We start from the raw sequence: 285,465 nt of genomic DNA, 5'->3' as shown, positions 1-285,465 counted from the left end.
TTATTTGAGTGTTCATGGTTGTATATAAAACCATTGTCTATACCAAAGAACCCTTTAAAGACCGACTTTTTAAAAACTTTGAACATGTATCATTATATATGTAAAAAATGAGAAAAATGTTTTTTTTGTTGATGATCATAGCTGTCTAACTGCAACAGTTAGCAGAAAAAAGAGCTAGGCTTTGCAGTATTCAGTGCAGCATGTCTACTTCTTTCTTGAATTCCTAGGCTTTTTCGATTATCCAGCATACATCAGCACTGATATCTCATGTTCCACTGACTTTCCTGAATCCTGCTTGCTTGTCTTTTAGTGTAACGATCTAGTCTGTGTTGAATAATCCTGAGTTTAATTTACTAGCATGTGAGATGAGAGATTGTAAGCTTGTTAACATAAGGAAATCCACAAATAATCAAAAGACTATGTGTTAATATTTTAGTTAACAGCACATTTCGTTATTGTGACTGTTATTGTAACCTAAATGTACGTTAATTAGTTCATCCAAACACTGCAATTTGGTGCCCAGATGGTTTTCAAACTTCAAGATACTGTGAACCAAATAGCAAATTTGTACTATGGCAAACAGAACTCAAACCTGGACATTATCAGTCACAAGGGTTTCATGTTTATAAGGGTGTCTTCTTAGATTCCCTTGGTCTGTATTTTTGAAATAAGTTATTTATATCTCCTATATATCAACAGGCCTGAACTTGAAAAAAATGGTTAAAAAAGGCTGATACTCAGTGTAATGCCAAACTGAATATATAAGCATACACAAAGAGCAATATTGCAAGTTCCACTATGTTTTTACCAGGCGAGTCTAAGGCCTTGTGCAGACTGCCAGCCCAAATCCAATTTTTGGCATATCCAGATTGTATCCAGATTGGATTTTGGAAAAACAAAAAACCATAAAATCTGGTTTGCAGAAATTTAGAGGTGGTTTGAAATGCGATTCCAATCAGATTTTTACAGATATGTCTCAGCCTGAATGATCCGGCAGCTCAAATCAGATTTCAAAGTGCCTTGTGCATCACCCACAATATGACAAACAACGTCAATGTCAAATCCAGAGTGACGAAAGTGTTGGCATTCAAGAAGTCAGAACCTAGCCTAAGTCCCTGCAGATGACATAAGACACATGACTTCAATCTGTGTCAATAGATATTCAGTGACTGGTTTCATCATTAGTGTTTATTAGGCAATGCTAGTTATGCAGTTTAAGCATAACCAGAGAACAGAATAACACGAAGTAAGTTTCTATGTGTACATTACCAGCGATATCTCCAAGTTCAAAGACTGGTACATCTGCCTTTGTCAACGTGAGCCCATTTTAATGGTACTTATTTGTATAAATTTGTACATACAGAACTGTGCAGCTTGAATTATGTGAAAAGCAGGAATAATAAACAGTTTATAATAAAGGAAATTACCTTGGCAATAGGAAAAGAAGTTTATTATGCAAAATGACCATTAATCTATCACAGATATATTCTTTTCAAATAACACTTTGCCAGAGCAGGCAGGGTTTTACTATTTTTTTCCTGCATTTATTGCAGTTCATTTATTGATACATTATATGCTTATAATGGCAGGATAAGTACACTGTGTTCTTCAAGGCTTATGCCAGATAAGATATAAAGCAAAAAAGATAGGCCACTGTCTTACGTCAGGCAGGGACTGACCAATTGCAGATAAGAGCTTCATAAAAGGTGGGTCTATTCTATTGTTGACATTTTGTATTGAGTGTTCTATTCCATTAAAGGTCACAGGTAAAGTGGCTGATATGAATCGCATGCCAGGGCCGAGGTAAAAGAGATTCAAAAACCGCTTTGCCATTAGCCAAAAAGCTGAGGTTTGTTGAAAATAGTCCAGTATCATATGTCACCCAGCCCCTTAACACATGTTAATTCGGCAACCCCTGAGAGAGATTTTAACCAGCTGGCATTCTCTTAGGTGGTGTGAACTGGTGTTACACTGTGTAGTAGATTGTGCAAGTACACAGACTGTACCTACCATATTTTATTTATCATAATCCCCCCCCCCCCCCCCCCCCCACCACCACCACCAACTTAGTCAGCAATATGCGCTAGAGTATAGAGCTAACGAATAGGTGCAATAAAACTAGGGAACATGCTTTCTTTAGAACTCAACAACCAGTTAAAGCACTACATGCAAGATTCAGCAGTAAACTACAGAAGTCATTTGCAAATAAATGCCAACTATTAGACTGCTTTAAGGGGCTTTAAGAATGAATCCAATTAGAATCCCATGGTTTCACACATAAATTCACTATGCAGTTATCTGGATACCCGTGACTCCATGGTTATAATCTAATATAGAAAACAACATTTGTTTTCTCTGCAGTGTTTTCTGTTTAATGACTTTGAAAACCTCATTTCACATGCAATAAAAGATGTTACATCACAAACAAGAGTACAGATGGTTAAGAATGAATCTCTATCAGGCATTTTTGAGGACAGTAGAAAAGGTATCGATTAGACATGCTAACTGGGGATGTCTAGTCAGATAATGTGTCGGCCTGCTGCAGATGCATTAAGTGTGGTCCTGCCTCAGCGCTGTTGCCTCCTGCTGAGAAGTCTAACTGTCTTCAGCTGTGTTCAAGCAGCAGCAAGAGAAGCACCACACTGCTGCATCCTTCGTGCGGATGTCAACACAAGAAAAATCTGGCAGCATTGCCGCACAGTTTGGCCACTGTTATCTGGGCATGCTGACAGAAAGAAACGCAGATTGGTGTTTTCATTCCTCTTTCTCATTTTACAGCCCAGCTGACAGGCAGGCGCTTTTCAAATACAAGTCCCTTTTGACAAATGGCAGTCTGCCACTGGTGACAAAGTGGTGTGTTGGTGAGCAGAAAGAGCAGAGTGCCGGCTTAACTCTGCCAGTCTGACACTGATTTAACTACGATCAGAAAGCTGGGCCTCTGATACAGGGAACCATTAATGCTGATTACCTTGCCTATGATCAGACCCAAGAGCAACAAAAGGCAAAGCTTATGTGTACCAATGAAAGGTCATTCACAAGAAGAACTCATGAAACACTGGTCTTAATGCACCACATGGAGTCATTTCCCAACTGAGTCCTCACCCTTTCTTCCTCCCTTTTCAGGGCATATATCCTCTTCAAATTTTCAACACAATGTAATATGGCAGCAGGGAAATGGAAGCCAGCCGAGACACCGCACCAGGTAACCCCTATTCCGGTTGCTCTGCTGCGGTTCGCTCAGGGGACATAAGGCATGTTGTTTCCTCCTCAAGCACTTCCACACTGAGGACATGTTCTGCCCTCTCTGCCTTGGTGATGACGTTTTGAATGCTTGATTTGCCTGTTGGACCAGCGTGCTCAGCTTTGCCACCAGCACACTTGTCTGCTTTCTCCTTAGCCTCCACCTCTAAGGCAGCTGCCACCTGGCCAACCACGTCACTGGTGCCTGCCCGAAACATCACTAGAGAGCCATGGTCAATTTCACTTGGTCATAGCATATATAACTTTTCTCCTCCAGGGCCAGGTACAACTGAAATGCCCATTTTCTCCCCAGATACAGTTAGAAGTGCATGTCTGTGCTTCTTTTTAAAGCAGACAAGTTTTGTGTGGGGGTGGGCTGTTTATTGTTCTGTGTTGTCGGAACTGCTGTTCCTAGAGCATTTAGGTTGTCCTCACTTTTCAAATGACTATTGGTTTTTACCTTACCTCTTTAATTTTAGTATTTTAGTAATTTAGAGACATGTTTACATTTACATTTACATTTACGGTATTTGGCTGACGCTCTTATCCAGAGCGACTTACAATTTGATCATTTTACACAGGGAGGCCAAGGTGGTGTTAGGAGTCTTGCCCAAGGACTCTTATTGGTATAGTGTAGGGTGCTTGCCCTGGTCAGGGATTGAACCCTGGGATTAACCACTACACTAGCCAACCACCAGCCAACGTGTTGTCAATTCATGCCTGGCGCATCTGTTTGGGGACAATATTTGTGCTTCCAGAAACTTTCTGCTTGCATAGAATCAGTTGCACTAAGGGGAATGCTTAAAGTCTTTGTACACTCTCAGAAATAAAGGCATGAAACGATCACTGGGGCAGTACCCCTTTTGTCTCTGGGGTGGAACTCTCAAAGGTACATCTCAGTATCTTTAGTCAGGGAACAAAACTGTACCATAATCCATTGAAATGATATTTTCTATTTTGTACTGACTCCACACACCCCGTCTCGTCTCCAGGCGTTTTATTTTATTGTTCTGTTTTAAAACATTAGATTATGAAAAGGTGCATAAATGTACTTTTCCAGTGGGAGAAACTTACAGAAGGTACAAAATTGGACCTTAAAACCATTGTTGTGCCTTTGAGGGTACATGTACATTGTTTGTACCGTGACTAATGAAAAATGTGCCTGCAAAGTACCTTTATTTCAGGTAATTACAGGGTAATGGTTCTGTAGCTTTTTTCATTAAAATGTTATTTAATAATGTTTTCACTCTGAACTTTAGTAAGCTCTTTCACCTTCACTATGTTTAGTACTTGTGTGAAATTGACCTAATTGATGGCAACCTCTTTTATAATGGCATAGTGGTACCAGGTACAATTCACATTAGAACAATTTTTTTTAGTATGTAGAACTTTGGATATAAATGGCACTAAGCCATCCATGGGTTGATAATACTCACATCACCTGGGTTGTTTGGTAACATAATTCTGCCATATTTCATTGCTGTTATGTTTTTTTTAAGTTGCATTGACTTCATTTGCCCTTGCGACTTAAGGTTTTTATTTTATTTTACCATTTAAAAAAAGTATTATGGCATTGTTCATGGGCCGTGCTGCTGTAAGAAGCTTAGAGGAAGTGGCCATGCAAAGTCTCAGGAAGCTGAAAAAGGGCATTTGTTGTTGATGTTGATTTATTAGTGAAGCAGTTGATGCTTAGTGTAAATTGTATTAGCAAAGGGTGAATTTTGTGTGTCAGTTTGTCCAGCCTCCAAGCATGTCATGTCCTCTGTTGTTAGCCCCTCCCTGGGTTCATGCAGAGGTAGCACTTGTCTGGGCATTTCTTGCTGCCTGTTGAAGTGCCTTTTTAAATGATAAGAGTACTTGCCTGTATGTGCAACGCTGTACATGTTTTCCTCTAAGCCGATGCTAGAATATGAAATAAAATAAAAATATAAATACATAGTATGCGAATGCTTTAATTCATATCAGTTTCATTTTTTTGCATATCTCTGTTTATACTTACATCGTTTTTGTTCATTTTTATATGTACAATGTCAAAAGTTACTGGCCCTTATTCTTCAATGTTACATAAAAAAAAGAACACAACTGTCTTTAATGATGTAAGAGCTACCCCACGTCTGATTCAAACTTTTGTATGACATGGAAACAAGCAGAGATTTATGTGCAAATGATGAATCAGCTTCAGTGCATGAAATCAAGTGCCATCATACCAGTAGCTCATTTACATATCATTTATAGAAGGCATGCCCTAATTTATGCAGCTGTTTCTGTAGGGAGCCAGTGAAATGAGAGCATTCTGTAATTGCTCCACCCCTTACTGACCAGACTTTATAATGCTAAAATTGTGATGGCAAAAAAGAGACGAGTCTAAGATCACTATGTGCAATGCCAAACATTGGCTGGAATGGTATAAAGCTTGCCGCCACTGGACTCTGGAGCAGTGGGCAGTGAAAACGTGTTCTCTGGAGTGATGAATCACGCTTTACTATCTAGCAATTGGATGGACATATCTGAGTTTGGAAGGTGACAGGAGCTCACTACCTGCATAATGCCGAAGTACAGTAAATATACCTGTTTTTTCAGAAATGCATAAGACACGATGGTAAGTTCTTCTTTGCAAGATAATACGCCATGTGCAGCCATTTCCCCACTGATTCATGTGTGTTTCATGATAAATAACACATTCCAGTTAATGACCAAAAATGAACACTGTAGGCTATAGTCTATAGACTATAGTCTTACATATTTTTATATTTCTTGTCCAAAATTATATATAGCATTTCTTGGTTCTAATACATCATGTGCAGATATATTCTAACTCATCTATGTTTATTTAAAAGAAACCGATGCATTTCTATAATCTTTTAAATAATGCACATGAAGGTTAGACTATAGACTTGCATGTTTTGACAATTTTGAGACAAAAAGGCAGATTGATTTTTTTTATTTTTAATTTTGAAGAAAATTATTTCAGCAGAAAAATATAAATTAAAAAAACAAAATGTAATGACAGTTTTATTATAGCTGTGGAAGTCATTGTCCAAGAAGACAATCACTTTCACAAATACATATGTTGGATATAATGCACCAGAGCAGGCATGTTCCAACTGATTTAAGCGTGATTTTCCGTGGAAATGAAAGAATTTCACTAAACTCACTAAAATGCACATGAAGGTAAGACTACATGGTCTTATGTGTTTTGTCAATTCAAAGTAACATTGTCAAGGTTATTTTCATAAATAATTTAGATGAAAAATGCTTCTGCAGAGGGTTCTTCAACATTCTCTAATGATTATAAGCTAAATAAAGTTGTGTTTTTAGAAACATAAATGCAAAAACCATGAAACAAGAAACAACCTAAAATTATTAAAATTATTAAATTAATTAAATTATTAAATTATTAAAAATTTTGCAATTTTAGGTCAAAAAGCAAGGTGAATTTTATAATTTATCTGGACAAAAATACTTCAGCAGAAAGTCCTTCAACATTATTTGACCATTTAAAGGAAAACAAGGCTTTGTAGTCCTTAAACCATAAGAGGTGAAGGTTCACCTTTATTACTGCAATGTTAAGGTTATGCATCATATGCAGACATTTTCCAACTGACTTAAATGTGTTTTGCTTTTGAAAAGAATGCTTTCCCACACCAGAGCAAACAATGCACATGAAAGTAAGGGAAATAGTGAAAAGGCATTTTAATCCATAAATCAGATGAAAAATGCTTCCACTGACCAATTTATTACATTTTCTGATGATTTCAGGAAGAACACAAAGTTTTCAGAAATACAGTATGAGAACCAGATGGTAATGTTTCTTTGTCATTTTGCCTTCCAAAAATGCTCCAAAATGGCCATGAAGGTAAGACTACAGTCATATGTATTTGGTCAATTTTGGAGTAAAAAATTTAAAAGGTTTTTTTCTGCTCAATTAAAGTGTTTCAAGAGGCAGCTGAAGATTTGAAAGATTTTTTTTACCCTGAAATATGGTATGAAAACCATAAGCAATGACCTTCTTTCGGTACCAATGGCATTGCTTGTTAAAGAGGAATTTCCAATATTTTGGATGAAGTTCATGATGTGGAGATCAATTTTAACTCAATTATAAATGTTTTTTTTTTTTTCATAAATGTCATGGCATTTGAATAACTATCTAAAATCTACAGGTAATGCTAAATAATTGTATTCATAATTTCACTGCAAAGTGTCCTTTAATTAGATGACACTACAGCAGAGAGAGCATTTTCTGATGATTTGAAAGAACATAAAGCTGTGTTTTCATAAATCTAATCCGATAATCATAAGCATGAATGGTTTTGCACTACAAATGGAATTTGCAGTATATGGGATGTGATACACCATTTTCCCACTTGAAAATGACAACTATATAAAAAGATCAGAAATGCACAAAAATATTAGGCTATGGCCTCTATCTTTAAATTGCATGCTTTAGTATCTTGTTCTCAATTTCCCATGAATACACTTAAACTGGGCTGTACCAGTGTTGATTGCACCCTCTTCAGTGCTTACTCACCCAACATCACATCATCAAGTGTAATGATGACACTACACTTGTGGGGTTCACCTTCAACAGTGGTGAGAGTATAGAGAGGAGGAGGGAGGTTAGGCAGCTGGATCTTTAGTGCAAAGACAACAATCTCTCTGTAAACATCAAAAAGACCAAAGGGATAATGGCCTCCTACATTAGCATTGGTGCAACAGAGTAAACTGTGCACAGCTTCAAGTTCCTGGGAGTGAACAAGAGGCCAGCAAGCAGACAATCACCCTTGACTGCTTCTATAGAAGCATCATAGAACATCCTGACCTGTAGCATCACTTTCTGTTATGGAAGCTGCTCCTCTCTCAGACAGGAGGGTGCAGCAGCAGGTGGTGAAGATTGCCCAGCACATTATTGAGTCAAGTTTTCCTGCCATCAAAGATATCTACACTGAACGGTATATAAGGAAGGCCTGCAGCATCAGGCAGGATCACTCTCAACCCTCACATTGACTGTTTACACCAACCGCCTGTCTGATGGTTCTATACATACCTTCATATGTTGCACTACATGTACTGCCAATCACTTCAAAGGTGAATATTTTTAGCGGTGATGTGTAGTTTATACACTATATAATTGTACACTGTTTTGTATAGTCTGTATTATATTTAATGTCTACTTTTCTGCTACTGTTTCTTGTTTAATGTCTCACTGTGCCCTGGAGTTTCTATGTCATTCTTCAGTCTATGGTGAGAAGGAATCATAATAAAGTGAACTTTGATTTATTATATATTTTGTCTGTATACAACGCTGACTGCCTGAAACATCTAAATATAATAGTGCTTTGTCGATATTTCCATCACAAAAATATCCTTCCTCATGTAGGCATTTGAATAAAATCAAATTACACTGATATTTTCAGTCATTTAGCATAGAAATGTCCTGTTCTCTTATTGACAATAATAGCAATAAGGAAAAAAATGGTTTTCAGTAAAATACATAAAAACCCTATAATTTAGAAGCCCAGCGGGTATAACAATGCATGAGAAAAAGCAAAAAGAAAAAAAAATCCAATACATTATTGGTTGCCCTTTTTGTACATTGATTGTGCCTTCAGTCACAAAGGTGCAATAATTTATATGACGTCGACAAATTAGTCGTCGACTTTGGCAGAACCCCTCCGACTCCATTTCCTTTTAAAGGTTACAGCGGCAAGCTGACTCTGTAGGGTGGCTTTGTTCTTCCAAGAAAGGCCCTACCACAAACAAAATGCTTTTAACATTTTGTTTTGATTCCTGGGAGGTGCAATGGGAATGGAAAAAAAAATTAGATGAAGACAAATAGTCATGCCCAAGTTGTACATTTTGGATTTACCAACAACTATCTGAGAAAAAAATGAGAATGTCAAGACCTCTCACACTCTCCCTTGCAAACTCCCAGTGCCCTGGATGCAAAAGAAAAGCAAAGAAAGCAGGCAAACAATATTAGAGCACATTCCCTGTGAAATATGCATCACCACTTCAGTGTAGCTACAGCTGGGCTGTGGCTTACTTCATATCATATGCGTGACTTTGTCAGCATCTGTGCATGGCTATTGGTGGCAGCTATCCAGCAGACTGGGATTTTCCATGCATAACTCACTACCTGCACCTTACATCTTCTCAATAGAATATTTTGTATATTCTTGCTGTCATGCCAATTTTTAAGATTTATTACACTTCTGGACTTCTGTGCTTTTCATGCAAATTGTACATTTCCTTGTAGTTCTGTTGCAGGTTTTGCAATGATATTACATTTACATAAGTGAGGCTAATATTTTTATTTGATATGTTTACATTTATTCTCTACTGCATTTGCATTAGTATTTAAATAAGATAGTAGTTGATGTGTAGATGTTACATTTTCCTCTAAATCCCATTGTGTGATATTAATCTGAAGCTAATCATGCTCAGGCAGCAGAAGGCTTTATGACATATATCAGTACATACATTGCATTAGTGTTTTCAAATGTAATACTTTTTGTTAAAGAAAGTCTGTAGTTAATGTAATAAATGCATTACAATGTACCAGGTTTTGCAGTTGTATTTAAGATTAGGGTGAAGGAAAGCAGTCAAATATAGACATTATGTGTGTAGGTTTGATGTATACCATAGTCTGATGTTAAGTTAAAGATTAACGATCATTATTTGAGGTGTTAGTAAGGATGGTCTAAGCTGTGGTGATGTGAAATGGCTCATTGTAGAGAAACTCACCAATTCAGATTTCTTTACACTGGTGGTGATAGGAACCAGGCTTCAACCATAAACCAAGGCCAACATAATGGAAAAACATCACACAAAGATCACAAAGCTTACAACTCAGTAAAACAGCAATATCACAAACAGCTTGACCAAACAACAGAGTATATGAGCAGATGAGTCCAAGAATGAGCTGTAGGTGTTTATGATAATGAGTGGGTGGAGCTGGAGCTGGAGTGAGCCTATACAAAATGAGAGAGTCCATGGTTGAGTTTGAAATAGCCTACTACATACTGCTGGCCAAAAGTAGTATGTAGTATGCAGTATGTGAGAAACATGAATTTCTCCAGTGTGTCAAAGATACCCAGAAAGCATACTGCTCTGAGAGATTTTTCCAGTTTGCTGCCGGAGTTATCTCTGTGATATACTGAGATCCAAAATGCAGCGCAACCATTCCGGGAGGACGTATCCACTAATGTAAATGTCCAGATATTTTAATAGCTCTGGATTCAGCCTTTCTTCTATATATTAAAATAAAAGAAAGTTGACCAAATTGTGCTGCACTCAATTGCCTCTGCTTGTCTTGAGGTGTGTTTGCTTACTTTGTCTACTTAAAATGAACTTTCTGTATAATGTGGATAAAATAGTAGCTGAATCATCCACTCTGCATCTGCTTTTCAGGCTCCAGTGTGGAGTCATACTGCTTAATAATCAGTCATACTGGTATTACTAGTATTACCGACTGCTAATGTAATGAAAACAAAATGAATCACAAGCAGAGGAAAACAGGTGTGTTAGGAAATCACACCGGTTTACCACACAGATTAAACCAAAGCTGACATTTTTAAATGTATTTCTAACTTTGACAGGTAGAAAACAGCTTCCTGCCATATGGGGTGTATTTCAAAAGTCACGCAAGCACATCTCTGAACCAAAATATAAACATACATGCTAAAAAAAGCAAGCATGCTAACAACTGTTGCTAAGCAGTGATTGGAGGGCTGAGGAAAATGGGGCAAGTCTTGATTGAGTCTGATTGGCTCAGTCTCTGATGTTGGCAGGGAAGTCAAACCCCTTTCCTGTGGTACAGCACACCGCTTGTGTTGTATCCTGGATACTGTACTGTATACTGCTCATGAAGCGTAGCATGCAGTATACAGTATATTCTGATACAGTATGCAGTAAACAGTACACACTATGCTATTTTGAACACAGCCCATGTCTCCCCTCATGCTCCAGTGACACAGCTCTTTGACTAATCAGGGCCAAACTTCTGCTAAATCAGAGACAGCCTTCTGATGCAAAAAGGACCCCTTTGGTCCTTTTTAGTCACTTTTTCTTTTTTGTGACATTTGTCTTGTCAGTCATGTGAATATTTTGTTTTCTGTAGAACAAACATAGATGTTGAGAATGTAAAGCAATTATGTGCACAAGGATTGCATTGAGCATCTAATCCTGAGCTAACAGAGAAAGTTGTTTACTGCGACTGAAAAAGAAGTTAACTGTGATTGTATTTGTTCAGTTCTGTGGAACTGAAATTTGGTCCCTGTTGAAGTTGAATGTGCTTTATGAAAAAGGCCCCAGTGAACCTATATGTCTACATGGAGTTTTATATGTAATGTTGAAACTGGTAAAATAGAAAAATGATATTTTCTTTGTCGACTACTTGTACGATAACATCCTAACTGTACCTGTATCTGTCATGAATATAAAGAAATCTTATCTCAAGGGTATCAGGCACATATATTGTAACAATTTCATATATATGTGTATGTGTATATATATATATATATATATATATATATATATATATATATATATATATATCACATTGCAGTTAAATAGCAACGTTTAACATGAGGGAAAAGAGTAGAAATGGCACATTAGAGATGCCTGGGCTTCTTATCTGCTCTTCAGTTGATTGGAGTGGAGGGTATGGTGTGCTGTGAGCTGAGACTGATACTAATCGTAGCAGCTGTGATCTCTCTGCTCAGCCCAGACACCAGGACCATGGGTCTGATAGCACAGCACCAAGCTAATCTAACGCAATCTTCCTTTCTTTCTCTATTTTTTTGCTTTTAGTGGTGGAAAGAGGACACATAGAACAGCAAAGGTCCCCTTACCTGGCACTGATAACAGTGACAGATATGGCTCGAGGAGGCAGATAGCGCAGCAGAAGTTGTTGGAGGGAAATGTGGAGTGCTGGGCACTGGGCAGTGAATCAGGCCACTGTGTCTTGTGGGAAGTGTGTATGTTTTGCTGTGTGAGGTGATTATGCCAATCAGGTCCTTCATATGAAACAGATGGCTGAGGCAATCAGGGTTATATTATAGAAGTTTTGCTTTGAGCCACTGGAAAGAGTTGGGAAAAGGTCTCAGTTACAAACAAGAAATTTGGCATTCGTTGGTTTTCTAAACAGACACTGAGTCCATACTTATGAGACAGTAGTTTCATATGAAATCAATGTGAGCAGTTTCCTCTTATCATTTAGGTTTTTAGTCAGCTTGTGTTTTTTTCACATGACAATATTTGTCACAGTATATCGCAGTAAGTCTATTACTTTGGAAGCTAACCAGTCATTTTCTTTGGCACAGTTGTATTCAGAAGCTTTGCATCCCTGGCCAAATAGTACATTTTGTTGATTTTTGAAGTGAAAAACTAAACACATCCTTTATAACAGCAAACAATTTTAAAAGTAATCATGCAAATGTCAAAGTATAGTTACTTTATATTAGATTAACTAATAAAGAAGTAATTGTGGCATGTGCAAAAGCTTGGACACTCTTCCAGTTGAAAAGTTTTCGAGGTTAATTAACTCATTGGGTCTTAATGGACTTGTTAGGACTGGTTAGGCAGGTCATTATCATTATGCATTTCAGCTGATGACAATTCTCAAGCTTTATAAATTCTCTGACTGTACAAAGCTTGTGCTACCACTCAACAACCCCCTATACTGGTGTTGTGTCAGTTTTACTCACTGTTGAATGTTAAATAGGTCCAACTGAAAGTGACATCAAACTTTTCAGATATTGATAATCAATTGTTCAATATACAGCATGCAAAAATCAGCCAAACTGTATATCACTTTGAAGCTGAAGCTAACTACAGATCACAACAATCCTTCAAGTGATTTCACACCAGGTGAAAGCTATGATCTGTGAAGTCCGCTTCAGTTTATATCGAGGAAAGAGAGGATATTAGATAAAGAGGGACCTGAAAAGATGTTTGAGTCTAAAATAATTAACACATGGTTTGAATATTTAAGAAAGAATGGCGAAGAAGAAAAAGCGAAATTCCTTTGAGTGAGATATCACAAGAACAGCTGCGTTGCTGTTTTTCACAATCTCAACAATACCCTATGTGTTGCTAAAACTGTCTGCCTTCAATACAAGAAGCCAACAGCAGTGCGGGGTACAGTGTTGGGTGTTGTTACAGAAAAAAAAAAAAACATGGAGAAAAGTGCCTGAAATGAATTGTGCTGATCAGCAGTTTACAATTAACCAATGGAGAGTTTGGCTCAATGACGGAGCTTAAGATATCCTTATAAACCTTGACAACAATCAAATATGACAACTGATGGATGGATGGATGGACTCAGGAAAATTCATAGATTTTCACAGATAAAACAAGAAACTGTGTATGCAGTGAATTCAAGAACTGGAGCATTTGAAAAACAAGGGATTCTCGTCATGCAGCTCAATGCTGATGTAAGAACTATAATAAGTAGAAAACTATACCTTGTTGTGAAGAAATACTGCAAGCTGAAGGTGATGATGGTATACCGTTGCTCTCTTGATAAAAGGGGAATAATGTTTGCGTGCCACAGGACCTCTGAACATCAATGACAATCCAGAATTTGTTCACTTCATGGCAGCTGAGTATCCATCTATGAATTGATTTTTTTCCAGCACCAATGGCAAAAGATAAAGGTACCAAGGAGTCCACAAACATCACTCAATGTAATATCACTAGTCTTCAGGTAGAAGATGGAAGAGCAGAGATACATTTTGAGTGAAATATATGAGAAATCTATCAGTCATGTGTGGGAAGCATGTCCAAATGATTTTGCACCTCTGTGTTTTTGTAAGATTCTTTAATTTAAACTAAAGATATAAACTGTAAAACTAACATGTGAAAGCTTTTTGCATCAATGGCAGATGTGTCAGGCTCCAGTCCCTGCTGATCACAGCCCAGACTTCAATTGTGACTCATTAATACTCCTGATTCAACTCATCAGCTAACTGGTGAGACTTTTGAGAATCTAATTCAGAGAACTTTAATCTTGAAGCTGTGGCCTGGATGCAATCCTTCTTGATATGCTTGATCTGTGTTATATTAACTTGCAATGCATATGTTTTCTATGAAGAAGATGTATTGCTTTAATTTTAAAAAGTAAGTAACCTGGTGGTTTGAAATGTTGAGTTCACTGAACAGAATGATAATCGGTTCTACCCTACATTCTGTCAGGTATTTGAAAATCTAAACTTTTAGGCAGCCAGGATAACTTTAAAATAAAAAGAACACATTGTTTTTGTAGTGTTGCTTCAGGTCAGTTAGAAAGGCTCAGCTGGCACATGCTTGGCCATACAATCTCCTTGTTCAATCTTTATGTTCTTGGCTCTAGTCCTTATACTCTGAGGTCTATGAAAATGAAAGCAACTGTCAAAAATGTTGTTAATTACTCATTTTCAGCATGCTGACCAAACTGAAAGGTTAAGATGCAATTAGCTCAATATTCCAAACAGCTGGCTTGTAATCTACCAGTTACGTGACTGATCTTCATTAAAACTTTTATTCCAAAGGGAAAATAAAACATTTCAGAGTTAGACACAGGGAAGGCTGTGACACTGCTGCGAGTAGCACTTTTCTGTTGAAACACCAACAGTAAGGCATATAACACTGAGCCAAACGAGGGTTGAGATCCCCCTTACATACAAACTACCCATATCCCAGGCACAAAACAACACAAATAACACAGAACACGTCTTTTAACTAACAGACAAGAAAAATGAACAATAAGTCCTTTTTTTGGAGGCCTTTTGGAGGCCTTTGGAGTCCTTTTTTTTCTCCTTGCATGGCCCTTTGCATGGTCACACCTCTTGAGCTTCTCAGTGGCAGCACAATTATTGCCATTTCTTCTGCTATCCAAAATGACCAGTGAACCTACACGTCTTCTGAGTTTTTATGTGCAATGTGATGGTAAAATAGTGATACATATGAGGAAAAAACATTCTTAAGAGAGCATTTGACACCAAACCACTCTGAATGACGTTCTTTACATCTTAACCATTTACTTATTTAGAACTATTAAATAATTGCTGGATTACCTCTTTAATATTGTAAAATGTCACTATAAGGAAAACTGTTAAGGTTAAATCTGGGCCCATAATAAAAGTAATCATCAGAGTGAAATCTTATTCAATAGAGTAATTTTGTTCAAAAATGACTTTACATGTGAGAGACCCTAACAGAATAATTGTAATTCTTTATGAGAACTGTCTTAATGGCAATGTCTTCCTGAATTCTGCCAGTAAGCACATTGCATAGACTAATGAAAAGCTTAGCTAAACATTTAGAACAATAGGATAATTTACACACTATAACTGAGGTTTCAGAGGTGTTTGGGTTTCATATATATTTTATTATAAATGTAATAATGTACTACATTATAACAATATGAGCTGAAATTTAGCAATCCTACATAGTTAAGTACTGCTGCTGAGAATTTAAGAACATATTAGAAGAATATTATTACATTATGTAAGACTATATTTTTTAAATGTAGTCATTTTACCACCACCACCAACTCCAACCACTACTACTACTACAAATAATGGCATGTATTATCATTTTATATAAAAGCTTAATAAAAAAGATGCGTTTTCAAATGTTTACATGGTTCATCTGGTTTCAAAACAACCAAAATGATCTGTGAATGTAATAAGATTATATCACTCTATAAAGCTACTTTAAACAGGCAAAAATGTCTAGACATACATTGAAAGTCCAGTAAAATTCTGAAGTGAGTTCTGTATGCTTACAGGTTTGAGCTGAGCCAAGTTGAGAGGCTCTTGGTTTGAGACCTACAGAACAGTGTTGTAAAATTCATGTTTTTGGGAAGCTAAGGTTACAGGTGTAGCTTGAAAGACGCAGACAAGAGAAATATGTCCTGCTCTGCTAAGAGCTAGAATCTGCAGGCCATGAGGAGTTCTCACTTGTGTTTTAAATATACAAATAAAATGAATCAGAATATCTTCCAACATATCTGTACACACTGTCCATGTCAACACAGCCATTAAGTACATAGTATTCATTTTTAAGAAGAGAAAGTGGGACTCAAAAATGCAAACAAAAAATCATGCAAGACCTGGTGAAGCTCTTATCTTTGAGAAAGAAAAGAAAATCAAGTTCCACAGGTGTCCATCCTTCCACTGTGAGAAGAAAATTTGCAAATGAAACAAAAAACTACTTGATGATCTTTGGACATCTGACTGACCACCCCACAGTCCAGACCAACAATGCTGAATTAGGAAGCAGACAATTCAACCAAAGTCTAAGACAGAATTTTGGAGGTGTGGAAAAATATCTCTGCATATTTTTTTTAAAGAACTGAAAGCAAAGGAATCTGCAGAAGTGTGGTTTCCAACATTTGAACGTTACTTCGCACAGTACTGGTTGATGATAATCTGTGAAATATTATATATCTTTCTTTTATCTTTCTATTATATCTTTCTTTTTGGCGACATGACCATGTGAAACATATATGGAGACATCTGGGGCGTATACAATCTCAGAAAAAAAAGGTTCGACACTGTCACTATGGTGGTACCCTCAGGGGTACATCACTGTACCTTTAGTCAGGGACCATAACTGTACCAGAATCCATTGAAAATATAGTTTCTAACTTGTATTGGCTCTGCACACCCGTCTCGCCTCCAGGCTTTTTATTTTAATGTTCTGATTTAAAACATTTGTTTATGAAAAGGTACAAATATCTACTTTTCCACTAGGAACTCATGTAAGGTACACCATTGTACCTTAAAACTACTGTTGTACCTTTGAGTGTAAACTTAGATTGTTTGTACCTTGATGAATGAATCATGTACCTGTATAGTATGTTTATTTCTAACAGTGTAATATGTAGTTACTGTATGTTTAGTTATAATTGAAGTTTGGGGGGAGAAACATGCCTGAAACCCCTCCTTCTTCCAACCCAACACCCTATAAATTCACATCCTCACCTTCTGTTCCTGTGATGAAGGGGATCCCTAACGCCACCCCATCTCCTCCCTGTTCCTCAGTCCTACTTCAGTCCTACTACAGCTATGTGGGGGACTCTGGCCTTCTAGCTACAGGCAGAAGCTGCCCAGAAATCAAGCTCAAGTCCTCAGGGTCTCTCCCCACCACCATTCAGTAATCCATCATACCACCACCCTGTTGGCGATATGGTCTGAACTCACAATATGAAAATCTGCAGCGGAGGTGCACTGGTTAATTTGGAATTTTCTGGATCCATCAACATTAGAACAATAATAAAAGCAAATTTACGTATGCATGTTTTGTGAGTCCAGTAATTGTATGTGAGATCTTTGTTCTGGAGTCTGATCATTTTGTAGGTGCAAGTGAGTAAATGAGATGTAATGTTTATTGCCCTTTTTTGAGGGAAGGATGGTTGTTCTCTTTAAAACTGACAAAGAAACACAAAGTTACTTGTGATATCTGTCTCAGATTTAATAAATTCATGATGGCGTGATCTGAGAGGGAGCTGGTACTTACTAATCAGTTCACCACTCATGTCCCTTGGTGTTCTAGTTTGGCCTATAACACAAGCAAAGACAAAGACAATTCTCTCCCATTAATCTCTGTCACAGACAAGTGAGCTGTTCCTCTATCTATAACTTTAGGGGTCAAAATGATGACCAAGAAAACAAAACAAAACAGCAGTAACTTCTCTAAGGGAATTTGTCTTATGCTAAGCGTACTGGGACCATTTCAGTGAATAGAATGCACTTATAAAGGCCAATGATAATACATAATTGCTTGCTATTCTATGACTGTAGCTTGATAGTGAATGGTTCATGTTTTGTTTATTCGTACAGTTACTATGGCTATTATTCTAAAATTTGCATCATTACAGTGTCATTGAGACTATTTTGAAATCAGTAGGTTAGAGAGAAATGCCACTGTGGATAAGCTTGTAAACTGTCCTTAAGTGACCTGTAGTGCTCTGAAGCAGTGCAGACAAAATATGCACCATGGGAATGAGCAGTGAAAAAGTCAATGCATGACCTGTGTATCAAATAGCCAGAGCTTTAGATGCTGCATATACCCAACTACACTTTTGTTTCATGTTATGAAATTCTTTGTAAGACCAGTTCTTTCTCAAATATTCAATTTCTATGTTCAGAATATAAATCACGGTAGTGTTTTATGTAACTGGCCTCCATTTTACAGTGTCACATTCATCATGAAAGCCTGCCTGCACTATTGACTCTTACTATGTACTGAAATGTTCACCAGATCCAATTTCATTCCAATAACATTTTATTTGGTCTGTACATGCAATATATCATTTCATCAGCAAAGTCATTTAAATGGGACTGATGCTTGTCATAATGCTTACCTTCTATCATCTTTTTTACAGAACACAACAGCTCACCTGTGACCATACTGATTCCACTGTACTGATTGCTGATTGAAAGGTTAATCGTAGCAACAGGTCTGTGTCCAGCACCTTGATGAGCAAGTTTAAATGAAAACATGACACCAGTTACAACTAATAAATTCAATTGTGAATAGTGTGCGTCAAATTAAACTGTGCTACGTTAGCAAGTTTTATTAACTTTGTGAAAGTAACGGTTCTTTTTTGTCCTACGCATGATTTTAAGACATTAAATTCAACAGTAACAACATCCATAAAGCCAGTTCCAGTGCATGTATGGTGGATGACCTCTGGTGATTGTAGAGAGGCATATTCCATTTTTTATTATAGTTTAGATCCCTAAAACAGTTTTAGGGAGCAATGCAACAGAGCTTTAAGGAACTTTACATTGCAATGGAGCTTTAGGGACCTATACATTAAGTTGAGTTAATCCATATCCAAAGGCTTTTTTTAGGAAACAGCTGTCATTTCATAAAACCCTTTTCTGCACTTTTATATTTAAGGGTGTTGTAAAACTTAATGACACTTTTTGACACACTAGTATATTACAGTGTTATACTGCAAAATACACTAAATTTGTTGGAGAATGAGGGTCGGTTGCATTAGTAGTGTGTAAGCTCGAACATAGGCCAGTTATGCATAATTTACTAACTTCAGGTTTATGCATTATTAAATCCAAAGAAGCTTCACCACAAAATTAGTTTTAATGTTGATATTAGTAGTGTAATTCCAGGGAGCGAGGAGGCAGATGTACATGCTGAGATAAGCGAGATTTATTAAGGGCAAATCCAGGGTCATAGTCGTAACAGTCCAGGTTCAAATAGTCAATATGGAGAGGGCGGGGGGCAGACATGACAGACACCAGAATCCAACAGAACAAGCAGAACAGAACATCGAACACAAAGACCAACGAAAACAAAGGGCAAACACAGGGCTTATCTAACAGGGGACAAGGGACAGGCGGAAAACAGGTGGTGACAATCAGGGGTGGAGTGACTAAACAAGGGGGCTGGACCAAAACAAATGCACATGGAAGATCAAAACAAAAAGCACATGGAATATGAGAAGAGTTTAAGGGTTTGGGGGAACCAGTGGAGAATATATTGATAGCACAAATCAGACTAAATACATTTTTTTGGTTGACCAAAACAAAACCTTATTGCTACATAAAGTTAAAATCACCTTGATTTTAACTTTATATTATAAGTTTATATTACTTTAAACTTGAGGCTAACACCAACTGCTCAAGTTCAGTGACAAAACCTGCAGCTGACATTGATGTTGCTGTCAAGTTGAATGAAAAAAGCAGCATATTTGGTTGTCACAAGGAAACTTTAAAGAATAAACAGACAATGGCTACAGGTGTTCAGTTTCATGCAGTTAAACTTAAACACATTCTCTTCTAGACTAGAAATACTTCAGTGGAATGCAAAAAGTCATTGTAAGCTGTGATTCTGGGGCAGCAGGTCTACAGGACATGTTATTGTTATTTGTTATTGTAATTTGAGGACTTTATGCAGAACTTACATATACAATTTACACAAAATCAGTGTAACCCAGTCTGTGGGAAAGAGTAGTCTAAGACTAGCTCTTAAAATCTGTTTAATATTTAATATGTTTGAACAATATTGAGAATTGATCATACAATAAGAGCATTTACAAACCAAAGTGTTTTTAGAAAATAAAGCCCTGTGCATTTATTTAATTTTCAATCAAGTAAGCAATAAAGTACAAACTTGTCATTTTTCATTATCAGTAAAAAAGCAAAACATATTTGACAAAAAATTACAAGAGCTTAAACAACTAAATACAATTACTTTTTGTAGTATTTAGCCTTTATTACAGCTTTCACTCTTTTCAGGAGACTTGATTTTCTAAGAGATCTGCAAGTGTGTTTATCAGAGCTCTAAAGTCCAGTCTTAGGAGTTTTCATTATCATAAATTTTCATTGCTTTTCATGAGCTAAGCAATCCCAAAGATGTTCAGTGATGTTACCATCTGGACTCTGGGGTGGTCAGTCCATTGTTCTGAGAATATCCTTTCAGACTCATAGTGTTGGGTTGTCTTCCCAGAGTAGAAGCATGAACACAAACAGCTGTGGATGTTTCAGATCTGAAGTTGGTTGCATTTTCTGCTTCTTATCATTCAAGCAATACCACTTACAAATTTAGCCTCATCAGTGCATGAGGCCACCTTACTCCACATCTCCTTTTGATGTTGTACTGCAAGCTGATGTTTCTTCTGAGTAGTAATAAGTGAGCATTTGGTAAAAATCAAATCCTTCAGAAAAATGAAAGCACTGTTTTCTTTAAAGTAAAGCCCAGTAGTTTAATTAGGCCTTTACCAACCTTCTTTTCTGTTTCTGACAGCACCTTTAGTGTCACAGTTAACACTGTGAGCTCTGATTCTCACAACTGATACTGTAGTAGTGCAAATAGACAATGGATTAATCTTAAAATTTCTGCTAATACAAGTTATTGTCACTGCTTTTCTACAGTGTAGACTAGAAGCCAGCAGACAGTCTCCAAGCAAGACAGGTCTGTCTCACTGCTAGTAAAGGGAGCAGTCATGGGCTGGAGGTTAGGGAACTGGCCCTGTGACTGGAAGGTTGCTGGTTCCGACAGCACACGACTGAGGTGTCCTTGAGCAAGACACCTAACCCCCAATTGCTCCCCGTGGATAGGGCTGCCCACTGCCCACTGCTCCGGGCAAGTGTGCTCACTGCCCCCTAGTGTGTGTATCTATTCACTAGTGTGTATGTGGTGTTAAATGCGGAGGTGGAATTTCCCCGTTTGTGGGATTAATAAAGTATCACTTAACTTAACTTAAAAGATCCATCTCTGACAATAGTGATTACAATTAACAAAAATCTCAATAAAGCCATTGGCAAGAAGTCTGCAAAGCATTTCATAGAAATAAAGTGACTACAGTGCAAACCACCATGTGTTGCTATCCCTCTGATCTTTCACAAAGAACATGCCTATAAATTAGGTACAGATGAGAGGCAGAAAGAGAGAAGAGGAAAGACACTTCATGTGTAAGTACAGCAGGCGCAGCACACAGAAAACATCTTTACTTACACTCAGCCATGAAGAGGGAGGGAAATACATGAGCAAACATCTGAAAATGAGACAATACACAGTACTTAAGCTTGTTTACTTCACTGTACAAATTAAGTGTCTATCCCATTATGTACTGTGCAAACACTGACAGCAATATGCCACCATTTGCCGCAGTCAGAATACAGTGAACAGTGATGCATGGAAGTACAGAGAAGGACTTTGCTTTAGCCTCTCACATTATATAGGAATTACAAAAATCTCCTATCAGCAACACATGGCCTAATTTTATCAATCAGAATCAGTTTTATCTCACCAAGTATGTCACATAAATGGAGAATTTGTCTTGGTGAGTGCACACATGTATAACTCGCAACTAGTGTTGGATGTAGCACAGTAAAGCAATTTTGATTATGCACAATTACTTTAAAACATATATTTCCTCTATATAGATTATCCATACCTGTCCTTGTGTGTAATTTCCGCAAGGAGACTTGTGTAGACTAGCCTTGTTATGCTGCTTTCTTCTTTTTTGGGGGTTCTTTTGGTCTAAAACAAAATGCTCAGAAAAGTTCAGAGAGTTCACAGAGATGTTGTCACCCACACAATGTAAATAAATTAAATATAAAAAGTAGCTAAGCATGAAAGGCTAAAATGTAAAAAGTGAATTCCAGTAGTAAAAAGTGAATTCCATTACTCACTTATATACTTGAGCAGCCAAGATTGTGCACAAGCATGAGGTTCCTGTCACAGCATTTCTACTGCAAAAATGAGCTGTGCAGGAGTGTTGTAAACTCAACAGGCCCATTTGTTAAAGCTAATATTCGGGCTAATATAAAACTGATGGATGAAGATGTTGAAGAAGAGAAAGACCAAAAATAACCTACACTGACCAAACTCTATTTTCATTCAGAAAAAGCTCTATTTTTTTTTATTCTTACAGATTTTATTTCAAGCCAGTTTTCTATTATCTAGTTAATGGGTTTTCAAATTAGCACTAGCCATGCAAACATTTAATTAGTGTAACCAGCTGTGTCAAAAGTTGTTAAAAGACAAGGAGAGTGGGATACCTTTTAAATTACGTTTATTGTCTATTTCCAAATAAAGTCCTGAAAAGGACTAATGAGTAGTGAGATAACTTCATACAAAAAGTAACGTAGTAAAGTAATCCTCTGACAGACAGAGAGAAGTAATAAATAATATGAAATTAATTCAGCTCGAGTAACTATCTCAGCAAAGCACAAGATATTGTAGTGTAAAATGTAAAAAGGGGCAAAGCTATCCAGATGCAGGTAGACCACTCTTTGGTCATCATCTGATATTCTCAGAGAAACGTCACCTGCACAATTTTGATCATTATCAGACCAATATTTCCAAAGATTGATCCTGTTTTGTTTTGCTTACTGAATTTTGGGAGATGTGTGTGAATATATGAGAGAGTTACAACAAAGTCTCACAACCCCCCCCGCCTCCTATGCACCTCAACAAAATTCATAGACCAAAGGCAGAGGTTCATAATTTTCAAGATCAATTCAACAGTCCATTTTTTTATGGTTTTATGCACATATTTATGATGTATGATAATATTTCACTTTCTACACTTAGCAACCTTTGCCACAGACTCAAACTACTCATATTTATACACTTTTGCATATTTATGTTTGAAAGCATATCTGCTTGCATTGAACACAATGGATACAGAAACCAAAATGTGTCGTCCTGCACTTCCCTGCATTAAAGATTAAAATCTGACAAATTATTATGTTAGCAAAAATGAAATTCAATTTACTTCAGTTCAAAATAATGCAGAAATAAAGAACCAAGCTATAACAAGAGACAGAAGAGACAGCAAGAGATAAATACATATAGAATGTGCCATGTCTGAGGAGACATTCACATGATCCAGACTTGTTTACAATATATTAGATTCTGATATCAACTTTCTGACAACAACTAATTATAGAGAAATCATATAGTGTGAATATTGAAACTAGACTGATCCTGCACTGAGGGATGTATTCACAGTGAAGAGTTTTACGTTACCACAGGAGACTATATTATAACACTCTGATCTCCCATATGGTGCTATGCTCTGTAAACTTTGCTACCTGTCATAGACTCCTAACACTGTGTGTGTGCACCTGCATCTTTGTTTGTGGTTATTTATTTTTGCCACTTTTTGCATATGTGTGCTGCATAGGTTATCAAAACAACATGCAGTGTGCGTGGGACAGTGCCAGTATACCTCAAAGTACAGAACATTGCACCGTTTTTATTTTTACACCTGAGGAGCCAACTGTGCTCATCTGTATTGAAATAGATACATTGTAACCCAATTGAATTGCTTAATACACTCGAGATTGTTTGCTTCCTTGTTTGTGTTTGTGCATTTTTTGTGACCTCCTCCTGCTCCCAGAGATCATCTCTGCTCTATTATCTATTTCTATTCCCCATGCTATGAGCCAGCAAACACATGTTTGCAAAAAAAAAGTAGGAAAACAAGCAGCAGTGGGATTCATAACTTCAAAACAGTCAGTCTGGAAAACACTAGAGTAATGTTTCAGCATCTGCCCAAAGATCTTTTTGGATTTTTAATGCAGAGCAGCAGATATTTACATAGATATATTATAATGAGTGCATCACACCTTTCAAGACACCCAGAGCCATTTATACTTTAAACAACTATAATTGAACAAAAAACATGTCAACAGTGACACTGTCTGAAGTTTACAGTAACACAGGAAAACTCACTAGAAGTGCACAGAGTTAAAAAGTCATTCATCATCTCGTTCATAATTCCATTTCTTTTTCTTGTTCACCTCCACCCCCTCGAATGTCTTCATACTTCCGTCAAGTGCTCAAGCAGGGTGGAGCACAGTAAGTTTAAAAATGGAACTCAAGCACTTGCAAACATGGAGTTGGACCAGATTGTTACTCTGTGTGCTAGAATATCAAACCTAACTAAATTTGATAGTAACCTACGTAATAAGCTTCACAAAGCAAATCTGTTTGTTATCAAAGCTTTGGTTACACTACATGACCTTTAACCCAATTTTAGCCCCGATTCTCAGCCTGTCTGAGTCTGGGCTACTTGGCTCTAATCTGCAGATTTTTAGGTCAGTCGGAGTTGATGGTTGAAGAGAGAATCGAGTAGTGTGTGAGGGGCACAGAGTCAGATTTTTGGTATCCTGATCATGTTTCAGACCAGTCAGTTCATCAGACATGTTTGATTTTTTTGACCTGACTCTATGCGTGACCTAGTAGTGTGTACTGACCAATAACTCAATCTGAACAGACTCCTGCAAACTCAAGTGTGGAGCAAAGCTTTTTATTAAGATGAATTTTAAGGCATGAGCACAGTTGAGTTTCTGTACATTTCAAACTCCAAAAAACACCACACTGATCTCATTTGTAAATCCAGGAGCCTCACTTTAACATATTTATCTGCTGCTTCTTTACTGTGTCAGCACAAACGGCAGAGAAAACAGCAGCAGGAGCAAGCTAATTCACCTTTGTTTATTTGGCTCTTCTAGTGCCTGGAGAAGGCACAAGTTTACATGAGTTTGAGCAAATTCGCATAAGTTCAGTAAGTTCCGTTCTGTTCCGCAGCAGCTTAAAAGTTGCGCATTGTGTGATCCCCAATATTTCTGTTGCCCCAAAAAAATCTGTGAAGACCAGTCGAATAGTGTGAGATGCCTAGTCTTTTTATAATCTGTTAAGACTTTGTGTGGTTTAAGCTAAGCTAACATCAGCTAGAGTTGATTTCAATTTGATGAAATTGTGCTTTAACCCCTTAAAAGGCCAGGACCAATGTTTTGTTGCATACTTCTATAACCTAAGAATAGTTCAACCAGTTTCCATTGGAGTCCCTGTTGGTACTGAGTAATAAGCCTAAAATGTAATAAGCCTGGGATTTTAAGAAGATTTGCAATTAGGATGCATAACGGGTTTTTATATATTATTGTGTGTTAACATTTATGAGGGGGCCCCTTTCAGGTAGAAAAAACATTTATCAAACAATACATTTGAGTGAAACATGACAATAACGGTAAGTGTAATACTATAAATAGTATTATTTTACCCTCCCCTCTTTTATCTTACCACAGACTATTTATAACCTATTAGCTCTGTTTGATGATCTATTGCACTTACTGACCAAATCACAGCAGTAATGGTATTTGCAATGTTATGGTCTCCATCTCCCATTCCATTACTTTATTTAAATCACTTCCCAACTATTTGTGATTGCTTGTTTCTCAAAAAAGTTTTTTTTTTTTTTTTTTTTTTACACACAATGTGAATGCAATGTAATGTATGACCTCTGGATGCTGTGCTGTCTGTAACTGGTCTAAACTCTATATTTCATCTAATAGAACACACTGAACAGACTGTTACAATAACATTCAGAGGCAGACTTAAATTTTTGGTCTTTACCAAAATTTAGATTGAAGATCATGTTACCTGTAGCCAGTTACAAGTTTCAAATGTCCATGTTAACGTTCGAGCTTAAAATATTCCATATGAATATGAATATTCACCACTGCTAGCTTGAGAAAATGCTGTTGGAAATCTCACACAGGCCACTAGCAGAAATGATGCATGATGCTAGCAGTGGAAACAAGGCAATTGCAAGTTTTTGCATTAAACATTGTGTGGCATGTTCATGATTTTTGACTAATGTCATCTGGTTCAAACGAAATAAAGAAAAGAAAAGCATATCAAGCCCTTTGTTCCTTAGAAGCTGACAAGAGGACACATCAGCATAGGTCTTTTCTAAATTTATCAAAGCCCACATATTTAATAAGTGGAAAAAAGAGGTTGTGGTCAGCAGGTAGTTTGTGCTGAGCCTCACAGTAGAAAACTACAGAGGTACAAATTACACCACTAATTTTTTATAGGTTTATGACAAAAACTCAAAATGCATCTGGGCTTGGACGTTGCCTGTCTACAGCTTCACAGATTCCCTCTCATGAGTCAAATCAAGGATCTTGGGGTTGCTGGGAGAAACCTATTGAGACCCGTTTGAGGATGTGAATGTCTTTCAGAGTGGCAGAAGGGATTTCCCCAAGCGCAACTGCTGAGGGGAATTCTGTGAATGCCTTCTTTTTCTGGAATAGAAATGCAGCAGTAGTAATTTGTTTGACTTATGTGCCAACGTTTCTGTGCTAAGGTGCTGCCCATAGCTTTTGGCCTCGCCTTTGGAGACAGTTCTGCTCATGTTGCCACCTACTGGACAAGCAAGAGCACCTACATCACCTTTGAAACAGGCACCCTTAAACTAAAAATCTGTTACACCCTAACCTTGTTTACCTTCTTTATGGTCCCAGTCAGGTACCTTCAGTAAGATGAATGGACAGGACATGAAATAGCTTTGTGGGAATACACGGAGCTGATGATGGAGGGAGTGATGGTGCAGGAGAAGAGAATTGTGTGGCTGGGGAAAATGCCAGTCTGTTCCCAGTAGTGTACCTGGCTCCTCTAAAGTGCACTGATCTAACTCTGCTCTGTTTTTCACCTCTGCATTTGTCACAGTGAGAATGACCTGGCAGGCCATCCTCGCCTTCCCAAGATGGAACAGCAGCAGTCCATTTCCTGCATGCATTCCTCCACACTCCCCAAAGAGAACAGGAAGGAAATGAAAGAAAGAAGGTGCTTCCTTTATTCCTCTTGAATATTTCATTCGATTTATTTTGGTTGTCTACCCAACTCTCACTCCCCCCCTCCCCCAAATCCAACCCAACCCACCACTCTGTCTCACTCTCTCTTTGTAAGGGTAGATTCAGAAGGGGTTGAATAATTCCCTCTGTACAAAATAAAGCTTTTTTTTTTACTTCTAAAAGGTTAAAGAAAATTCCTTCCAAAAACATTTCCCAGGAGTTCTGAAACATTCAATAAAAGAATAATTTTCTTTTAGAACAGTCATGCTGTTTTCCCAAGGTAGAAAGGTAGCAGGAAGCACGGAAGCATGTGGCATGGCCAAATTATCTGATATGATGGGAATAAAATGCATTGCTCTAATTTTACATTTGCATTCACACATCTTTGGATTGTTCATGCTTCAGTGACAGTAGCTGATAACGTCAGTTTCCTTTGTCTTTTGTCAAACGACACTATGTTAATTCTACTGAACTTTGCTGATTCGATTAATTTTCATCACCTCCAGTACCTCCTGTTTAGCATGTCTGCATCTGTGATTTAAATGCATTTGTGCCTGTGACAGCACATTCTTTCACATTGCTGTAAGGTTGAAATGGAACGTCAGCTTGTCTGCATGTGACTAATGCGGCTGGTGTTAGCTTGGTATCTTTTCAACATGCACATTCTCAAGTGGGAAGACTCTTCACAGCTTTTCCACATATTGCAACACTTATTATCCAGCATCTTGGGCACAAGTAAACGCTATTTAACAGCCGTCCAGAATATGGTGACATCTTGTGCCTAACTTGCTTATGACCAGGAAACTATGAATAAAATATGACCCGGGCTATTATTTTATTAAAGTCGACTTCTACATCAATACACATCATGACTGGAAACATGGGCAGTCCTACAGTGAAGCTTTCTGTGTGTTTTCAGAATGAGCTGCTGAGGGCAGCTGGACAGGGATATCTCAGCCAGCCACGGGCGGTGAATATCTGTTTGTCTTGCTGTGTGGCATGTCCCTGCAAGGTGCAGATTGTACATTAATCTCATTATGCAAAGTAAACCCTGTCATTAACGCAGCAGTCCTGTGGGTGACGTGAGAGAGTGCATGTGTATGTGCTGGCTTAAAGACCCTTCGTCTGAGCTCTTTTTTTCATTTGAGGTCTCATTTAAAAGAGAAACGTCTGTATTCTTCACTTGTTTTCATGTCCAGAGGGAGAAATCCATACTTTCTGTGCTTACTGATGTTGAAGAAGCCCTTGAAGAGATGTGTTCAGCTCAGGTGATCTTATCTTATCTTACTCAGGTATAAATAGTGAGACTGCTTCACAATGTGAAATATTTATGGCTCTGGCTTGCCATGCAATGTGTCCGCGTTTACACGTTTACCTCTGGCTACTTTTTAATTGGATCTCCCTAGACGTGTAAACAGCGCATTGCATATGCAATAATGAACAACAAGATTATGGAAAATGAGAGAAAGAGAAGAGAAGAGAAGAGAAAGAAAACAAAAGAGCTGTTTTGTTATACAATCCGACAGTTTTGGGGAGTGGGAAATACAGTGAAACTTGAGGGATGTGTCAACTGGATATCAAGGCAGAGCTTTCATCAAGCAATAATCAAACAGCCAATACAAGCTGAGATCTCAAACTGTGAAAATTCAGTGAAATATTCTGAGGAACAAGAGGGAGAAATGTGACATTTTTCTGGCAATGGTTCAGACACGGAAAGAAGACTTTCCAGAGACGGTGCTCAGGGTTTAAACTCTGCTGTATAAATATTTAGCAAAAGCATGTCAAACTCCATTAAAATAACACCACTGCTTGGACATGTCTCTCTCTCTCTATCTCTCTGATTAACATTGTCTCTTATATCAGCAGCCCTACACTTGGCTGCCTAATACAGAGGTGCATATTCATCAGATACCTGGGGAAAAATGTCTGGCCTGAAAAAAAAAATCGCAGGTCCACAATGGACCTTCACCTAGCAGTTAATTAATATTTAAAATTCACAGCGGATGAAAAAGAAAGGAGTGCAGGTCCTCGGGAATTGCTTCTTTAGCTGACTCTGGACTTTGGAGGGTGAATAATGATAGGACGAGAATGGAGTGTGAGGATAAGGGCAGAGAGGGCAGCTGTTACGCCATTACTTACAGTTTACACTTTCTTCAACATCTGTAGCCCGGCTTTGGTTGGGTTTATAGAACTGCATATGCATATGCAGGCAATCCATAAATTACAAAACAATAATGCACATATACAGAGGAATGCTAATCAGACCAGCAGAGAGTCCCAAAATGAGAAGTTTTAAAATTCCCTTCAGCGGAAGGTGGTGAGCCATTTGTTTTACTGCACAAGATGTATGATGCACATATCATGCCTGTTCTTTCTTGTCCCCCCAGCTGAGACGAAGGCGTGGATAGTTGTGATGTAGGTCAGAGTGGAAACTAAAGTACTGTGACATGACACCTAAAAAAACTTTCCCTAAATTGAGCACACATGCCCCCCGTTGCCTTCCCCACAGCTTCTCTGATCTCAGTTCCTCTGATGTAAACCAAATCTCCTCAGTAGGCACTTTACTTGGATTTCCCCCAACATCAATATTCTAATGGGTGGCAGAGTGCTGGATTAAACCTGAATCAGATTATCCAGGTGTTTCAGGTGACCTAGAGCTTTGCACGCAAAGGCCAAGCAAGGTTCTGCTACAGGTCAGAACAGCACCAATGATAATACACACACACACACACACACACACACACACACACACACACACACACACACACACACACACACACCTCCTAAGCCGCTTCTCCTTCTGGGTCGCGGGGGGTGCTGGAGCCTATCCCAGCTGTCATTGGGTAAAAGGCAGGATACACCCTGGAGAGGTCGCCAGTCCATCACAGGGTACCAATGATAATAAAGTGTTGATAATAATATTTGTCATATACATACACACACACACATATACACACTAATGTTAATTTCTTCTAGCATCCCTATAGGTTTCGCACAGTAAGTTAGCACTAAGCTAATGGTGAAACACAGACATTTGAAGTTTGTAAAATATATTTCATATATTTCATTCGAAGCGTGTAATAGATATTAGCTTGTATTTTATTTTGTATGTAACAGTTTTTTAAGGGGCTCTTTCAATAAACTGTCCTGGCATAGAGCTTCCACTGCTGTTTTTCCTTTCTAACAACTGACTGTCACATTCAGTCCTGATTGGACCACTTTCTATTGGGCATTTCAAGATTCTAACCATTTGTTTCCAATCAAGACAATTAAATGAGAATATCATTACATTACAATACATGCAAAGTTGAAATATATTAAGCATGATGATTATTTATTTACTTACTATTAAATAGCAAATAAATAAATAACATACAAACATGTATTTATTTCACAGATTCATTAGTACCTGAAGGACATATAGGCAAAAGCTTTCTTTCAGATCTATCGTAAAACAATACCTCAGGCCTCATAATCATTGAATATATTAACTTTCCACGAGGAAGCTTTTAGAAGCATTGAACTCTTCAGACACCACCACCATTGTGAACAGCCATGATTGTAATTGTATCTAGAATGGAGCATTTCACATCAAACCACTCTGAATGACTTTATTTACATCTCAGTAGTTGAACTGAAGATTTTTTATAAAATTAATGGAATTCCTCTTTAAGCCTTGAAACATAAAAAACATACAATATCCAACTGTCTAAAATTATACATGTGAGTTCTTTTCACTCTACTCAAATGCAGTCTACCTGTACTGATCCATTTGTGCTGATGCCTAAAACACCACTAAAAGGGGTCCTGGTCTGCCAAGGCCACAGTTCAACGCTGCACCGAATCGTGGGAGTGGCTCTTAAAGGTTGCTGGTTTGAGATCTGCTGTGCTCTATAGAAAATCAATACTAAACTAAACAATTTCCAAAGAGATCATGATTTGTCTAAGTCCAGCTATTATTGGTTGATTAAAACCCTTTTGGATTTATGGTGAAAGCCATTCGTTTCCAAGGACCTGATCATTTTTCATCTCAGCCTTGACCTTTCTTGGGGAAGTCAGCCGAAACCTGTCCACAAACTGCCAAATGCAGTCTCCATTTACTCATAATAACACCTCATCCTGAGACCTTCCGCACTGTAGAAACTCGCGCTAAGTGGAAATATCTTGGAAAAACAGTTCTATTCAAAGGACATGGAAAAGGACAAAAAAAGAAAGCTCTAGTCTGTCAAGAAGTTGCATTCTTTCTCTGATACAAAGGCCATTTCTCTTCATTGTGCACTGTGTAGTGAATGTCTGCTGAAGAACCACTGCACTTGTAAATTGGCACGTATTTGTGCATTACCTTAAAGAACCCCATGTGCAAAACACAGCATGTAGCTCTTCTCAGTGTACCATTAAAGTCATTGCCAAGTTCATTTGCAGAACAGAAATGACTACATAATGTGCATCGCCACACAGGGATCTCAATTAATTTGCAGCAAAATATATTAGGATTTTAGACTGCCATTTTCTTTATGGAGGGGCATGCTAGATTACTCTGGAATTAGTGTTGTTTAATTCCTCCATCAGGTCAATCTGAGATTTGTTTCCGGAATCAGAGGGCTGCAGTACAATGCATCTGTTGGCAACACTTAGATTAGAGTATTATTCACACAGCAGTGCACATGGCCGCGTACAGGTACGCCAACGCTCTGAGGCCATTAGATTTATCCTACTGATTGAGCGTGCCATTACTGCCACTTTTGTTTAATTGCCACTCTGACTTACCGGATTCCACTGGATGTAAAAAAATAAATAAACAAATAAATACATTAATTTCCTGTCAAAAACCCAGTCAAGAATTTTCTGGCAATCAGTTTAAAATGTTTTCCATATGCGGTTTGGGACAGTGGTGTCAAAACTATGTTTGCTGCATGTATAAATTCATTGGATTAGAAGATACAAATATAAACATGAGCCAAAAGGACATTTGAAGCCACTGAAAAGCCAAGATCTTCCTATTGGCCAGGTTTACACACTTCTAAAACTTCATAATAACTCGGTCTGCTTGCAAGGTAGACTATGTAATTACTCCATTACAAACCATAAGATGTAATAGGCTTGTAATGTGAAGGGATTTAAACAAGCATAAATATTGGTACATTTGGATAAACAGTGGTTTTAATATCCTGATACTTATTGTGCAAAGCCAGGGTGATTGTAATTGAGGGGTGTGCAAAGGTGCAGCCCTTTTTACTAATATTAGCCAAATTTGGAGCAGAGTTACAAGTCTGGTGCTGGTTGACACAATGGGCAGTGTTCCACAGAACGCATTTAGGGTAACATTTTATTTTAAGTCACATATATTGGGGATTAATTGGGGTCTTATTCTTTGCCCAGTTACACCCATATTGGACACTCATAAATGACGTTTTTGTTAGGTATCCAGTTTTATCCATTATGACCTGTATTAGTACATAATTGTTCACACATAACAGATCTCCAATCACAATAACATCAGCAATAGTGCACAATAAAAACACTTTATTAAGATCATATTATCCAATTTGTTGAGCATAAATTATCATCAGAATTCATAGAGATCACTGGGCAACATTACTTTGGTTACTTTAAGTTCTAGGTAGTGTCACAAGGAACATTGGGGTTTATTGCTTTAGAGCTAATAAGAGTTTAATAGTCAGGATGTGCTCCATATTCTAAAGTAAAGTTGTTAATAAAAAGTTTTTTTCTTTTTATTAAATCAAGTTACATAACAAATTCACAAATTAAGTCCCAAATTTAATAGCTATTTATTAGTATGTTGGTTGCCAAAAAGAAAGAATGATTCACCAGAATGTCAGTATTTAAGTTCAATGGCTTAAAACCACTCTTTACACTACTCAACACATCTTGAAGTATTAGTGACTTAAAACCTTTTTGTTCTTAAGTAATAAACTCTAATAAAGTGATAAACTTTACACTATCTACAACCCAAATAAAAAATGCTGCTCATTAAACAATAATAAGATAGAATTTCATGCTCAATAAACTGTCTAACCATGTTTAATGTACATTACTATTTTCATACATGAATCATAAGAAGATGGAGCAGGAAAAGAGAAAACAGAAAAAAGTAAAAGGTACCACAGAGAAGGAGAGAATACAAACACACTTGAGGGGCTGACCTGACTAGACAATCTATTTATTAGATTAGAACAGATAAACCTTATTGTCCAGAAAGGAAATTTGCTTTGGACACAAACAGTGCTGCACACTTTAATATATGAATACACAATTCAGCGATGGGTTATTCACAGTATCAACATATCTGATTTGTTTCTTCCAAATTAATGTGAAAATTGTTATTTTAATGTTAGTCATTTCTTCAGTATTACATTCATCTTAAGTAGATTGATATAACTATGCATTTAGGCTCAATTGGGCTTAAACATGCAAAATGACTGAACAAATAATTACATACGCAATGACTGCAAACTCATCCAGAAGTCCAGCACAAGGCCAATGCACCATAATGGCCAGCAACTCATCAGTCAGCTTTTACTGCTGGGCTCCCTGCCACTTCCCCTGAAAGCTCCAATCATTAGTAACTGAGCAAACAGAGGCAAATTGAACATTTCAACATTCTAGAAGAGCAAACTGAGCCTCTGACTGTTCTAAGTGCTACAATAGTTCTCTTTATTGCCCTGCATTGAAGATATGTCTCTCTACAGAATATGTACCTTATACAGGCTCCTGGTCCACTGAGTAATGAATGTTTAGCAAAATACAACTGACACATTTCCCCCGAAAAGTGCACATATACTCCAGTCACATCAACCCTTCTGCATTGCTCTTGTTTCCATGTGGTGGTTGCTAAGTAACCTTCTTACCCAGAGTTACTGTCACCAGACATGAATCTTATTAGCGTTTTATTATTGTGTGGTTTTCAGGATCAAGGCCATAAACAAGCGTCTGCATTTCTTCATTCTCCACAGTGGAATTGGAAAAGAAAGAGTGAGGAAAAATTCCTGCCAGGGGACAAATATTGAGAGAGAAAGTTTTAAATGCAAAAGTGAAATCCAGACATCATAAACATATAATTCTGTACAGTCATATGGAATAATGTATGACAGGCCATATACAGCACCACAGGAAGAGGTTGTGAATGTTGAGGCACAGGTAGCGTTCACTTGTTTATGTCATAGCGGAGCATTTACAGCTGTTCTACACTGAACACCCAGCTTTTTAAAGATAGATTTTCAAAATATGCACATAATGCTTTAGGATAAAAGTCTACAGACATTACAAACATGCTGTTCCTCTAACTTAACAAGCTAGAATACAACAAAAAACTATTGCAGACTGATGTTTAGGATTTATTATTTATTGATCCAGTCAGTGGGGTTTCTTTATTGAACTGCTTTGAAACACTATATTTGAAGGCCATTTCATAACACAAGAAGAAGCATTGAATGACATCTACAAAGCAATACTTCAATAATTATGAACAGCTTATGTCAGTAATCGCAAGATGATTTAAGATGTTTTGTGAAGAAGTGGACATTGTATTGACAAAGTTGCTTAAACTAAAGTGACAGATCTGTTTATAAAACAGTTATAAAGCATTATTTCTAGGTCATTGAACTTATTATGCAGAAGCTTAACACTTAAAGCCCTAAGCCATTCCTGGGGGTGTTTTGCTACACTGTAAAAAATGTGACTAATGGTTACTTAAAAAAAATGATGGTAACAAGTGACATGTAATATAATAGAATGGATTTTATTTACATAAACTTTGATTAAAATGCATTAAATAAGTGAACTAAATTTAAGCAAAAAAGTAAGTAAATGTTAACAAAAAGCAACAGTAAAATGTGTTGTGTTTAGTAATAGTATGCCATGTTATGAGTTAAGGTAGCCCACACATATTGAGTAAATATAAATTAATTTAACAAAGAAAATTTACTAATATCTACCCAAAATCTGGGGAAATGTATTACTATGCAAAATATTTGGCGAAAACTGGTTTATATTTACTACATTTTACTACAGCTGTGGTTGCCAGCTCTTCGCAATATAAAAATATATAGTGGAAAAGTACAAGACATCATGGTATGCTTTTTTTGTGAACCGTACATTTCTCTGTTGCGAACTGTTGTTTTTTGTTTTAAGGCTAATTACTGTGAAAAAAAGCATATGTTGTAAATCTGTATACTGTAAATTATTTTGAAAACAACAGATATATTCAGTCTATCAGTGATGAACACAGTACAACCGTATGACACATTACTATATTCTTTTGCAAAGTTCAACTTTACAGTAAAGTAAAGTAGCTGTAGGTGCTCAATGTAGATAAGAGTCTCACACAGACATGATGTTGGATCATTACTGGAACTTAAAGTGTGCACTGCCACCAGTTCTGCAAGAGAACTCACATACTGTCCATCAGGTGTCCACTAGGGACCTCCATGACCCTCTCCAGAAAACAAAGTAAAAGTTAGCTTGATGCTTTGCTTGAGCGTGATGCTTACACTAAGACAAACACAAGGCTTCAGACACATTGAGTGGAATAGCAGGTAACAGCTATAAAGCTGTTAACAAAAAATACAAATTCAATTACATCACTGTGCTTGATTATATGTTTACACTTACAGGCCACTTTATTAGGTGATGCTGGCTTGTGTTTACTTACTTTTCTTTTGAATCAGGTCTGTGCACTTTGTAGTTCTGCAATTGGAAACTGTAGCTGATCTTTTTCTCTGCATACATTTTTAGCCCCCTTTCACATCATTCATCAATGATCAGGACCTGCCAAGACCATCATAAAGCAGTTATTATTGGTTAATTCTCAGCATTGCAATGACACTGACATAGTAAGAGTGGTACTATATTGTTTCATATACAGCAATTAATCACCTCAGTGTCACTGCTGGACTGAGAATAGTCCACTGATGAAAGACTAGAGGATAACCAACACAAACTGTGCAGCAGCCGATGAGCTATCGTCTCTGACTTTACATCTAGGTGTACTGACCAAGGTAGGAGTGTCTAATAGGGTGGACAGTAAGAGGACACAGTGTTTAAAAACTCCAGCAGCACCGCTGTGTCTGATCCTTTCATACCAGCACAACACGCACTAACACACAAACACCACATCAGTATTGCTGTATTGCTGAGAATGTTTAATGAATAAGGTTTCATGCTGGAGCCTATCCCAGCGACCTAGCACACAATCTTTAAAATTCTATTGTTTTCATACAAAAGTTTTGCAAAGTAAAGAAAAAAAACATAGAGGATTGTGGCAAATACATGTTAAAATACATACTATTGATTATATACATACTTATAATGTGCGAAAAGATGTAATAAAGTGATATGTAATGATATTAAAAAGAACAACACCATGTACTACAAATTAAAGTACTTGGGACAATTCCTGATCAGCCAAGTCCTTGAAGCAGCAGTGGGTGGCTGTAAAAGATAAGACATTTGATAAAGGTGTAAAAGAGTAGCTTCAACAACTTAACTATTAGCAAGTGTTGCTTATTTTGTTTTGACATACAGTTAACTTAATAAGTTCAACATTCACAAAGTACAGAATTAGGTTTGAATAAATATCTGATTGAAAAGCTGCTGCTAAGTTAAATAAACCAATAATTTATTCACCAAACACATTTTGAATCCTTTGGAAGTTTCCAGCAGTGGCTCTTGGTGAGCAGTTATCACCTCCTCTGTGAAACGTTGGTAACAGCACAGAGCTCAATATGAATGTAATTTACTCGCCTCAATATGGGTGGAAGTATGTCCCACATATCAGAGAGCCTCACCTCTATCTGGACCTCAACAGTTCGTAGTCCAGGCCAGGCTTCTTTGTTAATTAAAACTAAAATGCATTCGCTAGCTGCTAGCTTGAATTTGACTTACAGCACAGGAAGTTTGACATGTTTGATAGCTGCAGTAACTTTAAAGAATGGGCAGTTGTCACAGCAACATACTTGAAAATTGTTTGTTTCCTAGCAATAATTAAAAAGGTCTAACCTTTAGAAAGTTGGAGGCACAAAATGCCTTGGGCAGGAATGTGAGGTGATTAAATCCAATGACCTCCCAATGAGTAAAATCTATCGATTTTCTGCATCGTTGTTGTTCCTGATAAAACAAGTAAATTCTACGCAGTGTATCACAGCTAATTTTATTCAACCAAAACTGCGTAAAATGCGATTAATAAAATGTTCAAATTTATTGGATTCAGCTCAGTTTGATTTCTAATTGGACGTAGTTTTTTTCTTTTATGTAGAGTTTACTGTTAGTTATTTAGTAAATATGAATTAACCCCAGTCCCACTTTTTACAGTGTATCTATATATCTGAGCATTTATTGGATAAATGTATGCAGTATGTGAACAAAGCACAAATATAGAATTAGCAGAACTTAAACTACCTGTATGGATCATATAACACACTTTTTAATGATATAAATGAAAGAAAAAAAATATTTTTTTATATATTTTTAATATGAACACAAAGACTGAAATCTCTTAAAGTTCCAACAGGTCTCAAAACTGGAACTCATAGACATGTTTTTCCAAGTTGCAGTGTAAATGTACTGGAATGGTCTTCCTATGTGCATTATGCAGGGGGCAATAAAAGATTTGCTCATCCCTCTGCAGTCTACAGCAAGATATTTTACAGGATCAGGCAGTTTGAAAAACAAGGATATACTGCTCTGTCATTCCCACTGGCAACTGGAACCAAAGCGATGACATCAGTTAAGTGTAATACAAGATTTCATTGGCTCATGTCAAAGCCCAACAAACCTAAAACCACTTGTCTTTTCCACTAGAGGCTCAAGAATCTCACGCATTTTACCAAATATCTATATGACAAAATTAGGCAACATCACGGTCTCCACAGAGTTATAAGGGTTAAATGAAAACATGTATGTCAAGAAAATGCAACTTATGTCAACACAATATTATTAACTTCATAAAATATATGATGTCTTCATAAGATTACTGGCATTTAAAGATATTTTAGTATAAAATGATTTTAGTGCTTTATTAATGTGTTATTCAATGCTTATGCATGTGTCATGAAGTCCCTACATGTGTAGGCTTCAAATAAAGTTACCAAATATTCGTGCTTGGATTTATTCTGAAATTCTACATTACACAGTGCTACAGTGCACCCTTTAGCTCTTTTGGCTTCTTTAGTAAAGACAGTAATTCTGTATAGAACCCAAAGAACCATTTGCACGATTAACTGGTTCTTTATATGGTGAAATTGTTCTTCAGATTGACAGAGAATGTGTTGTATATAGAAACCTTTTTAAAAAGCACCAAACAAGGTTCTTCTATTGTTATAAGGTTGACTTAGTAATGATAGCAAAACCCTTTTTGGTGCTATATAGAACACTTATTTCAATATACACCAAATTCTCAATCAGAAGAACTCTTTCACCACATAAAGAAACATTTAAGCATGCAAACGGTCCTTTGAGTGTTCATAGTTCTATATAGGCTACTTGAAGAACCATTTTTTTAAGTGTATAAAAAGCTTTTATAACCTATTTTGAAATCTAACAATTGGTTGTGCGCCCTCTAAGCATCTCTAACTCTCAGAGCTCAAAACACCTTAAAGGTTCATGATAATTAGGCCACAACAGTGGAAATCCCAAATGGTTTTCTCTCTTTCTGAAAAGCTGTTCTGAAACAATTTTTAGTGCAAGAACAATGACACAATTACAAAGTCTAACACAATGACAAACATGGTCAATTTTGTATTTATTTAGGAAAATTTTTGAACAAAAATAATGTGGGCTGTGCCTCATCTTGATGCAGTAATTCTTTGATCAGATGGTGAGAGATCACCCTTATGAAGCCTTAAACTTCTCCAGTGAGCTGAAGCCCAGAGAGTGGGCAGCAGTCTGAATGTACAGCCTGCTGGATGAAAGCCCCAGAGAGACCGATTTGGAAGTGTGGAAGTGGGGCATGGTAGCAGCAGCGAAAACCAAATTAAGCAAAAGTGACATGTTTTTGCCTCCCACTCCTTGTTCAAAACACTTTCTTTCCTCAGTGTGGCCAAAGGTTGCCCATGTCCCTAGGATAGACTCGTCTTAAGAGCCATTTTGACAAGCTCTTAAAGACTTTACTTTTGACCACGCGATGAGCGGAAGAGCAGGCACATCTATCGGAGACCTCTCTCCTTCCTTTTAACATTCAAACCATTAAAGCTTTGAGGTGCATAAAATATTATTGCAAAGTAGCCCAGCAACCCGAGAGATCTGCATCAATTTTTATTTTTAAAGAGGACTGAAGTAATGATTGCACCATATATGGCTTCCTTCTGCTTGCCAGTAATGGGTAGACTGAGGGGGGTTACACTGAAATCACTGCAAGGCTTCAGTGTTCCCATCGATAGCACATTTCCTTCCACTTTAAAGACGATTCGAGATTTACTGACATGTTCTGAAGCAAAACCCTTTCCAAAATCCTGTTCCTTAGCAACCATTCTTTTGATTTAAACATTTGTATCTTGATGTGGGATGCAAAACAATACAACAGCTACTAGAACAATGTGCACCTTCAATAAAGCGCAAATCCAGATCTCTGTCTATCTCCTGCCACACGCTGTGGTTTTGATGTGCTCTGTCTGTTGTTGACATGCTTTGGATTCACCTGTGCTATGTGTGTCTATGTGTGTGAGAGAGAGTGTGTTGTGGGGTGGGCTGAATCTCTCGGGAGAGGCAACAGATGAAAACGACCAGGATCAGCACATCTGGCAGGCCGCTCCACTTTCTCTTTAATATGCACAGGAACCCGCATGGATTGGGTGTAAAAACTAAAATGAATAATTGATGCGGCGTGGTGCCACAAAGCACTTTCTTTTAGCTAATTGGATTTAAAGAGAGTGCAAGAGTGGGGAAAGCGGGGATAAAATATTATCATGCAGCCTGTGTGCAGTAAAATGGTCTGAGAGGTAGACTAATAACATCCTTCCTTCCAACCCCTCTCATTTATCCATGCTGGCCAACTTGTTACATGCTGAAAGGTTGACACGTAAAAGAGGGTAACACAGACCCATCCGGGGGTTCGGAGACGAGGGTGACATTGACGGAGACCGTTTCCTTCACCAATGACCTTGTTCGCATCGTGCATGCATCCAATTTACACAAGCTTATGACTAATTGAGGCTTTATCTCTCTACGTGCATTCACTGTCTGCAGGAGACTTTTGCAGCTTATTGCATGACCCCTGCGAGTATTAGTGTTTAGAACAAGCGCTGCATCAAAGCACTTAGTTGCAGTGTCTGGGAATTAACTTTGTTAAGAAAAAAAAAATCAACAAAAACACAGCAGCCTGTAGAGGGCTGTCCACAGCTACCACTGCCTGAACATGGTCCTGCGTGGAATAATGAGCACCATAAAAGAGAGAAAGGGGGCTGCAGGAGGGAGGAGAGAAAGGCAGAGTCAGGGGAGTGACGGAGAATGGCAGGAAGAAGACAGGGAGGAAAGGGAATTGCACAGAAAAACAGGCCTGCTGGCCCTCTCGTCTCCTGCCACACTTACGGAGGTGAAGAGCAGCACATGGATCCCCGACACCACCGCACTGCCAGGCTGTACAAATAAAAATCCCAACAGGCTAGAGATAAGAATTTGCTGTCAAGCTCTGGGCCAAAATGGTTTCTACAACATATTGGCTGCTGAGGAAGGATGCTACATCTGTTCCTCATAAAAAAAAAAAAATACTAAAAAATAAATTCTAAAACAAGTGTTGTAGGATGCGGTATCTTACCCCTGAGAAAGCGACCTCTCTCATTAGCACAGTATAACAGCTTAACATTCACTGTAATTTTGTAATCACAACCACACTGCCATATTGTCCTCAAGCCGTGCTAAAAGCACAATCTGGATTGTCTGTGAATAGACAAAAGATACAATATAATAGGAATGTTAATTATACACAGTTATAACTTAAGAATAACTATGTAATTACAGCATTGGAAGAATCAGAACGTAATAAGACTGGTATTTTAGTAAAGTAGCATAGTCAGAGACCATCCTTCCATTCAGTTCAGTCAAAACCACCATTAAGTAAAATTATTCCTTATTTAAGAGATATTCTTGAGATGAAGATAGAAGATAATCCTTAAGAAAAAGCTTTCATCTTTGAGAAAAAGGAGAAAATCAAGCTCCACAGTTGTGAGAAGACAACTCAATGTTATGGGCCTGAAAAGATGTGTAGCTGTCAAGAAGCAGTGACTAAAAAAAGTCAAATGCAAATCAAATGAAGAAGCCGCCGGTGTTTTCAGAACATTTGACTGACCACCTCACAGTCCAGACCTCAACATCATCGAGTGTGTTTGGAATTACTTGCTTTGTGAGAAGCAGAAAAAAAGGCTGCACTTTGGAGGTGTAGAAAAATATTTCCTTGCTGAAAGCAGGAAAACGGAAAGCAAGACACCAGAATATAAGCTGCAATCAAGGCAAAGTATGGACACACTAAATATTACAAAATGACTTATTTTTATATAATGTTGAGGGTTCGTGTTATTTTCTCTATATTTCCGGTGTTATGTTCAGTATATTTCTGCTAAAAATATATTCTTTTTTTTTCTTTGTTCTGACATTGAAAAATGAATCATTTGCTAAATGGCTGTTTTGACTGGAAATTAACAGAAAGGAAGTGGTCTGTGCCTTTTGTTCAGTACTGTGCATAGAATCACAACAACTCAAGGGGGTATTTAAATGCTTAAATGGTTCTTTGCATAATTAAATTGTCCTTTTCTGTGATGCAAAATGTGATGTCTAGGTCGTTAAAGAATATCATGAAAAATTGGAGAAACCAAAAATGGTTTCTCAGTCGTTAAAAGTCTTTTTGTATCCTTGCTGAATAAAACCTTGTATTGGTTTGTTATGTAATCATTTTTTTTAATAAATTGAAGGAAAAAAAAAGAAGAAGCCAGCTAGCTTTTCCATTGCGTGAACGGAGAAATAAAACTGCTAGAAAATTGATTTTTTATATTAATATCCATTATAAGTCAGGAATGTTCTTTCCCTCTTCTGTTTACTTACTGTTTTTGGAGATATGATGTTTTGCTCCAACAGCAACGTACACTTGTTGAACACAAAAGGCATATATAAGCACATAACAATGAGACAAAATAAATACACAAAAGCACATTGCACATTTTTTCAATTTTTGAGCTTCATAAACCATGAAACACTGGAATTATTAGAGAGAAAGAGAGAGAGAGCGAGAGAGAGAATCAAGAAGGGATTCCAAAAGCTGCAGTGAAAGAGAACATATTACTCTGAAACGCCAATGCTGCAGCGCCAAGCTGCTCCTTTGATCTATTCTAAACTGTATTCATAGCCTCATAGGCCTCAGACAGTTGCTGAGCCTTACGCATGTGTTCAGTGATGGTAAGGGGATGTTTGTCTTCAGGGGATGCAAATGGAAAGGAAAAGCTGACATCACCCTCTTATGCAAGGCCAGGATTTCAGGACGTCGGGAACAATAATCACCATGTGAACAGAGCATATATGCAGGTGGGCCCATGCATGATATCAGCATCTGAGATGATGGCGATTTGTATGAATTTGGGATGAAGGTGGAGGACAGAACAGCTGCAAAGTCATGCAGAAAGAGCAAACCCAGGACTGGGAAAAGAAGTGGAACTTCGGAACCAGTGAAACAGCACAACCCAGGATTATGAAGGATGATGGGATAAAGAGATATGCTTGAGGATGGTTTAAGAGAAAGCTAGATGGGCAATGGCCTTACAGGATGGGGGGAAAACAACAACAGAGCTATCAGTGATCCTATTTACATCTTTCCCAATGAAATATTTTCCTAGTGTTTTCAAAACAACAGATGTCTCTTGCACTGTTGCTATAGAACGGTACAGATGCCACATAAATTTCCCCCTCATAATAGTATAGGCCTTTTTCATGTGGTGGATGTAAAAGTCTCTTCACTAGATGCAATTTAATTCAGCACTCTGCACATATCTTAACATGTGGATGTCTAGGTCTGCACTGGTGCAATGGACATTTATTTGTTTTGTCCCCCCCCCCCCCCCCCCCCCCCAAGACCACATGCATTGTTGTGCAACAGCTGTTGCACTCAATTTAGATTACCCTACAACTAGAGAACTTTTTATTGCCTTATTTAACGTATTATCATTAATACCCCTCCAGAACATATGAGGGCATCCGTTTTCAGTTGGGGTTTATAGACTTTAGCATGGATGGGTATCACGCAGAGAGCAAATGCACCTGCACTACTGAGATATACAATATCAGGAGATGTTGTGGAGCCAGGAATTATTTTGTCTGGAGTGAGGCATTGAGAGTATTTATCTATCAAAAGGCTCAATATAGCATCCTCCGCCTGCTCACCTGATAGAATGATGGGCACAATAACTGTGAGCTCCAGCTGTGGGAACTTTTTCCTCCCCGTTATGTTTTTATTACCCAGCTATAAAGCGCAGGAATGAAACCCCAGCACCGGGGCCAGTGGTCTCTCTCACATCAGGGTTAAAACAAGAGGTATCCTTCATTGACTGGGATATAATTAAACCAAAAGGGGGCGGAATCAATGCTGCATCCCCCTAGAAAGCTTCAGCAGATCAACAACATAGGAAGGCATGCTGGGCTGTTTCTTCAGTGAGCGTGGGCCTCATTAAACCCACTCCATCAAGATCATCTCATTACTTTGCATTATACCCCACAGATCCTTGGGATTTCATGAGTTTTGGATCAAAGGTTTCCCTCAGTGGAAATAAACAACACTGTAAACATGAACACATAAATTTGTGTAAATGTTTTTTGGACAAATGACCTCCTATCTATATTTATAATCACAAGCATTTGAAATTTTCTACAAAACAGACTGTCCACTCTGAAAGCACTGAAGCGTAGCTACAAACACAGACTTTCCAAACACATTTATTGGGCCGTTAACATTAAACAAACACAGTGTATGACCATTGTAAACAATAAAACAGAAAAAAGGCATCAGCTCTGCTCCAGAAATTCAAAGTGCGCCAAGCGTAAAATATTCAACTTTTTTTTTTCCATTTATTTTTCCCCTCTGATATATTTTTTAAATGTTTATTTGTATCTTTACATATTAATCTTCAGCATGAATAATTCTATTTACAAGCCAGGACACGCACTGTCGTACAGACGACGCACATTCTTTAACATGATTTTCATCTTTCAAAGTCGACACCGAGCGGCTGCCGTTCCACTGTCCTCTCTGCTGTGCCCCAGAATTATGATAGACAATGCAATTATGAATCAAGGATCCTTCCATTCTGCAACGTTGGCTCACTGTCCGTCCCCTTTTCCACGCTTCGCATAAGGTATCCATATATACAAAGGCTAAAAAGTCATCTTTAGTTCCATTTTGTGAAGCGACTATGAAATAAATGTTTCAAACTTTGTATATTTTTCACTTATTTTTTTTCTCCACCAAAAAAAGGTAAGTATCAAAACATTTGTATAGTTATATTTGTACTTCACTGGTTTTGAGTTGATGTATGAAACTGAGTCTCTTTGCCAACAGTGCAAAGTCTCTTCCCGCTGAGGTTTCTTTTTTCTTCTTATGTATTTTTTTTTCTTTACAATGTCATGACTTAATCTGGCAGGACAAATGTGATGCACTCTCGAGTCTTTCCTGGTCCTCCGATGTCTTTCTCCATTCCTTTCCCTATATGTCTTATATTTAGGTTCATCCATGAAAGGGATCTATTTCAGCAGCCATTCGTTCACTGCATTGGAGAAAAGGAATGTTATTACAAAGACATGACGTGGGAAAAAAAAAAACATAGCATGTGACATTGCATAAAAATGTATACATGTTTATGCTACTGAATGTGAGGGAATGAAGTCATCAAATCAGGGAAAATCCATCCATAACTCAGAAATAGGCTGCATATCCAAAACTGCACTACATTCGCTTCCAACACACTCGACATCACCTCCAGCTAAACATTAACATTCAGTTAGCCTAAAGACACCTCACTGTGTCAGTTTTACAAAATCATACATTCTTTCTGTCTCAGAACCTCAGTTGCATAACCAAGTCTAATTAGAAATATTGTCTATTTCCTTCACTATCAAGATATTTACATCTTTAAACAACAAATGCAATTAAAGAGGAAATCTTTCTTGTTTACTCTCAGGGGTGGAGGGTTCAACCTCTCGAACGAAACACAATTAGAATTTCATCAAAGAGCTCAAGCAAATTGAGTACAATGAAATCCTGTGATCATAGTACAACAGATAATAGGAGTTACTTTTGGCACTTGGTGTATTACTTCAGGGGGTGAAATGCAATTTTAATTTTCTTTTGCTGAAGGTATTTTGGCAGTGGAAGGGGGTAAACAGACCGCAGACATCTAGTGGGGGAGCAAAGGACTCTCCAGGCGAACAGGTACATAACAGACCTCTCAAACCTCACGCAAGCTCTGAAACTAACGTCTTCTGTTTGAGAGGAGATTATTAGTAATTTCTGCATATATTCTGATGGAAGGAATGCTGAAAAACCCCAAACCTCTCGGAATACTTGTAGATGTGAAATGTTAATAGAGGTTTTTGAAGATGCATGTTTACTGTGTTGATGTCTAGCTGCATTATAGCACTACAATCTGTAATGCTGCATTTAAATGTTAGTGATAGGTGGTTGACAGCAAACTGGATATTGCATTGTTTTCCAAGGAGCAGCATCATGTTATTCTGCCACTGCCAGTGTACTGCAGTGGTCAAGAGTTTTTGCCATCACCTTTTGCCATCGCCTATGGTGGTTGAGTTTTTTGGGAGCCATGGACATTAAGCATTGCTGAAATCCAGGTACACCCAGTGTACTACAACAAAAATGATACGAGTACATCCTAATGCCTTTCTCCACCTTAAATAAGCAATCAATATAGCTAAAGCTCTCCTCTGAAAATCAACCAGTTTCACTGGTAATGCTGTCATCATGGCAATGTATGTATGCTTTATGCTGCTATTAGTTGCCATGAGGCATTGAATAACACATCACTGAAAAAAAAGGTTCTCTCAAACAGAGAACCTCTTTTTTTTGTCAGTGTATTTTGGAGAAGGTCTCAAAGAGAGAACAAGGTAATTGTTGATTATACTATATTTTATATTATACTATGTTTAAGGCTGACACAAGGATTTTCAATCTACACGGTTCTCACTAGACGCATATTTTTTTTCTTCTCCATAGCATGACTGTATTTCTATACTGCTGTAAAGTACATATGAAATAATGAAGAAAACTGTGATCTTGTTGGTGTGAAATTTACAGAGCAGCTCCTGTGCTGTACTAACTGTGCATGGAGGAAACTCCTCTCTGATGCAGTGGGAAAAGCTTTTGTTGCAATAAACAGATCTGATGTTTGTGCCGTCATCAAACGTGTATCTACAGTGTATCAGCTTCTCGTTGCATTTTTTTCTTACTGTACGATCATTTAAAATGCTCAACACGTGATTTCTTCCTGAGGATTCTTTGCTCCAAAGCGTCAGTACGTGGAAAGTGGTGCCGTTTGTTATACTCTGAGGGGAGTTGATGTGGATGTCTACAATGAATTTATGACATATTCAGCTAAACCATCTATTACTTGATTTATTAACTTTATTATTTTATTTTCCACATACAATCATATATGTCATCAAATGACATGTTTTGCTGATTTTTTGAAAATTAGTTAACACATCCTCTACAATAACCACAGTATTTTCTGCAACGTTTAGTGTACAATTACATTTTTTTGAGTTTGACATATTGGTTAAAAAAAAAACAAAAAACAAAGAACATCTGTACAGAAGACACACACACACACACACACACACACACACACACACACACACACACACACACACACACACACAGACAGACATACACACACACACACACACACACACACAGACATACACACACACACACACACACACACACACACACACACACACATATATATATATATTTTTTTTTTTTTCTTTCTTTCTTCAATATACTAAATTCAGCCACTACACAGCAATTATATCTTGAAATATACAGAAACGTGTTCTCTGTGGAGGATTTGTTAACATATTTTAACATAGAAAATCAACTAAATGTGTAATTTAACCAGCAGCAACCAAACACTTACAATTAATACAATTAATTAAAACTATATTAATAGTAACAATTAGACTTTTGCTGATAAAATTTATTCTAAGCTAAAATTTCTGTGGTTTAAAAAGATGATGCTTCACAAAACTAAACAGAGAAACATATATAATAAATGAATAATATTCTAATTATTTGGGCGAGCCTTTCGCTGTTATTTTATATAGAGTGCTGTTTACACATGTTGATTTCTACATTGCAATTTATTTAGTCATTCTGTGTGTAATCTTGTGAATTTATTACTGTTTTTATATTCATGTAGACCCCAGGGAGACTAATTGTAGCTTTTAGCATGGCTGATGGGCATGTAAATGAATTAATAAACCAGTATATCGCAAGAAGCCCCAGAGACACTTACCTCGGTACTGCAGCTTCTGAGCCCTGTTGTTGGGACAGTCCTTCCCTTGCATGCTGAAGTTGATGTTGGTGCGGATGCAGCGGTTATTTAGTGGCTGGACCGGACGCACATTATCGCTCATACTGAGGAAGATCTGCGAGGGCTGATTCTGGCTGAGCAACCGCATGGAGTGCATCTACAGGGGCAATACAGCAAAACACTGCATCTGCACTGGTACATCAACAAACCTGTAAAATGATGACTACACATCACATGAGGACCACTGGGCTTCAGATGCCATAGCTTATTAGATAACCATGCAACTTATGGCTAACAGGCTTGTATATGTCAGCAAAGGTATTTTATGTGGTACATATGATTGGTTTCTGAATAGTGATGGAGCCTGAGTGGATTTACCTGCATTTTTGTGACATATATAGGCTTGTTCATAAGGATCCAAGTTGCGGTTTCAAAGCATGGAGGGATGGTCATCGATCCTTCATAGGTAATAAAACTTGACGTTTCTGGATACACCTCCTCAATGTTTAGGCCCGAAAGTAAATAAGCATCATCTACAAAAAGTATAAACAAACAAACAAACAAAAAAAAGGTAAGAAGGCTACTGACTGGAGGATTACAGTTGTTATATATGTGACCTCCATCTTGTAAGGAATAACATGTTTTGTGCTTAGAATTTTTTTCTGAACAGATCATTTTTCAATCCTGGATTTTTGCTTGTCAACATTTTGCTCCCACAGGCAGAAGCTGTAGTTTACTGGATGGCTGGCGAATGTTCTCATATTGTTTTGACAAGTTTCACAACACCAGGCCTTCATAAGATAACAGCACTGTGTTCAAGTGAAACATATTGAACTCTCCTATCCTGACAACAGACATGTAATAGACTTTGACTTGAGCCAGCCAGAGAAAACAATTCATTACTTTCCCCCATCCCATTGATTACCACTCATTCCAAGCCTATGTAAAAATCCCTGCATGTTTGTGATTCCAGTGCTGTTACCGCACCGAACTTTGATAGCTTTGGTAGCATAAATAATTCCTTTTGAATGTGGAGGAGGGGGCTGGATTTGAAAAATGCATGCTAGCTCAGCTGACGGCACGGTGAAGCAGGTTGGAAGGCCTCAGGCGGGGGCAGGCTGGGTGGGGGGTTCTGACAGCTGTCAAAGCCCACGCTTCTTTGCCATACCCCTGGTAGCGCTGTCGAGACTTCCCTCTGCTTGGCCAGCCCACGTTCATGCACCACTGAGACCCAAGAGGCATGCACCAGCCACCAGGGGTCAGCATACTCCTCTCTTCACCCACTCTTTGCCACCCCTATTAATTCAATTATGGGAGCTCTTTTTTCACCACTCCCTGAGGAGAGCCAAGGCACTATGCCACAGAGATCGTGGGCGTCTGTACAGACTATGAAATATTCTTAGAAGAACAGCAGTATCTGCTCTGATTTTTTCCATTTTTCCCCCATTATTTCTCATAGAGATAATAATATAATAATGTAGTGCTTTCTCTGTATCTATTTACAGAAATTGCTTAAATTATTGCATGTGTGATTAATTCAAATGGTTGAACTTCACCATATTACAGTCAAGCTGGTGAACATTCTTGTCAGAGAACCATGCAAGACCAGATTTATTTCATTCATACTGACCACCAGGGTTGCTGTGAAGCACAGTGGATATTTCTTGTGGGTCCTCACACAGGTCGAGATCTTACACAAACAATGTAACACAGTGACATGGCGTGTCACATAGCTAGTGACAGAAACACCCTGTTCATACAGGAGAGATGCTTTTTCTCTTTGTGCACTGACACAGGTCGACAACTTAGATTGTCTGTATCCTGCCCTGAAACTCAAAGCTCCAGCTGCTGTATCTTGTCCTTGTCCTTGTCCAAGAAAGCAGTCACTTCACCAGAGTAACCCCACACTAGGATTGACCTTTACTAGCTTAGACAGTCCTTCTGCTGATTTTCTCAGTACGGCACTCTTGATAACTGGCTAACTACTAGCTTGGGTTCCTACAATTGATAGCAGTTTACAGATTGGTAATGAATGAGTAATATTATGGCAACAGGTTGTATTTACAAAAAATTACATGCACATTTTTATGTTGCTAGTAAACAATAAATTAGTAATTATTGTTACTTAGTAATTATTGTTATTGAGAATTAGTAACAAATTCTCAATAAAAATGGCAAAGAATTGTGTGCAAATTTTCTAATTGTTAATAGAAAGCTGCTACAGCTTAAGATAAACAGGTTGTTGAAAGATACTATCTGGTTGGTGTTTTATATCCCTGAACAGAGCCTTCCAGAGCCTTTTGTCAGATCTGTGCTTTGTAACAGAGTAACAGTATTATATAAACATGTAAGACAAAAAGAAAATTTGATGTTTTCCAGCCCTGATTTGGTGTAATTTCAATATATATAGTTCAACCATTCTTTGGTAATAACCCTTGTAGGTGGGCATACATGTAAAGGTTATCATTCACATTATTTAGAAGAACTAATATTTTCACCTGATATGACGGCAACTGAGATACAAGATGGAAAGATAGTAAGTTTGCTTATTACAGCTCCAATACTATTTAGTTGCAGCCTGTAATGGTGTCTGTATATCATACTGTGCCAAAATACAGTAAATGAAGTGTAAGAATTAGTATTTTACAGCACTAATACCACATCATTTAATTTCACACTAAACTCTATAAGAAGTTAAAATAATTGGACTGATATGTGCATTAAGCAGATCTTATGCTATAACACCTGAACACTTCAATTAGCAGACCACACATCAAATGATACAATAAATGGAGGCATGTAAGTCATGCTGTTGATCCTAAGACTTTAGGAAGCTTGCAAATACATAAGTAATACGGTCCAGCAGAAATACATTTGAAAAAATAGCAACCCATAATGAAACATCACTGAGAACGCTGGCTTAACATAAATCCAATCAACAATTAAAGACCCTTCTGTATAAAATAAAATCCACTCATGACAAGCTCAGTTTTTCCTGAATTAAGACATCATGAATGAACAGAATTAAAATCTGACAACTGACAAACCAGGCAGACAGAGAGAGACAAGAAAACCAAGAAAAATAACACCATCAACACTCAAAACACCACAGGCCCTAAAAGCATAATGCTATATATTCCATGAAAAATGTTTAAAGACAAGATGTAGACATTTTTGTAAAGGGTATTTTACCTGACTTGCAGATCTGACAATGACTCGGTGACATTTCTTTAGGAAGGCTCCTTTTTGCATTTGGCTTTGAAAATTGCTAGAAAATACCAGGTTTGGGTAACAAAACTTGCTTGATTTCAAAGATTGGCATTGACTGCCCACAGAACAATGACACTCACAGAAAATTTCAAGATCTTAATATTTCAGGTTATATAATATTTCTCCTCATTTGATTAGGGACTCTCTTAGAAATGGTGGTTCTTCAAGGGTTCTTTTGTAAAAAAAAAAAACTACTATTCTATACAGAACCACAAACACTCAAAGAACCATTTGCATGAATATAGGGTTCTTTATATCGTGTATGTAGCACCAAAAACAGTTCTTCTATTGTTACGATGTCAAGCTCGTAATAATAGAACCACTTTTTTGGTGCTGTATAGAATACTTTCAAAAAGGTTGTATAGAGAACCATCTATAGCACATTCTCTATTGATCTGATGAAGCCTTTCACGATGTAAAGAACCCATCAATCATGCGAAGCATTCTTTGTGTGTTCATGGTTCTACACAGAACCATTTATCTCCCTAAAAAACCCTTGAAGAACCATCATTTTTGGTGTGTAGGCTTGTAATTATATGCAAGGCATCACTATGTGGGTGCATGGAACTCCAAAAAAACCCCAAAACAAAACAAAAAAAAAACTACTATAACTATGTATTTGGTTTTGTTTTTGCTCTTTGTAATATATCACCAGTTTATGATTCACTTTCATTTTTCAAGCCAGTTTGAAAACTAGGTGCCCAGGTACAAGCAGTGGCTGATATTGTATGATAAGCATAATATCAATGACCCAGAGGCTAGAGAGTCTTGCTGGTCTACATTCCAAGTTTACCACTTTCTGACTAGCCATGATCCCTGAAGCACAACAAGTGGTATAAAACGATAAGAAATCTTTGGCTGCAAACTGGCAAATAAAGTGAACAATTAATTATTGAGCGTGGGGCAAGGTCTTTACCCACAGATCCTTTGGTTTGCATTACTTGTCAAGCATAGCAATGTGTGTTTTTTTTTACATCATTCAGAAAAAAAAAAGAAAAAAAAAAGAGATGCTTTACATCTCGCACACTTTTTGCTGACAAGGGTGCTTCCCTTCTTAGCCTCTGTAGGAGCTACTCCTCTATGTTGCCAGACCAGCAAGGAAGCGGATTCACCGCTGGGGCAAGATTCAAGATTCTAACTTTGATAGTTCTCCCTATCAAACCTGCCCAGTGCGCTGAGCCTGGACGCGTTGGCACAGAACTGGCTAGAAAAGCTGCTTTACGCTCTTCCTTTACTCCTCCTCATCCTCGAACATGCTACACAGAATTCAGAGCTTTAAAACACATTCTATTGGAGGTCGCACGAAGAACTACAGTTTCCACTTGTAAGGGCCACCTATCCAAGAGAGAGGTTTGGGTGTGGCCCGCATCCACGCGGTGTCCTGTTATGATTATGGCCACTAGATTGAAGCCATATCTTATGGAAAACTTTGTTAGCTTAACATGAGCATGCTATAGTATCTGTGAGCTTGTGCTACTTGCAGTGGAGTCCAGATGGTTCTGGCATCATGCTGTGGCCCAATGCAATGTTCCTCTCCAAGGTCTTATCCTCTTAATTTGTGAATCAGCATACTGAGCTGGCTTCCTTCACTGACAAGCAGTTCACTTGTCGCTCCCTGTTGTGCCCAGTCTGGCCCCTGTGGCATTATGTGGTCTTAACTGCCAGCATTCATCAGACAGACCAGCTGTTTGTCTGATTCAGCAGGAATAATAAAAGAGCTTTCACAATGAGTGGTGGAGGCAAAATCTCTGGCCAAAGTTCATCCAGTAGTGGACATCAGGGATCAATGTCCTGCCACTGTAGTCAGAGCATATTATCTTCCTGGGCAGTGTTGAAGGAGGTTTCACTGGTAGATGACAGCGCTGTGGCGTCTTGCCATTTGTTTCGTATGCTGCCTTCGTTCGACAAGACGAGTGTCTCCGCCTTAAAATTCCATTCCTCAGTCTCATAGCCTCAGATGTGTCAGACATGAAGCATTTAATATTTATTAATCATATAATGAAGTTACCTTCTCTGTGATGAGCAAGAAAAATGTGTGAAGTTCATCACACAGTTGTTCAACACATTTCTCTGTAGCATCGAGGAGGTAGAAGGTTTTTTTTTTCAGAAATATTTTTATTTGGTTTTCCAAATACAACTCAAAGAGATTATGTATATGTTGTAATTAAGCTCAGGTTGTGATGCATATAAAATGAAAAACAGACAAATACCAAGGGGGGGATAAATAAAAACAAAAATAAATAAATCATAATAAAATAATAATAATAATAATAATAATAAAGAAAAAAACAGGCAACAAATAAGTACAGTTATGTGGACAGTTATGTGGACGTAGTAAAAGCCTTCAACTAAACACTGACTCCTGTACAGCAATGTTCTTTACACACGATGGCAGTAAACAAAGCACTTAAAATTGCATTGTTTGGATAGAGTTACATAAAACAGAAAGAAAAGCTGCACGGTGGGTGGGGACATCACAGTTATCTTTCCTCTATATGGCCCAATATTGGTTGCCATATTTTGGCAAAAACCTCTGGTCTATCGGTTAGACTGTATCGTAGCTGCTCCAAATGGAGCACCTTAGCGAAATCTCTGATCCATGCTTCAAATGATGGTGCAGCTTCCGATTTCCACTGTTGTAATATTAATCTACCTGCCAAAAATACACCAAGAGAAATAGCTTGTTTCTGAAATTTATTCAGACATAATTTAGTCTCTTATTCCCAACATTGCAACTGTCTGGCACACAGGTTCTATCGAATGCTACAGAAAAGAAGTCAAAAACTTCTTCCAAAGAAGTTCCAAAACTTATGAAGTCTAGAACATGTCCAAAATTGATGAAGCAATGCTCCTTCTTCAGTATTACATTTACTGCATTTGGGGGACATCTCAGGAAAAATCTTATGTAATTTGGCCTTTGAATAGTGAACTCTATGAACTATGTTAAACTGTATCAATGTATGTCTTGTATTTATTGAACATTTGTTGATATTCTTTAGAGCATCTTCTCATTGTTCATGAGTAATCTCTGTACCAAGTTCTTCCATCCATGCTTGTTTGAAAGAATTGGACTGGATGATACTGTGATCGCATAAGATGTTATAAAAAGCAGAGGGAAATTTGTATGTAGTTTGCAAAACAGTTGTCAATGTAAAGATCTCCAATAGTTAATCTCCAATTAGTTTTTAGTGTGGTTGTTACATATTGGATTATCTATGTACATATTGGGCACATTTAATTATGTTTTAATTTGTCTCCAAATTTCCAGGGTGTTATGGATCATGAAATTGTTGCTGTATAAAGATTTCTGCATTTGAATCAGACTGTTCAGTAAACTTAATAGAGAGGTATTTTGACACACAGAACATTCAAAGGACAGCCAAGAGGGAATTTCACTTTCTTGATCTGATGGATGTTTAAAGTGGCTGCCCAGTAATAAAGTCTAAAATCAGGTAGACCGAAACCACCTGCTGATTTTAGTTTACATGAATGCTTCTGTGAGATTCTGGCAGTTTTGTAATTCCATATAAATGAAGTAATGACACTGTTCAATTATTTGAAGTAACTATGTGGGATGAACACACCTGCGGATTGAAACAAATAAAGAAATCGAGGAAGGGTGACCATTTTAATGGCATTTATTCTGCCCACCACTGATAAAGGGAGAGTTTTCCAAGCCTCTATGTTCTCCTTGAGCTGTTTAATTTTGTTCTGCCAATTCACCTTAATCAGGTTTTCTGCTGTTTTTGTTACCTCAGTGCCCAAATATGTGAAATTTTCAGGTGCAAGTTTGAATGGAACTTTAGAAAAGAACCCCATATCAATCTTTTTACCAAGGGGCATCAATTCGCTTTTGTCCCAGTTTGTTTTGTAGCCTGAGAAGGAACCAAATGTATTAAGTCAAGCAAGGGAGTCATCGAGGTCCCCAGATTAGATATGAATAATACCACATCATCTGCGTACAGAGAAATTTTATATACAGTGTTATTGATTTTTATGGATGCAATGTCTGAACATTTTCTGATGGCTGTAGCTAAAGGCTCAATACAATCAGAGAACAAAAATGGAGAAAGACCACAGCCCTGTCTAGTTCCTCTGTGGAGAAAAAAAGGAGGGGAGATATTATTATTGGTTATTACTGAATTCTGTAGGTTGGAAATAAAGAATCTTAATTCATCTTATAAATATAGGGCCAAAACCAAATTCGTGTAGTACTTGCATCATACACTGTCTCTCTACTTGGTTGAAAGCTTTCTCAGCATCTAATGACAGTATCACTGACTCTTCTAAATGTTCAGAATATAGAACATTAAACAGGCGTTGTAGGTTAAAATTTATATATTGCCCTGGCATAAAGCCAGTCTGGTCCGGATGAATAATAGTTGAAATATATTTCTTTAATCTGTTGGCCAGAATTTTGCTAATGAGCTTAGTTTCAATTGGAAGTAATGAGATTGGTCGGTACGATGAGGCCTCCTTTTCGTTACGACCCTTCTTCCTGATTAAGGTGATATAGGCATTGTACAAAGAAGGGGGAAGTTTAAAATTTGACAATGAACGATTAATCATACATACGAGAAGAGGACTTAAGTTTTAAGTGGTATTTTTTGTAGAATTCTATGGTAAATCTATCCAGACCAGGGGCTTTGTTATTTGGAAATTCCTTTATGGTTTCTTTAAGCTCTTCTAATGTTATTTCTGCCACAAGAACTTCTGTCGCCTCGCTGCTGAGTTTGGGCAGGCTCAGGTGATTCAAAGAACTATCAATTACTTGAGGTTCAACTCTGCATTTGGAGGAATATAGGTCAGCGTAATAATCTGCAGACGTTGATTAATTTTCACTGGATCTGTAATAAGATTTCGGTTGTTTGAATTCATTTTCTGTATACCTCACCATCTAATAAAGTCTCTTGCAAAAACATTATATCCACAGATAAGTGTTTGAGATGTGCAAAAACCTCTCTTAAGATGGTCGGACATTCCATGAACATTCCACCCCCCACTGGGTGCAGATGAGTTTCTATCCATCATAACATGGCATAACCACCAACTTTAAATGTCCGGCTTTTAAGTCGCTGAGATGTAAAATAAGGAACCATGGCAAGTCAACAAGAGGCTTTCAACATGCATCCAGAAAAAAAGAGAAAAAAGGTATATGTACATATAGACAACCGTAATCCGAACCCACCCGCCCGTCCTGAGGTACTTTCCCAAACAAAGTGCACAATGTACAACTAAAAGATCAGTGCACTTAAAGTTTCATTCTTGTAGAACTCGCAACAGAAAACATTCAGCACCTTCGTGGTAGCTGGCTGCATTGCCTGACAGCTCAGTGGATTAGTTCTCACCAGATTTGTTAGGTGAATTCTCCTTCAGAAAAGATTCAGCCTCGTTAGGCGAGTCGAAGATGCCTGATGTATCGCCTATGGTTATCCTGAAATGCGCAGGAGAGTAAAATCCGTACCTGTATCCAGATTCCTTGCATTTATTTTTAATCCCATCAAAGGCCTGCCATTTCAAGGCCTGCTGTTTCTTGATGATGTCTGGAGAGAAAGCCGGAAAGATGAACACTCTGCTGCCGTTGTATTCCAGTGGGAAATGCTGCCTCGCCAGCCGGAGAATCAACTTTTTCACCTGATAGTGGTGAATCCTGGTGATGAATGGTCTAGGGTTTGAAGCCGTGGCAGGTCCGCCTTGGTCCACCTTGACTGGCGTCGTAAAGTTGTCCTCTCCGAGCAGTTCAGGAATGAGCTTGGAAACAGATTCTGTGGGTTGCCCTTGCTCTTTATTCTCCGGGATACCTATGACATGGATGTTTTGCCTTCTAGAGTGACACTCCAGGTCCTCCATTTAGCCAATCAGCGTTTATCGTCTGTGGCACGTGAGGAACATTGAAGTTCCAGCGCATGAATACATTTGTCATCAACAGCTTGCTCAGTTTCCAGTACTCTAGTGTTCACATTCACCATCATCTCTTGAAGATCAGAGACAGAGCTTGACATTAAAGCAAATTTATGATCAACTTTCTCACTTAGTTGCTGTATGGCTGCCATGATGTCCATGGACGAGGCAGAGCTTCCATCTCTGGGAGAATTCACTGGCTCATCGCTTCCATCATCGCCTTTGTCTGCTTTTTTGGTTTCAGCATGGTACAGCAGCCTTCCCACACACTTTTGTATGTATTTGCAAAGTAAATTTTCGTGTGTCGAGGAAAACAAAGTTAATTGGGACCAGAGCGAAGTTGAAATGTGACTACTCCATGTGAGCTCACTAGCACCCCCCACCCTTGTGTGTTTGCTGGCTTCATTTCCCATATGTTTCTGTTGTAGCCTGGTTTCAAAAATCAAGACTATATTTCAAAAATCACGACTACGTTCCTCATGGCTTCCATCCATCTCTGGTGGTCAGTGGAAATAAAACAACACTGGTTATGAGTTTAACTGTGCTTCTGTGTATTCCAGGTGTTATGAGTGACTCCGAATCTGCAGTACAATTCCTGAAGGACATCAAGTTAGATTTCTTTCTTTGACTGCTGACTCAGAACACATTGTTTCCCATGGGTATGTTTTTGTTGCAGCCACATTTGAAAATTGACTACTTGACAATGCATGTCATACCTGTGGTTGGTTATTTTGTATCAGTCACACTACACACTGTTAAAGTTGGTGATTCCTGGCCATGATAAGCTGCAAAATTCTACAAATTATCTAAAGATAGGGCAAAGTCTTGCAAGATTATATTAACTTTGTTGGTATTCATTGTGCTTCACCCCAACTCTGGTGGTCAATGGAAACAAAAAACAAACACTTGTTGCAAATGTAAATGTGCTTAATTGAATTCCAGATTATTATGAAGGACATTTTCCATGAGAACAGAATAAATATATTTCTGGCTGTCATGTCACTGCATGACACAAGGATTATGCATCTTGCTTCATCTTTGTTCATCCAAAATTCATAGAACCACAGTTCCAGTGTTTTGACTTCTTATTAAAAAGGGTCCTCAAAGTACTCATAGTGAGAGACCCATCTTTGGATTTTTCATTAGATTTAACACAAGGAAGCAGGCAATGATTCATGTCATTCATAATCTCATTCATCTGGAGGCCTTTCACTTACTCTTGTATGTTATTCTTGTGATGGTATCTCTGTTCAGCATTCGATTCAGAAATGAATTTGAAGTCTCGGATATCTGGAATTGGAAAAAGAAAAAAGGATAGGGGAAAGGGGGAGTGACAGATATAGAGTGAATGAGAGACTTTGATGTGAGTGTAACAGCATTAGTGATTTACTAAGGCACAACACCTGGCACGATCATTTATTGCTGAGTGAAGTGTTAGCCACGCAAGCTTGCTGACAAGTTCTCAAATGCTGCGCTTGCTTTTAGCTACTGATACTGCCACAGTAATGTATGTGAGAAACAGAGCCATTAATTGATGTCTTACTATCCTCTTTTCTTCACTAATTTGAAAGTCCTAAACTGCTTTACTGATCAGAACAAAAGGTGCTTCACTGCTACATCTCAGCTTTTCACCTCCTCATTTAGGCAACTGGCCTTTGAGAACTAAAGGCTGGTTTAAAGACGATTCTGCATAATTATGAAGGGCTTCTAATTTTCAGACGTAATTACTGTTGGGATGAAGTGTAGGTGGGTGGAAAGTGCAAAGAGAAGCTAAACAGAACTTTCTTTGATACTGTAGAAAATCGGCTCTGGCCTCAAACATGACCTCCTCTAATGGTGCAGCCCCTACTTACATATAAATAACTGCTTATTTATAATAGAAGAAAATGACTCCATTTCAAAGCTCGCTCCCCCATTCTGTACATGTCTGCACAGAGACAGTGCACATTTTGGCATCCTTGGCTTTTGTTAAGGCAAGCTCATACCACTTATACTCAGGAGGGAGTATTCCTGGCAGGCTGGTGCCATGACAGGGAACACAGCATGAGGCAGCGGAGAGAGGGGCTCTGAGGCTGACTCATTTTATAATGGGAATAAGCTCGCTATGCTGCCTGTAGGAAAATACCACTGAACTCACTAAGATATCCCTTATAAAAAATCTAGCAATGATAAAGGAGGACATGATATGACAAAAGGGGAAAAAGAAGCAGAACAGCATTAGACATTAATTCTTCATGGCACTGTGTTATGAGTTGTCAAATAAGACTGAACTGAATGGTAAATTAAAATGACAGAATTAAAAGACAGAAACAGTTGGATAAATTATGTTAAACACCATCTGTTGTTACAAAGCCTTACATTAATATTGTCCTTGGATGTGCTAAATAGTACGTAACAATTGATCATATGTTCCCTGAGTGCTGATAATGTTTCTTGCAGTCTAGCTAACACTGGAGAATAGTTGAACAAACAGTATGAGTGCACTACATAGAGTGAAAAGAGTTGGGCAATTGCACTTTTACACATTTTGCAGCTTGAAGCAAACTAGCCTCTATTTCCTACAGTGAATGAACACAGCAGTGCAGTGACCATTCCAAATGAACTAAGGGCAGATGGGATTCGCTCATGGTCATGTACAGCCAACGAAGACTGAGCTCGAGATTGACATTGGCAATCTAATTAGATTAGCCTGAACTTTCATCATGAGGGAGAATATAAAGCAAGGGTCCATCATAGCTGGGCAGACATTTCTTTGAACAGCTATTTAAGGTAGCAGGTCATTTCCTAACGTTTGGTTCCTGGACTGACAGGAAGATAAAGGACAACTTGCTCAGCTGCAGTCTGGTAACTGCATAGCTAAATATTACTGTGATTTTTAATGTTTTGAATAAACATACTGGCCTTCAACTGCAGGAATAATTTATTTCTGCACAAAAGCATTATTGACATGCAGTCATTCCTGTCAAATTGTGTTTTTCATAGCTGTTCAGAGAAGGCATTCGAAATGATGTTTAGTGGAGCACAATAATAGCAAGGCAATTATACTTTCTATTACTTCTGCCTTCAGAAATGGTTATCCTTTGCATTCAGCTTTGTTTGATTTTCAGAAATACTTACCTTCATGAATATAGACACTATCACCAACCCGTTTGGACTCTTTGCAGCTTCTGTATAATTTGTATACAGCTCATGGTTGTAATGTATTAGTTGAACCTGGGTTAAAGAAGAACAAAATGGGGGGAGGGGAGCATCAGCAATGATTCAAGAGATTACAGCACTAGTACAGACTCCAAGGAAAAGAACATATCACTGGTGTCAGAAGAAAACCTTCAAAATGATAACAGGAAAAAGAAAAAAAACCCTACTTTACTTTTCATGTAAGTCAATGAACCAGACTTTCATCCAGGTCATTTTGGGTCATTTCTTGCAGTCCATTCATCATGAACTTTACATGCAATGTAATGGGTAACAGGTATTTTCAAATTATGTACAAAACTAAAATTTTTTTTTTAAATGTCGAAAATGATGATAGGAGGTTTTCTTCCGACAACAGCGATATACAGCTAAACTACAGTAGGAGGATCTATACAATAACATGCATGTCTGCTGCTATTTTAGCTGAGAAATCAACAGTCCTGAATAATTGCTGTCTGTGTTTCAAGCCTTTCTTGCACCTAGCTGTGTGTTCATCTGGTTGAGATGCCAAGCCCCTGTCAAGTCAGGTGGCTCCGCTCCCCAATCACAGATATACAGCTGGCTTCTCTCCTTGTTTGTACATGCCTGTCAAGTTTAAATTTGAATCCTTTGTGATGCACAAGTAATCTTCTCTCTGTGAATTACCTGAGCACACAGCAAGCCTGCAACAAAGGTCTGAAACTAAGAATTCGAGCAGAGGTGAGGCCACAATTGCTTGCATTCTTCAGAAGCTATGTGCTGGAAATGGTGTTGTAGAGAGAGATATGGGAGCTTACAGAAATTTATCATAAACTTCTCATAAGGAGATAAAACAAACATTAGTCACTTTCATATTAAAACAACTTTCAGTGCAGAAGCTTTTCGTTCTTGCTGTTTTTCAAGTTTACAAGCAGAAGGACACAAGAGGTGTAGGCAACAGGATAAGTTATTGGTATCAGTAGTGGTGTGTGATTAACCTTATTTCCATAATCACAATATGAGTGTCCACAATAAACTCATTGTTAATTAGATTTCACGAACACAGTAGAATTACTTCATTCTTTTGCAGTGTGAAAATTATATTGGCAATAGTAGAGGGTGGTATACTGGTATACTAGTTGAAATTCCTCCTCAGGCATGTGTTTTGTAATAACCATTATACCAGTACGCCACAAATAAATGCAAATAAAGTAATATACAGCAGACCATCAATAACCTCTTGCTGTCTAGTTCACTGCATCTGAATAATCCACTTTGCTTTTGAGGCAGCAGACATAACAGAATGGGCAGTTTTTAGAGGAGTTAGCCTATGGAAAATAGGCCAGTAAGGAAAATATGGAAAATAGACCAGCTGCCACACTTCCTCTAATGCACATAACCAGCTGGTAATTATAGATGTCTATAAACACATGGAAGGCCATGCTTTTGCTGCAAGTAAGCACTCTTTTTTTATCAACACACCAGCAGAAAAGGACATATAGACCACTGTAATACCAGGAGGTCACTTCTAAATTATTACTATGGTAGACCCTCAACCCACTAAACCCACCTCACATCCTGACACATAATTACACAAACAAAACACACACACGACTTAACAACAACTTAATTAAGTCCCTTTATCGGTGGGCGTACACATAACATGAGCCTTTGTGTATGGCCATCTGCATAGCAAGCCCCCAAATCTCTCATAGCCAGGGTCAGCACATAGTGGGTCGTGACAATATTTTCCAAATTTCAGAAGTACACGGTGATCTTGATTATCTTCACCACATTTTATATCCATATCATACAGCCCAGCTGTCATGATAAGTTACATCTCAGTGCAATGCAAATGTACCTTTAAAGGTACAACACTGGTTTTGAGGTCTAATTGTGTACATTAAATAGATTTGCACATATTTGTATATATTTTATAACCTAATGCTTTAAAACAGGACAATAAAATGAACAGCTTGGAGACGAGACAAGGTGTGTGGAGTCAATGGGTTATGGTACAATTATGTTCCCTGACTAAATGTACCGAGACGTACCATTGAGGGGACCACCCCAGAGACAAGAGGGCTATTGCCCCAGTGACAGTTTCATACCTTTATTTCTGAGCGTGTGCATCATAAAAAGACCAATTGTAGAGCCTATAAACAGGAACAACCACTACATACGGCAATACTGACCCACTGTGTCATTATCTCAATTTTTATTTCTATTTTTGACCAACTGTTGGATTACAAGGAATCATTATACTGGTTTGAAGTTAAATTTTGTCCAGTCCATAACTATGATCTCAGTATCTGTATGTATAGTCATATGACCCTGAGTGCATATTATATATGTTTTCTTTCTAAGTATTAGTCAAATTTTGAAGAAGGTACAAGCTTTTCCTGACCCAGTCAATACTATGAAGACATATGTATTCGTGTTTTTTAATGTATTTTATGTATTTATTTTATATATATATATATATATATATATATATATATATATATATATATATATATATATATATATGTATGTAAACCCACAAATAAAAAAAAGATATTAAAATAAATAAATAAAATTGTCGAGTCCATCCTGTTCACAAGCCAAAAAAAAAAACAAAGAAATATTATGATCCATATCAAGTATCAAGTGATGTTATATTTTTTGCTGTATCACACATCTAGACCTCAATATGCGCATATCTGTGCTCCCTCAGAAATCAGATTACAGCTGGAGCCAGAAGACCCATTCCTGAATATTTTCTTTACCCACACAATTTTGAAGGAGAAGTAAATAACCACAATAAAAATTGTGGTTCATAGTAATTATGAAATATGCAAAAGCAGAGCCGAGGAGCGACAGATCGTCTATAAACTTAATCAAGGGTGGCGGAAGTGATTACAGAGCAAATGCTGATTTGATTAGATTTTTTTTTCTTTCCTGAAGGTGAAAAGCAGCCAGGGCTCACTTTTCCCAAACTCCCACACCAGCAAATTGCCTGAGCTGGAAAACAGGGTTGGGCCACAGCTCCACACCGTGCCAAAAAGATCAGGAGATACACAGTGTAGAGGAGCAGACAGCACAATAATGAGTTCTGGAGAGGAGCACGGAAGCGAGGGTGAGAAATACACACAAGCACACATACACACACATCTGCACGCAATTATTGTGTTTGGCAAACCTAGAAGAGAGTCAAACTCATCTAAGTTTTACCCGGAATGGGGCCGAACTCTGCGGGGTCAACTGCGAACAACTCTGGAATATCACTCTTTAACCCTCTCCAGCTCTCGCACGTTTATGGATGTGCTAAGAGCCCAGATGCTCATCTGAATGGAGCCAGAGGGGCTGGAGGATGTGCTGACAGAGGAGCTGAACCTGCACACAGCCGGACCTGTCATTCAGCCAGAGAGGAGGTGTCTACACTACGATGGGAGACAGCTTGTACCTCTGCTGGGCCCCCCCACCCGACAAGCTCTTTATTGTGTGATAGCTGGTCTGGGCCTGAGAATGGGCGAAATATGAAGACAGTAAGTCGATAGCAGGAAGAGGGGTGGACAGCGCTAACAGGCCAAATGAAAAGCGGCCGTCTGGAGCCACCATCCAATAGCGGATGAATCAGAGTGTACGCTTATAAAGCAAATAAACAGACAGTCTGAGACTACAGCCTGCAATCCAATTTGATTACGGTAAAGCAGGCTTTTTGAATTAAGCTAGCCTGTAGACGTACACGTACCCCCCTCACTCTCTTAGTCTGTTGTTGCAAGAAAGAACTACTGTAGCTAAAGTTGGAATTGGCTTAAAGACAAAGTGCTATTGCCTCCATGGTTGAATAACAAATGATTATGAAACAAGATTCATGAAAACAGCATCAAAACAAAGGCTGATCTAAATATCCTCTGCTCTCCAGCTCCACATTTCCTCTGCAAGGAAGGAGTTCATTATTTAAACCAAGTCCTACTTCAGCATGCACAGGCTTTCATGCCATCTTGCAATAACTGCGTATGGGTGAAACTGCAAAGACCACGGCGGCTTTCAGAGATTTCCTATTTATACTCAGCACTTCGCCATATTTAGCAAATGTGAAAATGTGATTTTAATGAGTAAATTTGCTCCAGCATCTAAGCACTGAACTGAGATGGTAATGTGTTATTTTTTTCTACCACTGATAATTAGAACTTCCTGGAAATATATTAAGGGGAAAAATTGCTGAAACAGAAGTGTGGAGAATAATTATAAATACAGAATGTGATTTGTTTTGGTGTTAATTCATTATTAGAGGAACATCACATTCTAATTTTTACGTGTGAGGCCGTTTCATTTTCAGTGTAGTCATGCTTTGAATCGGATACTGGTAGCATTCTAAATTTGGACTAAACGGCACACAGACACCTACTGCAGTGGTCACTAACTCTCCCTCTGGAGATCTTCTTTCCTGTAGAGTTCAATTTCGAGGTGCATGTAACATGCTTCCCCCTTACCCAACATTATTTCATCTGATCTAGCCAATCAACAGCTTCTTCAGAAGTCCGAGTCGAGCCTTTTCAGTCGAGTCTTTTACAGTTTCTGCAGGGATTGCAATATACAAAAGGAAAGCCCTGCTGAAAATCTGACAGGTTCATTCAAATAATGAACCTTTCATTAAAAACATCTGAAGAACAGAACTGAAGTGCTGCAGACTTTCAAGGAAAGCAGCAAAATAACTTGAAAGAGCTGGTCAGCCTATAGTTGGTAGAGCAGTAACCTGTCTAGAATCATTGCTAATACAGTTGTAGTTTTAGAGTTTTAAAGGAGAGTGTTCTGTAGTTCTGTAATTTAGTAAAACTTCAGATAGACAAGCTAACAACTTTGTGCTAGCTCCAACACTTGCCACAAACCACATGTAAAAACTGATTTGTTGTTTTAATAAAAAACGTAGTAACCTGATTGTCTCATTAACCTTCAAATAATAAATGAACACAATGTAAAATGCAGATTATTATTCTGTTAACTGACTTTTGCCTCTTTCCTTTGAACACCATGTTTTACTGTTGACAGCTTCAGCTCTGTCCTTTTATCTGAAGGTCTTTCTATAATGAAAGGCTCAGTATTTGAAGCCATATTGAACCTGATGTCACTGTAAGCTGCAGGCGATCTGCACTACAGGAAAAAAAAATAGAGCCCTAATCCTAATTTAGTTCTTAGCAGTTCCTAATGTAATCAGTTTCATTCAGGCTTTTTATTCTCTCAATATTTCTGAAATTTCAAGAAACATACAGTAAGTCTGAGTAATTCTAAACTGAGCTGTAAGTCAGTCAATGTGAAACTCGAGTCAGAATCGCTGATTGAGTCTCCATCTCTGCTCTGAAGAAGGTAATTACATGGAGCAGTGGTTGGAATTAGACTCCTCAGGAAGGTAGATCTTCAGGGGTAGGGTTGGTGACTGCTGATATATATATATATATATAAATGTTAACGGTAAAGTTTAGTAATGTTCCTTATCCATGTGCACTACTGTTCAAAAGTTTGAAATCAATCGTCATATTGACCAACAAGAATCCAAAAAGTATTCTGAGCTTTTGCTCAATATTTAAAGTTGAGAACAACGAGAATTTCATTAAATTATAAATAATACTGTCATTTTTTATTTATAATATTTTGTTTTGTTAAGGTATGTTATGATTATGTATTAGAGTTTCAATTCTGATGTTATACAGCTCATATATAGTCATTTTAGACACACACATGTACTATACAGCTTTGTTCATCATTCTAGACACAAGTAAAAGCTCATTTTCCTTTGCTGGCTGCCTATTAATTAGGTGAAACCTTTAAAGTTGGCACATTGGAGTCATTCAATACATTTATCTGCAAGAAACTTGGTGCCACTAAAGGTTCTTGTGACCCCATGGAGGTACTTTTCAATGGCTGAAAATGTAATATAAATGAAAATCCAGACTTGCTTTGCTCTGTTTTAAGCTTTAGCTAAGTGATACCTGGATTTCTTGCATCTGCGGCAGGAACCCAGGAACAGTTTCTTGTGAAATGTTTCAACATTTCTCAGGCTGAAGTCAACTTCTCATTTGCCAGCTTCTTGTTTGAATTTTTCCGTTCCAACATAAATGAATCCTGAATGCAACTGCTGCACCATTTAAGGTGCAACAGGAAATATGAATGAGAAGCTGACTCCAGCCTTGCGACTTTTAGTGTTTTTTTAGTTTCTGGTTGCAGATTTAAACGTATCAGGGAACCAGCTGGAGTGCGTATAAGTGCAAATAAGTCAGATCATCTCAAAAATGATCAATGTTCTTCTTAAATCATTCTCTTTGGGTCTTTTTCGTTAGCTACTGGCTAGACGAGATTGTCATCTGTGTCGCTATGGTGACAAGTAGTCTTGTGTTGCAACCTTCAGGGTTAAAGGGTGAATTAGCAGTTATACATCAACTCCAACAATTAAGACTGCTTATTATTAAAACTTTGAGAACTATCAGCAGAGCTTTATTTTACTGCAAAGGAGGATTATTTTAGTTTTGGCTACATGTTGCCGACCCATGGTCTAAACCAAGAACCATTTAGAAACTTTTATTTGTATATTGGGTGTATGTGTAGTATGTGCCTCCTCAGGACCAGCTCTATTTGAAAGAGCATTTAAAAAGGTATTGAATTTAGGTGCCACTGTGGATCTCATAAAAGCTGGGGGGCTTCTGGAGATATGAGATAAGTCGTCTAATATAATATTGTATAGTGCCTGTATGTTTGTGCTATCTGGTGATTGATCACAGCATTTTCGGCTTGATAACCAGTCGTGTAATCATCATATTACACCAGCACTCAAACATATCAAATCAAATAGCACCGACGTTTGACGATGTACAGAGTGAGTTATATGAAAGAGACCCGAGCAGCTCTCTGTAAATGTTCCTTTATCAATGGATCATGTTTACAAGACCACCTCCACTCCTATATATTCTTTCCACTATATGTGTGGTCATATTGCTTTAAAGATTAATCTTCTTTCCAGCCTATACAGCGTGAGAGATGTGGGAAAACTAGCTCAGCAGGCTTTGGAAGAAGTTTCCAAGTAACAGCTCAAATGTTTTATTGCTCATTTCATCAGTGGTGTTTCATTTTCGACTAGTGTGTGAAGGCCTGGATCAGAGAGCGGAGAGAGTAAATTAACCCTAAGGTGTTGGAGTGCATTTGCAGTGAGGCAGCGTCCTTCTAACCGAAGCAAACAGGACTCATATGCAATCTACTGATATTAGCGAACAAAAGTAAAAGGAAAAGAAAGAGGGGGAGAGAAATGTATTCCATGAGGCACAGTCAAATATTAAATAAGGCTTAAAAGCCTGGTTGATTTTGAATGCAAAATAGCCACCATTGGAAAGATATCAATCATATTCACGTTACTTCGCTGCAGCATGAAAGGCAGCACAGAAGGCCAGCCGTGCTTTCCTAAGATGCACTGCGGAAGGCCGAAGAAAGATGTGTTAGTGTCAGGCAAGGAGCGATAACGGCTTAGTAATGAAGAGTAAACAGACAAAGCTGGGCATCGGTGGCCGGGTCACAGCTTGCAATGCCCTGATAGACTGTCTCCACTTTGTTTTATTATTATTTAAATATCGGCTGCCTTCCACAGGGGGAGGGGAAAGAAATTATAATCATTAATTATGGCGGATTTGCCTGTCAGGCTCACGGTTATTTTGTTGCTGTTCTAATCGCTGGTCTTATTACTCCCAAAGAGAAATGTCAGGCCTGCACTGACTGGAGACTTTATCAAATGATGGAGGCTGCAGTGCTGTGGCTTCTAAAATTACACTGTTAGCTTAATTGAGACGCTTTACCCAGCTATTGTGGCTGTGCAAAAAAGCACTGTGGTCTGGATATGAACACAATCACCCATTAACAAAAGCAACTGAGGTCATTTCAGAAAAAAAAAAAAATACATGTAATGGTACAGAAATGCAGCGTAGCGTAAACACAAAGTTCTTTTTTTTTTTTCTTGAGGAAAATATTCTGCTACGGCCAATAAACAACTCACTATAATGCTTGCTGTTCTGGGCAAGGACCAAAAATTTCAAGTGTTTTTTAAACCTGATGCAACATACTGCAAGATAAACATCTCATGAAATGTCTTCCCTACAGTATGCCAGTATGTGCTTACTTAAAACTACACATCATCACTGTCTTATCAAAACATAACTCAGTTTTTTTATTAATTGTTTTATGACTGGTGATGCAAGCTGATATTTACAGTGTGTAAACATTTATGATGAATCAACCAACAGAAATTGCAAAAGGACTTGGAATATGATCTTGTTACATTAAGGGGGAATTCCACTGATTTTCAAACTTTCTACAAAGTTAGGCTTCTTTCGTTTAGACTGGTTTGATAGGAAATGCTCTGCTCTGGAGAAACTTGCAGAGTCACACTTGTTAAAATAGTTCAAACCAGATGTTTGAAGCATAATCCCTCTAAAACTACTTCACAGAAAGGTATTCAATCAAATGTTTACCAATACACTGATGCCTCAGACATCGTCTTAACATAGTTTTAATGTTTTTGGTCTAAAATGTATTCGTTTTTTTTTTTTTTTTAATCCAAGAGAATTACATATAGGAGGTTGTAAGGATAAACAGACTCCAAGGACAAATACTTTACATATAAATAACAGTCAGAAGAGACAGTAGATTGATGATTTCAGTATGTTTCACATATTGTAGGTTCACAGCGGCATATTCTTCTGACATGTCTTTTTCACTTCTTCATAAGAACCATTTTAACAATCAAAGTAAGTCAGAAAGTCTGCTGCAAAATAGTAAAAGCAAAAATTGAACAATATGTAGATAAACCCATGTCAACAGTGCTTTTTAACACTACCTCTGCCCAGAAAAAGTACTGCTTTATGTTGTTTTACATTTGAATTTCTGTAAGGCTGAAGGTGGCATTTCATTTGTCTTTACGTCTGCTGCCTTGCAAACAAAGTGGACTAGTTTCGATGCAACGGACCAGACAGCAGGAGGTGACTGAGGGTCTGCTGCATTTTCATTCTTGTTTAAAATGTGACTAACATCCCTGGCTCAGCTATTCAGCGAAACAGACTAGCATTAATGTGGTTTGCACTGCTTGTACATCACATTATCTGTGTTTATCTGTGGCATATCAGTATAACAGTTATAAATTCAGTTTAATTGCAAAAAAAAAAAGTAATGAACAAAACACAAACACAAAAATACTGCAGAGCATCACAACATTTAACCTTATAGCTTAAACCAACATACCTCTGACGATCAAACAATCTAAACTATAATTATATTTCGTATTGTATCTATATTTTATGTGTATGTATCATTTACAAGAGCAAACTCAATACTGAGGCAGCTTTGTGCCCTGTCAGCTCCTGCTATTGACTACTGTGACATTCACTTTACTCTGCTAATGGCCTCAACAGATCAGTATGTAAGCTGAAATTCCTTGGGAACCATGTGGGACACTTTGATGTGTCTTGTGGTCCAACCCTGTAAAGCACAAAGAGGGTTCTCTCAGCTTACCTCCCCGGAGAAGGCTTGGCCATTGAGGAGATGCTCAGAGCCCTGGCCATCTTCACTGCCAAAGTGTAACCTGATTTCTTCCAGCCGGTGGCTGTACGTCATTGGTCCACCGGAGATATTCACCAAGTGTTCCTTGTCCAATCGCAGCGAGACATGGCGGCCAGTGTTGTACATGGTCCCTCCCACCTTCAGGACACGAGAAGATGAATGAAGAGAAATGGTCAGAGAAGCTCACAGTGAGGCATCAAACTAAATACAGAGAGTGAAATGATACAGAACTTGAAACAGCAGTCAAGTAAGTTGTAGTTTGTGGGTATATAACAAATCTGACTTTTGTCTCTGGACCTCATTGCCAGTTTATTTTGTACTGCAGAATGAGCATGGCGGTGATTCAGATCCTTCAGGTGATCCAGGGTAAGGGCTTAAAGTCCATAATTAAACCATCAAGTGACACGATGGTACTGTATCATCAACACAAACCACTTTAAGTACAAAGAGCATGGAACTGGAGTGGTAGTAAAGGCACAGTGAAAGAATTGGGTCTTCAAAGCCCCAGCTGGCCGGCATCAGCCTGGAACTGATTGGACGTGAGGCTTTAAGAAGAGAGCACAGTGATACAAGAGCCCTGGATTACAATCTTTATCAGTGTACATGTTTATTTATTTATATTCAGGAGTAGTTCCGAAGTGAGGCATTGATATTCCAAACACGACTCTAGAAAGGCTTCCATGGCTCTTATCTTGCCTTTTCTTTTTTCGCCCTTCTCTCTCCCTCTCCCTCTCTCTTTTTTCCCTTTTACCACTTGCCTTCAAAATGATTTTCCCTCTCCAAATTCCCAGAGAAAGAGGCCTGCCCACACATCGTAAATATTTTATAGAACCCCTGAAAAATCAATGATTTGAAAGAAGAGAGAGTGAGAGGGAAGCAGAGAAAAAGAGGAGAAGAGAGAGAGAGAGACGGAGAGAAAGAGATTGTGTGTAGATGAGTGTACAGAAGAAAGCGAGAGAGAGAACTAGCTTGAGTGCCAAAGGCGAAAAAGGGAGAGCAAAGAATGTGTGGCAGCACTTAAAGGATTACCGACACACAGAGTTACCTTGGGGTGTCGGACTTACCCAAGAAAAGGGCAAGACATTTTAGAAACCCTGAAGAGGTCATATTTCAATGATTATTCATGAGCTGCAGATGGTCTAAGGTAGATTGAAAACCCCTCATTGTTTGGTTCCAAGGTTTGAACGGAAAATAGAGAGAGGGAAAATGTATCTGTAGGCCAACTAAAGCTGGAGGGAAAATAACATGCTTTGTGCTGGAGTTGAATGAAGGCACTATAAGGGCATACTGAACACTTCCTCTACAAGGTGTATCCTGTGCATTCAAATATTGTTTTGTTACAAATACAACAGGTCTGTTCTGTACTTTTCCATAGAGAGATTGGTCTTCAGCTTTGCTATACTTTACATAGAAATATTCACAAGCATTTCTCTGACATACTGCAGCTTACTGTACATGCTGCTCATACACGTACTAATTGCACAACCTTCTTAAAACACTTCATGACGTCTTGAGGTTCAGAAAAGACAAGCCACTGAAAAACTATTGCACTCGACAGTAGCGTCTCTGTAATGTACAGTGAACTTGACACAGCTCTCAGAAAAATGCCAATGCAGGTCAGTACTTCACTGTCAGCTTCGCACCCAGTCGGTTTCTTATAAGCTGCCGTCCTGTGAGGATTGTGTCATCAACTTTCTAGCTCTTTCGTCTTGCTAAATGCATTGAGCTGTTTGACTCTGCATCTCACAGCATAATTTGTATTAATGCATTCAAAATCATAAGAGTAAATGCTTTGCTGCACTTTAATTTCTTAACTTGACAGTTTTATGTATAACACCCCACACTGGTCTGACAACAATTGTAATTACATTGGGGAGCGGGGCTGTTTGCGACACGCTCAGTGTTGAAGATAGAAACTGGTGAGCTGGTGAGCATGGCTATCAAGACCCCACGTTGCTGGGGCGATCTCACACATGCTTGGTAATTCACACCAGGCATTAGATAAAACAGGCAGAGATTATTAACTTGTATTAAAAACAGTTCCCAGACCTATGATGTTATTGCCCTTGCAGTGCTGTGCGGCTGTTAGCCATGGCAAAACAATATGTGAGTCATCCACTTGGAGGCAGCTGACAGTTTGTATTATGATTTAAGTCATAATTGTATGCTATGACTGAAAGTATGCCAAGTCTAAGTTGCATAAACATGATTGTATTGAGCACAAGGACTGCTAAACACTAGTGTCTGTGTGCTCTACAGGACCAGAGGCCTTATTTACACTTGGCATTAACATCTGATCACAGTATCAGGTTGTCATCCATTCTTCTTCAAGATACTGATCAGATCGCCTTCCTGCATGTGTTGAAATTTTTAAAATCAGGTTGGCGTAGCACCTGTACAGAGTAGATTCTCTGAATTGGTCCACGGAAAAATCTAATTTCCACACACAACTGTCCACTTACTGCAGATGTAACTGATACTCCGAAACATGTTAGTAGTCTGACCTTCATTAGTTTAGAACTGGATTTGTGAGAGTAACAAACAACAGAACACCAATAGTCACCCAAATATCCCAAATTGTTTCTGTAAATGCATATCACCAAAATTTCTTTCATCCCACTTAAACTGCATTAAGGTTGTGCAGACTTGTCAGTGTGGATTGCGACACAGTTTGACTTATAAAAATAATACAAATAAACAAAACTGCAGGCAGACACTTTAGACAACAGGATCTGTATTTACAGACCACCTCAGTAGCGGGAGTGCTGATCTGGAATCAATACTGATGACAATGACAGTCATAAATACAGAGGACACTGATCTAAGATCAATCATGTTTTCTGAATACCAGCCCTGTTGTCTGAAATGGCTGCATAGTCTGTGTGACCTTAATGAAGATCTGCATGTGGTTTGCATGGTTTTAGATCTTTGTAGAGATTTTTGTATTATTACAGAAATGATTTGGGTTGTTTGGGTGTCTATTCTGCCCTGCGATGGACTGGCAACCTGTCCAGGGTGTATCTTGCCTTCCGCCCAATGACTGCTGGGATAGGCCCCAGCACACTTGCCCGGAGCAGTGGGCAGCCCTATCCATGGGGCTCGGGAAGCAATTGGGGGTTAGGTGCCATGCTCAAGGGCACTTCAGCCATGGACAGTCAGATAAGTACTGTTCTCCTGGCAACCACCAAACCCAGACTCGTCCATTGGGTTGCCAGATGGAGAAGCGTTATTCGTAATGCTAGAGAACACGTCTCCACTGCTCTAGAGTCCAGTGGTAGCGATTTACACCGTAGCTTTGCATTGCAATTGGTGATTTAAGGCTTGGATGCAGCTGCCCAGCCATTGAAACCCATTCCATGAAGCTCTCTATGCTGTTCTTGAGCTAATCTGAAGGCCACATGACGTTTGGAGGTCTGTAGCGATTTAATCTGCAGAAAGTTGGTGACTTATGTGCACTATGCGCCTCAGCATCTGCTAACCCCACTCTGCCATTTTACGTGGCCAACCACTTCGTGGCTGAGTTGCTGTCATTCCCAATCACTTCCACTTTGTTATAATACCACTCACAGTTGACTGTGGAATATTTAGCAGCGAGGATCTTTCACAACTGGACAGGTGGAGTCCTATCACGGTACCACACTGGAATTCACTGAGCTCCTGAGAGCGACCCATTCTTTCACAAATGTTTGTAGAAGCAGTCTGCAGGCCTAGGTGCTTGGTTTTATACACCTGTGGCCATGGAAGTGATTGGAACACCTGAATCCAATGGTTTGGATGGGTGAGTGAATACGTTTGGAAATATAATGTAGATCAGAACACATTCCCATCACAAACATGTGACTTGTACATTACTTTGCAAAAGTCATCCTTCATTCATTTAATGTCAGGTCAAATCAGCCATTAATGTTTTTCATTTTTCAGGACATCTATAATTATATAAACTACATAATTCTATTTCTCTGAGGAGATTAGATATAAGATAATCCACTTGCATAAGGAAGGGAAAATTAATGGAATAATAGTTTCCAAAACAGACATTCAAAAAATTATTAAAACAAAAAAAATGGGACTCTTGTTTTGATCTGATTTACAGTTTCAGCCATCTTTCCACTGTAAGAGGACAACTTAATGTTATGGGTCTAAAAGTATGTGTAGCTGCCAATTCCCCAGCTGGGCGACTAGGATCCTGTCTGTTTGGGTACTCCAGTTTCCTTCCAAAGTCCAAAGACATGAAGAAATGCTAAATTGTCCATAGGTGTAAATGAGTGTGACTGTGTATGTTTGTGTGTCTACCCTACGATGGACATGCGACCTGTCCAGGGTGTCTTTGCCTTCTGCCCAATGACTGCTGGGATAGGCTCATGACCCATAAGTGGCTTAGATTGTACATTGTTATATTATATTTGATATTATATTTCACTGTTGAGGCTGTGTATTTAGCTTTTAAATCAGTGTTTTCTAAACAGGGAGAGATGTGCAAACGTAGTGAAGAAAATATGACATATATACAATCTTATATACAAACTTTCTTCACCCATAGTACCACAGAACTAGAGATAAGCTATTAAGTGAAATCATCTTAGCAAAGATTAATAAGCCAAAAGTCTATGGTAAACATGTTTTTAATTTGTCCAACAGTCATAGTGCAAATCTGCAAGCCAAAGGCCAGTCATTAAACGGGGGTAATACTCACTGGGCAGGTAATGATGATTGCATGGTCTGAAATGCAATAACATCATGTAATTGTTATGCTCTGGAGAAACAACAATGAAATAAAGATATTAGAGAAGCGTATGGTCTGTCAATGGGGACTGGCTTTATGGGCACTGAAATGATCTGAAACCGTAACATTGGTTTAAGGAGAAAATAAAACAATTTACTGTGTCTTCAATGCATTATATGGATCCATCATTAGAAGATGAGCCTTGGATTGTGTTCAGAGCAAGTAATGATACAACTCATCACTGCAACATTAAAGATCATTCCTTGTCTTCTCATTCTCTAAAGTAAATTTAAGAACACTTGGAGGAGAGGATGTGCGGTGAGTTAAACAGATGACACTGTGTTTCTGTAAACTTTTTGCAGATCCTCCATAGAATACTCAGCAGTAGAGGCAAAACTAAAGCAAAGTAAGACATCCAAAGTAATTAAAAGCCACAGGAAGAAAGATACAAGAAAACAGCTGGGTAATGTCTCTTCACCCAGTGCCCATTAGACATTTGTGATTTCCATTTCTTTAAATTATCATCCGTCTCCCTGAAAGCAAGAGTATGATACATGAATAAAAAATTGGGATCAAAATGGCATCCACCCATGTGGTCTAAAGTTGATTAGAAAACAACAGAAGGTCAAACGCTGTGGTGGATTGTTTTAAGTTCCTCATGGGTCTTGCGGTTCCAGCAATCATAAAAACATTTTAACACATCCTGCGGTGCGCACCTGAATCAAGGTTAAAGCGTAATGTATTTGATTAAATGACAAGACGTGTGCTTTTTTTCATTAAGTTGATAGAGGTGTGATGCTGATGAATAAAATATCAGCCTCCTTCGGGTGCTCGACTCAGCTGAGTGAAATTTCAGGCAAAAAGGAAAGATGTGTCCTCTGAATTGTCAAATCAATTTCCAGCTCTGTGTAACCTGTTTTTGTCAAAGCAGATGTGTGACGCTGTTGGGTGACACTATGCATTTGGAGCTTTTTTAAGCCCTGTTTACTATGTCAACAATGAAATACTATAAAACCAAAAGCAATATGATGAAAACGACACAGGCGGCACGCTGATTAAAAAGTTTGATAAGTCCTTCTGCGTATTTCTGTTTATTCCTTTGATGACAGTTGATAATCAAGCTGGTATGCCTTGATGTCTTTTAGTTGGATGTGATTGGTATGCTGCGTGGTTTCGTGAGTCTTGTTCTCCGGTCTGCCTCCTCACCCATTTAATTTCCCTTTATAGATCCACTCCTTTAAAATGGAGTAAGCTAAAAGGAGTTTTCAATTTTGCCCACGCATCATCACGCATAAATGCAAATTGACCCCTGAGACATAATTCAATTTAGAATTGATCCAGCTACTGGAAATTGTCATTAATGCCAATGCCGGTACAGTTTTAATTGCTAACGCACTGCTTAATGTTGGAAACCCCCCCCTATATAAAATGCATAAGGCCGGAAATAACCAAACTTGCACAATTAAATATGACTTATAGTGCTCTGCTATATTCACAGAAACATCCGACAATGTATTTTTTTTTTTAGCTAAGCAATTCACTTAATTGCAGGCTGCTGAAAAGGGCTTCTAAGCAGAGCTTTACAGGAGCTTTCTCTAAGTGATGGAATTAACAGGTCAGAGAGGCAAAAATCCTACTCAGCTTCATTTAGGTGGAAACAGCTAAATGATGGCAATTTACTAACATGTACTCTAAGTCTAACAGACACCGAAGAAAAGCTAAGCAAATGTGGCCTCAGGCAGTACAAATTCACTTACCTGCTTAAGTAACCTGCTCTGCTCACTTTGACTTGCAAAAAAAACTAAAAGGTAGGGCTGTTAAACGAGTAAAATAATCATAGTAAATCATATTATTTTGTTTACTTAACCACAATTAATTAAAGAGTCTTAAATACTTCCAAAATGCATTACAGAGCATTTTTTCAGGATATTCACTGTTGGGACTGGGCTTTACACATACAAGGACTATCAAATGCTATATTATGATTAACAAAACCTTTATTACACATGAAAATGCCTTCTAGCTGTTTTGTTATATCTAAAACTGTTAGAAAATGAATACACATTATTTTAGAATGAGACTCTTTACTCAAATAAAACCTAAAGAAAGACCTTAGTCATTTAAAAAGCCATACAATTTATTATTGGCATTTAAGTAGGGAAAATAAGGTTCCTCCTAATGTATTTATTACTTTCAGTTATCCAATAACGGTATGCTATAATATATGTCATAATATATTATATTGTATATGTTATAATGTTGTAATAACATGAAACTGAAAAAAATCACAACTTCCATAGAATGAATGTAGCTTCCAATTCTCATCACCAATGTCCAGTGAGAGCAACAGTGGCTACATGTTCCAATAAGGCTCTAGAGGGGGCCACTTCACTGTTAATTTGTTCATAGGTCTCCTGTGTGCAATGTCCAGTGCTGTCTGCTAAAGGTGTTGAAGGCATTGCTTTAAAAGCCTTTGAAAAGCTGTGTTTGAATTTGAGAGCTTAAATCACAGAATCTCTCATAGCAACATACAGCTCAAGCAGCTGCACTACTCCAGATGGTTTGAATGTTGAAACTAGGCAAGTGTGATAACACAACAACAAAAAAGTTGCATTTCTGACACATCACATTAACTTGTTGTTAACATGTTAAAGGGGAATTCTGAAGAGCTCATTTGTTGAGATGTAAAAAAAAGTCTTAGCGAGTGATTTGATGTGAAATGGTTAATTGTAGAGAAACTCAGGCTTTTCTCTAGTGCTGCTGACAGGAACCAGAGGTCATCAGGAATACAATAAAACATAGCCAATTTATTTGCTGTTCAAAATGACCAGTAAACCAGAATGTATATTACGAGTAATGCTTATAACAAAATTGGGCTAAATCCAGTTCTTTTGGGTACTATTTTGCCTTGCAATGCCCTGCATGTTAGTCTCCACCATAAATCATTTTTTAAAATCGCCAAAATCTTATTTTAAAACTATTAACTGTAGTAAAACGATGCCTGAGGTATCAAGACAGAGTCTTTATAACCATTTTATGTGATCATTTTTTGAGAAGGATCTCTCAGAGGCATTCAATTCTCCGGCCTTCTGGTTCTTATCATCACCACTGTGAACAATTCTGAGTCTGGAATGGAGCATTTCCCATCAAACCAGTCTCAGACTTTGTCTACTTCTTAACTGCTTAATTATGCAGAAATTTGGAAATAAAAATGGTGGAATTGTCCTTTAACTCTCACAGCCCTACTAAAAAGTATTAAAGGAATAGCTAACGAAAAAAAAAAATATCAAGCTAAATCTATATGATGGTAATTTGAGTGGCAGTCAGCGGAGGAAGCCCATGTCAATAAAGTTAGCCTTCCGCTCCACTGCAATATGCAATGTGAGGTCATTCGATTTGAACCAGCTTTGCATTTCTAAGCGAAAACAATGAACTTTATTACATTGCTACATGATGATGGCGATTCATTTCAGTATTGCTTCTCCAGTGTTTTGCTTGCTTTGTAAAAACAATAATGCTAATAGTAAAAATTCTTTACACAAGTTTTTTGATTTGAACAGTGTGGTGTTGCCCTGCAAATGGCCTTGCTTTCTTGTTTGACGGTGAGAGTTCTTCACGCTGCATGCCGTCATGCTAACATTAGATTATCTCTTGCACTCCCACAGACCATGCATACACATTTATTTAAATGGGGTGAAAACATATGCGCAAGACTGCCTGCTGCTGGTGTCATTGAGAGAACTGCTTCATCTCTTGTAGAGACAGTTTAAATAGAAATAAAAGTAGGATGTTTGGTGAGGAGGAGCAGGGTGGAGGATGAAGAACAGGGCTGTGTGATGTCTGGATGTTGCTGATTCATTAAATAGTTGATCACTGTTTATCACTGTTTTTCTTGAATTACTGACTCACGGTTAGCAACATGCATACCGTTCAGCAAGACATGGAAGGCCATGTGTACACACACTCGCCCGCAAATACAAACTCCTCCCACATGTGCCCACTCACAAATCACCCACTGCCACTGTAAGCTTATTATAGTGTTTTGTTAGAGAAGAGAATATGTTGTGAAAGAGAAAGGCATGCTGAATTATTTCAGATCACAAGGAATCTCCCAAAGGAACGTAATTCAATCCAAGCTCTTAGATCAGTCTGCCAATTTGCATCTGATTGTAAAACAAAGTAGCTCAAGATGTCCAAATCAGGTTCAGTGCCACAAAATAAAGCCCTCTGGGGTTAATGTTTGGCACTGCAACAGCACTGTAACTATTAGAACACACAAGCGCCCCGCTGACCAAATTTCAGTTTAGCTCATTTATCTATAATAAGGTAAAAATAAAGGTGCTACAGTGGGTTCTTCAGAGCAATGACACGGGAACAACTCCGGGTTCCCTGAAGACTGTTCTTAAAAGAACCTTTTACTTTTTTCTTTTCATAAATGAGATTTTAAATCAGTGCTGCACAGTTATAGGAATTATTTATTTATTTTTTATGTACATAGAGTCGCATGCAAAAGTTTGAAGACCTCATGTTTTGTTCGTTTTCCGAGCATAAATAAGTTGAGCCATCCTGTACAGAGGACATATTAAATGTGGCTCTTTCTGCAGATTTTAGCAAACAGTGTCTCTATTTGCTATGAAGCCCTGCTGGTGACATCCCATATAAATAAAAATAACATGAGAACCTAATGCATGGCCACGGCTTAGTAAGGCATGGGAATGAGATGATTAAGCCATGGCCACCACTTAGTAAGGCACAGGAAAGAGATAATGCCTTAATTAAGTTGCGGACATACTTTAGGATCTCGTTCCAGCACCTTACTAAGTCACGGCCATGCATTAGGATCTTGTTCCCATGCCTTACTAAATCATGAACATGCATTAGGATCTCATTCCTTCGGCTTCCTAAGTCATGGCCTTGCATTATGACCTTGTTCCCAAGCCTTTCTAAATTGTGGCCACGATTAATTATCTTGTTCCCATCTTGCACTATGTCGTGGCCATGTGTTAGGACCTCGTTCCCACGCCTTACTAAGTTGTGGCCACAATTTAATTATCTTGTTCCCATGCCTCACTAAATTGTGACCATGCATTTGGACCTTATTCTCATGCCTTACCAATTTTTGGCCACAATTTAATTATCTTGTACCCATGCCTTACTAAGTCATGGTTATGCATTAGGATCTTGTTGCCATGCCTTACCAATTAGTTGCCACGGCTTATCTTGTTACCATGCCTAACCAAGTCATAGCCATGCATTAGGATCCGGTTCCCATGCCCTACTAAGTTATGGCCATGACTTAATTATCTTGTTCCCAAGTTCATATGTCTTACTAAGTCATGCCCGTGCATTTTTTTCATATACCCAGGATGTCACCAGTGAGTCTCCGTAATTTGTGTTTGATATATTAGGAAAAAATAAAAACTAAAAATAACACAGAATATAAAATCTGCCATATCTTTTGCATAGGTCAAATTTTATGTTTGATTTTTTTTTTCCCCAAAAATGTTGGGTTTCAACAGCATTAGACAGTTCATCTTCACATACTGACACAACAATCAGCTTTATTTCTACCTGCTCATCAAATCCACCCGTTTTCTCACAACATGCAGCATGTTCCCAAACTGCAGCCAAAACATGATGAGACCTGCAGTAATCGATATAAGTTAGACTTGCCTTTAGTCCTCTTACATATCACTGGGCGGGCATTGTGGGCAGTGTGGCAGCACTCAGGAAGCATACGTACAAAATAACCTCCTGCAGCGTCTTTCACTCATTTTACTTGGAGAAAAAGGCATGAGGAAAACTGCTTGGTCATCATTGCTGTGCACGGATTTAAAACAAGCTCTTCTAAATTGATGCGTTTTATGCTCTGTGCAGCAGGCTTGCCAAAGTTAACTAAGTTAGTCAAATACAAATGGCCATGAGATCTGCTAACTCAAATTTGGGGCCAATTCACATGCATTTCTGAAGGTTTTACCTGCCTGCCTGATGGAACAGATATGCTTCCATTATAATACATGTTTCAATCTACAGCGCCTGTGCTACAGGTACATCTTATGTCTGTCAAAAATTCTTTCAAAACCTTTATTCTAATTGTGTGCATGAGTGAAGCATACACTCCAGTCAAATTGGGCCTACACACTTTCTACAGCGTTCTAAACTGTATTTAACATAATTTACTAAAATGGGATGATCTTGTTGGCCTAATAGCTACTAAGCAGCTCCTAAAAAATAAAGCTTTTATCTGACACGATCAGCAGTGAAAACATATCATTGCAAAAAAAAACAAAAACAAAACAAAACAAAAAACAACTGGTCTGCTGTTTGTGATGTCAAGTGTTAAAACTGCTATAAGACTGTTCAAATACAAAGGGATATGGAGGAAAAAAGAGCTGATATTCCCAACTGAAGTGTTTATGTGATGGTGACGCAGACGTGTGGATGCTCATGCTTCGCATACGCTACGCTTACGTGATGCTGATGTGTCGAATCTGGTATAGATTCAGTGTTATGAACCGCAACAAGTACGTTAATGTTGATTCAATAGATATTTCAATAGGATAAACATCTCACCACATACTCTCAGTATAGCATTTCTGTCATTAGATACAGAACACAACACATTAGATTAGATTAGATTAGACAACACAACACATTAGAACACATTAGGACACAACACATTCTGTCATTAGATACAGAACACAGAACATTAAAAAGTTCTTTCAAATGTATCTGTTCCAGTTCAGTGCCAGACATACTTGCAAAAGGGCTAAAGTACCACAATGTAAAGATTCCACTCCAGTTTTGGGAACCTCTATATTTAAGAGTATATTAAAGGAATCTCTCTGTAAAATAAATACGAAAATGTGAGATTTAGGAGAACTGGATGGGGTCGAGGTATTGCATCATTTGTCTCTGGGGCTGCTGCTGAGGTTAAACATGTAATTTTCCTCTTTTTTTTGCAATGTGTCCTGATACTGAAGACTTTAAGGTGGAGGATAAAAGGAGTCTTTCACCCATCAGATTTTGACAATGTAGTTCACAGAAGCTGAAGAAGCTCAGGAGGCAAGGATTTTTACCGATTTCAGCGAGACTTTTGAATATTTGATAAGACTGACAGGTATTCAGAAAAGGAGTGATTATTGCCACTGCTTGACGCTATTAGATGTATTAAAGCTGATTTTATCAATACTTCAATATAAACACCAGTGAAATATATATATATATATAGGTGAATCAAAACACCTCCAAACATGAAGAGCTTTATTCGGTAACATATAACATTGTGCTCTAAGAAACAATCTACATTAAATATAACCCACTTTGTGTTTGTTAACACAATTTGAAGAATAACCTCATCTCACTACTAAATCTCCCCATAGTACATGCTGAATGAGGCCAATGCGTAAATTATTTAGTGACTCGCCTGATTTATTTAACATCTGGAGAGTTTTGTATTGGAAAAAGAGACTGAATTTAAAAACAGAGATCTTAATTAAGCTATATGAATGTGTAATCAATGCAAAAACACTGGGCATTCAGACAACAGCAAGTGTTTTCCATTTTATGCCACTGCAATGTTTTGGTTTCCTGCACTGGAATACAAATGTTTAGATACTGGCATGAACAATCATGAAAACCTTATACAAAGATTAAGGTACAAGTAGATTTACATATGAAACACAAACCCAAAATAAAAACGTTGGACAGTAGGCAAATAAAAATGCAAATCAAAACAGAAGAGAGTGATTTATAAATCTACTTTGAACTATATTTGAACAAAAAATCAGACTAATGTTTCATTTAAAAAAAAGGGTGAACATAGGCTCATTCTGTAAAGTCAGTATCTATCTTGCTATGGGTGTTTATTAATGTGTAACCTGCACATCTGTGAAAGCACCATTAACACTTAGTAAAATTTTGAGCAACATATGCTTCTTTTCAGGGACATATGAGCTTATTTCAACACGACAACATCAAGAAACACTCTGCACATGTTGCAACAGCACAGCCCAGTAATCTCAGGGAGTGGGTAATAGACTAGTTCGCCTGCAGTCCAGAACTGTCTCCCATTGTCTTTTAACTAGGCCTGTATGGATGCATAGCTAAAGATGTGTATAACAGAAAAAAAATCCACAAGCATCCACAAGTTTTCCAAACATTACAGTCTGCAGTTCCAAACATTTATTAAGGGCTGTTAAAAAGAAAGACGGTATAATAAAGTGGTCCTGTTCCAATGTTTTAGAACGTGTGGCAGCCATCAAATTTGGCATGAGTCACACAAAAAAACAATATTTCATAAGGTAAAACATCAGATATCATATTTTATTTGTATCAAATCAATTTAAACAGGTTAAACAGAATTTACCAATCAGTGATTTCCATTTTATTAGTATTTCACATACTGCCCCGATGTTTTTTGGCACTGGGTTTTGCATATGAAAATCTTGTAAGCAGTCTGATCCTGTGGTAGACTCCTCCCAGAATAATGAACTGAATAATGACTTTAGATATAAGAGAGCCTTTACCGATTCAAAGCCAACATAATAAAGCTGCAGTGTTGTAATTTTCCTACATGAGAGATAATGCAAACACAAATTAAATAAATAAATCTGCAAGCAGATAAACGTGGAACCTAAACACTAATGGATGACTGATGAATTGAATAAATAGTAAACTAGAGGAGGCACAACTCAGTGTTTCATAACAGAGTCAGATCCATGCAGCGGAAATAGATTAGAACCTTTTCATCTTTGATGAATGAGGTTTAAGAGTGTAGACGGAGCGACTCAAGGCGCATGCAAATTGCAAATCAACCAAATGAAATTTGATTCAAAGAGATGTCTTTAGATAGAGGTGGCGGAGGCAGTGCTTATGCACATGATTAAGAAGTGAATGTTAACAGCAGAAGCACCTGGGGTGTCTTTGAGCTGAATCCGGAGCCCCTTCTTGGCACCATCTGTTCTTGCGGTGTCCCTGCCGAGCCAAGGCAGACCCGAGTGCCCGGACAGAACCCCACCACAGGTGACAAATTAACACTTAAACACACCCTGGACTCACTCCTAGCCAGTCAGGGCTTAAAGGAGGGGGAGGAACCAATTAAGTAGCAAGTACCTAGTCGGGCGACTCCATGATCCGCTGTTAGCAGCCTAGCCTTGCCTGTGTCAATGAAACGTCCTCATTAGGATGCAGAGGCCGAGGTGAGCTGTAAAACCGATGTCTTGCCACATATCATGGTGAGATGGGACAGCAGCAACACATTTTCGCCAGGGTTTTTACAGTTAGACTTTATTGTACATGACTGCGGGGGGCACAACTGGGCCCTCGGCTTTAGAAGCTCTGGTGAACCTCTCTACCACCTCCCCATGTGTCCGCTATGTCTTTATATGCCTAAGCAACATTCAGGTAATACTTCAGCCCAAAATAACCAATAGCCAATAAAAGACTATGTCTAGTGCCATGTTACCATTACTGATAATTATCAGGACATATGTCAAAACAGCCACCTGTCATAGACTTTTTGCATGTGACATAAACTGTCATGACATCAAACAATATGATATCAGTAATGACAAGTACCAGTAATAGTAAGTGAACAACATCTATCTTGATGTGTATAAGACATGGTTATGTCAATGCAATGCAGTAAAGTGCTACTGAAAAGCCTTTTTTAAAGAACCATTACATTATATAATTTATGTTCCAGTTAAAGTTTACATTCTGAAATTGTAGGTTATTGCCAAGAACCATCTGAATCAAATCTGCATCAACCTAGGAGTTAAGAGTACAATGCCACACAATATACTGTTTTTATCATGATATTGGCCTTCGCAATGCTGATATATTGCAAGGCTATAAAATATGCAAATGACCCCCTAACTCAGGGGTGTCAAACTCAAGCACTAAAAAGGTCATATTAAAAATCTCAACAAATCTGTGTTTTTACTTTATTTTTACTAACACTTTGCCATGACACCAACTGAATACTGTTCATTTAAAACAAGCTAAAACTAAAGTGGCAAAAAATAGGCACTGAATTCTTAAATGGCTCAAAAAAAACAACTTTGTTTTACGTAAAACAACAGGCTGTGCTGCAGATAACAATTATACCTCTTTAAATCTCCCCAGTGTACAGGAGGCTTTTTTGAAGTAGACACCTGGCATCTTTAATTTTTTTTGTTTGTGTGGGGTGAGCATATGTCATGTTGTAGTGCATGTTGGGAACTGTAGTGCATCTCAGGGTGAAATGGGCTAATATTAATATGAATGTAAAATCATTTTGCAGGCCCAATAGGATCGTGCCACAGGCCTGACTTCTTATAGAACGGGTGATCTATTTCCACTGCGTAAGCATCTCATTATCTTCAGCATGGAGATACCGTGAAGCTTCAGCTTTGATTAGCCATCTTTTGATTGATGCACACATAAGTGTGAAGTAAAGATTTTTTAGAGGTCTTAATTAGGACCTGCTGCGCTACAATATGCACTTCACAAACAAGATATGAATTGTTATGCTGTTGGGAGTGACTTGTTTGTCTTTCTGAGTGGCTTTCTGGGAAGACCAATGTTGTACAAACAATGAAATTAAAAACGTTATCATTTCTGTTTTCATGGCAGTTAATAATCACACACATAGGCTTCTGTTTTGAACTTCAGTATTATTTCACATCCAGAACATTACTTCCACATTTTTACAGCATCCAGCAAAATCACACTTGGAGAAAACACCCAGTTTTTCCAATATCTGCATTTTTTAGCATTTGATTTATTTATTTGTTTTGCGGTTCCATCAAGCTCTCTCTTCAAGGAAGTGCCATACTTGGCCTGAGGGTATTTTCAGAGGCAGCAGTAAAGTATACTGGGCTGTTTTGAGTGGGAGAGTGTTGACAATCTTGTGGGAATTAAACAGAGGAGTAGAACAAACTCGTACAACTTCAGCCACTAGCATTGCTTGTGTTTGGGTCCTTGTTCAAGTGCTAAGTCACAGATATGCCGAACAGCAGTGAAAACGACAGCTTTGCTTTGTTCTTTCAGTTGGCGGAGAGTCGGATGGGATGGATTGACCTCTGTGAAAACAAGTGACCCTTTATATGTGGGTACAGGCCATTTTGAAGCAAACAAAACAGTTAAAAACTCATAAAATGCCTTTAAGCAGAATTTAAAATGCTGGCTTACAGTATATTTGCACTTTGTCACATCACTATGGATATGATAATTAACATAAATAACACATCATTTGAAGGCTACCTACAAAGAGACACCATAACACACTTAAGTACTGAATAATGTAGTGATGAAGCAACATTTAAGCATTTATGAACAAGTTATAACAGTAAACTCAAGATGTAATGATGTAAGACGATATATGACGTATATCACTTTGTATTTACAAAGCCTTTATTGTGGCATCAAACTAAAGTGATAGACTTTAAAACACTGTTATGAAGCACCAATCCCAATCTGATCTTATAGGTTCTATGAAGTACAGTTTCAACTGGCTACAGAACACAGATCTTAATAAATGTAATAGATCAAAATAATACATCACAATCTCTATAACTCCATTATTTGAGAATGACGCTTCTCACAGTGATATACATGAAACAAATGTCCATCACTTTAGTTTAAGACGCCATATATCAATGTAATTTAGTAAATATATCTTTTTATCCTGTGATTAATGGGATTAGCTTTTTATAAATATCCAAGTACTACTTTATTAATTAGTCATAAATATATTATTCAAGGCCTACGCATGTACTATTAAGCTCTAAACTAGGTAGCCTTCAATAAAGTATCACCAGACCTTTCATAGAGACCCCTTATTGTTTCTGTTGTATAACAAAGTCACAGTCAGTGATCAATTTGACTTACTCACAGAGCCTGTCTTAAAAGAGTTTCTCAAAGTTTGTAAAACATAACTTTTCTGACGCAAATCAAATGTGTTGAGAAGCACAAGCAGAGAGAATTGAACCATACATTTCCTTGAGTTCAAAATAGCGTTCGTTATCTGATTCAGGGCTAGGTTTTAGGGATGGTGCTTTTAAGCAACCAGCCGTACTCTGTGCGCATTCTAGTGAAATCAATGTCTTTCTCCTTTTGTTGCATGAGCAAGACTCATGTATCCTGACATTTTTATGCTATGAGACACATTTTCTTTAATGGGCTGAAGGGCTCTTACACTGCATCAGTTATTTTTTCAGCTAGAATCTGTGAGCAATGTGGGGCATGGTCTGGAATGAATGAACATAACAGGAAATCCACTGTGCTAGAAGCTGTGAGCAAGAGTGATCAATATCCTTTAGATCAATGCTGGTACGCTGCTTTCATCAGTGAAATTAACACCAATCAATCCCTGATTGAGAGAAACTAATGGTGGCATTAACTGTGTCCGATGAATGATCAATACAAGGGAAGGACTGGTATAATCACTTGGTGTTTGGTAGTGACTGAGACAGAGGAGTGGCCATAGATAGAACATGAGGGCTGATATTTGGGTGTCTGACTGACATACTACGTTTGTAAAAGTTCAGTTTCCCTTGATCAATAAGCTAAAAAGTGCATGAATAAATATTTCATGGCTGCTTTATTGGCCTAAGTTAAGCCATTACGATGAGATTCATTATTACCAGTTTCTCCACATTTTAACATGGATCAAAGTTTATTTAGAATGAAGGGCTTCTGGCGTTATAGTAGGTCCATAATTTCCTGAGTGTCCTTTGGTCAGTTTTACACAAAATATAGAAGGACACACAAATCCACCAATTACAAATGGTGAGAAGCAGGTACAGTGTATTTCAACCCTCATTTATAGCCTCATAAATTCAGGAGATGTATTTCTGCACTGTATTATCATAAACATAGAGACACATACACAGAAACATCAAATCCAATATGCAGATGTGTTTGCTGACCCCAGGGTTAAGACTATGCTCCTCTGGCCGATCTTACAATATTTATATTATTCAAGATTATTTAACATCTGTTAAATTACAGTACTGATAGTCACACTTGAAAATCCTGAGTGAATGACTGGCTATCATACACTATATGGCCAAAAATATGTGAACAACTCTCCTAATTACTGAGCTCAGGTGTTTCATGCACACCCAAACATGTCACTGTCATAGGATGCCATTTTTGCCACAAGTCAGTTGATTATGAAAGGGAAACATCATCCATGAAATGGTACACCACGCAAATTAGTCCACCGAGTGCTGAAGCATGTAGTGTATAAAAATCACTTATCCTCTGTTGCATCACTCACTACACAGTTCCAAACTGCATTTGGAAGCAATGTCAGCATCAGAACTGTGCGTCAGCAGCTTCATGAAATGGGTTCCCATGGTGGAGCAATTGTACATAAGTTCACTATATGCAGTGCTAAGCATCAGCTGAGGTGGCATAAAGCACACTGTCACAGGACTCTAGATCAGTGTGAATGTGCTCCCTTGAGTGATGAATCACATTTCACTATCTGGCAGTCTGATAGATGATTCTAGATTTGGTGTATGCCAAGACAAATGCTGCCTACCGGAATGCACAGTGCCAACAGTAAAGTTCGGTGAAGGAGGGATAGTTGTCTGGGACTGTTTTGAATGGGTTCTGGCTCTGCCTCTTAGTTCCAGTGTGGAGTTATCCTAATACTACAGCACACAAAGACATTTTAGACAATTATAACCTTCCAACTTTGTAGCAATAGTTTGGTGAAGACCTTTTCATTATAGCCATTGTTGTAATGGTTAGACATCCACAGATGTTTGGCCAATAGCACATCAGTCTATAAAGCACTGTGATTTTTACCATCTAGCTGGGTCTTCATCCACCACATGCCCCTACCAACTGGGAGGATAAAGGCTGGTGCAAGCTTCCTCTGACACATATGGAGCCATCCACCACATCCTTTTACATCCAATACATTGTTAATGGAAAGCTCAACATGCTTGGAGGTTAACATTAATGCCAGTCATCAGCTAACACATGCGTTGTTTGGCGTTGAGTGCTGAGTGATTGCAAGAGTGTGGGATACCCTTCCTTGCATAGAAAGTGAGGCCAGTTGTGGTCTCTTGGAGTCCTGGTCATGGATGGAAGTGGCATCACTGGGGATCAAACGAACCCATGAGTCAGTTTAGTTTTTGACCACATAAAATTATATTGGCTTATACTATCAGTCATTACAATTTCTGGCTCCTTAAAATAAGTATGGCATCAGTGACACAAATTCATACTGGTTGGGTTTTGTTGCAACAACTACATTTTAAATAAATGCACTCAAACAATATTTTATCTACACATAAGAACACACTGCCATTGATGCAAATAATCATGCTCAAGAAGCATAAAAAGCTACCTGGTTGCTAAGAGCGCCGCCTTTTGGAGAATCCTTTTAAACATGAGTGAGTGAGTTACAAGCCAGGTCCAAGAGGTGCTTTGCATCTAAAAATATCCTGTCTTATTTTCCATACAATGACTCTGTGTTACTCCTCTTCCTGCTGCATGCACTTTGAGCTCCATCTTATTCCACAAAATAAAACATCTGTGACCTCCTTCGAGTAGAAGAGCACTAGGGGTAAATAGGCTTTGAACCTTTAAAACAGTCTTGTGAATTAGGCAAGAATGAATCCACCCACATTGCAATTCCCTGTAAGTTCCACTAGCCACAGCAATGCTAAAGCAACTGAGATGTGTTCACCATACGACGAATGAGGAGAAAACCATTAAGCTGCACACTCAAGCATCTCTACGTGTTAACTCCTGGAAGTATCGAGACTCTATCTTCCTTTCCTTCCAGCTCAATCTCCGTTTGGTCGGGGGTGAAAGGGGGTGGGGGGCAGAGACGAGGGCCAGCCCATGTTATCCAGCAACCCTCTGGGAAATCTTCTGTCTGTGTGTTCCATCTACTCTGCGAAGCCAACACTAACACACAAAAAACACACAAGACGAAGGAGGAGAGGGGAAGCTATCATGAAGGTGCACTGGTTTATGCCTTTCTATAGGAGGTGAAAGATTAACTAGCTGCCTCTCTTTTACTTCTGTGTGTCATGTACTTGGAAGATAGTGAGCTGCTGTTTTAGATGGATAAGCCATGCTTTATTCAATCTCAAATGCCAAGGGCAGCATGAGCATTTTGAAATGCTCGACTGAACGAGCTCTCTAGCAGAGCGGTGGGAGTCTGTCTCAGTGGGAGGCTGCTGTATTTACAGTATAGACAGTCAGGAGCGGCAAGGAAGAGCATTCTCATTCAGCAAAGAAGAAAGACAGAACGAGACACACAGAGCAAACACAAGAGCATCCTGGCTGCTTTACAAGCCCTGTCTTCAAAAGCACAAAATACAACGTACTGATAACATGCCAGTAGTGATCCACAGATCCAATATACTGGAACAGAAGAGGCAGCGAAACGGACCCTGTTAAACGGATCACCTATCAGGCAGACGTGACTGATCCACATTTGATATAGTTTCTTTGTCAGGTTTGTTATGAAACTGTAAAACTGCAATGTTATAAACCCTCTACAGTCATAAGAACAATGCTGTTGTCTGACCATCCCCTCTACAGTTGACCTGCCCTTACTGTATATTTATGTATTTCTATGTTAATTTGAACAGGATTAAGGTGTGATTGTTTACCATCTCGAAAATACATTTCTAAGCAAGCCTGCTGCAAAAATGTACTTGAGGATTAATACTATTGCACTCATTCACACCCAACATCACTGCTGGAACAAAGACTTGTACCGAGAACATTTTTTCCCCCCCCCAAGTAAATTTGTGCCATTTCTGTTGGTCCATTCATCATTCAAGTTAAACACATTGTAAATAGGAACTGAAGTTTTCAGATTATGAAAAGAAAAAAAAAACAAACAAAAAAGAGATATGGTTTCTTAAGACAGTTATGATATGATCCTTGCAATCCTTGAATCGTTATAAACAGTTTATGTCATTGATGGGTTAAGGTTAGGTTAGGGTTTTATGGAAGTTAACATTTCACTCACATGTATATTTGTTGTGTGAAACACTGTTATGAAGCACTTTTCACAAGTAATAAAGCTTATAATGCAGATACTTAGTTAAGAACATAATTTACCAGTTCTATAGTAAATATTTCTACTTGACTTAAAGTCCAAAAGTACAGTTTCAATTAAGAAGACCCAAGTGGCTGCAGACATGAACAACTCACTCTACTCTTTATGTCTGCAGCCATTGATATAGATGATAAATCAAAACAATATAAAATAATATCAACAATAAGTCACAGTACTTTTACTTTTAGTACTTAAATGCACTTTTATCAGGAGAGAAAGAGTTAGATTAGCACATCCCTACATGCCTGTGTGGTGTACCTACAGGACACATGAGTATCTGTATGTGTTTGCACACGTCTTGATGCGCTAAACAGACAGAGCATTACACATCTGAGTGACTGTGAGTCCTCAGCGGCAGCTTGCAGGCTTGGCTGGAAGCCAGAGGCAACATAAAGCCAGCTTTGGCTCCTGCTCACTGACATCTCCTCTGCACATGCCAGAGCCAATGCCAAGTGCAAGCCAGCTGTTCCTGTCCACTCCCCATCTCTCCCAGCTGCGCACTACCCCCCTGCTGCTGCCTCTCACACACAGCCCTCACCAGGGACTCAGAGCTGTCATGGGCTACATATGGAGGACCTCTGAGTCAAACACTGTTTAAACTCTCATTATGGAGCCCAAATCCACTAGAGATCAGTGCACACAGTTGAGCGAAGGCTTCTTGCTTATCATGGACCAAAGCAATGCCGGGCAGTGTTAATACAATTCAGTGCCAGTATTTGACATATCAAATATATCACAACATTATAGTATCAAATGATATTCAAGTGTGCATTGGTGAAGTTAATAAAGTCATAATTCTTGAGTACTGCTACTCTATGCTAAAACAATGTCTTACAAAGCTTACAAGGTCTGTTTACATCAAAGGGAACCATACGCAGTATTGTAAATCCTAACCAGACAGAAACCACATTATTCATCTTATGTATTTTAACTGTTTTTACTTATTTCTTTTTTCAAACCAAAAAACCCCTTTCATTTCATTCCTTTCATTTCCATCCATGAGGTATTCCATCAGATACAAGTCATTCATTTTTCAGATCTTTCTGAGGAGTTTAGATATAAGTGAAAGGGAAATCAGTGAAAAATTGGTTTCCAAACTGAAGTTAAAAAAAAAACAAACAAACCAAAAAAAAAAAAAAAACGCTAAAAAGATACAAAAAATGGGGCTCCTATGAAGAGACCTGGCAGATGAGCAAATTGTCACTATCAGATAAACAGTATTTAAAGCTTTCATCTTTGAGAGAGAGGAGAAAATCAAGCTCCACTCTCGCTCCAGACCTGAAAAAATCCACAAGTGATTCTGTCTATCCTTCCACTGTGAGAAGACTCAACACTATGAGTCTGAAAGGATGTGTAGCTGTTGTGTTAATGAGAAAACAGATCTGAAAAATTGCAAAACCAAACAAACAAAGAAGCTGCTGTTGTTCTCAGAACAATGGACTGATCACCCCAGAGTCCAGACCTCAACAACACTGAATGTGTTGGGATTACACAGGTCATGAGAAGCCAAAAATGACTAATTTAAAAAATATATAAGCAAGTCGCCCAAAAGAATGGAAGCAAAAGGTGGACACACTAAATACGGAAAGAAAACCGAGGTTTCTGTGCAATTTTCTGTTAAATATATGACGTCTTCTGTTTTTTTCTGATGCTGAAAAATGAATAACTTATCAGTAATGGTAGCTTTGAATGGACTTTTTTTTCATCACTCTCACTAAACCTGAAAGTCTAAATTGTTCACTGATACCAATACTAGTATAATAGTAGATACAGACGATATATAGTCCAGCACTAAACCAAAGAACAGTACTATGACATCACAAAAGAAGAAAAACTAAGACTGCCAGTGATCTGTCCACACATTAACAAAATAAAAACAGTACATAATCCCAGGAATAAACAGCAATACATTGCTTAAATGTATTTAACACTCTGCTTGCAAGGTACTTTACGAGCCACAACAGCTGAATCTTTATAGTTTCTCGAAGGAAAAAAAAAGAAAACATGCCCCCCCCCCATCCCTCCACCCCCTCCAAAGGGCTGTTCAGCACTGGGCAGGATTACGGATTAGCTTTTGAGTAAGGATTAAAGGGTAGGCATTAAAGATGATTAAAGTCTTCTTTTCTGTTATTGTACCCAAGGGGGAAAATACTGGAGCTATTTCATACACACACACTTTTCTAATACAGGGTGATAGCGTTGAAGCCCAACTTACTGTATGTGAAAGGAAGCCTATTTACATTGTTTAAGTAAAGTGTCACAAAGGGTCTGGACACAGTGGCGGACAAAAGGCATTTTGTTTTCAGTTTGTGTCTCATTTCCCATTTTCCAGTTTGTAGCTACTAGTGAGTGAGCGATAGAGGCAGCAGTTCCTGTAGGTCTTAAGGGAGACCACAGGGCTTAGTTTTCTAATAATATCAGTAGCAGCTACGCTTCAGTGGCTAGTAGCTTCTGGCAAGGTGCATGTGTGTCTGCGAGTGTGTATGTTGCGCTCCCAGCAGTGCCTAAAAAGTTTCAGCCACCTGAAGTGAAAAATTACGTAATACGCAAAATTATTTGCCACAGAGCAGCAATGTTATGCTTTGTCTTGCACTATAAAATTTATGCAGCCTGGAGTGTCACTTCCTTTGCGCTTGCTCACTCCTGAAAGTGCTGCACTTGTTCGCTCCTCAGAAATAACAGTGGCTGTACTGTAGATTCAGAGGGGGAAAAAAGAAAAAAGAAAAAAAAAAGAAACAAAGAAACTTTTCCCTGAACATGAACACATGCAAGTGCATCTAAGATTCTCAAATTATGCCAAGATTTCAACTTTTAGTCGTGAGTCTCCATTACAGGCATTATTTATATGATTCTGCATTACTGGGGCTCTGCTTTAGGGACTTCAGGAGGAGTCCTCATCTGTATGCTTGGACTCATGGGCCTGTGGAACTCATTCTTGATGAAGAAGACATGGCATTGTGAGTCTCATTCCCTGTTGAACAGGGTAGTCATCATCCTTCTGTTGCTCTTGAAGGAAGCTGCCCTATTAATGTCAGATTCGCCCAGGAGTTTTACCCCATGACTGTGCGGAGACATCATATTAGCTCCCGGCCGCTCCTGGCCAGGCCTGCACGGTAATAATGCAGACGAGAGTAAAAAATGTCTGAGTTAAAGTCTGACATGTGACTGACTTCCCTCCATATGCAGATTAATAGCACAGCATGCTTATCATACAGAAACATACAGTATGTGCAGCGCTCTCGCTCTTTCATCTGGCCATCAGCCCCGCGCTGACACCATCGTTATTCCACACAGGACTGCCCGCAGAGACTTTCCACTCAACATGCATTTGCACTTCAGTAATACCCATAATAAGACATTTACCAACAAATGAATGATGGTGTGCTCTGAATAGAGAATGGCCTAACCTTTCTCACCGGTAATTGGGTTCAGTCCCAGAAAGCCTGAGGAGTTATGTTACAGTGCCACATCACCATAAACAGGTTACTGTGTTTGACTTAAAACTCCAAACACATATGCTCTTAAAAATAAAGGCTTTCGAGGGGTTCTTGGCTTGGATGTACGGTTCTACGAAATAGCCCACATGCTATATTAATTCTGTATTATATTCATTTCTCTTAATACATTTTTTGTGGGTTTACGTGCCAAGAACATTAATCTTTTTCCAACCTCTCTTTCTCCTTTAGAATTAAACAGGCAGTATTAGAATTAAAAAGCAGTCCAGGACACTACCAAGTTCAGCATACAGTACTGTAGGCTGAATTTGCGGATATTCAGATTCAGATTCAGATTCCTTTATTGATCCCAGGGGGAAATTGCAGTAGGATATAGTGTATGTAAATGTTTTCAGTAATGTTTCCAAGTAAGTTCTCCAAGTTTTAGTTATTAACTGGGTGAGTGTGAGGTACAAATTAAGTATAAGGTACTTAATTACGTTGAGTAACATTATGTTGCATGTCAAGACAGTCTGAAACCCACAAGAGGTTCTATGTATTCAGCTTCAAAGCACTGCGTAATAAATATCCTGCATTTGGACCATTATTTGGTAAGTACAAACAAACTTGCACTAAATTTCACCGTAATGTCACATCTTAACTAGGAAAGTACAATGAAAACACCTCCAAGTGTCTTGCAGTTACATCGTGTATAAAGGTGATACACAGACATTATAGTCTTACTAATACTATAAAAAGATGTATTACCTAAAAATAAAACTGACACTGGGCTGTGAAAGAAAGCAATGACTCTCATTAAAGCTTTACTGGGTCCTTACATTGTTTTTTCAGGTCAGTGTGGGGATTCAGGTGAATGCTTTTTATAGGCAGCACGTTAGTTGTTTGTACCAGTTGCCTGACCTACGGACATCCCCTTCCCATCCTCTCTTGTGGCTGTTGTCAATGCTTTTGTGCTCTGCTACAAGCAACTGTTCTGCCGCCATCCTAACATGTGATTATTTAAATTGCAACAATGACAGAAGAGCTCTGACTGGTCAGCCTGATTTTAACGCATTCACACAACACAGAAAATAGAGCAGGCTCTAATTTAAAACGGGCAGTGTCACAGTCCATCAGTTTAGAACTCAATGTGAGAGACGTGTGTTCATTTCCAAAACTTGATGTGTGTTTTATTTGGTCTGTAAAAGTCAAACTCTGTGTGAATAGACCTTTAGTCCTGTAGCCAAAAATAAAAAAGGTTTGTATTTCCATCTACCATTTGAATGAGGAACTGCAGGGTCCTGTGACCAAGAGGCCTCGTGGAAGGCTGCAATCATCCTTAACTTGCCAAATGTTGCTCATATGTTCAATGTCACTGATCGGCCCTCAGGATAAGGTAAGCAAAATAAATAGCTGACTGCATATGTGAGCTGAAAATGGGCCGGCATCGATACACAGCTGACTGATAATAATAGTTAATATAGTAATACTGTCTTGGAATTCACCCTCATGTTACTCAAAAGCATTGCCTCCCACTTTGACATCTATACCTCATACTTAATTAAACGTTAATATCTAGAATTTAGGACTGCAAAAGAAAGTGCTACCACGTTTTTGTGACAACATAAGCAATTCATTCAAAATGGGCTGGGGACTGAAACTTCCTTTAACTGGTATACTACCTTTACTTTATGTGGAAGCTGTTTAAACTTTAAAAAGGTACTTTACACTCAGACATTTAAAAATTAGTCTTTAAAAAGCATCAATTTAAAGGCTCCAGGGCCGGCATGTCTAGGAGAACTAGGCAGTTGCCTAGGGCAGCCCTAAAAGGGATTTGATTAAAGAGTATGTCAATCTACCAAGAGTGCATTCTGTAAGTGCACTGATTGGCTGAAAAACGTGTCAGCCGCTGCTCAGACCTTGTGCTAAAATCCATCCCTAAACATCCCAGCTTAGCAACTGTAACTAGGCATGTTTGACAAGAGTTTGGGGAAGACAGCGAAATTGTACTCATTCTGTACGCTGAAGATGCAAGAGGAGAAGTGCAGGATGTGGATTAATCAGTGTTGGACAACACATTACCAAATTAAACCTACATGTATTTATCCATCTAGCATCAACTAACAGTACTGCTCTGGTTTCTTCATCTCATCTACACATATCATTATTTCATGATGGTTTATATTTTTAACTATGTATGTAGGCTTTCACTTCCATCTTTCCATCCTTTTAGCACCAACAGAGTCCAAAGTGATCATTGTATGTATTTACTGTTCCATAATTAAGTGAAGGGTCAGCTGAGATGAAAAATCACCTTATGAGCCACAACATTTTATGTCCATTTTTAACATCTTGATGGTTAATATGTCTCAGTAGAGAGTACATGCTATTGTCCTAGCATAGGCTAGAAAATATAGCATAAATGAAAATACAGACGTACTTTGCTATGCTTTAAGCTTTAGCTCAGGTATTATTATCAGGTAATGAATACTCAAAGCATACTCACCAATATTTAATTTGTGTTTATGTGAGGAGCTTTGGCTTTTGTTTGTTGTTGCCTATTGGCTGTGATATTGCTAATCACCTAGATTGGCAAAATCACATGCACCAGCCCTGAAAGGATTTTTAGAGAACCAAAAATGGTTCTTCTATGGCATCACTCCTAAAAATCTCTTTGTCAAGAAGCACCATGGCTGCCTCAAAACACATTCGAATTTACTAGTGCATGTAATAGCTGTCTTGGTGGGCATCGTCCTGTGTTGTTATTGTTGTTGGCTCTGATTATAGTAAAAACAAGGGGCCTGCCAGAGGCAGTGATTTGTGGTTGTGTGCCTTAACCACTCAATTACTGCAAATCCACAGCAAATCCATATTGAATCCATCCTCCAGTGGACCACACTTCACACTTCGTCAGAGCTCTGTAGCCAACAGATGCTTTTTTTTTGTGCTGTGACATCTCCGTCAGCACAGGTCAGTTCATCACATGACGTTGACAGCCAGTGCGAGCTAAAGCTGAAGTGGAACAGGGTAACGAGGAGGGGTGGCCACAGCTTATATTAGCATATTCATGCAATGGGAATTTGCAGCCCATGATGGTAGCCCATGGTCCTCTGCAGGCTTGTGTAGGAGATGTGTGATTTGGCATGGAGTGACTCCGCTTCAGGGCATCGCCTTCTAATTAGCTATCTGGCGATTTTAGCGCCTCCATTCCTCTACTTATCTCAGCCATGTTTTATTCCAGCTTATTATCAAGACATTCCAAAAGCCCTCCAAAAAGGTATAAAGGGAATGAACAGGGATGTCAATTAATAGACAAAACTAAATATTTAATTAGTGAGATTAAAATGGAAAGACTCTACATTGTATGCCTGCATTCTATTCCAGTCAGGAAAAGGCCTCGAGGTTAGTGTAATCTGCTGTGCGTCACGATAACTGTTCTACTGTGCAAAGATTATGAAACAGTCTCTGCTTACACAGGGAAAGTATACTCTCCACCACGAGCTTCTCTGTGCTTGTTTGTGACCTTCCAAAGTGAAGCAGAAGAAAGTGAAGGATGAATTTACTTTTCAGAACTGAATAGCTCTTTTGTGACTTACCTAGATTAATAGAGCAATGACATCATGCCAGCATCTGCGGTGCTTCACTGAAATACGTTTTCCTCAAAAATGACAAGCTGCAGTGCTGTGCAGAAGTCAGAGACCACTCTCTTATTTAACTTTTAGGCAAAATGTTAAAAAATATTCATTATTCAACTACTCATTTTTCATGTTTCCATCCTTTACCTCTATTACAGCTTTTTTTTAAAGACTTTCCTTCAGTTTTTCCAAGCAAATGTGCAAGAATATTTTTTTTCACACCATCAGTCTAAGTTCAGTCTTAGAAGCTGGTTGCATTTTGTTTCGATCCAAGTAATCCCAGTTACATATCTCACTCCACATGCCCAGTTGTGGTGTTCTAGTGTAAAATATCTATTTTCTATTTCCTGTTCTCAGTAACAGCTTCTTGACAGCTACACATCCTTTCAGACTCATATAGCTGTGATATCTCCCTACAGCTGAAGGAAGGCCAGAAACACCTTTTCCTCTTCAGTCAAAGATTAAAGCTTTACGTACTGTTTGTCAGATGGTGATTGTTTTGTTGGTCTACCCAGTATTGAACTGTTGTGTGGAATCATACACAGATCAGGCAGAACATCATGACCATGATGATCCTTGTTTCTATGCTCGTTGTGCATGTTATCAGCTCCACTTACTATACAGGTGCACTTTGTAGTTCTACAATTACAGACTGTAGTCCATCTGTTTCTCTGCATACTTTGATAGCCCCCTTTTAATCTTTTCTTCAGTGGTCAGGACCTCCATGGACCACCACAGAGCAGGTACTATTTGGGAGGTGGATCATCCTCAGCACTACAGTAATATTGATGTGGTGGTGGTGTGTTAGTGTGTGTTGTGCTATTCTGAGTGGATCAGCCACAGCAGTGCTGCTGGAGTTTTTAAACACCTCAGTGTCGCTGCTGGACAGAGAATAGTCCACCAACCAAAAATATCCAGCCAACAGCGTCCTGTGGGCAGCATCCCGTGACCACTGATGAAGGACTAGAAGATGACTAATGCAAACTGTGCAGCGGCAGATGAGCTGTCGTCTCTGACTTTACATACGACAAGGTAGGAATGTCTAATAGAGTGGACAGTGAGTGGACACAGTGTTTAAAAACTCCAGCAACACTGCTGTGTCTGATCCACTCAGACTAGCAAAACACACACTAGCACACCACCATCATGCAGTGCTGAGAATGATCCACCTGCCAAATAGTACCTGCTCTGTGAGGGTCCGTGGGGGTCCTGACCACTGAAGAAGGTAAAAAGGGGTTAACAAAGTATGCAGAGAAACAGATGGACTACAGTCTGTAACTGTAGAACTACAAAGTTCCCAACCATCAACACCTCCTACCACAACCGCTGCATCCACAAGGCCACCAGGAGACTTGACTAAAAGAATGAATAAAGTAAGAACATGGATTGAACATCACCTCTAGGAACTTATTAAATTAAGGAAACATGAATTTGAAATATTGTATAGTTGGGTCATCATTTGGATTGAGAAACCATGTCATAAAGGCTGCAGGGCTTAAAAATATGCTTAAAATATTAGGCACAGCTCGAAATGTCAGTATGTACACTTACACAGATGCCCCAAGATTGAATAACACTGTTCCCTTATGAATTCTCTGATTTTTCATTTGTATCCTGATTCATATTTACGCTGCATATGTAAAACAGCTCATCACAAAACCAGTTTTCAACAGAATCTTTAATATAAAACAATATTTTTGAGAGGTTTAACTTAGGGATTTGTATGAAATAGATTCATGTTTACTTTGAAAATCATTAACATTATACTATATTTGAAAAGTATGTATCTTATTTTAAAAATGTATTTGTCACAGAGATTTTGCTCACTTGTATTATCAGGACTATTATATTACATTTTAACATAGTATTTGCCACTCAATTAAACTGTTTCCCCAGGTCAAGGCTCATCAAAGAGGAAGCCTCTCAAGACATAAGGTGAGTCCACACTTGCCCAATATATTTAATTAATTATTCAGAATGTTATTAATCAGGCAGCACATAACTTCAATGAGTCACTAGTGTTATGGGCTTTAATGGATGGGTAATTAAAATTGTAAAAAAAAAAAAAAAAGCTATTCTTTATTACTGATATTGAATAGTTGCATAAGGTCACCTGATGAACAATCAATCAGCCAATTTACAAAATACTCAGTTTTAACCAGAATGTCACTCGTGTCACAATCACTGGCGTCATACCATATTCATATAACACCAGTGACTGTAAAATATGTTTGGAATTGGGCTCTCGTTTTTGCATGTATATGATCATAGGAGATGTTAATGGACATATTAGGATCATTTAGTTTTGGGATGAAAGAAATTTATGTTTTAAAAAAAATATCCACCTGAGCTCCAAACGCCAAATGGAGAATGACCCAGCTTCATGACACTAATGAACACTCGTGACAACTTTTCAGAAGACTAGTTATGGACTTCATTTTACTGGTAGTGGTGATTAAACATTGAAAATCCTTTTTAGTTCTGCCTTAGGCTTGAATAGTGGGAAGACAAATAGCCCAGAGTTCTTGAAAGCATTCAGTTTCTTATTCTAACCAGTGATACCAATCTATTGAAACTGGACAATAAAGAAAAAGAAAAACGATTCTAGTTTTAAATGTTTCTGTTGATAATCTTGTGTCTGACTGGTCTTGTCACAATAGCTGTGCTCTAAATCCCTCTAAATTACAGGTATGCACGTTTGAGCCTAATGACTGTTTTCTCTCCCTAGAAAACAAAATTGCATTCTTCATGTTCCACACTGCTGTGCTATCTTAACAACAATGTGAGTTCATAATTCAGTGAATGGTTTAATTGCCACAATCAAATGGATGTCAGTTGGATAATTTCCTAACCATGGGTTCAACCAGTCCACAAATTGGTTGATTGTATGTTCTGCTGCTCCTTTGTTTTATCTCAGTGGAGAGGAGCGAGGGTAATCAAGGCCAGTGGTTTTCTCTGATTTCTTATTATTCAGCCGCATTTACTCACATTGTTGATTGTGAAGCTGCCGAGTATTCTGGGGATGGGAGATGGATTATATGCAATGACAAGCTATTTCCAAACAGAAAAAAAGAAGAAAGAAAAGAAACCCACACAGGAAACACGCAGTGACATAGGCCATGACGTGAGCCATGTCAAAAGGGAGCATGCTAAAAACATCTAATCCAATCGTGCATGACCAAATTTGGGGGTGTAAGCAAGTGCTTAATGAGCACAAGAGAACCAGAACACTCCAAAATACCCAGCGAGAGGAATGTCTGAGTGCAAATAGGTCTCCTACCCTCCAGCACGCCACAGAAAAATAAATACAGCACAGTTCACCACTGTAGCCTGACACCAAACAGCAGTTTCTGACATGCATTTGACATACTCACATACTGTGTATGAGGCCAGGTTAAGCAGGTGCTCAATGACCTACTTCTCTTAGCTGTTTAGTAACTGGCATATTTTGTGAAAAATACATTTCTAAAGTGCAACAAATCCAGCATTTCCTAAAGTGATCCCAAGCACTGTGTTGTTACATTTGAGGATTTTCACAATAAAGTATACAATGAAAAACATTAAAATCAAACCCTAACATTCCAGTGAACATCCCAGTTCTGTCCAAAATGTTAAGCTAATTGTCTGCCTATCTGTCTGTCCATCCATCCATCCCTATATATTCTTACTATGGATTATTTGGGTTTTGAGAAACAGAAAATGCAACCAACTAAGCCTGAACCATGGAGATTCAGAGTTCTTTGAAAAACTGAAAGCAATTTCCAAAAAGAATGGATGCTGTTATGAAGGAACTGGATAAAAAGCGGAAAAAAAAAACCAAACAAAAAAAAAACAACATTTTTTGCACAATACTCTTCACTTTATATGACCAATACTCAGTCAAAATGACCAATATATACCAATCACTAAATGCTGTCCTCTTCTTTGCAGTCAGTACATGGCCCCCCTCGCTCCTAATAAGGGTTATTTCAGGAAGACATGGGAATCAACCACAGCAAATGCATACAAACAAAACAAGTAAAGTCAAAAGGGAGTTAAGCCACCATTTTGCATGTTAACTGTTAAATACCTCTGCATCCTGAAAAAAGGCCACAAAAGGACCACAGATTACTATGTAAGCCGTTAACAAAATAATGATCTCAGTTCCACTTGCTGGTTTCAATTCATTGGCTTCTTATTTAACCTTTTTATATTCTAGAAATTACGGCTTTAACTGTATTGTCACTTGGCCGAATGTTACTAAAACATTGTTATGTCATATTCCTATGTTATGTTAAATGTTATTAAAATACAAAACATAAAAAATGTAAAGCCACTTGGTAGTTACTGGAAAACAGCACTTCTAGACCAGTCAGAAAACTACAAATGTCATGAGCCAGTTTTTTAAACAAACAATGTCCAATTGGAACTTGCCTTGAGGATTTCTATTCAATTAAAGTTACAAACTCTGAGGAAACAGAATTTAGCTTTCATTTAGTCTCCTTTGCAAACCTCAGCAGTACAAACAGGAAAGTTTGATTGTCTGATGAAGATATCCAAGACAGAAAAAAGCATGGACTTACTGGTTTACTGATGAAAAGCGTGTGTTCAGACACCGCTTTGCCAGAGGCTAAGCTAAAGAAAACCAAAGGAAACCCACCTAATAAATAAGAATCTTTAGAGTTTTCCTCATTTCAGACAGCTTCATTTACACTTTAGTGCATTGATGATTGCCTAAGAACCATAAGAGAGTTAGAAAAGACATAGTTACTAGTTACTATATTAAAGTTGTTCATCTGTCTGGTCATTCTGTAAATGCACTTTATCCAAAGTCAATCACAGCAGGAACAACCAACTCCTTGTCATATTCAATGAAGCAGAACGCATCATGTTACTGCCCTTTACTACATTATTTCATGACTTGCTCTTACACAGTTACTACGTACTGTACTGATGAGTCTTGCCAGAATAACAATCAGTGTTTGTTTTCATTAGTATTGTACTAATCATAATATAGCATAGAGCATTGATATCTTATCTGTGTGTAAAGCTCACTCCCAACTACACAATTAATGAAAAAAGAGAACATTCTTGAACTTTGGACCTAAACACTTCATATTATTTAGGGAGGTTTCAAACAGCAAGGCAATCAAAATGAGTAAAAAGCTAGCAAATCATTGTTCCAGAAACTGCAACATTACTAAACAACAGAGGTGAGAGTATAAGTCCATACACTGTAGTATCATGATACTTTGGGTAAAGAAGAGCATACATACAAAAAGACCAAATATGAGTATGTTTTATCCTTTTCTATTATTAGTAAAATTAGTAAAACATTGACACAGGATACGAAACAGGTCATTTTAGTCTGCCATTGGTAGGAACTATTGGTGCTGTTGGCACAAATGATTGGACAGCATAGAGAACATCATCACTCTGCACACGAGAGACTGAGTTTCAGTTCAGCATCTAGGCAAGAATCAGGAACACCACCATAATACACCAATGAGAGTCCTTGGGCAAGACTCCTAATGTTACATTCAACTTCCATCATAACTCACTCTGGACAAAAGAATCTGCTATATAATATGTAAATGTACATTTAACTTTTGGTATATAGGTATATATTTTGGTTAGAATATTGCAGCAGCAATTTACAGAAACCTGAAGAAAACAGTGTTGCACTGTTGTAGAGAGAACTGATTCAACTAATGAGGGATGTGGCCAGTTACCTCAGAAATACCACATGGCCTAAACTAACTTCAAACTGCACTTTAATCAAACAAGAACAAAGCACTAGTTCTGCAGTTTGACTTGGGGGGAAAAGTACTAATAAGCTATAATGTCTAAACTTTACTAACCATCTCTGCCATTCCTTTGCCAAGAAACTCTACACAATCAGTATATCCTGTAAAACACAGTTATTCATTTTATTATTAATATTTTTTTTATCTACCCACCATGGGAGCTCTGCTACTGCATGGTGCTCATCCCTGACCAGCTGCACAGCATGCCGAACACACTGAGCCATTCACAGTGCAATGAAGTTGATTGCTCTCCTACGTTACCAGCGAGATAAGGTGAGAACAACTGGTGCAAGCCCATCGTTATTGGGGAGTAGACAGTCCCCGTCTGAATGAGGAAACAGTTCACAGCATGCCATAATAGCATACCATCTCCAGTGCCCTGATCTGCTAAGCAAATAAGCTTTTGCTCAATTCACATTTACGCTGAAAAAAGATTATGTATTACAAGTACACATACATTAATTATTAACTGCTATCACAATATTGGCCTTTGAAACACCGATGTCACAGATGCCTGCAATACAAAAATGATGCAATTTCTTTTACTGTGCTGTGAGCATCCGGACCAACCCCACAAGTGTCAAATGAATGTGTCTGGATGTTCTGGTGAATCAAAGCATTAAGGTGATCCAAGAAATATAAATGCAATGTGGTATCGCAGCCTAAGCTATGTGTGAAAAGTTCATCAATATGTTTTCATGAGAGCTTAATGTCAAAACTAATGTGTTAACAAGGTAAATGATTAAATTATTAATGAATGTTTTTACCACCATTACTGCATTTTCCTTGTTTGAACACTATAGTAGTTCAGGATGAAGCTCCAGCTGCTTGATTTGTATGTTGGTATGACTGAAGCAGAAAACACGTGATTTTCATGTTTATCATGCTATTAAATTATTAAAAGTAATGTTTATTTTCTGATAAAGCCTTTATGCACTGCTTTTTAAATGGAAAACAATTGTTTTTTAAGGCAAAGACAAATGTGCTTAATCTTGATCAACTACACAAAATACTATGATTTAATTGCAAAGAATTGCTTTACCCATTTTACAGCCCTAGTTTTAATGAACACTGCTTAGCAAAAGTCGGAGATCACCCCTCACTTATTTCATTTCCAGCCAGGTTATGCACTTTTTCAAGAGATATTTCTGAAGAGATTAGATATAAGATAATCCAGTTGCATAAGGAAGAGGAAAAATCTATGAAAAATACTTATTAATATTTCCACTGCAAGAAGACAACTCAATACTGTGGGTCTGAGAGGAAGCTGTAACTAAAAATTGAAACAAACAAAAGAAGACAATTTTCAAATTAAAGAAACTGCTGCTGTTGGACCGACAACCCCAGAGTCCAGACCTCAACATCATGGTGTTGGGGATTAGTTTATCACCTTAACAATTCCAGGCATATTAAATACAAATACTTATTATTCAGTAGCTAAATGTACTAAAATATAAAATGGCTAGAATACAAAATAGCTCTGTACAGATTTCTTTGAAAAGCTGAAAGTTAGTCTTTTAAAAAAGAGTGGAAGCTATAATAAAGGCAAAGGATGGGCAAGGTAAATACTGCAAAAACAGATATATTGAGTTTATGATGCTGAAAAATGTATCTTGCGTTATAGGCCAGTTTGACTAGATATCAAAGTAATGAAGGGTTGTCTCAGACTTTTGCACATTACTGTATGGGGTGCTTTTGTGCCAATGGTGTATGACAAGTAAAATACAGTATTCACTGTGTGTGTGTGTGTGTGTGTGTGTGTGTGTGTGTGTGTGTGTGCGTGTGTGCACATGCGTGTGTAGCAGAAGCAGGAAAAAAAAACAGCTGAAACATTCCTGAGCCACTTCTGCCAGAATTCAGCAGCGCCTTTTGTCGTTTTCTGCTGATATCTCCATTTTCCTGACAATAGCTGACACAGTTATGACATTAATTCTTTATCATATTAATGTCCTTCCCTGCATAAATTACCCTCTGTGGCTACGTGAAGGTTGACTGTGTTTTTTCCACTTATTTATTATTTTTCTAATTGCAATTTCACACTGAGTGCACATGACATTTAGCAACCTTGCAGAAGTGGACAAAGATTACTGAGACGAGCTTAAGCCTTGTAGCGTGCTGCACCAGACCACATGTTCTAACAACATCAACAAAACATCAGGGATCGGGATGCAATTCCATCTCTTTCATGTATATTCATTTGATGTCCCTCTTTGTTGCTGCATTATCTTGATCCAAAACAAAGCGCTTTTCACCCATCTCTGCACTGTGCTGCGCAGGAAGAGCAATGGCGTCCAGGCATCTGATAAGTGATTGTTTAAAGACTGAGCAGGCAGGGCAGGAGATTTATGAGGGATTGAGTCCTCATTCTCCCTATCCTCCTTTCACTTCATCCTTTTGATTCTAAAGTTTCTGCTTTAATTCCCTGGAGGGACCTTCTTATGCAGTGGGTAAAGAGAGAGGGGAAAAAAACGGAGCTCTAGCTATCTCTTGGGTTGAGAAAAGGAGAAAAGTAGCCCGAAGTGGATCTAGTGTGGGGGTCTCAAGGGCAGCAGCTGCTTTAGTGCATGAGAACATAGGATAAGGACACTGAGAAGCACTAATGAAGGCTCGGTTAACTCTGGAAACACGGTGCTAAGAGGGAGAAGCACTGCTGATCCACATAAAAATGGGAACATCAAAGTGTGGATGAATTTACTAGACCAGATGTTGCAAGACGAATTTGGGACATTCAGCCCAAGAGGCAAAAAAATTGGACAGTAGTGGGAAAAAAAATATGCTTAATAATTAAAACCTAACAATTCTCTCCAAATCGCTGGCTGACAATGAGCTAATATGCGGTGCATAAAAGAGCAGCTCTCTCGCACTTCACAAGCCCTAATGTGTGCACAGTCACAGTCACATTCTGAAATACCTTTTGACCAACCACGGAAATTTGATTTGTTCAAAGGCTTTACACGTTGCTGTAGAACATAACAGATTTCATTACACTTGCTCAGCTGTGACGTTTCTGCCTGCATCTCTCTACCAAATGGACCCTCTACTTTAGGGACCAAGAAAAGTGATGACATGACAGTGCAAAACATTGGTGGAAGCATGGAGAGGATAAGGTGTGCAGATTGATTTTGTTTGTCCGTTCATTCTAGCGGCCCCCGGAGACTGCACATGAATAACAGATGGGATAATTTAGTTGGGAAATTGACAGTCAGTCAGATTTCCGATAACAAGACTGGCCCTGTATATTACAGTGTTGCTGTCAGACGACCTAGGAAAAAGCAATATGCATGCTCCGGGTTCATACATCTCAGCCTGAAAGAAGATACAAACAACCTCAAACATCAGTGTCATTTTCTCTCCTGCTGCAGGAACAGACTCTGTTGTGCTCAGTGTTGGTGACACTGGCTATGAAATGTAAAATATGTGTCTCTAATATCTCTATATATAGTCTAGAGTGTTGGCTTGCCAGTTTAACCCAACAATCATTTCATGTGGTAACAAGCAAATTAATTGTTTTAAGTCAGCTTATACTTTGAAACAGCAACATATAAGCTGGGATCTGCTTAAAAAACAATAGAATTTTTAAATCTCATAGACCCATATTTTATTCAAAATAGAACACAGAACACACATCAGATGTTGAAAGTAGACATTTTACCATTTTATGAAAAATAACTAATTTAGAACTTGATGGCAGCAAAGCATCTGAAAAGAGTTCGGACAGGGCAACAAAAAGGCGAGTAAAGTAAGTGATACTAATAAAACACAGTTGGAGGAGCAATTTGCAACTCACATGACTGGGTAAGAAAAGCACATTTCAGAGACACAGAGTCTGATGGGCAGAGGTTCACCAATCTGCGAAAAACTGCATCTAAAAATTGTGGAACAATTTCAGAAAAAAGATGTTCAACATAAAATTGCGAAGACTTTGAACACCCCACCTTCTACATTACATCATCAAAAAATTCAGAGAATCTGGAATAGTCCCTGTATGCAAGTCCAATGGTCAATATTGGATGGATCTTTGAGCCGTCAGGCATCACTGCTTTAAAAACAGGCATGATTCTGTACTGGAAATCACTGCATAGGCTCAGGAACACTTCCAGAAATCAATGTCTATACGTAGATAGAAATACGGACCGTGTAATTGACAAATGCAAGTAAAAAGCCATAGGTCAACACAATAAAGAAACACCACCGTCTTCTCTGAGCCTCATTTAAAATGGATTGAGGCAAAATGGAAAACTGTTCTGTGGTCAGATTAATCAAAATTTGAAATTCTTCTTGGAAACCACGGTTGCTGTGTCCTGCAGACTCAAGAGGAGAGGGACAATGCAGCTTGCTATTAGTGCACAGTTCAAAAGCCTGTGTCTCTGATGGTATGGGGCTGTATTACTGCCTATGATGTGGGCAACTTATATATCTGGAAAGGCACTGTCAATGCTGAACGGTATACAGAGGATTTAGAACAACAAATGCTGCCAACCAGACAGCGTTTCTTTCAAAGAAAGGCCTTGCATATTTCAACAAGTGCTAAACCACAACCGCATGGCTTCGCAGAAGAAGAGTTCAGGTGGTGAACTGGCTGCCTGCAGTCCAGACCTGTCACCAACAGAAAAGATTTGGCGCATCATGAATGAAAAAATCCAAAGAAGATCCAGGATCAGACAAGAATGGGACAACATTCCTCTCCCAAAACTCCAGCAACTGGTCTCCTCACTTCTGCATCTTCTGCACTTCCCCAACATTTACAGACTGTTGTTAAAAGAAGAGGGGATGCTACACAGTGGAAGATGTGGCCCTGTCCCAACTTTGAGATGCATTGCTGACATCAAGTTCTGAATGAGTTTTTCATGAAATGGTAAAATGTTTCAATTGCAACATCTGATATGTTCTATCGTGAATAAAATATGGGTCTATGAGATTTTCAAATCATTGTATTCTGTTTTTATTTACATTTATTTATATTTTACACAGCGTCACAACTTTTTTGGAATTGGGTTTGTAGTTTAGATGAACAAATGCAACATCTGATATTATTTTAAACCACTTCAAATCAGCTAAAAAAAAAAAAAAGCTCTACAGCCCATGAGGTTTGCACCTACTGACTCAGCCTTATAAAAGGTGTAAAAATTTCAATACAGCTTCAAAGTATTGAAAATCAACTGTTCAAAACAGTGTGGCATATACAACTCTACTGCTGATACATTTCTGGGATCTCATTAAAAAAAAATACATTTTGAAACCATGAAAAAAATTGAAAGAGTAACTTAGAAGTTAAGGTTTAGTGTCAGATTCAGTATAAATGTCTATATTTCAACTTTATGGGGATGAAAACATATACGCTGTTTAAAAATAAGTGTGCAGTTCATGTTAAGCATGACTTATCACACCACATCATTTAAAAAAACAACATTTCTGTTATCTTTGTAATCTCATAACTTTTGCCTGTCATCCATGCACCAATGGGTGGGGAAAAATATCAACCAAAAACATCATGGTTCACATCCACCTATCATAGAACGAAAAGACTAAAAAAAAAAAACATCACAGAGACTCGCGCTAATATCCCAAATGGCAGAACAGCTTTGTCACATAGGCATTTCATCATACTATTTCAGACTATTACATTTCTTTGTACTATTGATTGAACACTGAAGGCACAAAAAAGTGGCTGGCGGGAGGGGTTCAGTGCACATTTTATACATTTCCAAACACGCTGTGTCCCACAGTGTCTTTACATCAGGTTACAGGCTACGGCTGACAGCAGCACATTCATCATGTATCCTAATCCCAAACTACAATACAATAATAACAAGAATGTGTCCACATTGACTACAATACAAACTTACACAACACAAAAAAATCTGTGTCTGTAATTAAAATAGTTTAGTTCTGTATATATTTTAAACAATATTGTGTTTGCACACCTTTCACATCTTACCCTTGGCATCAGCCTGCTCCCTAAAATGTGTTTAAAATGACTTATTATTACTTTATCATGGCTTTGAAAGAAACTGCATTATGATTTATAGTTTATGATGAGTTTAAGGTTTGATATGAGATAGTTTAGGTTTCAATACAGTTGCTCACTTGCATTGTTTCCTGTGATTGCTGTCCTTTAACTAACGAATATGCTACTTTGTCATTTTTAATTGTGAAATCTGAACCAAATCAATCTGTGTAGTGTGGAATTAGAGTATGTGTAGGACATGTTTAAAACAAAAAAGATCGAAATTCACTTCAATAATATTGTCCTCAGAAATTGTACCACACCTAAAAATATGTCTCTTTACATTCATAGAGTTTCACACTGGAGGCCGTGGTAGATCCATGCTGGCTACTTGCCACTTTCCAGAAGAATAAGCAGTGCAATTCCAAAGAACAGCCCTGCAGGTAGGTTAAAAAAGGAAAAAGACTATTATTTGACCAGTTTCCCTGTCAAGGCCACATTCAACTGAATTTTGGAGTAATGTTGAAAGTAAAAACAGAAAGAAAAATGTATCTACAAATGAAGTGCTTTTATGGTGATGATCTAATATGGCAGTGAACCGCTGGTCACAGCACAGTGTTGTTATGGGGTGATCGACCATGCTGTTCCGATAGCGGTGGCAGGCTTATTCTATCACACCCAACCCAGATTGTAGAGAAGCACTGGGATGTTGCCAAGGATCTGCAGAGGGAACAGACAAACTACCTGTGAGAGATGAGCACTGGGAGCATGGAGGAGCAGTTTATTTGAGCGTGTCAGTGAGTATGAGGCAGCCCAATATTGCCTCCTCGTCTGGATGTATTACACTATTCACATTGGCTCTGTTGGTTAAAGTGCCGCTGAAGACTTCTGTCCATGGTGCTAAAGAGTCGACAGCGCTATCCAAGGTGCTGAAAGCACATCCCGCTGCTGCACAAGAGTAGATGACTGTATTAGCGTGATCATTAATCTGTCTTTAATTACCTGCATCAAAGAACCAAAGAACTGAAGCATTCCTAATTAATCTGAGAGAGTTTCATTTAGAGAGAATGCCTCTTTACCATTCAATGGTCCTTTCTTCTCGCAAGTGACAGGGGTTCTGGGTTGTTAGCACCACTCAAGTGCAAAACACTGCCATATTAGCAGCAGCATAGATCTTAAATGCAATTACACTGGGGCTGATTGGCAAATTAGAGAATGGAGGTGAAGGCCACAAAGGGATGAAACAATTCAATTCCACCTTGACACTGGAAAGCAGCTGTTCTGGCTCATTTGAGCTCCCATCTCTTGCTTGACCCCTTGTTTTGTCTAAGTGCTCATCAAGACACAAGTACCGCTTATCTACCTGCTGAGAAGCCCATCTGCCTGTCTTTTAAAGACAGATCTCTGTGAGAGTCCATGTGACATGGTGAGAAAAGAAGAAGTAATGGCAAATAAAAAAAAAAAGGAATTCTTGGAAATGCTGATGAGCGAGAGGGACTCTCAACTTGTCATCTTTCTCCATCTTGGTGATTCTGGCTGAGGAGGCAGTGCAGCTGCTCAGTGTGCCCACCTGGGAACTTCAAAAAGGCACCCAGCTGCTTTGAGCAGGAACAGCCAAGCAAAGCCTGAGCTGACAATCTAGCAAGACAAGCAGAACGCATTCACACCTCATGTAGAGGCTGAATTCAGTTCAGATCTGAAATATCTGAAATACAGCACAGCGGTGGTCTAAAGCCTGACGATCACTGAATTCAGAAAAAGTTCTGATACTTGTCAAAAGCAGGACACTTTTGTGATATTTGTGATATCTGATGTGTGCTAGACTGGGCTACAGATCATCTTTCAGTGTTTCAGAGAGTCAGTCAATAGGAGAGTCATAATCAGCATGGTGAGCACTTGACCCTTCATTTTAATGACTCTATTAGAGAAAATCGTCTGACTCAGAATCTGCCATAAACCTTTTAGAAATGCTGATTCACTGATCATTAGGGCCTCATCATTTGGAGTCTCTTCTGTAGTGAGGTACAGGTTTTCCCTCTGGGCTCGCATGTGCGCTTTCACTCAGAGAACCATCTCCTACCAGCAGGGGGTGCATTCAGACTAATTTCTGAAGGAGAAGCAAACTTCTTGAAGCCTGAACAACAGAAAGAGGGAAGAGAAAAGCATGGCAAGGTACATACGCAGAACAGGCAGGTTCTATTTAAATCCTTTGATCTGTGAAATAATAACAGCAGACAGCAGAATCGTCATTTCCTTCAGTGTCAAGTGATCCAACCTGGGTAGACTGGATCATTTTCCATGCTGTGAACAAATACAAATTTTTTTCCCCTTCCTTCCTCCCCTCCCCTCCTCTGCTTTGAACTGCCATCTGGAGTAGCTGGCTATTTTCACTGGGTCTTGGCTCCCAGCTGAACCTCACGTCTGGGCGGGCCTGGTGGAATGCGAGATGGGGGAAGGTGAGGTAAAAGGTTTCTGGCAACTGTCTCTCGCATGGCAGTCACCTACCGTGATGAGGGCAGACACAGGAGTAGGCAGTGCGAGGCTGGGGCTGTAGGAGGAGAGTGCTCTGCAAGGCGGTGGCCAGTTGGAGCCCTGCTGAATCTTACATGAAGCCGTTGATACGCAGCAGCGTGGCTGCAATTTCTCTAGACCCTCCTGGGAACCCTGCCGAGATGGCAGAGGAGGGGGTCCAGAGAGGGGCTATCATCCACAGTAATCTATCGTATCTCTTCTGATGTGAAATAACACCATGCACCCACCCTGACACCCATCAGACTGTTTTAACAGAACCTAGTCTCTACCTGAGATGCTACAAAACAGAAGTCCATGAACATTCTGTCCAAAGATGGTCACAGTCATCTGAAGTTTGTATTATTGTATTTATGCACTTCTGTTCACTGCTTTCAATTGGGGTTGGGAGACTTTAACAAGGAATTTTTGGTTAATGTTGCTGGATTGAAAAATGTAATAGACAGGATGATACTGATGTTGGTATCAGCAGATAATTGCTTAAAAATCATCAACATCAGACAAATTATTCATTGTACCTGATATGTCTAACCAATATTTGATTTTTAATTTCTTTTTTTGTATTTATTATACTTCAGAAAAGCATAATATTGGGCTACTCTATCTATAACTCCTTACAACATTTATACCCAACAAAAAAATCAGGTTTTATTTTTCCTAAGATAAGTAGATTTAGTCACAAAGTCTAGATTATATAAATGTTAATGTAATATATCAATATTGTGAGACATGTACAAGAAAAATACCAGATATCTGCATCAGCCCACAATTCCTATATTGGTGCATCCCTATTTAATGGCTCTTCAAGCGTGTATGCTATATCTTTGATAAATGAGATCACTAGATCCAAGTAATTAATTCATCTAAAGATTATTTTAATCACTGCGGCATTAAATCTAGATCAGTGGTGGCAAACTCCAGTTCAGGAGGGACAGTCTCTAACGCAGTAAACACACCTGACTTAACCTTACTGAAAATTTCCAGGTTTAGTGGGTGTGTTGAATGTTCATTAAACATTTTTTTCTTTTGTAACTAACATTTCATACCCTGTAAAATATGTAATTGTTTTGGTGATAGTATCAGCACAAATGTATTATGTGCTGTGAGTCATTTTATAAGCCCTGTCCCGACACCACCTTTTCAGGTAAGAAAACAAGGTGTAATCCAGTAAGCATCCTGCTCCGTCAGGTACTAGTACTGTGGGAAAACAACCTGCTGTGCTGCTGAAAATTGCCAAGTGTTCAAAGGCTTGTAACTTCACTACCAAGCAGTCGAATTTCCTTGTGAGCAACACCAGATGTGCTAACACAATCACTCCTCCCAGACAACAGAGACACAGTTTAACGCTCATTCTGGCCAAACAGTGCAACTATATAAAGAAGAATTTGGAAAGTACTTGTATAAAATGATTATATGAAGAGTCTCTCTGGATGAGTAAAATGTGTTGATACGTGATCATAATTTGCCAAACTGCTGCTTCTGTCTTTTGGTAACAGCTTGTAAAATTGTTGTTTTAGCTATGAAAAGGATGTGCTCTATTGAAACGTAGGCTATATCAAGTATTTGATCTATTCTCAAGCAACGTTAGCATAATTTCATACTTTATCATCTATAACTAAATGATGAAGTAAGGCTATAATGTTAATTAACAGCCTCCTCGCTAGAACATTAAATCATGACAATATTTAACGTCATTGCTTGAAATGGAAGTCAAGGCAATCCTTGATACTGCTAGTAAACTGTAAAGAAACTCTGCTAGGAATAGTCCATCCTAGGGGTGTTCTTTGTGTGGTTGGGTGAGAATTGGAGGCAGATCCAAAGAGTGAAAACAAAAATAATTCCAGTGTTGTTGTTGTACTTGTAGCACATGTCTCAAGTCTTGACTAATTCACATTTTAGAGCAGGGAAATCACAAAACTGTGCTGGACTCTAGACCTCCAGGTCTGCAGTTCGTGTTCTCTGATCTAAATGACTAGTTTTCATAAAGCGTAAGCTATAGGCCAATATAAAGCTCACTTACATTTTATTTTTCCAATAAAGAATTTAACTGCAGCTTCTGAAGCTCATTAACACAGGAAGCATCTTCAGTAACAGCCATTGCTAAACAGATGAAGATAATGTGCTGACGCCTTTCATGCACTTAACATCCTCACATGCAAAACTTGAATGTGAACTTTTTGATTTTTAAGCTGTTTTAACACTAAAGTTGTTACTTTGAGCCTTTGTTACTTTCTAAAGTTGTTACTATAAGCCATAGCTGTTTTATTACTTTTATAAAAACAATTTATAGGCTGTTAAAGTGTGATATATCCAAACTATAGCAACAGCTACCAAAACATAAGAAAAAAATACTAAGAGGTTCTGAACAAAAACAAGCATGTTTCGTTTCTCCAGCTGAAGCAGTGTTCTTACTAACATATATCATCATAACAGTCATTGTGTTAGAGTTACTGAAAAAGGTGCCACAAATATTGATAAAAAGGCTGCTCAGTCTGTATGTTAGTGTCGGGAACAGCCTCTCAGACAGAAATCAGGAGCCTTTAATTTGTGGCTCCTTTTCTTTATGCATGAAATAAACAAAGGAAGACAGAATACGAATCGACTATAAACATACAAACTGGTGTATTTACAATGACAATACAGTCAATTTCATTGACAAATTGCAGCAGAACTACAGATCACCTGCCCCTATAACTCACCAAACAACAATGGTTAGTGGTTGTTTTCTTTTGCATGTCAATCAAAGTAGGTAGTTCTTGGTCTTATTGAGCAATGAACTATACCAGATTCTCTGATGACAGGGCCAAATCTAGCTTGTAAGACAACCTAGCTCCTGATGATAGCTTCTCACTCTCTAGCTCTCTTTTCACCAGCTCAGCCTTCCTCATTAAATCCTTCTAATTTAGGCAGGGTATAATTTAAAAAGTCAGAGTTCTGTACTGTAACAGACAAGGCATGAGAATGGAAGAAAAGTGTCTAAAGGCTCTCCTCTCTCATTCTCTCTCTCTCTCTCTCTCTCTCTCTCTCTCTCTCTCTCTCTCTCTCTCTCTCTCTTTAACAGTTCAGGGCTTTGCGGATTTAATCTGGGCAGACTCCAGTGTTGCTTTCCATCGACAGATTTGTGGTGTCTCCCTTCTATTGATTTCTTCCTTCTCTTTATCACTCACGGTTTACGGTAAGTGAGTTGTGAAGCTCTTTGTGTCTCGGCCCTTTGATGCTGGTCTGTGGACATGCAAAAGGTTGGAGAGACAGGCCTCTGGATCACGTTATGGAAACATGTCAGGGTGGAAGGTGGAAGTCGTTATTGGAACGGAGGGAACAAGTTTGTTCTCAATGCACATTATAACCACATTCTCAACTTTTAATGGCTTTTGCACCTTGGCCAGAATGGAGTGATGCCTCAGGCACTGAAATACGTCTGTTTTAAGGGATTACCGCTATCAGCACTCGGAGGCAATTTGTCTGGAGACATGCGTCTTTTCAGCGAGATGGAAATACATGTTGGAATGGGCCCTCCATAACTTTGACAAATTACCTCATTACCACACCTTGCTATGGATGAAAGTGCTGCGTGGATTAGTTCAGTCAAATCCTATCAACTGCAGAGGCCAACACGGGGCCAAGTTGCGTATCAATACAGAAACAGTATCTGACCACATATTCCCAACAGATTTTATCTCTGAAAATGTACATCCACAAGCCCTCGTGGGGAGTCCTTTGTACCACAAATGCAGCCTTTGTGATAAAAGAGTCTGAAACATAGACATAGACCCACAATTCCTACGTTTTTGTAATTCACCTCATATTGACAAATGGACTGTTTGACTAGCACTACCATGGGTTGCAGCCAGGTATACAAGAGGGCAGGCAAATACTAATGGGAAGCAATGGGCCAGCAAGCTATTTGCAAAAAGATAGTGAAGGAAAAAAAAAGAAAAAAAAAACGGTAAAAACTCCCACAGCTGCATCATCTGAGCCCACAGAGATAGATGTGCTTCTGAGTGAGTCACTCCTCCTTAGTAGGGTCTCTAATGAAGCCTGAACCACTCACTCCAGAAATTCCACTCCCACAGCACTAAAGTACTTGATGGGTAGCCTCCATAAACGAACCAAGTAGAGCTGTTAACACAGTCCATCCCAACCTGTCCAGCAGATCAGTTCTTCTCATCTCTCTCGGCCAGTTTGAGTGGCAGATTCCTCAGCCTGCCTGGCTCTTCCATCAATAGTAAAACAGTGTTTCAACAGGCATCTGTCAGCTGTCCATCAGCGAGAGACTGGCACTAATAACACGGCATAAACAATGCGGGGAAAAAAGTTGGACTCAACAACTCTATGCAAGGTTACAGACTGCAGAGAAAGCACAACTCAGCGGGAGAAAGGCGGAGGAAGGAGAAGACTTGCTGTCTTCACTGGTGACACTGAGGTTTCATCATCCGGCCCTGCTAGGTTCTTTGATGTAAATGGAAATATATGTACAGCGGAGAAGAATACAGTTGGAAGCAATATTCTCTTTAAACACAGCAAGGCATCAAAGTCTGGCTATCTCGTATCCGGGCTCGCCCACAGACCAAGGCCAGGAATCATCATTGAGACGGTGTCAATGCCATTTCCTGTATCAAAGCTACAGTACGAAGAAGCAATCAGAGCAGAACGAGCACTGAGGCTCGCAGAGGACAACAGAGCCTAAATAGGCAGAATTGCAATAAATCCAAGTGTTAAGGAAGAACACCCTTTTAAAAAAGAAATGGAGACGCTTTATGACAGGCTCACAAGCCAAGTGTGTGTGTTTTTTTTTTAATGCATACTTCGCTGCTTTCTTCAGGCAAGGCTGACAGGCAGTACTTGGTGCTTGCAGCCTTGGACTGAGGGCTGGAGACAAAAGCCCTGCGTGGGTTCGCTTGCAGCATGGCTAGGCTGGAGAGATCCGCTCCATTCTCTGTGAGGTCAGAGAGCCCACTTGCCTCATTAATTACTAGCCATTCTGAAAGCACAAGGATGGCTCCTCTCCTCCTCTGCCCTCCTACTCCCATACACAAAACCTCAGGAGTCTGAAATTAGCTTTTTTTCCTCTCCTTTCAGCATGTATACAACCCCTCCTCCATACACCTCAGCTGAACACATACAAACACCTGCCACGTATGAGAGACTGCTGCATTCGTGAGAAGGTGCAGTGCAGTTTACACTCATAATGATCACCGTGGTTGGTGGTAGTGGGCTAATATGCTTAGTACCAGCTGTTAATGCTCTTTGCCAGCTGTAATGAACAGAGATTGCTGAGTCACAAATGAAAAGTTTCTGTATGCAACTGTCAAGGCAACAGTTGACTGTAGATGGCTACCACTTTGTCTTTTTCAGTCCCAACGTTTGTAAGGATTTCCTCTTAATCCATTACACCGAGCCATTACTCATTGGGACCTGAACAGACAGATGGTATCACTCCAGGTGATTCTCAGCCGCGATGCCCCCACCTCTCTGTGGTTATTTAGACTGAGCTGATGTGAACGTTTTCCCATAAGGATAGTGGTATAAATTTCTATTGCAGTTTGTGATGGGTTTTTGATTACCAATTTAAAGATGCATATTTGATAAGCATATTTTGATGTGTGTAATCGTCCTGAAAATCTTTATTGCTTCTGTAAGCAGGAGAGTTGCCAATATGTAATCTGCTGCATCATCATTACCATAATGATGAGTTCATCAGCCACAAGTTGACGCCCTAGATACTGGATGAAATGTGTTCATGTCAGCTCTAGGATTCGAGTAAAGGAATGAGAGCAAAATTTCAAGAAGCAGGAATTTAATTTTAAGTCAATAGATATTGTTGTAAGGAGAGTTGTTATCATTTTGTTCTTAAAACAGCTCTGCCCTTATCATAGCCAAACTTATGGATGCTACTACAGAATATATGATTTCAGAATATATGTTTACAGTTTTAGCACTGAAACTATTTTATTAGCCACATATACCACATTTTCACATACAGTATTATTGATAAGTGAATATAATGGGTTAATGTAATTTATAAAGCATATTTTGGATGTGAAAATGTTAGTTTCATTCATGTCCTACCATAAAACTTAAAAATTAAATAGAAATGCACTGTAAAAAAAACAATGTTTAAATGTCATATATATATATATATATATATATATATATATATATATATATATACACACACACACACACACACACACACACGTCACATTATATACATCACATTACGTTCAAATAAATATATTACAAGCAGCCAAGTCTGCCTGCCAAAGCTAAACTAATAGACCATGCTATTTGCCATTTCTACACAAAATGCAAAAGTTTCTATTGTAACATTCCCTACTGCAGCACCTCAGAGGGTTGTAAATTCAGTTCAGATCAGACTTTTTTTATATCATACTTTGTAAGGCTCATGCTGAAAAAATGTCCTTTGAATTTAATTAATAAGCATAGGTCAGTTCCACGTGAATAAAAGACTAAATAAAAAAAACGGTTGACAGAATTAATGTACACACTTGAATCAAACAAAGTCAGAGTAACAACTTTTTCAGTGCATAGGAGCAAAACTCAAAATATTGTGTAGTTCAATATGAGCCTCTCAATTCAATGTGCACAGGTATCAAACTACAGTACTGTGCGAAAGTTTCAGGCATCTAAGCAAATTTGTAAACAATTTACCTCAGCAGTGAGTTTGTCACAATATACATTAGAAACAAGGCATATTCATAATTCAAATAAACATAAAAACAATAAAAAGTAACAAGAATTTCTTGGGTCCACATTTTTCCTTGACACCTTCAAAGCCGCCACAGAGACTCATTAATATCATCAGTTACATCATGAGCAGAATTTACTGAAGCTCTGATTGGTCAAACCAGGAGTTGCTTTTTAACTACATATAATACTGGGTTTCCTCCAGGAGAGGAACACATTAACATCCATAAAATCACTATTTTATATGTATATATAAAATAGTATATATAAATGTATATATAAACAATGTAGTATATAATATATATATTTGTGATTTTATGGATGTTAATATATATAATTATGCATTATATATATATATATATATATATATATATATATATATATATATGTATAATTAATATTATATACATTTTGTTTATTTAAATATTAACACTTTTCTCAGCAAATAAACACATATTACACAAATAAATAGAATTTGAAAATGTGTCTTGGTGCCTAAGACTTTCGCACAGTACTGTATGTCAAAATACTGCATTTAACACTTATTAAATTGCATGAGGAAAGCTTCTTTACATCAAAAACCCAGCACACTCCTCCTAGGCACATGTTAACGTGTGGCTAGCAAGTTATTCTAAAATACTGTACTCTCATAATGTTGAATGTTCTAAACTGGGTAATATAACAGTAGAAACACTGATCTTTTAGAATTGGTGGGTTTCTGTTGTTAAGAAATCTCAACATTATAATTATTAGTTAGAAAGTAATTATTTCACAGTTAATTTAATCATATCAGTCAGAAAAGGACTTTGATCTGTTTATTTTGTGTAAATAAATGTTTTTAAAGAGCTGAAATTGAAATTAAAACAAAATCAGCTGATACATCAAATCTTTTATTGTCAACACTTGACATCACTTTTCTGAATCTTCAGCTCCTTAAAACCGGTATAACTAAAATTTAAAATTGTGCCACATTTTTATATATTTATACACACACACACACATTTTATATATATGTAAAATCAATTAATGTAAAACTTCAATTATTACCCCAGCATTAAACGTTACCAGCCATCTAAATTATGAAGGCATGTATACACTTCCTCTGAGCCTCTACAGCATCTTTCTGAGCTGCTGTCGAGCTGCTGCTTGTGTAACATCATATGGCAGCTGCACACACTTGGAGGAGAATGCTGACTGCCAAGTTCTATATATGTGTAAGGTTGGCCAGAACCACTACACTACAGATGGACCAAGCCTTCCCACCCAGAGAGCAGCAAGGCCAGTTGGGCTCTCTTTGCCTCTCGGCCATGGATGGCTGTGGCATCGGCGGGATTGGAAATTGGCTCCCAGTGACAGGATGCAACTCTCTGAGCCAGTTCCACCATTCAGGAGGCCTGATCTGTTTGAAAAGATTCACCCTAGCACTGAGGAGTGTGGTGACCTTGTGCAGGAGCTGTACAAAACCTCGTTTTTCACATTTCACAGACACAAGCTGCATAAATGTCTCTGCCTTTTCTTGGTCTGGCTTTGTTTTTTTTTTCCAGACGGTTTCACCCACTCCAATAACATACATGAACCTAGTTACAGGCAAATGTATGATAAAGTAAACTGTGTTACAAACAAGTAATGAGACTGCACTGATGCGAACATCAAAATGGTGAACTTTGCATGCTTGAGTATGCTTGCATTGCAAATACTGTAGCTTTGTGAATGCTGCTGCATGATGGATAACTGAAAAGCATGGAAATCATGCTGCAGATATATTATAGTAGTCAGCCAATCTGGCTTAAGAATGGAAAAAGAATCTACTGCTTAGTAGGTAAACTAATAAACAATTTGATAAATTATCACAGAGTTGCTTTAATACAACACACAGGAATTATGTGGTAAACAAATGCCGTGCTTTGGTCTGGGAGAACATCTTCCAGCTGCAGGTCCCATTCATTCTACCTCTGAGGCCACCAAATAAATGCACTACAGCAATCCTAAACCATCCTATCCATGTAACGTCACATAAGACTGCAACCTATTAGCTAGCCAATCAAAGTCCGAAGGCAACATGGAAAAGGCTTTTCATAGACCAAAATGTCAGTTGACTTACATTGCTTGTATCAGACAGACTGAGGTGATTACCTTACTGATAGGAAACTATTAGAGACTAACAAAGAGGAAATGAAAATGTCTTTGTTGCGTGGAAATTGATTTGATGTGCCAATTACTACAAACAGTGTGTGTGTGTGTGTTTAATAAAGTTATGGGCATGTTGAATTATTTTCATCACTTTAAGTGAAGCAGCCATAAATTGAATTTGTCATTCACCATAAATGAGCTTACAACAAAAGCACATTAAAAAAGTGTTAAAATAAATAAATAAATATATAACGAAAATAGATTTTCATTGTCATAACAACAAAAATGTAATCTACAGGTTTGTGCAAAACTCGCACCTTTCATTTATTTAATTTCTAGTCAAAACTGTCACAAAGCAAAAGTTGGAGATATGCCATATGGGAAAAAAAGAAAGTACTGGGACACCTACACATTACAGCCACCGGAGCTTTTATTACATCCCATTCTAAACCCACAGGCATTCATATATGTTGGTCACCACTTTGCAGCTATAACAGCTTCCACTCTTTTGGGAAGCTTTCTACAAGCTTGTGGAAAGTGTTTGTGGGAGCGTTTGCCCATTCATCCAGAAGAGCACTTGTAAGGTCAGACACTGATGATATACGAGAGGGTCTGGCTCACAATCCCTGATCTAGCTCATCACACAGGTGTCCATTGGGTTGAGGTCAGGACCCTGTGTGGGCCAGTCAAGTTCTTCCACCAAACTCACCCAGCCATGCCTTTACGAGCTCTGGGGCTCAGTCACGCTGGAATAGAAAAGGGTCTTGCCCAAACTGGGGAAGCATTTAATTGTCCAAAATGTCTTGCTATGCTGAATCATTAAGATTTCCCTTCACTGGAACTAAGGGTTCTAGGCGAGCCCTGAAAAACAACACCATAGCATTATCCCTCCTCCAGGCTATATCGTGGCACAATGCAGTCAGGCAGGTAACGTTCTCCTGGCATTTGCCAGGCCCAGACTCGTCCACTAGACTACCAAAAAGAGAACTGTGATTTGTCACTCCACAAAATATCCACTGCTCCAGTGTCCAGTGGTGGTATTCAGTCCAGTGGCATTCAACTGTCAGTGTTTGTCTATCGAGACTGCAAGGCCATGTTCTTAATTGTATACACCTGTTAGTATGAGTGTGGCTGAAAAAATAAATTATTAAAAGATAGAGAGAGCAGGAACCACACAAGACCTGGTAGACCACCAAAACTGTTTGTTAAGAAGGGTCTTCTTGGACCATGTTCTCCCTCAGTAACTTTCACTGTTACCATCTGATAAACAGTACTTTCATCCTTGAGAAAATCCAAAAAAATAAACAATAAAATAAAAATCCACAGCTGTCCTTCCTAAACTGTGAGAAGACAACTAAACCATATGACTCTTAAAGAATGTGTAGCTCTCATGGAGCTGTTACTAAGGAAAGAAAATAGATTAAAAATAAAACAATTGCAAATCAAATAAAGAAGCTGCTGTTGTTCTCAGAATAACGGACTGATGACCCCAGAGTCCAGTCCTCAACAGCACTGAATGGACTCACTAAATACTAACAAATAATAATTGATATTGTATCTGGTTGTTGAGGCCATGTTGCATTTTTGTTAAATATGTTTTGTTTTTTCTCCTTCCACTAAAAAATTAACTACTTGTAGTTAAAAGCTGCTTTGACTGTAAATTAAGTAATTAACTGTGAATTAATTGTGGACAGTACTGTAGTTATATATAATAAGAAGATTTTACTCCAAGTTCTGTTGAAGAATTAATAATGACCCAATTGTCATAAAATGTCCATATAATGTATAAAACTGGTATCAAATAAATAGTGTGTGTAAATAAATAAATAAATAAATAAATACATAGAAAAAAAAGATTTGTAAAGTTATGAGGCTCTGATTTGACAGTGACAATATAAAATGGCATGAAAACGAGATTGGCCTCTGTGGAAACAAGACATTCTCAACACTCTGCAAACATTTAGTACTTCTACATTTACATAAACTGGGGATGATCCCAATGCTCTACTAAACAGTCATATTTTACTGTAACAAAATGCAAGTCCAGCCTCTGTTTTCACGGGAGTCATGAACCTAAACCTGAAATGTTTCCATTTCAGCTTTAATTCCTTCAGACAGCCACGTGCTGGATTCCGAATAAACAGGTTTCCACGCTTGGCTTGATTATCGAGCATGCACTTACGCTGAATCTAAGATAAAAGCTTTCAAGGAGCACCAAGGATGCACTTTGCAGCTCGTATTGCTGCAATTCATCACGCTACAGCATGTGCACAGAGCAATGTGAAAGGTTTACATTACAATTTGTGAGAGAGACAGACATAGAAAGAGAAAGAGGGAGCGAGAGACAGAGGGAGGGAAAGTGTGTGAGGGAAAGAGAGAGGGAGAGAAAAAGAAAGAGAGGGAGCACTTGGAAGTAGAGATAAATAGCAGACAACAGATACAAAAGCCTGCAGCACTAGCCAGAGCATTGCATGCTCTCTTGTTTCAGAGATTGTTTGATGGGCTGCAAGTGAGATGAATTGTTTACTTAGCAGATAAGAAGAGAAGAAGACACACAAATCTATTATTCATATTTCAACTGCAGACATTATCTTGCGAGCAGTAAAAACGGGGAAAGAGGAGCTCCTTTTCTGTTTTCTCTCCGTTTTCATATCAAGGTCAAACGCAACTCTTAAACTAACGCAGGAGGCGTGCCTAAAACGCAAATACTGTACACATTTATGGTCCCCATCTGCACTACTATATGAGGTATGTGTTGCTAGGTAATGGAACATGACAATGCTATTTTTATTTCTGTGTGAATACTGTATATGCTGTATTAACCCAATTCCCCTCACTTCACTAGCAGAGTGAGGCAGAGCGAAAGGCTTCCATTTCTGCATATTCACTACACACTTAAACTGCAGAGGAAATAAAAGGAGTCATGATAAATATGTGCTTCCAGTATGCCGATGCACACGCCAACACCTTCATACACCTTGTTGCTGTTGTGACAAAACCTTGCGGCTCAGAGATGGAAATAAAATCTTGCATCTGTAGCTGGTTGAATTAGGGGCTGGTTGCAGCAGCTGTACGTGAGTTTAAACACAGGCTAGTTGTAACGTATGTAAGTTCAGGTCTATGCATTACTAAACCAAATGGGTTGCACCACACATATTAGCCTTGATGTTGAGCTGAGCAGTTGCTAAATATGTAAACCTCCCCATAAAATAGAAACCAAGATATGTTACATAAACAGCATGATAGTAAGTAAGAAAAATCTTTTTTAAGCATGCATTTGAAATTTTTTCCATGTACAAAAATCAGCTCAAGCTGCCATCGCGTTTGCATGGTAACACATTTATAGATTGGTTCTGAACATGATATTGGGATGATAAAACCATGTACAGATTAGTTAGTAGAACTTGAACCATGACTTAAGGATTTGTGGTACAACCAAATTTAGTAAACGGATAGTTGGAAATGAACTAGTGTTAAGGACTAACACTTTACAAATAAACTAAAGTATAAACTAATGCAAAACCCTGTCCAGCTGAACGCAAGTTCGATTGTAGCCTAGTTTGAACGTAAACTGACACTACATTTGAGTTTGAGAGCAAGTAATATTTAAATGGCAGCACCAAGTAACAGTTTTACTGAAGTTACAACTTAAATTTTACACTTTCCCATTATTAGGTGCAAAGTCCACTGTAAAGACATCCACATGAATTCACATGTTTCACATTGACCAACGTTTATGTTATCTTTCTTACTGTAAGCAAACCAAAATGTAAGCTAATTTGCGGCCCCTTCACTAATTTGTTGTCAGTTTGTTGTAAATTTATTGAAAAGCAATTTCAGTTTGGATCTTCCTACACTGACCACCCCACGCAGCAGAGGCACCAAAACAGAACAATCACATATCAAGTACAAACATAAGAGATGATGTCTACTTTGAGTACAATACTTCATGCTAAGGCAGAATCCATGTCATATTATTGAAAAACAGCCACTAACCATGTAAAGTCTAGCTTGTGGAGTCTTGCAAACCAGCCATTCTGGTCATCACCTGTGACCCCATGGGTTTGTTGTTTAATGTGGCAGAGAAACATCTTCTTTTACAGCATGAGGGAATCTCACTGACATGCAATGTGACCAACAACAGAGTGCTAGAGCAAAGACGACCCATGAGAAACAGTGGCTCAGCCGCTTCAAGCCAAACTCAAATAATTTTTCAGGATCCTGTCAATCTCAAACCTCTTCAATATAACCAATAAATCTTGCACTCAATTATTGTCATTATGTGCAGTGACAAACTGCTTGCTGCTGGTGAGCAGTTCATATTTGGCTTAAATAAAAGTTAGTGCAGCATGAGCCATGTATAAAAGACTAAAAGAGGAATGTTCGGTACTGATAGCCTACAGATCATTCTTTGTAAAGTGATATAAACTATGCAACAGCCAGCTGGTGTTTTAAAATAAAAAAAAGCAAAAAAAAAAAACCAACAACGAAAAGAGATGACAAATTATAATGGCCATGCCAGCACTCGTAGTCATTGCTAGGTGTACCTAATATGCTAAACAAGCAGCTGCTTAGGCCACAACTACCATCACGAGGCCCTGTAACAACCTCTGTGATATTACTGTACCATTAAGTTGTCCAAGATACTTTAGTGATGGGGAAAAAGTGGCTGGTCAGCAATGTTTAAAAAAAATAAAAAAATAAATTAATTAAGGTACAGATTTGGAGCCAAAATGCAAAAGAAAAAGAGAAGATGATGAGAAATATCATAAAGATAAAGGTATGTTTTGTTTTTTTATGGTTTTAATATTATGCCATAATATTAGGCTGGATCTACGGTCTGCCTAACGAAGCGGGCTCAACTTAACCCGGCTTTCTGACCCACAGCTGCCGTTAGCTCGTTTTTACAACAAATTAACTAACCCATAAATCCAGGTATAGATACTCAAACTACAATTTGTCTTCAAGGACATGAATGCGTGACTATATTGATGGACAGACAACTGCATGACACATGAGCAGTCCCCTAAGAAAGGAAAAGAAAATCACACTACCTAAATATGTAGAAAGCAAAGCATCTATGACCTAAAAAACAACTCTTTCACCAATGCTACCAGAGTTGGATGGGACTAAGCTTAAGGCTGAGGTTAAGTGTCATTTAAATTGTATCTATTAGAACCCTGAATAAGTGTCTAATCATCAGTAACATACAATTACCTAGATTTAAATGTATATAATTGAGACAATTTATAATTCAGACTTATGTAATCATTGGCATTAGTTGGCCTCTATTTTTACAATACATCAGCTAGTGAAAATGGGAGCCCTCCAAAAATTCCTAGAGTGGCTCTGCTCACCAAACATACAGAACAGTCTCATGCATGTGGCCAATTTGCCAGTTGCTGTTCTCTTATTATGTTTTGTGACATGAGTCTTCCGGGATTACTCTTCACAACAGAGCTGCTTTAGAAATTGGCCTTTAGACAAAAAATATTCCAAGATTGCACCATGTACTTGTTTATTGCTTGATGCACTGCAGTGCGTCAAAGCAGACACATGAAAGTCCTTTTCCCTCCTCAAAAAAAGAAGTATTTTCACCAAACATCATTATTATTGTCACTAAGGACGAAGTTTGGAGTAGGAGAAGATCAAAGCGTGCACTAACAGTGGCCTCTGGCAGTTTCTGCACTGACTCGAAGAGGTGAAGGACACTTCGGTTTGTGAGACCCGGGCTTTTGTTCAGCTGTGCTTTGAAGCAAACTTCATGTCCTAATTTCACTTGTCACACTTGGTTTCTTGGACCACTGCTGTATTCCGCCTCTATCTTGTCTATATATAGGACGATGTATACGACGTGGGCGTGCAAGTGCGATTTTCCTGAGATCGCGTTATGTGGAGATATTCTGAGGACTTCATTCTTTCAAAGCACTCCAAGAACAAAGACTGCGTAGGAAAGGAAAGGGTTTGGGGTATGGAAGCTGGAACACTTCAGTGCTTTTTCCCGTCAGCGCTGCCACGTGCTGCTCTGCTTGCATGCACTCTGCTTTTGGCACAGTGAGATGAATGGAGGGAAGAGGATGGCTGTCTTATACATCTCACCTTGACCACTCTCAAACCCCTGAGGAAGGATAGCAGAGGAGGGAGGGGGCGAGACAGAACGGGTCAGCGTCACCTGCCCTTTATTCTGAGCAGATACAGGAATGGTGCAACAAAGGGAAGCAGAGTGTCAATCTTTAACAACATCCCGGCACAATGGCGAGGAACGGCAAGGCTAGCAAGGCAGCAAGATGGCCAAGTTGAAGCTGAGATTCGCAGAAAGAGAGTCTGACAATTACCTTGCGGAAAGAAATGAGAGAACAGAGACAGAGAATAAGAGAGAGAGAAAGAGAGCGAGAGAGACCAAGAGGGACAGAGCGAGAGAAAGCGAAGGCTTCTGCTGTCAATTTCTCAGCACAATCGATTCTTGACAGAGCGCCTTGTGGCAAAAAGGGAATTAATAACCCTCGCAGGAGTCCAAACAGTGTTGGCTCACTGACTCTAGAGAGTGCGCCTCTAACCCCGCACAGGCAGATTAGTGAGCTGGGACTCACGTCTTCTGATCCAGAGTCAGCTTGAGAGCTAATCCAAAGCCTGGGGATTTCAGCATCCAAACAATGCAGACGAGGTTCTGCAGGCCTGGACACACTCTCGCTTGTTTTCTCTCACTGGGGGGTTCTTAGTGGGCTGAAGGACCAAGTGGCCGAAAATGAGATGGATGGAAATGAATATGAAGGAGCAACCAATGCACTAGTATGGATTTGCCAGTTATCACTTTAGCTGTCACTACAAACTGCTTAACAAATACACACACTGAGACACAGCTGCTACTGGCAACAGAAAACTCTGCAAACCTCTCAGAGGTCTCAGATCATGTACACTAGGGCTTCAAAGAACCATCATTTGTATAATGAATTAATTGGTCCTTTATGGTTTTGATTAATCTGTAAAAGAAATAGTAAAGTTATTAGTTAACAATAAGTAATTAAAATGACACAGTAATTCTTTAAAAAAAGAGAACTACAAGCCTTATTTTTACTTTTCACAATGTGCTTTCAAAAATACAACAAAGCCCTATCTGCTACATCATAGTTACAGAATAAGAACAGACCTTTTATCCAGGGCATAGAAACAGATATTCTATGTTGTGCTTGAAATACAATTTTAATGAGTAAAAAGTAAAAACAACAAAGAAACCATTATTACCCATCTAATATAATATGCAACCTAAATTAGGTTGGTATAGTCTAGTGGGAATAGTCCACTTATGCTTTCTATGCTGTAGACTGGCGTTCAACCCCCCACCTGGATCAACACCCTACACTACACCAATAAGAGTCCATGGGCAAGACTCCTAACACTACCTTCACCTACCTGTGTAAAAATGACCCGACTAAGTCATTCTGGATACGAGTGTCTGCCAAATGCCCTAAATGTAAATTCATTTGTTTCTGTGTGGTCATTAACAAAGTGCATTACTGACCACCAATGGCAAACTGTGGCTATAAGAGATAGGCCTTTAGTTTGATAATAATAATAATAATAATGATAAACTATTAGAGTCCCTTAAGGCTGCTAGAAGAAATTACCATTATTGAATAGGAGTTTAATAAAAACATAATAAAAACTGACATTTATCAGAAGCTTGTAATGGTCAATTTGACACATTTTATCTTGTAACAGGTTTACAGTGACTGCTTCAGTAAGGAGCTGTGGCACAAAGCTGTTGCCGTTTTCCCATTTTTATCAGTATAGTCACTGACACATTCATAGACAGTGTCCTGTATCTACAATTTCCAGAAGGCCTAGAGTGAATCTTCTTCTTACAAAGTTGGTCAAAGAAATTCCATGTTCACCTCCTTATTATGTTAGTGCTTGATCTGACAGCTTATGCCTTCAATTCAGCTGCTGAAGTCCTAACCAATGGTAGAGCTCGCTTGGCTGCTTCTCCCAAGATGCTACCGGAAAAAATATCCTGGATAATTTGTTTCAAAATGTAACCCTTTTGCTTCCAACCAAAACTTAACCAAGAAATGAGAGTATTACAACAAGAAGTGTGAGGATACTACTAAAAATGAGATGTTAACCCATGTTAGTCATGCACAGTCCTGAAACTCAGCACAGCAAACCAGCACTGAGCATACGCATGTAGCCAGCACTTTCACATAGATGAGTTACATTTTAACAGTACAAACAAAAATACAGAAAACTGAGGTGTAAAAATATGTAGATATTTTCTAAAAGCTCAGTTTTCACTGTTTTAGTGGGGACAGGAGGCCAAGATGAAAAAGAAAAAAACTGTGGCAACAGAACAGCATATTTTAGCCAAGCAAGTTTAGATAAATGATCAAAATATCTCATCCCTTTGGTCACTGTAGTCAATTATTGGGTCATGCATAACCCTGCACTGTGGTCTGCTGTGTCTGCATTTTCTTTTAATGAAGTGATGTAAAGTCAGATGGGAAGCTACATCCTTTCCAGTCAAGCCAACTAATCAATAAGAAGATTCACTGCCAACTATTTTTCGTTATTGACGTAATCGATTTCTATGGTTCACTGATTGCAGCGCTGATGCAAACACACAATCCCTTTGAACAACAAGGACAGCTTGCTTTCTTAGTTGTGTCCCAAATTCTGACGGACATATGGACCATCTAGTCTAAGTTTGTTCTTTGAAGAAGAGAAGGACCACAAACCTGAGAACATTAAGTGCTTAAGACGTTTCAGAGCAGGCAGTCGTATGAAACGGGAGACCCTGGATAATAGGGTTCGGTGGAAAAATTCTTTTGATGTGAAACACTCTGGCAGCCTGAAACACTTGATTGATGAAAAAGTGCGAAACATCTAATGCCTCTCCATTCAGGTCACAGCTAGGTAGCAACATAGAAGAGAAAAATACCACTGTAAAATGGGAACCCAGGAAACAGTGTACACCACGAACCTCCTCAAATTCACTTTGGAAATACATTTTGTAGGATGCTAGCATTGCAGAAAGAAATGGGTCTGTCCAGGATGAAGAAAAAAAAAAGTGATTTCCACTCCACTGGTAGCGTTGATTTTCCTGTCGTTCTGCCAGGATGTGCTTCAGACACGTTCAGATAAACCCTGTGGCCTTCTCTGCAACCCATTCATTTCAGCTGACACTTCTGTCCTATGTTTGATCATTTCCACAGAGGCAGATAATGAATGTAACTAACTACTGAAAATGGATCTACTCTAAAACTTTCCTCAAAACACTCACCCCACCCACCCAAAAGAATGCTTCCAAATTAAACACTGTAATACAAGAAAGAAAGAAGTTCAGTTTTATCTTAATCAGACATGGAAATGCTAAATGCGAGAATGCTGCAGTGTCAGTGGGCGGCTGTGGTCTGCGCTCACATTTCGCTGCTTCGCGTTATGACTGAATTTCCTCTGGCTACGTGAGTCATATCTGTGGTATTACACAATAAGTACTATTTCTGATGTTACTACAGAATCAGCTCCAGAATGATAATTCTATAAATTCAAGTTTAGCCCAACATTAACAGCAAAACAAACAATAACTAGACAACAGATATGCTTCTGAATTGACTTCACAGATTCACAGGGAAAGCGTAATACACTGCATTGTGTGCATGAGTGAACATGAACTGTGTGTGCAGATCTGCTGGATGTACTATATGGAAAGCCAAGCCAGTTGTACATGCCATCAGGCCTGCTGTTGCGCACCCACGTCTCTCTGCAGACGACATTTATTAAAAATGAAGTCAGTGATACTGCTGATACTGACAAGGCTTATGGCACGGAGGAGTACTGCAGAGAAAAAAAACTAAAAAAGCAGACCAAATGTCCCATATGCTCTTGTTCAAATCCTGTTCATACATTCCATGCTAGCATTTTTGAGATACAATGTATAATGAAGGAGTGTGTGACAGAAATGACAGATTGCAGGGTAGGGTGGTTGTGAAAGCCAGGATTTTGGAGGGGAGCTCGCCAATGCTGGAAGCAGCAAAAAAATTGAATGAGAGAAAAATGAGAAATGGATGAGAGAGAGAGAGAGAGAGAGAGAGAAAGAAGGAAAGAAAAAGAAAACATTACAGAAAGAGAAAGTGAGAGAGAAGACAGAAAAAGAGAAATAAGAAGAGGCAGGCAAAGAAGAGAGAAAAAGGGGACAGACAGACACAGAGAGAAAAAGAAAGACAGAGATGAAGAGAGAGGGAGAGAGAGAAAAAAGAGAAATAGGGTAGAAAGAAAAAAAGAGATGAGAAAACAGAAAGACAGAGGGAGAGAGAAGAGAGAAAAAAAGACATATAGAGAGATAAAGTAAGGGTAAATGAGAGACAGAGGGGAAGACAGCAAGAGAGAGAGAGAAAGTAAGAGAAAGAGAGAGAAAGGTGAGACAGAGAAAGAAAGAGCAAGAGAAAGAGTGAAGAAAGGAAGCAAGCAAGAGAAAGCTAAATAGAGAGTAAGGAGGAGAAAGTGAAAGTAAGCGGAAAGGGAGAGAGAGTAAGGAAAAAAGTGATGCGAATAAGTGGAAGACAGAGAAAGGAAAGGGAAAGTGGAAGTAAGGAAAAGTGAAAGACATAAAGAGAGACTGAGAAGGAGGAAGGGAGAGAAAGAGAAAAAAAAGGGGGGGGGTGAGAGAGACTGCAGTAGGGCAGAGGGACACTGGAAAATGAGGAAGTGCCTCCAAACAAGGGAAACTTTGGGGAGAATGAATGTCACTGTTCCAAAAAGACTGAGGCCATATTAATCTCCTGGATAGCCTTCAAGCCTCCCGCACATTAGAGGAAATAGCCCAGCTCAGCTCCCGACCTATTCAATCTTCCCATGATTCCTCTGAGAATCTTTTGTATAGCCAAGGCCCGATGCAATAAAGAGTGATTGAACGTCAGTCCAGAACTCGCCTATTGAAGGAGCTGGTTTACATTTTAATTATGTCAAACAATAAACGCTGCGAAAATGGCAGGAAGCAGGTAAAGGCTGTGATTTACTGTGAATCATGGCCAATTACTCGACATTAAAGGAGCAGATCTGGAGAGAAGAAGCATTTCATTCTCACCTCACACAGGTTTTGTTTGCTGCACTTTATCACACTGTTGGAACGAAAAAAAAAAGATTACTTCCATTTTTCAACCAAACAAATCATACTGGCTTAAGGTCGAGCTCAGCAATTTTTACTTTATTTTTACTGTTTTTCTTTTTTGTTTTTAGTGGGGTTTATTGACTTGACAGCTTCTGCAAAGTGCCCCTTGATATACTGAAAGGCAGTGCAAGATTTATGATGCTTTCATTGTGACCTGACAACTTGGGTAATGCTCTATGACTCCCTGTCTCAGCAGTGAGTAAAATGGAAATAATGCCAGCTCCTTACTTGCTTCCAATAAGGAATCAGTCTTTTAATCTTGTGTGAAGTGCAGGAGAAATGGCTCAGCCAAGCTGCAACAATATGCTGTGCTACCAAGGATTTTTTAATAAGTGTGACAAATGAAGAGTCCCACATACACGTGGAGAAAACACAGCAGCACACTGAGTCAGAGCCGCACCAGCGCGAGGGATGGAGGGGGTGGGGTACAATTACACCGCCGCACTTGCTTAGGTATGCAATGCAAATTAAAGTGGTGAAAAATCTCCAGCCACACATTACCTGCTTTATGTTTTTCATTACATTTGTGCTGACACAAAATAAGCCCTGAGCATTTTAATTCTTCAAGGCTTAGGGAAGGTTAAGAGTCAAGAATAGGGGATGAGAGGCCCTAATGGAGTGAAACTCAGTTTTCCAGAAAAAATCTTAGTAACGGACCCTCCACCAAGCTTATTGGATGCATCAGTAAGCAGGGTCTCAGCTTAAATGACCCTCGGCCTTCATCATCCCACAGGCTTAAATCGATCCTTACTCTCCTAAGGCACGTGGCACATTAGTTACACAGCTCTCTGGTGTTGCCTTGGCTAAACAACAGCGGCATATGCTGTTGTCTGCTTTAATTTGCCAGTAAATCATCGATAAGTGTGGCGGAAATGTATTCAGCTCTCTCCAAGGGATCGTGGCCTTTAAGCCCCACTTCCACCCGCAAACAGCCTCACTTGCTGACCCCAGGAGCAAACCCTCACCCCCCTGGCATCAGCAAGTGTCAGGCGTCCCGCTGGCTTGGGGCTTGCTGTGGCAAGAGCGGCCAGCGAAAGGTCACGGTGGATATAGAACACCACGTCATTCTGCTCCCTCGCACAGCAGCACACAGGAGAGCCCTGCAATATTCATTAGAGACGCCAGGCTACCCGCAGGCCAGCCGCCCACCCGGATATATAAACATGACAAGATAAAACAATTAACAACAACATAAACAATTGTCACTGTTTGTCAGTGGTGTTTGTCAATTTGTTTCAGTTCATGATGACTAAAGAAAACCAAATGACTAGGAATGTTTGACAAGATTTGACAGAATAATAAATTGAGAGGAAATTAGGTAAAACAAACGTTTAATAAACAACTTTGATTGGATGAGAGAGGACCAGCTGATGCCCATTGACAGCTGCTGCACACACTGGAAACTCAGAGAAATCAGGGGGCTTCTTCTTCTGTGCCAGTACAGGACAAAAGAGCACATTATTCAATACAGTTTATGATGTAAACGTGAACATTAAACTAAGGATGAAATTTGATTCTGTTGGCCACAGTGCGGCATCACTCACATGCCCACACGAAATCAACGTTATTGAAACATGACAAAAAAAAAAGAAGAGTGAAAGCAGCACAGAGGAAGAGGGAGGAGAGCTGTGTGAGAAAAGCAGTGGAGATAAAGTCATCATGAGCTAATTTGTGATGGTTACGGAGGTGGAGAGGAGCCAGGGGGGCTAACACTGCAGCATAGAAAACCAGAGAACAGCAGAGCATGAGAGAGGAAGGGAGAGAGAAATGTGGAGAGAAGATAAGAGAGGAGAAAAGGAAAAGAAGAGAAGAGAGAAAAATAAGACAGGAGAGGAATCAAGATAAAAGAGAAGAATAAGAAGAGGAGAGAAAAATAAGAAAGACAAAGAAGGAGACAGGAATGGGTGGAGAGGAAAAAGAGCAGGGAAGAGGAGATGAGAGGGGAAAAGGGGAGAGAAAAAGAAGAGAAATAAAACAAATTATGAATAAGAATGAAGAAGTGAAAGACAAAAGAAAAGCGATGAGAAAGAAGGATAAGATATGAGAAAGGAGGAAAGTAATAGTAGAGCACACGTGAAAGAAAGTGAGAAAGATAATAGGAGAGGAGAAAAGAAGAGAGAAAGATAAGAGAAGGAAATGAGGAAAAAAGAGGATAGAATGACAGGAAAAGACAGAAGATGAGAAATAAAAAAGGACAAGAGGAGAGGAGAGAAGTAAATGAAGAAAAGGTGCAAGGAGCAAGAAGATAAGGCAGGACAGAAGAAAGGAGGGGAAAGAAAAGAAAAAAGACATGAGGAAGGATATACTTAAGAGAAGAAAGGAGAAAGGGGTCGAAAAGGATATAAGAAGAGGGGAGAGAAAAAGAGGAAAAGAGGAGTATATACAAAGTGAGGAAAGGAAAAAGGGGAGAAAGATATAAGAAGAGAGCAAAGGAAAAAGGAGGAGAGAAGGATATAAGTAGAGAGGAGAAAGGAGAGGAGAGAAGGATATAATTAAGAGAAGAGAGAAGAAGAGTCGAAAAGGATATAAGAAGAGAGGACAGAAAAAGAAGAGAGAAGGATATAAGAAGAGAGGAGAAAGAAGGAGAAAATGATAGAGAGGAGAGGAGGAGAGGAGTATAAAAGAAGAAAAGAGGAGAATATACAAAGAGAGAGAAGAAAGGGGAGAAAGACAGAAGAGGAAAGTAGAGGAAAAGGAGGAGAGGAGAACATAAGAAGAGAGGGGAGGAGAAAGGAAGAAGGAAGAATATAAGAAAAGAGGAGAAAGGAGGAGAGAAGTATATAAGAAGAGAGGAAAGGAAAAAGTATATAAGAAGAGAGGAGAGGAGAAAGGAGGAGAGAAGGATATAGGATGAGAGGAGAGGGGAAAGGAGGAGAGAAGGATACAGGAAGAGAGGAGAGGAGAAAGGAGGAAAGATGGAAATGAGAAGTGAGGAGAAAGGAGGGGAGAAGGATACAGGAAGAGAGGAGAGGAGAAAGGAGGAAAGATGAAAATGAGAAGTGAGGAGAAAGGAGGGGAGAAGGATACAGGAAGAGAGCAGAGGAGAAAGGAGGAAAGATGGAAATGAGAAGTGAGGAGAAAGGAGGGGAGAAGGATACAGGAAGAGAGGAGAGGAGAAGGAGGAAAGATGGAAATGAGAAGTAAGGAGAGAGGAGGGGAGAAGGAGAAGGAAATAAAATAAGCGAAAAAAGGAGAATTAAGAAGAGAGAGGAGAAAATATAAGAGAAGGATATAAAAGAGGGAAAGGATGAGAGGAGGATATAAGAAGAGAAAAGGAGTGCAGAGAAAACACCAGCAGCCGAGAGGGCTCACCCCTCAGCCTTTAGACCTGCTGTTAAACACAGTGAGCATTACCCAGCCCGAGTCAGCTCTGCTGCTGGAGCAGAAACTCTCCTGCTCCTCCTCTGGGTCTGCTGTTGTCCTTGATCTAATGAACATTGGTGGACTATGACAGCCTTTCATACTGCAACTGTTCCTTAGATTAGAGGTAGATCCAGACTGATATGGGACATGATGCATGCACAGGTCTCACATGCATACCTCTGATCCTCTCTCCATTACACTTCACCCCTATCGCGTTGCTCCGTTCTCTCAGATTTACTGTCCTTGAGCAATACATGACAACACAAGATAATGGAAACAACCATTGCTGCTTGTTTGTGGAGATGGAACAGCAGTTCTCTCCACAAAACAAACAAACAAACCGGAAACTCCCTGAAGGTGCAGTGCAACCCCGCAGAGCTGGCTGGGCATTGAAGCCTGTGTTAGGGTTGCACCAGCAAAGCCAGGCATGATGATCTGACCGTTCTGAAGTGAAGTGTAAAGGGCAGTGTGTGGTCTCTAAACAAGATAGGGCTCCTTTCATCCTCTGCCAAGAGAACTCAGATACATTGCATGTGCCTTAAACACAGACTGACTAATGTAACTTGGGCAGATGCCTGGTTAAAGACAAATGCTTCTCAGTCTCCATCTCTGTTGTCAAACGCTGTGCAGCCCCTAGCAGGAATAAGAGACAAAATACTACTACTCCAATTACATTATGCTGCTCCATGTTGCAACTGACAGTTCAGACAAGTCCCGCCTTCCTTCGTTATTGCTGGTACATCCATCAAATGTTCAGTTCAGGTTGCCTGATAGTTTCCATAGCTCTTGTACTAGCAGAATAAACAGCTGATAAGACAAAGAAAACAGAATCGCAGCTGAAACCTTTTTTCATTCTAAAGTATATCGGCTTTAAAAGATGTTCAGTGCAGACGAGCTTGTTTGACACTAAAACTACGAATGTTGGCCAATTTATATTGTACAACAAAATTAAATAAATAGACAAGAGAAATCATTTAACCCCTTGACATCAAAGCATCCAATTTCCATGCCTAATAAGGAGAAATGAGATTTCCAGACTTTACTCTGATTTAAGAAATCGGGAGTAGACTGTTCACATGACCATTTGAATAATCAGATAACCAATATCAGATTACTGAGTGCACATAAACACACTCAATGACGAGAGTTTTAAATTACTGCCACCACTGTTCTAACAGCAGGTTTGTTTTGTGGACACTGGTGGAGTTTTTCTTTGGTTTGATCGAGGAAGGATCACTTAGAGATCACTTGCCTTAGAGGTGTGTCACTTATAATTTTGCAAACAGACATGGACAGCCTGACAACAACTGTATATATTATATGTAGTTTTGGGGCATAAATGGCAAAATTCAAACAGAAAACAACCAAATAAAAAAACTCAATGATAATGCTAATTTCTCCTAGCATTCCTACGGGACTTCTAATACTTAACCCAAGCTGTTGAGCAGACTGCTGCGTTACTGAGCTAACAGCCAAATCCAATAATTCGGCATTAAGTTGAAATATTTACTGAATGATTCACAGAATATATACAACATAGAAAGCATAAAATAATCACTGAATGCCTGTTACAAGATTCGTTTGTCTGCAGTCCATGTATAGACAGAAGTGTAATATTGAACCCAGTAAAGGAAAAAAATTGTGTTAGCTTGATTCTATCATATAATAGAGAATCTCATTTCTCTGCTAGCAAAACAAGGATTCTAGTTATAACTGTACATGATAAACAGAGACTGTTAATAAAGTGACTGGAATGGCATCCATATACACTATTTATTGTATTTATACAGCTCTTGGTCAAGATCTCAGTACTCTACAGCAGGGTTTTCAACTCCAGTCTTAACTGCTAATAGATCTGCATGGGCACCACTATGTGGACAACAACAAGAACAACATACTGTGATAAAATGTTTAACTATTGTGAGTTTTTTATACCAGGACATGCGTAATCCCACAGTAAAGCCCACAGTAAATGCACAAGACAAGGTGATATAATACAGATGGTGAAATGTAAAAGAATGTGAGCTGAGCAAAGAGTGCAGTTCTGAGTAGATTATAGCGCTAATTATACAATTAACTCTAACAGCAGCACAGCACTGGGGAAGTAATATGCAGACCATCACAAATAGGTCATCCTTTGAACCACAGGTCAGCTATTACTCAGCCTTTATCACTATTAGAATCAATTTACATAATGCACATTACCCTTTATTTTTAGCAATTTGCTGCTGTCAAAACAAAACTTGGTATCTTAATTTTTGTTATTTTTCAGTTAGTTTTTGACATAAATTGAAAATGCCTATGTCCCTTTACATTGTGCGTTGATTTCATGATGAATGGACAAAAGGAAATGGCCCAAATGACTTGGGGAGGTTTGGTTCCATTCACTTATATTAAAAGTAAGGTATGTTTTTTCCTTCCCCTGTAAATATATCATTTTGGAGATACAAGCTTTTATCCCAATGGTGGCACTTTATTTATTACATACATCAAATGTTATTATGTTCTTTCTAACAAGAAATGAGAGATATACATCATGAAGAAAATCCCTTCCTCATGCTCATCAGCACCTGTTTTGCTGTGTAATCGACTATATAATCAAAGCTGAAGCTGGCTTTAGCAGGTCATAAACACTGTGAATAAATATGGCCTGAGAGGTCTGAAATGCATGGTTAGGCATACTGTGCCTCGGGCTACAGTAAACCTTGAAAATGTTCCATAGTCTAGAGTGTAAATCTTTTTTTTAACCCCATCATGCTGCCTAGTATATTGCTGCATGTTAGTAGGGCTGCTCCCAACAGCATGATCTCAACCTCTTCACTCCTGGCTCACAAAAAACTGAAAGTGCCTGAAGTTAGCAAAGATTATTTGTGCTTATTTATAATTGGACTTGCCAAATAGTAGCCTGGATCTGTCCATGAAACATAAAAGATGGAAAAAATGACAAAATAGATTAACCCTTAGAAATCACAGTTACTGCAAATGATAACAAAAGCATTTCAATATGAATCGCTTCTCACTCATAACCCGCAAAAGAAGTAGAGATATTCTGCTAATAGTTCAGACTCTAAACTTTGATACCATATTTGCGCTTATAAGCAGAAGACATGAGATATTTTATTGTGATTTTTTATGAGCTATTGTTTTTGCAGAATAATTTACGGCCTTCCAAACAGAAACTGAAAAAATGAATGCAACTGTAATTGCGTAACTACTAAGTAATTACTTATGTAATTACATTTGAATAGTAAAGCAGCCAAAAGGTTTCAAAAGACATTAAGATATTTCAGACTGACATAGCTTACCATGTATAAGAGACTATACATGTGAAGCAAGCAGACTTGTGTCATTTTATAGCAATGTACTACGTTGGTTTTGCTCTGAGGCTGTTATCTGGGAAGCAGCAGATCTCCTTCAGATCTCAGCAGGAGATGGGACCAAATACAGTCAACTACAACAAGGCAGCACTTGACAGACAGCTAAAGAATATGCAGACTTACCGCTTACCCGAGGAGTACACTTAACCGGTCGTTCACCTGGCACGCTTTCTTTTATTAGACTCTTTTTAGCTCCTTAAAATTCCTCTGTACTTTTGCTATACTCAGCTATCAAAGCCATTCCATGGACACATGGGGTGAGCTTTTCCTATGTGTCTCAACACTACTCTAACCCTTCTGCCAATGTTAGAAACCCAGTCCTCCCAAAGGAGGTGCACAGTGAACAGACCTTTAACCACTGGAAAGACTTCTAGAAATAGGCACTTACTCAAACACAGACAAATGATGGTGTAAAGTGAAAGAAGGTGGGTGGGGTAGGGGGATGTGGTGGGGGGGGGAGGTGGGGGATCAGCTCACTTCAACCTAGGGGCAATTTTCCATTTCAATGCATATCTCAAACGTGTATTGGAAAGGCACTGAGATTATGGTAATGTCGAAAAGAGGCACAATAATAATTCCATGTGGAACAAGGAGGAGATGATTTATACTCCTCTCCTCTTCCATTTGCAGTTCATTAAGTCACTGTCTGCCTGTAATGGCTGGACAGAAATTAAGGTAGTGAAGATAAGAACTTTAGGTTAAGCATCATTAGTGGAAGAAAGATGGCATCTTTGAAAAAGATGACAGAGAAGAAATCTATTGTGCTTACCTTCATCAGGTCCAGTATTGATCTTTTGGCACGGGAAAACGGGGAGGTGCTTTCGTGTGCCCCCCAGCCAAAGAGCTTAAGAGTACTGTTGCATCATCAAGGGCTTGGCTTATGTGCCCTGGCTTTGTCTGAGGGTCTGGTAAGTGTCTGCCTCAAACAAGAGGAACGTGCCTTGTCTCTCTCTGGCTCTCATCTCTAGGCTTATTTCTAGTTTTTTTTTTTTTTTTTTCCACTTGTCTGAAAAGTTCTTTTTGTGGAAGAAATTAAACTTTACGGCTGCACTGGAAACTTGCATGCCATGAGTGCATCTGATACATCAGTAAAGAGCTTTCTCTAGAAAAGGAAGCTACAAATCTGAGACTATAGTGATTTCCGATGGGTGATAGCTTGCATGTTAAAAGATTTGTTGGAAGTTATTTTTACAGCTTTTAAACTATTCTTTAGACGCCGGGGTGAAACACATCAATGGAGAAAACAAAACCATGGTAAGGTAGACATTACTGTCAGCTTGCGTCTCAGACACTGATGTATCAGTTGCCACGCTCTTGGTAGAGAGTCTTTGGAGAACACAATGACAGACAGAAGAACTGCAGAGAGCGAGGGAGTGCTTTGCTATTGAGTGAGAAGGTTACAGAGAGGGTTGATATGACAAATATTTCGACAGGGGGATATTTTATTAGGGATAAAAGCCCTTTTCAGTCTGCCTCCTCCTGGAACTCTTCGTTCACAGGCATTAAGGCAAAAGAGATGGACATCTGAAATAGGATTCTGAGAGCTTGGGTGAAACATTTTCAGTCTGTTTCTGGGCAAACCTTGCAAATGGAAGGAAAAATACCAAACTTATAGAAAGCTAGGACAGATGGAACATATTTACCAAGAGTAAAATTATACAAAATGGAAGCTGAAAAGCTTTCGTCCAGTTGAAAAAAACAGAAGAGTGGATGCAATCTTAAGGGTTCTCCTTTGAGTACCCTGAATACGGCTCTCTGCTAAACTGAAAACAGTGAATGAGGCTACAGACACAGAGGATAAGTAAATTGCTAGATGTTCTTCGGAAAACTCTCTGAAGACTACGTGGTGAATTACGTTTTGCCTCAGAATCCATACTCTTACACCAAATGGACATTTTCAGCAATCATTATGCTCTATTTGTAAGGTGCTGAGGAAAGGCCCGACCACAGGAAATAGAAAGTACTCTGCGTGGTTAGTTTGTGCTTGCTGTTTTATAGGGTACAAACAATGGCGCTATTATGCAATATGTTCCCAAAGAGATGTGAAATGGGCCTCCATCATGAGTAGGGTCAATAGAGCTGCTTCTACAGGTGAATAGAAAAAAGTATACAGAGAACATCTTTTGCTGTAGCGACATAGAGGAAAAATAAAAGCTATCATTTTATTGGTGTGGTGGTGGAGCAGTTCCACTGACGGAATTCAAAGCCCTTTTAAGTTCATACTGCACAAACACTTTCATAACATAAATAAAGCCCCCATCCAACTTGAGCTTAATGACTTCAGTAATTGCCTGAAATCCTCAGCCGAATGTAGTGACAGAACAAAAAACATCTCTGCAAGGCTGCCTGTCATTAATTAAATGGCAAGGTTGTCTTTCATAATTACTTTTTAATGTCTGTGTGGGAACATAGTGGCATTATCTGATACTCTCAAGGGTTAACAAAAACAACTTTTAGGACATAAATTTCAGAACTTTTAATGAAAACATAGTCTCAAATTTAAAAAGCAGACATTTTTGTGCTTAATTATGTGCCAATTACTTTAAAAGTTGATTTTAAACATTTAACATAACGTTTAAATGTCAACCCTGCATGAGTGTGATTTTTTTGAACATTTTGAAGAATTTAAGATTTTTGCAGAATACACAAAAAGTTGTCTATTTTTGTGTTATATTTCTAAATTAAACAACAACAAACTACAATTCTTCTTTCTGAATTTTTATTTTGCCAATTTTTTGTCTTGTCTTGTATGAAAAACAGCATGTTACACCAATGACTTCACAGATTCTGAAATTTTATTTTCATATAATGCAACTCCTTTTTGCTTGTATTTCAGAATTAATCAAAATTATAAAAATGCAATTTAATTATTGTCTGTCCAATATTTTAGTAATACATATTTTGTCGTCAGTGGTGTTACAAAAACAATGCCATTTAAAAAGGAATAGAAAAAGAAAGTTCTTCTTAAATTACTTTTTGAACTCTGAGAAGTCCTTGGGTAATGGAATCTCTTTTAATGTTACTGATAAATTTGGCTAAAATAATGACAGATTCATGCATTGGGCAGTATGCATTACACATCAGATATTAAGCAACTTTAAATTGAAATAAAATTACATCAGTGCAAAAGTGGTCATTTTCTACATGCGTATTATGAAGTCGAAGCTAAAGTAGCAGTGGAGTACATTTTAGAAAAGCTAAAATTTTACTGCTGTTCCTTAATATAATATCTATTTTTTACACTGTGTTAAGATTCATACCTCATTTGCCACCTCAAGGGTAGAATGACCCACCTAGAGTGCCCCTAATTATTTTTTTAATCTTATTCATGAATTCATATCCATATCAGTCTTTAATATAAAACACATACTGAAAAAACATAAAACAAGAACATTTTAACTACTGTGCATTTTAGATACAAAAAACACATTTTCCCCCCTGGAGGAAGGCAGTACTGTAAATGCAGTCTGTGGTGAAGTACGTTACGATGTATGCAGGAAGCTTCTGCCGCTCTTTACATTTTCATGAAGGCGCTTCCATTTATCCAGGATCAATCAGTCTTCCTGACAGCTGGCCACAGGGCTCCTGCTCATGTATCAGTCAAGGGAAAAGAGACAATGCTCTCATGCCATTTCACTCACATTCACAGGGAATCCATGGACATTTTCTGTGGTTTTCAGTTACTTTAATTTCCTGCATTCTGTAAAGGGGGGGTTCCAAAATGACAAGATACACATGTACAGACACATGACAGTGTTTACTGAGTTACTAGGCTTGTTTATTTCATGTGATTTTAAGTGTTTATGTGTGAGGATTATGAAAGTTACCATGACCACAACAAGATTGCAAACGGATCACTAACGCTTTTGTAGTCAACAGCTGCAGGCAAAAAATGTGCATTAGAAGGATCAATACTACTTAGCTTTCAGCAAAGATCATAAACAGTACATGCAATCTACAAGGTTATGTTGCTTGGGTACAGTGCATAATGTCTTTCAGTGCACTGGTATTCTTTGCCATAAGGCTAGAGCTCAATAGCCTACCAATTAAAGTGTCATTGGCAATGTAATGGTGCAAAACAATGATGATTATGTTCAGTGTGTGCAATGAAGCCTCCCCAAAACATTCTCCCCCAAGACCACTGAAAAACAGTAATAAATAAATAAAAGTACTGTACCATCTGTTGAAATATGCCTTAATGTTACAAATTATGGATTGACAAAGTACGATTCAAGGGGACAGAACATTCCTTTAAATATTTTACAATACCATGGTCATTCTTGAGTGGCCAGAAGAAACAATGTAAATACATACATGCACATATATGTATATATGTGCATGTGTGTATATATATGTGTGTGTGTGTGTGTGTGTGTATGTACATATATATATATATATACACTGTGTGCACAATTATTAGGCAAGTGAGTATTTTGGCCATATTATAATTTTTAGGCATATTTTCTAACTCCAAGCTGGATAAACTTGAATGCTTAATGGATTTAAGCATAGCAGGTGATGTGTACCTGTGTAATGAGGGAGGGTGTGGCCTAAGGAGCTCAACGCCCTATATCAAGGTGTGCATAATTATTAGGCAGCTTTTTTCTTTAGGCAAAATGGGCCAAAAAAGAGATTGAACTGACTCTGAAAAGTTAAAAATGGCCAAAAGTCTCTCAGAGGGATGCAGAACTCTTGAAATTGCTAAGATATTGGGGCGTGATCACAGAACCATCAAGCGTTTTGTTGCAAATAGTCAACAGGTTCACAAGAAACGTGCTGTGAAAAAAAGACGCAAAATAACTGCCAAGGATTTGAGAAGAATCAAGCGTGAAGCTACCGGGAACCCATTACCTTCTAGTTCTGTCATATTCCAGAACTGCAACCTAGCTGGAGTATCAAGAAGTACAAGATGTTCAGCGCTCAGAGACATGGCCAAGGTAAGGAAGGCTGAAACCCGACCACCACTGAACAAGACACATAAGCTGAAGTGTCTAGACTGGTCCAAGAAGAATCTGAAGACAGATTTTTCAAAGGTTTTATGGACTGATTAAATAAGAGTGACTCTTGATGGACCAGATGGATGGGTCCGTGGCTGGATCAGTAACGGGACGGAGCTCCACTTTGAGTCAGACGCCAGCAAGGTGGAGGTGGGGTACTGGTATGGGCTGGTATTATTAAAGATGAGCTGGTTGGACATTTTCGTGTTGAAGATGGCCTCAAAATCAACTCCCAAGCCTAATGCCAGTTTTTAGAAGACACTTTCTTTAAGCAGTGGTACAGGAAGAATCTGCATCTTTCAAAAAGACAATGATTTTTATGGAGGACATGCTCCATCACATGCATCCAAGTACTCCTCTGCATGGCTCGCCAGTAAAGGCATTAAAGGTGAAAAACTTATGACATGGCCCCCTTCCTCACCTGACCTGAACCCAACTGAGAACTTGTGGGCAATTCAAAAACGGGAGATTTACAGTGAAGGAAAACAGGACACCTCTCTGAACAGAGTCTGGGAGGCTGTGGCTGCTGCACAAAAAGTTGATCGTCAACAGATCAAGAAACTGACAGACTCCATGAATGGAAGGCTTATCACTGTTATTGAAAAGAAGGGCGGCTGTATTGGTCACTATTTTTTTTTTTTTTTTTCTCAGAAATGTTCATTGGAAAGCTTTGAGTTGTTTGTTTGTAATTCTCACTTGAACAGATGAAAATAAAAAAGTGAGATGAGATGTTTTTCATTTAGCTGCGTAATAATTCTGCACCATTATAGTTGCCCAATAAATGTACACATATAGATATTCTCCTAAGAAAAACAAAACTTCACTTCATCTTTCTTAAACATTCATGTTCGAGGTTTATTAACATTTTGGATTAACTGAGAGCACTGTATTTGGTCATTAATAAAAATAATCCTCAAAAATAAGACCTGCCTAATAATTGTGCACACAGTGTGTATATATATATATATATATATATATATATATATATATGTGGGTGTGTGTGTGTGTGTGTGTGTGTGTGTGTGTGTGTGTGTGTGTGCTTGTGAGATGTTACATATGTATATTATTTCAAAAACTAAAAAACGTCAAAAATGAAGATACAAGTGTTTCTTCAACAACAGAAATACATACATATATATACACACACACACACACACACACACACACACACACACACACACACATACACATACATACACACAACCCCAATTCCAATGAAGCTGGGACGTTGTTTAAAACAAATAAAAACAGAATACAATGATTTGCAAATCCTTTTCAACCTATATTCAATTGAATACACTACAAAGACAAGATATTTAATGTTCAAATGGATAAACTTTATTGTTTTTGCAAATATTCACTCATTTAGAATTTGATGCCTGCAACACGTTCCAAAGAAGTTGAGACAGGGGCGTGTTTACCACTGTGTTACATCACCTTTCCTTTTAACAACACTCAATAAGTGTTTGTGAACTGAGGAAACTAATTGTTGAAACTTTGTACGTGGAATTCTTTCCCATTCTTGCTTGATGTACAACTTCAGTTGCTCAACAGTCCGGGGTCTCCGTTGTCATACTTTGTGCTTCATAATGTACCACACATTTTCAATGGGAGACAGGTCTGGACTGCAGGCAGGCCAGTCTAGTACCTGCACTCTTTTACTACGAAGCCACGCTGTTGTAACACGTGCAGAATGTGGCTTGGCATTGTCTTGCTGAAATAAGCAGGACGTCCCTGAAAAAGACGTTGCTTGGATGGCAGCAGATGTTGCTCCAAAACCTGTATGTACCTTTCAGCATTAATGCTGCCTTCACAGATGTGCAATTTACCCATGCCATGGGCACTAACACACCCCATGACATCATCAGAAATGCTGGCCTTTGAACTTTGTGCTGATAACAATCCAGACAGTCCTTTTCCTCTTTGGTCTGGAGGACACGACATCCATGATTTCCAAAAACAATTTGAAATGTGGACTCGTCAGACCACAGGACACTTTTCCACTTTGCGTCAGTCCATCTCAGATGAGCTCGGGCCCAGAGAAGCCGGCGGTGTTTCTGGGTGTTGTTGATATATGGCTTTTGCTTTGCATGGCAGAGTTTTAACTTGCACTTGTAGATGGAGCAACGAACTGTGTTCACTGACAGTGGTGTTCTGAAGTGTTCCTGAGCCCATGTGGTAATATCCGTTACAGAATGATGTCGGTTTTTAATGCAGTGCTGCCTGAGGGATCAAAGGTCACGGGCATTCAATGTTGGTTTTCTGCCTTGCTGCTTACTTGCAAAGATTTCTCCAGATTCTCTGAATCTTTTGATGATATTATGGACTGTAGATGATGAAATCCCTAAATTCCTTGCAATTGCACATTGAGAAACGTTGTTCAACTTAAACTGTTGGACTATTTGCTCACGCAGTTGTTCACAAAGTGGTAAACCTCGCCCCATCCTTGTTTTTGAATGAATCAGGATTCAGGGATGCTCCCTTTATCCCCAGTCATGACACTCAGCTGTTTCCAATTAACCTGTTCACCTGTAGAATGTTCCAAACAGGTGTTTTTTGAGCATATCTCAACTTTCCCAGTCTTTTGCTGCCCCTGTCCCAACAAGGGTATTGGAACGTGTTGTAGGTATCAAATTCAAAGTGAGTGAATATTTGCAAAAAACAATTAAGTTTATCCATTTGAACATTAAATATCTTGTCTTTGTAGTGTATTCAATTGAATATAGGTAGAAAAGGATTTGCAAATCATCGTATTCTGTTTTTATTTATGTTTTACACAACGTCACAACTTCATTGGAATTGGTTTATATATATATATATATATATATACACACACACACACTATATTGATTATTTTCAATATTTTAATATGGATGGTTTGCTTGTGGTGTACACAGCAAAGCCTGTGAAATTATACATAATTTTCAATCTCTAATTAACACTTGCAAATCATGTTGTGTTTCTTTACATAGCAATGAAGATAATTATTACAAACCCTGAGGGTATACATCAGTTTTAGCTTCCAAGTTTTCATTTAAGGAACACAATCTCCCAATGTGCTCTACATTACAAAGCACAGGAATACAATTGTGAATAAACATTGATTGGAAACAGCTTACTTGCACCACAGTTCAGATATATAAGGTTTATGTAATCTTAACTCATTATATATGGTCTACTTACAGAAACTTCATTTGCATAATTAAATGCATATATATAAACTGCTTACATAAGCACAGACTTCTATGTACAAACACCAGCCATTCCAGTTCAAATCAAATCAAATCACGTTTATTGACATGTAACATTTGCACAGGTGGAAAGTGAGCGAAAATCTTAGGTGCGTAGCCCCCGTATAGAATTTAAATAAAAAAAATAATAAATCTAACAACATATGTATGACTCTAGGAGTAAGAATGCAAATGACAAAAACTTTATTCCCAGTTTATTTGGGTCAAGTAGATGGGTGCAGATATGATATGTTGATGCCAAATGTTTATGCTGATGAGATGGAGGGTGCAAATCTCTGCAAAACAAACACAGAATTTCATCTTTTGGCAGTACTGATGGCATTACATAAATCTTAATTTCAAAAATGCCTAATCAACATTTTTGTGAATGCATGCTTGCTCTGAAATGGATGCCTGCAACATCTTCCAAAAAAGCAGGTACAGTTGCAATTTAAGACTTAAGCAAGGATGGTTCAAGACTCATCACAAAAACAAAACAAAACAAAAAAACAGCAGCATCTGTAAATAATTCAACAATTTAAGAACAACACTGCACAACAAGCGATTGCAAGGATCGCACAAGTATTTTACGCACTACGATGCATATTATCATTAAAAAAGATTCAAGGAATTCAGAGAAATCTCTGAATAATGTGCATAAAGAGCAAGGCTGAAAACCTCAACTGAGTTCTTGGGACCTTCAGTCCCTTAGATGGCACTGCATTAAAAAAAATGACATGTTCCAGTGACAGATATAAACACAAGGGCTTAATAATAAATGAATGCTGTTCATTGCTCCATCCACAAATGCAAGTTAAGACTCTTCTTTGCACAGTGAAAATCATATGTCACCAACATCCACAAACACTTTCACCTCTCTGGGCTTGAGCTCATCTGAAATTGACTGATGCACAGTGAAAATGAGTCAACCCTTTAAGATTGTTTATGGATATAATAGACAGTGTTTTCTCAAGGCCAAAGAAGAAAAAGTGTCAACCAGACTGTTACCAACATAAAGTTCAAAAGCCAGGGTCTGTCATGGTATGGGGATGTATTAGTGCTCATGTCATTAACACGAAAAGATATATACAGCTTTTGAAAGAAAGAATGCCTTCTAGATGCTTTTTTTTTTCTCCTCAAAAAAATACATGTTTATTTCATCATGACAATGCCAATCCTCATTCTGCACTTGTGTCCCATTGAACATTTGTGGCAGATTATGAGGAACAAAATCCGACAATGAAGGACCCGTACAGTTCAGCAATTGAAGACTTAACAGAATAAAGCATAACAGAAGAATGTGCAAATAAATAAATAAATAAATAAATAAAGCAGGCCATCCCATAAAACTGCCAATATGTAACCAAATGATGTTCATGTTTTGCTATTGATAATGCTAGATTCATTCTAGTATAATTAATAATGAGAAATATAAGGATTTTAAAGATTGTACTTTTGCCTTTCCAGTACTGAAAGCCATGGTCTAGATTTCAGCTCTAGCTGTAATAAAGGGAATGGGGAGTAGACGTCGCTGCCAATCAGCCAGACTCTTCAACTATTAATGCCTAGAGTCTGTGTGACAATGAACACTTTCTCAGCAGTGCTGCCTCCATGACGGCTAGCCCTTTGTCACCAGTGGTTATGTTTTCCATTCTCTTTGACTGTCAGTGTGTTGACAAACAGACGGCGCTAACATATGTTACATTTCAGTCTTGATCACATCTATGGCTGCCATGTGTTTCATGGACTACCAACAGTGTGTGCTGAAAAATAAACTAACACTGAAATCTTTCATTCTCTTTGTTAATCTGATATCACCGCCCCGTTCAGACAACATGAGCCGTACCAGCGCCGAGGCAAGAAACTCTCTCATCTCCATTTTTGACCATTTTGATTTAGATTTTTCCAGTGTAAATTGAAAGCCGACATTTCTATAAGGGCCTCCAGGCATTTTATCATGCTGGAAGCTAAAATTCAACTAAAGACCTTGAAATGTGATGAAAATTAGGCCAAAACAGTAGAAACACCAGATGTTTCAATCAGCCTCTGAAAAAGTTACTGTTTTGGAGACAAGAGCCTCATGACAGCTCTGATATTTATTCAGATGACAGCCCACCTGGCCAGCTTCAATCAAACGCTTTCAAAAACTGCCGATCCAAGACTTCAAGATCTTCAAGAAGCAACAAAAGAAACTAAACAGAGACACAATTAATATGATAATGCCACACAGTGTGGAATAAAGCATCACAGACTAAACAGAGAACTGTAGAGGATAAAGGCAAATCAGATAAACACTATGGATAAAACTGGCCAATTTACAGTTACCAGTGACTTAGCACTGGTACGCGAGATCAAGGAGAAGGTTTTAACAAGCTTATCCCTGTGATGGAGGATTAGACAACTGCAGAAGTGGATTCATAGCATACTTTTATCGCCTTACACATGTTTAACAGGCACCAACAAAAAGGTAATGGATTTATAAAACAGCCTTTCTATCCTCTTAACGTAATTAAAATGCACTTACTTAAAATGGATAACTTCCATATGCACAGTACTGTGTGAAAAACACCCCTTTCATTTATTTCATTTCCAGTCAAGTACAGGTTATTCAATTTTAAGTACCAGAAAAAACACAATGAAATTTAATGAAGCCTCACCAAATAGATAATACAATTGTTTAATATATATTACATTTTATGCATCCATTAGCTTATTAAATTTTACACATTATTTGTCCAATCAGCATATATTATTCATTTGTTGCTTTTATTACATTCATTAGTTCATCCAAACCTGACTTCACATCTCAGATGTCCAGTTTTGATGTTTTTTCTATTCTGTTCTTCTCACAGTAGATAGATGAACAGAAACGTGTGGATTTTTTCAGATCTGAACCAAGAATGGAGCTTAATTTTCTCCCATCTATCAAATATGAAATCTTTAAGTACTGTCTGTGATGGTGACAGGTTGGGTGGTCTACCAGGTCTTGCACAGTTCAGTTCACTTTATATCTTTTAAAAATGTGTGAACGTTTGTGTGTGTGAAGCATCTCTTTTTGAAAGGGAACAAAATGTCACTGACACCTTTGGGAGGTGCTTAATGGGGGTTGGTTTTAAGTTTGGTAGGATGGTGGAGTTAAGTGACAGTGGGGTCGCAAAAGTAAAGAGTGGACAAATTAAATACTCAATTTTATATCACTTCAGTGAGGTCTCTTTCTATTGAATATTTTTCTGAAAAAAGAACAACTTGTACTTCATGGCCAATATGATTGGAAGTTAAATAAGCTGAGGATGGTCTCTGACTTTTGCAGAGTGCTGTAAACACTATAGTGAATGAGATAATCTGGCAGGATTTCTACTTTATCTGTTGGTGTAATTAGAATTTTAACCATCAGGGCTAATGAGAACACACAACTAAAAGAAATCAGGGCAGAACGTATTGTAATGGTGAGCACCACCAACACACAAAACACCTCATGATTCAAATGCTAGATACTAGTCTGCTGATGTAGCTGGCTAACTGCATGGCTGCCCACTCCACTGGCTCTCGAGAGAACGCAGGGCAGGAGGCTGCTGCTCGCCATCTCCTTTCATCATGACCCATTTTCCCCCCAATTCATGCAACCGAAAAACTGCCTCGCAACCCTCTGCACCTCCGTGTCCCGCTGAAGACACAAACGATCCAATTTAATTACTTCCTCAGACCTTCTCCTCGCGTAGTTTGTAATTCAAATTTATACACACACAGATGGACACGCCACAAACGCTGGCTTAGGCCTCTCTGTTACGTATCCAGCTCTCCATGGTAGAGACATAAAATGAATCAGAGCTTGAAGCTCTCACAATCCAGCCGTAATTAAATCCTGCAACTTGACAAGCGAGGGGCCTGCGCAAGACAGCCATAATTGCAGTTTTCAAGATATTCATGCACAAACTGCTTTGTATACGGTGGCAGCTTAGCAGATTCAGCCAACACAAACTTGTGTCTAATTAATTTGAATCTGTAATTTGCATAACTAAATCAATTCTCATAATCATAAGGCGTTTCACCCTCAGCAATAAACATCTGTGTCCTTTGTGAGATATCACATTCACAATGAAAGACCTTGCCGATGTTTGACAATATTAATTGTCTCTCTGCAAAGTATTTAGAACTTTCTCAAATAGAGTATAATAGATAATTTAAAAGATAACAAAAAGAGTTAGAGCACTTTCTGCCCATCTAAACTTCAAATATACATGCGCTTTGTGCATTAACACACTACTGGGATTGCCAAGACAAGATAATTGCCAAGGTAATGGAGCAGTCACGGCTCCCAGCAAAATGTTTGGTGGGCCTGCCAGAGCTACTCACACACTCATTCGGAGGCAAATTCTCATGTAGGAGGCTCCTGGCATAATGTCAGGCCTTCTAGTGGTCATGCAATATGAACCACTCAATACAAGGCAGAAATACAAACCACAGGCACACACAAAAATAAGTAGGGGACAGTAAGATAGAAGCACAAAGAGAGTGAGGCAAGCTTGAACATATCATTACGCGAAGAACGTGAAGGGAGAAATGAAAGCTATAGAGCAGTAGGAAGCAGGATGACACACTAGACAGCGTATTCCCCCTGCAGATGAGTACAGATGTCATCCCACAGCCTGATGCTCGCCGCTTCTCCTTGTTCTCCTGGTAATTATACTGATCCTGTACCACCACTAGAGTGTTCAGCCCCTGTGGCATAAGAACTCCCCATCTGGCCATACATGCCTCCTGCATGTTAAAATGTTTCACAGAGCCACAGATCCACTGGCCAAGACTCAGAAATATTTACACAATTGTGGGTCTTAATATGTCAGATACTGCCACTGTAACCCAGTGGAGTACACAGAAATACATTTTGTGGGGGCCTGTGATAAAGTGGGTAGGCTAACTTGGTAAATACAATTTCCAAACGCGCTAATGTCCTGGAGTGTCGTTACATCAGGCTATAGCTTATTCATGACAGTCATGCTGTCACTACCCTGCCTACTCCAACTCTCATCCTCCCCACAGTAATACAAAATCATAACAAGACTGTGTATATCAACCAGCATAGGACATTCACATAAACTTCACTGCAGCACACTGTAAAGCATCTGTGTGCTCATCATAGGAATGTACCCAGAATGAAGACAAGGAAAAATCCGATTTCTGAGACCTACATTGACGAGAAATAACAGCAAACTTAAAAAACTAAACCTAATCAATCCAGGTTAAAGCATACTGCCACGGTAGACAGATGCAAAGAATATGATATAGCAAAGTCAGACAGCAGAGATATAGTAAATTTAATATAGTATATTCAAAATAGTACATTTAAAAAAAATCTAAATTTAATTAGGCAAAATTAATGTAGGCAAAAAATAAATAAATAAATAAATACTGCGATTGTTTTTGAGATGAAGGGGTAGGGTGAAGCGTTAGGGCTACACGGCCCTTCAAACAGAGATTTTACAGAGGCACGCTACAAACGGAGTGTTATGAGAAAATTCCCAGAATGCTATGCGAATCGTCGGCAAGATGGCTGAACAAGCAGCCAAAGAGACACATAAATGTAAGTATTTCTCTGTTAAAAAGCCGCTGTATTGTAAGAACCACTGTAATAGCGTTTTATGGTCATTTCCTTCATAACACACCAAAAAATAACTAGTAATACGCTGATGTCTCAGTTGCTACCTGGTGAAATTTACTGTCTCACCTTAAATAGTGCAGCAGTTCTGGTACGTGAGGTTGCCACACCATTTAAGGTGTAACGGGAAATCGATCATGAAGCTGGAGATTAGAAAGCTAAAGATCAGCTTCATATCAGAGAAGAATTCTTGGTGGTGATAATAAATAATTGCCCCCCTATTTGAAGGCATATGATGCCCTAAATGTATTTAAGCAGTGAGGAGATGAACTTTTCCCTCCTCTGCGGTCACTGCAGACTGGCAGGGTTGCCTACAGAGCAGCGCTATTAGCTATTAATGAAGTGATGTAGTTTTTTGTTTGTGCTCTTTTTTTAATCGGTGACTCATTTGATTGATTGATGCATAAAAGTTGTGAATGAATCGCGAGCGCCGGTGCTTTTCAGTCTCCTTTGGATAAACGGCAAATGTCAGTGTGATATACCATTATTACTATAGTGTGAAGACAACGCAGGAAAACATGCCCTGATTATTTTTCCAGGCTATTTTAAATATGATTCACCTGTCCTGTCAAGAGACACACAAGTGAGACCACCACAGCTGGAGGCGGCATATTGGAAATGGCTGGAAAACCTCGTCTTGTCAGTTTACGTAAAGGTCGCTGATGACAACTGATGACGTATCCGGTTCTTGAAGCGTTGTCCCATTTCACAGGGGGAAGATTTCAACCACTACCCCTTCTAACTCAGTGTGAAGGGGGAGGGTTACATTCGAAAAGGGTAAAAATAAGAAATGGGATTGGGCCTAAGTGCCAAATTTGAAGAAAACTAATGACACTGCCATTTTAAAATTGGTTTTTGGCTTTGGAAGAGTAGGAATCCACATACTCTATGGGGCAGAATCTCACTTTTAAACATCCCAAATTACATATTTTAACTGTAATAGGAGCTTCAAATTCAAACACCGGCATGCTGATAACAAACTTGAAGCTTGAAGCAATGGTGCATTGTAACTGTTGCTAAGCTGTGATTGTAGGGCTGAGAAAAAAAGTAAGAGCTTAGCGAAGATTATAATCATTTGATCATAATGGCCATAACTCAAAGACCACTCACAGAAAATAATTCAAATTTCATTATCTAACAATTTGATTGAATACATATTTATTTTTCCATTTGAAGGGGTAGGTGATCAGTCTACACTCCTTCTGACACATTTTTGGCAGAAGAGTGTTAAAATATGGATCTAGTAACTCAAAATACTTACCAATACTTATTTTCTTACAATATTGACTTAATAATTCAGAATAATTACTTACTTTTCTCAAAATACTGACTTAGTATCTCAAAATACATCCATATTTAATGGAGATTTAAGGTACCATGCTTAAATAATCTGTTATTAAATTTAAAGAAAGTAAGTAATTATTTCAGGATAAGCCATCATTACCTGGCAGGAATGTACCTCAGGAATAACTTTACAAGAAAAGGAAAAATATTAACTTTAATGTTAATATTAAAGTGATTTTGAAACATTTCTACTGGTCTGTCTGTTATTAAATGTTTACACAATGTGAAAGCCAGCTAGCATTCCAAACATGCAATTATATATATATTATTGATAGGGCAGTAATGATGAGATGGTGTTATACATTACCAGTTACTTTAAACTACACTGGGATCAGGAGCATATTAAGTCCTAGAACGAAGCTATGAAATTAATTAGATTTGTTGAAAGGAATGTTGTAAACAGACACAAACAACCTGTACATTCAAGCAGCCAGTCTAATCTTGATTATTTATGTAAGCTGTCAGCAACACAAGTCAATAAATGCCAATATCAGGACTGATTCAATGACAGAGCACCCAAATCTCATAATATATTCAAACAACTAAATGAGATCTACTCAAAGATTGCATCTAAGCATTAGCACAGTTGGACCAAAAGGAATGGCTGTGCATACAAAATCAGAGGATGATTAAGTCTGATTTCAAGGCAGTAAACACCCTATGAGGAGAATATGACGCTATATGCCAGGGCTAAAGTACCAGCACTAAACACCTTACAGTGCACCTAGGACTCATTATATTAATGTAGGCATATCACACAATGGACAGTTCACTGGAACTAATGACATTCTCATATTTGGGCCTCAAATCCTCTACTTTGCTGCCGCAGGACTACTGAAAGGTGATATGAACCTGCTAGCTTTCTCCCCAGCCAGAGTGATTAAATTCATTAGAAGCCCTTCAAGTAATTGCAGCTCATCTACAGCAGAGCAAATATTCAATTAATACCGACAATTTAATAACTGTGATTCCTTCAACCCATTGCACATAACCTTGATGCATGTCTTCTCTTGATTAATTAGCATTTCTATACAAAGGTCATTTTAATTTGCTTTAACTATTCATTAGTCCCAAGATCAGTTCAGCCAAAAGGAAAAAAAGAAAAAGAAAAGTCATACTGGGAAGGATTTCAGTCTATTTATAAACCATCAAAATGTCTAGTCATGTAAACTCTTCTGAGGGAAGGTTAAGCATGGATTGTGAAGAGAAGCAGGCTTTGAGCAGCTGAACGTCAGGCATCTTGAAGCTGGCAAATTAGTGTGTGAAAATGATTTGAGTGACTCCCACACATAAAACACAAGATGGAGGGGTGACGATATAGAGCACACTCATGAAAAACACATGTCGGTTTCTGGCCAAGGACAATGTCTGGAAATATTTAATTCTCTTCAGCTATAATCCTGCTTCCTTATGACAAGTGATGTCTAAAGGCTGCATGAAGCAGGCTTATTTTCAACACACAAAGATACTGTCCAGCTGATTACGTCTGCTTTAGAAATGTCTTGCACATATTATGTAGTGTGAAAAGAACTATAATGCTAATTCTGAACTGGCAAGATCTGCAGAAACAGACTACTTATTATTATGCAACATCTACAGATCTGTGCAAATGTCACAGAACACCCTTCATTTATTCCATTTCCAGTCAAAATGGCCATTAAATATAAGTGGATTCATTTTTCAGGAGATAACTCTGAGGAGATTAGATTAAAAAAAAACAAAAAAAAACGCTTGCAACAGGGGGAGGTCTAAGCAAAATAAGTGAAAAATAAGAGTTTCCAAAAAAGAAATATATACAAATAAAAGATTGAAAGATAAAATGTGACCCCAAACACCTGGTAGACCACCACAGCTCTCACCATCTGATAAACAGTACTTAATGCTCTCATCTTTGATGAAAACAGAAGAAAAGTGAACAACATTGTTGAGGTCTGGATGTAACCCCGATAAATCTGGGATTACTTTGATCATGAGAAGCACAAAATGCACTATATATATATATATATATATATATATATATGGCACAATGCAGCCAATTACCATTCTGGCAACCATCAAACCCAGAGTCATCCATCGGATTGCCAGATTGAGAAGCGTGATTCGTCACTCCAGAGAACATGTCTCCACTGCACTAGAGTCCAGTGGCGGCGCTTTACACCACTGAATTTGATACTTTGCATTGCGCTTGGTAATGTAAAGCTTGGAAGCAGTTGCTCAGCCATGGAAACCCATTCCATGAAGCTCTCTACGCTGTTCTTGAGCTAATCTAAAGGTCACATGAAGTTTGGAGGTCTGTAGTGATTGACTCTGCAGAAAGCTGGCGACCTCTGCACACTATGCACCTCAGCATCCGCAGACCCTGCTCTGTCAGTTTACGTGGCCGACCACTTCGTGGCTGAGTTGCTGTCATTCCCAATCGCTTCCACTTTGTTATAATACCACTGACAGTTGACCGTGGAATATTTAGTAGTGAGGAAATTTCACGACTTGACTTGTTTCACACTTGGTTTCCGATCACGGTACCATGCTGGAATTCACTGAGCTCATGAGAGCGACCCATTCTTTCATAAATGTTTGTAGAAGCAGTCTGCAGGCCTAGGTGCTTGGTTTTATACACCTGTGGCCATGGAAGTGAATGGAACACCTGAATTCAATGGTTTGGATGGGTGAGTGAATACTTTTGGAAATACACCATACAACCAACTTCTAGGACTGAACTTTGGAGGTGTGGAAGAATATCCTTGCAAGATTACTGAAAGCAAGTGATATTTCTGCTAAAACAGCTTATATTTGGTAAGATTAGATCTGTTGACAGCTCCTCCACTCATCAACTTTCCATATGTTGGATTATTGTCCTCTTTCTCTTGCTCTGTTCTATTTGGCTGAGCTGAACCTCTCTGGCCTCTCTCACCACTACTGCCACTTACACAATCCCAAGCTGGCCCTCCTCTGACCTACTGTTAATGTGGTAGAAAAAAAAATGATGTACATGCTGAATAGTCAGGAAATATGCCTACAAAAACACAGCTTAAATTTAAATTCTGCCACAGGCCTCCATTGTCCAACATCATTACACTGACCGCTAAGGAGTGACATTAAAGCATTTTGTAAAAATCTCTCTCTTTTTCTCTCTCACTGACCACTGGTAAAATAATGATTGACATGCTTCACTAAGCTCTACTTCCTCCATCAAGTGAGAGAAAAACACCAAGAAAATTTTATCAGGAGACCTAAGCTGAAAGTTAGATGGAAATATGCTGGACTTACGACATGAAATAAAATGTTTCAAATGTGTTTCAGTTCTTGTAATTTTTCCTTTCTGCTACTAAATGTTAAGAGTGTCAAGACAAGTGCTATGACTGCTACCAGGTCACCTAAGCTGAACATTAGATGGACAAGTGCCACGTTTATGACCGCTGGGAGCTCAAACTTTTCCAATTCAGAATCTCTTCTCGCTTAAAAGCATTTATGCCACTTAAGCTGTTTGGCGGCTGTGAATAAAAGGTCCTCGAAAGCGTTTACAGATGAATTAAAGAGCTGATCGGTTAGCGTTTTAAACATGGATGTCAGCTATTGTAATTCACCATTAATATAATGTCAAAAAGTGACATGACAACAAGCAGTTTGATCAAAAATCTTGCACAGAATAGCTTAACCTTATTCTTATCCACATATCATCATGTGCTTATTGATAATATACACAAACAGTTTATTGCACACAAACAGACAATCAAAGCCTGTTCACAAAGCTATTTCTTGTTCTTTGGGTGCTTCCACACTAAAATAACATCACAAATCAGAAACTTGGAGAAGAAGTCGGAGTACTTGAGAAAGTCAGACTTTCCGAGTGAGACACTAAAATGTTGATGTTGAAATGGACTTTTCCTCCCAAAAAGTCAGACACTTTAATAGCAACAGTAACTAAGAGAGGCAGGTATTTACAAATGGTCAATTAATGAGTAAACCTTGGTGCTAATGTGCTACTTTGAGAATGCCCTGCTTCATCAAGCAGAATAGATAAAAACACAAAATGGAAAAGTTTCTAATTTCTTGAAAGTTAAACACTGATTTATCTGAAATTATGATATAGAAACTTTATCTATTATACTGTAAGAAGCTGTTATAAAAGCTATTATAACACTGTGCTCCTGTAAAGCAATATTTTCTCTTAATAGTTCATCCACAGCAGTCATAACAGTTAATAAACATATATGTATATATATATATATATATATATATATATATATATATATATGGAAAGACAAAATGAGAAGAGAAATACCAACAACAGATGGCAACTAGATTAAAGAACACCAAATGCAGTAATAATAAGGATAAAGAGTAATAAGTTCAAGAACTCATTAAAACTCATCAGATAGCAACATTTTTTATATTGTCTTATTTGACAAACATGTTTTCAGTCTATATTTAAATGCACAGGGTGATAGTGCCTCATACTCATCATACAGATGTCTGCAGAAATCTCTACAGCAGAACTTTTTTCTACTAATCTAGGAGCTGACAGCAAGCCCACACGCTGAGGTCTGAAGAGGCAGGTCGTTTAAGTACTAAAGTTGTCGAGTATTAAGAGCTCTATAGGTTAGTATTTTATGGCCGATGCAAAACTGATCAGAAAGTCGCTAGGATATGAGCACGTTTTGAGGGGTTTTAGTGAATCGCTGAGTACTTTGTCAAGTACATCCTAAAACAAGCTTGGCACAGCAAGGCATTTAGCCAAGAATACATTATCATAGTTCAGCCTAGAACCAACAAAAGCACGGCTTGAAGAATTCAACACTTTGAAGTGCAAACATGTTCCTTTTGGCAAAGGAGCCACACTGTAGCAGCGAGCAGACACTAAAAATTCTGCTTACCTTCCTGCCCCCAGTGTTGAGCCTCAGTGGTGTCAGAAAGGGGTCAAATATCATATGGCTGGTCTCAATATTCACCGGAGACTGCCTCTTCCCCACTGAACACAGATTCCAGGCTGAATTCACCAGCCCCCAGAAGGACGGAACTGTGACAAGAAAAACATCATGCAATCAAAACATGATCATGCACCATTATAGCAGATAAACAGTTTATTTAAAATCAGTATCTTAAATATAAATGGAATTGATCTTGTGATACATGTTAATCTTTGCTGTTAAGTTCTGTTCAAAGATCATGTGCAAGACTCTCATGCAACACTAAATAATGCACTAAAACCAAAAAGAATCGCTAAACAACCATGTGTTTACTTTGTTTTGATTAAATCCTGCAAATCTTTAGATTATTGACAAAACAGCATATTGTAGATAATGAGATTGCTTATTAATGATTTTACAGGCAACTATTCCAGCACTCGCCAGTTCAGCTTCCACAGTCACACCTCCTAGAAAAGTGAATTCCACCAGAGAGAAATTCAATCTGATCACTCGAAGACATTGGCAGTAGAGGAGGGTGAAGATTAATTATACAATTCACTAATGTTTAGTCCACTACGATGGTATCAGCACTTTGGTCCTGCAGGGATGGAAGCAGCTCTCCAAATAAGTCTGGAGAATTCATAAATCACTGCAGAGATCGTCCTGGAGTCTGGAGAAGCAGGTGGTATCCACATCGTCCTTTCATGTCGAGAACAGACTTAATTTAGGGGCCCACATTTTCCAATATAGGCACCACCTGCTATTTCCTGGCGTGAAAGCGTTCAACAACTCTCCTTTAAAATGAGAGAGAAGCTAGACAAACTACCAGCATGGACACACACACAGACACACAGACAGTGTTTGTGTAACTAAACCTGTTCAGATACTAAAGTGGTCTGAACGCTTTGAAGTGGAAGTACACTTGATGAATATGAGTGTAGCGGAATTGAGGCCCAGACAGCTAAGTTGATTCTGATTAATAAAAGCACGCCCGGACAGTGAGGGCTGCCATCACTGCGGCACTCCTCATTCCCCCTCAGCCGCTGCTCCACTCCACCTTACTGTCAAAAAACAAATTACTGTATTGGACAAAAGTGCTGTGAGGGCAAAAGAAAAAAAAAGAATGAAAATACATTAGGGAACCGCTGAGTGATCTCTTGTTTAAGGTGCTATTGAACTGGGCAGTAATCTTCTACTGCAGGATGCTGATGGGAAAATGGCAAATAGTTCAGATGCATCTATATCATTCGGTGAAATGGCAGAAAATCTATAGCCAGATTGGGAATTTGCAGTGTATGGGATCGATCCATTACATGTGGGCCTTTTGTCAAAATGTACACATACATATTACCCATTTATAGCCCCCTCAACTGCAGCCACCAAGGCCAGCTTCATTTTTCACTAACACCATCTACTTCTGTCAATAACATGCAAGGGAGAATACTACTATATATGATCAACACGCTACTTCACGTAATAGACACTTCCACTTCCAAGAATGTGGCAGCTTTCACACACCCTGAACACTACACTGCCACATGGTCTCAGGACTGTCTGTCTTTGACAAGATTGAGGAGCTTGTTCTGTTTAATGGTCTGTTTAATGTGAACACACACTTATAAAACCTGGAGATCTTTTTTTAATGTGAATTCCATTTAAGGGGAATCTACTGAGACTAACAGCAAAATTTAGGTGGCTTGGTATTCTTACTGTCCCTATATATGCATAGTGATTACATAAGCAAACAAGCAAATATGGCTTGAAGACACATATACACACACATAGACACAAATATTAGCATCTATTATAATTGGTAATATTAATAATAACATTCAATTCAATTAAATATATGCTGATTTTTTTGGCCAACATAAAATTCTTGGGACATTTCCAAATGTACAAAGCGTGTATTGTTGGTGTATTGTTTTTATTCATTATATTCCACTATTATTTAAATAGTTCCACCAATTACATCTACCTACACAGGGTCTGATGTACAAAGCCTTTTGCACCAGTTTTAGTTGCAAACTGGACACATTTTGTGAAACTGGATAATGAGCCTTAACGTTGATTTTATATGCCGTGTGCTTGATTAAACACAAAATGAGCTACTCTTTCTCATGCATATGCACCCGAGGGAGGGATGAACAAAAAGGAGGAGGATGGCGCAAAACGTGAGTGGCGAAATCACACATATGGCTGATTACATTTTCTGCTCAATTTACTAAAGTAGCTGGACAATATAACAATATATACAGTTTTCATGATAAATTAATGTCACAATACAATATGTCTTTTTGAACATATTGTGTATATTGTCAGTACTTGTAGAAAACTGACCTGTTTTATTTAAGACTGACATGTTTTATTATAAAGAGAGCAAAATTAGGCCCATTTCATTAGTAGTAGTATGCTAAACATTGAATAAAAATATTTTTCACAGCATTTGATCATATTTTTCAAAACAGCACTATTGTTTTTGGGTTTTTTCTCTCTCTCTGTTCCAACTGATCAGATGCCTGAAAAAAATCAATTTCATGACATCATACATCATGAAAATTTCATGATGTTATATTTTTGCCATATCACCCACCTCTATGCTTTGAGCAACTTGCAGCATCAGGATTTGAGCCAGTTTTCCACATACACATAAACATTTTCTAAACCGCTTTAGGGGGGTGCTGGAGCCTATCCCAGCGGTCATTGGGCGGAAGGCAGGATACACCCTGGACAGGTCGCCAGTCTATCGCAGGGCAATTCACATTCTCCACATTATTTCTATATTCCTCTTTAGTGAGCAGTTAGTGGACAGGGCTATGCACAATTTTGGTAACATCAAGACAAACGTTGCACTACGCCTGCACTCATATCTATTATTGAACCATTTTATTTAAATTTTATTTAAATTTATTTATTTTATAATTCTGAATCATACTAAATGAATTCAGTCATGTTGACATTTTGTGCTTTCATGATGCATTGAATCATTTCCTTATTTACCCCCCCACCCCCGCCCCACAACCAATTAGCTGCTATAGTGACTAATGTTACTCATTCCACTATTCTATCATGTTAATGCTGTTTTCTCAATTTAACCACAAAATAAACTAAGGCACTCTAACTAATCACCTGACTGAGCAGAGATGCATCACTACATGCACCTAAATAAATTCTTCTGTGTAAAGACGTCCTTCAGGGTCATTCTGTGGAAGAGACCAATTAGACCTAAAAGTGTAGGAATGCTTAAGGACACATTCTGGTTGGACGGAGAGGACGATCTACAGAGATCTCTGATATCTACAGAGGATGATCCACTGACCGCTTGGTTGAGTGTAATTACATTATTAGTTCATGTATTGATACTATTCTGATGACATCACCATTGCACTGTAATCATTTTGGATGGCAATTTCAAGTTTATTTAGCAGTGCTGTGGCTGTTTGTAATGAGATAAAGCCATAACCATCCAGCAAAAGTAATTGTAACTGTTTTAAGATTTTAAAGCACACTCAACAATGTATTTGAGTGTATTGATTTGTGGTTGTAATGATGACAAACAAAAGCTGTAATCAAAATGACTGCGTTATTACTTTTTCGTTCCAAACTGCAATGTACTACCACACTACATAGCATGCAACGGTGCATATACGATAAGAAGTGCACTCATTAGTGTTGTAGGTGAAGTACAGAAGTGTGTGGTTTGGGACACAGCATTAGATCAACCTGTGAGATGCATTCAACAGCTCCAATGGCTGATTACAGATTTACTGTGCTGCATTCATTGAGTTAAGCCAATGTTAGCCTTGTATTTGCTAACGTTCAAAATTCGTTCTGCAGCACCTTTTAAGGAGGAATGGAAAATTCAAGTAAGAAGCTGGCAAATAAGAAGCTGACTTAAGCTTGATATATATGCATGAGTTAATTATTTAATAGCTTCAATTTAAACTTAATAGTTTTTGTAAAATATCTCACACTGGAATGTTCTGAACTCTTATCTGGATCTAGTTATGCAGTCCACCAATCTAGCGAATCTTATTCTTATAGCATTTTCTGGAGACGCATCTAAAGCATCTACAGGTCTTTAAATCTTTTAGTGGTTATTTTGGTCTATTTTGCTTTTTTTTTATCCACTTGCAGGGTTACAGCTACAGACATGAGCTCTATCAGAGCACAGTCAGAGTCACAGCTTGCCTACCAACATGGTCAACAAGATAGCTAACAGAAGTTTTGGTGGTGATTTGAAAAGTATCTTCCCGACCCTGAGTCTGTTGCTGTTGTCTCTCAACATGAGGACCAAAATAGTGAAAACGCTAAAGTGTAGAAGAACATGAGCCTGAAAATTCTCAATTAAAATCAATCCAAACCATAGAAACAGCTAAACATTAGTTAACAATTATTCAAAAGCAAGAATGCACTGTTAAGCTTAGAAACCCAGTAGATCACTCAAGACCACAGAAGGTGATCAAAGAACACTTTCAATCACAAACAAATAGTGTTGAACAGATCAATAAACTACAAGACCAAGTCATAGGCCACCTCAATAAAACATAAAATAATGGAACGAAGGGAGTATGGAGAAAAAAACGGAACTTACTATGATCCAATGCAAACCATCTCATTTCAGAAACACGGAGACATGGAAATGGTATGAATGCTGGATGAATTCTGAAGCAAGCAGAAGCATCTTGACTGTTCAGATCCACACAAATACCTTAAAACAGTGGTTTCACCTTTTAACAGAACAACAAACCAAAAACCTACTACCAAAGCAACTACAGGGTTTTTCAGGGCTGGAAAGCTCTTGAATGGCCAAGTCAATCACCTGCTCTGAACCCCACTGAGCACATTTCATACATTCAAGAAAAGGTCATGACTGACTGCAAAAAGCACCCAAAATAGTCAAGAACTAAAACTGGCTGCTTTAAAGACCTACCAGCAGAGATGATTCCCACAGTCTGGTGAGGTATAGTGCAACTTAACACAGCAAAAATGACTGTTCCAAAACTGTTTTAAAAGACCTGCTAAATTATTGAAATGGCTCTAATGCTGCTGGGTCACCAATCTTATCTGCAAAGGCCAGTGTTGCTGCAGGTTTTCAACAAAGCAGCAGCACACTTCATATAACTTCACAGCTGTTTAAAGAGTGAGATTGACTGATTAAACAAGTGAAGCCAGGTGCGCTTCTGCTTGACTGGAATGAAAACCTGCAGCAAAACGGAACCTTTTTGCATGAGATTGGTGACCCCTTCTCTAAAGAAAGGAGTCACTGTGGTGAACAAGAATAACAACTACCTCATTATTAATCATTCTTAACGAATAACTGGCCATCCATGCTCTTCCCACAAATGTGTTCCTTTCTGACAGCAGTTGTGAGGCTGATCAAGCTTTAAGAAGTATTCAACCTAATAAGAAATGGTGCTCAGTTTTTGAACATGACTCAATGAGACATTGGTTAGTTTATGTTGATTATTTTAGAAACTTTTTATTGTTTTTTTTATTGGTCCTACATAGGAAAATTGACATTGTTGTCTAACTATGCCCAATCTGGGAGCAGCACAGTGTTGCCTGCAGAGCAGTACTACCTGGGGCAGTGGGGGGTTAGGTGCCATGCCGAAGGGCACAACCAGGTATACCTTGTGTCAGTTATATGATTTAAGCCTGCAAACTTCAAGTTTATGGCTCCTACGACTAGTCTACCAACAGAGTTTAGTTAGCTAGCTAAGCATTTAAATTGGATGCAAAAGTTCAAATGAAGAACATTTGTCATGAGAACTTCTAGGTTGAAAGACAAAAGGTTGAGAATTTGTAGGTTGAAAGTTTTGTAAAGCTTGTCTGACTTAGCAACAGTTTCTGTGAAAGAATGTATTCATGGGTTTAGCATGGATTTGTGCACTGCTATTGTGAGACTATATACATGTCAATGATGTCAAATAGTATGATGCCAGTGGATTCCACATCACCATTGATAACCTTGAAATGAACAGTGTGCTTTTACCACACAAACTCTAAGGGACTTTTAATCAGTGAATTACTGTCCCTCTGCTCAGTTTAATCAAAAGACATAGCACCATGGGCACAAACCATCATTTTTTGGGGGTTTACCCAACCATGTCTCACATTGTTCATTCTCACTTTAGTGAGCCAAGGAGAGGTGTGAGAAGCGTAAAACACCGTGTATGTGAAGACTAATGATTTCTTTTCCAATTTGCAACAACAGGAGCCACTCCTCTGGCCTTCCCTATGGTTTATTACGAGTTCAGGGTTGAGCTGAAGGCATGGACTGGGTCTGAGAGGACACACTCGCACCAATTAGGCTCCCCATTAATTACTTCCTCGTCCACATCTCACCGCAAATCATAAAGCCTCTGCCCCAAGATGCAATTGACTGCAGTAGAGCTACCCACTTAACATTTAAATGAGAAGTGCCAGAGTAATAACGGTTCTTTAGATGGCTAAAAAAGTTAAAAAAAAAAAAAAATCCTGCAATAAATAAGTGACTAAATAAGTTTGAGATACAGTATGCACAGTGCAAGCAAGCTTCAAAAAGCACAAGGTGGATCCAATTAAATTTGCGAATATCCTGGATAAGCATCAAAAAAAAAAAAAAAAAGAAAAACGCTACCGTCTGTTTTGATATGCTGATGCAAAATGTTATGGCTGCTTTTTCTGCACTGCAGGAAATCAAAGAGCTTGCCAATAAATGCTTACTAAAGCAAGTACTGGAAATAACATCTTAATGATAATAAATGTTTCGGAGCTATATTAAAATGTATGACTTGTTCAGATAACTCTAAAATTGAAGCACTGCAGATGCACTTCCAAGTATGAGTGTTTGAAGGTTTATTTATTTATTTCTTTTTTCCCAGCACATGGCCAAATGGATGAATTGATAAGCTCCTGGTGCAATCATGCACCAGGTTGACATATTAAACAGATGAAAATAGAGCAAAGCAAACTACATAGACTCTTTATGATGCAAATTGGTTTTCTATTCTATTCTATTTTTTTCTACTCTACTGAGGGGTGTAACAGCACACTCAGCTCATGATTTGATTTGATACACAATGTTGAATTCATGGTTTAATGTTATCATGATACTCTGAGCAAAAATTGAACAAAGAATGATGACTTACTAATAATTTACCGGTGAGACTAAGAGGAGAGAAAAATGGCACATAATGACATGAATATGCTGGAGTGGTTTGCTGATTGCTGTTTTTTAGTGATCAATATTTTATTACCAAGCAAATGCAGAAACAAAACAAAACAAAAAAAAATCCCAAAACAGAACTATGTTCAAAAAGCCCAGGACATGCCCATAGAGCTTCCCACAACAAACACAGTACAGAGTCAACAATCATCACTAGACATCAAAGTAGCCGGCGACGACAGCAGTGATGGTCAGTGGCGCACCCACACAAGAGGAAAAGACATACACACCAGGGCAAAAGACATATAAACAAATGAATACCCAAACAGATGAATAAATAAACTCAGTATACCGAAACGTTCCACTCTCATACTAGTTAGTAAAGACTGCTACGCTCTCATTGCTCTCAATTCTTTCTCAGTACTTGATTGTTGCTTTTTTGTGAACTTTGGTGTTCAAACAAAAGCAACAACAGTAAATACCATGATTTATACACGTCCATTCTCCAGGATACATTGTCACATTTGCATGATTTTCATATTTGCTTACGATATCACAACAGCAGCATTCAGAATGGTACAGTCATAAACTCATTTCCTGCTCTCTATGTACTCCTTGGTATGTAGTGAATTGAGCAGGAAACTAGCAGGACCAAAAGACATTTTGGACATTATACTTTCAGAAACACCACCTTATAAACATTGCTAGATATTTGAGTGATGCCTCCACATGCTGTCACATAAGCAAACCAAACATATGTTAGCCATATGAACTACTGACCGGTATGATTGATTTTGGACAACACAAACTATAATGGTCATTATGTGCTAAGTTAACAACACATCAATAAAAAATGAATAATGTTCAATTGTTAAGAAAATATTGTAATGGTTGACTTTCCTGTGGATTTTCCACTACTTCGCATAATGTTCAACATAACTAACATAACTAATCTTATAAGAAACAAGTCAAACGGACAGCTAAGGTGAATAAGAGACATACTGTTCATCACTTTTTCATACAGCTCTCTTCTACATCTCATAAAGCTTTCAGGAATCTATCAGTGTGGAAGGAGATCAGTTTTCTCATTTGTTTCCTGATCTTCTTACACTGATTTGCTTATGTTAGGATTAGAATTCAGATATTGGGATTTTTCATTAATACAGCATTGAGATGCTTTATTACTCCTGAGACAAAGTGTGATTAAGAAATAAACAAATAAATAAATAAACAAACATTTGGCAAGTGCCATCACCTAAAAGCATAAGGCTGAAGCCCTATCGATGAACATTTGGAGCTCTCAAGCTTTCAATTTCTCCCAATTATGTCATAGTCAGTTTAGTTACTAAGCTCATTTCATCACAGTTATCTGTAGTAGGAGGAAATGATGTCATTGAAAACAGGTGTTTGTTTTAAGCAGCTAAAATCAATAAGGACAAACTATAGTCAGACAGAGCTACAGGATGGGGAGTAGCTATTATGATTCATGAGTGGAGACTATCAGAGGATAGCCAGCTACAAGAACCTAACATCAGTTTGCTGAGGTTAAATTTTAGGATAATAAAGCAAATCATCACACTGCATTGAGGCATTCATTGAAAACTATACTGTACATCTTCTGCACAATGAAATTTGTATTGAATTACCACAGCTACTGTTCTATTCTATTCTACAGGACAAATCAGCATTACACCACAACAGTGAAGACCTCACTTCTGGAAGGATAAAGCAGGCAGTGCAGCCCTGGAACAACAGCATTATGTACTAATCCTCAGAGATATTTAACCAAGATATTGGAAAAACAGAAAGCTTTTAAAACTGATCCCCAGTAAAACCGTGAGTGGTTAATCGTCATATAATCATGAACCAGAACCACATTCGATTGCAGGATTTTTCTCTGTCGAGTGGGAAAGTGTGAGACACTCGACAGAGAAAAACACTCGTTCTGTGGCTGCTAGCAAAAATGCGGTTCTTAACTAGCTTATGTCACCTCATGGTGAACTCTCTGAAAAGTAAGAATTCTAAAAATAGCAATCAACACATCAACATAACATCTGAGTTTACATTCTGATGCTCTTACTAGTCTTGTAAAAGAGCTTAGCAACTTTATCTTCAACTAGAAGCGTAAAGAAGTGGCTTCAGCTGCATCATGTGTTCATGTGTTACCCTCCCTTGGCAATTTAAAGGGTCCCTCACTGTGATCAATACTAGTTATATTAATAACTTTGCCTGCCTTTGAACGTTGGGAAACATGGGAAAAATACAGACTGTAGAAACAATAATGTATTTCCGTACATTCGGCATTAAGCACTGAGTATACTGCCAATTTTACTGTAAATTAAGCCACACTGACGGGATGCAAGTTATCCACTCAGACGTATAGCCAACCTTTGTTTACAAACATTCTGACTTGATCTATTCTACTGATCAGATGAAAACAACTCCATGAAAACAGCAAAATCAGAAAGAGAAATATATGCTGTTTATGATGTTAATGACTATTATTACTACTGTGCAGTGTTGTATTGGATCATACTCTACATTGCTCTATTATGGCTACATGGTGAGCATTCAAAGTGAGACTACTCCACCACATTTTCTAAATTGTGGTGTAACTACGTGCCTTGCATTTGGCAAGCCAGGATGTGGCTAAGGTAATTCAGGCCTCCTGCAACCTAATAGAAGCACTTAATCAAGCAGCACTTTATCAGTGGAAGCATTAGTGCTAACAGAAGTACCTGCCCCCTGCTGATGATTAGTGGTCAAGCCTGCAAATCCTTCAAACGCTTTCATTAGAAAGGTAAATACTTGTGCAGGTAAAAAGGGACGGTAAGAGCTGTACAGAGAACCGGCGGGCTCCTCTGTTCAAATGGCTGACGACAGCTGGACTTGTTACAGCGTGTCCTCTAATGCCAGTGTAATCTCAGTACCCTAGGCTGATGGGCCTCATTAGGCCACTCAAGTCAGAGCACAATAAACATGTCAGTCACGCTAACTCCTCCTGTCATTTGCTAATGGTCAGGGATATCCAACCTGGCGGTTTGAGGCTTCTCAAAGTGGAGCACCAACAGGCGCAAAGCGGCAGACAAATCCATCATGGTGGGCTAAACACAAAGGAGCCGTCAGCAGCAGGTCAAGCTGAACCAAGGCGGTCACTCATGGCTTTGCTCTGTCTCTGCTTTCTCCACTGGCAGAAGTTATACACCAGCTCGAGCAGGGCAAAGACGGTAACAGAGCACTTAGCAGGGGCTAGTCCACTAGTACGCTAATTGTTGTGTGCTTGTTTGGAGAGCTTGTGTCTCCAGGGAGTCCTTAATTGATAGACTCCCTGGGACATGCTGGTATGTGACTCAATGGCAGAGCGTTTCTTTGGTGCTGATAACCACTTTCAAAGCAACGGCCGCACTTTGGAGTGGAATAAAAAGTTAATGACGCACTGATCAGAAATACTGAATCAGTCTTGGGTCTGATAGTAACAATGCACTTCTTAAACTTTTTAAATTATATCTTCCTAAAGGGTTTTATGTAACTTTTACACCCACCATTTATTCAGATTCTTCTCAAAATGGCTATTAAGTTCAAGCTATTCATTTGCAGGAAATATTTCTGAGGACATGAGATATGAGACAATAATCAGTTTGCATAAAGGAAGGAAAAATGTGCAAAAGTGCAAAAACAGGAGTTTCCAAAATCGCTGAAAAAAGTAGTAAAAGTTAAAGAGAAAATGGGACTCCTAAAAACTGTTCCAGACCTAGCAGACCACAGCTACTTTCACCTATGAGAGACTGAAGTAAAATCACTCCATCTCAATGCTATTAGCCTAAAACAGGGGTGTCAAACTCAACCACTAAAGGGGTCATATAAAAGATGTTTTTATTTCATTTTTAATTAATGTTGTGCTGTAATCTAAGATGGACCTTGCTATGCGAAATACACAAAACCTCAGAAGTAAAATACACACACTTGTAGTAGACCTTGAAATATTACCTGAATACTGGAAATATTCCAAATTTAAATGTCCCCAAGTGGTCAGCCTTTTAAACCTTTCACATTTCTGAGCTACTGTCCTAATTTTAAGTGTTTATGTAAGTTGAACTGCAGCTGAAATGCAGCTAGTGTGTTTGGTTGCATAACTGGCGTGGAACTGTGTAGAATTATGTAGAGCTGAGGTGTAACCGCTGTCCCATAGATTGTTCTTAGGGTAGGAGAGTCAAAGAGCATGATATGATGCAGTACATACTGGGGACTGTAGTGCAGTGCCAGATAGGATTGTGTCATGGGCCTGATGTGTCTGCTGGTGCTTTTAGAGCAATGAACTGACCGCCACAGAGCCCAGACCTCAACATCATTAAAAGTGCTTGGGACTCTTTGAATCATGAGAAAATGCAACCAACTTGTAAGACCCAGAGCTCACACTGTGTGGCTAAATGAACATGGCACATGTGGTACATTTCTTGTAGATTGCATCAACTAAAGTCGCAATATAAAGAGCATTACTTTCTCTTCAATAAACTAACCTGGCATTTTAAACTTGTAAATGAAGCGTCACATATTTAAATGACAAATGAATAAAAGAGTCGCATTCAAAGTAAGAGGCGAGTTCAGATACTGCAATCAGTATCAGTAGAAAAAAAGTTAGACTGGTGTACTCCTTACAAAAGAGTATTGAAAACCTTTCAAACACTGCCACTGATCTCTTGAAGATTCAGGCCACTTCAATAAATACAATATGATTTTGAGCTCTTATAACTGGTTGCTATGAGAAATTAAACATGCTTGTGCTGTGATGAAGTGTGTTTGAAGACGAAAATCATATCTATATGAATACACATTCAAATTTCTCACTTAGCCAAAAAAGCTAATAGCCATCAAAACTGCTGCCCTGGTTCAGATAAAGCAGGCGGCGAAATAATCGTTGCAATATGCATGTGCCTGACCTGAATTGATTCGGCTCATCTCCAGACTGCCAACGAAAATCTCTCAAAGAAATAACTCTTTCCAGTTTCATTACATTAATTTCATTATGTTAATTCATGTATCAGTCTAGACAATAACTGGGTAAAAAATGAAGCAGAACGGAATGATTACAGAGGAACAGGCAATCAATCAGCATTTCACAGCAAAACTTTCCTAAATACTCATAAAACCTCAGGCCATTTCCTTCATCAGCTGCATTTCCTCGTTCCCTGCTCGTTTCTTTGGTTGTATCTCTTTGCTGCTCTTTGGCCATCCACCAAACCACATCAGGCATGTCAACACGGGAGTTTAGCTTAAACCTCTGACTAAATCAATGAATAAATCTCTTTTCCTTCACTCATCAAGCTGTTATCTTGAACACACCAATCCACAGAGAAGCCTCATGTGTTACTGATCCTCGTACGCCATCCTGATTAAACATGATTAAATGCGGTAAGAGAGTGTGACATGTCTGGTTCGTCTGAATATCTCCGAAGATTTAAATGCAACAGGAAATGGAATAAAAGCATTAGATTCCTCCTTTTCTCCTGCATCTTGCTGCACTCCTTCTGTGTAGATAAAAGACTCAGAGAGTTTCCCCTCTCTTTTAGGAATAAAATCACTATGGATGCAAAGCATTCCACAACTGCAAAGTGGGAATCTCATTAGACAGAGCCATAAAGGCCAAAACTATGGAGCAAGACTTTTCTTTATCATTAAAACCTTAAAATGTAACTGAAAATGCATATACTTTGCTTGAACCCCACTATACTGTGGTGGGACTCCAGCAAAGTCTAAGGATCCACTTTCCCTCATGGCTCAAATCCCAGCTACCTTCCCTCCATGTGTGCCCAAATTCTTGATGTTTTTGCTTCGTAATCCAGCACAGCTTCGCTGTATAGCTCTGAAAGGCATTTCCATGATGCTAGGGAGTGTGTCAGTATGTGGGTGGGTGCCTTTTTATGCTTCAAACACTCATTGAAACATGGAGTGGAGAGAGAGGTTAGGCCCTATTCCACCACCATGACTACAAATTGATGCGAGCCACACCGTTTTTCTGAGTGAGACACTGTTTTAAAAGGTCAAAATGATGCAAATGGACAAAAGCGCTAAATAGTTCTCTCATGAAGGGCACATAAGTCTTGTGTGTATTACCAGCTGGCAAATTACACTGTTTGAAGGCAGCCTTAGTTAGTATGAATAACCTTACCGGTTCACACACATAGGTTTTGGATTGTTCCAAATAAGTCAGTTTGAAGGGATTCATTGGTTTACCTCATATCTGTGCAATTTCCTCTGCCTTCATTCTGTGTGGATTATTAACACTGCAGGGGCACTGACAACATTGAGATGTTCAGCATTTAATACACTGACACCACACTTTTTGATGTTTTTCAAATTTAGTTTTAGCCCTGCATAGGCAAAAGCAGAAAGACCAAAGAAAGATAGAAACTTCACAACCACATCACAACGTCTGGATGGAGTAACAGCTAATCCAAATTTTTTGCAAGCAAATATGGCTCGAGTGCCTTTCCTTGTCAAGTGTGGCAACAAAGAAGGAATTTCAGGATTTTTTTTATCTCACTCACAGTACTACTAGAAAGTGGAAAATCAAATGGTAGTTTTCAAACTTAGAGTTCATACATTATTAAAAGATATAGAGAAAATGGGATTCTTAACCATTAAGAACGGTCACCAACAGATCAGCTGTACTTCAAGCTTTCATCTTTGAGAGAGAGGAGAAAATCAACCTTCACTCTCACTTCAGTTCTGAAAAAATCCACAGGTGTGTGTCCATGCTTCCACTGTGAGAAGACAACTCAACACTATGGGTCTGAAGGGATCGCGGAATAATGGACTGATCACCTCAGAGCCCAGAGCTCAATATCACTGAATGTGTTTGAGATGACTTTAATTGTGAGAAGCAGAAAATGCAGCCAACTTCTAAGACAAATATTGAAAATCTATCCTTAAGGTTCCAAACTGATCTAAAAAAAAGTCAACACATTTCAGTTTAATTTTCTGGTTTTGCAAATATCAGAAAAAATGCCAACAGTACTTGCCACCTTGGCTGTGAGAAGGAGTGAGAACAGTTTCAGCCTGACAACAAACTGATTGGAAACATCCTGTTATTCAACACAGTGGAAATAAGTAGAAACAGAAGAAAAAAAAAATCTAATCAGGTCTAAACAACAAGGACAAATCTGGACTGCATGCCTGACACTGCAAGTGACAGATGTGCAGATTTGACTTATAAGTCCAATTCTGTCTGTGGTCAGCATTAGTGACACCAGCAACACTAAAGGCATTTGGAGCCAATGGTTTTATCTTTTCTAGCTGCTATGCAACTACGAAAAGGAATCAACAGTGTTATAATGATTTTACCCAAAAAAGGCAAATGTAATCAGGCATGTAGCTGGTTCCAAAACATTGCACTTATTGCCAATGATTCTTGTGATGACTGTTTACTTGACTATTACTGTTTATTAGAACATGACTGGATTAAACTGAAAGAGAGCATCAAAAAGTGAGCACGATCACGATGCGCTGGGAAACTGCAGCGAAGGCTAAAGTGGGATAAACATATCATTTCTAAAGTCTATGAAAAAAAAAATGGCCAGTTCACCCAAACACTAAAAAATTCCAGAAGCGCTGCACATGCATGCATGAAGACTTTGATGAACCATGGCTAACATGATCTTGCAAACTCAAACTGAGCATACGGCTTAAAGCACTTGGCACACATGACCCGCTTCTACCACATCTTCCTCAGGTGGTTGTTAACGCGTCACAGTTTCAATGGGAGCCGTGTAAAAAATTCATTTGTAGCTGTGCCGACGGAACCGTGTTTGAGATGTAAGAGAAGTCGGAATGATGATGAAAAGTGGATGAGTCATGGCTCAAGGTTGCTCAGTAGTGGGAGAACTCCTTTTGTGTGCTTGCCCAGGGTGTAGCTTTTGGAGTCTCTCTGCATTTGTGCATGGCATTGGAAGCCAGAGGCTAGCCCGGGGCTGCTTTTGGTTGCGGCTATGCGCTAGGAATACGCAACAGCCAAAAACACTGCAGCCCTGTTCAAAGGGGCCACGTCTACACATCTACATCTGTGCATTGAACCCCATTAATATTTGAGCACCACGTTTCACAGAGAGCCAGAGAGCGAGGAGGCCACTTTATGAAAAGTGATCTCTCGAAGCCTCTGATGTACCTCCAGCTCCTTTATTTTGTCATACGGTTTGGGAGAAGAAAGTAACATCTTTCACACAGTAAACACATTAATTAATTAATAATAATTAATCTTTAATCATATTTCTGCATTGATTACGTTCATTTGCACAACCAATGGTGGGCTACTTTGATCTGCATGGCAGAAGTGCTCTGAATCGTTTTCTCAGTGAAAAATGTGGTCTACTCTTTGGAACCATCAATAACGTCAATAATTTTGGCTCATGAAGGGCTTGTCATGCACTACACTCAAAGAGCTGTATAAAAAACATGTATGAATGTACTAATGCATTTATACAGAAACATACACTGTGTGCACAATTATTAGGCAGGTCTTATTTTTGAGGATTATTTTTATTAATGACCAAATACAGTGCTCTCAGTTAATCCAAAATGTTAATAAACCTCGAACATGAATGTTTAAGAAAGATGAAGTGAAGTTTTGTTTTTCTTAGGAGAATATCTATATGTGTACATTTATTGGGCAACTATAATGGTGCAGAATTATTACGCAATAAAATGAAAAACATCTCATCTCACTTTTTTATTTTCATCTGTTCAAGTGAGAATTATAAACAAACAACTCAAAGCTTTCCAATGAACATTTCTGAGGAATAAAAAAAAAAAATAGTGACCAATATAGCCACCCTTCTTTTCAATAACAGTGATAAGCCTTCCATTCATGGAGTCTGTCAGTTTCTTGATCTGTTGACGATCAACTTTTTGTGCAGCAGCAGCCACAGCCTCCCAGACTCTGTTCAGAGAGGTGTCCTGTTTTCCTTCACTGTAAATCTCCCGTTTTTGAATTGCCCACAAGTTCTCAGTTGGGTTCAGGTCAGGTGAGGAAGGGGGCCATGTCATAAGTTTTTCATCTTTAATGCTTTACTGGCGAGCCATGCAGAGGAGTACTTGGATGCATGTGACGGAGCATTGTCCTGCATAAAAAATCATCGTCTTTTTGAAAGATGCAGATTCTTCCTGTACCACTGCTTAAAGAATGTGTCTTCTAAAAACTGGCAGTAGGCTTGGGAGTTGATTTTGAGCCCTTCTTCAATCCAAAAAGGTCCAACCATCTTTAATAATACCAGCCCATATCAGTACCCCACCTCCACCTTGCTGGCGTCTGACTCAAAGTGGAGCTCCGTCCCGTTACTGATCCAGCCACGGGCCCATCCATCTGGTCCATCAAGAGTCACTCTTATTTAATCAGTCCATAAAACCTTTGAAAAATCTGTCTTCAGATTCTTCTTGGACCAGTCTAGACACTTCAGCTTATGTGTCTTGTTCAGTGGTGGTCGGGTTTCAGCCTTCCTTACCTTGGCCATGTCTCTGAGCGCTGAACATCTTGTACTTCTTGATACTCCAGCTAGGTTGCAGTTCTGGAATATGACAGAACTAGAAGGTAATGGGTTCCCGGTAGCTTCACGCTTGATTCTTCTCAAACCCTTGGCAGTTATTTTGCGTCTTTTTTTCTCAGAACGTTTCTTGCGACCCTGTTGACTATTTGCAACAAAACGCTTGATGGTTCTGTGATCACGCCCCAATATCTTAGTAATTTCAAGAGTTCTGCATCCCTCTGAGAGACTTGGTCATTTTTAACTTGTCAGAGTCAGTTCAATCTCTTTTTTGGCCCATTTTGCCTAAAGAAAAAAGCTGCCTAATAATTATGCACACCTTGATATAGGGTTTTGACCTCCTTAGGCCACACCCTCCGTCATTACACAGGTACACATCACCTGCTATGCTTAAATCCATTAAGCATTCAAGTTTATCCAGCTTGGAGTTAGAAAATATGCCTAAAAATGATAATATGGCCAAAATACTCACTTGTCTAATAATTGTGCACACAGTGTATTGTGTATATCTCCAAAAAAAGAAAAAAAAAGACTTCAGTGATTTTAGACTTATTTCTATTATTTCATTTGTCACGAAATTTTGAAAATGTATGTGACAGCTGGCACTTTCAAATTATATAAAAGCAAAATGTGATAAAATGAGATGAAATCACTCTGTTGTTAGTTTAAATCTGTTTAAATGCCCGCAAGTCAATGAAACTGTCGTAGTTCTGTTGTTACAACGCAATTCAAAAAGGTTCCAGATTTACTTCATAAGTGTTTGTTGGGTCGATGTAATCTTGTTGAGTAAAACAACATCGTTCCAACTGGCTCCTGGCATCACCTATTTGCATATCCCTTTTTCCCTGTTTTCACGGAATCTTCCTTAACATCCATGTTTAACAGATTAGCCTTACTGCTGAATGTAATTCTATAACAGTTCAATAGCACAGTTATAACTTAAGATTATATAGATCAAATGAAACCTATTAGCTTTGTCTTCTTTTTCTAATTCGATTAGTAGATTTTGGATAACATTTGTGATCATGATTTTTCTACGCAACACCCCATAAAATGAAATTGCATTGTGACTGTTAGCTTAAACAGATCAGGAGCAAAAAAAAAGTTAGCATTGTATCTTTGAAAAAGACCTGTTTAAAGCTACTCACTATATTAATAGAAGATCCATCAAAACATGTAAGACCTGTTGCTCAGTTTATTTATGGTCAGCAATGCCATGTGTTTGGTAGCCATAAACAGTATAACTCTTGGCCTCAAATATACTAACAGCAAAACTAGCAATATAGAATACTGGACTGTAGATTTTCCTGTGCTCTGTAAAAGGGAGGGATCGTGAACCCCAGCCTGCATTTTTGGGGTTTCTTGGAACAAAAAGGTTGAGAACCAATGGGCTAGTTAATGGAGCTTAGCCATGTTTAAAATACCGATTTAAATGCGTACTAATAATTAGTGTGGTCTTTCCAGCAGAACGTGTATGAGCAAGACAGCATAACTGTTTTTAAATGTTTTTAAATGATTATTTTCTTCATTTGATTATTTCTCTGTTAAAACTGTGGGAGAAGATTTGTGAAAATACATACCCTTATTTATCTGATTCCAAAATGAGGGCACACATTTTACCCATAGCTGTAATTTTAGCATTATAAAGTTTGTCAGTAGGGGGAGCAGGGCAAGCCCTTCTCAACCTCAAACTCCACCTACAAGCACAGCTATTGGCTCATAAGCCACTGAATGCTGCTGTTTTATTGGCTCCCATGTAAAACATCTGCAAGAATAAGGATATACTTCATGTGAAATATATGTAAATGAGGTACTGGTATGCTGGCGCTTGATTTCATGCACTGAAACGGATTCATCATTTGTGCTCAAATTTTTGCCACTGTGCATATGCTGGCATATGACCCCCCCCCACCCTAATAATTCTGCTGTTGGGTCTGCTGGGTCCTGCTACTTCATGCTCAAAGCCTGCCTTATAAACCAGAGCTTGATTTGATTGGACTGGTTGTTCTGTTCTGCTTCTCTTAAAATTGAACTAAACCTTACAGAGTTTTACTAATGTTAATCAGACACAAATCAGATTTCCAAAAAGAAAAAAAGATCTTAAACTGTTCTCTCATTCACAGGATGCTCCAGATTGTTTTGTCTTGTTTTATGTTTAGCTGTCAAGGCTTGTGCATTATAAGTAAAGTGCATAAAAAATAAATGAAAAAATATCACTTGGTAACAGGAACACTGCTATCTCACATATATCATAGACATAATGCTCAGATCAGATATATATCCCTAAAAATCATGTGTAGTGAAAATAATACCTTCTAACCTCTTAGTCTCAATACAGAGGCTTAATCTAAGTAGCATTCAGCATGTGATGCATGTACAAAGGCCTGTCTAATTACAAGTTGCTGCACATAGTTGTTAATTCTAACCATATCTGCTTTGGAAATGATGCTTTCATTAAACACACAACCTCCAGCACGTATATTATGGTATATTGTGTAATCACTGTGATCTGTGAGAGTGCTGTGTAAAACAGCTGCATGCGGGAGGAAATAGTGGGTTTAGTGCCTTGATTGGTGTGCTGATTAGTGTAAAGGCACATGCTTTAGTCATCCTCTAAGCTTAAAAGCAGTAAACAAGCATGCGGTCTTTGAACGGATTTGAGAAGAACATCAAATGAAACTGGAGTGCTATAGCTGCCTCTACACTCAAACACCATCAAGAAAAGCAGAACAAAATTGAAGAAAACACATGATAATATCTCAAATATACCACATCAAGCAGCACAAAATTGACACTTTAATGGAGCAGACAGTGACCACCCCATTGCCTCCCTCCAACCCCACCCTCACCCCGTGAACGAGTGTAGAGAAAAGATGAAATAAAGATATATGGGCATATGAATGAGATGATACATAAGCAGATAAATGGATGAATTAAATGCCTTGATGAGTCATCTGCAATTCATCATCTGCTCTTAAATCTTGAAACTCCATTAGCTGCAGCTACTTAATCAAATAATTCAACAGCCCCCGCTGCTTTGTTTTCTTTTTCTTTCATTAATTGCAGCGAGAAGAATGACACCATGGCAAATGAGCAGGGCGTGACTGAGGACACGGTAATAGAGAGAGACGGCGAGGCTTGCACGCGCTTCACTCTGATAGATGCAAGGGTAATAATAATGTTTACCTCTCTGCATAAGGAAACGCTGCGACAGGCGCACAGGTTAATAACACGCTGGTAATCAGTGATAGTCAATCCTAACTTGTTTCAAATTACACCACACAACTTGACTGCTAGTTACTGTGGAGGTTTATAGTGACAATAAAGCTCAACTGACCCCCAAGTTAGAGTGAAATTGAGGTTTAAACATTTGTGATTATCTATAGAGCTCAGTTTGAAAGCCAGTCTGCAAACAGCACTAAAATTACTCTGAAGATCATTTTAAAACACCTGCCCTGCTTCTGCTCTCTTCATGCAGAAATAACTACCTTTCTACACTAAGGTCAAAGTAGCAGTGCTCATTTAGGTTATGATAATACAGCAAATTCTAATAATGTTATTAATATATTTTCCATTTATTATATTAATAAACAAAGATCGCTCAAAAGAGCCTCCTTAGCATAGCTGAACCCATTGCTAAAATTATGTAATAAAGGTAATTTTATTACAGAAATTACAGATGACTGAATTCTTTTGAAATGTAACAATCATGAATCTACAAAATCAAATATTGAAGCTACACTATGTAAAATTTGGGGATTTGGAGACCTCTCTGCTGGAAATGTGCACTTGCATGCAATGGGCGGAAGAACATTTTGCAACATCATCACCAAGCAGATGAATCTGATGAGCCCCATTGAAAGAATATTCAAAGTGTACGAACTGTATGAATATAATCATCAATATACTACACTACTCACAAAAAGTTAGAGATATTTGGCTTTCGGGTGAAATTTCAGAATGAATCTAAAATGCACACTAACCTTTACAGGTGAACTTAATGTGACCTTCTCCAAACTTTTGAATGCACATGTCTAACTGTTCAATGTTTCAGGAATTTTTGCAACTGTTGCTGTTCTCTAACAAGGAGCTTAACGGCAAGGTGGTGGTGGTGGCGTTATAGTGTAGGCAGGTGTGTCTAATCAGTACAGAACTGTCCTACACTTTGTGAATGGTACAGTGACAACCCCATACTACTTGAATAACGTGGGCTGGAGGTTAGGGAACCAGCCCTGTGACCAGAAGGTTGCCGGTTCGATCCCCAGTGTTGACAGTCCATGACTGAGGTGTCCTTGAGCAAGACACCTAACCCCCAACTGCTCTCTGGGCGCCATGGATAGGGCTGCCCACCACTCCAGGCAAGTGTGCTCACTGCCCCCTAGTGTGTGTGTATTCATTAGTGTGTATGTGGTGTTTCACTTCACGGATGGGTTAAATGCAGAGGTGGAATTTCCCCGTTTGTGGGATTAAAAAAGTATTACTTAACTTAATCCAGTCACTGTGCCTCTGCATGAACAACACAGGCCTAATTTCATCTTCATGGATGACAATGCTCCAGCTCATCAAGGTCGCATCATTAGAGAATGGCTGCTGGAGATTGGTACCTCAAATGGAGTGGCCTGCATTTTCTCCAGACCTGAATCACATGACAATCACAATGACCTGAGGGCTGCCCTTCAGAAGACAATGAGTTGACTTGTGAAGAGCATGAGATGTTATCATCAATCTGTAATTGATGCTCAAGGGCACATGACAAATTATTGAGACATTGACATTTTTGTTGGGGTACACCCACCACTGCTGTTGGCTTTTGTTTCAATAATTTGTTTGAGATGAGGAAATCACCATTGCATGCTTCTACTTAGTAGTTAGTTAGTACTTAGTTCTACTTTCCCCGTTGTGGGACTAATAAAGGTCACTTAATCTTAATCTTAATCTTAAATGCTCTACTTTCATGATTTAATATCACTGTAGCGTGAACTTTACATTTTCCATAAATTTCACCTGAAAGCCAAACATCCCTAACTTTTTGTGATTAGTGTAATATGATTTTGTATTTGAGAGGTAAACATCAAGCCAGACCTCCTTTTTGAGCCAATGTGATTGTGACATCAGTGTGTAAAGACATACAATTCCAGAAAAATCTGACCTGATGCCTTTGACTTAATAATACTACTTTGTGTTTTCTTTTTTTTATTGTAGATTAAAACTATGATATTTGATAAATTCATATATCAAATTTGACTGAGATATGTACATGGTGATGGTGCTCTTATTACCACTGTCTAATTACCACTAACCCTCCCACTGACCCAACACCAATGGGAGGCGCAGTAGTAGGGGTTCGGTGCTTTGTGGATCGGGCAGTGTCCGAAGGCATGGGCCTTGGTGTTCTGATCCTCGATTGCTGAAACTGGCTTTTGGAACTTTGAATGTTACCTCATTAGCGGGGAAGGAGCCTGAGTTGGTGCGCGAGGTTGAGAGATACCGGCTAGATATAGTCAGGCTCACCTCAACACACAGCTTGGGCTCTGGGTCCAATCTCCTTGAGAGGGGCTGGACTTTTCTTTTCTGGGGTTGCCCATGGGGAGAGGCGGTGGGCACGTGTGGGCTTTCTCATAGCCCCTCGACTCGGTGCCTGTATGTTGGGGTTTTCTCCGGTGGACGAGAGGTTAGCTTCCCTACGCCTTCGGGTTGGGTATCGGGTACTGATTTATGCAACGAACAGCAGTTGAGTACCCTGCCTTCTTAAGAGTCCTTGGGAAGGGTACTTGAAAGTGCTCCTCCTGGAGACTCTATTGTCCTACTGGGGGACAATGCTCACGTGGGCAATGACAGTGAGACCTGGAGGGGTGTGATTGGGAGGAATGGCCTCTCTCAAGCTGAAGAAGGAGTCCTACTGGGCATGGCTGGCCTGTGGGACACCAGAGGCAGCTGGCAGGTATCAACAGGCCGAGCGATCTGCGGCTTCAGTCGTTGCCAAGGCAAAAACCTGGGTGTGAGAGGAGTTTGGTGAGGCCTTGGAAAGTGACTTTAAGTTGGCTCCAAAAAGATTCTGGCAAACCGTCAGGCGACTCAGAAAGGGAAAGCAGTGTGCCACTAGCACTGTATATAGTGGAGATGGTGTGTGGCTGACTTCGACTGAAGGCGTCATTGGGCGGTGGAAGGAATACTTTGAGGACCTTCTCAATCCCGCTGACACATTATCCTGTGAGGAGGCAGAGTCTGGGTACACGGGAATAGGCTTGTCCATTACTGAGGCCGAAGTCGCTAAGGTAGTTAAAAAGCTCCTTGGTGGCAAGGCTCCAGGGGTGGATGAGATCCGTCCTGAGTTCCTCAAGGCTCTGGATGTTGTGGGGCTGTCTTGGCTGACATGCCTTTTCAACATTGCGTGGACATGGGGGGTGGTGCCACTGGATTGGCAGACTGGGGTGGTGGTGCCTCTATTTAAAAGGGGAGAAGGAGGGTGTGTTCCAACTACAGGGGAATCACACTCCTCAGCCTCCCTGGAAAGGTCTATGCGGGGGTATAGGAGAAGAGAGTCTGGCTTATAGTTGAACCTCAGATTCAGGAAAAGCAGTGCGGGTTCCGCCCTGGCCGTGGAACACTGGACCAACTCACCCACCCTCTCCAGGATTCATGGGAGTTTGCCCAACAAGTCCACATGTGCTTTGTGGATTTGGAGAATTCTCATTCGACTGTGTTCCCCGGGGTATTCTGTGGGACGTGCTTCGGGAGTACAGGGTACATGGCTCTTTGCTACGAGCCATTCAGACCCTGTACAAACAAAGCAGGAGTTTGGTTTGCATGGCCAGCAGTAAGTCAGACTCGTTCCCAGTGAGAGTTAGACTCCGTCAGGGCTGCCCTTTGTCACCGATTCTATCCATAGTTTTTATGGATAGAATTTCTAGGCGCAGTCAGGGGATGGAGGGTGTCCGGTTTGGTGACCTCAAGGTCACATTGCTGCTGTTTGTGGATGATGTGGTCCTATTGGGGACATCAGACCGTGAACTTCAGCTTTTGCTGGATCGGTTTGCAGCCGAGTGTGAAGTGGCCGGGATGAGAATCAGTACCTCCAAATCCGAGGCCATGGTTCTCAGGCGGAATAGGGTGGAGAGCCCTCTCTGGGTCGGAGATAAGATCTTTCCTCAAGTGGAGGAGTTTAAGTATCTCGGGGTCTTGTTCACGAGTGATGGTACAAGGGAGCGGGAGATTGACAGGCGGATTGGTGCTGGGTCAGCAGTGATGCGGGCTCTTTACCGGTCTGTTGTGGTAAAGAAAGAGCTGAGCCATAAGGCAAGGCTCTCGATTTACTGGTCGATCTACGTTCCCACCCTCACCTATGGTTATGATCTTTGGGTAATGACTGAAAGAATTAGATTTTGAATACAAGCGGACAAAATGAGTTTCCTCCGCAGGGTATCTGGGCTCTCCCTTAGCGATAGGGTGAGAAGTTCGCTCATCCAGGAGGGACTCGGAGAACCGCTGCTTCTCCACATCGAGAGGAGCCAGCTGAGGTGGCTTGGGCATCTGGTTAGGATGCCTCCTGGACGCCTCCCTCGGGAGGTGTCAAAGGCAAATCCACCCAGGAGGAGACCCCGGGGAAGACCCAGGACACGCTGGCATGACTATATTGCTCAGCTGGCCTGGGAGCGCCTCAGAATCCCCCCGCGGAGCTAGTGGAAGTGGCTGGGGAAAGGGAGGTCTGGGCCTCATTGCTTAGGATGCTGCCCCGTGACCCGAACCCTGGAAAAGCGGAAGATAATGGATGGATGGATGGATGGATGGATGGATGGATGGATAATTACCATTGTGATGAGCCTGTCAATAGCCGATGAATGTAACATACCTCAGCATGGCTAAAAAAAAAACTGGAGGATGTTGTAGCATGTAGTGGAGCAGGTGCAGAAAACACATGTGGTAAAAATAAACAATACCTCTTGTAAGGGAAAACAGTTTCATTATGCATGCCTTTTCATGTGCCAATGATAGTTTCTCAAATTTGGCTGAAATCCAGCAAGAAAAGTTTAACAAGTCCCCAGATGTGTATCCTTGTTTCAAATTTGACCTCACAAGACTAACAAACCATTGAGAAATTATTATAAATACATAATTACAGCATATAATTCATTTATTAACTTCATGTTTCCAAAATAGAATAGGAACCTACTGTGTTTTGCACACAGAGGAATTACAGCTCGGCATTTAACCCATCTGTGCAGAGAAACACCCACATACATGCACACTAGTGAACACTTTAGGGGGCAGTGAGCACATTTCACTCCTTAAACACTTCTTACAATGTTAAAGTACCTTCTGATGTCTAGTTGATGTCTGGAACACATTTGTAATTCTATGTAATTTTACTGTAATTATATATTGATAAAATAAAACACTTGTTTTTGTATAGGGAGGGGAGGAGGGAGAGCAAGTGAGAGAAAGAGAGCACACCAGTGCGTCCTGTATCTGATACAATCATTAGAGGGAGGAGCAGTATTTCTTAGGCATCGGTCTCTCGGGCTGATTTTAGAATGAGTTCAAGGGTGGTAAGAATGAGGACAAGACAGATGGGACCAACACATTAACAACAACAAAAGAATGCAAGGTGTTAGTACAGTGGTGATTATGATCACCTCATCTAAATGAAGCTATTATAATATACTGTTTAATTTCTCACAGAATCAACCAGAGGTCATGTGATTTCCACCTACAAAAATATAACACTAATGACTACACTGACTCATGCACTGCGTTAGATACCATTGCATCATGCATTAGTCTGTATGATAAAGGAATAATAGCTCCTTGTAGATGCAATCACTAGGCACAAAAATATGCCATGAACAGTTATGGAATATCTCATTCATATTAGACCCCCACCCACACTTCTCATCCACCTCACCTAGCCTTGCCAAAGATATCCACTAGAGTGGAGAAGCTCCTCCAAAATGGCTGTCATGCTGAGGACTGGGCTCCTCTTCTGTATACAGAAGAGCTGATTAAATTGCCAGATATTGCACGTTCTTCTGAGCAAAGCTAACTCAAGGAGAACGTCCATTTCCCCTAGTCAAATGAACGCAATCTAAAGGCATCTTTTTAGTCCACAAGGAAAACAACCCTCTACCTAAGTTGACTATTCCTTGACAGGCCTCTGTTTCACACAAACATGCTTAAAAGATGGCAAAGTTCACATATTTAACTTGCAGATTCTAAAAAGAAACATCAGCATATCAAAGCTTTGAGTAAACTGAGTGGGAGGTGTAGATCTCAAGTACAATCGCAGAACATCACTTGAGTGACAGCACTCGTGGATGCCTGGATGCGTAACTGCACACACACACACACACACACACACACACACACACACACACACACACACACACACACACACACACACACATGAAAGTGTCCAAATGCATAGACAGAGAAGAATGAATAATTGATGAAAGTGTATAAATGTGTTAGAAATAGACTTGAACTCCATTTAGAAATAGTCTTTCTTGGCAAAGTCCATGATAACCTCACTGAATAATTCAACTCTTTTGTTTCTCACACACTCATTTTGTTGTACAGTTCTCTGCTGAAGTCAGAGACTATGCTTCATTTATTTCATTTCCAGTCAAAACAGCCATTAAGTGTAAATTGAAGCAATAAGCCATGAGAGGCCATGTATTGCTGTGATTTGATCATGGCGAAATCCCCTTCCCCACGATACAGAGTAATGCACAGCCTCTCATGGCTGTTGCTTTAAATTATACTTAATATTAATTTATACTTGTGACCAACATAAAATATTATCAAATATAATTTTACCAATAAAATCCATATTTTTTGCAGAAAATAATTTGTTATTATTATGTTATTATATTATAGTTCCTTATGAGTATGGTATCATTGCCAAGCAACAATAGACTGAATCAGGAGGATGTTTGGTCTCCCATTACTGTATAGATTTTAGTCCAATCTCCTATGTTTTGCCCCTACCACTCACATCCATTTTGCATGTCTTGCTCTGGTTTTCCCCTACTTTTTTTAAAAATTATCTTTACTATTCTAAGAACTGTGGTGTTTCAATTTTAAGATGTGTTTAACAAAGTTATATTTTTTACTGTTTCTTTTTCTGTATCTTTTTTACTGTTTCAATAAATGTCAAAGATTCAAGTGAAGTTCATGTCTTTGGCCATCTTTTAAGGGTTTCTTATTGAATATTTACAAACAAATCTGTGTGCTGTTTTCAGTGAATTGAAATATGTCCTGGGGTGAAATTCCCTAGGTGGCATAATTGGCTACTTAACACATTGCAAGGGTTACATTTGTGACCCATGTCTAGGGGTAGGGTGTTCTGATTTATGTCTATATAAAGGGCTACATGGCCATCCAAAGTTTCTCCAAAACGTTTTTTAAAGGCACACTCCAAATGGAGTGTTACAAGGAAAAAAGACAAACTGGCAAGATGGCTTTTGTATAAATCAAAGAACCCCACAAATGTGAGTATTTTACCCTCCTTTGCTATCACAGCAGATGGCAGGGTTGCCCACAGAGCACCACTAGTAGCCTGTTAATGAAGTAATGTTCTTTACTTATTTCAGGGTCCCATTTCATTGGGGAAGGTTTCAAACACTACCCCTTTAACTTTAATGCAAGGTGATTAAGGTTAAGGCAAGGTGATACTGGAAAAAAAGGGGAAGGAGTGAAAATACATGGGATCGGGCCTTCATAAACTTTAACTTTTGTGGTATAATAATGAACATGAGACAACATAACATTCTTTAATGTATAAACTAATTTATAAGTACGTTTTGGTTACTTACTCACCACTTTGAATCTTAAATAGCACCAATCCAATGATGGCCCTCTTACCAGGCCTGGGGCTCCCTGCTCCCTACATTGCATTAGATAGGATTTTAAATACTGGCTCCTGTACTTACCACTCGAACACCTACCCACCCACTGAGTGGTCAACTGGTGGAAGGCAGGATACATAGTTTCATCTGACTTGGTATGTTCTAGACACTCAAGTAAAGAGAGGTGCTGAGCTGTCAACTGATCACCATCTGGTGGTGAGTTGGATCACATGGCAAGGAAAACTGATGGCCAGACCTGGTAGGTCCAAGCGTATAGTGAGGGTGTGCTGGAAACGACTGTCAGAGGCCCCTGTTCGCAATGATTTTAACTCCCACCTCCGGGAGAGCTTTTCTTATGTCCTCGGGGAGCTAGGGGACATGGAGTCTGAATGGACCCTGTTGAAAACCTCCATTGTGGAAGCTGCCAGGCATAGCTGTGGTCAAAAGCTTGTGGGTGCCTCTCGGGGCGGTAACCCAAGAAGACCCTGGTGGACACCAGTGGTGAGTGAGGCCGTCAAGCTGTATTCGGCAAGGGTGGAGAAACTCTGACTTCAAATGACGATATTGTCAGTCGGTGGAAGGAGCACCAACTCCTTAATCTGGGAGACATGCCTCACTCACAGGAGTCAGAGACTGAGGTCTCTGGCGTGTCAAGCTCAATTTCCCTGGTGGAGGTCACTAAGGTAGTTGACAAGCTCTTCAGTGGCAAGGCACCAGGGGTGGATGAGATTCATCCGGAGATGCTTAAGGCTCTGGATATTGTGGGGATGTTGTGGCTGACACGCCTCTGCAATATTGCATGGACCTCAGGAACAGTACCCTTGGACTGGCAGACCGGGGTGGTGGTCGCCATTTTTAAAAAGGGGACCGGAGGGTGTGTGCCAACTACCAGGGTATCACACTGCTCAGCCTCCCTGGGAAAATCTATGGCAAGGTGCTAGAAAGGAGACTCCGACTGATAGTTGAACCTCAGATTGAGGAGGAACAATGCAGATTCTGTCCCGGTCATGGAAGAATGGACCAGCTTTACGCCCTCTCATGGATTGTTGAGGGGGCATGGGAGTTTGCCAACCCAGTCTACATGTGTTTTGTGGATTTAGAGAAGGCTTACAACCAGGTTCCCAAAGATATCTTGTGGGAGGTCCTCTGGGAATATAGGATACCGGCGTTACTACTCTGGGCCATTCAATCTCTGTACTCCCAGAGTGAGAGCTGTGTTCATATACTCAGCATTAAGTTGGACCCTTTCAGTACTAGTGCTGGGCTCTGGCAGGGTTGTGTCCTGTCTCCACTCCTGTTTGTGATATTCATGGACAGGGTGTCAAGGCATAGCCAAGGTCAGGAGAGCGTTATGTGTGGAGGCCGGAGGGTGGCGTCTCTGCTGTTTGCAGACGATGTTGTTCTTTTGGCTGAATCACATGGTTGCCTCCAGCGCTCACTGGAACGGTTTGCAGCTGAATGCAAAGCGGTTGGTATGCGGATCAGTGCCTCCAAATCTGAGTCCATGGTCTTAGCCCAGAAAAGGATGGCTTGCCCACTCCAGGTAAGGGAAAAGGCCTTGCCCCAGGTGGAGGAGTTTAAGTATCTCGGGGTCTTGTTCAGGAGTCATGGGAAGTCACTGTACCGGACTGTAGTGGTGAAGAGCTGAGCCATAAGGCAAAGCTCTCTGTTTACCAGTCGGTCTACATCCCGACACTCACCTATGGTCATGAGCTGTGGATAATGACTGAAAGAATGAGATTGCGAATACAAGCTGTGGAAATGAGCTTTTCCTGTACCAAAACAGCTATAATTTCAATAACTTCATAGTACACTACCTATGCAATACCTTTGTATTGCAGCACAACATTTAGAATTTGATTAGATATGCTACGATGGTGCCTCGGTTCAACACATTTTTCAATAAATCAATTTCAAGCAAAAAATAAGGAATGACTGAATCCTTTGTGCTCATATGTTAATGTGTTACAGCTTGCACTATACGCACTAGGGGTGTAACAACACATTTCAGGTTTGCTTCTTAGGGCAAGACTCAATTACACAAGCTCTAATTACACAAGTGCGAATTCCCCCCACTTCTTGAAATCATGCGAGAGAACACTGGGGGGTTGCAGGATAACTGGATAGACATATAGCTGAGTTGCAAAAGAGCTGAGAGTAACAGTTATGATATGTTTGTCAATTATAGTTTAACACCATAATTAAATCTAAAACAAGTTGTTTAGTTACAGTCAGTAATGACAAAAAGAAAGAAATGCTGAAAAGTGCTCATCATTTCAGTGGGATTTTGCTAAAATATCTATAGCAACATGCCTGATCAGATTAAGAATTTTAGTGACACAATGGGAAAAAAGGCCTTTTTAATTGGAGCAAAATTGACTCTCTATACCAGACATCACTAATAAATAGGCCGCAGTCTGGGTCCAGACTCAAGCGCTGTTCTATGGAGACCTGGACCTATACCTAATAAACTGTGGATAATTATTTAATTTCCACGGGGTGGTCCTATTTTAATCAGTATGTAGTGAAGGTGGACACGGAGATGGTTGGTGTAAAAGTAGAGGAGGCAGTGGATAGGGCAAGATGGAGGCAGATGATCCACTGTGGTGACCCCTAAAGGGAGCAGCCGAAAGAAGAAGAAGGTCCTATTTTAATCAGTGTAGCTTCTCTAGCCTTTACGGTACTGGTTTAGCGGGCCGGGAGACTCACAAACCACTCACATACATTGTAAATGTCACACATGACACTACTCAGCCAATCAGATGTGTGCATTACGATGAGTGATGCACATACAGGGGAGGGACGAGGCGAGAGAAGACAGTGAGTCAGAGGGAAGTTATTTCACATGGTTTGCTCTAAAAAGAGAAAATGGACATGAAATATTGTTGAAATATTGCTGACTTGTACTTTATTTATTTGACATTCAGTCGTTGACCATATACGTATGACTTCAGTATACAGTATATAAATAAAAATTTCAAATAGAACTATCAACACCTGGTAGGCTGCACTCTATAAAATAACCACCCAATCATCAGAACACCTAGAATTTCCAAAAAAGTGAATTTTGGAAAAAGGGCCTATGATTTGAATGCATGCATAACATAAGCCGGTCACCGTCCCTGCCCATTTCACTCTGACAGGATGCACCTGGATGCCCTAATTTTGGTAACTGACATGCAAGATGGTAACTTCTCATGCAGGATGAGAAATCCTCAGAAAGACAGAGTGCTTATCAACAATACAGTTTTAAATTCAATCTTCTGATACTGTCTTGAAATTGGTACAGCCTTAACACAAAGGTATATTAATATTTTGGCAAATATCTCACACCCCCACAGCTATCAACACACCTAAGATGTTTTCACACTTGAGGCTTTTCCCAGATTTGATACTGTTTGCACAGAAACCTCAATACAACATGAAAAACTGCCATAATTTTCTTTTATTTCAGCACTGTGGACTGACAACGTGTGAAAATGTCCTTAAATACAGTAAGCAAAAGATGTAAGTGGCCACTTGATTAGTAGAGGGCCATGACCTATTTTTATGAAGCCGCTATACTGTCATTTTCTGTTATTTCTCAGGCTCATATGTGAAATTGCCACAGCTACTATAGCTAATCAGACAGACGCATAAGGTACATGTTGCACTTCGAAGTCTCTTAGAGAAAGGGTCAAGGACTATTACTTTTCTCTGAGAGTCGAGGCACTCAATGCCTGAAGGACTTTATCCGACCAGACTGGTGGCACTGACTAATGACTGGGGTGAAAAGTAAGAAACTTCCCACAACTAAATGCAAGGTAAAACAAGCTAAAATAATCAACTAAAGAAGCAAGAAAATAAACAAAATCGTCCACAAAAAACAGCCCAACACCATAGAAGTCCCTGAGGCGAGAAATTTAATAAGACAGGGCTCGTGTGGGTCTAATAGTCTGGAAGAAGTGACAGAAGTGACAGGGATATCAACCAGGCTATGCACCTTTAGACAAAGGACATATTTGCCTCAGGATTAGGCAAAACCATATCAGTACCTTACAGAGCTCGGTACACAACCATATCTTTTGATCCCAAGAGCAACTATGACCTGAAGAAGTACAAACAGAATCCTTCTATTGCTGTTGCTGTGTCCTCAGGCTTTCTGATGTTCAAACATACAGCTGTGGCAGGGGACACTGCAGCTTCAGAACGCTAGAGCACGTCATACTTTGATCTACTATTCAGAACTTGCTCATTTCCTCATATTTCAGCCTAAGAATTACATACAGTATTGTAGGATGGTAGAACCTTCACAGCTCCCAGAGTTGTGCGTGCATGGTGTCATACACAGAATATAACACAGAATAATATTTATAAATTAATGAAATAGCAATATAACAGTCAGAGGTGATGGGTCAGATTTTGAGGGTTTTTTTCAGAAAATGGCATACATCTTTACACGTTAATGTCACACACAGCAAAGCCATATCAGTGCAGGAGAGCCCTTGATTTGACTGGATCTGCTTGAATGTGTTTTCTTAATGAACATGTCGGCGGCAACACATTCAGTTTTGAGAATTAATTTGTATCAGCAGAATTTATGTGAGACAGAATGCTGTATAGTTTATACTGGGCGAAATCATCATTTGCAAATATGTCAATTGAAATGCAAAATAATAGCGTTACCAGTTCCTAAAACCAGCGCTGAATGTTGTTTAGATTGTCAAGTCTATTTGAAAGCAGAGAGAGAGATCTGCCTTTGGTTACTAGGGCTTCACAGCAAAGCTATACAAAATTGATTGCTTATGACTGCAAACATCCAAGAGATAGAGCTCTCAATGGTATTCCCCTTTAATAGCAGAGCACAGATGAAATATCCTGCTTGAGCTTTACATTTTTTTCTACACCATATGTCAATAAAATCCCCCCAATTAACATTTCAGTTTGTGAAAAACTTTTTGACTTAAAAGCCGAACTTGTTTGTGCTAAACCTGCCACATCAATTAGCAGCTGCATGCCTAACTTGGGACCTGAATTTTGTTTGTTTTAACAATAAAATAAGAACTTCACTTCTGTCTAAAAACGAGATCATAAAACAAACTTAGAAAGCTACAAAGCAGACATTAGCCAGCCAGTTACATCCTAATGTAAGCATCGTATCCAAGCCAGGCAGCATGGCCTATTTAATGACTGAGGAAATGCAGCACTGCACTGTTAACATCACAGATACAGTACATATAAATACAAAATACATACTATGGATACATTTTAATGACTATGCTTCTGTAAGTTCACAAGCATCCTGGGGCTAGACCTAAACATTTGACTATTCAGATATTCATTTCTTGATATTCGGTTTTTCATTTTGGGATATTCAGATATTCACCCACCACTGAATTTAGACTCTTCATTATGAAAGCTCTTGCACAAATGAACCTAAACAGCCCAACATAAACCTTTCTTCTCTTTAAAAAACTGGACTACTTACAAAAAGATGTGGTGGTGCCACAATGGCATTTCACCTTATACCCTACTACTGAACCCTTACCCCTTCATTTTGCGTGTTTACGTCTACGGGTAGGTTGTCCCAATATTTTTTTTTGGATAGAGGGGTAGGACGAAGTGTTAGTGCTACATCACCCTTTTTAGAGGCAATTCCAAATTGAGTGTTAAAAGAGAAACCAGCATGATGACTGGACAGGGGAACAAAGAAACCCTGGTTTCAATGGAGTTTTTTCTCCATTAAAAACAAGACATTGTATTATCTATGTTTAATGTCATTTCAATGTATTATAGTCTTTTTCTTTATGACAAGCATGAAAAATCGCTAGTAGTATGCTGATGTCTTGGAAGCTAGCCAACTAAACTTCAAACAAGAAGCTGCCAAGTAGATGACTTCAGCTTCATATCATCAAAGAATTAAGGGTGGGTGATAACGAATAATTGTCATACCCAAACCCCCCCCCCCACACCCCTCAACCCCCTTAGAAGGCATGAGATTCCCTATATGTAACTAAAGCCCAGCAGTGAGGTTGCTGAACTTTACCCTCCTCCTCTATCACTGTAGACTGGCAGGGTCACCTACAGAGCACCACTAGTACCTTGTTAATGAAGTCTCCATTACCGTCATTAATGTCTCAGATCGTGGGCCTAACAGCAGTGAACATCTCACTAACATAGTGCTGGACAGCATGCATTCCCAGGATGGCTGCATAGATCCCCACTGTACTGGAACCTTACAAAGGCTGTGATGTATGCCCTTTGTACCTCTAGTTCATCCACCTCTCTAGTTAACCACTGCATGCACTGTGCTATTACCCCCTAGCCCGTCGTGCTGTGAGTGGCACAGCTCTCTGTGAGGAAACCAGCTAGCCTGGAGATTCAGATTTGCCAGCAGATGAAGACGCGGATGTGCTTTCAACACAGGTGGTGTACACAGATTTTCGTAACTACTTTCTCAGCCCTCAGCCATCCACTGTTGTGCCCCCTTCACTGTTGATTACTGCCACAGGTCTGGAGCCCAAAAGAAAAAAACGGTAATCGGGACATCTCTAAAGCACCAAGCATCTCACTTCCTTTTGCTGTGATGTTTATAATCTTTCTAAATCTGAAGGGTTTCTGACTGCCAAATCTCTAAGTACTCTAAATAAGACAAATTCAACTCAAAATTTATTCACTTTTTAGGGCTAAATTGTATATTTTCATTGTTTATGCTCCCAAACCTTATCAGCCCACATCCTTATCAGACATATGACTGGAGTGAAAAGATCTCATTAGTGTGGCAAAGTTCACAATGTTAAACTCCTACAATCTGTAGCAAACTAACAGACACAACTGTCTTATGAATCTGCAGCAGAAATATCGGCTAAATAGAAATTTCAAATATATCATATGACACAAAAACACGAGTAAAAGCTTTTTTTCATGTTAGAAAGGACTTGTTAACAGTATTTTAATCTGTCTACAATTTATCAAATTGTCATCTGTTCAATCTTCTTTTCCATAGATATTTATTTTAAGGATCAGTTTTACACTAGTCTATGTGGACAGTGATAAAACAGTACAACAAACATTGAAAACTGCAACATCACAGTGTTGATTTACACACTATTGTTCTGGTCATGCAAGCAGTAAAAATATAAATGCTAGTTTTATAAAAAAAAATTGTAAAAAATGTTTTTAACTGGTCTTGAAACTAGAATCAAGACTTATTCCAGAAGGAAAAAACATCCATTAGTTTGTTTTGGCTCTTTACATGTTGACAGACATATGCTGGATGTTTGTCCCTTCGTTATTTGTCATGGCCAGCAGTGTTATGCAATATAATGCCAGTTTCCCTGATCAAATACATGTCCCATGTAAGGCTCAGACATTTATTTAGCAGTCTGGTCCTTTACTGTGTGCTTTAACTGAATAAGATGTGTTATAACAGGATACCGCCTCTGTGGAGGCAAAACATGTACCTTCAGATACGAATACAAATGAAAATGTGTAAGGAACAAACTGTCTAGAGTGGATTACAACTTTTTTCAGTCTGTCACCAATGACACCAGAACCTCCCTTCACATCTTTTCACTGCATGACATACAACACTAATATTAAGCACAGAGGGAAGTTTCTGCTTGTGCATCTTAAGTGGCAAACCAGCAATATACAATGGACAAAGTATTACACAGAGGTAAGCTGAGCAAGATACATAAAAGATGATAACTGATGGTTAAATTAATTTGAATCAAATTAGCTTAATGGCTGTTTTCATAATTAAGTATGAGTTATTCGCTTTCGAGTGTCAGAAAAAAAAGGAAACGTACCTTAGCTGCCTTGCACATTTCCCATATGTACATTTAAAATAGCTAAACTTTGTGCTACAACTTTTGCACAAGCCAAATTTTATGCTTAATTTTTTCCCAATATGTTAAACTGTAAACAGTAAAACAAACAGTAAATAAACAGTAAAATGTGCAGAAGGGTGTTTCTCTGTTAAGGATGTGTTAAACTATTTTCACAAATCAACTCCAGGGTGCCCAAACTTTTGCATTTGACTCAGATAATCCACTTTCGTAAGGAAGGACGAAGCCAAAGGAAAATCAGTGGGAGGAGATTCCAAAACTGGACTTCAAAAAGTTAAGAAAATGTGATTTAACAACCATGCCAAGAACTGGGAAGGACTGACCCACCAAAACCGTCACCATCAGATAAACAGCACTCAAAGCTTTTATCTCGGAGAGAGGAGAAAATCAAGATCCACTCTTGCTTCGAATCGGAAAAAAAATCCACAGATGCTTCTGTCCACCCTTCCACTGTGAAAAGACAACTCAACACTACGGGTCTCAAAGGATGTGTAGCTCTTAAGCAAGGAAACAATATTTGCACTAGAACCACAAGTGGTAGAACTACAAGATGTGGAGTAGGGCGTATGAACCTTTATTCATTACCCATCATTGACTGTGCTTAGGATTACACCCAGAACATGAGAACCACCATCTATGGCTTTTGAGATGTTCACAAGAAGCATGCAAAAAATGTCCCTAATGATTTTGTTTTAAATAAAAGAGGCTATATTAAAAGCAAAGAGTGTGACATCCTGAATACTGACACATCTGAAACTATACTTGCTGAGTCCTCTGTATAATTTAATGTTAATTATATGTTTCATTTTTTTCTGGTGAATAGCTTGTACTAAATGACTAAATGAATATGATAATTAGCAAATCCTTTTCAACCTATATTTAATTGAATACACTACAAAGACAAGATATTTAATGTTCAAATGGTTAAACTTTATTGTTTTTTGCAAATATTCACTCATTTTGAATTTGATGCCTGCAACACGTTCCAAAGAAGTTGGGACAGGGGCGTGTTTACCACTATGTTACACTTTCCTTTTAACAACACTCAATAAGCGTTTGGGATCTGAGGACACTAATTGTTGGTGCTTTGTAGGCGGAATTCTTTCCCATTCTTGCTTGATGTACAACTTCAGTTGCTCAACAGTCCGGGGTCTCCGTTGTCGTATTTTGCGCTTCATAATGTGCCACACATTTTCAATGGGAGACAGGTCTGGACTGCAGGCAGGCCAGTCTAGTACCCGCACTCTTTTACTATGAAGCCATGCTGTTGTAACACATGCAGAATGTGGCTTGGCATTGTCTTGCTGAAATAAGCAGGACGTCCCTGAAAAAGACGTTGCTTGGATGGCAGCATATGTTGCTCCAAAACCTGTATGTACCTTTCAGCATTAATGGGGCCTTCACAGATGTTCAAGTTACCCATGCCATGGGCACTAACACACCCCCACACCATCAGAGATGCTGACTTTTGAACTTTGTGCTGATAACAATCCAGACAGTCCTTTTGTCCATGATTTCAAAAAAAAATTTGAAATGTGGACTCGTCAGACCACAGGACACTTTTCCACTTTGCGTCAGTCCATCTCAGATGAGCTCGGGCCCAGAGAAGCCGGCGGCGTTTCTGGGTGTTGTTGATATATGGCTTTCGCTTTGCATGGCAGAGTTTTAACTTGTACTTGTAGATGGAGCGACGAACTGTGTTCACTGACAGTGGTTTTCTGAAGTGTTCCTGAGCCCATGTGGGAATATCCGTTACAGAATGATGTCGGTTTTTAATGCAGCGCCGCCTGAGGGATCGAAGGTCACGGGCATTCAATGTTAGTTTTCTGCCTTGCCGCTTACTTGCAGAGATTTCTCCAGATTCTCTGAATCTTTTGATGATATTATGGACTGTAAACGATGTTCCTTGCAATTGCACATTGAGAAATATTGTTCTTAAACTGTGGGACTATTTGCTCATGCAGTTGTTCATAAAGTGGTGAACCTCGCCCCGTCCTTGCTTGTGAATGAGCTTTTCAGGGATGCTCCCTTTATACCCAATCATGACACTCACCTGTTTCCAATTAACCTATTCACCTGTGGAATGTTCCAAACAGGTGTTTTTTTGAGCATTCCTCAACTTTCCCAGTCTTTTGTTGCACCTGTCCCAACTTCTTTGGAATGTGTTGCAGGTATCACATTCAAAATGAGTGAATATTTGCAAAAAACAATAAAGTTTATCCATTTGAACATTAAATATCTTGTCTTTGTAGTGTATTCAATTGAATATAAGTTGAAAAGGATTTGCAAATCATCGTATTCTGTTTTTTATTTATGTTTTACACAATGTCCCAAATTCATTGGAATTGGGGTTGTATATTTAGCTCCACTTCCATTTGAAGACATTTAGTCTATTTTTTAAACTTTTATATATACTAATGTTTATTAGTAGTTATAGTTGTTTAGGGCTGAATTCTATGTCGCCTCCAACTACCTTCAAATGCAAATAGAGTGTTCTTTTATCTCTATAAGTATCCTTTCCAGCATCTCTTCACACATAAGCGGTGTTAGAGAAGATATGTGGGACATCACACCTCTAGCAGAGATGAACTGTCTGCCACTTTAAAACAGTAGCTCTGTTCCTTTGCACATACAGCCCTAAGGATTCTGAAAAGCAGGTTGCAGAGCTCTGTGGTGTATTGGACCTTCTTATTTAAAAATGTTTTAGCATATACTAAAATCACGTCAGAGCCCTCCTACGATTCCACCCCCCACAACAACGCCTTGAACACAGTACCTTTAATCCACTGAGTAATGAAGAAAAAAAGCCAAGACCTTTTAAGAAAAAGCTTATGATATTTTGAAACATTTTATGTTGATCCCTTTATGAACTAAGGAGATTAGGGAAATATGGTAATTATGCTCATCCACTATTCAAAAAAAGAAGAAAAAAGAAAAAAAGGTAATTATTCCTCATTGCTGAAACAAGCGCCACTACTCTTAGGCATTTTCAGCATATTGAACGCAATACTTCAAGACTGCCTTCATTCTGAACTGCATTAAACTCTCCCTGTAACTTCCACCATAAAGGTACAATAAGCTTTTTCATTTTACTTTTGAATTACATATTATAAGCTCTCTGGCCGCCTAACATGACATATGAACAGAATGTCTTCCCTTCCACCTTAGAAATGAAAAGCTTTTATTGCCCAGCTCATAGAGCCCTAGCACAGACCATGTGCAAACTTTCATACCCACCACCTCTCTGATGGGTCTCTGCTGCTCCAATAAAAAATAGACTATTAAATTCATTAAACCTGGGGGACTCTGAACACTAGGCTCACTTTAAACACCAGGGAGCAGTGACTTGATTCCTCTTATAAGTGTGCTCAGCTGCATAAGCATGTCAAATTTTTTTGAATGTTTCTTTAAGTGCATATTGAAACAATGGCTGTCAGTACACAAAGGCTGAGTGTCATTATAACAACTTTATCTCACAAATACAGTACAATTGGCCTCACTCTCTGGGTGGGTAGGATGGCATCCCCCTCTCTTCCCAATCACTCAGCTCAATGCTAGTAGTGCAGGTGTCTGTTAGCTGACATACAGACCATTCCAAAGACATTGGAGACACATTAGCTGCAGTTAGCAGCAGTTTGGGGGAAAAAATGTGGTGACTTGCTTCACAGGTTCTTTGCCTTCCTAATGCTGGTCTTAACTAGTGGGTGGAATTGGACATGAGAAAATTTGGGAACCACCCCCCCCTTCTGAAACCCTGTTCTGTGATATTTCATGCTAGATTTGTTATAGATGGAACTTTTTTTCCCCATCTGATATACAAGCTAGCTTTTCTTTTTAGCACATTTTGGAGAGCAGAGCTTCAAAAAAAAAGGCAGCCTGAAAGTAAATGAAATGTAATTAAACGTACAGCATATTGAAACCACGCTCATCAAGACAGACAGTGTACTCATGTTTCCGATGGAAACAAAGTGTTAAATGTTATTCTAATAGCAACCAAACTGCTATCTTTATCTGGGTTTGACGCCCGCTCTCCAGTGTAAAAGGATATAGCATTACCCATCATGCTGCCTAATTACTAACAAGAGTGTTACAACTATAATCCTAAGTAATTCTCTGATTACAATTGTGATAATGTTATTGTACATACAACCCCAATTCCAATAAAGTTGGGACGTTGTGTAAAACATGAATAAAAACAGAGTACGATGATTTGCAAATCCTTTTCAACCTATATTCAATTGAATACACTACAAAGACAAGATGTTTAATGTTCAAATGGATAAACTTTATATTTTTTTGAAAATATTCACTCATTTTGAATTTGATGCCTGCAACACATTCCAAAGAAGTTGGGACAGGGGCAACAAAAGACTGGGAAAGTTGAGGAATGCTCAAAAAAACACCTGTTTTGAACATTCCACAGGTGAACAGGTTAATTGGAAACAGGTGAGTGTCATGATTCGGTATAAAGGGAGCATCCCTGAAAGGCTCAGTCGTTCACAAGCAAGGATGGGGCGAGGTTCACCACTTTGTGAACAACAACACTGCATTAAAAACCGACATCATTCTGTAACGGATATTACCACATGGGCTCAGGAACACTTCAGAAAACCACTGTCAGTGAACACAGTTTGTCGCTCCATCTACAAGTGCAAGTTAAAACTCTGCCATGCAAAGGGAGCCATATATCAACAACACCCAGAAACGCCGCCGGCTTCTTTGGCCCCGAGCTCATCTGAGATGGACTGACACAAAGTGGAAAAGTGTCCTGTGGTCTGACGAGTCCACATTTCAAACTGTTTTTGGAAATCATGGACGTCGTGTCCTCTGGGCCAAAGAGGAAAAGGACTGTCCGAATTGTTATCAGCGCAAAGTTCAAAAGCCAGCATCTCTGATGGTATGGGGGTGTGTTAGTGCCCATGGCATGGGTAACTTGCACATCTGTGAAGGCCCCATTAATGCTGAAAGGTACATACAGGTTTTGGAGCAACATATGCTGCCATCCAAGCAACGTCTTTTTCAGGGACGTCCTGCTTATTTCAGCAAGACAATGCCAAGCCACATTCTGCACGTGTTACAACAGCGTGGCTTCGTAATAAAATAGTGCAGGTACTAGACTGGCCTGCCTGCAGTCCAGACCTGTCTCCCATTGAAAATGTGTGGCGCATTATGAAGCACAAAATACGACAACGGAGACCCCGGACTGTTGAGCATCTGAAGTTGTACATCAAGCAAGAATGGGAAAGAATTCCACCTACAAAGCTTCAATAATTAGTGTCCTCACCTCCCAAATGCTTATTGAGTGTTGTTAAAAGGAAAGGTGATGTAACACAGTGGTAAACACACACCTGTCCCAACTTCTTTGGAACGTGTTGCAGGCATCAAATTCAAAATGAGTGAATATTTGCAAAAAACAGTAAAGTTTATCCATTTGAACATTAAATATCTTGTCTTTGTAGTGTATTCAATCCAACGTCCCAAATTCATTGGAATTGGGGTTGTAGCATATACTATAAACCATAACTAATATACAGTATATACTATATAGTAGTTATGGTATAGTTAACTATGAGTGGCCTTTATTGCTGTTTGTTTGATTGTTATTCAAAATAACCACATTAAGGAATATGATACTTCACTATCAGTTGATCAGTTGTTTATTGGTGGGATTTCCAGTGTTGTGGTGAGGCATGCACCCAAAACAGATTAGAGTTACTAATGTGAAATGTCCACAAGCAGACTGTAAAGCACCAGAGGGAGTGCTCAAGACTGGTGTATCTTGTGGACCCAGGGCTGTTATAAATTCCGACCAAAAGGACATTAAGTGCAAAAGGGCAGGGGTTCTAGTGCCCCCTTCCCACATATTTTCAGGGAATTCAATTTCAACTGTAAGAATCTAGTCTTTGAGTTATTGAGCACTGATAACGAGGAAAAATCCTCTGCTGAATATCAGGGAGCAAACAGCAAATCTATTAGAGCACAAATCTAATTTCTGCTTTTAGAGAATTAATGTAACTTTCAGCATATTTTAAATCTGTGAACAGCAGGACATTCCCCATGGATACTGTGTTTGTCTTATAATAGAACCGGCTTCCCAAACTGAAATTCCAACCTCCATCATTATAAAAGGATCTGAGAAACTGTTCGAAGATCAGCAGCCAGGGCCAACTTCTACCCGCACATTAGCCCAGAGGCTGAAGGCCGACTTGGGTGCAATAGAAATAATGCTTCACTACAGTGGGAAATTTACAGCACAGGAACAGAGTGAGCAGTAGGGGTTCACCAGCAGCACTGAATCCAGCTCACTGCACATCTAGGCACTCATACACTTGGGCTTTAACCCCCTTCCTTTATCACTGAACCTGGGCCGTTCCAGTTCACAAGACTTTAGTTGCCTGAAGTGATTCATTATTTCTCTCTTGTTCGCACACACACACACACACACACACGCACGCACGCGCACGCACGCACACACACGCATACGCACACATGTGAAGGAATGCACACACATAATTCATTCCAATGTGTCCCCCTCCTATGGTTTAATTTTTAATATATATTCTGGTATTATTCATTTGGCTTCCACCAACTCTTACTGTAAAATGTATTATTATGTTTGTGCTAAAGCTGTGTTCTAACAATGATGAACTATTTTTATTGTTACTTTAATAAATGTGCAATGCCCTTTAAATGATAAATTGCCAGGAAAAAGCAAACTTTATAACGAGAGAACAGACTGAATACAATATTTCACCTTGCTGTTTAGTGCCCTAGCTTAGCATGCTAATGCTGAGGGCGTGTTTATCGTTTCTCTTAACCTCCATTGGAGGTTTCTTGCTAAGTAAAACTACTTTGAAACTATAACATCTTGCTCAGACGCATCACTTCCAGGATGTTCACACAGACAATAAAATAAACTAATATACAGTGTTGGCACTACTTGTCTGTACAGTAAATGTATTAGTGGGAGACAAATGATATCCAGCATCTGGTCTAATGAGTCACTACCACATGTTAATAAGACTGAAATCAGATTTCAGAGAGGAAGCTTACTATAATTTATTTTTAAAGCAATTTCAAGCACCCAGCAAACAATCTAAAGTTTTTTTTTATTATTATCCATCAATACAACAATGCTGTGCAAAACCAATGCCAGCATACTGGTATAGACAATATCTCGTGCCCAACATGTACACAAGCACTATACCACCCCTTTCAGTTTCAAATGCAGGTTTACATTCTTTTATTTTTCCTTCAATATTGCATTGAATCCCAGAATAACACAAGTAAAGAAAAATAAAAGAATCTCAATGCTTTATCATTTACAACAGACTTAGTACAATATTTAACTTTTATGCTTAGTGCCCTAATATTGAGGGCCTTTTTTCTTCTTGGTTAAATTCAACTACCATTATACAGCACACATTTCAACATAGACACACCAGTTATAGGATATTCACACAGCAAATGTCAGAAAACCAAGCTAAACTCATGCATTGGCACTATTTAGTTGTTCAGCAAATCAATTAGTGGGAGACAAATTATGACTAAAGTTTCTAGCATGTGTCTTAATGTGTGGTAATGAGTCACTACCACACGTTAATTAGACAGAGACCAGATTTCAAGAAAGGAAACTGCCTAATAATGTAGTTTGTATGTAAATTAAACTGTTCTTTCAAAACATTCTGAAACACCCACACACTACAGTTACTAATGTTTTTGTTACCTATGAATAGAGTTGAAATTACTATTTGAATACCACTATGTGACACTAATACTTGTATACTGGTACATGATGATATATTCCCCAGCACAGACATGGGGTCTATAGCACCCCTTTAAGTTTCAGTTTCAACTGGGCATCATACATGTTTAAAGTCCTTTGTTTACCTTTATATTCCACAGGTTGCTGGAATAAGACCATATCAACAACTACATCTCTGCTGTATTTTCTTTGTGCTTAGCACTCCAGCTTAGCATGCTAACGTTGAGGGCCTGTTTTTCTTCTCTCTAAAGTGCCATCAGTGTTTCCTGCACTAGGATTTCTTAGATAGTGTAAATTCTGTCAAACACACCAGCTGAAGAACATTTACACAGCAAATATGAGAAAGTAGAAAATACAGTGTTTGCCCTCTTTAGTTGTACAGTAAAGCAATTTGTGGGAGACATACGACTACAGCTTCTAGCGTCTGTCCTAATATGTGATAATGAGTCACTATTACACGTTAATGAGACAGAAACCACAGAGCAAATTACAGACACAAACATGGGACCAAGCATGTTGAAACTCCTTTATTTTCACAAGTTATAAATCCAGTACTTCTATAATTAAAATTAATCAACATTTGGAGAACAGCTGCTGATGTTGAATATCTGAGACCTTGTGAGTAAGAGTAAACAGTGATTCCCCATGCTGCATGACATGGAACACAAACTGAGCACAACCTTTGTGCTTAGCACCCCAGCTTGGAGCCAGTTTTCTGAGCCTCCTTTCTAAATTCTACTACACTCAGAAAGTGCAGATTCTGACACAGACACACTGCAACCAGGATATTCACACAGCAAATATCAGAAAACTGAACTAAATGCACTGAGTTAGCACTATTCAGCGGATCAATTGGTGGGAGACAAATGATGACTACAGTTTCCAGTGTCTGTCCTAATGTGTGTGGTAATGAGTCAGTAAAACACAGAAATGCAGTGTAATGTGGGGGACGGAGCAGGGCCGAAACAAGAGGAAGCATATTTCTCATTACGCACCTCTCATTGGTGGCAGGACTATTACTGTACATGTAGGAGGGAAAGGCTTGACAGATGCCCGCAGGGTGGTATGCACAGTATGTCAGTATGAAGTGCAGTAATTGTGAAGGGGACAGTTGGGCTCTCTGAGGCTAACAACGCACTGGATGGATTATGGAGTCAGGCTCCAAGAGCTGAAAATGGAACAGCTGAGGTTAATTTTACAAGACAATGCAGGAGATGCAGCAACCACTGTATATGTAGGTGACTGACAAACTAAGTCACTTACATATATGGCCCTGAACTAGTATCAGCCCAGGGATGTACAACCCCAATTCCAATGAAAAAACAGAATATGATGATTTGAAAATCCTTTTCAATCTATATTCAATTGAATACACTACAAAGACAAGATATTTAATGTTCAAACGGATAAACATTATTGTTTTTTGCAAATATTCACTCATTTAGAATGTTATGCCTGCAACCAAAGAAGTTGGGACAGAGGCAACAAAAGACTGGGAAAGTTGAGGAATGCTCAAAAAACACCTGTTTGGAACATTCCACAGGTGAACAGGTTAATTGGAAACAGGTGAGTGTCATGACTGGGTATAAAGGGAGCAAGCAAGGATGGGGTGAGGTTCACCACTTTGTGAACAACTGCATGAGCAAATAGTCCAACAGTTTAAGAACAGCACTTCTCAACGTGCAACTGCAAGGAATTTAGGGATTTCATCAACTACAGTCCATAACATCATCAAAAGATGCAGAGAATCGGGAGAAATCTCTGCAAGTAACCAGCAAGGCAGAAAACAAACATTGAATGCCCGTGACCTTTGATTCCTCAGGCGGCACTGCATTAAAAACCGACATCATTCTGTAACAGATATTACCACATGGACTCAGGAACACTTCAGAAAACCACTGTCAGTGAATACAGTATGTCCCTTCATCTACAAGTGCAAGTTAAAACTCTGCCATGCAAAGCGAAAGCCATATATCAACAACACCCAGAAACGCTGCCGGCTTCTCTGGGCCCGAGCTCATCTGAGATGGACTGTGGTCTGACGAGTCCACATTTCAAATTGTTTTTGGAAATCATGGATGTCGTGTGCTCCGGGCCAAAGAGGAAAAGGACTGTTCGGATTGTTACCAGTGCAAAGTTCAAAAGCCAGCATCTCTGATGGTGTGGGGGTGTGTTAGTGCCCGTGGCATGGGGAACTTGCACATCTGTGAAGGCACCATTAATGCTGAAAGGTACATACAGGTTTTGGAGCAACATATGCTGCCATCCAAGCAACGTCTTTTTCAGGGACGTTCCTGTTTATTTCAGCAAGACAATGCCAAGCCACATTCTGCACGTGTTACAACAGCGTGGCTTTGTAGTAAAAGAGTGCGGGTACTAGACTGGCCTGCCTGCAGTCCAGACCTGTCTCACATTGAAAATGTGTGGCACATTATGAAGCACAAAATACGACAACGGAGACCCCGGACTGTTGAGCAACTGAAGTTGTACTTCAAGCAAGAATGGGAAAGAATTCCACCTACAAAGCACCAACAATTAGTGTCCTCAGATCCCAAACGCTTACTGAGTGTTCTTAAAAGGAAAGGTGATGTAACACAGTGGTAAACGTGCCCCTGTCCCAACTTCTTTGGAACGTGTTGCAGGCATCAAATTCAAAATTAATGAATATTTGCAAAAAACAGTAGTGTCTTTGTAGTGTACTCAGTTGAATATAGGTTGAAAAGGATTTGCAATTCATTGTATTTTGTTTCTATATATGTTTTACACAACGTGCCAACTTCATTGGAATTAGGGTTGTAATAAGTTTGTTTACTTTGAGATTAAAATCCATAATATCAGCTAAGCCATTAATAAATCTCTATCCACCAAAGAACCCATGATCTCTCCATTACCATGCAAAAACATCATGGTTAAAATGTCCCAGTGCTATTAATAATGAAATTATAATCAATGCAGTGAGTAATTCAAATTATCCACTTGTAGTCTCGACATGTTACCAACCAACTTTTCTAAGACTGCGTTTCACTCAATAGCAGCGGACATACCTCGGATAGTAAATGCTTCAGTCATGTCAGATGTTTTTTCTAACACATTAAAAACTGCAGTTGTGATGGCTCTCTTAAAAGAATAACTCAGATGCCACTGTATTTACAGACCAATTTCAAGTATATCTTTCATTGGAAAAATCATTGCGAAAATAGTCTTCAAGCAACTTATTAACTCCAGACAAATTTCAGTGAGATTTTCAGCTTAATCATAGTTCTGAGACTGCTCTAATTAATGTTATTAATGACATTTGCCTAAATAAAGACTCTTGATCTCAGCACTGCCTTTGATACCATTGATCAGAAAATTCTCATGGACAGACTTGAGAACTGGGTTGGCCTCTCAGGAACCATCCTAAAATGATTCAGTTCATACCTGCTCGGAAGGGATTACTTTGTCAAAATAGAAAATAATGTTTCTGAGGGAGTGCCAGTGACATGTGGCGTCCCCTAGGGTTCAATTCCTGTGCCACTCTTATTTAATTTATATATGCTGCTGGAACAGGAAAGGGACTTCCCTAAACTGTTGCCACAAAGCTGGAAGAATATAATCATTTACAATGTCTTTGTATGCTGTAGCCTTAACATCATCCTTCACTGGAACTAAGAGGGCTAGTCCAAATCCTGAAAAACAGCCCAGACCATTATCCCTTGTCCACCAAACTTCACTATTGCCACTATGCATTCTGGTAGGCAGCATTCTCCTGGCATCTGCCAAACCCAAATTCACCAATCAGACTGCTAGATCATGAAGCACAATTCATCACTCCACACAATGCCATTCCACTGCTCCAGAGTGCAGTGACCACCTGCTTTACATTCCAAACAACGCTTAGAATTGTGCATAGTGATCTTAAGCTTTTGTGCAACTACTCGGCCATGGAAACCCATTCTGTGAAGCTTCTTGCACTGATGTTGCTTCCAACAGCAGTTTGGAACTCTGTAGTGATTTTTTTTTAAGTGCTACATGCTTCAGCACTTGGCAGCCCCACTTTAGTCCACCGCTTTGTAGCTGAGCTGTTGTTGATTCTAAACACCTCCATTTCACAGTAATACCACCTAGAATTAACTAGAACAGATCTGTCAAGGCAGATATTTCACAAACTGGCTTGTGGGACAGGTGGCATCCTATGACAGTGCCACATTTAAAGTCTACAATCAACTTACATTCAATTACATTCAACTGTCTATGGAGAGTGCACGGCTGTGTGCTTGGTTTTATACACCTATTAGCAATGGGTGTGGCTGAAACACCTGAACTCAACAACTAGGAGGGGTGTCCACATACTTTTGGCTATATTGTGTACAGTGTGTACACACACACAGACACACAGACATATTAGCTAGATTTAAGATGAGATATCAACTTTGCAGTGTGTGGTCACATTTATTCTAATTTATAAAACAAAAAAAAATTTGATTTTATTTTGTGCTCAGGGCAGCACGGTGGCATAGTGGGTAGTACTGTCGCCTCACAGCGAGCAGGGCCTGGGTTCGATTCCCCGGCAGGGTGACCGGGGTCCTCTCTGTGTGGAGTTTGCATGTTCTCCCCGTGTCTGCGTGGGTTTCCTCCGGGTTCTCTGGTTTCCTCCCTCAGGCCAATTGGACATGCTAAATTGCCCCTGGGTGTGAGTGTGTGAGTGACTGTCTGTGTCTGTTTGTCTGCCCTGCGATGACTGTCTCCGTCTGTTTGTCTGCCCTTCCACCCGATGACTGCTGGGATAGGCTCCAGCAACACCCCCCACCCTGACGGAGAAGGGGCTTAGAAAATGGATGGATGGATGGATTTTGCACTCAAACTACAGTACAGTGTAAATATATGTCCCTTTACCCAAATAGCCTCACTACATAAGCCTTACATAATCTTTTAAAGCTTCTAGCAAATGGAGGACATGTCTTCAGAATCCCCCCAACATTTTGTAAGAATGTGAAAAAAACAGCAATAAATAAGATGATCTACTACTTAAAGTTACTTTTGTCATGGAAAACTCTAATGCACATTAAATGCAGCTATACTGCATTGCTCCCTAGCACACATTAAAACTCCATTCCCACAGCTCAAATGATAATGCAGTTATTTGTGAAAAGGCTCAAACCACTAGTTCTTAAAGGTTAATGATATGTTTGTTTTCTATGAATCTGCCACATCAGTGAAACCCCCAAGGACTCTGTGACTGGATAGCAATGGTAATTTCAGGTCATTTGAGTGGGCTGATAGGGGCCTCAATAATCATCTTTAACCAAATTCCCATACTTTTCAGGACAACATTACATATTTCCATTCGTAATGCACCACAACAGTGTCTTTATCAGCCAGATGGCCGGGGTACAAAGATTACAGTCATTAAAGTGTGAAAGTTCATCATGTTATACTCCTACATTCTGTAGCAAACATATTGGAGCAGCTGACTCTGCCACAGAAATACTAGTTCAACAGAAAACAGATTCTGCATGGTACACATGGTCCGCATGGTCATAAGAAAGCATATGGCTAAAAGTTTATCTTAGAAGAAACTAAATGAAAATGATGAATGAATAAACATTATAATAAGCATTCCATTTTAAGTCTTAAGCTTCTCTGCCACACTGCAACGTGAGAACAGAGCATAAAAAATTAATCTAACACTTTACTTTTAATGTGCATTAAATACAGTTATACTGTATTTTTCCTTGAGCAGCATGTTTAAACCACCCACAAGTCAGATACCAATGATGATATTCAGCTGCTCACCATGAAAAAGGTAGAAGTCACAAGACATTAAAGCTGAACAGTAACACTTTATGATGTTCATAAGGCTACATGACAACTACAAACTACAAAATACAAAAAGATGTATAAACACTTTTTCTGACAGGTGGAATTTATCAGAAAATGTATGACACGTGATATTCAAAGTGTGAATTTGCTACAGTATTTGAAAATGAAAATGTTTGATATCTGCAGCCATGAAATAATTTTCACAGGCTAAAGATGTGACTATAAGAAAGTTGAATAAACGTTTGGATGGTCTTTTACATGAGAGAAGTTGATGCTCTGAGAATCTCTGTCAGGTGATGACAGCATCAATTATTTCAGTTACACTGCTGTGTAGAGCTGTGTACTACTGGTGTGAAGCTGTTATAAATGTTTGACTCCCAGCAGAAGTTCATTAAAGTGGTACATTTGTGGCTTTATGGAATGGATTTTCTGTTTTTGAATATTTTAATTGTCATGTTTTTCAAATATTATCTAATATTTGTTGCTCTAATGTCCACTTGACATCTCTCAGGTGACGGTGATTTTTTTTCTGTTATGTAATGTAATGTTAGATTGTGTCATGACACTTTCTAAGGTGTCTTTGTAGGTGACACACTTTAATAACGATTGCATAACACAGTTAAAATAGGTTTTTGTAACAATTAAATAAACATTTTACCATTTATAAGATTTACATCACCATCAGTCACATTACTGATACATACACCAAGACACAAAGTCAGTTGTGTTATGACAGCCCAATGTCACAAAAAACCATAGCTGTTACGTCACACTTGACATCAGCCTTTATGACAGACCATGCATATTGGAATAAGCCTTTTTAAATGTTTATGTAAGTTAACATCATTAATCATGATGATGACATAGCTTATGTAGGCATGTAGCCTTATGAACACTGCCCTACAGTAAAGTAACACCAGGTTAACAATATGGTTGTCAAAAGTAGGGATTTATAATTTACTATACAACTCGAAATTCTAAATGACCTACTACTCACTGTTATATCTGAAGAGAAAGAGACAGTTTCACAAATATGCAGTTATATACATTCAATTTGAAATATTACAACAGTTTAAGTCCTCAATCCTTTTGATGGTCTGAAGACATTTCTGAAAAAAATATTAGACATTTATGGCTCTTTGGTGCATTCATATCTAGACTGACACACAAAGATTATCAGAATGTGGACTGTGAGTCACCATCCAGAGCCAGAGGCAGAGATATATGCTGGTAGTTGGGCCTCTTGAGGCCCATGGTTGTTTGGCAGCAGTTTAAAAGGTAAGATAAAGCTCACGGAGCATCAAACGCTGATATGCGGCGGAAAGCGAAGTTGTGATAGTATTCCATGTCCCTCTCATGTGTCACTACACAGAGAGAAATCCACTTGAATCTGATTCTGTGAGTGTGTTTAGACGCTCCTTCAACCCACAGCACTTGATTGTTTGATACGGTGATGCAGAATTTAACAGACCCAAGACGGTTTAAGACATTTTCCTTTTATAAGGCAATTATGAAAACGGCTTCACTGACAAACCCCTTAAAATGATCCCAGCAGGAAAGCCACAAAGCAAAAATGTACAGCCACCTTTATCTCAACCACTAAAATGAGGCTGCAGCAGCAGCAGCAGCAGCAGCAGCACAGGAGAACAGTTCATTGAAGCATTCTATTAATGAAAGCTGTGCTGCAAAGGAAAACAAAAGCTAGAGTTGAACATGCTAATCAGTTGTTGACATTGACGGAGCTGATGAGCTTGTGCTTTTGGCTTGTAAGTGTGCATGTAAACAACAGATGTATAAGTGCTCTCTACTGGAGAACTAAGCAGGCTTCTCTTTTCCAAAGCCTTGAAGACATTAAACCATTTCAGCAAACAATCAATAAGCAAGACTACTCAATGGACCTACAGTGACTAAATGGGTTCCATAGAGGCTCAAAAGGGCCCTAATAAGCCACCTTTGGGTTTGCACTATTAGTATAGGAATAGGCATTCATGTTCAAAACTTCTCTTTAGAAACAGGGAGAACAAACAGGAGAATTAGCTTCCATTAATTATACGCATCCGCTGGTAATTTGTGGCCTCCAGGGACAGTGAATATTATAAACATGCAAATGGTGGATTGCTGAACCGCATTCTACCTCAAAGCAAAAGGAACAGGGGATTTTCTTTTATGCGAGTTAGTTACGTCTGTTTTTTTGATAAAATGTGAAGGTCAGATTTTCATTGCATACTTTCACATATGCATTGAAGTATGCTTTCACAGAACCAATGTGACTTCTTTACTAACACATTCCAGTCATCAGCACGTAAAGACTACACTACATATTTTCCAGAAAGGCTTATTCACACTATGTTCAGAGTCTGAAGAGTCTTGACACCTTTACATGCAAAGAGTACTCAAAGCAATGAGGTGTTTGCTCTGTCCTCTCAGCTCTAACAATGTGACATAAATCAATAAAGAGCAGCCATCTTTGCTTTGTTTCCTGACCTGAGCTCAGCAAAACCTCTCATCTTTCTCTCTCTAGTACATGGCCATCTACACCAGTGCCCATTAAAAAAAAGGGAGAAAAAAAAAACCTGTTCTGTGAATTTACATTAGTCTCAGCCATTAACACTCGACTAGGCTTCTCACCCAAAACACTATAAAGAGAGAACAAAGTGTATTTAATAAGCAAAAATAATCACTAAGCTGAAAAATGATGACATTTGAGGATGATATTTGGATTTATTCTGCACTTTTAAGACCATGTGCTTGCTGAGTATTGTAAATAAATGTAAGGACCCAGTACATTCACAGAGACAACCATTGCTTAAGAATCAAGCTAGAATTTCAGAGTAATTTAATTCTGTTTACGGTTCAGTTTAGTTTGGAGTTCATACTTCATACTTACCCAGTTAACAGGTAAAGCTTACGGGTGTAAAAGAATGCATTACTCAAGGCTCTCCATAAACCTTGCTTCTACTTACAGTGGTGTTTGAACATTTGTGAACCCTCTAGAAATTTTGATGTTTGTGCACAAATTTGACCTAAAACTCCACAAGTCCTAAAAGTAGATAAAGAGAACCAAATTTAAATAATGAGTCAAAAGTTGTAGACTCGGCCATTTATTTATTAATGAAGATGATATATATATATATATATATATATATATATATATATATATAATCAAAAGTACGTGAACCGTACGTGAAAAGTACGTGAGAATTAGCAAATAGTTTCAAGGTGAAATTAGAGGCAGGTGTTTTCAGTCAATGGGATGGCATTCAGGTGCAAGTGACCACCCTGTTTTATTTAAAGAACAGGGATCTATCGCAGTCTGGTCTTCAGAACACGTTTGAGGAAGTGTATCATAGCACAAACAAAGGAGATTTCTAAGAACCTCAGAAGAAGAGCTGTTCATGCTCATCAGGCTGGAAAAGGTTTCAAAACCATCTCTAAACAGTTTGGATTCCACCATCCACAGTCACACAGATTGTGTACAAATGGAGGAAATTCAAGACCATTGTTACACTTCCCAAGAGTGGTCGACCAACAAAGATCACATCAAGAGCAAGATGTGTAATAGTCTGAAAGGTCACAAAGGAACCCAGGGTAATTTCTAAGCAACTAAAGACCTGCCTCACTGTGTCTAATCTGCGATTGAATAAATGTGGTAGCATCATGGTTTGCGCCTGATTTGCTGCATCTCGGGCAGGATGTTTTACCATCATTGATGGAACAATGGAAGTATGCCAGTAAATTCTAAAGGAAAACTAAATTTCTAAAAAAAAAAAAAAAAAATCTGTCTGTGAGCTGAAACTCAAAACAATGTTGGTCATGCAGCAACACAACGACCCTAAGCACACATGTGAGTCTACTAAATGCTGTTTAACAAAGAATAAAGTTAATGTTTTGTAATGGTCAAGTCAAAGTCCTGACCTTAATCCTATAGAACTGTGGGAGGAATGGGCTAAAATTCCACCAAACTGGACTAATCAGCAGTTACTGGAAATGTTTAGTTGCAGTTATTGCTGCACAAAGGGGGTCACACCATAAAATGAAAGCAAAGGTTCATATACCTTTGTCACTCACAGATATGCAATACTGGATCATTTTCCTCAATAAATAAATGGCCAAGTCTAATATTTATGTCTCATTTGGTTCTTGTTATCTACTACTGGATTTGTGTGAAAACTTTTTATGCAGAAATTAAGAAAATTCAAAAATTCACAAACTTTTAAACATCTCTGTTTATCTTTCTTCTCCCTTATAAAACTATCAGATCTCTCAGGTCATCTTCAGCTGGTCTTCATACCAGTCACCCATCATTTGATTTTAATCAAAGTGATCACTGAAAGGTACTATATAAATAAAGTATTATTATTATTATTATTATTACTGAAGTGGTTTGATGTGAAATGGTGCACCGCAGAGAAAGTTGGATTTTATGTACGATAGTGGTGAAAGGAACCAGGGGTCACAATATTTACAACACAAATACAGCCACTTTATTTGCTATGCAAACTGACTACTGAACCCACATGTGTGTTCTGAAGTTTTATATACAATGATAATAAAGGTAAAATAGCTGTAAACGTGAAAAGAACTTCATGTACCTCTCTGCCGATAATGTAGATTAAATATCAATCCTCATCTAAAGATCATAGTTAACTGGCAGCGTGTTTGTTACTTCGTCATGTAATAACTTTGTGTGGGAGCTTTTAGAGGCATTAAACGCTTTGGTTGCCTGTATCCTTTTACCACCTCTATGGACTATTCTGACTCACTATAAACTGGTTCTGACTAATCTGAACTACTGAACTATGAACTATTCTGACTCATTATGAACTACGGAACATTACACATCAATCCTCTCTGAATGTCTTTGCTCATGACATAATGGTTAAACTGGGCAGGAACTTAAATTCCCCTTTAAATCAAAAAGCCCCTTTAAAGCTTAAACTACATTAGTAAGGTGTGCTTGTTTTTTTCTCCAACAATCAACAATAAAATTGCCTATTCATAATTGTGCATGAAGCACTAGTCAAGTCATTAAACAGAACATACCAGATCAGCAAAGTGTGGTCGCCAGCAACCATGAACCTCTACGATCCTGCCAAACTTGGAATCTCTGAACACTTTCCCCTGAACATGAAACTGCAGAGCTCTGCATGATTGATTACATTAGTCAATTACTGTTTCCTCATGTTGAGGTAATCTTGTAATATCACACACCCAGGAGTGAAATGGATTTTACTGCAGATTTTATGCACACTTCAACAGTGACTTTTATTATTATTATTATTATTATTATTATTATTATTACTACATTTTCAGAAACCCAGTTTTAACAAGGTGAATTTCTGATACCATACCTCTCCTGTTATCTAAGGGATATGAAAATGGATGGCTTGTGAAAGGTTTGGATCGTTTCTGCTGTAAGTCAGATTGTTAAGACAGCTATTGTTTGACCTTTAAAATAAGTGGATTTTGAAGTAAATGGCTCATATTCAAATGAATGGACAAATTATTGGAAAGACATTATTTTGTAAGTCAAGGTGAATGAACGCCTTTCAATTGCTCATTTCACACAATGAGGTGGCTTTCTTTTTTTTTTTTTTAAAGTCCTATTGAAATATTATATCAGCTTGATCTCACAGAGAAAGGAAAAGGTCAGCGCAGAGAGCAGAGGAGGTAAACGCAGTTTTGGTAGTAATAGACATTTCAGTATCCTCACTTTTCTCCTCTCAACACAGGCTCCCCTTTGAAGTCCCAAGATTTCTAAGACACACTACTTATACACACCTTCCCTCTTATCTGCACACATTACCCTGCTAGGCATGACCGTCACAGCGGAGTGCAGGAAAACTGAATACAATTGCCATTATCAACACTCCCAGTCAAAGCCAATAACTTTATTCATGCGAAGCCATCATCTTGTCCTTCTCAGATGTGACAGGAAGATTTCCTGAGCAGTGGGGGTCATTTTTCATCACCGGGCAAGGTACTCATTAGCATTCGTGTCTATGAGAAGCACTACTGAACAGGAAAACGGTCGCACATCCAAAAAGACTGGCATTAATGGAACTCTCCATAGGCTCCCCCACCAAATATAATCCTCCAGACATATTTACATTGCGCAGGGCTTCTGAGTTACACAAGGGCACCGCAGACACCACGAACCATCAAGCTGCCGAGCTTTTAACACCAAGGTCGCAGAGGAAGTTTTATAAGGTTAGTCTGGTCTTAATCTCAGACTTCCCACAACTCCAGCCTTGTGATCTTCAGCCTTCAGGTAGTGCTGGCTGATACATCACAAATACCAGTATATCAGTATTAGTTGCACATTGTGATATTGATAAATAACAAGTTGAGATGCAGAGATTTGTTTTTTGGCCAAAATGATTTTTTTTTACAGCTTAATAAGACGATTTTTGGATTATTTTGGATTTTTGTGGATTAACTGTCACCACATTATTGCTTGAAATGGCATAACCAAAGTAAAAGGAGCACTGTTCCCACATACTTTGGGCTACAGCCATGATCTTGATCTCATTTGAAAGGGAACACAAGTTTTCCCCCCAACTGTCAGAATAATTGTATGAATTACTGACCGAGTAACAGAGGCTATAGTATATTTCCGCTTGATTCAAAGATCTCTTAACTGATCTCTGACTCTTGCTGTGTTATGAAGACCACATTTTTGGATTATGATGTATCTGAATAGCAGCAAGGCCTTGAAGGTAAGGACCCACAGATTTGCAAATGAGACTATTGTTACTGCAGTGACTAATAAATCACAACATGGTTTACGTCATAAAATTGCAACACATATAGGTTGAAAAGGTAAATTGGTCAACTGTTTGTTTGGAGCAAAAATCGACTGATTCCATTCATGTGCCCTAATAACAAGCAAGCAAGCAATGCATCTGTTATGGCACTTTATTCCATAAAACAGAATCCCTCTTGCAAAGCAGTTTACTTTCACCTATTTTGTGCCCTTTATACATAGTATCCAGGACATGCCATTTAACTGAATTAGCAGTGTTTAAAATGGAATAAAAAATATATATATATTATTTACATTTCTGGAAATCTAGTTTTTGTCTGCTCAATGTTCAGAGGATAATGGAACAAAACAATCAAAACAAGTTATTTAGTGTTTTTAGGCCCTACAATGAGGTACTGAAGAAGCATCACCTAAAATCACCTAAAACTTAAATAACAGTATAAATAATTTTATGATTATCAAGCTGTATGTGGTGAATACTGTGTGTTCGCTTTCATCATTAATGTCCTACTTTCACATATCTGAAGTAGATAAGCAATCCTGCATGAATCACGAAGATCAAATTTCAAATCCCTTCTGCTTTCAATGAAGCAAACCACTCAAATCTGCTCCACCCACAACAAGGTCACATGTAGATTATAATAATTGTTCTTATAAGATGAACCATTTCTAAACTCTACGATAATTTCTAATAGTTGATACTGAAACACAATAAAAAATAAATAAAAAAGAAAAAGCAAAAGAAAATTCTACGATTCTACACTTGACAAGTTTAACCATTTTTCAGTGACAATGTTGATTTTCTATAAATAATAATACATGTGTGAAAACAATCTGCTGATGTATTTTTGAATGCAGCAATGAACTACACTTATGGAAACCTAGCTGCGGACATGTGCCTCACAACATTTTGAAATAATTATCCAAGCTGTAAATTCCCCTGCAAGGTTAAATTTTCCCTGTGCAAATATAAAAGGGAGCAGAGCAACTACTCTCGATCACTTCTTCATTCCAAAAGAGACAGTTATAATCACCAGAAAGCAATTTACACATGTTAGCATGGTTTCCACCCCCCCCTGCTAGATAAACTGATTTATGAACAGATGCTGTTGATCTACCTGCTAAATTGTAAATACTCCACTGTAATAGAGCGGAATCCATTTCCTGTAAACTTGGCATGCGTGTTGAGTTAAACTTTCTGTGGAGATGACACCTAATAAAATTGTGTCAAGGTTTTTTTTGGTAGTACACAAGAGGGCTCAGTTAGAGTCAGTGCACCTCTGTGAAATGATCAATTTTGTGCTGCGTACTGGAAATGAAAGGTGTCAGCTACTAACTAATCACATTACACCAGGACGAGATACGCATCTCTAACTTTATTATCCAGTGTGTCCTTTTAACAGAGAGCTTTCAATATTTTAGTGACATTGCTGATAATCACTTTGGCCATCCTGGTCATGTCCTCACTGATGGCTGATAACAGAATCTGAGTGAGTAAGAAAGTGACAGAGCCATCAAAGCTCAATCCTGTTGTAAGCAACTGTATTTTTCTCATTGCTTGCAAGCATGCCCCCTACTACCAACACCCCTCTCTCTCTCTCTCTCTCTCTCTCTCTCTCTCTCTCTCTCTCTCTCTCTCTATTTCTCCTATATCTCCCTTTCTCTCAATGCCACCCTCTCTCTGTTCCTCGTTCCTCTCTCCATAATTCTTTCTCTCTCTTCCTCCTCTTTCTATCCCCACTCTCCCTGTCTACTCCCCTCCCTATCCCCTCTCTCTATCCCCCCCCACCTCCTACCCACCTCCTGCCCCCCATTTTCTACCCCCCTCCCACGCCCACCTCTCTGCTCTGTCAGTCAAGTGGTGGTAAATAAAGGGGAGGTTATGAGAGGCTTCCTCCTGCAACCCCATCCATCACACAGTCTCTTAATACCTACAGCTGTCAGCCCTTCAGAGCAGATCTGCTGCGTGATGTATTTCACCACCAAAGAGAAAATTAGCCACTCTGGATCTGTTTTGCTGCCTAAACTTAGCATTCCTGTGGGCCTCTGGGGAAAGCTGGGATGACTGTCAATGAGACGAATTACCATTCAGCTATGCTGGTGATTTTTTGTTGTAGGGCCTCTTCAAAACACAGAGATTAAAGCAGCAGCTCAATGTATTGCTCTGCCGCCTATTGACAAACAAAGAGCACCGACTGCATCGCTTATGGGCGTCTTTTTATCAGCGCATGTGCAAATCTCTTGCTTGATGACTTGATGTCTGTAATATTGTGGCTAATATTCAGTAACATGGAGACAAAGGTCTTCACCCCTCAAGTGAAATGAACTGAAAATTCAGAGGGAAAGTAAAAGCAATATACTTTTTGTTTATTACACATATCCACAAAAAATCCTTCTGCCTTAAAACCTGGGACGGTAAACAGCAGGCTTGTTCGATATTGCAATATAGAAGGACTCAGCCTTTAAACCAACAATGTTATTTTTACTCCAAGACAACGACTGGCCACCTTTGCTGCTTAATTGAGCAAACAGGGTTAAGTGGGTGAAAAATGTCTCACTGTGTACACTGCCAGGCCTACACTCATTCACTCAGTTAATTAGCACTGCAATCAACCTACTACCTCTAAGGCAGAGGAGACTGATCTGGTAGCACAGAAGAAGAACTTTGGCAGTTTTTGGATGCAAAACACTTCAGAAGCTTCATTTAGAACGCTCTCGCTGACTGGTTCACGTTTAGCTGGTTCTTGCATGAGGGTCACTAGCACTCCAAAAACTAGACCTGGCTAATCACGCTCTTTAATAATAAAAGCAGAAGTGCCATCAACAGACCAATTTCCTTTACTGTGCTCAAACACCACCACCTTTTGATAGATCATATATCACTGTTCTCCCTCAGACTCCTCCTCATACTGCATCACTCACATTGTTGACATGGTTTACTTAGAGGTAGACATAACATTTTTACAAAGCAGACATATGCAATGAAGATATGCAGTACCATCTTTGACCCGATCAAAGTGCTTGTAGTACTCAAGCCTGGTCTTGGTCTTGATATTAGTCACAAGACTGCAAATTATTGGTCTTCGGCTACATCCTAGCCTCAGCTTCCTCTTGACTTGGCAACTAAAAAGGCTTAGTCTTGACGTGGATTCAACAACTTGAAAGTTTTAGTCCTGGCTCAGACTAGACAGCTACAAACTGAGTCATGACTCATACTCGGCAGCCATAAAATGCAAGTCTTGACTTGGAATTGACAGCTATAAGTCTTAGTCTTAGCAAAGTCTATGTCTTGCTTATTGCTGGTGTCTCAGCTGATTCATTAGGTACCATTTAATGGCATTGTAAGACAAAGTCTTTAGATTGACTCTGATTCACCAACTACAAAGTGTGATTCTTGACTCAGACTCGACAGCTACAAAGCCTTTGTCTTAACTCAGACTCAACAGCTAAAAAGTCTTAGTCTTGACTGAGACTGGACTGTTACAATGTCTATTTAGCTTGATCTCCAGCAAGACTGATTTGCAGTGTATCCAGTCCTGGAAATGGCATTGTAAGACTAAGTCAAAGTCTTGACTCTGACTCAATAGTTACAAAGTGTGAAACTTGATGTAGATTTGACAGCTACAAACTCTTAGTCCTGGCTCAGACTCAACAAATACAAAGTCTTAGTCTTGACTAAGACTGGACTGTTATAAAGTCTATTGATCTCAAATCTGATGTCCAGACTTGGCTGCTTCATTAGGCACCAATTAAAAATAGCTATCTAATTCTTTTTTTTTTTTCGGTAACTTGATCCATCACAACGATTGATCTGCAGTGCTTCCAGGAATCTACTTAGAAATGACACTGTAAGATTAAACTGTATGTCTCTTTTTGCAGTTAAACAACAACAAAATCTGCTGTGATGCATCAGACAGTCCTATCAGCTAATAACTCCCAACCCTAGTAAACAGCACCTGAAAATCGGACATCAGTCTTAAACTAAACAGTCATAATGATGAGTGAATGGTTCAGAAATGCTGATGGCCCATCCCGTGGAAAGGAAATGGGCAATTGAGCATTAAATGATGATGAAGAATGTTTCTCTGGAAACTTCTTAATTGGCATATGCAGTTTGATTTTCTGTTATGCACACCTTGCCTGTGCCTTTTGGAAAACAAAAATGACACGCTGCCAGTACTTGGCAGCCTATCAAAACGCTTACTGTTGCTAAAATGACTGATTCATTTATCAGAAGAATAAAGAAAATGGAACCCAATACAAAAATATTGCTTATTGTTCTTTTAATGGATAAATGGTTGTTTTAACTGCCTGCCTCAGTGCTAAATCTGACCATTTGGCATTGTAGAACTGACCTCAAATATGGAGTGTGATGCAGTACAATTACTATAATGACTGCTCTGTTTGTTGTCTTTTGTTCGTTGTAGTCAAACTAGGTTCTTTTGTGCCTTGAGTCAGATGAATCCTATTCACGCTGCTTTGGAAAGTTCTGTGTTTTTTCAAAACAACAGCAAACTTGAATGAGGACTTCGATTTCAGTCTGCAAAAACATAGCATTAAAACCTCATACTGTCTGACTAAATATCCCTCAGCGTTTATTTTTTGTGTTTTCTAAAAAAATGGGGGGGGGGGGGGGCGTGGGGCATCAGACACTTTCTTTCTTTACATTTTGTAAAACTTCTAATATATAACCTTTAACTAGCTGACAGGTAAGTTACCAAATCTTAGATTCACTAAGATATTTTTGTAAAATCTGGGCATTTTCATCCAATTCATTTAACATAATCAACATAATCATGATGGTTAATATGATAATTCAATATAAAAGCACTTTGTTGAGCTGGATGTTCAGTTTTAAAAGAGTTAATTTTTCAGAATTTCCATTTCAGCTGGGAGGCAGGACATTTCCCAAACAGTAAAGCCTTCTTGAGCTTGTGTTCAGCGAGTGCAGCTGCAGCTCACTGATCTTGTTAAAGCCTTTTTCACTGTGATACACAAACTAACACACAGTCACAATTTATGTTACTACACTGTTTGGATTTATTAAATGTCACTTTGAATATTTCTTACTGCTACATCGCTAGGCTAAGATCACTTTCAGATCTACTGTGGTTGCTGCAGACCTACGGAACTTCTTGAATTCACAAGGGAATTCAACACCAGAGCGTGTTTTTCTCAGTGCACATCAGCACTGTTCTGCCTGCACAACCTGCCTGCTTTAACTGTTTACTCTTTACAGATGATCACATCATTCCAGCGGCTCGAGCTGCTGTTAATAAGATATATACCAAGACGAGCAATAAAACAATAGCAAACTTGTGTGATTTTGGTTTTGTGAGAGTAACAGAGCACATGCTCTCTCTGTAAAATCGGTGCAGACTTTAGAAAATGAACTGGGGATAAAAACAGATGTTCTTCAGAGATGTTAGCTAGCAGAGTTTGGTATCTGGGGCTGAACTCACAAAAGTGCAGGGTCAAAACAAACACTGCTCTGTTCATAAAATCATTTCCAGAGACATGCTATTAGAATAACATGAGAAGCACTTTTAGTCAGTAGCCTAATTGCACTCTGTATCCAATGGACAAGGCCAAAAATCAACATTGGCTGGTCATGATCTGACCCTCAAGTGGCACTGCATTAAAAACAGACACGATTCTGTACCCAAAATCACTGCATGGGCTCAGGAACACCACTGTGAACACAGTTTGTCGCTGCATCCACAAACACAAGTTAAAACTCTATGATGTAAAGAAGAAATCATATATAAACAGTATCCAGAAAAGCCGCTGCCTTCTTTGGGCCCAAGCTCATTTGAGATGGACTGAGGCAAAGTGGAAGTGTGTCCTGTGATCCGACGAGTCCATGTAGTAAACTGCCCTGCCTGCAGTCCAGATCTGCACTCCCATTGAAAACATTTGGTGCAAAATGAAACAAAAAGTAAGAGAGACCCTGAAGCGTTGAGCAGCTGAAATCCTGTATCAAAAAGGACTATACAGAAAGCTAGCGACGATGCTTTAAAGGTAATTATCACCAGTGTTGGGGTATGAAAACCGATAGAGAACTAGAAAAGACTAATTTAGACTACGAATTCTAAACATCTTAGTATTAATTAATATGTACACTAATGTTTCCTTTTACTGATCAAAAATGGATTATTGTAGACCACTAACAAGCTGTTAGGCTACAGTAAATTCCCCACTGTCTCTGAACTCTCACTCCCAAATAAAACATTGATATATAAAATTACAAAAATATAATACCTTTTTTCCCCCCACAGGCAGTTCTAGCTGAATCCCAAGACCGCTTCACATCAATGACGAAAAGCCTTAATATTTTTTTCCTTGTGTAGAGCATGTGTGTCTTTGGAACTCACTGCTCACATGTAGCAGTCTGAGATTTTTCCAGCAGGGGGCACTATTAGCACACAATCGTTTTAGTATTCATAATTTAAAAAGAAGAATCAGCCATGAGTCCCATTTTGTTTGTTGTTATAATCAGAAAAACAAACACGTTGCAGTTCTTTCAGAATGAGGGATAATACAGTTTATTACTAAAATATGTTTAGTTACACAATATGAACAATATGACTTAGATTTGAGAATGTCATTAAAAATAGTTAAAGCTAAAAAGCAACTAATTAAATAGGTCTAAATTGCAGCAAAACGGCTTTGTGAGGGCTTGAGGGGGGGGGTATAGCCGATCACAAACTTTTTTTTTTTTTTTTTTTTAATTGTAATGATTATTTTAGATATCATCCCAGTCCTAGTTTTTATGCATGTGTTTAAACATGCTAGCCCACAGAAAATAGCCTAATAATGCTACGGGCCCACTAGGAATTCTACCAACTCTCCTGGTTACCCACTCCTGCACTGATCACAACTTCTACAGACGAAATCACCATTATATATGTAACATCAATTTTAACATTATTTATTGACGCTTCCTAGCCGCCATCTTTTACATCAGTGTGTTCTGTCACTGCGGTTAACATAACCATCTGAATCACTGCATTAGCCATCAGATTACACAATCTGTGACAATCTGTAACGAGGCTCAGATTTACTGTATGCACAGATAGTGAGTTTTCCTTCAGTAATTCATGAGGAAAAAGAAGCTTAACACCATTTCCTCCATCTGCGGTCCCTCTTGGCAGTGCCCTCAATTTGTTTTGGCTGCCTTGGGAAGTTGTGACAATTGCACACTTCATACTAGGGACGCAGATGATGTGTGATGGAAGCGGAGGCTTAGCAAATTGACTGGCACACAAATCATTTCGGCTATGAAAAGAGATCTGTGCAAAACAAAGCAAAACAACCAGAATTGAAATATAGTTTGTTCCACTTTTGTCGGCTACACTTGTTCATATTCAGATTCAATATACAATGAAACAGCCATTTGTACGAGCTCTCAGAACCTCTACAGAGAAAACACGCACATACGGCATGCAAGGCTTATGCCTTGAGCATCAATAAAAGAAAGAAACCCCACCCATAGTATAACAGGCACTCTAATGTCTCATCAACATTAAATCTATGCTTCATGGCTTCCCAGAAGACAAGTGTGTACAAGCAGAGTCAGACAAGTCTCTAATGGTCATCCATTGTGTTCCAATAATCTTTTGGACACAAATCGCTGTGCCCCTATAGTCATTTCTCTGTTTCCTTAATTAAGTTTCGATCAATGACTGTCAGTATGTAAACGGCTTGTACTTGCTCGACATGCAGGAAGTACTTGCCCATTAGCATCCTTCATTGATTTTAAAGAGCTTAACTTAAAACTGATTGGAAGCTTTGAGCTACTTCAGAGCACTGCTTTTCCAACAACAACAACACATAAACTGGCAAGTATCAGGGACCAGTTCAATAATGTTTCATTAAAAATCATATATATATATATATATAGTATATATTGTATATATTTGTATATATATATATATATATATATATATATATATATATATATATATATATATATATATATATATATATATGTGTGTGTGTGTGTGTGTAAAACTGCCAGATACGCTATATTGTGTGAATGTTTCTTGGTGGATTTTATGAAATTCAGGACACACTTGGATGAAAAACAAAACTGAAAATTTCAAAACAATGACAGACAGTTTACATAAATGTATTAAAATGATCAAAATACATAGGCTAATCCTAACCCAAGATAATTACAGTCATTATTTTTCAGTCAAACTTTGCCGGTTTGGTGCTGTGATTTGTGAGGCTACAGATGACTTTAGCATGCTATCATGGAAGTTCTTTCTTGCTTCTGCCGCTGTATTCGGCATACTGTGCAGGGTGTAATATAAGTGGAATCAAACCTGTAATTGTTGATATTTGACATGAACAGTGATTTAAAATCATTTGTCTAATGTCTCTTGTAGATACTGGCTGACATTTCCGCTCTGCTGCTGCTCAAATTGCTTCCTCGCGTCTGTATGGACCAGACTGTTTAATCACGACTTCTGATTTTCATTAGCATTTAAAAAGTCTTAGTTTTGGACACAGACTTTTTTTTCCTGCCAAAATGTTCTGTTATTTTTCTCTTCTGGTTGCAAACTGAACAGATTTCAGCCACCAACAGTTTTCAGCAACTGTTTTTGACCATTTTTGGCTGAGAACAGTTGGTGGCTGAAATCTTGGTGCATCCCTAATTAATGTATATTAAATCATATCATCACACAATCCTACATTTTTCATGTATTTTTTCCTCCTCAAGCCCACTTACAATTATTCTGTGGTTTAATGTACCAAAAACAGATGATAATTCATTTTTATATGGCCATTTTCCAGTCTCTCTTGATCCCTTCAAATTAAACAGAATGTTTTTTGTTATCGTACCTTTAAGACGGATGTATGTAAAAAGGAGCGCTGTTCTTATTGGCTGCCTTGTGTTGTGCCTCATTCAAAAAGCAGTCCAGGTTGAAAAACTCCTTGTAACTTTAGTGCAAATAGTGTGTTTCGTGCAAACTGCTGTAGGTACAAAAGGAGAATATGTGTAAATAAGCTGGGTTTTCATGTGATCACTTTGCCTATATGGCTTCCTTGGTCTGATGTGTCAGTGGTACATTGAGTTTACATACTATACAAACTCATTTATTTCAGAAAAGCAAGTAAAATGTAGTTTTCCATCATTTGAACACTTTAATGTTAGGCACATTTCATGCATCTTCTACAAAGTTACTATTTTGGAAATATGTACGAAATGCGAAATACAGGGGCCTGAGGGGTCCGGGGGCCACCTAATCACCTCTTGGATGCCCTGAATGTCTCAAAATCAAAATTTTGGGGAACCCTAAAAATAAACTCATTTTGACATTGGTTCACCCAATAGAAGGATACTTCTATGCTTAGGATACCTCTGAAAAACATTACAGCATATTGTAAATGGTAAATGTGTAAACCTGACTAATTTCCCAAGAGATTGGTAGAAGGAGTGAATTGTTACTCATTTCTCAAACAGAATCTCAATTAATGTGTGGAGCATTTCCGAGAGAAGAATTGTTAAATCAAACATCTCTTGCCACTGAAGCTTGCATCAGCACCACTATGGTGAGTGAATTAGCAGCTAGCCAACATGGGACCCCCAAATACCAGAGGGTATTTACACTTGTAATAACAGTAAAGCAGCAGCTGTGCTTTGTATCATGGTTTACTGTTTATAGAATGTGTGCAACCATATGTTATCTATTTTGGGTTATATTTGCCATTTAAGATCTATACTTATCACAAGGCAAGCCACTTTTCAAGACTGTAAGACCTTACTCTTAGGCATGGCTCTCTCTTCTCTCTGGGGACTAACACCATTCTGTTCCTCCACCACTTTTTCAAAAGCTGCTTATTAACAGCGCTGCGCGCAATTGTTGGTGCCAAGTGAAGAGCACAGCAGAAAACTCCACATGCTAAGAATCATCAGACGGCACCAGCTGGGATCACCATGCATGTCACTTGGCCCCTAGAGCACAGTCTATCCAGCCCTGATGCAAGAGACAGCGCTGCTTTTGAAAGGAGAGGATCAGTGGGGCTTGGAAATAACAGCCGCTTGGGTTTGCTGGGCACAAAGCACTAGACAATCAGAGGAATACAGCTATCCTCTCCTCACCACGGGCTCATTGCCACACCACTGGTGAATAAGCGGGAGCCAGATTGTCAATCTCCGACACCCTCCTTAGCAGCTCAAGATGGTGCACGTCTATGCCCAGCATGAGCTCCCACAGGATGTGACTCTGAGTCAGAAATGCTGGTTTAAGAATTTTCTTTCTTCTTTTTTTATTTATTTATTTTTTTTATAAACTGACTTTATCGCTCTCTAAATCTTTTCCCATCCTAGCCCACCCATTTTTGGACAACATAATCCTTATGAAAAAGGATAAAACCAAAATAAATAAAGTATAATAAAGTATAAGCTCATTGTCCTGCTGTAACCATAAAAGTTAATGCACTGTTGCTGACCTACAATGACCCTGGTCACACGGGTGTCCCATAAAGAGCTTATATATTCCATATAAAGAAGCAAAGTATATTTTCTGATTGCTCATAGATGGCAGGAGAAATAATCTCCATGACCTGACCTAGACTCTGACATGGTAATAAATTCTTTTTAAGCACCGTGACTCAGCATCACTGTTTCCACTATCCTTCACTGCAGCTCTGCTAATGCAGCCTGTTTAAAATACTGGCACATTTTATTTGCCTAGATTTCTCATTTATCAACTAAATTAATCGTATTCCAGCTATAATAGCTGGTTTCTCTTCTTTAGAGATAAGTTAAAGTTCGACTGCAGCGAAAGCAACAATGTATAGAAACACAGGATTAAAAGGAATGTAAAGTGATCAAATCATTTCATGTGAGTCATGAATCACATGTATTCTGTTCATTATCAGGTCCTATATTGAGAAGGAAATAACTGGACAACTGATGGAGGATAAATACTGTGTGGCTGTACTAGTGTTACCTCAAAATATGTTTATCTGAGCACATCATGTATTTTGTCACTGCTTCAGAAACACTGAGCACCAGCATGTTTCATTAGAAATACTATTAGGCCTGTTTAACGGGATTTAATGCAGTCAGTGCATAAAATGAAAAACATTTTATTGTATTGTATTTTATTGTATTACATTGTATTGAATGGCACAGAGTTTGCTAAATGCTGTAAATGTAAAATGTAAAATATTATGATGCATTATTGTCCATCATAAAAATCTCGATATATTTTGCCTTATGAGCCACTTTCACACTATATATGAAGCAATTGTGTTATCTTCCATAATGCCCCATGAACGTCTATGGGGCACCACAGCTTACTTAAGGCATATATTTAACAAAAGATTAAAATATATTCTTATTACTATCATTATTTTAATGACATTTAAAAATCTGAAATTTCCTTCAAGAACTGGTATAATGTTACAGGGGAACTCACAGACTTTTCAACATTTCTGCATAATTAAATGGTTAACATGTCATTCAGAGTGGTTTAGTTTCTAGAGAACCTTACACAGTCAGAACTGTTCACGGTGGTGGTAACAGGAACCAGATGTCTGAGGAGTTTAAGCCCTCCTAAACTAAAAGCTCCCTCCTAGAATGTGATGAACTGTGAAATGGTTAGGAAAACACTGCCTAATGTCATTGACATTGTTTTATAGTAGTTTTATGATGACCTTTCGGTCTAAAATGTATTGTAATCTATTCATGCAGGGATACATGAAGTGCTGTGAAGCAAAAAAGCTCCCAAAAGAATCAGAAATTTATTATCATTGACTTTACATATAAAACTGAGAAGACACATGTAGGTTCGTTGGTGGTTTTGGTTAGAAAATAAAATGGCTATATTGGCAATGTAAACATCTGGACCCCTACTTCCCATCACCACCACTGTATATTAAAAGAGTGGTTCTCTGCAAATTAACCATGAATTACACTGTTAATATTTCAGCCTCTGAATTACACAGAAATTGTGAAAAACTGGTGGAATTCCCCTTTAAGCACATACTGTATAGTAAGTTACTAAACAGTGTGCATGTTTCATGGTCTAGAAAAGGAAAAGGTCCTGGTGAAATGACTTCGGTTCTCTTTCAGTTAAACATGTATGTCACTTTGTACCCCAGTGCGACTCACAGTCAGCAGAAATGCAAAACTGCATAGCTGAGAAGCAAAAAGTCTCTGTTATAAAAAGAAACAGTTGAACTCTTGTGATATTCTCAAGTTAGTGACTTTCAAAATAAAAGCAGAACAAAAAGCAGATGATTAATATGCACTGAAATAAATCAATATCTCTCATCAACTGCCTGGACATTCTATCTTTGCTCAGGAACCATGCAGTTCACATAAAATTCAGCATTTTCTAGGGCTGTTACTATGGTTTACGGCTCCGGTAACTGCCCAAGTGTACTTAAAGTAAACTGTGATATCAACAGTTATAAGCATGATGCACCTGCATGTGCAGAGTCCTTAGCTCAGCAGTTCTTACAAATATCATCACATGATAAATGAGGCAACAACATGATAACCCGGACAATTAACCCATTTCTATTTTTTTTCAGGCGCAGTAAAGCAAACCTGGGCCTGAATACAATAATGAAGATAATACAATGTGACTACACAAGCTGTCACTTTCTATTTGAGTGCCTGCAATATGTTTAAGCACCATTACATTCACTCCAGAATTATGAAAACACAACTTCACAATTATTAAATTACCAAGGTTCTTATGAAAATGTTTAAATGAATTCAATGTCAGAATATCTTAACATATATTATTTTATAACAGTACCTGTCAAATTAAATTCCTATGCCAAAACAGGGAATTTTACATTAAAATGCAAAAATGTTGATGTGTGAGAAGCATTACCTGGAACAAAGCTCCCTTGAACGACCTCTTTGTATGCCCACCATCCCTCGTGAATTTTTGGATTTGGCTGAGCTGCAAGGCAAAGAAAAAAGAAAATAAGTATAATTTGGTCTCAATATCAGACAAACTACACCATTTCCAAGTATAGAGACTGAACTGGCTTCATTCATTATATCATCATTATAACCTCCTGAAAGTGAGGTCTGGACAAACACAGAAGTGGAAACGGACAGAGGAACACACGCAGAACAAACAATGCTGGAATTGAAAATTCACCACTTTTCCTCAGGCATTAGTATGGAAATGAATCCTAGTGCACTGGGTATACTCGACAAGAAATCGCTGATTAGAATAGGGATGTAGTTTATAATTGAGGTGACTGGGTAAAGACCCCTCTACTAAAGAGGGTCACAGCCTGGAATTACAAGGCAAGGTTTTGGGATATTGCATTTTTTTTTACACCTGAACTTCCTGAACTCTGCCTCTGAAAAACATGGCTTAATGGCAGGGCCAGAGGTGGCATGGAAGCCTTTTAATGGAAGTGGAGGTGGGTTAATCCTTCCAGCGAGGACGAGGACTAACGTAGGAGAGCAGTTCAATTTCACAAGGACAGAGGGGGTGGACACAGGGGCAAAAATGCTACCTCCACTGAGGATATCTATTGGAAAACCAGTTAAGGGAAACAGCAGTTAAAGGTGAAGAGCACAAAGGATTTTACTATCTACCCTTATTGTTATCATACATAAACATCTTTAAGGTTTAACTATCTGAAGTCTGTACCTTGTGGTGTGTGTTAAAGTATCTGTGTATTTTTGTACAGGCAATCGTCTCTGTAGACCTGACAGAAACTCAAACATTTTAAACATATCTAAGTCTTCAAAGGACGCTCCTGAAACTACGGCTGGGAACGAAAATTGATCCCGACTTCTTAATTATTGTGCTATGCTTAATTTACAAGGAGTAAGATGCATCAAACAATAAAAGAATTTGTACACTTTCACTTACACCTGCATCAGATTTCTCCAGTCGCATAAGCAAACCCACATTAGCTTGAGCAAGGCTGAAATTGGTTTCTTAGCCACAGACGTGGGCGCAACAGTTTTTGAAAACTGCAGAGGAGAAGGGCAGGAAAAAAGTACAGTGAAGTACAAAACCTGACTGCTTAACACATTTAATTCTTGGCCCCATGATTGCAGCAATTATCATTCAGTGTTTTTGCTATATGAAGAACAGCACACAGTAAACATATCAGGGTCATGTGCTGCTGTTTTCTGACAAAGGGTCTAAAAGGGTCTGATAGTTTTCATTTAAGCTCAGCAATATTCCTCTGTGAATTACACAGTGACGGAAGATTCACAGTGCACTCAGGACAGACGCAGTTGATGTAGTGATCTAGCAACAGAAATTACATGTGCATTGTGGGAGACTCTAGTTCACTCAAAACCCCTTTGGATTTTCATTTTACAATTTAGACACTAAGAGAAAAATGGCTGATGTACTAAAGAGTGCCATAAAATGCAAATCGGCATCTATTTTAGTCAGAGCCAATGATAATCTGCTGAATGAAAACAGTGTAACATCACTTTCTGTAGCATGTGCTGAAAAATTATTTGATAGATTTGAATATGTACGTATAAATAATGAGCCAAATGTGTGCTGTGCAGTGCATAAAATGCAGATATTGGACAGCAGCTTCAGACATATTCACATCAACTATCAAACTGGGGGAAAATGGGATCTCAGTCGCTGCATAATTGTCAGACAGGCTGTTTTGAGTACTTCTATCACTGCTGATTTCCTGGGATTTCATGTACGACAGTTTCTAGAGTTTACTCAAAATGTTGCAATAAAGAAAGAACATGCAGTGAGCAGCAGTTCTGCAGACAGAAATGCTGTTGTTGATGAGAGAGGTCAACAGAGAATGGGCCAGACTGGTTCGAGCTGACAGAAAGGCTACAGTAACTCATTGTACAATTGTGATAAGCAGAAAAGCATCTCCGAATGCACAACATGTTGAAACATGAGGCGGATGGGCTACAACAGCAGAAGACCACGTCAAGTCCCACTTCTGTCAGCCAAGAACTTGGTGCCAACACCACGAATCCATGCACTCAACACCTGATGATGGAGGAGATGTAATGGTGTGGAAAATGCTTTCTTGGTATGCTTTGGATCCGTTGATTGCAAAACAAAAGTCATCACAAACTGGTTTCACAAACAGGACAATGAGTGTAATGTTCCTCAGTGGCCTCCCTCTCAGCAGATGTGAATCCAGTAGAACGCCTTTGGGATGTGATAGAACGGGAGATTCATAGCATGAAAGTTCTCCTGAAAAATCTGTAGGAATTGCATGGACCGGAAACTCAAAGATCTCAAAGGAATGTTTTCAACATTTTGTGGAGTCAATGCCATGAAAAATGAAAGCTGTTTTGAGAGTAAAGAATGGAAATACCCAGTATTAGCATAGTGTTCCTAGTAAAGGGCTCAGTGAGTGTATATAACAGTTGTTGTATTTGTTCCTAAACTTGGCAATAATTGTGTCGATGTAGCAGCTTATTCATGTAGATGTACATATGTATATCAATCAAATTCAAAGTAATATTTTTTTTTCTCCTTCAATATATCAGCATTCAATAAAATTCAAAAATAGACTTTATAGTGTGAGGCTGCACTTCTATCCAAATTGGCCTTTCTATTAAATTGTGTAGCTTTTCCAATACACACCGTGTAAGCAAAAGGCTTTTGGAAAACTCATCAGCCATGTCCTTTCTTTCCATTTATGTAAGCCTGAAGCAAACTAAAACCACAGCACAGGGTAAAACCTGCAATTGAAATAGCATTGATTTCACAAGCACCAGACAGACAATGATGAACAACCTTCCTGCCTGTATTACAAGTAAAAACATTTTTTATTAAAGAGAATGATATTTGTCTTCTCTATCTCTCAGGTATTCTGTCAGGAAGCATCTCCAAGCAGAACCCATGGTGCGAAAGGCAATAACAATTCATCAGCCGTGTTCTCCTGAGGGGTTTGGGGCTAATAATGCAGGGGAGCTTTAGAGAAGCTCTGGGACAAGACAAAGACATCAAGCCATCTCTCACTCTGGGGAAAACAAAGCCTTGATACCTGCGGTTTAAAGTCACAATCATTAGTAGGGCTGACATCGAGACGAGATAGAAACGTGTGGTATCAATTGATCATTTTTGAGACAGCCAGCCTCACTGTGTCAAGATAATACATTTCTTGTTTAACAATATCAGCACATTCACTTTTAAGGTTTTGAGGGAGGTTGTGATAGATATTTTCAGGAAACATCAGAGACAGTGTGCATGTGTATGTGCATAAAAAGGCAGAAAAGGTGTTATGCTATAGGTGCTGTCCTGTACACACACACACACACACACACACACACACACACACACACACTTTTATTAGTTAAGCTTTCCTTAATCACTCACTGTCCATTTTATCAGCTCCACTTACCATAAAGGTGCACTTTGCAGTTCTACAGTTACAGACTGTGGTTAATCTGTTTCTCTGCATAATTTGTTTCCACCGCCTTTCTGTGTTCATCAATTGTCAGGACCCTCAAGGTGCTGCTAGCTGGATACTTTTGGTTGGTGGACTGTTCACAGTCCAGCAGTGACACAGAGTTGTTTATAAACAGGCTCACCAAAACCATCCACTTCACCTTGATTATTATCTTGATTATAAATACTAAAACTAAAAAGTGCACAGGTACAGAAAGTGGACCTGATAAAATGGAGTGTATATCTTCACACTGCCCTTATCATGCAAAGAATTTGCACAACTGAGACCAATATGGAGAAACGCATGGAAATAAAACATCACATATTTCATTCTAATATCAATTTAAGCAGGCCAACTACATCCTCTTCCATTTCCCTACACAGCTTGGCTGCGACCCCACACAACTTACATCAGCAACATCAGCAAAACCAAGCACCTCAAATCCATAAAGTGAAAGCTCAGGGGGCATAAGGGCACCCTGGGTAGATATAACGCTGGTAATTTTACCTGCCTCAGGCGAATAACTGGACAACAAACAGTTAGCATAAAGTCAGTAAAATAAGCTAAGGCATCAGCAAAAATCTGCATTCAAGATGTGATGCTGACAGCTGCATCAAATTCACTCAGTCACACAACTAATCAAAGAGTGAATCACAAATAAACAATGACCCCACACTCCTAGCATTAAATCCAATCAGTTTCCATGATCATGGCTGGATTTAAAAGCCTGAAAAGACTTGCATCCAAATAAAAAAAAGGCTAAAATGAAATAATGGAAGAATTAACCAGCTTAATAAGATAATTAAAGTGACTGATAATAAGATGATTACAATTATCGAATGCTCTGTTTGTCACCACCTCAATGTTTTATAAATGGAGCGACTTCCTGGCAGCTGGCTTACCCGTGCATTATTCAGGGGCATGTAATCAAATGAATAAATGAGAGTGGTTCACAGCACAGAGGTAACAAACCTATTGAATGGCTGCAGAGTGAAGGTCAATAGATCAAAAACTAATTAACACACATTCTCAGATCAACACACCCTATGTAAAGACTCCCTACTTATTCTACATTGCCTTTAGTGAAGAATTAGTAGAAATCATGGAACAAGCATTCCACAACTACCAACTACCAAAATATGCTGTGGTGGAGAAATATACACTGTAGGTATGAACAGCAATAGTACTAATAATTAATAAATAAATAAATAAATAAATAGATAGGGCTGCCCTGAGAAAAAGGCCAGATTTGCAACTTAAAGCTATGACAAATCATCCCCTTACTTAAAACCTGAATGGATCTTAAATAGAATCTTAAATGGAAGCTTGCTTTTCACCATACATGTTATTGAGGATGATGTTTTTATTGCACTTTTTAAGCATGGCCAGCTATAATTTAACAGAAGAACATCTCCCATACTAGGACTAGGGTGAGCAATATCACAGTATTCATCTTTATCATGATAACTATGTCATACAACATTACAATATTGTTTTCTCAGTGTACTATGGATAAAATCTGTGAATAACCAGCGTCCATCTTCTCCCTAGATTAAGCTTCTTGGCCAGTGAGTTTAAATTCTCCTCTAATATGTTCTGTTATATCAATTAGGTTTTATGTTCTATGACATGTAATGTTCCAGTATCATTTGGAGAGAAGCAGCCCGATATCATGTTGTTATTATGAATTGAAACTGCCATTACTTTCTTTTTTTATTTAGTTTTTCTTTGTGGTTTTTTATTTCAGTTTAGTTTTAGTCAGGTTTTGCTTTTATTTTCTAAAAAGTAAGTTTAAGTTTAGTTTTTATTTATTTTCAGTTTTAGTATTATGATAAATGCTATGATGGTAGGTATTTTATAAGACTAGAAAAAAATTCCACACATTAGACGGAGCTCAACTCAAGTTTTCCTTACAGATGGATGCAAAACAAAGAAAAGAGACATATGTGTCTATATATATATATATATATATATATATATATATATATATATATATATATATATATATATATATATGATAGATAGATACATACATACATAGATACACACACAAACACAGATACACACACCTTGATATTTATTGTGAAAATACAGAAGTATCATAACATTACATTTCTCTCTTGTATTCAAATGGTGTTTGCAAGTTTCAAGTAGACTTCTTACAAATTTCAAAGTGTGACCACATGGATGGCTTTTCTTTCAGTGCTGTATCTGTTCTACTCATCAGGACCCAGAGCACTGCCTGAGTGACTGACATAAACAAGATATTTTGTAAAATAAAACAATGCTTAAATATACAATATATTGCCAAAAGAATTCACTTGTCTGCCTTCACACGCATATGAACTTGAGTGAGATCCCATTCTTAATCCATAGGTTTTAATATGAGGTCAGCCCAAACTGTGCAGCTACAACAGCTTCAGCTCTTCTGGGAAGGCTTTCCACAAGGGTTAGGAGTGTGTTTATGGGAATTTTTGACCATTCTTCCAGAAGCACATTTGTGAGGTCAGACACTGATGTTGGACGAAGAAGGCCTGTCTCACAGTCTCTGCTCTAATTCATCCCAAAGGTGTTCTATCGGGTTGAGACCAGTCAAGTTCTTCCACACCAAACTCACTCATCCATGTCTTTATGGACTTTCCTTTGTGCACTGGTGTGCAGTCATGGTGGAACAGGAAGCGGCCATTCCCCCAAAGTTGGGAGCATGAAATTGTCCAACATCTCTGCTGAAGCATTAAGAGTTCCTTTCACTGGAACTAAGGGGCCGAGCCCAACTCCTGAAAAACAACCCCACACCATAATCCTCCCTCCACCAAACTTTACACTTGGCACAATGCAGTCAGACAAGTACCGTTCTCCTGGCAACAGCTAAACCCAGACTCATCCATCGGATTGCCAGATGGAGACGCTTTGCATTGTGCTTGGTGATATAAGGCTTGGATGCAGCTGCTATGCCATTGAAACCCATTCCATGAAGCTCTCTACGTTGTTCTTGAGCTAATCTGAAGGCCACATGAAGTTTGGAGCTCTGTAGTGATTGACTGCAGAAAGTTGCCGACCTCTGCACACATCAGCATCCCCTGACCCCGCTCTGTCATTTTACATGGCCTACCACTTCGTGGCTGAGCTGCTGTTGTTCCCGATCACTTCCACTTTGTTATAATACCACTGACACTTGACTGTGGAATATTTATTAGCGAGGAATTTCCCGACTGGACTCGTTGCACAGGTGGCATCCTATCACAGTACCACGCTGGAATGCCTAGGTGCTTGGTTTTATACAGCTGTGGCCATGGAAGTGATTGGAACACCTGAATTCAAATATTTAGATGGGTGAATAAATACTATTGCCAATATAGTGTATCTACAGACTCACTAGGTGTACATGGTCCAAAACATATTTGCAGTAATAGCTAGTAATAACTCAAATTCTAAGTAAATTAAAAAACACACAAATAAATTAACAAATAAGTAAAGAAATAAATGCAATTCATTGACTCATCGGATCTGACCAGAAACACTATGACCGATTAGTTGACCACTCAACTTAGAGGGAACAGCATTACTCATGTGTTTTAGGTTTTGCCAATAACAATGACCTCTCAGAGTACGGACTACTTTGGAAATAAACATGCATTTAACCAAGTACATATTTTAAGAACGCCCACCCTTTAGGGCATTTCAAACTGTGCTTTACTATAGTTTCACAAGAAACAAAACTGTGCAGTAAACTAATTGTCAGAGTTGGCCATTAGTATTCATTACAGCAGTGAAGCAATGCTGTGGCTCATCCATGCAGTGGGAAAAGGGAAAGCGGCGCAAATGCCGCCCATAAATGAAACTTGACCTTGCCAACAGCTGTGCTTACTGACTTATGAGATAATTATCTCTCACCCGGCCCTGTTTGTGTCACCATATTATGGATGCAGCTGCACCAGGGTGATGTTTCAGGTCTCATCCACCCAGGACTCTTTCAATCAAGTCAAAGCATCCTGAACCACTCCAAGAAAGACAGTATGCCGAGAGCACATCGTCTATCACACACCGTTTCTAGTTAGATAGCCCTAAAGCTAACCTTTTAGCTTGATATGATCACCTTTTAGATCTGTCAGTAGGGACGTGATCTAAGCAAGATTATTTTTTATAACAGGACTGAGCTGCAAAGTGGGAGGCTAGATATGTGATACGAGTTATTCTACTGTTAAAAAAAAAAAGAATAAAACACTTAACTAATGTACTTCATTAAACATCACCCCCTGCCCATAATGTATTCGTCATTTGTAAAATAGCATATTCATTTTGGTAACAAATGGCCCTTAATATTATAAAAGTTTGTACTGCTTATTATGTAGTAAATAACTACAGCATTTCTAACATTTTTTCTACTACTTATTTAAGGATTGCTTGGGAAAAATGAAGTTTGCGCTGTCACAAAGTCTTAACCTATATTTAACCTAATATTAACCTAATATTAAAGCTCAGAATATTAACCATGATGTCCTCAAGAATGTCAATGGGATACAGTCAGACTTTCATAACATCCACACACATAATTGAAGTGACCACACTTGAATTCAACTTTTCCAATGTATTTTGCATAAAACTACTTTCAATATGCAGCTCAATCTCACGCATTCAATAAGCAGTATTCATAAGAATTAGATGAAAAGCATCACTGCATTTTCAAAACCTAGTATCAGGCTTTGGCTAAAGTGCCTTACTGTAGAACACTCCTATAGATTAGCTGGATTAAAGTGGCAAGTAAACTGTGCACAGTCACTTTTGAAAAGCAGATCAAATGATCCTTTATTAGCAAAACAGCCTAATGTCTACAGCATTCCTATTACTTCTTTGTAAGAAATGGCCCTGTCAACATCATACAAGTTTACATTAGTTCAGTAAGAATAATACTGCAGCATTTCTAATTTTTTGCAGCTACTTGATTGAGTAACTGCTAGGGGAAAATGGAATTTGTACTACTATAAAAGCTCATAAATATAATAACCTTCCTGTCGAAAAGATATCATAGCCACATAGTGGGACACAGTCAGACTGCAGCCCCTCAATGATAACCCCATTAAAAATTGTACACTTAAAATGTACTTTTTGGTAAGCAGAAACGAGTTGAAAGTTTGCGTGATAATGTATGACATCTCGTCCTCATCTTTTTTACAGTAAGAAACAGAGCCTGATATACACAGACCCACTAACAATCTTTAAAAAAGTGTCAAAAAGGGTTCTATGGAGTGATGCTATAGAAGAATCACCTGGTTCTGTACTTTAAACAGCTTTCAAAAGAATACTACCATAAAGATGATGTGAATGTGATTTTCTTCTCCACATAATGTAAATGTTCCAGTTAAAGACATTTCCAGAACATTACATATAAGCCAAGATCCATTTAGGAACCTTAATTTATACATGTGTGGAAAGCAGAATTCCCATATTTAACAGAAAACTACACAGGCGCCTCAATTGAATGATACGATCGACTTTTACAGTGATTAGCATTTCTTTTATTACAGCTTCTATTGTTTTCAGAGATGTGCTTTCAGTTCTTCAAAGAAATCTGCAGAAATATTTTTCCACCTCCAAAGTTCAGTCTTAGCATCTCACAATCTAAGTAACCCAAAATGCATTCGGTGATGTTGAGGTCTGGACTCTGAGGTGGTCAGTCTATTGTTCTAATAACACCAGCAGACTTTTTAGATTTAAATGATCTTATGTTTTTGTCTATTTCCTTCTTTTAATAATGCTTTCTTCAGAACTTTTTTTGTTGAGTTTTCTTCTCACAGTGGAAGTACGGAGAGAAAAACCTGTGGATTTTTCCAGATTTAAAGCAACAGTGAAGCTTAGTTTTCCCTTCTTTGTGGTGTACTAGGTCTTGCAGGGTTGCTAGGAGTCCCATCTATTTAGAACCATGAGAACTATCTGAACTAGAGACTTTCTGAAAATAGTTCTATTTAGAACCAAAATGGATTTTTCTATTTTCAATAGAACCTTTTCAGTGCTATATAAACCATTTTCAAAAAGGTATATAGAACCATGTACATCACATCTCCATCAATCGGGGCGGGGGGGGGGGGCATTCCACCATGCAAAGGACCATTTAAGCAATAAATGATTCTATTTAGAACTCAAACTTTTCCCTTTACTAAAAAACCATTGAAGAACCTTCTTTTTAGCAGTGTACTGTATACATTTTAATTTCTTTCCAATATTTTAGAATTTGAAAATCTTTGTATGCTTTGTCTTTTTAAGTCTATTTTTACTGTTTGAGCTTTTTAAAACTTTGATTACTTGATGAACTTTCAAAATAATAAGTAGCCTAAAACAGCATTATATTATAATATATAACAGTGTCAACCCTATTATGTAATTGTGTTTGAGTGGCGGAACCAACCATCAACATGGTTACAGCATCATGCATTTCGTTTCTTTTTCTCTTGGTCCTCCCTATCTCTCCATCTCTCACTCACTCACACACACACATACACACACATCTGCAAGGGATTATCAGATTAGTAGGCTGAGATTGTGTGTGCATGAGCACGAGTGGTCAGTCTGGTCCAGCTGCAGTGAATGCCTCTATACTGCAGCTATCAGTGCTTGGTTACGAGCTTAACGTCTCACCCTCTAGTGTAGCGCATCCACACTCTGCTTAGGCATTTCAAACAGCCTCTGAATGTCACGTGAGCTGGAGTTGCACAGATTCCCAGATGGAGTTTCAATGGCTGTCAGGCTTCAGTGAGGTAAGCGTGGTCAGAGGAATCGCGCAGCAGCGGCTGCTACAAGCTACAGGGAGCCTGAGAGGCAGTGCCAGCATGTCATGGCGTTGTGCTACTCTGAGCATGTGACACGCAGCACATGGCAGAGTTTATACAAATGACTGTGGACACAGCGTAAGACATCTAATACTGTTAGCCACCACTACTACCAGCAACAGCTTATGCACAGCTGTATACAACTGCAACTTGATTAAAACTGTTCCCAGTCCCAGTTAAGAACATGCACAGTGCTAACAACACCAGTAGACAGCTACTAGTAATTTGCTGTAGTGAGTTTAATACCTTCTCTAATCAACAGGCACTAAAACCTAAATGTAATGAAATGTTCACTCTAAGAAATTCAGGATTAAAGCCAGGTAAAAGACATAATTTGATACATAGCGAGTGTGAAATATAAAGCCATTACTTCATACTCCCGTTTAATGGTTTTGCAGTTTTGCTTTAGGGCTTTCTGAGAAAAGCAGCTCATATATTTTACTTTACAGCAAGTTAAACTACCTTTGCTTTTACATGGCACTAAAACACACCAGGAACCTGCAAAATCATGAGAATATTCATATGCCTCCACACAGGTATAATATAAGAGGGAAGATTCACTAAAACCACCTAAAGCTACTTAAAAATACAAAAGAACACAAACTTCATGGTATATGTAAACGCACAGTCTTATGGAAAGGTTTAATCAAATGACACATTTTGTTGGTTTTCTAAGTAAAATAAAGTAAGATGTCCTCTTCACAGACACACTTCTGTACATTTTAATGCACAATTACTGTTTATTTGCTGACCGGAACATGTTGGCAATAAATAAAACATAATATTTGGCCTGTGCAGATATACATACTTTTCAAATATGTAAAGCTCAGCAAATGCATAGAAATTGTGCACAAACATTTGCAGAAAGATGACATATTTATGTTTGTTCCCTGTGGAGGACGTGGTTCATTATTCACTTGGAAAAATCTACAAAAAAAAAGTAATTTGCCCTTCTGTGTTTAAACATTTGCATCTGCAAAATTGTGCTGCAATTGTATTTGCTTGGAAGCAAACGCATAAAAACTCTTCTTAATGCCAGTGTAAATGTCTCTCCAGTGAACAAGAGCTGCTCTTTAGGGGAGCTGGACGCTGTATTCAGTTGTAATTAATAAAGTTCTCTAGGAGCAATGGATGGACTGGATTAACTGTTCAATTTTCTTTTCAATTGTCTTAAAATGCCAGACCATGATTACAACGGATCAACTTATGAATAAAATAACCATCATCCAGTTGAATGAAGGCATGACACTAGGGCTTCTCTTCTCGTCTATTTTAAATGAACTACATCAGCATGCAACTTCACCAAAATACATAAATGAATAAATATATAAATATTAAAAGATGTAAAGCTTTCATCTTTGATGGATAAGTGAAAATTAAGCTCAACTGTTGCTTTAGATCTGAAAAATCCATGCATGTTTTTATCCATCCTTCCACTACTAGAAGACAACCCAGCACCATGGGTCTGAAAGGATGTGTAGCTGTCAAGAAGGCAACGACTAAACTCTGCAGGGTGGCTTTTGAAGAGGTGGGCTGAAAATGCCTGATCAAAACCATTAACTACATAACATTTAGTTGAAAGCACAGTCCAAAATAATCAGAAAAGGTAATCTGATCCAGTAAGGCCTGCAGAAGATTTCACGTTGCCAAGGACACAGTGCCAGTAGTCATTATTTGAGGTCCAATCCATAACCTCTGCAGTCACAGCAAGTTGTCTGGCTTCTTAAACTCTGTTTTCTGAGCAGCACTGTTGAGCAATCACTGCTACAGTTACTGCTTCTAGTTACTGATGAAAAGTAGGGATTATTTTCTATTCGCAAATCAGTTAATTACCGAGATATAACTAGATAGAATTATCCGCCTGCTTCTTTTATGCTTGATGCACACAATCAATTGGACAGGCTTTAGTGTGTCTTAAACTCCATTTAGTCAGTTTTAGCTGTACTAGGTGTTATATAAGCCAATATAAACTGCACTTATAGGTGTGTAAATTGCTCTTCTCACAACAATTTAATTTGATTGTTGTTCCTTAGGAAACAATTCAATGCATCATGAAATCTCACTATAATCTCACTCAATGTGATCAGTATTTTCAAAAATACACTGACTGCATAAATGTGAGTGAATTAACTATGAACATTAGGGAGTCAGCTGTGGAATTTCTGGCCTAATAACACACACACACACACACACACACTCTAAGCCGCTTATCCTTTTGGGTTGCGAGAGGAGCTGGAGCCTTTCCAAGCAGCCATTGGGTGGAAAGCGCCTAATAAAGATGCTCAATAATTAACATCTTTTTATGGCCAATACAAATACTAATAACCAACACTTGTAGTTGTGTTGCATTTTAAAACAATTTCACACTATAATCCATACATAAAGTGCAATGAGTTCATATGTATTAAAATCTAGAGGATTAAGGATGAATTTTTGAATTTCAATCTAAAAGAGCTGAATCAGACATTAATTCCTTGCTCAGTGCACAAGCTGTATACCTAAATAATATTAGAATAAATGCAAAAAAATAATATAAAAAGTAGTGGTTTTATTCAGAGGTGCGAATTTGGTCTGGCAAGTAAGTAGGACTAACGTCAGTGGGTAACAGCTTACAGCAATTCACACAAACAAAATACATCTACATATACTTATTGATATCTCTTACTTCATATGTCAATATTAAAACACAAAAACAACAATAATAATAATAATATCATATTTAGTATACAGTTCTCATGTTGTTGCCTACTAGCATTGTGTCACTACAATTCTTAATCTTATCTGCATATTGTTATAAATATTGTTGCAAAATGCCCCAGTAATAATAAATATGGTGACAAGCAAGAAGAGACAATAAGGACTATTAGGAAATGTTATGGCATAAGTCAACAAATAATCATAGCACAATGAAGAAGTACCAAAAATAACTCCAGGGTCGGTTAGTGCTTCTTTCCTTTTGTTATTACTGACTACAACAACAAACAACAAGCAATTTTGGATTTAATTAGAATTTTAAACTGTAAATGATATCTAACAGCTCTTTTACAACTCAACTATGATCTTTTTCAGCAACCAGCTCACAACCACCAAAATTCTTACATAATTTAAAAAAACAAATTCGGCCATTTCTTTTATTCCATTCATCATAATGTTTGCATACATTGTAAAGGACAATAGTCATTTTCAAATTATATTAAAAACTGAACAATATCAAAAATGAGGATACAATGTTTTCTTCTAACAGCAGCAACAACAAGCACACTTATCTACCAATATATCCACCGCAACCGATTTGAATACATTTGAGAAGTATACAGTTGACACTAGTTATTGATTTTAATTATTGGCTGTAATACCATTAATGGACCAATAATAATAATTAAATCTGCCATTTATCGGCTAGTGAGATATCAGCCGCTATATCTTATTTACAAAAGAGCAGAACATTGGCATTAAAACAACACGGATGCGATTTTTATTTAAAGCTGAAAATAGTCTGAGAATTTTACATTGACCCAAAAACGATAATAAATAAATCTGTTCAGAAATGAGTGAGAAATCTCTGTGGATGCCATGATAAACAGTTGTTTTAGAGATGATGTGGACCTGACAGAGACCAAAAATGACCAGCTAACAGTAAGACAGTCCTAGTCCTAAAGACATTAGAAGGACATTTCTGTGTGACAGCATTCAGAATGTACCTGAATAATGTGATGTCTTTACTGTGCCTTAATCACGCGACACACAGCATTACTATATATTTATATTCATCAAGGACCTCATTGGGATTGGCTGGGTTTTTAGGGAGGCCATTATATGTGTACATTGAAAATGTATGAGAAGTAACTTAACACAGCTCATATGTACAACCTCAGAGATTATTGCGTGACCACACTTGCTAACGATACTCCCACTAACCAGACAAGGATGCCTTATACAGTAACTCACTTCAGAATACAATCCCTGACACAGGAGACCCAACACCATCAGGCACATTAAACACATCACTTGCAAAAGCCTTGCGCATGCAATGATTGTCAGTAAACTGACTGGCACATCCAAATAGAGCAATGCTTTACACTCTAAACAGTAGAACATCTGCCTTAATCACGTAATTGTACAAAAAAAGCAAAAGATGAACATAACTCTTTTTAATAGACATCTGTGACAAATAACCACTCTGAACAGAATCTGTCATTAGTAAAAGTAACCAGAGTATCAAAGAACTGGTAAAACCATTGCTGACAAAGGCGCTCAAATGCATACACACATAGCTGTTCCCTAGAAAGCAACTGCAACAATTCAGCAGCTGCACAAGGTGACCAAGGCTCAATGGCAAGCGTCTGCTAGAGTGGTTTAAAGACACACCCCCCCACCCCCCCCCCCATGAAACCCAACCTCACTATTGCACCTGTGGCTGAATACAATCAAATGCTTAATGTTCCAGCATCTATCAAAAACCATGCATGAAGGTGTCAAGGCTGTTACTGTAGCAAAGCAAAGGGCAAACAAACCCCACAAATAGCCCTGACTTCAGGAGAGGATGAGCACAGGTGTCTCCAGCACATCTGTCTTCCTTAACAGTTTCCCCAAAGGTTTAGTGTGCAGTCATAAGAAGTGATCTTCTGCGTTTTTAATCATTCATTACACATCCACCTGCAAACTGAACAGAACATAGAACCTAGATTTATGCTTTATTTAGACAGCTTTTGCCTTCCCTGCCCTGCTGCTCTCAGACTTTGGCCTTCTCAGGTGCCAGAAGTCAAAAAACGAATAAAAACAAAGAAATGATGGCCTTTAGCACACGGCAGGCCCACCCTCTGGACATGTTGTAGAGGGGTAAAGAAAAGAAAACTCTCAGCAAGAATAGAAAAAAACTATTTCTGTAATCTAACAGGCGTAAACCATCAGTGTACAACCATGGAACATGAAGCAGAAGATCTCAGGTGTACTTACACGCGTGTGATTCACTGAGTCTGACTTTGGCGTGAATGTGAATCTGACAGTCTGTGAACACAGTAAGGCGCCCATTCGTTTGGTGCTAAACTAACGACGCCATGAAATCTCGCCCTTTTGGGGTTGGCCAGCAGCCTACGTGTGGCGTGACGCAACCCCCTCAAAAACAGACGTCAATCAAAAAAAAAAAGAAAAAAAGAAAGAAACCGACAAAAAAAAAGACCTGCAAATACCTTCCCTTTTATTCCCCTTTGCCCGTTTCTCACGAATCCTGTGACAACATTAAGAGGAAGTTGACCAGCCGTTAAAAAGTCCTAGCAGTGCCGCTCGTGCTGAGAGTGAGAGAGTGAGAGAGTGACAGAGCCACAGTGCCAATGTTCGCGTGCAGCACATCCACCGCCCCCCCCCAACCCCCGACACCACCGCTTCTCTCTCCACACGCTCGAGCCCCGAGAGTCTCAGGTCATTTCATTAAACGCAGTTCGCTCCCTGGGCCTGTTTACCGAGCTCGCGGCGCGCGTTTGGACTTCTGTCCACACATGAAGTAGTTTCAGTGACCGCAGCTGCTTTTGTTTTCAGTGCGGAGCGGTCAGGCACACCGGACAGGATCTGACCGCAAGAGTGATGCGGTACGAGCTCACACAAAGTAGGCTCTTGTGGAAAAGCCTGAGGAAGCCTGGCTTTCAGCTCCTCTGGCGGTAATGGCATAAAAATAATCAATGAAACAACTTCTGCGGGGATCTGCAGCGTCCGAGCGGGCAGAGCGCATTACAGGCTTCAGCCAACTTCTAACGCCTAATGCAGAACATGGGCGACCCTAATAACGACTTTATGTCACAACACAGAAGAAATAATGTCACGTAGACTCAGTTTTTTAAACCGTACCATCCAATGACAAGCGGTTAAAATGACCCTTCTCTTAGTTTAAGGCTGTGACGTGATTTTAAGACACCCATATTTCCCTCTGCTCTGTTCGAGGGAGTGATTGACGCATCCCCCCAAAATCCCACCTAATCTGCGATTACAGCAGCAGTTGGTGCGTTTCCTCCGCAGTCCACCGTGAAGGCGCGAACCTCTCGAACGCCTTCAGGACTCTGTTTACGACCATTTTAACTTTTTGACTTTAACAGAAACGCAGAAGCGGTGTGCGCGTGCACTGCGTAAAGTTTACCTGTGGAGCACACGATGAAATTGGCTTGCAGGATAAGAAATAGTTCCCAGATAATATCCATGGTTTCTCTTCATTCCAGGTACATCGCGCTCGGGAATGAGGAGGGGGGGTGATCAGTGGCAGATGCGGCACGCGCTCCTTCCTCCGGGCTCTCTCCTCAGCGCACACATGGCAGACTCATCGCTGAAGCCACGGCTAAAATCCACACGCTGCAAAACTTCGACCAGAAATCCTCAGCGCGGCCACTTCACACGACGCTTCGCCTCGTCCCACAGAAACCTCCATCCAAAAAAAGCGATTCAAACAAAAAGCAGCGCGCTCCCCACAGAGCCTTTACCTTCCCGGGAAAGCGAGACGCAGCCCGCGCGCCACGGCCATGATGCACCCGCTCATCTGATCCAACACGGAGGGAGAGAGGGAGAGAGAGAGAAAGAGAGAAAGAGAGAGAGAGAGAGGCAAAGGCAGAGTGAGTGAGTGAGAGAGAGAGAGAGAGAGAGAGAGAGAGAGAGAGAGAGAGAGAGATAGAGAGAGAGAGAGAGAGAGGCAAACGCAGAGTGAGTGAGTGAGTGGGAGAGAGAGAGAGAGAGAGAGAGAGAGAGAGAGAGAGAGAGAGAGAGAGAGAGGATAGGACTTAAAGCTGTGAGAGCGGGGTCGGTGCTCTGCAGGGTGGTAGAGGGGGAGAGAGAGAGAGAGAGAGAGACAAGGTTGAGAGATATAGAAAGAGAACGATTTGAGAGAGAGAGAAAGAGTGAGGTAGAAAGAGAAAGAGAGAGAGAGGGCTGAGAGATATAGAAAAAATTATTTGAGGGATAGGAGGAATGGTGAGTGATGTGTAGAGAAAGAGAGGGGGGGGGTAGAGGTATAGAAAGACCGATTTGAAAGAAATAGAAAAGGTATGTGATGTGGAAAGAGAGAAAGGAGGGGGGTTTGGGAGATATGGAAAGAGAAGAATTTGAAAGAAACAGGAATGTGATGTGGGGAGAGAGAGAGAGATTTTAGGAGTGAGAGATATAGAAAGGGAGACAAAGCTATGGAGGAAGACAGGTAGAGAGATTTAGAAAGAAATATTTGGGAAAGACAGGAAGGCTAATAAATGTTGAAAACGAGAGAGTTAATGTTGAAAGAGAGAAAGAATGAAAGAAAGAGGGCTACGGAGAGAAAGATAGCAGGAGTGAGAGATTTAGAAAGAGAGAGAGCGATGTGTTATAACTCAGGCGGGCTTTAACCAGTGATGTAGTCCTCGCTGTAGCAGCTAGGGGGCGCGCTGATGTCAGAGCCGCTGAGCCCCACACACCCCAGCACTCGCACTCAGAGACATAATGCGCGCGCAGCCTGCTCTGCACTGCTTCATGATGCCCTGCTGTAGAGGGGCAGTGGGATTAATGCAGCCTGGAGAACTGAAAGCAAACTCCAAATCAAAATCACACCCCCTTCAGCACTTCAGCACAGATAGGGGTAAGCCATCACTTTCATATCTAATACAAGAGGCCAGTTAATTGCCATGTTTGTCAGTAATATAATGGAGGGGCGTGTCTTACCTGGCCTGCTTACATCATTAACAAATATAACACATACATTAGGGAAATTCCACCAATTTTTCCATTTCTGCATAATTTAGTCGTTAAGATGTGAGTCATAGGAACTAGAGTGTGAAGCCTTTAAAGCAGCATTATGCAAGAATTGTTTTTTTTTTTGTTTTTTTTCTTGGGCTCCCCCTACTGTTGCAAAGTGTATTTCACGTTTACACCACTGTTGTCAATAAAGATCGCACTGTGAGCCCCCCTTTCGGACAGCTATACACATACATTTGTTGACTAGCTGAGGGATACAGAATCTGACTCCCCTTTGCGTGTACGCACATCACACAGGCTTATGGACATTACAGATTACATTCTCAATTTCAGTTGTTTCTATGTGTAAATAACCAAAATCGCAAGTGTAATCTGTAGCGTCCATATGCCTGCATGACACGCATACATGCTAAAGTGGATTCAGATTCTGTATCCTTCATGTCAGCAAGGCAGAGTAATATTACAGAATTTTATTGCAAACGTATTTGGCATGAGATTGACAAAGACTGACCAAACCTTTTGGCATGAGATAAATGTATTTCTTTACATGCTAACTTACCCTGAAATACCTTGTCCTCTGACTGATAAAAGTGCTCGCTGCTTAGATATGAAAATTTGAAGTATCCTCATATAGCAACTGACCTCAGTCACCTCGCCCTGCACCCGCCAGTACTTCTGCTTTCATAAGATATTGTAGTCAGAGCATCTCTTACATAATGCCCCCATGTGCTCGTAACCTTGTATGGCTATATTAACAGAAATCTGCAAAAGACTGATAACAACAGTTGTCAAAACCTTTCCTTATTTGGTGTCTAGCCAATGCCTAGTTTGGGGTATAAGACCCCTATGTAAGGGAGAACTTAGAGCACATTCTCATCTCTTCAGTCTCTGGTCTGTATCACTTTCTTTCCTAAATAAATAACTCTTGTTTATTCAAAACTGGTGATTCATTCTTTGTCAGGATTTCCATGACAAAATTTTGGGAATTACCATGACACCAGCTAAAGTTCAGTGGTTGTTGTGGGTCTTGTAAAGCGTTACGTAGTTCTTGTGAGAGGTTTCCCACCCGCTCCTCCAAAGTTACATAGTGCTATAGCAGCCGTTCCTGACCATGACAGAAGCATCACTCTCCCTATATTAGAAAATATGTCATCAAACTGTTTTTGAAGCTGTAATTTTAAGGTAAAATTGTTAAACAATGTTGCTTTAATGGTAAGCTATTTCACAGAAATCATTACTTGAAATGGTTATGAGTTACAAATCGCTGTTGTCAGAAGAAAACCTTGTATCTCCATTTTTGACATTTTTCAGTTTTTGACATAATATGAAAGTATATGTTGCCTTTTACACTGTGTGTAAATTTCATGATGAATGGACTAAAAGAAATGACCAAACATGACCTGGAAAGAATTCTGGTTCCATCGACTTACATTGAAAGTAAAGTAGGTTTTAACCTTCTACTGTAAAGTTACCATTTTGGAGATTTTCTTCTGACAACAGCGATATCTTTGAGACATTTTTTAGTTATTTTTTAGTTTTACAATAAAACCTATACCTAAAACACATTTTTACAACACATGCAGGGTGACGAGGTAAACATTGTACACAAAGAAAAGTTTACAAACAGTACAAATGCTAACGGTACATTGTACAAATACAAATACACATAGTATTTGCACTAATAGCACCCAAAGAAAAATTATTTCAGATTTAACACTAACATATTTACAGATTTAACACCATTATTTTAGTTTTACCATTATCAACATTCACAGGCCATTTTGGAGATCAGTTATGCAGAAAATTCAGTGGAATTGTCCTTTGCAGTATTACAGTATGGCAGGTAATATGAGACATGCATGCCATTGTAATGTAAATTATGTAATGTAGTTAGCATGTACCACTGTTTCATTTGATTTATTTTCAGTGCATAGGTTAGTGTCTTCTACGTATTTGCCTATAATACCCAAATTCACTCTAACAAGAAGAACAGAAACAACAACAGCAAAAATAAAACCCAAAAACAAAAACAAGCAAGTGATCACAGTACCAAAGCTCAGGTGTTTGCAATAGTAGCATTCACCATCTTACACAAAAGAAACAATAGAGAGATGGTAGGGTGGCTGAGGATACAGCCAAAAAGCATTATTCATATTCCCATGACAACACTTCTGCTGTCTCAGGTGGTTAAGATTCAAGATTGAACTAAAATGAGTACAAGGAGTCTGTGTTAGATGCTGCAAATTTGTTTTATATGATGTGTTACCTTGTAGCAGTAATGTAGCAAGCAAACTGATGCTATTATATTAGTGCACATGATAATAGTAGATCTAGGCCATGTGCTTCTGAGGCCTTTCATGTCAAAATATACATTTAGGCAAATCCCAAAATAGCACAGTTGAAGCTGGTTTTCCAGACACAGTCCAAGCCTTGGACCTCCATCAGTAGTCATTCTCTATTGAAATTCCTTTGTAGTATAGGACACTGCTTAAAGGCAGAGATTTGAAAAGCCATAAGATGCCGGCAGATCTACTGTAGCTGTATCTTAGCACCCAAACAGATTTTGAAGCCCATAACCTCTCTGTGTAGCACTTCCATTCTTTCCATATTTATCAGTACTGTCTGGTGTATCTTTCAACTTGTGAGCTTTCATGTCACATTGAATTTCTTATTGAGGTGACTTTTTCTTTATATTACAGACTTAACCTAAAGATTAATACAGACAAAAAAAAAAATCAATGGGGCATAATACAATGAAGGGTATAAAACCAGTGAATGGTTTTATACACTGCAGCCTCACATATACTATAGCTGTCCTTACAGCAGCAGGGCTCCTAACTGGTTCAAAGAACAAAAAATGCAGACCAGAAATGAACTGTATTTTTAGGGAGAACAAAACAAAACAAAACAAAATTGAAAACGTAATCAATTAAACTGTTCCAGAGCAGAAACATTCACGTACATCCTACATATTTTTTTGTATTTTATTTCGTCTCTTATTCATTCAGATTTTATGTATCAAAAATAATAATTAAATTATTTAATAATAATTCATTTTTATATGACTATTTTCTGACCTCTATTTATATCTTAGAACTAAACAGCCTATTTTAGTTGTTGTGCCGTTAAACTGATCTAAGATAATGAGCTCTGTTCTGACTGGCTGCCCTGTATTGCCTCATTGAAATAGCACTCAGAGCTGAGCTTGTATATGAATGGGTGGAGAAAAAGTGCAATAGGCTAAATAGGTGGAAAGCTGCTTCTTGTCATCACAAAAAAGATTGTATTGTGAGTTAAAAACAGCATTATTTGCAAATATGGAGTGTATCGACTGGGTAGTAAATACTGTGGTTTGGAACTTTGGCAAAGTTTAAATTTTTGAGGTGGCCGACAAGACCCTATTCATAGTACACTAAAAACACTTTGTGAACTCCTAAATGCACTGCAAACACAGAAAGTACTTTCATCTAAATGACTACACTTGGACTGCATTTCGCAAATGTGCTGCAAATACAGAAAACACTTTTAAAATGACTACATTGGAATTACGTTTTACAAACCCACCACAAATAAAGAAAACACACGCAACTTTAGAAACAGTGCAACACCAGGCATAACACAACAGAAATGTTTCTGACAGTCAAAGGGGTTGGAATATCTATGATGGAAAATCACCAGAGGTGGACAAAGTACACAAATCATGTACTTGAGTTAAAGTAGAGATACCCAAGGTAAAATACTGCTCCAGTAACAGTAGAAGTCCTTACTCTAGACCTCAACTTGAGTAAAAGTACTAAAGTATTTGCCTTCAAATGTACTTAAGTATAAAGTAAATGTACTAAAAGATTAATTCTGGCTCTGATGTCCTGTTATCTTTTTTATAACAAGACTCGCTTCATGAACTCATTTCAGGTGAAAGTCCTCCAGCGTCTCTCTTGGTAAACCAGTCTTTTAATAGAACATCATTAATTAGTGACGCTGACGTCGATTAAAATGATCATAAGCACAAAACACTGAAGGTAAACAGTTTCCATCAGGGAGAACCGAGTGGCTCTGAAATCACTTTTACAAACAAGCAAAGTTTCAGTTTGAGATTACTTTGTAAATTAGTTACAAGTTGAATAAAAACTGGCTTTAAACTCAGGAGCACAAATAAGTTTTCCTTTACTGTATTGATCTGTAGGTCTCTGTTCATAAACATGAACTAACCCAAACTAATTTACTATAAAATGAAAGTGTTTGTATGAATTCAGAAAAAAAGAAACGTGCCAGTCACGACTGCGTATGTGTACATATTTCTATATTGTGGTCTATTTACACAGAGTTAGGTTAGCTCTATCATTTAGGTGACGGATGTGCTCCCAAATTTTTACGCTGCTGCACTGATGTTGAACCGTGTGCTGCACTGGGTCGGTATGATGCTTTGTGCTTCTTTTGTTTTGACATGTTACGTTTTTATACACACAAAAAACAGAAGGAACGACAGATTTCTCAAAATGTAGTGGAGGAAAAAGTAAGATATTTGACTTTGAAATGTAGTGGAGGGAAAGTAAAAAGTCACCCAAAATGGAAATACTTAAGTAAAGTACAGATACAGAAAAAACTACTTAAGTACAGTAACTAATTACATTTACTTAGTTACTGTCCACCACTGAAAATCACTGACAAAAACAGACAAAACTGTGGTTAGTATAGCATAGTGGGTAACACCTCTGTCTTCCATGCTATAGGCTGGGTTTCAATCCCCGCCTGGGTAAACACCCTACACTATACCAATAAGAGTCCATGGGCAAGACTCCTAACACTACCTTCACCTACCTCTGAGTAAAAATGATCAAATTGTAAGTCGCTCTGGATAAGAGCATCTGCAAAATGTCGTAAATGCAGAGACACTCAGATCCCAAGTTCATGGGTAACCTGGCTGGATAATTTGCTATAAGACATGTCATGACTGTACTGCCAAAGTTATCTCGTATTACTAGTATTGTACTAGTTACACTGTATGCTTAATTCCCATTATGATACAGTGATGTCAGTAATCTGCTCAAATAGAAGTTAACATACTTTTGCAGGTGAATGTTTGTGCTGCATCTGAATGTTTCTGTCCTCCAAAAACACATCTCAAAAGCCGACTGTGAAAAAAAAAAGAAGGTAGTTAAAACGACATTACTGCATTTACAGCTTTCTATGCTATCATAATAACCTTGCAAGAACAGCAACGTTTAAATGCTTGTTCTTCTCAGAACTGTTTTGTTTTTTTATATCGCTTCCAAGCTCTGCCTTGAAGCACAAGCGTAGAAGTGCTCCAACTTCAGATACAATGAAAAGTAGAATTACAGGAACATTAATATGTTGAATTAAGATTGTTGAATTGCAAGATTAGAACTTACACAGCTTGTATAATCTCCTTACCAAATAGAATGGGATGCGCTAGAGCTGCTGCACTATAGTCCAAAATGATCATGGCCTATGACAAGCATCAGCTAGAGGGGTATAAAGCTCCTGAGCACTGGGCTGTGGAGTGGTGGATATGCATTCTTTGGAGTGATGAATCTCCATCCAGTACCAATGGGATGAGCTGATAAGGCATTTGTGAGCCAGGACTAATCCTCCGACATCAGTACTTGACCTAACTATGGCTCTTGGAGCTGAATACAATCAAATCCTCCCAGCTGTTTTCCAACATGTAACCTACCAAGACAAGTAGAGACTGTTACTGCAGAAAAGAAAAGGAGGACAAGAACTTTTTTTAAAAAATGCTGATTTCAGAACAAGCATAGATGAGCAGGTCTGGATCTATAGTGTGTCTGTAATGATCACTGTTAAATCGCCAATACTGTTAACTGTAGTTTGTTGTGGCCTTTTTCCAAAAAAAGAGCAGAGACAAGAAAAATGCCTTTTCCTCCCACACGCTCCTATAGATTTACAACCACAAGCAGAGTCTGAGAAGAACTCGCAAAACACAGGTGTCATCTATACTCTTCCCTTTTATGAATCTGTACACTTCCCTCTTATGAAAGGAAGAAAAATGGAGTGAAGCTGTGCAGAGCTGAAGAAGGACACGCATTATAAGTAAACAAATACATGAACAGGGTGTTTTCGCCAGACAAAGTAGTTGAAAGACTTTATATGAATATATGCTGATGATGAAATCTCCTAAAGGTTAGCTGGATTGATAATTCAGTCTTTTTCAACATGTCAGCTTTGTCACCACAGTATCTCTTTACCTCTGATAATATGCATTGTCTGTGTTGCACTAATCAGAGTAAATAACCAGACATTTCACTAGCTATTTGTTATAATAGCTTGGAATTTGTATATCCACTTTTATTTATTTAGTTGAAAACATTTTACATTTTAACTTTATATATATATATGTATTGCTGCTGTCAGACCAAAACCTCTTACCTCCATTTTTGTGTGTAAATTACATGAGAAATGGACCAAAATAAATGGCCCTTAAACTCATTCTATTGACATTTTTCCTTATTAAAAGTGTGTGTGTGTGTGTGTGTATGTGCGTGTTTGTGTGTGTTTTATGTGGAATTTAGGGTTAAAAAATATACAACCCCAATTCCAATGAAGTTGGGACATTGTGTAAAACATAAATAAAAACAGAATATGATGATTTGCAAAAAAGGGGGCGTGTTTACCACTGTGTTACATTACCTCTCCTTTTAACAACACTCAATAAGCGTTTGGGATCTGAGGACACTAATTGTTGAAACTTTGTAGGTGGAATTCTTTCCCATTCTTGCTTGATGTACAACTTCAGTTGCTCAACAGTCCGGGGTCTCCGTTGTCGTATTTTGCGCTTCATAATGCGCCACACATTTTCAATTAGAGGAAGGTCTGGACTGCAGGCAGGCCAGTCTAGTACCTGCACTCTTTTACTGCGAAGTCACGCTGTTGTAACACGTGCAGAATGTGGCTTGGCATTGTCTTGCTGAAATAAGCAGGATGTCCCTGAAAAAGACGTTGCTTGGATGGCAGCAGATGTTGCTCCAAAACCTGTATGTACCTTTCAGCATTAATGGTGCCGTCACAGATGTGCAAGTTACCCATGCCATGGGCACTAACACACCCCCACACCATCAGAGATGCTGGCTTTTCAACTTTGTGCTGATAACAATCCAGACAGTCCTTTTCCTCTTTGGCCCGGAGGACACAACGTCCATGATTTCCAAAAACAGTTTGAAATGTGGACTCGTCAGACCACAGGACACTTTTCCACTTTGCGTCAGTCCATCTCAGATGAGCCCGGGCCCAGAGAAGCCGGCGGTGCTTCTGGGTGTTGTTGATATATGGCTTTCACTTTGCATGGCAGAGTTTTAACTTGCACTTGTAGATGGAGCGACGAACTGTGTTCACTGACAGTGGTTTTCTGAAGTGTTCCTGAGCCCATGTGGTAATATCCATTACAGAATGATGTCGGTTTTTAATGCAGTGCCGCCTGAGGGATCGAAGGTCACGGGCATTCAATGTTGGTGTTCTGCCTTGAAGCTTACTTGCAGAGATTTCTCCAGATTCTCTGAATCTTTTGATGATATTATGGACTGTAGATGATGAAATCCCTAAATTCCTTCCAATTGCACACTGAGAAACGTTGTTCTTAAACTGTTGGACTATTTGCTCACGCAGTTGTTCACAAAGTGGTGAACCTCGCCCCATCCTTGCTTGTGAAGGACTGAGCCTTTTAGGGATGCTCCCTTTATACCCAATCATGACACTCACATGTTTCCAATTAACCTGTTCACCTGTGGAATGTTCCAAACAGGTGTTTTTGAGCATTCCTCAACTTTCCCAGTCTTTGTTGCCCCTGTCCCAACTTGTTTGGTTGCAGGCATCAAATTCAAAATGAGTGAATATTTTCAAAAAACAATCAAGTTTATCCGTTTGAACATTAAATATCTTGTCTTTGTAGTCTATTCAACTGAATATAGGTTGAAAAGGATTTGCAAATCATCGTTTTCTGTTTTTATTCACGTCCCAACTTCATTGGAATTGGGGTTGTAACAAAAATGTAAAACATGGGCCTTTTAATATAATTTTACTGTATTGCAAGTACTAATTGGATTTAATCAGGAAAAGCCTGGCAGCTCTGATGGAAGTTTAACTCTACACAGCTGATATCTAGATGTGATCTTCCTCTTAAGGTATTCTTACCATGCTCCATTAAGTCAAGGTGTCTTGTTTCTGCTGTTGGCATCTGTCAGTTATTAAGGACAAAAGTGATTCCTAGGCTTTGAGCCACATTGTATCACTGGTGGGTGACCCAGAAAACATGAAGAGTGACAGAAAGGGGTAGAGCATTATTTAGAGGGTGGTTTTGCAGGATGACCTTTCTGAGTTCAAAAGCTGCTTTGCTGTAGGAGGTTTCCAGGGTCAGAGTTGTGGCATGAGGGCATCTACGTACACCAGCAGCCGGAAAAAGCAGCGGCTCTGATCGATCGGGAGCCAGCCTAGATCCTCCATTCGGCCTTAAGGCTGCAAACATGGCGAGGTTGCACGCACATAACATTTGTAAATGGGAAGTGACACTGACATAGGCTAGTTTAACACACTAAGGGTTCATAAACCAGCTCTGACTTTCAACATGGATCAGTCTTTTAACACGTCGCATGCAGCCACACTCACTGCTTCAGCAATTCAATTGGCGGAGATTTTGCTGATGGACGACACTAATTACGATCGTGCTTGTGTGGACAAGAACGACTGAACTTCTAATGGAAAAATCAAAACACATTAGGACTGGCATATGATTTGATTCCTACCTCATCCTCTCAAAGATAAGTGGACTTTATCTAGCAGCTGGGAACAACAGCGAGAGAGACAACTGCAATAAATCATGAATACAAAATTTTTCCAAACCAGTGCAGAATGCAAGAAGTAAAAACCTGGCAAGTGAAATCAAAGCCTAATCAATATATCTCATATTTATTATTATGAAATTGCAGCATGGATATTATTAATTAATATTTTTTCTCTCATGATTCAATCTATTGATATTATTGCTTGTTTTAAGTAATTTTATTTGGTAAATGATTTGATTCTGTTGGCAGATAGTTTTACCTTTACTGGTCAATGGAATGAGACACTTTCACTGGAAAAAAATAAAGCAATACTGTGAAACATGGTTTGTACACTTAACCAAAAAAAATCATTATTTCATGCGGTAACAAGTAAATGAACTAGTTTTATTCAATCCAAAACACTTTATTATATAATAATAAAATTAATAAAAAGTAATAAAACTGGTTCAACTATTTGTTACCATGAAGTATTTTTGAGAAGTCTAAAAGAAGGAACAATCTTAATATCCTTACAGTAGTGTCAAGAAATATTAGATAGTGTGAACAGATTTCTATTTATTTCACTTAAATTGAAAGTGCAAAAGTCTTAGGCAGCCATGAAAAGTGTTAAAAACAATTTCTCAATATTGAGTGTGCCAGTAAAAACACTATACATTATAATAAATACAATTAAACATCAGTACAGTAAAATGTAAAAATATTTGGTAACACTTTACTGTAGAGTTCTGTACAGAAGGCTACATGACACCTACTGAGTTTAACCATGATGTGACTTACCATACATAATTGTTTATAAATGCTTATTTCAGTAGGCATCATCAAACATAAAGGCTACTTTAACTATTTTTGATCAAAATTAGCAAAGGTACCCTTTGTAGCGAATGATGACTATTACAATATTATTTCAATATTTCAATATATAATATCATTTATAAACATCAATGTAGAGTTATGGCAGTTGTCATGACAAGCTTATGTAGGTGTCATGTAGCCTTATGAACAGTGCCCTACAGTGAATCTCATTTAGGATTAATTAGCCAAGCTATATATAGAATGGCAACTGTAAATATTAGACTTCCTCTACACTGTTAGAAATAAAGGTTCTGTGCAGGTACATTTTTCATTCATAAAAGTACAAACAATGTAAATGTACCTTCAAAGGTACAACAGTAGATATAAGATCTAATTGTGTCCCTTGAAAAAGTTTTTCCAAAGTTAAAAGTTCATATTTATATCTTTATATAACCTAATGTTTTAACAGAACAATAAATAAAAGGGCTGGAGGTGAGACGGGCTGTTTGGAGTTCATACAATTTAGAAAATATAATTCTAATGGATTATGGTACAATTATGTTCCCTGATTACAGGTACTGAGATGTACCCTTGAGGATACCACCCCAGAGACAAGAGGGGTACTGCTCCTTATTTCTGAGTGTGTAGAAGAAGGTTGGAAATGGTTAAGCTATCACCCTCACACATATCAAATTCTAAGAGATTTTTAATTAATTTACTCATATTTATTCTAAAGTTAGTTTTTAAATGTATGCTTCTTAGTTTTTAACAAATAAATCCCTGTTGCCCAGATTAATGACTTTTGCATTCAAAACAGCCATTAAGTACAAGCTGTTCAAGTTTTAGGAGAGTAGAAATAAGATAATCCACTGGCATAAGGAAAGGGAAAGGAAAGAAAATATAGGTATAGAGAAAATGTAGAGAAACTGAAACTACCAGGTCTTGGCAACCAAGCCAAAATATCACCATCAGGGCAATGGACTGGCCACCCTAGTCCAGACCCCAACATCTCTGAATGTGTTTGGGATTACTTGGAGCTTTAGAAGGAGAAAATGCACCCGACATCTAAGACTGAGCTTTGGAGGTGTGGCAAATATCCTCAGAAGATGTAATGTAGGGCAAACAGAGGACACACCATATAATTATACTTGAAGCTTCTGCGTATTTTTGTTTGCTGTAGCGATTACAACACTCGTTTTCCTGACATTACAATGAATCATTTATACTTAGGGGTCATTTTGACCAGAAAAGTGAACAAATTAAGTGTGCTCTCTGACTTTGTATTTTTTTGTATACTTTCTTAACTAAAATGCTCAAGACAGTATTTGGCATCCATGCATCGTATTGTAAATACAGAAGGTGTCAATTAGAACAGTATTTCTGTGATGAGTTTGTGCTCTATAGTAAGTAAAGGAAATTGTATTTGTAGAAGTGCAATGTGTGAAGATAAAATTACTAATAATTATAACTCACTGTGAGCGATGCAGATGACTCAATTTGCGCTCTGTTTTGATTAATATTTTCCCCACTGGACCCAAGACCTAATGTGTCACTCATTCTTAGCGTTCCATCTCCCATGATATACACAATAATAGAACATGTTTGCATTCACTTGGCTGTGCTTATTTGCCAGAAGAGAGAGGGTTATAGACGGAAAGTACAAGCGTGGACTGCAAATCAAAAAACATTCGGCACTGCTCTTATCTGTTAATGCGCTGAATAATAAAAATGCAGGTTGTATTTGTCGAGACACCTCTCGTGGGTTTACAGATATTAAAAATTAAATGAAATAATGAAAGCCATTTTTTCCTCCAAAGGGAGAGTAATCGCAGGACACAACAAGGTTTATAGTCAAGATTGCACGCCTCAACCTCTTTGACTTGTACTGCTCACAGACTCATCTCAGAATTTATAATTTGTCCTTACTGAACTCAAAGAAAGACTGAACTGTTATGTTCTGTAGGAGATGGTTTCAGTTCGTTTGCCCCCTGTGGGCTGACTGTCAATGACCGAGTGTTGATCAAATAGAGGAAGAAAAAATCTCTATAAATACAGGCTCGTCTATCAATCAACAAATTGCAGCATGCTTAAAAATAGCCCCTGCCCTAATGCCCATCAGATTACCAGCACTAATGGGAATTGTTTCATCCACGCAAATGCCTCATTTGTTTTGCACAGATTTTTAAGGCTGCCATTCAGTAACTGAAGTGAAAGCATGTGCTGACTCAATTACATGGTTGACTAACAAACAAGTTTTTGATTATCCTTTATCATGATGGCCATTTGCTCTGCTTGATGTTCCCCTATGCTTGATAAGTGTTTAGGTCCTAAGGTGTGTATTATAACTTTCTGCCTTTAATCTACTCCTATTACCACAGCATATTCAAATCAGGTCAAGTATGACTATTAATTTCTAATTTCACAGCATATGAAATTTTGTAACTGTTTCTAAAAACCTACAAACCACTACAATAAAATGTGCAACAATATGTGAAATGCAAATAAAAACAAAAAAAAAAAAACAGTGGTTTGTAAATCTAATTTTTTTTTGCAAATATTCATTCTGCAAAAGTTGAAACCGTGGCAATTTAAGACAATGAACATTGAGAAATGTTCAAAAAACATCATACAAATGCAGTTGTGCTTCAAGGAAAAGCCTAGTCCTTTATAAGCAAGGATGGGTCAAGGCTCAGCTCACCAGTCTGGCAAAGCATGTGTAAGTGAATAATCCAGCTGTTTAAAAACAACATTCCTCAATGAGCGATTGCAAGGACTTTAGAAACTTCACCCTCTATAGCGCTTAATATTATCAAAATGGAAGCTACATGTCCGCAACATTCTGAAATGGACTGGTGCACAGTGGAAATATATTGTGGTCTGATGAATCAACCTTTCCAATTGTTATTAAACATTTGTCATTGTGTTCTCTGGGCCAAAGACGAAAATAACCATTCAGATTATTACCAGCATAAAGTTAAAAAGCTAAGTGATACTGGGGCATATTAGTGCTCATGGCATGGGTAACTTGCATATCTGTGAAGACAACATTAATGATGAAAGAACACATTTCAGAGCATGTTATATTCTGTCCATGTTTATAAAACCAATCCACATACTGTAGGTGTTACATCAGCATGACTGTGTAATCAAAGAGTGCAGGTGCTAGACTGGCCTGTCTGCAGTCCAGACCCATCTCCCATTGAAAATGTGTTGAGGATTATGAAGCAAAAAATATATCAATGAAGTCCATGTGCAGTTGCACCGCTTAAGGGTGACAGAAGAATTTAAATAAATCTGCTTTCAACACTGGATCAGTTTGTGTCTTCAGTCCCCAGATATTATTATGTGATGAAACACAGTGATAAACAAGCTTCTTTTTTGGATGAATTGCACACATCAAATTTGGAATGAACGTATATTTAGAAAAAGAACAATGCAATTTAAAAAGTAAAACCTCAACTATGCTATTTTTCTGTATTGTTTTCAATTTAATACAGGTCAAATCATATTTGCTAACCACTGCTTTCTGTTTTCGTTACCATTTTGCTCAGTGTTCTGGTCAAATATTGTATCCTGAACTGTTGAGTGTTTGAAGATTTTATTTTAACTTACCTCTTATATTTTCTCTCAGGTCTGGAAAACTAGCCCTAGTAATGATTATGAGTCATACAGTATACAAAAATAATATAAAACCGTATATGGACTTAAACATAATAAAACAGATAAGCAAATAAAGTGACACCTTGACACGCTCATTGCAGTTCCATATGGCAAACATATACAGTGTGAATCATAATGTCGCATGATTTACGCAGTTGCTCTTTGAGTATTCTTTCTAGGCACCATGGAAACTGTGGGCAGTTTTCCCTTAGTTATTCGCCCTGTAGGGCTCCTAAGACTCATTGCATTTTAGAGAATTCTAACACCTACAGACAAAAATGTGTTTCACCCACACACCATTTGGTCTCTCAAAACAAGAAACACAATGAGTTCTATGTTACATCTCCATTAAAGACAGATATACAGTGGCCTGCCCTTAGAGATTTTAATGGAACTTGCGGTTGCTGTCTCCATGCAAAGACATGCTGCATGGTCATCCATGGCTACATTAAACACACACATTAACACACATCTCTACCTGCTATATGTATGTCTCTCTGACAGACAAAACGAAATGCTCCCAAAAATTTTCAATTTTCCCAAAATACAAAATCTGTTCAGAGGACCAGGCGAGAAATGGCTGACCGTAGCCCGGATTTGGTTTAGTAGGTAAGGTGACATTGACCTATTTCATGCTGGTAATTCACACAGAGTGGTGTTAAGCTGGGACACCTGCCTTAATTCGGAACATTTTGTCCGATTAAATGATGAGAGCAGATTATCTGCTTTTAACCTCAAGACAGAAAGGACACAGCGAGGATAACAGGTAACTACATAATTCACACACACTGTTACCTTTGGCCTGACCAGAGTGGCTACAAGCATGAGGGCAATGTTTTATACTCATGACTCATCATACGTTTGCCTTTGTCACTATTTCTTCTTATAGGATAAAGACTCTGAAGTGCATATTCAGGACTGTCACTCAGATGTTACACAGACACAGACCTTTGGTCCCCTAAAGAACCTTTCATTGTTTTTTTTATTTTATTTTATTTATTTACAACCCCAATTCCAATGAAGTTGGGACGTTGTGTAAAACATAAATAAAAACAGAATATGATGATTTGCAAATCCGTTTCAACCTATATTCAATTGAATACACTACAAAGACAAGATATTTAATGTTCAAATGGATAAACTTTATTGTTTTGTTTTTTTTAAAAACATTTTGTATTTGATGCCTGCAACATGTTCCAAAGAAGTTGGGACAGGGGCAACAAAAGACTGTTTGGAACATTCCACAGGTGAACAGGTTAATTGGAAACAGGTGAGTGTCATGATTGAGAATAAAGGCAGCATCCCTGAAAGGCTCAGTCGTTCACAATAAAGGATGGGGTGAGGTTCACCACTTTGTAAACAACTGCGTGAGCAAATAGTCCAACAGTTTAAGTTGAACAACGTTTCTCAACATGTAATTGCAAGGAATTTAGGGATTTCATCATCTACAGTCCATAATATCATCAAAAGATTCAGAGAATCTGGAGAAATCTCTGCAAGTAAGCGGCAAGGCAGAAAACCAACATTGAACGCCCGTGACATTTGATCCCTCAGGTGGCACTGCATTAAAAACCCACATCATTCTGTAACGGATATTACCACATGGGCTCAGGAACACTTCAGAAAACCATTGTCAGTGAACACAGTTCGCTGCTCCATCTACAAGTGCAAGTTAAAACTCTGCCATGCAAAGCGAAAGCCATATATCAACAACACCCAGAAACACCGCCGGCTTCTCTGGGCCCGAGCTCATTTCAAATTGTTTTTGGAAATGATGGATGTTGTGTCCTCTGGGCCAAAGAGGAAAAGGACTGTCTGGATTGTTATCAGCGCAAAGTTCAAAAGCCAGCATCTCTGATGGTCTGGGGGTGTGTTAGTGCCCATGGCATGGGTAACTTGCACATCTGTGATGGCACCATTAAAGCTGAAAGGTACATACAGGTTTTGGAGCAACATATGCTGCCATCCAAGCAACGTCTTTTTCAGGGACGTCCTGCTTATTTCAGCAAGACAATGCCAAGCCACATTCTGCACGTGTTACAACAGCGTGACTTCGCAGTAAAAGAGTGCGGGTACTAGACTGGCCTGCCTGCAGTTCAGACCTGTCTCCCATTGAAAATGTGTGGCGCATTATGAAGCGCAAAATACGACGACAGAGACCCCGGACTGTTGAGCAACTGAAGTTGTACATCAAGCAAGAATGGGAAAGAATTCCACCTACAAAGCTTCAACAATTAGTGTCCTCAGTTCCCAAACGCTTATTGACTATTGATAAAAGGAAAGGTGATGTAACACAGTGGTAAACACGCCCCTGTCCCAACTTCTTTGGAACGTGTTGCAGGTGTCAAATTCAAAATGAGTGAATATTTGCAAAAAACAATAAAGTTTATCCGTTTGAACATTAAATATGTCTTTGTAGTGTATTCAATTAAATATAGGTAGAAAAGGATTTGCAAATCATCGTATTCTGTTTTTATTTATGTTTTACACACCGTCCCAACTTCACTGGAATTGGGGTTGTATTTATTTTTTCATAATGAAGATTTTTTTTTGTGTAAAACTAAGTTTTAGGAAGCCTTAAACTGGTAAAGAGTCTTTATTTAACAAGAAGGTTCTTTAAGCTTTTAGAAGGTTCTTTGTCCTCCTAAATCTCTAAAAAGTGGTTCTCTTCTGTGACACTCGAGGAACCTTTTGTAGCACATTTATTTTTAAGAGTGTGTGCTGAAGTATCTGGTCATAAAAACTGGTCTTGGACCAGTCAAGGCCAATCAGAACTCCTCCAGTTACTTTTTTCTAGGGATGTGCTAATGTGATAACCAGTATTGGTGTTGGTTAAATACTGGCAAAAATCACTGCATCAGGTACCAGAAGAAAATAAAGTGTAATCCAATATGAACATAATGCTTAAATAAACTTTTGCATTGTGCTTCAAATTTCATTTTGAATGTTTGAATGGTGCTGATCAATCACAACTACTGCTAAAAGTTCTATTTGTGAAAAAAGTCATGTAGTGACTTATGTATTTGTTCCTTAAGGAGAAAAGACAGTTCTTGTTTTACAGTTTGAGAACGATGTTCCGTAGATGGCTAGGTTAAGCAAGGTGCTTCCAGACAAATGTACTATTAACAGCTTAGTTGTTTGAGAGAGGGAAAAAGATGGTATCAGATTGATATCAGTATTGGAAGATGCTCAAGGTTGTGGTATCAGTGTCAAGACATGAAAAAGTAATATTGAGCCACCCCTTTTTTCTCTTTCATTTGGTGAACTTTTTTTTTTTTTTTTTAGCAAATTCCAGAATGCTTCCAAATTCAAAATGTCCAATGACATAATATGTCCAAAAAGGCAATTTTGTGGGAGAATGCAAAAATGTTCTTTACTTTACATGTAAGTTAGTGATTTTATTCCAAGCGATTTTAGAGTATTTCTGTTGAAATTCTCATATGAATGATTTCTGTGAACAAAAGATGTAGATGCATACAATTTTTTAAAGATGTAGTTTTTTTTGCATTATTTTTGACAGCACCAAAGTCATACTATGTACATAATTAATAAGAATAAAAAGCAACTGTTACTCCAATAAGCACTAACACAGTGGCAGTGGTGACAGTGTGCTGTGAAACCAGGATACCAGGACATCAACTGTGTTTAATGTGCAGTGTGTAATCAACAGACAAGCTAATTTGTTGATGCAGGTGTTTAGCTTTTGAAAGTTGCAAAAAGTTTCTCATGCTGAGGATGTCAGGTGTAGAGTAACAGGAAATAGAGCAGAATAAAACTGTGGATGTTTTTGAGTACAAATGCTTATGAATAACCATTCTGGCTCTTCACTCTTGACCATTAGTGCAAATTTGGTCTGACAATTTTTGTCTATGGTCCAAATAGCAATTCAAACATAGAAATGGGTAAACAGAGTATGCTTACCATTATAGTGACTGTATCGATACATCTCATATATCTCAAATATCTCATGATTTACATGTCACTATTCAACCCCCAAATAATAGGAATGTTCAATTTAGAGTTTGATTCAGAGATTTATACCCATTACAATACCATTTTTTCTTAAGAATGTGTCAATTAAATTCTTAGCCTGATATGAATTCTAAAAAGTTTTACAAAATATCCCAATAATAATAAATATGAAAGTAATGAGGAAGAAAAAGGCAGGATTAGACAACAAACGACCATAGCATACTGAAAATTATTTCAGGACAGGTAAGATCTTAAATTTTTTCGCCACTTTTCACTGACTATAGCTAAAAAATGTGGCTTTAATTAGAATTTTGGAAAGTAATTGACAGCAGTATCATAATTGTTATGACAGATCTTTTGCAACATAACTGTGTACATTTTTGAAAGTCATCCTGTGATATCCAGTATCTCACATGGGAGGGACATGCCCCCTTGTGTTCCAACCAAAGACCATCTTGCTTTCCTCAGTTAAGCCCAAAAAGCAGCTAGCTGGGGGGTTTTCTAAATAGATCTCTACATGAGACCCACAGACCTTGCATCTACTCTTTCTACATGGAACTTAGCCCCTTGAGGATGATTGGTATTGCACTGATTATTATTTTCCATGCTCTAACACACCTAATTCAGTAATTGGCTAATCATTAGGCCTTTCACTAGCTCAGCCAAGTGTGTTGGAGCAGGAAAACACTCATCTCTGCAGTAGTGCAGCTTTTTAGAAGTACTGTTGAGGAGTTGAACACTCATTTCTCCATGCTAAAATCAAACTTTACTATTTTGTTTTATATGCACTACATTGAGACTTTCCCCCTTGCACAACCAACAGAGTGTTCGATAACTTAATAACAGCACATCTCACGGCCAACAAGCCAACAAGTCAATTGGTCTTTTATGGCCTTTTAGCAAATGATTCTCTGTAACATAACTGTATGACCAACAAGCCAGTGGTCTTCATATCAGACCAGCTAGCAGATTTCACATCAATAAGATTTTTTTCACAGATACTATTATTGTTACCTGATTCTCTAGCCAACAAGCAAGTGGCATCAACGTCCAACAAGCTAGTGGGCTTAATAACCACGTGAATCATTTACAGTGCTGTGAAACAAATGGCCCCCTTCCTAATTTTCTCTACCACTGCATATTTGCAATGTCATTCAATACCGACATTCCACATTGTTGTGAAGGAACTTGAGTCCACTCTTCTTTGCAGTGCTGCACTCATTCAAACATATTGGTAAGTTTTTGGGCATGAACCGCTTGTTTGAGGCCTTACCAAAACATCTCTACTTGGTTCAAGTCTCATATGATGTGAATTTGCTTTTCTGTTTTGGATCATTGTCTTGCTGCATAACCTGAATATGTTTCAACTTCAGCTAATCGTTCATATCTTTGAGAATTATGTGATACAGAACAGGATTCATGGTTCCTTCAATAAGAGCACCACCAGTACCACCACCATGTTTGAGTGCTGTTATGATGTTCCTGTTGTGAAATGCAGAACTTAATTTATGGCAGATATAAAGCTATCTGTCTTGTCCAGAAAATGACACTTTTAGTCCCATCTTTCCAAAGAAACATTATTCAAAAAGGCTTAAAGTTTGTCCAGGTACTGTTTTTTTTTGCAAATGTCAGATGTGTATTGATGCTTCTTATGATTAGCACAGGTTTCTGCCTTGCTGCTCTTCCAAGAATGCCCAGTCCTTTTCTAACTGTGAAGTCATGGACACTGACCTTAACTTAGGCTAGAGACCTGCATTTCCTTGGACGTCCTGGAAGAATTGCCTCTGTGCCTGTGGGGAAATTTTGGCAGGCCAGCCACTCCTGGGAAGATTCACCAGCATTCAATTTGTAGATAACTGCTCTCTCATTGAAGTCCTAGAATCTTAGAAATGTTTTTGTACACCTTTCCCGACTCATACATTTCAATTGCTTTTATCTCATCTCTATTTTGATCATGTTGTAGTGTGAAAAAAAACTTTATGGTGACCCTCTGATGGTAAATATCTATATTACTGCTGTTTCCATTCAAAGAGGTTGCCAGCTGTCAAGTCTGGTTGTGTTATACAAGCTAAATCTCATTATCTATTAAATTTGGCTAATTTTCTGCTTGAGTAACTCAGGGGGCAAATACTTTCACACATGAGTGATTTGCATTATCATGTTTTTATGATAATGTTCGCTTTGTCTAATACTACATTTTGTTTGAAAGCATAGACTGTGGCAATTACGCAATGGAGAAAATCTGGAAGAGGGCAAATACTTTTTCACAGCACTCTATGGTCAAGCTAATGGTCATCTCCATCAACATAAGACTGTGTGACCAATGGTCTACATCTTGTGAAAAGCACAACCACAGCTAATAGCTTGTTCTCTGAAGCATGCCATGCCTGGTGTTCACTCAAAGTACAGTTCTTGCCAGAAATAAGGAAATAGAGCAATAGTTATGTGCACAGTTTTGATTCTATTAATATCCATTGCCCTGCAGAGTTTGATTTCAGCCACAATGTTAATGCACCTGCTAAAAATATTGATCGTATAATTATCATAATATTGAACCAAATCCGTTCTAGATTAGTTTAGTGACTAATCTATAGATAATACTTCCACCAATGTGTTTACAGAACAGTCTGTACCGCAAACCTACAAAACCAGCATATTTTGACATAAGTCCTCAACTTGGACACAGGCCTTTGAGGATGCATCCTGAGCTAAAGTGCCTCTCTCGGGAAGCATGTATAATCCATAAACTCATGTTGTTCAAAGAAGCTGAACATATTTTAAAAACTCAAAACATTCTACTGCACGTTTCACTGCACTCATCTTAGTTGCCTCTTCAAAACAGAGGTAGAAATGAAGTATTTTTCCTATTTATTTATCTATGATTTGTATGTAGCATCAATAGTGCCCTTAAGCGCTCCACAGAATTTTTGCATTTTTACTGCGTTCAGTTACACTGAACCTGGGACTCATATCATTGACCCAGTTTGTGCTGTGTAAGTACTGCTGCCCAGGAAGCCAGATGTCATTTCACATACCTCTCCATTTTACCCTGTGAGGACCTCGCTGGTTTTAATTAAGATGTGATAATTCAGAGGAATCCTAATGGATTTCTGGCTTGATAGGCAGCATTTCTCTTTTATAACCTGTAAGGTGCCGTGCTGTGGCTCATGCTAAAGCATGTAATGGTCTTCTTCAGTCATTGGAATGTATGACACTAGACTCAGTTACATCAATAGCTCAGTTCATAAGTACCAGTCTTTAAAACAAAATCAAGGACTGACATATTTGTGCAGGAGTGGCCCACAGCCAGATGTTTTACTCTGTGCAAATGTTTTGGTCAAATGCTATTTCCATTGTTAAATAGCTTATCGGGTGAGACATTGACTTCTATTGTCTTCTATGTCTATTTTAAATCATTGTTACAACATGTGTCTGTATAAAGGTATATAAAGGATTTGTTTAGGTATATAAAGGGTTTAATTTCAGTCCTAATCTTAGTGCACCTGACTGTAAATAGCCAGCTGATCATAAAGACCTTGATTACAGTTTTTGTTTAGTTCATATATGTTTGTTTTATTTTACTGCAGTGACAGTGTGTATGTATATGCATGTTATTAGTACCCTGATATTTTTCCCATAGAGTAAAAATCTTATTTTTTTTAAATCTTGCTTGCCAGTCTGTCACACATAAAAAAGTAATATATTTTAAAGACATTGCAATGTAGTATTTTTGTTTTGGAATATACTGATGACATGTAACAGAATATTTCATTTATATGAGGTAACTGGATCATGCAGACGTTGGATTATGCTGACTTTGACAGCTAGAAATTCCTAAGACAAGCAAAATTTGCACCCTGTGAAACTGTCCCCCAGACATGGAATGCTTAGTCTTTGTAACAGCATAAAGTCGGATAGTGCCATGGATGAAGTGGACACATCTTCATCAGTCTGTGCTGATTTTGCTTTAAACATTATAATAAACATGAATTGTACACTTTGCCCAAATAAATGAGTAATCAGACTTCAGGAGGTTTTCGGTTTTAAACAGTGATTGTTGTTTACAGCTGCGACTTTGGGCTTCTATTTTAAAATGCTGTGCAGTATAGCAAATGTACTGTTGTGGCTAACTGAAACCAGGCAGGAACGAATGATGATGCACTGATCAATGGACTGTAGATGTATGAATTATGACCCAAACTGAGTTGTTCGCTTCAATTTCTCATTAGTATAAATGGGACATTTGTCAATGTTTTGTAAAGCTTGACCAACCTTGAAACATTTGCTATGAAAGAATGCATCTGTGGGCTCAGTGTAGATAGATCAATGAAAAACTGATAACTATGTGGTCAACAGATTCATTGACAAGAACAGTATAGTTGCCATATCAGTAGCTGTAAAACTGGGATAGAAGTACATTTGTTTTCGCTTCCATCATGGCAAGCCTTTATTGTACATGAATCTTGTTATCTTTCATAATTACCTCTCTGAGACGGCACCGCCTGACACTCTTTTCCTCTTCTATTTCAGCTCGACCTCGCTGCCGGCTTATGAAACATGTCTACTAGCTAATGTCAGGAGGCAGGTTTGTTTTCACTGATTAAAGCAGTCACTGTCTGGTTCTTCAGCGCCAGGTGGGTGCTGTCAGCACAGGCTTTCTGCCCATAATGGAGTCAAAAGTAACATTGGCACCATTTGTTTTAGATGGATTCTTCCACCCTATCCAGCTTATACTGGCTCCTGTTAGTTTTATTGAACTCAACAAATCTGCTAAACTTTTGTCCTATTAGCAATACGTTGATCCAAATGCTCTTGGTGCTCTTGTGGGTCATGTTGACTAATGTGATAGCAGTGTTTTTCCTCACAATTCAAAAGGTGATGTCACTACTGACCTTGTTTGTTGCTATACTGTCAAAGAATCTGACAATTTTCCAAGCATGACACACTGGGCTAAAATAAAGTTTCTTCCATTAATAAAGCTTAAACACAGCCATGATTTATTCAGTTCTAAATCTATTAGTGTAGCACTGATGGAAAAATGGAAATAGTTCACAATGGAATAGATGCAAGTATTTAATGGGCTGTTGCATCAACATTATTCAGAGCTCCTTCAGACCTTCCTCCCTGGTCCCCATAGCTTTCAATGTTAATTACTTCATAACCATGAGCTAGAGAAGTAGTCACATCCTGTAAACACTCTTGAAAAAGGATGAAGGTTAAGATGATTATGGATTTTTTTTCTCTGTATTATTTGATGTCGTTTGTTCGATTGCAATTTAAATCAGTCTTACTGTCAGATGTCAAACAAAGGGAGGAAAAATTGGCATCTGTACAAAATACAAGCATGCCTCTGTTACAGGCCTCTGAAATGACACAATGAGTGCAAATACTGAGATTCTAACTTTATTTGCTTTGCAATATGTATGTGAAACTTGTCTTTCTGTTGGTGAGTTCAGACCATGCCTTCAACATGGTGGTGGCATGAGGGAAATCTGACTGAGGGAAGGGGGAGAACTCTGAGAACTTGAGTTGGCGTCCTGGGCAGCTTCTGCCTGTGCCTAGAAGGTCAGACCTCCCTCATAGCTGTAGTAGGACTGATGTAGGCCTGAGGAACAGGAAGGAGATGGGGTGGCAGGGGGGATTGTGAGCCCTTCATCACGGGAAGGTGAGGATGTGAATTTAAAGGCCATTAGATAGGAAGAAGGGGGGGTTTCAGGCATGTCCCCCCCCCCAGACTTTAGTTCTAACATAACTACATTAAGATGTATAGAGTGAGAACCACTCAGACACCACGCACTGAGAGGTGATTGTTTCCTTTTTTCCCGTTCCCTCTCCTTAGCTCCATTTAATGTAACAGATGGCAGCAAAAGACACATGGACTAATTATAGCTGTAAGGCTTAAACAGGTGCTGTACAATTACATTCTAATGAAGTGAGATAAAGTGTTTTAAAGGAAAAGTTCTTCACTTTTTGATCAAGTCACACCTCAGGTGATGTGCGGCGAATGTCAAGGGAAAGAAGTTGCTCTGAATGCACTCGCCACCCCATGTGGTCTGATGACGACTGGCATGGTTATTTTGGTGACACATAAGGGAGAAAGAGGTTTTCTTTCTCTGGCTGTAATTACTCCACAGTAAAAAGAAATGTGTTAAGCAAGGTTGTCAACAAAAGAGTCCCACAGAGACATCTTACTTAATAGCCCAGACAAGTGCTTATATTCTGAAGCTTTTAATTACAGGCCAGAAATAGATTTCTGCTCACACTTTTTTTCTGTCCCAACCTGAATCCGACTCAAGGATACGTACAAGGATAATGGAGCTCCTAAAACCCAGTGTTTCATAAGAAGTTATGTCACTGGTACCATATTCAACACATTCACTAAAGATCAGATTTTCTTTCCCTGTTCATGATTAGCACCAGGGTTTTTTCTCCCCTTTCCTCTTTCTGATCACAAAGATCTTTGTGAGAACACAAGGGAAAACTGTGTATAATACCCTTTAGCAGACCAAATTAATTCAAAACCGGAGCTCCCGAGAGAGAAAGAGAGCGAGAAAGAGGGGCGCTTTTGATTCTAGGCGATGGAAAAAGAGTGATTACAGGCATCAAGACATTAATTGCACAGAAAAGAATATGTTATTCAGATAATGTGGATGCCAAACTCTTTGTGTAGCTTGTTTGTATGCAACCAAAGCCCTTTGACAACATCCCTAACACGACTGTCAGTTTTCAGTCTCAGCATAATCCATCTCATCTACAGTTGGTGACCAAATGGCATCCAAAACATTGCTCAGTTTCATAACTCAAAGGATAGAGCACAGAATCATAAAGTTAATATACCTGTAAATAATACTGGGCCAGACAAACTGCACAGAGGCATATTAGGTTTAAAATATAAATCACTGCCTTAATAATTGAAGTAGGCAGTGAAAATCTGGGATCAATGAGTCCATAATATAAATGTTTTTTCAGACTCAGACATTTCTTCTACAGAACATGCAATTCCAGATGTCAATAGCATGATATAAGAAAGGACATGTTATATCACAAAACTAAAGCAGGGTTTAAGATCTGAATGCTTGTAGGATCAACCTGATTCTTTTAGCTATATATCTCTAAGGCCAATGACAGATTAAGCAGTTGAAGGGACCTCTCCTTCTAAAGCTAAAGATAAAGATAGGAGGCTGTAATCTAAATTTGGTGCTAATTTGGTTTTGAATATGATGACATACAATGATCAGGACTACAAAGTACTGCTTGGGTTATATTAGTCATTCTGCTCATATCTGAGCTATTATACTTAAACAATTTAGACCTGCCATCATGCAAAGGTTTCCCCACTGATATTTTCTCTTTTCTGCAGACACGCAGTTTGTATGCCAGCTTCTATAAGAGAGCCAAAAAGCATACTTAGTTGCAAAGTATTGCAGAGTGCTCTCAATCACTTTTGACAATGCAGCTTTTGCCACTGAGTGTAGCACTTCTTCTCAGGCTTGGCCATAAATATAGGCAGCTATAAAAAGTCGAAGCAACAAATCTAGCCTCGTCCCTGTCCTTGGCCTTAAAGGGGTGCTGAGCTTTCCATTTCCCTTCTGTGCAGTGCTGATGACAATGTAAGATGCAAGAGAAGCAAAGTTGTTCAGTTCAGGCAGCTGTTTATGATTTGGTACTGTTAAGACCATATGAGAGGGAAGATGTGGACCCTCATTGTTTGCTTTCCTCTGAAATGCTGTGCTCATAGGCCTATACATAAAGCCAACTACTGTCACTGTCATAAGAAACCATTGTAGAAACCCTTGGGTTTTATTTATTTATCTGAGAAGGATGGATATAAGATAATGCATTTGTAAAAGGAAGAGGAAAGTCAAAGAAAAAAAAGAGTTGCCAAAACTGGAGTTTAAAGATTTAACAAAAGATATAAGAAAAGCGGACTCTTAACAACCATGCAAGACCTGATAGACCACCAAAAGTGTCATTATCAGAAAAACTGTGCTTTTATCTTTTAAAAAGAGGAGAAAATCAAGCTCCACTCTTGCTTCATATTGGAAAAAACACATATGTTTCTGTATATGCTACTGTGAGATGACTCAACTCAACACTATGGGTCTGAAAAGATGTGCGTAAACGAAACAGACAAATGAAGAAACTGCTGGCATTCTCAGAGCAATGGACTGGTCAAACCAGAGTTCAGACCTTAACTTCACTGAATGTGTTCAGGATAACTTGCACTCTGAGCAGCAAAAAATGCAACCAATATCTAAGACTGAACTTTGGAGTATGGAAAAATATTCCTGCAGACTTCTTAGAAAAACTGAAAGTGTCTCTTGAAAGTGACAAAAGCTAAAAAAAAAAGGCAAAAGGTAGACACAATACGTAAAAAACATAAAATTAAATGTAGTTTTGAGGCTTCTGAGATGCTGAAAAATGCATAACTTGTGCTCAATGGCTGTTTTGACTGTAAATTAAATAAATAAAGGGTGGTCTCTGACTTTTGCACAAAACTGTACATTAGATTTAGCCATGTTTTTCACCATCTCTGGTAAGGTTATCATTTTAGACAGATGAGGTTTTGTTACAAGAGCAGCAATAGGCAAGTAACATGGTGTAGATGTTAATTACACCAAAATCACTGAAACATACTGTGCTGTATTTTTTCTTCAACATTTTGTTTTAAGCCTGTAGGGAAAAGAAAACATGCAAGGTTTTCTTACGTTAGCTCTTGCAATTAGATCCCCAAAGCCCACCCTAAACTCCAGTGTTGTTTTATTTGTGTCACATTGCGCCTTCAGAGCCTGGTGTTCTTCTTAGAGTGTAAATTGACCTCACACTTCAGGAGGATGAAAATAGATTGCATCTCATCCACCACCCAACCGAAACACTTGACATACAGGATTTGGATTTATCTGCAATTCAAAACAAGGCAAATACGTAGAATATAGATGACTTTTGGGATTCAATCCTGCCACACTCAAACAGAGAGGACACTGCACATAATGGAGCATGGAGGTGACAGTGAGTGAGAGCACAATACTCTAATTATTAAGACATAAATACAAGCCGCACACCTCACTATGACATGGTGTTGGCAGCATCTCAGCCACTGGCCTGGAACATTTCCTGGAACTGGGTTTCATGCACCTCAAAATGTGGCCAACCGTGGCTCACTGAATCAAAAAATTAGGAATGGACTTCAGTGTGTATCTAACTTTGATGTCATATGATTAAGGAACATAAATATTATTAATAAATCCCATATCAAATTTTGTGTTCAGGTATTGCCAACTGTATTGTTCATTATAATGCCATGAAATATGTATCACACGCATGGTGTGCCATAGTTAGTCGCAAGATATGTGAACAGTTAAACAGACCGCTTAAGGGCTTTACTGCAACTGAAATTATTATAATATTAAGTAATATCTGCTCTGCCACACACACACACACACACACACACACTCAGCTGGGAACAGCAATCTTCAATTACATTATGCTGTAAGCACAATATTTTGCATGACAATAACAGGCACCATTTTTTTCGTTGTTGTTTTCTGGCAAAACACTTTTTCCCCCATGAGCCAATATTTTAGAGAGATAGTTGATTTTGCCGGTTTGGGGAAACATAAGCAAGAGTTACGCCCTAATTGACATGCAGTAAATTTAATTGTAAATAGAACAAGAACATTCTGCTCAAAACATGTCAAACTACAATAAAACATCCAGTGTACTACACTGAAACATTTGACTCCCCTTTCTATTACTTATGCTTTATTGGCACCACACAGAAGAGGTCATACCAAACATTCAGATCAGTAAGATATTATGACCTGCACTACACTACTATCCATCCATCCATCAATCCATCCATCCAACCATCCATCCATCCATCCATCCATCCATCCATCCATCCATCCATCATCTTCCACTTCTCCGGGGTTCGGGTCGTGGGGGCAGCATCCTAAGCAATGAGGCCCAGACCTCCCTTTCCCCAGCCACTTCCACTTCTGGGCGATATAGTCACGCCAGCGTGTCCTGGGTCTTCCCCAGGGTCTCCTCCCAGGTTGACTTGCCTGTGACACCTCCCAAGGGAGGTGTCCAGGAGGCATCCTAACAAGATGCCCGAACCACCTCAGCTGGCTCCTCTCGACAGGGAGAAGCAGCGGCTCTACTCCGAGTCCCTCAAGGATGACTGAACTTCTCACCCTATCTCTAAGGGAGAGTCCAGACACCCTGCGGAGGAAACTCATATCGGCCAATGGCTCAGCTCTTTCTTTACCACAACAGACCAGTAAAGAGCCCGCATCACTGATGACCCAGCACCAATCCGCCTGTCAATCTCCCACTCCCTTGTACCATCACTCCTGAACAAGACCCGAGATACTTAAACTCCTCCACTTGAGGCAAGAGCTCATCCCCGACCCCGAGAGAGCTCTCCACCCTTTCCCGCCTGAGAACCATGGCCTCGGATTTGGAGGTACTGATCCTCATCCCAGCCGCTTCACACTCGGCTGCAAACCGATCCAGTGAAAGCTGAAGCTCACGGCTTGATGTCCCCAATAGGACCACATCATCTGCAAACAGCAGCGATGTGACCTTGAGGTCACCAAACCGGACACCCTCCATCACCTGACTGTGCCTAGAAATTCTATCCATAAAAATTATGAATAGAATCGGTGACAAAGGGCAGCCCTGACGGAGTCCAACTCTCACTGGGAATGAGTCTGACTTACTGCCGGCCATGCGAACCAAAGAGCCATGTACCCCATACTCCTGAAGCACCTCCCACAGAATACCCCGGGGAACACAGTCGAATGCCTTCTCCAAATCCACAAAGCACATGTGGACTGGTTGGGCAAACTCCCATGAACCCTCCAGAATCCTGGGTAAAGAGTTGGTCCAGTGTTCCACGACCAGGGCGGAACCCGCACTGCTCCTCCTGAATCCGAGTTTCGACTATAAGCCGGACTCTCTTCTCCAGTATCCCTGCATAGACCTTACCAGGGAGGCTGAGGAGTGTGATTCCCCTGTAGTTGGAACACACCCTCCGGTCCCCCTTTTTAAAAAGAGGCACCACCACCCCAGTCTGCCAATCCAGTGGCTCCGCCCCCGATGTTCATGCAATGTTGAAAAGGCGTGTCAGCCAAGACAGCCCCACAACATCCAGAGCTCATCCACCCCTGGAGCCCTGCCACCAAGAACTACCTTAGCGACTTCGGCCTCAGTAATGGACAAGCTTATTCCCATGTCCCCAGACTCTGCCTCCTCACTGGAGAACGTGTTGGTGGGATTGAGAAGATCCTCAAAGTATTCCTTCCACTGCCCAAAGTCAGCAGCACATCATCTCCACTATATACAGTGCTAGTGGCACACTGCTGTCCCCTTCTGAGTCGCCTGACGGTTTGCCAGAATCTTTTTGGAGCCGACTTAAAGTCACTTTCCAAGGCCTCACTGAACTCTTCCCACACCCGGGTATTTACCTTGGCAACGACTGAAGCCACAGATCACTTGGCCTGTCGATACCTGCCAGCTGTCTCTGGTGTCCTACAGGCCAACCATGCCCAGTAGGACTCCTTCTTCAGCTTGACGGTGTCCACCACCGGGTTCGAGGATTACCGCCCCGACAGGCACCAACTACCTTGCGACCACAGCTACAGTCAGCCGCTTCAACAATGGAGGAGCGGAACATGGCCCATTCTGAGTCAATGTCCCTCACCTCCCCCGATATCTGGTCTGGAAAACCAATATTAACAAAATTCATTATAAAAGAATCTTGTATATATCACATGGACAAAAGTATTGGGACGCTCTCCTAATAATTGAGTTTTGGTGTCTCAGCCACACTCATTGCTAACAGGTGGATAAAATTAAGTACACAGCCTTCCTGCCTCGAAAGACAAATGCTGGCAGTAGAATGGGTCATACTGAAAAGCTCAGTGACTTTAAACATGGCAATAAGATTCTGTGGAGTGAAGAATCACGCTTCTCTATCTGGAAGTTTGATGGATGGGTTTGGCGAATGCCAGGAGACCATTAGCTTCTGCATTGGACCAACTGTAAAGTTTGACAGACCAGGTTATTTATTTAGGGGTCGGCCTAGCCCCCTTAGTTCCAGTGAAGGGAATCTTAATTCTTCAGAATACCAAGGCATTTTGGACAACTGTATGCTTCCAACTTTGTGGGAACAGTTTGGGGATGGCCCTGTTCCAGCATGACTGGGCCCAGTGCACAAAGCAAGGTCCAAAAAGGCATGGCTGGGTGAGTTTGGAGTAGAAGAACTTGACTGGCCTGCACAGAGTCCTGACCTCAACCCCATCAAACACCTTTGGAATTAATTAAAATGGAGATTGTGAGACAAACCCTCTCATCCAACATTAGTGCCTTATGTCACAAATGCTCTTCTGGATGAATAAGCAAAAATTCCCACAGACACCCCAAATCTTGTAGAAAGCTCCCCAGGAGAATGGAAGCTGTTATACCTGCAAAGGAGGGACCAACCTCATATTACTGCCTATGGATTTAGAATAGGATGTCATAAAAATTCCTGTAGGTGTCTCAATACTTTTGCACATATATCACATGTCAACCATCAGGTAATCAACAATGGCAACACTCTTGCTTTCAAGTTGTATGTATTAACTAGAGAAGTATCATGTGCAAACTCTAAAGTACTAGTTAATTATTTTGGGTAACATGATTCCAATAAGTTCAGGCACACAAAAATGACAATCAGTTTATATGTATTAAATGAGTAAGTTAATACAGTATTGGTTAATTATTTTGATATGTACCAACACAGCAGAACTAAACCTATAATGAAATTCCTTACAGGTTCTAGCTATTAAGCTGATAAAGGACATAGCAATATATCTCAAAAATATTAAGGAACAAAGTGGTAAGTATAACCATACATCAAATTTCAGTGTAATGCTACACTTTAAGCTGAAAAAAAAAATCTGAAACACAATCAGAAAAGTACCTGAGGCAGGGGTCTGCAACATGTGGCTCTGGAGCTGCCTGCAGCTCTCCACAACAGAATTAGATGTTTAGGTAAGAATAAAATAATCCCCTTTTGCAGTAAAATTAAGCTCTGCTGATTGTTCTAGCACAGCTTTAACAATAAATGGCCATACACGCTGAAGGTAATGTAGTCTATATCTGTTAATTCACCCTTTAACGCTGAAGATTGGCATGTAGACTGCTGGTCACATAGCAACACAGACAACAATATCACTTAGCTAGCAGCTAATGAAAAGGAAAAGAGAAAGATTTAAGACAAACATTGATCATTTAAAGATGAGCAGACAAACTTATTTTCATCTATTAACACTCCAGCTGTTCTCCTGATATGTTTAATCTGCAACAAGAAACATGGAGAGATCTAAAGTCAGACATGACAGACAAACCAGAATCAAACAAGCACAAGCAAACATCCAAACATTACAAACAACAAATACCAACGACAACTAGTGGCAAACACAGGGCTTATATAGTCACAGGGTAAATGAGGGACAGGCGGGAACACAGGTGGAAACAATCAGGGGTGGAGTCACTAAACAAGGGGGCTGGACTACAAAACCAAAACACAGCAGGAACACATGGACAGGACTGGGAGGGGCCAATCATGACAGATCTTGAAAGTTTTCTGGAGTAAGTGGTTAAGGATCAAATAGAACCACAATTAGAGTCATTGTTTTATTTTACAGCTCATATTTACATTTTGTGGAGATTCTTTTTCTTTCGCTCTTCACACTCACATACCTCACCAACAATAACTTTAAAAAAACTATCAATAAAAGTGTCCTCAGGGATCTAAATGTAGTTTAGTAAAGAACCTTTGGCATTGCTCTAAAGAAACCTTTATTTTTACATGTTTGCTCTCATAGGAAACCATATTCAGACTGAATTTTTTGTTCAAGTGGATCCAACAATAACATAAACAAGACATCCATGCCTCCAAATGGACATTCCACATTAATCTCTAAATGATATTTGAGGTGTAGATGATGAAAATGCCAATGCCTCGAATATACATTGAAAAAATTATGGGTTGCTTTATTCATATTTGTGATAGGCAGCGAAGACGGTGCTCCTGCTGTGAGCATAAGGACATTCTTTTATGCGTTCCCTCAGAGAAGCAACCTTCTACAATTATAATTCCCATTGACTGTTTTAATTCGCATTTCTGTGAGGGTTTTTCAGCTCTGTGATTTCAGATGGCAAGTCCTTCATCAGCTTAACACATGGGAAAAGAATTAACTCTTCATCCCTATGCTATGGCTGGGCTTAAATTGATTTATCACTGTGTACAAGATCTCTGTCATGTGTCGCCTTTAGTTGTCATGGTGACAACTGGTTGATTGATGGCAGACTTGATGATAGAGGGCAGTTAGTAAAAAATATATAATAAGACGGTGTGTAGGTCGTTTGAAGGAAGAATATTTTTAAATGCTTCAGTCCAGATTTCTCTGGAAAAAACACCAAGCACAAATGAACGTCTGCGGAAGACCAGAGGAACCAGGCTTCATAACAACAGCTAATGGTTCACTGCAAACAAAAAAATATAAAGCAATTAATAGTTCAAAGTAATATTTTGAACTGTGTCACAGAACTGATCATTTTATTCTTGCTGAGACTCAGATACATTTTGTGAAAATCTCAACAGTGACCCAGGGAGCATCATGTAATGTACAAAGGCAAGCTGGGTGTTCATTAATTCTTTTTTTTTTCCTACCAAAGGTCCATAATGTCAGGACAATTTGAGTAAACACTCATTTCCCCATTGTTTTCCCTAGATTTACCCATTAATGTGATTACTTAACACTAATCCTCCATCTAATTTATGCCACATTGTTTCACATTTTGTTCCCGTAGAGGAGGAATACAATATCCAATGCGTGATAGTGATGAATTGCAATCTCGGTCACATGTAATTAGTGGACCTCAAGGGGGAAATTCATCTGAAATATGTTTACACTACCACCTTATGATGGCATCATCACACACCAGAGCCTCTCTGGGGTTTGATTTTATCATCACATTTCCTACAGAAGCCCTTTAGGAGTCCCTTTACCTACAAAGGGACTTTTACCTTGAAGGGCTGCTGTACAATCTAAAATGTAAAAATGTCTTTTATAAATCGTATTTAACACTGACAGGACTGGGCAGAATACTTCGAAAAAGTAGCAATGGCTGAATACATTGTCCTAAATGTATTCAGCAATGTTTCCCTTTATAATATATTAAAAAAGTAAATATTCAGAATATTTTTAGAATACACATTGAAGAGGCACATGGGGAAAAACTGCTGCGAAAACTTCACCTACTTAAAATTCTCACCATTATTTTTGCCTGCTTTAGTCCACTGCTGCTCCCATAATCCCACTGATATCTTATGAACTAAGGCAACAATTATCCATATCTATGTAAAGTAGCTAGCTATGTAATTTTCAGTTATGAAACATATGCATGAGTCCAGTGCAACACTGTTACTAAGCTTATCACCCACAAACATGTCCACTAATGAAAACACTGCTCAGTATGATTGTCTCTCAAAAGAGATCAATAATGCTGAAATTAATAACTGATCATCGCATTGTTTTATCAGTCTAATCAGGATTTAGCAAGTGCTTTGGTATCTGTAAAGAAGCCATATTTTAAATGCTGTGATGTTACTTAATAAACAAGCATTGATGGTAAATCATTTTAATGTAATGGGTATGTTTTTTAAGTATTCTCCTAAAAACTTAAGATAACTATTCTGAATACTGCATTTACAAAATGTAAACAGGACTGACTGCAGATGCTTGATTTCTGTATTCTGAATACATATTCACAGTTATTTCTTTGTATGTTACATTTTAACTCTAAACAATGATCCATACCTTGATTCATTTTCTTCCTGTTATAATGCTTGGACCACAGTGAATGATTTTCTAGGGAATATAATTCATATCAGATGTTAAATATATAATACTCCCATTAACTGTAGTAACTGTATAACTGATTTTAAGAATGCTGGCTATATAGCAGTCAATGGACATGGAGCTTGTTTGTTTTAAAGATTATTTCACTTTAGAGTTTGGCTTATTATTATTTAGGCCTTGCCTTTCAACAGAGGTCAGTAGTAACTAGTTACATTTGCTCAAGTAAAATGTTGATAGATTTTAAAAAATCTTCAAAGAAATCTTTTTCTCTTCTTGTGTGTGATCAACACAACAGCCTTTTGCTTACCCTCTCTGAACTACAACTTTCTGGACTGCATAAGTTCCTTTATACCCGTCTTAAAGCAGATCCAAGTTCTGCTGTAAAGTTTAACATCTTACAACAAAAACATCACACCAGTGTTCAAACATAGTGAGGATAACGGAAAGATCTGGGGAGATTTGATGCCTTGAAACCTGGACAACTTGCTGTTATTGAAGGAACTATGAGTCCTGCTCTGTATCAGAGAATCATTAAGGAGAATGCCTGTTCATCTGTCCTTGAGCTAAAGCTGAAACCTTATTAGGTTATGCATCAAAACAATGATCTAAACCAGGAAGGCAAATCCACATCTGAATGGCTGAAAAGTAACAAAATGAAGGTTCTGGAGTGACCCTGAGCTGAATCCAACAGACGTGCTCTGGCAGGGGCTCAAGGGAGCAGTTCATGTTCAAAAATATATCTGCTAATATATCTGGATTAAAGCAACTCTACAAAGAAAAAATCCATGGCATAAATATCAAAAGTTGATATCAATAGGAAATGCTAAAGGATTTGAAATGAGTTATGAAGTTTAAGGGGCAACTCACATAGTGATACACACATTGGACATCTTTGCTCCTAAACTAAATATTCATTTAAAAGTGTTTTAAGATTATTGTTAAACAAACTTAATTACGTTTTGTTCAAAGACTATCAGCTCTGACAAAGATGCAGTAATAGAGAAAATCAGGAAAGGGGTGAATACGTTTTCCTGACACGATCTGCTGATTGAAGTTTTGTGGGAGTTTTGTAAGTTATTTGGTACTTTAAGAGAATTTTTTGACCTTCTACTTCTGTAAATCTACCCAAGCTCTGTTTTTTTTACTTGGATTTAGTCTATTCTACCCACCTCTGCTTTTAGGATCTGTTCCTGTCAGTAAAGTCACAGTAAACAAAACAGGAATCTGATCCTAGATCAGCAGTCCTGCTGAAAAGTGTTATGAAAATGGTCCCTGAACCCCGAACTTAGCCAGGCAGATTTACTTTGCGATGGGAAGAACGAGACCTTGACTCTATCCAACATGACAGAATCAGAAACTATCCAATAACAATCCACAAGATGTACAAGGAAACTCTCTTGGTGCAGCCATGAACACAAATCCAAGACGTTAAAAAATACAACAGATAAATAAAAATCTGTAAGTAAAAAGGAAACTAGTTGTTTGAATCAGATACAAGGAAAAGCAAGAGCACTATTTACTCAAAGAAAGAAATTGTTGTACGTTCATAATTGAATTATGCCACACATTTCCATACAAACAAATGGAGTAAAGTAAGTACATATAAGACTTTCTTTAATTTTTGTGTATTTCATGTTACTTAAATTCATTTATTTAATATATTACTATATTTTGAGTTTATAAGTCAAATAACTCCCTCTGTTCATTTTTTGACTGCAACAAAAAGAAATGAGTGTCATTGCTATCTATTCTTTGAGCAGTATATCTACTGTAAGGTCTTTCTAAATGTTGTTTCATAACCACTTCATGTAAAAACAGAGCAGAGCTTATGCATCTTCGCAAATCAACTCTACACCATTAAATATACACAGGCTGGATATTAACATCTGTGCTCTGAGGCCATGTTGTTTGCTCTCTTGTTACAATCTGGTAGTGAAACTCTGCTGAACCTTTTATGTGCCATTAAACAATGTCATCTTGATTAATCAGCAAATGGACAGGACCTGCTCTCTGTCCTAGATTTCAGTAATGCCTCAGATGTATGTTCCCCTCTCTGCCCTTAGCTAAAGATAACTCCTACCACATGTTTCATTACCTTTCATTTACCTAGTGGAGAATTCTCATCTGTGAGCAAGAGGTCTGCTTTTAAAAAATTAAGGACAGCTTACTCTTAACAAGATAGCCGAGCAACAGGCTGACACTTTAACAAGAAATGTATTCACCAAAATCATTTCATCTAGACGACCTTGACACCGGTCAATACATAATATATTGCCTTAATGCTTTGGATGGCAGTAGAATCAATGCAGCAAATGTTCCTTTTAGATTCTCTTACTAAGATATTCATGATTATTTGCACTTTTTAATCTGGACATGTTTTGATTTCTCCTAAATTTGACATAACAACAAAAGTATGGATTTTTACACTTCAAAGGAGCAGAGAAAAATGCTAATGAATAAAGCAAGTTTTGATCGGACTGAGTGATGTGTAATCTCACATCTCTGATCCTTCAAAATCATAGCAGCAGAGATCAGAAAAGCACAGCAATTTTGGCTACAAACTGTTTTTGTATGCTCAAACGGCCAGTAGGCTTAAAGGTCTTTGAAAGGAGTTTGAGGGAGCAGCTGAGGTGGAGATCCTCCGCAACAGATATATTGTGCAGGACAACTGACTCAACAGGTTTATATAACAGGCATCCAGTAAATCTGTTTTGGAAACTGAGATATGAGAAGCCAGTTTGTTGTCTGCAACTTCAGCGGCAGGTTCTTTCTTCCATGGCAGAATAAAGTATTGCTGTTGCCTTTTGCATCTACATGATTAAATCATTTTAATGTACTGAGCCTGACAAAACAAAATAAATGGATTATTCGAAGGCTAGTGACATAAGGACTTTTTAACCTGCATACACATTGAACAGTGTATTAACAATTCTTGAGAATTTATAGATGGCTTATGTCAGTAACTGCAAGATGACATAAGAAGCATTATGAATTAAATGGCTTCATTGACAAAGCGGCTTTTAACTAATGTCACAGAGATTTTCATTGTACAGACAAGCTATCAGCTACACATTCAACGTACAGTAAACAGGTATACTGTTATACAGGTTGGCCTGAAGCCCCCTAATTAACCTCTTGGACTCCTTGAATCTCTCAAAATCTAAATTCTGGGGGGTTCCTAAAAATAAACTTATAAAAAATGAATTTATTGTAATTATGCTGTCCACTGGTGAGGAATAGACGCTCAAATACAAATTAGAGAGTGGTCAATGTTTAGTTTGCTTCACCCACAGTCAGTGGGGCTTCTGTCTTTGGTATTCTTAACTAACTAGAGATGCAGCACTGGTCTGATTAGTTCACTCAGTTGGTCCTTCATACCCTAGCAATTTTTACTAAGCCCAGTGTGCTCTGAAAAACTTTACACTGCTACATATTTTCAAATCTGAAATCTTACTCAAATTCGAAAGAGATTGGTAGAAAGAATTATTATCCATTTCTCAAAAAAAAAAGACAAAAGAGAAGATGTGCAAGATCTCAATTAATGTGTGGAAAACAGCATTACCAAACCAGAAAAGAGTATTTCCAAGAGAGGAATTGTTAAAGCAAACATTTTGTTGTCATTTAAGCTAAACAAGCTATGGGTTCTTTTTATTACACACTTCTATAACCGAATCCACTGGTTTGCATTAAAGTCCCTGTAGTTACTGAATAATAAGCTTTTGTGTGAAATAAACCTGGAAGGTTAAGGGGTTAAGCTAGCATCAGCACTACTATGGTGAGTGAGTTAGCAGTCAGCCAACACTGCAGTAGCCAGCCAACACGGGACCCATGGATATCAGGGGGTATTGTGCACACTGTGTACAGTCATGACTAGAATGTGTAGTAACACTTTATTTGAAGGTTACCTTCATAACGACATTATAACACATACAAGATGGATCTTGCTCAGCCCAATTAAATCACTGAGTGAGCTTTAACTTAATGTATCTATTCAAATGGATTATTTGTATATTCCCAATATCATTTTTTAAAATAAATAAACACATATTGCCCAGATGAATAGCCTTACAGTATGTGTAACTTTCTAAGATGCATGAGATTTTGCACAGTAGTATTATATTACTTCTTCTTCTTCTTTCGGCTGCTCCCTTTAGGGGTCGCCACAGCGGATCATCTGCCTCCATCTTGCCCTATCCACCGCCTCCTCTACTTTCACACCAACCATCTCCATGTCCACCTTCACTACATCCATAAACCTTCTCTGAGGTCTACCTCTTCTCCTTCTACCCGGCAGCTCCATCTCCAACATTCTTTGCCCAATATATCCACTATTCCTCCTCAACACATGTCCAAACCATCTTAACCTGGCCTCTCTGGCTTTATCTCCAAACTGCTCCACCTTCACTGTCCCTCTGATCTGCTCATTTCTAATCTTGTCCAGCCTTGTCACTCCCAACGAAAATCTCAGCATCTTCACAGTAGTATTATATTACAATATTTAAATTTATAAAAGGAAACTACTTTTTACTGAATTTGTAAACTGTATAAATGTATTGTGAGATACCAAATAGCTTACCTAAAGGTTGCATTAGTAGTATAATTTATTGGCACATCTACATGGGAAAGTGGCTCAGATCTGTTTTGAAAAGATCAGATTGCAGTGACTCCACCTCTGACTAGGAATTTGACTCGGAATTGAGCCTCATAACTCTGAAAGACTCGAGACACAAAGTGGAAGACATGTGGAGAGGCTTCCAGTCAGACGGGACTCCACACTTTAATGTGAACAGATTCATTTCTCACCTTAAATTTGATATACAGCAGCATCGTCAAATATCTGTTACTGTGCTTACGCTCGGCCAGAGGTCATCTTCTCTCAAACCCCCCAAACAACTTGTGGTTATATAAGCTGTGTTTAAATGTGGTTTGGGAGATGTTCTGACCCCAACACCTAACAAATTTTTACAATTCTTCATCTGTGATCCCTATAGATTCAGTGTCAATCGACGCATCCTCCTCACTGGGCGTGGGGTCAGTATAGACATACGTCCTCTTCCTAGCAGATACTTAACATCTCTAGTTAATTTTAAACTTCTGGAAATGGACTTTTTCAACTGTGTAGATATGTTCGTGTAGTCATTTCCTGATTTGTGCAGCTCAACAACCTTTTGTCAAACATTATTGCTGTATTCTCTAGTCTTTCTCATGTGATGAATGACTGAGGGCATTTGGCCTGTGTTTCAACTCATATATATTTCTGACTGAATTAGAAAGTTATGACTGGTTATATAAGTGGTCCTAATCCCTCAGGTGAACTTAAAATATGAATGAGAATACATTTCAATTAGATTTCAGTATTAAGAATTTCTAATATATATATATATATATATATATATATATATTACAAATATTTAATATCATTATAGAGGTCTCTCTTCTTAATGTCAACGATTTGGGAATGATGCTTTGTAACACTGTTATAAATGGAACAAATGTCCGTCACTTTAGTTTAAGGTTGATTATGTCAATGCAATGTCATAACATCATACACTTTCCTAAAACATCTCATATCATATTGAGATTACTGGCATAAGCTGCTTGTAAAACAGTGTTACTTTAAAAATATGTTATTATATTAAATTGTCAATAGAAAATCTTTATGTTCATAATTATTCCATAATTGTTTATCCAACAATGTTAACTAGAAGCAATACAAAATTTTTAAATGTGTGACCTAATTACTGGAATCACATCTCAAACGAGGACTAGGACGAGGACGGTATATGTAACCTAGGTTTGGTTCTTCCTCATACTTCTCTTCAGATCCCATCTCTTCAGATTTGCCCCTCCATCAGAGTCACAGTGACATTTTATTAGTCACTAGCTTCAAGCTTCCCCTCTCTCAGCCGTTTGATTAAAACAGAGGAAATGAGACAGTGTCGCAGACAGAGGTGTGATTCTCAATAGTATCTGACGCCCACCTTGTCAGGTCACCCAAGTACACATTGATGGCCATTAGATGATCTGGTGACTGACCTCATCACACTCTGGTGACTTCAGAGGCTGGTATTGTAGTGAGTGCAAAGAAGATCGAGAGAAGTCCCTGGGACACTGCATTCTGCTTGGGAACATATCTAACATCAGAATTACTGTGTAATGTTTAAATATTCAGCTGCTTGAAGTATTTACTGCAGTCATCAATCCTTCTCAATGTCTTTAACAATGATTTTTCCTTACTATTTCCTTTTATTCTATAGGACATGTACTGCATATGCTATAAGCTAAAATAATTTGTTGCTTGAAATTGCAAGACTTTAATAACAACGCATCTATTTTTTATTAGGTCATGTGGTTGGTGGAGATCTTTTTACAGCAATACATTAAACAGAAGGTTAAGATTTTTCTTTTTCTGTCAAAGTGTGGTACATATTAGAAGAATCAATTTGGTGTTTCTGCATGTTTACAGTGGCAATGTGTATGCTGGTATTGTTGTCCCTATAAACAGACTTTATAAAACATGCATAAACATTACATAATACATTTATAAAACCAAAGGTTGAGAATATATGAACAGCTTATTCTAGTAATCGCAACACCACATGCTTTTTAATGATTTTGTATTAACATAAATGGCCTTCAGACTGCCAGTCATTTTAAATTTTTTATTTTTAAAATTTTTAATTTTTAACACTATTATGAAGGACCATTCCCAAATAATAAAATATAAGACAGATGTATACTTAAGAACATAGTTTTTAAGTTCTGTGTATTTCTACCTGAAATCTACTTGCTATTATTTCACAATACTTAATAAGAAGACCTATGTGGCTGTGAATATCAACACTGTTTGTCATGTCTTATTAAAGCAATAAATCATGACAGGCTGTGCGTTACTGCCAGTTTTAGT

The 285,465-nt window shown here is 38.7% G+C and overlaps 1 protein-coding gene across 1 annotated transcript; it reads right to left on the bottom strand.

Annotated features, from left to right (window-relative positions):
* Positions 1 to 44,255: 44,255 nt before the first annotated feature.
* On the bottom strand, positions 44,256 to 244,307 carry ca10a (carbonic anhydrase Xa). The gene is made up of 9 exons (XM_017700933.2): positions 243,834 to 244,307; positions 227,351 to 227,422; positions 158,766 to 158,908; positions 69,737 to 69,922; positions 60,173 to 60,268; positions 58,273 to 58,345; positions 48,263 to 48,417; positions 47,867 to 48,041; positions 44,256 to 45,100 (listed from the first exon to the last, which is right to left on the bottom strand). Exons 1-9 carry the CDS (start codon positions 243,892 to 243,894, stop codon positions 45,078 to 45,080), a joined length of 984 nt encoding a protein of 327 aa, XP_017556422.1. The 5' UTR covers positions 243,895 to 244,307; the 3' UTR covers positions 44,256 to 45,077.
* Between the last annotated feature and the right edge of the window lie 41,158 nt (positions 244,308 to 285,465).

This window comes from Pygocentrus nattereri, chromosome 13, assembly GCF_015220715.1.
Source record: "Pygocentrus nattereri isolate fPygNat1 chromosome 13, fPygNat1.pri, whole genome shotgun sequence".
In the NCBI taxonomy this organism is placed as follows: domain Eukaryota; kingdom Metazoa; phylum Chordata; class Actinopteri; order Characiformes; family Serrasalmidae; genus Pygocentrus; species Pygocentrus nattereri.
Note: the sequence above shows the minus strand (reverse complement) of the source record. Positions and strands in the feature narration are given on the sequence as shown.

Bases quoted from the DNA above. Each gene is read 5' to 3' on its own strand.
- ca10a (XM_017700933.2), bottom strand. From the start codon at position 243,894: ATGGATATTATCTGGGAACTATTTCTTATCCTGCAAGCCAATTTCATC. The intron at 58,346-60,172 runs GTAAGTATTTCT...TTCCAATTCCAG, and splicing joins TAGTGTCTATATTCATGAAG to ATATCCGAGACTTCAAATTC. The intron at 45,101-47,866 runs GTAAGTGTCTCT...TCTCCAATGCAG, and splicing joins TCAGAAGCTGCAGTACCGAG to TGAACGAATGGCTGCTGAAA.